Source organism: Equus caballus, chromosome 5 (assembly GCF_041296265.1).
Source record: "Equus caballus isolate H_3958 breed thoroughbred chromosome 5, TB-T2T, whole genome shotgun sequence".
NCBI classification, from domain to species: Eukaryota; Metazoa; Chordata; class Mammalia; order Perissodactyla; family Equidae; genus Equus; species Equus caballus.
In genome coordinates this window covers 76,269,239-76,542,304 of record NC_091688.1, presented here as the reverse complement: position 1 = coordinate 76,542,304, position 273,066 = coordinate 76,269,239, and the positions used below count along the sequence as shown (strand labels likewise).

General features: G+C 43.7%; 3 protein-coding genes, 5 long non-coding RNA genes, 1 other non-coding gene and 1 pseudogene across 10 annotated transcripts; 6 read left to right on the top strand and 4 right to left on the bottom strand.

Moving 5' to 3' along the window:
* The first annotated feature begins 8,476 nt into the window (after window positions 1-8,476).
* On the top strand, window positions 8,477-20,196 carry LOC111773586 (uncharacterized). The gene is made up of 3 exons (XR_002808225.2): window positions 8,477-8,613; window positions 13,990-14,185; window positions 19,932-20,196. It is a non-coding gene; the product is annotated as an uncharacterized lncRNA (long non-coding RNA).
* Window positions 9,065-9,149, top strand: TRNAR-UCU (transfer RNA arginine (anticodon UCU)). The gene is given in 2 exon segments: window positions 9,065-9,101; window positions 9,114-9,149. It is a non-coding gene; the product is annotated as a tRNA-Arg (tRNA).
* Window positions 20,197-24,181: 3,985 nt separating the features above from the next.
* DNTTIP2 (deoxynucleotidyltransferase terminal interacting protein 2) lies at window positions 24,182-38,620 on the bottom strand. The gene is given in 7 exon segments (NM_001309173.2): window positions 24,182-24,608; window positions 28,098-28,207; window positions 29,957-30,121; window positions 31,400-31,495; window positions 34,575-34,713; window positions 36,105-37,609; window positions 38,484-38,620. Coding segments are annotated over 7 exon segments (2,181 nt in total). The 5' UTR covers window positions 38,556-38,620; the 3' UTR covers window positions 24,182-24,514.
* Window positions 38,600-42,311, top strand: LOC102149453 (uncharacterized). The gene is made up of 3 exons (XR_290339.4): window positions 38,600-39,121; window positions 39,261-39,415; window positions 41,132-42,311. It is a non-coding gene; the product is annotated as an uncharacterized lncRNA (long non-coding RNA).
* Window positions 42,312-42,793: 482 nt separating this feature from the next.
* On the bottom strand, window positions 42,794-64,408 carry GCLM (glutamate-cysteine ligase modifier subunit). 2 transcript variants are annotated; one of them, XM_023641603.2, is made up of 7 exons: window positions 63,857-64,408; window positions 59,213-59,278; window positions 57,849-57,933; window positions 54,087-54,146; window positions 52,872-53,074; window positions 51,381-51,495; window positions 42,794-47,069 (listed from the first exon to the last, which is right to left on the bottom strand). In XM_023641603.2, exons 1-7 carry the CDS (start codon window positions 63,980-63,982, stop codon window positions 46,900-46,902), a joined length of 825 nt encoding a protein of 274 aa, XP_023497371.1. In that variant the 5' UTR covers window positions 63,983-64,408; the 3' UTR covers window positions 42,794-46,899. The 2 variants fall into 2 exon arrangements, with proteins under 2 accessions (XP_023497371.1, XP_023497372.1); XM_023641604.2 differs by having other exon boundaries at window positions 43,759-49,647; window positions 63,857-64,360.
* A 20,454-nt stretch (window positions 64,409-84,862) lies between these two features.
* LOC138924334 (uncharacterized) lies at window positions 84,863-113,340 on the top strand. Its single transcript, XR_011439344.1, has 3 exons — window positions 84,863-84,994; window positions 108,123-108,172; window positions 113,208-113,340. It is a non-coding gene; the product is annotated as an uncharacterized lncRNA (long non-coding RNA).
* Window positions 98,969-100,383, top strand: LOC100058789 (poly(rC)-binding protein 1-like; annotated as a pseudogene).
* On the bottom strand, window positions 109,445-240,088 carry ABCA4 (ATP binding cassette subfamily A member 4). Its single transcript, XM_005610408.4, has 50 exons — window positions 239,938-240,088; window positions 232,093-232,186; window positions 230,850-230,991; window positions 228,224-228,363; window positions 222,824-222,951; window positions 218,335-218,532; window positions 203,051-203,140; window positions 200,532-200,772; window positions 199,379-199,518; window positions 198,661-198,777; window positions 197,787-197,984; window positions 184,506-184,711; window positions 183,691-183,867; window positions 181,531-181,753; window positions 178,097-178,318; window positions 176,067-176,271; window positions 172,540-172,605; window positions 169,850-169,939; window positions 167,895-168,069; window positions 165,919-166,050; window positions 164,841-164,980; window positions 163,960-164,097; window positions 162,816-163,009; window positions 161,422-161,506; window positions 158,424-158,629; window positions 158,009-158,057; window positions 149,999-150,249; window positions 149,219-149,343; window positions 148,637-148,735; window positions 147,881-148,067; window positions 143,526-143,620; window positions 141,970-142,002; window positions 140,387-140,492; window positions 140,190-140,264; window positions 139,767-139,936; window positions 137,945-138,122; window positions 134,188-134,303; window positions 132,687-132,834; window positions 129,767-129,890; window positions 129,280-129,409; window positions 126,149-126,269; window positions 125,645-125,707; window positions 124,469-124,575; window positions 122,338-122,479; window positions 118,663-118,797; window positions 117,768-117,871; window positions 117,594-117,686; window positions 114,617-114,866; window positions 112,755-112,841; window positions 109,445-109,878 (listed from the first exon to the last, which is right to left on the bottom strand). The coding sequence occupies exons 1-50, from the start codon at window positions 240,001-240,003 to the stop codon at window positions 109,873-109,875; spliced, it is 6,807 nt and encodes a 2,268-aa protein (XP_005610465.3). The 5' UTR covers window positions 240,004-240,088; the 3' UTR covers window positions 109,445-109,872.
* On the top strand, window positions 114,663-125,479 carry LOC106783225 (uncharacterized). Its single transcript, XR_001380886.3, has 3 exons — window positions 114,663-114,802; window positions 122,842-122,988; window positions 125,219-125,479. It is a non-coding gene; the product is annotated as an uncharacterized lncRNA (long non-coding RNA).
* Window positions 240,089-259,087: 18,999 nt separating the features above from the next.
* On the bottom strand, window positions 259,088-265,024 carry LOC138924333 (uncharacterized). The gene is made up of 2 exons (XR_011439343.1): window positions 259,598-265,024; window positions 259,088-259,315 (listed from the first exon to the last, which is right to left on the bottom strand). It is a non-coding gene; the product is annotated as an uncharacterized lncRNA (long non-coding RNA).
* Between the last annotated feature and the right edge of the window lie 8,042 nt (window positions 265,025-273,066).

Sequence of the window (273,066 nt, the reverse complement as noted above, 5' to 3'; positions counted from 1 at the left end):
TTCCTTTCTGGGCATTTTAAAGTCTGCTACTGGAGAGATGAGAAGAAAGTCATGGGGTGACCCCGTCACTCTACAAATGGATTCACACTTATGCAATCACACTGTTAGGGATCCATGAGTAAACTGTTTGTATTCAAAGGCAGACATTCCAGAAGAAGGAGGGGAACTTCAGCCAGCATATGTGCTCTGCTCTGGATGGTCTACCTGACATCCTGAAGATAGAATAAAATGCTAGAATGGATTATTCAAGGCGAAAGTGGGCAAGGACCAAAGAATAGTAAAACAAGGAGCATCCCAGGGGGTCTCCGAGTCCTTCAGATGAACTGGGACAAATTCCGAATCTAGCCCCAAATTTCTGAATCGTGACTGTAAGCCTGATATGAAGATGGAAGCTTCTAACTTAGCCAAAGTAATTGAGTGCGAGAAGAACAAAGTTGAATCACTTCAGCTGTGTCCTTTTCAGAGAATCCGTTGATTGGAGAGGAGTGGGGAGTGTACGGCTGCCATGTTAAGGGGGGCAGGGACTAACGTTACAAAGGCTGTGGAAGCCAACTTCCAAGATGGACCCCAATCTTCCCACCTCCTGGTATTTGCACACTTGTGTCGTCTCCTCCCACGCTGTATTAGAGTTGATCTGTGTGACCAATAGAATATGGTAGAATTGATGGTATGTGACTTCTGAGCCTCGATCATAAAAGACATTGTGGCTTCCGCCTTGCTCTCTCCCTCTTAGATCACTCACTGTGGGGGCAGCAGCCCCGTGGAGAGGTCTGTGGTAGGAACCAAGGCCTCCTGCCAACAGCCTTGTGAGGGAGTCATCTTGGAAGCAGGCCCTCTAGCCCCCGTGAGACCTTCAGATAATTATAGCCCTAAATAACCTCCTGAGAGACATGAATGTGAACCACTCAGCTAAGTTGCTCCCTGACCCACAGAAGCTATGAGACGATAAATTTTTATTGTTTTCAGCTGCTTAGGCCTGGGGTCATTTGTTAACGCAGCAATAGATAACTATTAAATCCCTTACTGTCATGTCAGTGTGTGTCAGCAGCTGTTAATCCTCATGACAATCCTGTGAAGCAGAAATGATTTTCTCCATCCGAGAGGCGTGAAAATAGGTTCAGAGAGGTTAAGTAATTTCCCAGGGCCACACAACTGCCTCCAAAGCCCACCACACCACACTGCCCTGCTCAGTCCTTCCTCCCTGAGACCTTCTTCCTCCTCCTCCCACTGAGCCGCAGAGATGAGCCAGGCTGTCCTGCCGACAGTTGGTCTCAGGCTTAAAGGTGAGATCACACGATCAAGGGAGGGGAGTGGATGAGGGTTTGAAAACTACCCTGCCTACAAAAATTTTACTCTTACACACCATGTGAAGAAGTTTCAAGAAGTTGGTGGAGACAAGGTGAAGCAAATGGCATTCTAAAGCAATGGCAAATAAATGAAAGAACTAAAATATATGGATAATGTTTACTAATTAGAATCAGAGAGCTGATGACAAATAACAAGACCTCCACTGGGACAAAGGATTGTTGATGTCATTTGTGGGTCTATGCCATAAACACACCATGGGGAAACAGCTGAGGTCCTGCAAGCTTGGATACCTCTGGCTGGAGGATTTTCTTTCTTTTTTAGTGAGGAAGAGTGGCCCCTGAGCAAACAACTGTTGCCAATCTTCCTCTTTTTTGCTTGAGGAAGATCATCGCTGAGCTAACATCTGTGCCAATCTTCCTCTGTTTTGTATTTGGGATGCTGCCACAGCATGGCTTGATGAGCGGTGTGTATATCTGCCCCCGGGATCAGAACTGGTGAACCCCAGGCTGCCAAAGCGGAGTGCATGAACTTAACCACTACGCCGCCAGGCCAGCCCCAGAAGGATTTTCTTTATCAATCAGCTTAGGAGCCCAGGAGTAGTCATCACCTAACCGAGGTCCTCTGCCCTGTCCGCTGTCTGACTCAGGAGGAGGAAAGCAGCCTGGAGCAATTCTTCTGCCTGTGCTGGAATGGACTCAATCCAGGTTCTATTGGACATCATCAGCAATATAACTTTTCTTCCCCAGTTACAGTGGGAAGTAAAAGGGCACAGTTTCCTCTGAGGTCATATTTTGGGCCAATAAATCAGATTGATTCTGAGCTTTTTGATGGAGTTTTGACATCTGCCTATTAAGGACCTAATGCTAATGACAGAAGTCCAAGTGAACTAACGAGTTTGAATACCTAAGCCCCAAACCAGTGCTTCTCAAACTTTAATGCAAAGTACAGATTCCGACTCAGCAGGTCTGGGGTGGGGCCTGAGACCCTGCATTTCTAACCAGCTCCCAGGTGAGGCTGAGGTTCCTGGGACCTGGTCGGCACTTTAGGGGGAAGGGCAGAGAGCACTGGTTCTTGAACTTGGCTGCATCTGAGAATCACCTGGGGAGTTCAGAAAAATACTGACACCAGGGGGCCACGCCCAGAAATTCTGATTTAATTGGTCTAGGGTGAACCCTAGGCAGCAGGATTCCAGTGGGTAGCAGAGTTTGAAGACTACTGGTCTAACGAGCCTGTTCCTAGTTGCTCACTGGTTCTCTGCTGATCTCTTTCCTGGGAAAAGCAGCTGGAGTGCAGGGTAACTGTGAATTTGAGGACAGGCGCCTGGACCAGTCTTGCTGCTCTCCCTGTGGTTTGCCTTCCCATCTGGGCACAGGGGCAATGACTCTGCCTGCCTTAGAGGGTTGTTATGAGGATGCAGCAAGTTCACATATATGTAGAAAACTAAGAATAGTGCCTGGCACTATGCACTATTACTTCCTTATTATTCTCAACTGCTAAAGAATTCAGAGAGGTTAAGCTTTAACGGATGGTTATCCATTGTGGAGTCCAGGAGCAGGGGAATGCCTTTGTTTGGTGAGAACTTGGAAGGAAGAGATGTAAGCCTGAGGGGGTGCAATTCAAGACCACTCCCCCAAACTGGGTCACTTTGCAGTAGAATTTTCAGCAGAATTAGGACACTGAAGATGAACTTCTACTTCCACAAAGTCATTCATGCAACATTTATGGGGTGCCCGCTGTATACCAGGCACCGTGCTACGCCTTGGGGAGAACTGCCTAAAACTAGAAAGCAAGGATGTTTAGCTTTCAAGAGCTTCTGATCCAATGCAGAAGATAAGCTATGCATGTGGTCAAGTAGCTTCCTTATTGCCTACAGGACCCATTCATTTGCTCAACCAATATCTGAAAGAGCTTCCTGTGAGCTAGCCGCAAGAAGACGTAGTTCCTTCCCCCGGCAAGATGCTTATAGTCTAGGGGAGGAGACAGAAAACCAAATAGAAAACCATAGAGCTTCCAAGGTGCTTTGGGACACCCAGAAGAGGAGGCCTCTCCACCACCAGACCAGGCTGGAGGAGAACGTCTGGGACAGTTCCTGGAGGAGATGACACGGGCCGATCTGCTCTAGGCCACATAGCCTTGCATTCGAAGTGCTTCGGGATCTTTGCCTCAAGGCCTCTCTCAGCCTTATCTCCTGACAAGTCAAACCCGTTTCCTGTACCCACCCATGTTCTCCTGTCTGATTTTGTCAAGATTGCAAGGTACACGGGAGCAAGGAAAGCGTCTGTCTTCTTCACCACAGAGAACTAGAGGAGAGCGAGACATTTAGCTGCGCTCAATGCTTAAATGAATAAATGTGCTTTTTGCAGTCTCGAAGCCTGTGCAGCTTTGAAGACCCAAGTCAGGTCTCGCCGTTGTCCAGCCATCTCAAGAGCAGATGGTGACTGCCACCCACAGGACGGTTGTGCATCCTTCCTGCGCTCTACTAGACAGAAGCTTGGTCCGCAGTCCCAGTCAACTGGCCATGTGGTCTGGAACTGTTGGTGCTGCCTGCCTCCGACATGATATACCTGCTTCTGCCTGTTTCCCTTTGTGACTAGACCCCTTCTCTGAACACCAGCCTAGTAGTCTGAGACTTTCAACCAGCTCTTCCCAAGCCCTTCCCTTTGGGGGCCAGATCGTGTTTCATCTATCCTCAGCTGTGATTCTTGTCCTCTTGTGAATGGGCTGATGGCACAGAACCATGGAACTGAGTCAGGCCTGACTTTGTCATCAGTGCCTTGAACCCCAATGACCTTCTCCCGCAACACCTGCTGCCACCAACGCCCATTTAGCTGGACCCTTTTAGATACTGTGCATTGGTCTGTTCAGCCTGTGCCACTTTCCTGGCCTGTCCCATCTTCTTCCTCACATCCGCCCCCCCCCCCGCCCCCCCCCTGCCCCCATCTGTTTGCTAGCTGCTGCCCAGCATTCACATTTAAATTGGCCCTAGGTTAGATAGCCCTTTCCAAATGCAGCCTTCCTCCCCTATTCCCCCTCTCAGGACTCGCCCTCTCAGGATGAATCTCTCTCCCCTGCAGTCCCATACCACCGCACCTACCTCACTTGGAGGCCTCTTTATCTTGCATCACACTTGTGTACCTGTCATCATTTCTACTAGGCTGTGAGCCAGGCACATGTCTTCTTTCCTTGTATGTTAACTAGACCCTCAATCACTGCTTGCGGAAGAGACAAAGAAGTCGTAGGAAAATACTAAGTACAAATTAAATGGGATGTAACAGTCTCCCTGACCCTCGGCCCCATTCCACTCAGCCTGCACACCACCCCTAAATGAATCGCTCTAAAGCACAGCCATCCTCTCGCCAAAAGAAACTAGTCTCCGCCCATTGCGCATGGCACTAAATCCACATTTCTCCTCCTGAATCAAGCCCGCCCCCACCCCTTTTGCCACATCAGGCCTCAATCCTACCTGCCCAACCTTATCTCCTGACGGTTCGACCCCTCATCCCCAGCTCTGCTTCCATAAGGACGCACTCATTCCTCTCTTCTACCTTCATGTCTAAATTTCTTCATCCTGGAAAGCCTTGTTTTCCTTCCCTCTTCCCATCTCGCTATTTAGTGTAGTTTGCTTATTGGTCCGGCTGAAACTGAATGCTTTTTCAGGATGAAAAAGGCCATCATTTCAATACCGAGAGTAGCTTTTGACTGGCAGAGATGAGTCTTCATAAATCCTTTAGGGGTGGGCCGCACCCTTGTTTTGGGAAACCATGCGATTGGACAAATGAAAACAAGAATCCGTCCAAGGTTCTTGGGGAAAGGACTGTGAGGAAACCATGACGCTGAAGGTAGATGTTTTCGGTATGAAAAGCTGAATGTTCTGTTTGGGAACAGGCGTGATGTCCCCAGCTGAGCAGGAGTAGGGTAGGGAGGTGGAGGATGTTTCTTTGCTTGCAACAAATTTAGCTGATGCCTATCTGAACTTTGGCTAGTTCTTGCAGGATGTGGGATTTCTCTATTGAGAGTTGCTTACTCATGATAACAGCAAACAGTTGTTACACACTTACCACGGGCTAGGACTGAGAAAAACCCTTGCAAGCATTAACTCCTGTAATTCTCAGAACAACTTCAGGATTTTTCAGATGAGCAAAGAAGGCTCTGAGAAGTTAGGGATCATGTCTTGCAACTAAGAGGCGGAGCTAAGACACAAACAACAGGAGTCTGACTCTACAGCCTGCGCCTCTAACCTCTGCTACCGGAGACTTGACTTTTACAAAATCGCATCCCTTTAAAATTTCTTTTTGGGGATGTTTTACAGTTATATAGTAGTGCATGCTTATTTGGGAGTGCAAACTCAAAAACATTTTACTGGTATGGGTGCCCAATCACATTTTGACACTTTTTCATATGCTATCTTGCATTATTTGCTCATTGCTTCATATTTGTGGTTCGCATTTCTCCCAAGGAATTTGAAGTCTCCTTGAATTGTGTCTTAAAGTTCCACTCTATCTCCCACAGTTGGCTCAGCTGTGTCCTCCCTACTTACTCATTGAATTGAATTAAACTGGTACTCTTAACGACCTTCTCCCTCTGGAGCAAAGTGAAGCTAGTGAAAATATATAACAATATAGTAGATCTCTACAGCTTCTGGCAAAGGCTGAAGCACCTTCCAAGCACTGCAAATAGAACAACATAGTGACTTAAAAATAATTCTGCTGTACAAACATGAAAAGTGTTATTGCCTACTCCCAGAGGTGCATAATGGACTTGAACTTTAAAACACCAAAATGAAATAGCGTTTAATTTAGGGTTTTGCTGTCCAGGCAACTCAAATTGCAGCTGGGGGTGGAGATCAGCCTGCTGGCAGGTGGTTATAGTCCGTGCTTTGGCTCCCTCTGTCGGCAGGAGAGAACAGGTAATTTTTTTACTTGCAGGAATTCTTTCAGGTTGTGTAATGGCTGCTGTTTACTGTGTGTTCTGCCTGAGAAAACTCAGCTCTTGAGGAAAGGGGAAGACAAAGCCAACTGGATCTTTCTCCTCAGGTGGTAACTAAACACACATTTTCGTTCCTTTTACTTGCTAACATTGCTGCTTTTGCAGCCAGACTCACTATAAACTGCTTATTAATTGTCAGAGAACACACACAGTGCCTGTTCTGTTGTGGCTTTCCCAGTCTTCTAATCTTGGGGAGTAGAAAGCATGACCCTGATTGCTCACAGAGTTTGTCACACAAGCCTGATTTTCCCACAATGTCTGGTAATCCTGTATTTTGGTAATGTTTTCCATGACACAAACAAGGGGTTTGGGTCTCAACTAGTGAATCAAATATCTAGAATTCTTTGTTTTATTCATTAAGTGGAATTAAAGACATACACATCTTTCCTTGGCTCGTGGTTTCTTTCCCAATTCCCCCGTCCCAGAATTTTTACATAGATGTCTGATTTGTTACTTAATCATGTCAATGATTCGTCCTTTGAGAGTTGGCTTCAGGGTCCCAGGCAGAATTCCTCTGCGTGGTATTGCCAACCGGGCATTGAGCATTTCTCTTCCTCTGTTATGCCATGTGCCACTCCAAGGACCAGTGAAGACTCTGAGATGCCACCAGTTCCTGGCACATTGCAGAGTTCAATAAAGATTTGTTTAAATAAATACCATTTAAAGTCATATTCTATTTTAAGGGCTAATTTTGTACATGTGAGAATTCCTCCATGCATATGAAGATATGTGTTTTATTTCATTAATCTTAAAGGGGGCATAACAATGCTTGTTGTCAAGTAACTTTATATTATGGTGGAATGAAACAGACAGACCTGGCAGCAATCAAGGCTCTGTCACTGATTGGAGAGGCGATCCACCCTGGGTCCTTAGCATCCTTGCATGTTCTTCTGGGCATGCTAAGAATGCAGGACCCTGCTCGTTTAGGCCATTTCTCAGGGTTGTGTTTGCGGGGAGCACCCTTGAAGGATGAGGGACCATCTCTCTATGGGACAAAGAGCAGGTTTGCTTGCTTCTTGCTATAAAATGGTGGGTTCCCCAAGCTTAGCATTCCTCTCCTGTAATGGAACCCATTTTGAGTGCAAGCATCCATCTGGATCCATCAACTTCAGTCCTGTGAGAATTGGGGTTCAGGGAACCAACAAAAACATGTTGACACTCTGGCTACTGCATTTGCTGTAAGAGTCTTTCATCTCTGATCTAGTAGTCTTGTGTGTTCTGTGAGCATCCATGAAATTGTGACAAGCTATGTTAGCCTGCAAATAGGGTAAAATCTCAGATTCTTCACAGTTCTTTACTCTTATTAACTGGGTGTCCCTACACAATTTATTTAACCTCTTTTAGCAGCAGTTTTCTTTCTTTATAAAGGGGACAATAGTACCTGCCTCATAGCATTGTTGTGGAATTAAATAAGAATGTAAAGATCCCTACTGCACTAGAACCTTCCTGGGAGCTTCCTTTTCCTCTTCAGAGCACCGACGGAGGCTGCTTTGCTTTGACGTCTGACGATGCTAGGCAGGGAGGAACGGAGTGGACCACAGGCCGGGCTGTGGCTGACCCTGGCCTGGTGCAGAAGGCCGCTGTGCACCAGCTTGAAAAGTGTGCCCCGCGGTGGCTCCGCAATTTCTACGTAGGCGGGGCTCGGAAAGTGCCAAGTTGATTGGAACGGGAGGCCAGAGGTTTTGTCTTGCAGCGGTGGTTGCATGGCAACCACGCGGGTTTTATTCCGATTGTCTATTTCAAGTGGCTTGGGGTCGCGATGATGGGGATTACCGGGGCACTGAAGACCCCCGCCCCCAAACCACTCCTCGGACTCCTGGCGACCGCGCCAGTCTGAGCAGCTTCTGGCTGGGCATCCTCCGCCCGCCGCCGGGAACCCCTGCGGCCGCTCGGGCGCGCGGCCCCGCCGTCCGCGCCCGCGGCCGCTCACGCACGCTCCCGGCGCCCACACGCGCGCGGTGCCCCCGCCGGCGGCCGCCACGCAGCCGCGTGCTCCGGGAGCGCGGGCTCGGGCCGCTGCGCGGCGCCCACGGACGAGCTCTTGGCGGCGAGCCGAGCTCTCGGAGGATGCTGCAGCCGGGGCGCGTCGCCCCCCGCAGTCCACCAGAGCCCGGATACCTCCGAAATTCGGCTCTGGGTCTGTGGGGAGCGAAATGCAACCCAAACCCCGTTTTACCCAAGCCCGCGCAAATAAACACGCACAAGCACGCACACAGACGTCGCCCGGCCCGCGCTCGCGGCGCCGGGGCCTGTCTGCGGGCGGCCAGGGAAGAGCCCGGGGCCCGGGAGGGGCCGCCGCTCGGGATCGGCCGCCAAAAGGTGCGACGTAAGTGCCCGGCGTTCCCGGCCCGGCCTAACGGCGCAACGGCCGGCCTGGGGCCTGCGTCGCCGGGGCGGGGGCCGGGGGCCGGGCCGCCGGAGAGACCCGGGAGGCGGGGGCGCTCGGGGCAGCAGGGGCGCCGGGGAGGAAGCGTGCGGGCGTGATTTGTCCTGCGCGGCCCGGTACGGCGGCCTGGGTGGGCCGGAGACCACCGGCCGGCGCGGACCCGGCAGACTCGCAGGCGCCCTTCGCTCGCAGGGCTCGCCGACCTCGTTGGGAGGTGGCCGCCGGGAGAGGACGGGCTCCTGCGGCCCACGTTTCGTGGCGGCTACCCGGGCTGGTGGTGCCCTGGCCTCGGCGGCACAGACGGACGACTCAGGAGGCGGTGGGAAGGGCGCAGGGCTGTTGCCTCTGGCTTAATATGGCAGATGCGCGGAGGCTCCAACAGGTGGCTCCGTGGCGCAATGGATAGCGCATTGGACTTCTAGAGGCTGAAGGCATTCAAAGGTTCCGGGTTCGAGTCCCGGCGGAGTCGCAGTTTTTTCCCCCGTGATTTGCTTTCTATCCTCATCATTTCCCTCCTCCTCTTTTTCCTAAACGGTGTAATTCGCTCCTGGTTCCCTGCCCCCTTCTCTCCACTACGTTCGGCTCCTGCGGCCCTTTCCCCTCCAGCTGATCGCGCCGGTGCCGCTCCCCCAGCTGCGGGGCTCCGGGCCTGGGTTGGCGGCCCCGGCCGGCGGGGTGAGGGTAGGAGGGCCTGGGTCTCGGGTGCTCCGGGAGAGCTGTCCAGCTCACGAGGGTGACACCCCCTGGCCCACAGCGCGACCGGGGCTGCGCTGTGCCGGCCGACTGCCCCGCCGGCTCAGAAGGCTTCAAATTTGTCACGTCCCGGAATCCCCAGGGGGATCCCGTCATAAATGCAGATTTCTGGGCGTCGCTCCGGGACTCTTAAGTCCGTCGATCGGGGTGGGGCCCAGGAATCTTTATTTCTGATAAGGACGTCCCCTCCCCTCCCCCATGATGCCAGTGCAAAGAGGTCCGAGGTCCACTCTGTCTGTCAGCTCTTTCGGGCAGGGATTGCTGCTATCTTGTACCTCTTCCCCTGCCAACTCATAACTTTGCACACGATTAGGGTTCCACCTCACTAAATGCGAATATTTCAATGAATGAATGAAAAATTTAAAATTCATTGTAGCAAACAAGCAAACAATTCATGCAAAAAAGACAAAATCCAAAACTGTCAAAAAAAGGTATAGGGAAAAATAAACATCCTTGTTCCTTTATCCCAGCCTTGCCTTGCAGTTCTCTCTATAAGCCATTAGTGAAAATGGTTTCTTGGAAGTATTTTCAGATTTATTTTATGCACATGGCGTTTTTATATCTGTCTCTCTCTGTATATGTTTATTGGTGTTATTGATATACGTGATACACAGTTGGTAGTATGCTGCATGTACTTGCTCTTTCACTTATTCACGCAAGGGGAGCTGCCTTATTCCATTGTATGTATGTATCATAATGATTTAACAGCCCTCACTAGCTGGACATTTAAGTGTTCACTATTTTCCTGTTGGAAACAGTGCTTCAGAGAACGGCCTTGTTCTTACATTATTGTCCACGAGTGTAAGTATATCTGTAGGGTGGAGTGCTAGGAAGTTGAATTTCTGGGTCAGAGGTTTGTGCATTTTTTGATGGATGTTGCCAAATTGTCGTAGAGATTGTACCATTTTCGTCTCACCAGCAATGTGTGAGAATGCCCATTTCCCAACAGCCCACATGTTATCAAACAGGTGAAAAATGGTTTCTAGTTTTAGTTTCAGTTCGTGTCTTTTATTATGAGTGAAGCTGAGCAGCTTTTCATACATAGGATAATTAGTATTTCCTTTTTGTGATTTATCTGTTCTTGAGTTTTGCTCATTTTTCTATTGCATTGTGGGTCGTTTCCTTATTGGTTTGTAGGAGTTCTTTACATATTAAGGAAACCATCCCTTCATTTGTGATATGTGTTATAATTATTCTTTCCCAGTTTATATGTCTTTTGATTTTGTTTATGGTATTTTATTTTATTTTTTTGTGTTACATAAATTCATATATTTGGATTTATCAATCCTTTGTTTTATGGCTTCTAGGTTTGGGGTTATACTGCACTGAGATCATTAAATAATTTCATCATGTTTTATTGTAGTGCTTTTATGATTTTCTTTTTATACTTAAATCTTTACTTCATCTGGAGTGTATTTTTGTATCAGGAATGGAAGGGGAGTCTTGTCCAAGAATCACTGGTAATGAACACCTCTCCTTTTCTACATTAATTTGAAATGCCACCTTTATAATTTTCTAAATTCCTGTCTGCATTTGGGCTTCTGGATCCTCCATTCTCTTCCGCTGATCTGTCTTACTTCTGATTCACCAGAACAGTGCTGTTTTAATATCTAATGGGGCCAGTCCTCCCTGATAACTCTTTTTTTTAAAGATTTTCTTACCACCTATTCTTGAATTATTTTTCCTGCATAACGTTAATAATTTGCACTTATTTTGCATTTGCTATATACCAGGTATTATTCTAAGTGCATTATGCATTTTAATACCTTTGATCTCCATTATTATCCCCTTTCATGGAAGAGGCATCTGAGACACAGAGAGGTTAAGTAACTTATTCAAGAACACACAGCTAGTAATAAGCAGGATGGGAACCCAGGAAATCTGGGTCTGTGGGTAAAACCATAATTCTGTATTGTTTTTTCAATGGGAGCTTTAGTGATAACTAGTCTGGCTCTAATCTTAGGAAGTATTTCTGTTGAAGTCATGTTATTTATAGATTAACACAGGGAGAATTGAACTAAGTATGATGTTGAGTCTTCCTACTTAAGAGTAGCAGGGGAAATTATTTTTTTTAAGAACGCCTATGCCTTTCCATTTGTTCAGTCCTCCTTCTGTGCTCTTCAGGAGGGTATTAAAGTTTTCTTTACATGTATCTTGATTTTTTGTTAACTTTATTCCTTGATAGTTTTTCTTGTTATTGGGATCTTTTCTTCCATTACATTTTCTAATTGGTTCTGGTTTGTGTAAATGAAGGCTTTTGATATTTTAAATAATTTTTATATCCAGCCATCTTATTGGACTATCTTATTATTTAAAATAGTTTTTCAATTCAAGACCACAATGAGATACCACCTCACACCCATTAGGATGGCTATAGTAAAAAAACCCCCACAAAAACCAGACAGTAGCAAGTGTTGGCAAGGACGTGGAGAAATTGGAACCCTCAGATGTTTCCAGTGGGGATGTAAAATGGTACAGTCTCTTGGAAAATAGTTTGGCAATTCCTCAAAAAGTTAAAAATAGAGAGGCCGGCCTGGTGGTGCAGCGGTTAAGTTCGAACATTCCACTTTGGAGGCCTGGGGTTCTCCAGTTCGGATCCTGGATGCGGACATGGCACCACTTGGCAAGCCATACTGTGGTAGGCGTCCCACATATAAAGTAGAAGATGGGCATGGATGTTAGCTCAGGGCCAGTCTTCCTCAGCAAAAAGAGGAGGATTGGCAGCAGATGTTAGCTCAGGGCTAATGTTCCTCAAAAAAATAAAAAATAAATAAAAAATAAAAAACAACAACAAAAAACACACACACACAAAAAGTTAAAAATGGAGTTACCATATGACCCAGCAATTCCACTCCTGGGTATATACCCAAGAGAATTAAAATAATATTTCCAAACAAAAACTTGTACATGATTGTTCGTAGCATTCTTCTTTAATAGGCAACAAGTAGACACAGTGCAAATGTCCATCAGCTGATGAATGGATAAGCACAATGTGGTGTATCCTTATAATGGAATATTATCCTATTATTCAGCAATAAAAAAGAATGAAGTACTGATTCATGTTGCAACATGGATAAACTTTAAAAACATTATGCCAATGTTCTTCTTGTGTAAAAAGCCAGTTGCAAAAGACCAAATATTGTATGACTCCATTTATATTAAATATCCACTATAGGCAAATCCATAGACACAGAAAGTAGATGAGTGGTTGCCAGGTGCTGGGGGTAAGGGAATGAAGTGAGTGCTAATGGAGATGGGGTGTTTCTTGGGGTGATAAAAATGTTCTGGAATTAGTGGTGATAATTGCACAACTCTGAATTTACAAAAACCCGCTGAATTGTACACTTTTTAAAGGGGTGGATGGTAAGATATGTGAATTATATCTCAATTTTAAAAGAGGAAAAATAGTTTTTCAGTTGACTAAGTTGTGCTTTCTGGAAATATATCATCCACAAATAATGATAATTCTACCTTCTCCTTTCTAATTTTTACGCCTCATATTGTTTCTCTTGTAACAGCATCAGCTATTGTCTCCAGAAAATGTTGAACAATTTTTCATGAAATTGGTGATAGTGAACTGACTCTTCTTCTTCTTGATCATTTGAGGAATGTTTCTCCCCTGAGCCAGCTTCTGGGGTGGGTGCACACACACGTGCACACATTCACACGGTTATCACAGTAAGAAAATGTCTGTCTCTATTTGTCAGGAATCTGTGGATATTTTTCTCTTTGATCTGTTAATATTGTGCAATATATTAACAGATTTTCTAATATTCAACCCTCCTTACATTCCTGAAATGTATCTCACTTGGTTGTGTTGTATATTTATTTTAATATTTTGCCAATTTAGAAAGATTGATATTTATCTGCCGTAAATGCAGCATTGTTTAGAATGGCCCCAAACTGGAAATAACCTAGAAGTCTATATTAATAATGATCTGTTTGAGGAAAGTGTGGTAGAATCATTAATTGAATACAATGCAGACCTTTAAAAATGAGGAAGATCTATATATGTTACTATGGAAAAATGTCCAAGGTTATATGAAAAAAGGTGATGTGCAAATGAGTATGTTTAACATGATTCCATTTGTGTTAAATAATGCTATTAATAATAGTAATAACGTGTGTTACTGTGATTGTGTGTGCGTAGGAAATTTCTGGAAGGATATACAGTTAACAGTGCTGGGGCAGGAGAGGCGGTCGTACGAAGGGAGGGGACTTACCGTTTTACATTCTATCTCGTAATGTTGGCTTTTTTTCCTTATAAGCTTATCTTATCCTTGTAATAAAAAAGTTAATTTTTAAAAAGGTAAAGCAAAACAAAAATTCCTAAAGGTAATGATGAAGGAGAAGAAAGCATTTTGTGCTGGTTCTTAGGCCACTTTTGGATAGGCAGCCCTGATACTGCTAATCCATCAAAGATTTTCCGACCTCCGTCTGACGTTTACTGACCCCCCCCCACTCCGCCCTCTGCTGGATGTCAGCCAGACGCAGCCCCTTTCGCAGCTCTTTCCACTCGGAGTGGAGAAGCCTGTCCACTGGGTCTCTCTCTGCAGAGCGTTCCAGCGGGGCGTGCCTGAAGATCTTTACTCCACGCGGACTTTACCCAAAAGGCGATGGGAAACCACGGAATAGCTTCTCGGTGGAAGCAGGGTGATTAGATGTGTGTTTCGTGTCACCTCTCTGGCTGCAGTGTGCATCCGGCTGGAGTAGCACAGGACTGGAGGCTGGAAGGCAGTTAGAGTCACCTAGGTAAGAAAACGGTGAGGGCTGGAACCAGGGAGGTGGTTGGGGAGAGGGATCGGTATACCAACTGGAGGGAGAACAAGGGAGGCCAAATTGATGGGACATGACGAATGAAGGGACATACAGAGAGGGAGGGAACAGTCAGAAAAGACTGCCATTTTTTTTCAATTATTTTATTGAGGTCATAATGATTTATAACTGTGTAATTTCAGGTGTACATTATTACGTTTCAGTTTCTGTATAGACTGCATCGTGCTCACCAGCAATAGTCTAATTTTTATCTTTCACTATACATATGTACCCCTTTACCCCTTTCGACCAGCCCCCCCACCTCCTTCCCCTCTGGTAACCACTAATCTGTTCTCTTTATCCATGTGTTTGTTTATCCTCCACATATGAGTGAAATCATACAGTGTTTGTCTTCCTCTGGCTTATTTCACTTAACATCATACCCTCAAGGGCCATCCATGTTGTTGCAAACGGGACAGTTTTGTCTTTTTTATGGCTGAGTAGTATTCCCCTGTATATATATACCACATCATCTTTATCCAGTCATCAGTCGATGGGCACTTGGGTTGTTTCCATGTCTAGGCTATTGTGGATAATGCTGCAATGAACATAGGGGTACATAAGTCTCTTTGAATTGTTGCTTTCAAGTTCTTTGCATAAATACACAGTAGTGGAATAGCTGGGTCATATGGTATTTCTATTTTTAGAATTTTTAAAATTTTTTGAGAAATCTCCATACTGTTTTCCACAGTGGCTGCACCACTTTGCATTCCCACCAGCAGTGTGTGAGGGTTCCCTTTTCTTCACATCCTCTTCAACATTTGTTGTTTTTTGTCTTGGTAATAATAGCCATTCTGACAGGTGTAAGGTGATATCTCGTAGTTTTGATTTGCATTCCCTAATAATTAGTGATGTTTAACATTTTTTCAAGTGTCTGTTGGCCATCTGTATAACTTCTTTATATCCTCTGCCCATTTTTTGATCGGGTTGTTTTTTTGTTGTTGTTATTGACTTGTCTGAGTTCTTTATATATTTTGGAGATTAATCCCTTGTTGGATATATGATTTGCAAATATTTTCTCCCAGTTGGTGGGTTGTCTTTTCGTTTTGTTCATGGTTTCCTTTGCCTTGCAGAAGCTTTTTAAGAATCCTGTTTCTAATTAGGGCAAACGGTGGATGCTGAAGTAGTCACTGGGACAACGAAGGAGAGAGAAGAGGGTTTGGGGAGAAAAATAAGTTCAGATTTGCATATGTTGACTTTGAGGTCTCCGGAACGTCCTGGAGAAGAGGTGCTGTTGGCAGTTGGATGTACAGTGCCAAGGACATAGCAAACTCTCAGTAAATATTTATTGAATGGAAGACCTAAGGAGGGTGGTATGCAGGGCGAGAGGGAAAGGAGAGAAGAGAAGGTCTGGAGCTCGGGAGACCAGTCTAGGTCCGCTGACCAGTCCAGGCTTGACATTTTAAATTCATTGACTTACAGATGGCACGTAAAGCTCTGGGTCGATGAGACTGTGCAGGAGAGTGTAGAGCAGGAGGAGATGAGGGCTGAGGACAAAATCCAGAGGACAGACATTTGAAGGACAGGCAAAGAAAGAGTTCTTCAGAGACCAAGAAAGGGTAGCCAGAGAGGTAGGAAGAAAACCAGGAGAAAGTGTTATCTCCAAGAACTGATGGAGCCGTTTCTCCTAGAGGAGAAGGGAGGCAGGAGGAAAAAGGAAGCATCTCACGTTTTTCTAAACACCTGCTTTATGCCAGCCACTTTATTTAACCCTTGCCATTTAATTGTCCCCCAAATCCTGAGAAGTATGAGTTATCCCCATTTTACAGATGAGAAAATTAAGGTGCAAAGATGTTCTGGGAGCAAGGTGAAAGGATTAGCGTAGAAATGATGGGAAAGTGCCTGCTCTTCTGAGGCAGGTAGGAAGAGGGCAGAGGTAAAAGCATGAAGGTGGAGAAGGGCGAATTGAAGGTGCTCCTGTTTGAGGAGCTGTTTCCTCTGTGCTCTTTTACAGCTCTACCTCACACAGCCAGGGTTCCAGGAAGGTGTTGACAAAGTGGGAGCTACCCCGAAGGGTGGAGACACTCCCATCTTATTACCACTTATGCCCAATACAGACCCTGAAGACCAGGAGTGGTTTCATTCCAGCTTTCTCCTAATCTAGGGCTTTCTACATTTATCAGCATTTAAAAAATATTTTATAACTTCATTCACCTTCAATTTGAGGTATATATATTTTTTTCTTTTTTTGTGTTTGAGGAAGATTGGCCCTGAGCTAACATCTGTTGCCAATCTTCCTTGTTTTGCTTGAGGAAGATTGGCCCTGAGCTAACATCTGTGCCTGTCCTCTATTTCTTTTTTTTTATGTGGGATGCTGCCACAGCATTGCTTGACAAGTGGTGCTAGGTCCATACCCGGGATCTGAACCTGCAAACCCTGGGCTGCCAAAGTGGAGCCCACGAACTTAACCACTACACAACCAGGCCGGCCCCCTCAATTTGTTATATATTTTTTGAGTTCTGGCTTTGTGCAGGGAACCATGTTGGAGGGGAATACAAGGATGAGTGGGAATAGAGTGCATTTTCTTGAAGAGTGCAGCCTAGTGAGGGACAGGGAGCTGTGAATTGGCGATTCCATTAAATAGGATTGGTTTGGGCTATGAGTGACAGGAAACTCAAACTGACTGACTTTGGCAAGAGAGAAGTGTGTTTCTCTCTCATGTGACAGTCCACGGAGTGGCAGCTACTTGATCATGAGAGACCTAGGCTCCTTCTTATTCTTCCATCCTCCAAATGCAGCTTCCACCTCATGTTCCAAGATGATTGCTCTTGCCCCTGCCATCAGGTCAACACAGTTAGTTATTGGGGAGAAGAGAAAGGGACAGAGCCCCGCTCCAAGCTCACCCCTCTTTGAAGGATACTGCCCAGAAGTTGCACAGACCACTTTCACTCCCTTCCTGTGGAAATGGGGGAATCAGAGCTTTTTTCTTTTTTAGGTGGCCACTTTCCCAGTTAAAAATCATGTGTTCTATGACTGTAAAAGAAAGAGGGAAAGTCCAGCAGTTTCTGGACTAAATTGTTATATATGTATGTGATACATTTCTTATGTACATAATACATAATGTTTGCATAAACTAAGTTGTATTTGTAAGTCCTTAGAACAGTGCCCGGCACTTAGTAAGTGCTGTGTAGGCATTTGTTAAATACAAATAAAGTAAAAAGCACAGTCAAATGAGAATTTCAAGCGTGTACATATAAGTGGAGAAAATTTGAAACAAAATTTTATGATGAAATGTAGACCATGAGCTCTGTGTTGCCTGGGATGACCTCATTCCTCCCCTGGGCACCCCCAGCACCTAGCACAGTGCCTTGCACAGGTAGATACTGAAAATACTGGTTTCTGAATAGGCTTGAAAGGTCAGTGGTGTTTTCTTACATGGGATGGAGGCAAGGAAAATATTTTAGGTGGAGTTAACCATATGAACAAAGACATAAAAAGTGAAACGCGCTGTATCTGGCACAGTAGCTGGTGTGCGTAGAACTCCGTGTTATGTGGACTAACACTCAGCGTCAACTAGTTTGGCTGAAATGTATCAGTCGGGTTCAGGCAGAAAAACACATCACTAGAGAATTATGTAGGGAATTGTGACCCAGGTGATGGGAATGCTGAGAGTGCAGGTAACCCAGAGATTGCAACAGTAGGAAACCTGTTCCACCTTTAGTGCCAGAGGGACCATGGGAGTCGATGGTGTTACCAGAACTCAGAGCCTGGGCCATCCAGTGACCGGGCGCTGCTGCTGGAGCTGGGACATGGCAGAGCCGCAACCCAACCCAAGGCGGAGAGGGAGAGAAATACTCTGACTTCTCCCCTTCTCCTGCCCTCCAGTCTTAGGTCACGTCTCACCAGGAAGTCAGTTGGCGAGAATCTGGGAAATGGAGTTTCCTGCAATCCAGAGTGGAAAGAAACAGGCAAATGACGGCACAAGTGAAGTTTGGGGCATGAGCCGGGGAGCAGTGAATATCAACCGGTGGTGGTGGTGTTTTATAGAGGGTCGTGAATGTAGGGGTTTCCGTGTATTGTGTTAGGCAGCAGTGGGCCATAGAAGCTAAAAAGCAGAAAGGCATCATTAAAAGTATTTTAGGAGGACTTCCCCGATGGGGAGGATGGAGAACAGGGAAACAGTAGCTTCCCTTTGAGTGCCTGTTACGTGCTAAGCACTTATTTAATCCTGTCACCAAGATGATGTGTCTGGTTCTGGACATGTGGAGTTTCGAGAGGACCTCATGACACTTGGATGGGAGCATTGCACAGTTAATTGCAAGTGTGCAGCTGGAGCAGGAGTGTGGAGATGGAAGAAGGCAGACGTTGGAGGCTTCTGCAGAGAGGTGCGAGCAGAAGCTAGAGAGGGAGGACAAGATATGCAAGTCAGACAGCAGAAGATGCGAGAGCAGGCAAGGGTAAGGTGGAAGAAGAACACATCAAAGGAGATGAAGGAGGGGGCAGGGAAGTAGCATATGGGAAACAAACACGTGGTGGGCAGAGTAGGAGCTTCAGCAAGGGAAAAGAGAAGAGAAACAGGAGAAGCAGAAAAGTTTATCTTCCTGCAGAAGCCAGGAGAACCTGGAGCTTCAAGAAGGAAAGGTCAGTAGTGTCAAATAACATTTCCTGGTCAGAAGATGAAGATTGAGAAAAAAAGCCCCCATTGAATATAGCAGTTGGGGTGCATGTGGGAGTAGTTTCTCTAAACAGGTGAGGTCACGAGGAATTAAGGCAGCCTTCAGTGGCCGTGGCGGGTGGAGTGAAGTAGCAGAGGAAGTAATCTCCTGAGATAGGAGTGGGAGGTGGGGGCCTCTGGGAGATGGAAGTATGCTGTTTGAGCTCCCTGGGTATGGGGGCTATGTCTTTTTCACTGGTGTACCCTGGTGCTTAAATAATACATAGGACTCAATTTTGTGGTGACTGGTTGCCTTGCAGAATGAATGAATGAATGAATTTGGTGGGAAGTAATCAGAATTGAATGAAAGAATTGTGGAGCAGCAGTGAAAGCTCCCCTGAGAGTCAACAGTTTCATGGTACTGCCCCAAATCCCAGTAATCTGGACAGATAAGAATAGTGGGTGCTTCCCTGGCTGAGATTGGCAGGTGACAGTAACAGAAAAAAAAGATAGAGAATAAGGAGACTACTGGGATATACAAAGGATTTTTGGGATGTCTGACCTGTTGGGGCCAGATTGATTTGGGAGGAAAATGTATCCTGATGGGGGTGGAGGATTGGGAGAATAAGCGTGGCTGAAATGCTTGGGATCATGAGTTCACTGTCTCTGGGGGTGAGGCCCAGGCATCAGTATTTTTGAAGTCACCTCTGGTTGTTCCAAAGTGCAGCCAAGGTTGGGTTAGCGGGAACTGGAGGGAAGGCTAACAGGATGACAGACTGGGTTAGTCTGAGTTCAGAATCTTGAGTCTGAGGCTGTGATGGTGCTTTGCTAAGGGGGAGTGGAAATGAGGGTAACTGGAATTGATAAGATTGAGCTTGAGGAACTGTAGGTCATCTTGATTCAGATGCCTTTGGCTAAATCAGGATAATGATTTCACCAAAGGAACAACCAAGAGGCAACCCTAAAGGACTGCTGTCAGGTGAAATATGTAAAAAGGGCTGAAGTTGTGATCATCCCAGGCATGGGCAAAGGCCCTGGGCCAGGTCTTTAATAGCCTTTCATCTCACTCTGACACCCGCTTCCCTCCAGATCAAGGCTGCTGAAGTAACCTTCTGTCAACAGTTGAAAATTGGAGTCTACGGCCATACCACCTTGAACGTGCCTGATCTCGTCTGAAAATTGGGAGAAGTGGCAGATTTGGCTGGAAAGGCAGATGTTACAGATAAACTAGCCAAGGTTTTGATGAGCTTTACATTCCAGAATTAAGCTATGATTTTTTTCTTCTTCTAACTGTCTTATAGTTTGCCATTTTGGAGTGTGTGTGTAGATATATAAAAGTGTGTACACATACATACATTTAAGGAAAAAAGCCTTACTGGTAATACTCTAACCTTAAGATACAGGAAAATTCTAGTTGATTACAGTATGTATGTAGTTTTCGTCCTCTTCTTTTAGTATGTTACTCCTCTGAATTTCCCTGAGTTGTAGGGGGTGAGGGAGTAGATGTAGGAGGGAGATTGAACAAAACTTCACAGACATAAATTTCTTTTCATATAGATGACGACATGCACAGTTTCTTTTCTACCATTTAAAAAGGTCAGGGAACACCTTTCAAAGTCATTTATAGTGTTCTTCACTGCATGATAGATAAAATTCATATGGTAATTGGAAGTAAGTCTAACCATAGTTTTCATATCCATATTTCATCTTTTCTTCCTTTAGTGAGCAAGACCTCAGAATTTCAATACAATGCATGGGGTTTGGGGTCAGGATTTTAGTGCCTGAAGCCTACCAGTCCCTGCTTTGCAGTCCTGCCCAGGAGGTGGTAACCATAAGAACAGCCAGTGGGAAGGAAAGTACCACTTAGAACAGCTAGAAGAGCGCCGACTGCAGGACTCCCAGCTACGCTGCGATGGAACAGCCTCTGTTCCCTTATTCGCATCCATCATCCCCTGCCTCTAATAGAGAAAGCCTGGCTCAGGAAATCCCCAAGTCCAATTTCCCATCTTGTTTGGAAGAAGGGATGACAGGCCTGCCCCCTAATAGGGCAGGAGAGCCTGCATATGGTTAATACAGCAGCCCTGTTCATTTGTAAACATAAACCCAGTGAATATCTTGGGCTCACTTCAATCTGGTTAACAATTCCTCTTCCCTTAGGAGGGCTGACTAGGAAGGAGGCAGGTAAGGAGTAGAACTTCCTAAATACTATTGATTGAGCCCACGTAACCATTCTAGAGCCTTCAGTGCCACAGTGTGTGGGTCATGTTTTAGTCTTCAATCAATTTCCATACTATACTGTTAAACTGAAGAAAAATTTCAGTCGTCACCAAACTTTTAAAACATTACAGGGTGCGCAGGCATGTTAGGGAAGTGTCTCGGACCTTCCAGATCTGCTCAGCTGCCAGCTGAATACCACTGAGTGACTTTGTTGGAGACCATGTACCGCACAAGAATCACCCAGCCGAGCCCTGGCCCACCAAATCACAAGATGTAACAAAATGGTGCTTGTTGAGTCACTGAGTTTTTGGGTAACCTTAGGTAGTGATAACCAGAACAAACGTGTACTGTCCACCATCCATCACCTAAACCAAAGATCGTTTTGCCTTTCTCACAGTTGGTGTTCAGTATTTATTGATAACCCTTTCCATTTCAGAACCTCCACCACTGTATCTTATTTCATCGTTCGTTTGTGAGATTTTCTTTTTTGCTAAAACACTGATCTGCTTATGACATTTGATTACAGGTCATGCTATTGGCCCTGCTTCTTGGAAGCTATTAGTAATTAAAAGCATTCCTTCTTCACTTTTAAAAACTGGAAACATTTCTTCTTCACTTTTAAATTGCATAACAACGAGAAGACCTGAGTTTTTAATTGGATGCTTGGGGAACTGGTTAACTAGAAAGCATTTATTTTTTGTTTCAACCCTACTGAACACTTTCAATGACATGTTGTAGGTAGTTATCCTGTACAATCGTCATTGCTTCAGAGATTGAACTGAACGAGTACCCGCACATATCCCAGAAATGGAATTAAACATTTCTTTTCAGTGTTTTCTTGTAACTTGCTGTTTCTGAGAGTGAGATCCCATGAATTTATCCCAGGTAGTCAAGGTTATATTAACTTTTCCATACAGCCCTTCCCTCTTTTTCTTTAAAACCCTGCCACCTATCCTCTGGACAGCCAAATATGGCCTCTTGTCTGACATCCTTGATATTGGGATCCATGAGACATTTTCTCAGGTCTTTGTAATAGGAATAATGGTGTTTCTCTAAAGCAGAACACTGAACACAGAACTGACATTTTGTTAGATTTTAGGAAGCTCAGAGCCTGCCTCTATCAGCTGCTACAGTTAGTTTCACAGAATCATTTATTACCTTCACCGTGGCTTCATCTGATTTCTTCCGTCCTCATTTTCCTTTACCTAATTTCCTCACTTAAAAAACTAGCTGTGTTGTAGGTTGTCTTAAAAGCATTGTGGAACAAGACAGGATACTTTAGTGATCTTTAAAGATCTTCTTAAGGTACTTTGAAGGCCCTTCTTTCATCAGCACATTGTATGCTTTATAATCTTTTCAGTTGAGTCAAGGAACTTTCTGGTAGTCATTAAGCCTTAAGATAGTTTCAGTAAGTGGACTGTCTTTAGTGACACAAGCCAAAGTCACTAAAACCTGTTTCTCAACACAACGCTTTGCTCAAAAAACAAAAGACAAATAGGTCCATCTTTCAAATATCCAGATATTTGCAGGCTAGGAGCACAAAGACTTTTTTTCTGACCTTTACCTCTACTTTGATCCTCTTCTTAATTGTGAAAATTTAAAATAAATTTGTGAAGATTGAGATAAAGAAGCTGTATATATTACCAGTTTTAATTCCTTACAATATAATAGAGGTGACTTTAAATGATTTAGTGGAGTAATTTCAGTTTATTTCACTGACTGAGGTATTTTAACATTTGTTAAAAACTCTCTGCTTTGTTCCAAGTGAAGTGGCTTACAAAAACACATATAATAAAATAAAATTAAAAATGAGTCAGTGGAGACAAAACAGAAAAGAGCCTGGATGTTAAAATGTAACTAAATGTCAGTACTCAAAATACATACTGTGAGGAACTCCACGGTGAGTTAGCCGCACGGCTGGACTTGGCACTTAGGTTCAGTGCTGCCCCATCACTGCCTCCCAGTCTGGAAAGCTCGAATGCTGTCTTGTGTGGGAAAGATTAGAGGTCACCAGTCTTGTTTTTCCTGTAAAATGACTATCATATCACAAATATTTGTCATAACTGCAGTACTGAAGTAATTCAGCCTATTCCAGCATTCACGAGTCAGAAACCAACATGGAAATCATGTTACATAAGAAGTGGACCCACAACTTGAGCCTCAGGAAAACTGGGTAAGTCCTCAACTGTCTGTGCAGAGAAACATCATACTGATTGACAACTTTCAGTATCCTTACACTGTAAGTGGAAGAAGTATTCTGCTAACAGCAGCTCCTGCTGGAACGTGTAAAGAGTAAGTTAACTGTTATTTCTTGTTCTTGTTTTGATACTTCTTTCAGAGCAGCTCCTTATTTTACCCAGTAGAAGGCAAAACTTAATATTCTTGGAATAAAAGATTTTCTATAAAAGAGAACATATGCAGATGCTTCCCAACTCCACCTACAAATGTCACTGTCAGTTCTATTATGAGGGTGCTTATGATCCCAAGCAGTAAATACAAAATGTGAGATTTCACATTTACTGAAATTCTAAGGAAGCAGCAGTATGCTGGGAAAACAGAGGTCTTGTAAATAACGACATAAGGCAAGCAACACTCCACTGAGGAGCATGGACAGAAACGACCAACAGTCCCTGGGTGCCATAAGTAGCTTAGCCAGGATGCATACTTCTGCCACTGGAGACAAGAGAAGCCACTTTACCTCCTGACTAACTTAAATTATATTGATTTAATCCTATTTCACTTGGAACACAGCACTGAATCTGGGTAAAATTCAACCTTTCCTCCTGTTTCAGGTGCTAAGGAGGAGCGTGCTCCTTCTGCTGCTACCTTTAACCCAGACTTTCTAGGTGGTCTTCACTATCTTTTAAGTCCCTTTATAGCTTCATTTAGTTCTTTGGTCATATGCTAATGCACATTTTCTCCAAGAACACTTTTTTATCATTCCTTTGGTTTCAACTGTGACTTTGATACTGGCAACAAACAGATCTCTGTATCCCAATTTGCAGCTGACCAAAGAGCCTCCCTGTCTACCTCCCCGCTAAACACCCCCCTACATAGTAATTGCAATATTGTTTATATATCTTTGATAATATTATTTTGAAGTTTTTTGAATGTTAGCAAACTTTATACTTTGTAAATGTCTTTTAATCAATTTTCTTTAAATAACCAAGCACTGAAAACTTTACAAAGACGTTATCTTAAAGGGTTGAGGTTCTTTTCCTTTTTTTCCCTCAAGAGGTCTAAGCATGGGTGGGTCTTTTGTAGACACACCTATTTTTATTCCAAGGGACACGTGATTGAGTCTCTCTCAAATCAACTTTTTCCAAACAGAAATCCCTGTATATAAATAGGGCCAGTCTATATTAATTTATGTGATGTTTGTTGTTAGTTTTCAAAACATCTTTAGTAGATAAATAAAAGGGAGATGTAAAATATTGTGGTTTGCTTGGTGAATCTTAATTGCGAAATTTCTTCTTCTTTCGAAACTTCTTTCCTGCTGCATTTGCTGCCTTTTCAGCCATGATCTCTGAGTACTTCCTTCGGTTATATCTAAAAAGAAAAACCAAACCTTTAAGTTCTAAAGTATGACACATCAGACATTAGAAGTTAATGTAACCTGTGGGTGGGTGCGGGGGAGCTTCTAACTCTCAAGTTGTTTTTCGCATTTTCCCTATCCATCACCTGTATACTAAGTTCCACCATGTGTAAGGAGCCACACTAGGAGCTGGGGACCCAGCAGTGAACCAGACAGCCACGTCTCTGCCCTCGCAGAGCCTGCAGTCTAGTGAGAGAAAACTGGCAACTGGAGAGGGAGGGAGGGCTTTTGAAAACTTTCAGCCACTGGAGACCCATGTATTTCATCCAGACGCTTGAAACATTTTTATGGGATAAAAATGTAAAAATAAGGACTAAGCAAAACAAAAAGGTTACATTTATCTAAAAACACACAATCTATTTCTTAGAACCTTAAGAAATGTATCACAGACAGGTGGTTTTCAAAGTGTGGTCCAGGAATGAGCCCTTTCAAGGGGTCATTAGGTAAAAACTATTTTCACAAGAATACTAAGGCTTTAGTGGCCTTTTTCTCTCTCATCCTCTCATGAGTGTACAGTGGAGTTTTCCAGAGGCTACACCATGTGCTATCAAGGCAGAGAGTGATGCAAAAGCAGGTATGAGGCTCCAGCTGTCTTTAAGCCAGACATTAAAGAGATGTGCACTAAATTATTTTTGTTTTTTCATGAAAATATTTATATAGTATGTATTGGATTTCTTATTTTAAAATGAATTATTTTTAAGGTTTCTTAACTTTAATTTCCATTGTAGTAAATACTGATAAAGGTAACCCATAAAACAAAAGTTATTTGAGTCTTCAATAATTTTTTTTAGGAAGATCAGCCCTGCCTGAGCTAACATCTGCTGCCAATCCTCCTCTTTTTGCTGAGGAAGACTGGCCCTGAGCTAACATCCATGCCCACCTTCCTCCACTTTATATGTGGGATGCCTACCACAGCATGGCTTGCCAAGCGGTGCCACGTCCGTACCCGGGATCTGAACCGTGAACCCCGGGCCGCCGAAGCATAACGTGCGAACTTAACCACTGCACCACTGGGCCAGCCCTAGAGTCTTCAATAGTTTTTAAAGAGTTTAAAGGCATCCTCAGATCAGAGAATTGCTGCTATAGACTAGATTTCCCTATTGGGCTTTGGAAACACAGAAGCACAATTTATTGCAGAAAAATAATGATGTAGTAGCTAGAAGTTTCACCAAAAGAAGGGCTATCAGTGCACAGTTAATTAGGAAAAGTTAAAAATTCTCTAAACATAAAATTCCTTTGTTCTAAAGCATTTTCACTGTTACATAAATCTGTTATCACATTACTAAAGCTGAAGATTAGCTAATCTCTTTAAAACAGAAGCTATTTAAGACTTTTACAACTTTACAGCTCACCCAATCCCACAAGTCAGCAGCACAATTTACCCACATTCTAACAAACCTAAGTTTAGGGTAAAAATGAAACAAACCAAAAACCAATACAACACAGAAAAGCACATTTCCTCTCGTACGTCACACTTATTTCTCTTGTCCCAGGACATGCCTACTAATGAACATACACTGCGTTAAATATGTTCAGTGAAGCTCCCTATCCCAGAGTGTTCAGAGGCCAGAAAACCTCTTGAGAATGTTGTAGAGGGGATGAAAACACTCTGGAGAGATGGGCTAGTCATGTGTTTCACATAGTGTGGTATGTAAATTTAGGTGATACAAAGTCAATATTCATTTTAAGTAATGTATCTTTGTATTAGAAAAAATATAAGTCAACAAGTCCATTTACAGTAGCAACATAAAGTTTCCTTTTAAAATAAAGTAGGCAGTATACAGATAACACAAACATTGTGAAAATGGGATTCCAGGACTGAAGAAGTATGGGAAACAATGAACTGGTAAGATGACCTCTAATCTGCAAATTATGACTTTCATTCTACTAAATTTCTAGTTTACTGCCCTAACTTCCTTATCCTAAGATTATTTTTTAGTGAAAGCACTATCAACATTGCTGTGATTTCTAAGATTGCCATCATCAAGATTATAAAACGTCAGGTCAATTTTTATCCCAACATATAGATAAACACTTAGGTAAGCAAAGATTCAGTCAGCTTGCACCACATCTCTGTGGGGATGGAGAGAAAGAGACAGGCTTTAGAGATAGGAAAACAGGAGGAACTCTGAGTCTGAATATGGGATTGAAAGGAGAAGGTAGTGTCAAGGACCTGCCCTAAGGGATGGATGGCGATGCCAGTCAGTCCTGAGGTACAGAGCACTGGGAGACGATTAGATTGTACAAGGGGAGAGGGGTCAGGAGAGACCAGAAGTTAGCTCTTAGAGGTGCTTGTGAAATACCCATTGGACGTGCCTGAGGCAGCAGTTGGAAATGTGAGTCTGGACTCAGAAGCGATCTAGACTAGACACAGACAGTTGGAAGTCAGCAGTATATAGATTATAATTAAAGCTCTGTGGGGAGGAGACTTCCAAGGAGGGTAATTAAGTGAGAAAAGAGCATTGCTCGTTAAATTATCCCAACCCAATAAATAGCTCACATAACACTTATTTTCCATGCCTATAATCTACATTATTTTTAGAACTCTTGCTATGCCTACAGTCTACATTATTTTTAAAACTCTTGATAAATATTTTCACTTTTGCTATTAAATAAATCTGGAAGTTCAGCAGAGGTTTCTACATGAGGTATGCTTTTAAATCTCCTATAATATATACACAGCTGCTTCGAGGACATTTAAACATACATTGTTCCCATCTTAAAATAAACCTCTAACACCATATCCACTAGCCTCCCCCCCGCTTCCTCTGCACAGCCAAGGTTCTTTAAAGATTGTCTCTTTCTTCATTTTCAGCTCACTTCCTGTCCTCTCCATCTGGTGTCCTCCCTATCACTCCCCTAAAACTCCTTCTGCCAAGGTTACTGTGACCTCCATGTAATTAAATCCAAAGGAAGCTTTTAGTTCTTACCTCATTTGATCTCTTGGCAGCATTTATTCCTGTTAACCATTCCCTCCAGCTTATACCTGCTCATAACATTCTCTCTCTTTGACTTCTATGACCCTGTGCACTCGTGGTTTTCTTAATGCCCCCTTGGCTATTCTTTCCCAGTCTCCTTTGCAGGCTCATCCTCCTCTAGCCAGTCAAATACTTTCAAGCTTCCCTTGGAAGCAGTGATTGTAAACTGGGAATGCTTATGCCTGCAGGGGACATTTGGAAATGTCTGGAGACATTTTTGAATGTCATGAATGGTGGAGGTGGGGGGGCGTTGCTACTGGCATGTAGTGGAGGCCAGGGATGCTGTTAAACATCCTACAATGCATAAGATAGTGCTCCCAATAAAGAATTATCCCATCCAAAAATAAACAGTGCTGCGGTTGAGAAACTCTGTGCTAAAGCCTTTGAAAATCTGAAATTTTAGAAGCTGACACACATTCTAAAGGAAAGCGTGCGTGTCATAAAGTGAGACACAAATCCCTTTACCTTCTGAACTCAGAGTCAGCCAGCAGCTCTTCCACAATAGTTCTCTTCCTTTGCTTCCTGGGAATTCGCGAATGGTAGAAGTCAGCTGGATTGTCAACGATGGTTCCAATCTGTGAACAAGTGATTGAAATAAGTCATGCAATACCTGAATGCCGAGTTGCTTTCCTATTTCAGGACAGCTCTAACAAAGCATATGTACAGAAAGGAATGGAACCCACAAGCTTACGGTATACCAATATTAAAGTTAGTTTTGCCATCTTTTAAAGCAAAAATATATCACCCATTCAATCTGCATTGGGTCCTTCTAATGACATTTCTTCATTAGAGTTTATAGTAAATCCAAAATTCTTTTTATATAATTTAGTGCTAGACAGTAAATTCTTGATAAATAGTGTAAGTAGAAGAGAAAAATGGAACAGATAATAAAACACTTGTTCTAGTTTTCCAAATTAATGAAACTGACATAAATTCTACTACCTACATATGTGATCTCCCAGGTTAGGTTATCATAAATGATGCCAGCTTAGAACCTACATAGTGATCACTCTGCATTTGTTCATACATTCCACCGAGTAAAATTTACAGTGTCCACTACGTGCCAGGCACTGTGCCAGGTATTAGGGAAACAAAGACAAAGAACCCATAGTCATAAAGAAGACCACAGATAGAGAACTAAAAAACTAAAGCATAACATGATATTATGCTGAACAAAACACTACAGCTGTTCTGAAAACTAAGTGACCAATTCTACCTAAGGGAGGTAAAGATTTCACAAATCATGACATTTTAGCTTGGAATGGGATAGGTAAAATTTCACCAAGCAAACATGACAGAGGCAAGCACATGCAAAGTCAGAGTGCCAAGACCAGTCTCTGCATATTCTGAGAACAGCTAAATGTGTAAGCTGAAGAGGGCTATGTGACAAGAGAAGGGTTAGTGAACTGGTTCGGGTGCAGATTGTGAAGGGCCACATTAAGGGATACAGATTCTATCCTACAGATCATAAAGAATCGCTGAAGGTACCATGGAACGATATCTGTGATATCATTGAGCAGTGGTATATCACGAGGAGATGGTTTTTTTCAAGAAGAGATAACTGGCTACAACATGGAGGATGGACTAGAAGGGAGAGTAGACCTGAAGGCAAAGGACTATTATGCTAATCTCCATAGTGACGAAAAAGGTATTAAAGAAACAAAATGAACTTGAGAGCGCCCAGAGGATGAATCAACGGGACATTCATCTGAAAACACTTTGAAAACCAACTTTTAACTTATTTTCAGAATTTGCCTGGGGATGTCCCTCTACCTGGAAAAGAAGAGTTTGGTGTAAATGATTCCCTTTCCTCCTCCATCCTGCAAGGATTCTTGCTCTTAGGATAGTACTATTCATATATGGTACTACTCATAGGTTTCATAACTTTCAGAGTTGACCTGGAAACCCAGTCACCATTTGCAACCCCGACTCTACATGGAAAGCCATTACAGTTACACGTCCCTTAACAACAGGGATACATTCTGAGGAATGCATCATTAGGTGATTTTGTCGCTGTACAAACATCATAGAGTATATAGCCACACAAACCCAGAGGGTGTAGCCTAATACACACCTAGGCTATATGGTTCCAATTTTATGGGACCACCGTTGTATATTCGGTCCGTCATTGACCAAAATGTCGTTTATGCGGCACGTGACTGTACAAGCTGGTGGCTGTCTGAATGGGGTTCTGGCCATTATTATACGGCCTAAGAAGATGTATATTGTAAATATTTATCTATTTTAAGAGTAAACAAATCAGCATAGGGCTTTCCAAACTAAAATCCATCAATAGCACCACCATTGTTCTGTTTGCTTCATACCTGGAAGTACTTGGGGAAGCCATCCCTATCATTTTTCTTGTAAAACCTTTTTGGGTCCATGCTAGCTCTCATCTTCAGTACTTTGAGATCATTTTTCAGTTCATCTGTCAATTCTGGAGCTTTCATACCAAACCAGCCATCACCTGCTGTTTTTTGTCGCTCTTTCTGAAATTCAGATTTCAAAGACAAAGAGAAAATTCTAATTTTAACAAGCAGAGTATAAATTATACCTCATTTCCCCCAAAATTACACATACAGAAAATTTCATTAATTAAAAACAAAGTTACTCTCCAGATTCATCTTTCATAAAAGGAATTCAATCACAAAAGTGATTTCTCTGGTAAATTAGGCAGAGCATTATCAGTTTCATAAATAAGGGCTCCTTAAAATTTATTTTGTATCTTAGTGAGAATTGCTGACTTGCTGGGTGAATAACCCACAGCTTCAGTTTTGATTGTCTAAAATAGCCTACACAAGAGACAATGTATAAAAACATTTTCACTTCTGGAGCTTTTATGAAAACATAAACACTTTATTCAGTCACTCAGGTGTCTCAGAAAGTCACTCACTCCAACAGTCTAGAAATTTGTATTATTTCTAAAATCAAACAAAAATTTCTATTCTTTTGAAAACTCCTAGCAAGTTATTTGCATAATTTTATTTTTTGTTTCATTCATACAACAAATATCATGGAGTGCCTACCATGTGCCAGGGTGCTCCATATTAGTGACATTACTGCAGTACCATCCTCAAATTTCCTCCAAGCTCTCTTGATAACTTTTTTTTTTTCGGTGAAGAAGTATTGGCCCTGAGCTAACATCTGTGCCAATCTTCCCCTACTTTTGCGTGTGGGATGCTGCCACAGCATAGCTTGATGAGCAGTCTGTAGGTCTGCACCTGGGATCTGAACCCACGAACCACAGTCCGTCGAAGCGGAGTGCGCAAACTTAACCACTATGCTACTAGGCTGGCATCCTCTTGATAACTTTTTTATGCTTATTAGTTGAAATGGCAGATGGAAGCAATCCTCTATATTCTACTAAAGAAAACAGTTTCTATCCGCTCGTTTGGCAGACTGAATAAACCAGCGTTTTTAGCTGGCTACATCAAGTTCTCTACAACAGCCTGCAACAGAGCTCCTGGCCTTTAGTGAATAGTACCTATAAGCCAAAAGATATGGACAGTGACCTTATATGCTGGCTGTCGCTATTTTTAAGAAAGGGGAAAAAAACAGCTGTATCTATGTGCACTACGTGGTGCAGTTCCACTTTGTGGAAATCCATATAACACGTTTATGGAACCATATTTTATGGGTCGTGAGATACCTGTGATAATTTACTTTGGAAATATATATATTTTAATTGTACAACCATGTTGTATAAGCTGAACATATAGAGTCTAAAACATCTAAACATTCTAAATAATAAGAGTCACTGTACTTACTCGGCGTTTTTTCTGAAGTTGATACTTTGACTCTCTATATGGTGGGACACAGTAGTTTTTTTCAAAGTCAGGTGTAACGATGGCTTTTTGCAGAAGCTATAAAAATATTAAAATGGTTTTAAAATAATGTCAGAATGTCATAGAACTTTTTTCAACATTTTTGCTTTATATGGGAAACATCTCCCACACTGAGGACTACTCTAAATACAGTAACCTTCTTTATACACAGACACACTACTGCAAAGTTGTTCCTGTTCTTAAATTTGTACACTATATGACAATAAAAATGTTTTAGGAGCAAACTAAAGGATTATTTTAGGAAATCTATAAAATGGATATTCAGCTCAAATTTGCCCCATCAGATTTAATGTGTCCACTTGTATTTATTGGTTTGCACCCAGTCACTGCACCAAACCAGTGGAAAATAAAGACATTAGGAACAATGCCACAATGGCTCTTGAAATCCCTGAGAAAAACTTGTCTTCAATAAGTCTTAATAAGTCTTTAATAAGTTCTTTTCATGTTAGTAAAACAGCTTCCTGTGATCTGAGGAGACAGCTAGACTATTAATAGAATACGAACAGCAATACAGATTTTGATTAAACAACATATACTTGTGTTATACCAATGAGATCATTCTATCTAGACAAATCTTTTTACAACTCAACAATACATCTTACTCTTTCAATGTCAATTCATACATAGATTAACTTCATTCTTTTTAATAGCTGTTACGCACCACAATTTTTCTTCAGACATTTAGTTTAAGTCTCCATTAAACTTTTTCCATTAAACATCGTAAACATCATCTCTGTACATTTGTGATTATTTCTATAAAACAGATTCCAAAATGTGTCATTTAAATTTTGATAGGTATTGCTCAATTGCTTTGCATTTTAGTATAAACTCCTACCAACAGTTAATCGTGCCCTTTTTTTTTTTTACAGTGCCACCAACACTGGGTAGTTTTTTTTTTTTTGAGGAAGATCAGCCCTGAGGTAACATCCGTGCCCATCTTCCTCTGCTTTATATGTGAGATGCCTACCACAGCATGGCTTGATGAGTGGTGCCATGTCCACACCTGGGATCAGAACCAGTGAACCCCAGGCCAGCAAGGTGGAATGTGTGAACTTAACTGCTGCGCCACCGGGCCAGCCCCTGGGGAGTATCTTTTGTATGTTGTCACTGGTGCCTCCTGGCTGTTTTCATTTGTTGTTGATCATCTTTTTTATATTTATTAGCTATGTCCTCTTCTGGGGAATGCCTGTACGTTTTGGGGTTCTTTTTCATTTTTATATAGGGCTGTGTTTTTATTAATTTGTAGAAGTGTATTTTGTTATTTTAGTGGTATTAATCTATGGTCTTTTACTTGTCTTTCCTAAGGTGTTTTTAATTGCATAAGTTTTAAAGTTTTGTGTAGTCAAATCTGTTAATCTCTTCCTAAACAACTTCTGCATTTTTTGTGACTTGCCTAGGATGATTAAATATTGTCATAATATTGTTTATGTACCTAAAAGGAGCCTCAGGGTAATTCATCATCTCTCCCAGTGCAAGAACTAAAGAAGACTGCTCCCTCAAAATAGTTCATAGGAATACAGCAAATATTAATTTGGTCAATAACATTTGAAATTATCATTTCAGAAATAAACTATTAATTCAGAAATCCCCAATTCAGGTTCAGGCCCAGAAGTTTCTGGGTAGTGCGGTAGCAGTCTAGACTTTCCTACTGCTCAGAAGAGAGAGCATGGCATTTATTTAACAGATTATTAAGAGCTTGCTATGTGTCAAGTACTATACTAAGATCTAGGACAGTGGTTCTCAACTGGGAGCAGTTGGCAACGTCTGAAGACATTTTTGGTGTGTGCACGGAGGGGAGGGCGAATGCTACTGGCATCTAGTGGGTAGAGGCCAGGGATGCTGCTAAACATCCTACAATGCACAGAATATATCCCCACAAGAAAGAATTATCAAGCACAAAACATCACTATGGCTAAAGCTGAGAAATCCTGTTTTAGGAATACAAAGATTAAAGCCAGTAAATTAACAATTACACTACATGATCAATAATGAATCAGATCTATTCTGGGTGTTGCAGGAGCACAGAGGTGGGGGGAAGGATTCGGGTCCAAGACTGTTTCCCAAAGGCAGTGATCTATGATCTGCAATGGCCTGGGAGAGAACAGGTATGTTGAGGGAACTACAGAAGTCTTCAATGGCAAGAACACAGCAGGTGGACAATCAAAGCAGGAGGTACAGAGGCCCCCTGAAGGCTCTGAGGAACCACTGAAGGCCTTCAACAGGAGAATATCATGGTCAGACTTGTGTTTTTAGAAAGAGACATCTAGCAAGAGCATGGAGGATGGCTTGAAGGACAAAGAGTAAGGAGGCCGTACTGCAGCAGTCCAGATGAAAACCAAAGGCTGGCACTAGCCAATGACAATGGGGCAAAAATGAGGGAAGAGAATAGAAAGTATGTAAGAAGGACTGTTTTCTAGGCTTAGTGATTAGTCAATCACTAAGGAGAAATCACAAAAGGGAAAGAGATTTTGGCATCATTAACCAGGATTGAGAATACAAAAGGAGAAGCTGGTTCAGGCAAGGAAGAGAAGGAGGGCAATAAGCAAGTTCAAGTACCTGAGGACATCTGAATGAACACACAACAAGCACCTGGATTTAAAGACCTGAAGAGGCTGCAAGGCTAGAAAATACAGATTTAGGAGGAAGCCAGGCAAGGTGGTGGCTGAAGCTGAGGGTTTGGATGAGGTTACGCACTCTGTGAATTCCTTCTGAAATTAAATGTACAATTTTATGTCTATATGCACATATGGGAGGGGGAGGCAGGCACTCACAGCTTTCAGATTTTCAACAGAGTTCAGACCAATTAAGAACTAAAAGAATAGCAAGAAAAAGAGAAGAAAACACAACCCCTGGGATCATAACTGGTGGGTGCAAGAAGAGGAACACTGATCCTGCATTACTTTATTTTTCAAGTGTCATCTTTTATAGCTAGGACTTTATAAAAAAGAAATGACCATTCTAGAAAGAGGGAAAAAAGGAGCACAGTTGGCTAATGCGGTTTCATTGTAGGAAAATTAGTCTCTTACCAAGAACTAATCATTTCTAGAAGTGATTGGTTAGTTCTATGAAAACCAACAGGACACTTTGTGTAACTTACCTCATTTTTCTTTTTCTCCTTGATCTGTGTTAGAGTTCTCTTATTCGACTGTAGTTTGTCTGCATTGAAATTAATATACAAACCACCCAATTGCTTGATACTCAAACCAGGGTCTATGCTGCTGCTTGTCAACTTCAGACTGAAAGAGAAATAATCACTTAAAAGATCAAGTAATTAAATCAAAATGGAAACAACTGAAGACTCTATTTTTAAAATCACTTTTTTTCTTTTCTTCCCTTTTACTGTCAATGACCAAAAAAAGTCATTTTTACAATAGAGTTTCTGAAAAACTGTGAACAAATATATATTTTAAATCTAGTCAAGTCATTTAGAACAAAATTCTGGGATGAATAATGAATTAAACAAAAAAGCTTTTGGGGAGCACATCCACATTTATTCCCTAGATTTTCTTAAAATGGATTAAGGCCATACAACAGGCCAAGAGATTTCACAGAGGCATTTTATAAAAAGAAAAGAGGAGAGGAGATACATCTGGCAATGTATCAACTTGATATACAAGTCATGAGTTAATACATGTACATATCGCCATCTCTAAAACCAGGAACATAGATTCTTCTCCTTTGAACTTCCACGTTATCCATTAGATGTTTTTCTGCTAAATCAGTGAGTTTTAAACAGTGATGAGCACCCAGATTTCCCACTGGAGCTTTTTAAAAATATAAATGTCATACCCCAGACATACCAAATCAGAATCTCATGGTTCCTGCTATATTTATTTAATGAGCATTTCTACTTTATATTATCGAAGGGTCCTTTTTATAAGCAAGTACACTTTCTTCCCTGATTATTCATATAAACTGGGCAGTTGAAATCAACTGACAATCAACCTCTATTGGAAAGTGAAATTATTTTACTGCAGTGCCTTGGCGTGAATTCTCAACCCTGAACGTACATTAGAATTATCCTGGGGAGCAGTGTGACTTTTAAAAAATAAGTATGCATGTGCCTAGCCTCAGAGACTGATTTCATTGGTTTAGAGTGAAAACTGGGATCTGTGAATATACAGTTCCTTACAAGGATGCCAGTGTTTCCGGTGGACACATTGCTACTAGGGGCCTGTCCCTAGGGAAAACAAATTTAAAACAGCAAAAAAGAAACAGCCCCAAACATTAGCACTTTTCAATGGGTGATAGCTGGGATTGTAGGTGATTATTTTTCTCAGGCTCTTCTAAATTTTTCAATTTCTCTACAATCAAGATACAGAAAAAAACAAGTTACTTTCCTTCCCTTTTATGTTGCTGTTAACAATCATGCAGAAAAATCTGAACAGATGATTTCCAATATATCACCAAAAGGAGCCCTGTTAGCTATAATTGGTGGAAAAAATATGACCAACAAAGGCACCTACAGGGACGAGGAAAATGCTGGATAAATGAGCTTTTCCATTAAGAACTCGAGGCAGTAATTTTCTCAATTCCCATGTTTTCTAATATTTTATATTTTTATGGTAAATTAGCCACTTGAGATATATATCAAAAACTTACTTTTAAAAGTAAAGGTAAAACTTACAGTTTAGACTTTGTGCCATTTAGTAAATCATCTTCATCACTAAACTCACTATCCTTATTTTCATCACTGTCTGATGGTTCTTCTTCACTTTTTTCATCCTCTTCTTTTTCTTCCTCAGTGGCAACCTCGCTTGCCTTGTCTTCCTCATCCAAGTAAAAATTTTTATCAGCACTCACTCCAGGAGTTGTGTCAATTACAAACAATGCATTGTCACATGACATATTTTCTGAGTCTTCATTTAATGACTCTTTTTGACCACTGTTTTCAACAAAACACACAGTGTCCTCTTCATTCTCACTGTTTTTGGACTGCTGGCTTTCATCACTGCTGAGAACTAATAAAACAGAATCACCTTTATCCTGAGATGTGTTGAACTCAGACTTGTACAGTTTGGTATCACCCTCGAAATCTGTATCCCTTTCTTCATTCATGTCTTCACACTCAAAATCTGTATCCCTTTCTCTGTTCACATCTTCACACTCAAAATCTATATCCCCTTCGTTCATATGTTCCCTGACACCTGTAACTGTGCACTGTTCTTCATCACTATGACCACCATCATCAAATTCTGCCAAGTCACTTGTTTTTATGGTGCTCTTTCTTTTTGCATCCCATCTGTCCACTTCCACAACCGCAAATGTTTGAGCTAATGATTTCATTATAGCCTCACAGTTCAGATTTGAGGGCTCTGAGGCAGTTTTCTTACTTTGAGGGGTTGAATGCCTTTGAGAAATTAACTGCTGAATGCTAGCGTCCTTAAGTTCAGAAAGACTCTTCAACTGAGAATTTTTCTCATTAATTTCTTTTCCCTGATCTGTCATTCCTTTGGCTTCTTCATCTAAACTCTTAGAATTCTTCTTTGTTATTTCTTTGAGAGGTGCAACACTGGCCTGTTTTTCCTCTCTTACATCATCTTTCTCCCCAGTTTGTGCCTGTATTTTCCTCTGCATACTCCTGGTTGTTCTCCTAGTTGAAATTCCAGAAAAGGAAGACATGTCTGAGCATGATGACTCAGCATCAGAAACAGCTTCCCCATGTGATTCTTGGCTTGGGTCTGTTAGGGATTTAGCCTGACTTCTGGTTCTTGCAGTCATTATTGTGGGAAGCACAATTCTAGAAATACCTGAAACATGCGATTCTGCTTCAGAGACTTCTTCAGTATGAGATTCATTTATTGGAGTTATTTTCAGCCTTTTCCTAGCACTAGACACTGGAGTGCAGGCAATTAAGATCTGCCGCCTTCTAGTTATTCTTAAAATGGGACCCTGGAGTTCAGACACAGAAGAACAATCTGACTCTGCTTCAGAGGTCTCTCCATCAGTAGGTGGTCTGTCCATTTGCTCATGTAATGAGCTTGTAGGTCTGCTCTTCCTCCTTCTGGTTTTAGGAGTTCTAGAGACTGGACTTTGTTTTCTCGTGCTCTGTGATTCAGCAGAACTTTGGTCATCAGATGGAGAGTCCTTCCTGCCTTTTGAGTGTGCTTGAATTCTTTCAGCAGCAGAAATCTGTAAGCCAGAGAAAACACACTGTAATTGAGGTAGGGCTGGGACATGGGCAAAGTGAGTGAGGCAGTCCCCTCAGGAGCAAATTTTAACAGAACAATAAAGAACTCGGTAAACAAAATGAATTAAAAAAAAATCACCACCACCCATGATTAAAAAAAAAGAATCAAAAACTTAAGTACTGGATCTGACCGTGCATTTGCAGGGCCCTGCTAACTCACCTCACCCAAGTACTGGATCTGACTTTAGGGAGCAAGACAAATAACTCAAGAGAGTGTTCTCACTCAAAGTCAAATCTGTATTTAGGAACACATACAGCCATGGAATCGGTCGCTGCCCTTACCTTTACATGAGTGAATTAACGCTCCGCTTCGTCCCGTCCCCTTCATCGCATAATCAGCAGAGGCAGCGGACAACTAGCGCCACTGAGAGCCACCAGGCGGCGTCACCGCAGCCCACGGCCCCTCTGGCCCCCACCACGCCCACAGGAGGTGCTGTAGGGCCACGGCCAGCCTCCACACGTGAAGACGGCGCCCTTTTCTCCAACCCCGCTAAATTGGCTCACACTTCGTGGGCGAAGTTATTCCTCCTTACTACGGTGTTAGAAGGCCTGAGCCGTGCATCTGCATTACGGAGGTGAACTACCCAAAGCAAGTTTGCTAACCTCTGTTCCATGTTAAGGACTGCCCTAAAAGACTTCCACTGAAGAGGAAGCTAAACGCTTCGCGCGGTGCCTGGAGCACAGAAGGGCGCGGCAGGCTCGGGCCCTTTCCGCCGCTCCTCCCCACGCCGCGCAGGGCCCTCGCACCGCCTCTCCTCTCTGAGCACCGCCCTGCGAAGCAGCGAGCAGAAATGAGGGAACCTTGCGATCTCCTACCTTCTCCCGGGAGCTTTCAGCTGATGCGGCTTGGACCCCGGCCTGAGGCCGCGCGGACCTGGTGACCACCATCTTCCCGGCTTCCGGCTCCCCGGCGGTCACCGCGGCCCGCCTCTGTTCCGGCGCGCCGGAAGTGCGTCAGAGAAGTGCCTCGGTGGTTTTTTTCCGCGGGGACCCTGGAACTCGCTAGAGTCTCGTACCTGCCTCTGCCCCCCGACTGGGGCGGGGGCCATCAAACTTGGGGGTGTTAGAGGGCCCGGTTTTAGCGTTCACTCCAGTGCGTAGAAGACAGACCAGGATTTTGCAGGGAGAGACCTTCGTGGGGCCTGCGAAACCCGAAGTGAAAGAGGGCCCTGGACTCCGTTTTACACGAACGAATTGGGAAAGTCTCATCTTCTGCCCTACTCCATCCATCCTCTCATTTGTTCAGCAATTCTAACGGTCTTAATGTACCCAGGGGTGTGGCTGAAGAAGATGTTTGCTTTATTTATAATATATATGTATATTTACAATCATGTATTCTTGTATTATTTGTGAAGTTGAATATAAATAACATAAAATTTAAAGACTTGGTTGGGGTAAAGATGTATATGTTAAGTGCCCCAGGAGCTCGGAGACTAATTACGAACTATATAAAGGTGAGATGGTGGGTAGGGATTGGAAATAAGCAAAAAAGAAGAACTTAAAGAAATTGTAAAGAAGAGCGATAAAAATTTTTTTTGCAGTGAAAGGAAGGGAATGACCAGAATTAAGAGAAGCTTTTTGATTTTCTTTTAGGATGAAGAGTGGAGAGCTAGAACATGTTTGAGGGGAACGGAAGAGGATTGAAGAAGGAAGTAAACAGATATTGTTGGAGATGAGAAAGGATGAGTGCCTCGCCAAATCTTTCTCCCTTACTTCTTTATAACAGAATACCATTTTTTTTTCTTGAGGTAACAAAGCATAGATTTTTTTTTGGTGGGCACACTGCCACCCAGTTAAATAGCCCCTTTCACAGTTTCCCTTGGAGCCAGATTTGACTAAGTTTTGGCCCATTACATATCAATTAAGTGTCGTGTACTTGTTTAGGGACATCTTAAAAGAGAGGAGGTCCTCCCTGCCTTCTTTAGCTTCACTTTGCTCCCTGGAAGTTGTGTTTCCTGGTTTTCAAGCAGCAATTTTGTGCCGTGAGGATGAGGGCCACGCTTTAGGGACGGCAGAGCAGTGAAAAAGAAAAAAACATGGGTCCCTGACAACTGGTGGAGCTGCCATCTCAGTCCTAAACAGCCTGCTTTTAGATCTGTGTCACCTGAGAGAAGCACCTGTCTTTTTTCAAGCCACTGTCATTTGAGGATTTTCTGTTATTTGCAGCCTAGCCTAATCCCAACTGAAGAATAGAATGAAAAATAGAGATGGAGGGGTTAGCCACAGAAGAATGTGCCTTCTTTTGAGACAGAGGAAAAGGGTTGATGAACCAGAGAGAATGTGAATGCAGGGAAACTACAGTGAAGAGAAGAAAAGAGGACATTTTGGATAGATAGCTTCAATCTTCTCCGTAAGCAGCTGATTCATCTGCTTAGAGAATGAAAAAAAAAATGTAATTGACCCTGTGAGGAATGTGGTAAGGAGCAAAAGGAAGGAGTTTTAGTAGAGCCAAGTTGCAGTGAGACTATGTAAGATGAGGAACAGAAAAGAAAACAGGCTGGATTTGAAGAGGAGGCAGAATGGTGTAGAGGAAGGAAAGTGAACCAATTGGAGGAGGGTAGTAGAGATCAGAACAGCAGAGGACAACAGCATCAATCTTAATAATAGTATTGAGCACTTACTGTCTGTGGGGTACTAAGTGCTTTACATGTATGAACTCATTTAATCTCTACAACAACTTTAACATGAGCAAATGCATGAAAATAGAAATTACGATCACAGGAGTGGGTATAGAAAATTGGCAGAGTATTAGAAAATCAGTGTGTAATATTCACTTGCAAGCATGGCCCCTTTAAAGTAAAACAAACAAAAACTCCCTAACATTTACAATCTAAAAAGGTCGAGAAACAAACCTAAAGTAATAAAATTAAAATGTCAGTACATATTCATAATATGAGAAGACTGAGCTGGTCTGCAACCAACGGGGCTGCTGATTATAGGCAAAACTGCAAAGTGTTCTGTTTTATATGGGCTTACCAGTTCTGCCCTGTTTCTCTTTCTTTACCTTCCCTCTTCTTTACCCAACGTGGATTCTGGGCAAATACAGTATACCCAATTTTAGGTACACACAGTATAAAAATACAGTAATTATTACTCAGGCCCAAAAGGAAACTCTCCCTTCATAGTCTATATTTTACTAATGAAACCCTTCAACTGAAGGATTGAATCTCTCTCTCTGGAATTTTAGGCATTAACCAAAAGATGAGAATTTTAGTGCATGAGCCTTCTAAAAATACATACCACTCATGGTCATTCTGCATTATTACATATAAAAATTACTTTTAAATTAAGTCTGATCTGTAAAATGGTCCCCAAGGATCCCATCTCCTAGTCTTCAAACCCTTGAATGTGGGCTGGACTTAGTGACTTACTTATAATGAAAAGAATATCACAAAAGTGATAGATGCTACTTTCAAGACTAGGTTACAAAAAAGTCTTGCTTCTATCTTGTGTTCTCTCACTAGTTCGTTCTGTGGAAGCTGGCTAGCTGCATGTTGTGAGCTGCCCTATGGAGAGGGCCATGTGACAAGGAAGTGTGGGAGGCCTCTGGCCCATAGCCAGCGAGGAACAGAGTCCAGCCAACAACCACCTGAGCAGTTTGGAAGCCGACCAACCTCAGTCAAGCCCATAGGTGAGACTGTCATCCCAGCTGACACTTTGATTGCAACATTTTGAGAGACCGTTGAGGTACCCAGATGCGGCAATAGATAATACATTCACTATTGGCTAATTTTGTTTGTTCTAAAACTTCATGTAAAAAAAAATGTAGTATGTACTATTTCATGTCTAGCTTCTTTCTCTCAGCATAATGTTTCTGAGATTCATCCGTGTTACTTTGTATACCAGTAGTTCATTCTTTTTTATTGCTGAGTAGTATTCCATTGTATGATTATACTACAATTCACCTATCCATTCAACTCTTGATAGACATTTGGGTCATTTCCAGTTTTCAGCTATTATGAGCAAAGTGCTATAAACATTTGTGTATGTCATTTTTGGACATTTTTATTTTTCTTGAGTAAATACCTAGGAGTGGAATTGCTGGGCCATATGGTAAGTGTACATTTGATTTTGTAAGAAATGCCAACTTATTTTCCATAGTGGTCATACCATTTTACATTCCCACCAGCATTATATGAGAACTGCTTCTCCCTCATCCTCACCAATACTTGGTATTGTCAGTCTTTTAAAATTTTAGCTATTTTAGTGATATTTCATTGTGGTTTTAATTTGCATTTCCCTGATGACTAATGATGTTGAACATCTTTTAGTGTTCTTATTGGCTATTCATGTCTTCTTTGGAGAAAAGTCTATTCAATCTTTTGCATATTTTTTATTGGGTTGTCTTATTAAGTTATGAGTTCTTTACATATTCTGGATACAAGACCCTTATCAGATATGATTTGCAAATATTTTCTCACATTCTATAGGTTCTCTTTTTACATTCTCGATGATGTCTTTCGAAGTGCAATTTAAAAAATTTGATCATGTACAATTTATTTTTCATCAGAAATATGTACTGCAAATATTGCCCCCCGTCTGTGGCTTACATTTTCATATTCTTAATACTGTCTCTTGAAGAACAGAAGATTTTAAATGATTAAATTATTACCAATGTTTTATGATTAAATTTTTTATCAGAAACTTTTGCAGCCAGTTTTAATTTTTTTCCTTTGTTCTAATTCCACACACATCAAAATGAATAGAAAATTTCAACTGAAAATTAAAAAGTGACCAGAGGGAAAGGCAGACTATTTCTAGGGAAGAAAATCCAGATTTTCATCAGCAAGAGTATTTATGCTGGAAGTCAATGTAATATTATCTTCAAGATGCTGAGAGAAAGTATTTGGAAACAGTATTCTATAACGTGAAATGATCATTTAAGATTGATGACAAAATAAAGTCATCTCAGACAAACTTGACCTAGAAAGATTATGCCCAAAGACCTTCAGTGAAAGAATTACTAAGGACATACTTAAGCAAGAAAAAGGTGAACTTAAATGGAGTAGGAAGCAGGAATCAACAGTGAGCAAAGAAACAGGGAAAACAGAGCTGTGTCAAAATAAGTAATGCTTACTATAAAACATGAACCTTCTTAAAATGATGCACCAACAGACACTAAAACCTTGTATTACATTTTATACATTTATTCATCTCTGAGGGATACATACTACAGTTTTGTTTGACTTCTCTGGTAGTGAAACTACATACAGCCATATCCTGATATATTTAGGGGATTTGGGCAAGTTTTAGTCTCTTTCATAAAACGTTGACTTTTCCAGCCTTACCTACTCCTGTCTCAACAGAAGCCATTCAATATACGAACAAGCTCTTGAAGAAATTTTCACTGAATTTCTAAAGTCTACATATAGGGGGCTGGCCCAGTGGCCTAGAGGCTGTTTGCGTGCTCTGCTTTGGCAGCCCAGGGTTTGTGGGTTTGGATCCCAGGTGTGGACCCACACACTGCTCATCAAACCATGCTATGATGGCATCCCACATACAAAAAATAGAGGAAGATTGGGACAGATGTTAGCTCAGGGACAATCTTCCTCACCAAAAACAGTAAAAACATTAAAAAAAATAAAGTTTACATATAAACTGATCATCATTCAACAAAAGCATATTTACAAACAAGTCGAACAAGGGCCTCTGCCCAGAATGCCCACCCACACCTCGTCCTCTGATCTGACTCCAAGGCTAATTTCTTCTGGGGACCCTTTCTTGTCCTTACCCTGCTCCCCAGCCCCACTTCTTTCCACGTGTCCCTAATTGCTTTTCACCACTTCTGTCATGAAGAGATGCAGCCTTTCGTTGCTCTTGTCCACGTGCAGATCTCTCTCCCCACAATATACTATGTGCTCCTTGAAGATACGGTGGTTTTTCATCTGTGTCTATCTGCCAACACCTTGCCAGTGCCTGGCACATAATAGGCATCCAATAAATCTTTGTTAAATGAATGCATGAATAGCTTTATGGCTTGGATATTTAAAAATTATTCACAATTTATTTTCAAATCCTATTCAGTTTGAGTTCAAATAGTTCAAAATCAATATAATGTTCCAGGATGCTTGCAACTATTGAAACAACTCAATGAAGAAATATACAACTCACACTTTATTTTAATTAAATTCATAATAGAGATAAAATTAAAAAACTATTATAAATATTTAATGTTTTATATTTTGCCTTTATTTTATACTATACTACTACATACACATAAAAGTAGAGTTATCTAATTAAAACATTTCCCCTTCTAAGTGTATTTCTAATTCTGAAAACCATAAAAAATATTAATGCAAGTTATGTTACATATTTTTCAAAAATAAAACTGACATCTATCACCAACTTTATGGGAAAATGACATGTACAAGTTCTGGTACATTAGGAACTCTAAAAAAAATAGACTTAGAATCATATGTTGGTATATTTGAGCATGAAAACACAAATGGTTTAAATTCTCATTAAAAGAACTTCAAATTTCTCTAAATATACATTTGGCAGAAAGATGAACTGTTGGCCAATATACAATAAATATATCAATTGCTTACATTCCCAAATATTAAAAATGCTAGGTGGAAAATTAGAAAGAAAATCTGTTGTACAAAAGAGACATAATTGAGCCTTAAACCTTTTGTCACTGAAAATCAAGATCCTATTTCAGTTACTACTTGGCTCTGGTAGGGAAAAGTCTAAACCATTCATTCAAAACAGAATAACTTTATTTCCCATTTCACACACAGCCGTCTAAATAGTCTTTTTTGAGAAAAGAAAAAGAAAAATTCTTAGCTATTATTTGTGATCCGAGTTCTAGCGCCGGCCATCTTGGCACGGGTACTCGATTAGTACACCGGCACGATGTGGTCTTTGGAATTTACACCACATGAACATATTTTATAAGACACCTTGGTTCTTCTGGTGACTACAGTTTCCTGGATGGGAATTCCAAGTTACAGTACGTTGTGTTAAAGTAAGGCTCCAGTGTATTTTGGAAATGTAATAACAAGTTGCAGCTTCTTTTCATGTTTACTGGAAAAAAACAATTATATAAATTCTTTCTACCTTGGGTCACTGGATACACATCTGCTTAGAAAACATATGTTATATACACTATTGATAACTAAGCTTTCAACTTTAAGCAATTCTTTAAGCAATTATTTGGTAGTATTACCGCTCTTTATTTTATGGCTTTTTAAACATTAAGTCCTTCAATATCTGAAAAGTATTCACTATATTCTGATAGGTCATGGAAAAAAAAGATGTGAACATCAGCTTGGAAAATTACAGTCTTAGAAAAAAATCAATTTTTCAAAAAAGGTTATTCAGTAACAGAAATTAAAGGTACAGAAGTGAAAAAAACAAAACACTCATCTAAAAATTCCATACATGATCCCCTTCACAAAACGAATCTATAATCTGGCGTCTTTGTCAAGAGCGGGGGAAAAAGCACACAGTAAAGCTCTTGCTGAAGTTTGGATACATTAGCAACATAAGCTTTTTTTCCATTTTCAAAATAAACCTTCAATCTATTTTTCTAAGTCTAGTGTTTTAAAAAACAATAAATGTGATATTAAAGTTTCCTCTTAAAATATCTTGACTAATTCCTGTAGAGGCTTAAATTAAAATGAGCATTTGTTTAAAGACTTATGTTATATGAAAAATGTTGTACATTTCCAAATAAAAAAGTTAACTATATACATTTAATAACATTACATACAATTAATATAAAGGCTCTATCAGGCTTTAGGAAGCTCAAAGTCTAAACAAGTTTTAACAGGCAAATCAGCTGATTTCAAATTATAATTCTAATGATCAAATTATGCAAGCAGTAAATCACAAAACCTTACTTAGGATAGGAAAAGAGCCTAGTGTATTTATTTTGGATATGGAACCACAGTTCTTTTCCCTAAGTTGAAAAAAATCGAGCAAACTTAGTTTTATATATTAATTTATGTATATAAAATTAGTTTAGTTTTATAAACCATGTATTAAGATACATGATTTCAAAGTATTGATTGAGATGCAAGTGATTTTTTAAAGAATTTTTCAAACTATTTGGGTTACAGATACAAATTTATAGAATTAAGGAGACCTATAGTATATATTAAAGGTCACAGCTTATTTATTTGCTATTTTCTGGTTCTTAAACTAAAGAGGAATTATACTAAATGATCTATAGTCACTTCTAGCTCTAAAGTTTAGATTATACTGTTTTGCTTTTAAATAGTTAAGACTGTATCTCAAATGAAATTACCTAAACAGACAACAATGGCCCTGAATTAAAGATTTTTTTCACCCCTTTTCTGGCTTTTAGACCCTCATAGTCAGTTATTAGTGGGGAACAAATACCCCATGTTTTACTCAACTGATTTTTAATCCCTGTGCCCTGTCCTCTCTCCAGAGCCCACAGTGCGCAGCACATAGTAAGTGCTCAATACTTATTGAATATTCTTCAATGAATAGCAAAATATTAAGGATGGATGAAGAATTAAAAAGCATCTGGAGGTGGTAAAAGTTACTTTTATAAAAACCCCCAAACAATAATTTCAAAGCTTCTAGTCTCCTTTTCAGATTTACTTTGGTTTGTCTTTATAAATAACAGCAAGAGAAAATATGGCACAAGAATACCAGGTTCAATCATTACAGGTAAACTACAAGCAAGGACACGTAAAAAAATTTAAGTTTCCATTCATGTATTGAAGAAATGAATTTTATTAACACTATTAGTAGATCCCAGCTACTCCAGTTACTCCGAGATATAGTCATCTTATCAATGACAGGAAAAATACCTTGCAGTATTTCAGTTTGAACAATTCTAACTAAGTTGCTTTATTATACTATAGAATCAGAAGCAATTAATGAATTTTTTTGGAAATCAAAAATATGTATATATATATTACCCTGATGCCTAGGCCAAAATATATTTAACAACAAATTTTCTTGATTTCTATTATTCATAAAAATAAAGGAAAAATATATTGCAAGTATTTTCTTTATAGACAATTTCAATTAGAAAACAATAGTTTAATGAAAACAATACAGTGGTTCATCTAAGTGAACTGACATGGAGGCAAGAGAAGTATTAAAACTTGACAGACAACATATTGTCAAATGTAATTAAAGACGACCTGCCCCAGTGACACCCCTTCAGGCAGTAATTAAACTTTTACACATCTCAATTTTATCTGATATTAAAGGAAAATACAAGTCAGTAGGTTATGATCCTAAGTCGTAGCTACGAGCCCCTTCTTTTAGCTTGTAAGATGTAGCCTTTTGATTTGATGATTCCTCTGCTTTTCACGATGACCGAGTACCGCAGCAGCCATAGGGGCACCCACTCGTGTGCCTGAATGCCAGGGATGCTTTCCTGCAGAGCTTCTTGGAAACTCGCTTCAGAAAGCAGTTCTTAAAAATGACAACAACAATAACAAATAAAAACCCAACGTGTTAAATTAGAAAATAAAAGCACTTTACTATGTGGGTAAGCATTTCTATACAACAAAAGAAATACCTCAGAACTGAATATAAAATATGCTTATCCTTAATCTGCGCTATGAATCTGAACCAGAATATTAGAAAGACCCAGGCAGTTCTTTTCAAAGTATCTATTCCTGTCCCCCCACCCATTTAATTCATAACTTCTGGTGAGTGGAGCCTGGAGATCTGCATTTTTTAAAAGATCTCCAGGTAATTCTAATGTAAAGCCACGGAAAATATAGGAAAGTACAAAGAAGGAAAAAAAAAGTCCACCCATAATCCTATCAATTGGAGACAGACCCTTTCCATTGCCATGTATTTCAACATTTTTTCTCTATCTTCTCTCTCTCCATATCTTACAAAACTAGAAATCACACTGTAGCTACAGACTAATTTACTTATTTTTTCCACATATATTATGAATATTCTTCCATGTAATTAAATATTCTGTGAAAGTGTCATTTTTAATAATTCTCCCAATACTACATTATACAGACATTGTAATTTATACATTTAATGTTGGCCAAAAATGTAGGTTTTTCCTAATACTTTGCTGATAAACATAATGCTATGCTGAACATTCTTAAAATGCACGTTGGCTATGGAATGACAGGGTCAAAGCACAAATACTACATTTTTAAGGCTTGATACATAGTATATTGCCAACTACTTTCCAGAAAGGCTGTACTTCACACTTCCACCAGCAGATGATAATGTTAGAGTGCTAATCTTGCCACATCCTCACCAGCCATCAGTTAAAAAATCTTTGCCAATGGTTATCTTTTGATGTGCATTTCTCTGATGAAATCATTATTTTCTAATTTCACGTTTATGTCCAAGCCCTCTACTACTGCTCTGATGTCCCACTCCCTTCCTCACTTCCTCTTCTCCAGCCACACTGGTCTCCTAGTTGTATCCTGAAATCCACAAGCACTTTCACACCTCGGGGCCTCTGAATCAGCTGCTCGCTCTTTCCTGAACACTCTTCTTCCAGATACTCACACAGCTGTCTCCCTTCTTGCTTTTCTGATTAATGATTAATGTCTCTGATTTATGTCAACTTAGCGGAGAGGCCTCCCTGACTACCCTGTATAAAATAACAACCCCTAACCTGGGCACTCTTCTTCCTCAGCCAACTTTTCTCCATAGCATATACCACCACTTATCACATTTAACGTGTGTCTTATTGTCCATCTCCTCCATTAGAATATATATTCCATGAGACCTGGGATTTGTCTGACTTAGTCCTTTATCTCCAGTACTTAGAACAATGCCTGTCACATAGTAGGTACTCAAATGTCTGTTGAATCAATCAATATGGAAAGATTCCACTGGGGTCCGAACCAACCATACAGATAGGGATTAAATATCTATACGGTGTGATTTGGGAGCACTAAAGGACCTGTCTGCTCCAAATGAACTGCTGTGCTATTTGCACAGCATCAACAGTAAACTCTTAGCAAACGTTAGCTATTATCATGTGCTAGGCACTTTTCTGAGTACTTTACTTGTATTAACTCACTTAATCCACCAGTTAACCCTATGAGATAGATATTATTTTCCCCCTTTACACGCGGAAATTGAGGCAGAGAGGTGAGAACACTTGCCCAGGGTCAAACAGCTAGTAAATGGTAGTTTTCATAAACAGAACACAAATGCCTCTTTGGAAACGCAACGTTAATACAGATTTGTTTATCAGATTGTCTAACAGAGAAGAGGACCCTAAGGAACAGAGGCATAATACAGATTAGATTTAATGGGAGTAGGGGGGAGGGGTAAAGTAAATAAAAAGGGGAAAGTTCTAAAGTCAGGATCACTTACTTCACAATTTTACCCTGACTGTCGTTAAACTGTTACCACAACTTCTAGGACAAAGAGTAATGGAAAATAAACCCTTTCTGACGAATAAGGGTAATTTTAAAACAGAAGAAGGCCTTTAGGGGACGTATAAACAAAATTCTATTTTAGATAACAAGCAGAGTTAAATGTTTTACAACTTGATTGCTTAAAAAATAAAAAATATGACACATCAAAGAACTCTGCTACTCATTAGCTTAACTACATACTTTTAATTCAACTACATTAACTCTTTAGAATCCGTAAACTCGACACGTCTTTTAAGAGAATTTCTTCATTATGGATCAAAGTGTCTGAAGATTCATTAATGGTGTATGTAGGATCAGCCTATAAATTCTAATCAAAGGATTTAGAATTAAAATTGAAAGACAACCAAGTGTCAAATTATATCAGTAATACAAAAACATAAAAAAAGGATTAATTCTCTTATCTTATAAAAATATACAGTATATTTTGTCATAACAATCACATATTAGCACATGAACCACATGCCAACATTTAGATAACATGGTAATAAAATACTAGACATCTTAGTCTTTTCCTATTTCCTTTCCTACTGGAAAAAGGATAGAGTCTTTTTCAAGTGGAGTGAGAACTGGGTACAGGCTCATCCATCAGCTGTTGGTAACAAACGCTGTTGGAAGAGCCCCTGCAAAGTAAACAGATAAATGATACATCTGCCAACACATGGAAAATTAAAATTTAAATAGTTTATATTTCAGAATAAATCAGCATAGCATTTCTTTATTAGATTTTCACTAAAATGACTTTTTTTAAATGAATCTAATTACTTACTTGTGAAAGCTCTACTGAAGGAGGAGGCAAAAGTCATTGTCTCCTGTTCTGGTATCATTTAAATGGAAACTGATAAGAAAGTATGGTTTTCAGGCTGAAATACTCTAACACATTTTCAATCAGAGAGATAGTACAGTAGAGTGAGAAAAGGTTCCAAGTTTAGCAGGACCTAGGTCCAAGTTCAAACTTTGCCCCATGCCAGGTGAGTGAGCTTGGCTAGTTTGCTAAACTCTGAGGCTCTACTTCCTCAGCAATATAACGCCTGGTTTCAGCCGTTGGAGGATTACAGATAATCTGAGGCATCTAGCATGATGCCTGGCATTGAGGAACAATAATTATTAAAACTCCTCCTCCTCTTCCTACAAAACAGTGAGAAAATGAGAATGAGGCAGATTGCTAATAAACAGTCTAAAGACTTAGGAGGTTATCCATTAAGCATCCTAAAAATAAACAAGGTGAATCAAACCACCAATATCATGCCATCTTTTCAGACATGGAAGTAAAAGCTGAATGCTTTTCCTTCAGGAATCACCTATAAAATATAATTTCCTCCAATAGTTATTAAACTAGAATCTCTATAAAATGTAATGGAGATTTAAAACTTTCACAGGACATTTCTCACTTATGACTATACCAAAAATACTGTTTCAGAGAGCCTATACATTTAGTAAGTAAAATTCCTCCTCTGCTCCCTTTGCAACACTGAAAAAATGGGAATGGAGCAGACAGCTAATAAACAGTATAAAGTGCTAAACATTCTCTTCCTAGCTTTCCTAGCTATCTTGTAAAATGTTGATAAAAAATTATTCTATAGAAGGACAGGCCATTCTCATTAATCAAATTTTTCTGATTAATGCCAAACATATATATCTTGATAGTAATAATTAATAAAATCCTAATCAATTACTTATCCTAAGATGCTTTTAAGTTTTAAATTAAATTTGTGTGTGTGTGAGGAAGTTTGGTCCTGAGCTAAAATCTGTTGCAAATCTTCCTCTTTTTGCTTGAGGAAGATTGTTGCTGAGCTAACATCTATGCCAACCTTCCTCTATTTTATAAGTGGGACACTGCCACAGCACGGCTTGGTGAGTTGTGTGTAGGTCCACACCTGGGATCTGAACCTGTGAACCCCAGGCCACCGAAGCAGAGTGTGCAAACTTAACAACTACACCACTGGGTCAGGCCCTCATATTAAATTTTATCTGCCTCTTTTTTCCAAATATTTACCCTCTTTAATTAAGTGGCTCTTTGGTGCAATCTTTGCTGTACTAGCCAAGATTATATGAAATCCTATTTAGAGTATCTTAAAAGATCTTTTCTGTATAGCTTAACATTTATAAACCTCAACAGACTGGATATTCAGGAAATGACTCTTCACCTTTTTTCCCATTGGCAAGAAGGCAAAACTAAAGCTCCCGGAAATTAAACTAAAGGCATATATGTTTTGAACTAACCATTAAGAATAGTTCTAGGTAATAGCATTGTACATTTATTACTGTACACAATTAAAAACTACATTTTAACAGGTAGCTTCTTGTAAGATAAAAGCTCATGCTCAATCTCTGTAAGTGAAAACATCAGTCTTACCTTTTGGATCATTATGAGTCAACAGCTGTATGTCAAATTGTTTAGCAAATGCAGTCAAATCAGGTGGCATCACACAGCAGGAGGCAAGATTAACCTGGTTACTATTTGGTTTTACCTAGAAATGAAAATAAAATCATGGCATCTCCACTAAATTAAGTAATACAAAAAGTAGAAAGCAATAAAAGGACTCAATTTTAGAACATGGGAAATATCATTCTACAGTGCTTAAAGTTTATAAAATAGTTTTATATGAATATATTTATTAATGTATGCTTTTCTAACATGTTAGTGGTAACAAGGAAAGGAAAACTGCTGTAGGAGGGGGGAAAGCCAATCTAGTACTGCACTACTGAAAAGTCTCCTGCTGGAACCTGCAATCTAACACATCTGCCTCGGAAACAAACATGATTCTAAGCGTGATGGTTCTAGCCACGGATGGAATGTGTCTTAAAGGTAGAGAAGCAAATAGAAATGATAAGTATATTTAATGTTAAAGTATAAAATATGGCTGTTAATCAGAGACATTTTGAAAAAGAATTAGTAATTTCTAATAGCTGCCCTGGTTAATTCATAAGTACATTCCAGACCACCCAAGTCTTTCCAGCAGGATCTTAGCCACATTCTGGCTATCACCAAGTCAAAGGGAGAAGGGACTTGTCTAGGGTCTTCCTGTCCATTAAAAACTGAAAGCTCTGGGGGCTGGCCCTGTGGCCGAGTGGTTAAGTTCGCGAGCTCTGCTGCAGGCGGCCCAGTGTTTCGTTGGTTCGAATCCTGGGCGCGGACATGGCACTGATCATCAAACCATGCTGAGGCAGCATCCCACATGCCACAACTAGAAGGACCCACAACGAAGAATATACAACTATGTACCTGGGGGCTTTGGGGAGAAAAAGGAAAAAAAAACAAAAAAACCCCTGAAAGCTCTGAAAAGGAGAAGGCTGAGGATGAAGTACAAGGAATAAAGAAAAATACTGAGAGTAAAGGTAAAATACTAGTAAGCAACTTCTCTAATAATTTTGTAGGTTATTAGGCCAGAGAGTGGAGGGTGACTCATTTATGACACCTATTCCACATTTAGTTGTGTGAACTGTCTTATAGATCTTTAAATAACTTTCATCAAAATATTTGTTATATATGATATTCCTTTACTTAGGAAATTAGAACCATGGCCTAATAATACCTAAAGAAAAATTAATGTTTTTATCACATAAGTAAAACTGAAGGAAACAGCCTTAATTCATTTGGCTATGAATGCTTCAATACACATTTTCTAGTGTTTTTACCACTCATTTTAAATGAGATTAAGTTCAATTAGACATGTATTTGAGGGGGGAAAAATCGAATGCTTTAGATAAAGCCTGCCTCAAAACTCCCACATTTGGAACAGTGACCCACAGTGAGTGTCCACTGTGTGCATGATGCTCAATGGTATGCAGCAAGGACTAAGAGACAACTTCCTCCCAGAGGCATCGTGATCTAGCCATCCTTTACCTGTGCCCACTGATACAGCTGTTCCAACTGTGTTTTGTCTAGATCAGAGGTACCTATGGCAACAATCTTTTTGCTCTGAACTAAGTTTTCTAATTCTTCCCAGTAAGGCTGCAAATGCTCCAAAGAAAGATTAACTCCGTCTTCAATAGGAGGTGAAGCAATGATCACAGAATCCAGCTGCGCAACTCCAAGGACTGAACAGGCTGATGTGCAGGAAAACACAAAGAGGATAAACGTTTGTTACATATAAAAGCAAGTATTTCTAATGTCCTTCAAGCCTCCCATTGAATTCTGTCCATACCCTTCACAAGTTTTCTGTATAACAGATTTCCTTCAGTTTCATAATTTACCTGTCATTTAGAACATTTCCATCTTTTAAAAAAATCTAAGTACCCATTCATGTACTTGCTGTGTGGCAGACAAATGGGTTTCTTTGACCTGCCTCCTTCCTGGGGACTCACAGCTACTACATGCTCTTCCTTTTGGGGAACAGGCCTCCTCCTTGTTTCCTAAGCCCCAGGATTTTTTGTAGCTTCCTTATCTGCATAAAACTTTCTTCTTCAGTTCTGCTAGTATCACATATGGATGATCACAAGAATTCTGACTTAATACTCTGTAATTGGTAGTCACAGCACTGAATAAAGCTTGAGACTCTGAAAAACTGAATTTATGGTCTTAATCGGTATTTATAGAGGTAGATAATTTCTTAATTTCCATAAAAATAATTTAAGAGTTTATTTTTAATGATTATTGTTCACTCTACAGTCATATTAAGGAGCTAATTATTTAAGTGTTCAACATATATAAATACCGGAAGAATATTTTAAAAGAAAAAATACTGAATAACTGTAATATCACAATAACCTAACCAAGTGCTGAAACAGATAAACATGCTGGTTTTTTGTTGTTGTTTTCGTACTTCATCTATAGTACTACAAGGGTTAAGGATATGATTAAGAAGAATTTCTATCTCCAAACATATAGTTAACATTTGATTATGTTACATCTTTTGCACTCCTCTTATATATCAAAATATGACCCCATGTAAGTCAGTATGCTTCTGTGGAAGTCTTAAGAAATTAGGCTAGAACTTTAAAAGGTAAAATTGGAATGAGCTTATTTTCTTTTCTACCTGGACCTGAACACAAGATATAACTAATATACCCACACTAAGTTAAAGTCCACTATGAAGATAAAAGTTACAGTTTTGCTTACCCATGTCAACTGCATTTCTAGTTGATGATGAAGAGTTGGATCCTACAATGAACAGTTTTGCTGAGTAACAAAGAAAACAAAAGTGATTACCACATTTGGGTAACACTCTACTACATAGTATTAACACTGCTAACAATACTAAGATGACAGATAATCCTGAATGAGTTATTTTTCTTTCCTAGTAACATTATTTTATAGTTTTCATTTTAAGACATTAAAGTATATTCCCATTGTAATTTTTTTTTTTTTGAGGAAGATTAGTCTTGAGCCAACATCCACTTCCAATCCTCCTCTTTTTTGCTAAGGAAGACTGGCCCTGACCTAACATCTGTGCCCATCTTCCTCTACTTTATACATGGGACGCCTACCACAGCATGGCTTGACAAGCAGTGCTAGGTCTGCACCTGGGACCCGAACCGGCAAACCCCAGGGTGCCAAAGCAAAGTGTGTGAACTGAACCACTGCACCACCAGGCCAGCCCCTGTAATTTTTAAATTATATGCTAGTTGCCAACAAATATCTGTTTGTCAACACAAAAAAGCAAATATTAATTTCCCATTTATTAGAAGGTAGATCAGATAAAATATAGAAACAATTACTCAATACATATATTTTTATGAGTTAAACATTAATGGAGCACATTGTATACTTTCTCCAATAAACTAAAATCTATATAAACACTAAATTAAAATTACTTGTAATGAGGAGAAAATTGGAAAAAACCCCAACAATCCCACCTTCCTAATATAATCATTTCATTTTTAGACATTACCTTCTAGTTCTTGATCATATGAAGGAGGGTATAACATTTTTTCACTTCTATTTGGTTTACCTTTAAGTAATAAATATATATTTTTTACACCTCTATGCAGTATTTAGTTATCTTAAAAACCTTTTTATCATAATAGTAATGTACTCACTCTAGAAATGAGGAAAACCTTTAAGCGTAGAAAGACCAAAAAACTTGCCAATAGACATTACTGAAAGCAATTACTGTTTAGATTTTTTATACTCTGTATTTTTTTTAATTTTTATTTTTTTGAGGAAGATCAGTCCTGAGGTAACATCTGCCACCAATCCTCCTCTTTTTGCTGAGGAAGACTGGCCCTGAGCTACATCCGTGCCCATCTGCCTCTGCTTTATATGTGGGACACCTACAACAACAGCATGGCTTGATAAGCCATGTGTAGGTCTCAGCCTGGGATCCAAACTGGTGAACCACGGGCTGCCTAAGCAGAGTGCACTAACTTAACCACTATGCCACTGGGCTGGCCCCTATACTCTGTATTTTTAATGAATAATTTTATGTACTCATTTTTAACAGTTGAACACTGTTCTGTAATTTTTTCTTTTTTGAGGAAGATTAGCCCTGAGCTAACATCTGCCACCAATCCTCCTCTTTTTTGCTGAGAAGACTGGCTCTGACCTAACATCTGCACCCATCTTCCTCTACTTTATATGTGGGACGCCTGCCACAGCATGGCTTGATAAGCAGTGTGTAGGTCCGCACCTGGGATCCCAACCGGCGAACCCCAGGCCACTGGAGCAGAACGTGTAGACTTAACCACTGCACCACTGGGCTGGCCCCTGTTTTGCCATTTTAATAGGGTATAATTTATTAAATGAGTTCCTGCTTTTTGAACATTTAGGTTAGTTCCAGTTTTTTGTTATCACATATAATGCTGAGATAAACATCTTGGTAACTTTTGTTCAACTTTATGCTGAAGCATTTCCCAAGGACAAATTGTCAGAAATGTGAGTATGAGTCAAAGGACATATCTTTTTTTGTGAGACTTGTTCTATTTTATTTACCTCTGACTTTATAAAAGATTTGTACCAGTTCACCAGAACACTAAAAGTTAGGAGTTGCTCTCCTAACAATATAGGATGCTATTAAAAAAAATATATATATATTTTTGTTGATTTAGTAGGTACAATATATACCTGCCCAGGACCACGTTGATTGGCATTTCTTTGATTACCAGGAAAGCTGAGTAGTTTTCTATATTTATGAAATTGAGGCTTTGGCTTGATTTCAACTCAACTTTATACATACGTATTTACTTTATGTAAACTCATTACTCAAAAATCTAAATTTACTCAATAGACAAATAGGTGAAGTAGTAGGAGAGCGAGAAGAGAGAAAATCAGAAAGGGGAATGGAGAGAAACAGGGCTAATGAAATACCCGTATATAAAGTGCCTGGTGTTCAACATATACAATTTTTCCTCATACAACCTTTCTTACATGTGTCCTTTCCTTTCTACTGCTAGGTAATCTTCCTAAAACACTGCTTTCCTCATGTTACATCTCTAAAAGCCATCACAGCTCCGCTAGTGGGTGAGAGCCAATCTTCCCCACGCAGTCCAACCTCAGCTCCCAGAATTGTACTCCATGAAAACTCTCCCCACCACTCTCCCTCTGGCCAGAATTCACGCCATGTGAAATGCTCTCCTCTCTGAAAGATGAGGCATTTTTCGGTAAGTCGAGAGAGGAAAGCTCTTCATATGGGGAGAATTTTGATGCTTATCAAAATCTCTAGCCCTCCAGGAACTGAGGACAACTTGTAAGAGCTCCAATATGGATCTACATCATGAGGAACTAAAATCAACCACTGAGGAAGTGTTGCTGTTACTTCCTTTCCAACACAAATAGCACGAGAAATTAACAGAAAGAAATGGGTTTTGGAGTCAGGTACACCTGGATGGATTCCTGCTTCAACCACTCACTGGCTGTATGACAACGTTCAAGTTATTTAATGTTACTTGTGCAATGGGAATAAGAAACCTTGCAGAACTGTTTTGAGAATTACATGAAGAAATATAACCAAAAAGTACCAAGTACACTGTCCAGACAAAGCAAGACTCAACAAATGGTAGTTATTATTATTAGAGTCAAAAGACAGTGCCCTATCTCATGTTATATGTCCACCCCAATAGTAATAAAATAACAACCACAACACAACCACAGATGGTAATAAATAGCTACCTAGCACGCACTTTGTGCCAAGCAATGTGCTAAATGCTTCTTTTATTTCATCTAACTTACAAAAGAAGCCTGTGAAACAGATGCACCCCATTTTATAGATGAGGAAACCAAGGCTCAGAGCAGTTAAATAGTGTGTTAGCCCAAGATTATACCAGTCAGTAATCTGCACACCTGGGAATTTCAATCTAGTTAACCTCAAGCTTTTGATGGCTATGCTGTGCTGACTATCAGATGAGGGCAACAGTGCACTTTTTCATTCCTTAAGCTTTGCAGAGTCTCTGGAAAGTAGTAGCCACTCAATACATTTGTTGAATGGGTATAACATGTATTTTATTTCTGTTCATAAATCTTGTTGCCCAGACTTCTTTCTACACTCCCAGGTGACCTTAGCCATTGCTTAGCACTGTCACACCAGGAAGGGAGGGGTATGCTTGCTTTGGGCAGACACTGCTCTTAAGCCTTTTATTTCTTCCATTTCCTTCACCTTGATCTTTACTGCTCTGAAGTCCAAGACATAAATCAACGAGAACATCACGAAGAACAGCAGGGCAAAGTTCTATTCTGACTCCACTGAAGTAGCCAACACTGACCTCCTATAACTCCCTCTTAGAGCTGATATTAAAATTATGTTAAAAAAAAGAATCTTTATATTTCCCATACTTAACGACTGAGTCGCTCAGACCAGAAGCAAAGAAAGGCTTATTCCCATGCCTGACAACACCTCACTATCACTTGCTCTGTATAACAAAATAAAGTGTAAAGGCTGGACTTTACCAGAAACTTTCATTTCTTCTCTTTCATCAGGATTTATCTTTTCTACTGCGTGAGACACAGTACATTCCAAGACGTCTGGAAATTCCTATAATAAACAAATGATATTTACAATAAATAAATATAAAATTAATGTTTCTGATTAGCTATATATTTTCTCTTGTCCATAATGCCCTGTATAAGTAGAGAACCCATAAGACAACAGTGTTTTTAACCTGAGGCCTGGATGGGCTTCATAAGGTTTGAAAAGTCCTGAAATAAAGGGAAAATGCTGTGTGTGTGTGCACATTTTCAGAAAAAGTGTCTCGTTTTGATCAGATACTCACAGAAATGCATGATCAAAAACAAACAAATGGGGGGAGGGTATGTGAAGAGTTAGAACCACTGGCGCAGTAAATAATTTTACTTAGAAAAGAAACCAATGAAAAACAAGAAATATTATCCATCCTGGATAATGACGTGTTAAAAACTCTCCACATCAATCACAAACATTTTTTTTCTGAGTACAATAGAAAAGCTAAAGGCCGTTCCAATTCATTATAATGAAAAATTTATGAATAAAATGTTAGGACACATAAATCAGAAACATATTAACTCACATTTATAAGATTAAAACAAAGTAAACAGTGAGGGCTTTCCCCTGATTCTTGAGCACATTAAAATGCCCGGCACATATCAGGGCTCAGTAAGTGTTTACAAGTCATGCATAGAGTGAACGGTCATTTCAGAGAGACAGACTGATCAAAGATATTAATCAATGCCTGCCTAGCAGCTATAGTTATAAACTTGCAGTATGCTCAGGGAAACAAGTATTTCTAGCACACGTCCTCTGCTATACTTTCAAAGTATGTGTAATTTGTCATGAGCCTTTGGCTGAGTTGGATTCCAAAGAGTGGTTTACAGACAGGTGTTTTGTATATTAACATTTATGATAATAGCCATATACTGACTGACATTTAATGAAACACAGTTCCTTACTGTTTCATCAGAAACTGATAAAGAATTATTTCTAGTGATGGTATTATTGGAGTGATAGTCTACCAAAGCAATCTACCAACCAAAACTGTTTGACAGTCATTCCTCTACTAGGCCAAATATAAACTGCAACAGAACACACGGTGAGGAAACTATCGTAGGAACTGAGCACAGAGAATTCAAACATCTCGTCTAGTAGAAGGGTTGGCCACAGAGTGAGATTTTCTGTTTTTTGCTTAAGCCTCCTGAGTCAGACTGCCATCTCAGCAGATCAGCCCCAGGGAGTCGTGACCTGCCTCTCTGACTTCCCTATCAGAACTGAGGACATTTATTTCCTGCTTACTTCACTTCCCTTTTGAACTACATGATTTCTTCATTCACATTTCACTCACCCTGACCAAATCCGGGCTGATCTGGGAACTCCACTCATTCAAGGTCTTTTGGATACAATCTCGAAGCTGCAAAAGGAAGGCATTTTGAAGCTGTTAATCAAATTCTATACACTCTTCTGTAGTACTTCTACAACAAGAATGTGTTAGTTTGATAAGTAGGAAAAAGAAGATATCAATAGGAAATAATGCCATACAAACCAAAATTTTAATTCTACAAGGCTTTTGTCTCCTTCAACAAAGATAAATTTAGACCTGTTTTTATCCTCTTAATTCTCACGTGTTCTTGACAGCAATATCTAATTATTTTAAGTGTTTTTGTACCAATGAAACTTTAAGTAAACTTTTGAGACATAAAAGCATTCATAAAGAAACAAAAAAAAATCTCAAGATTCATATCCGTGGCCGAGTGGTTAAGTTCGCGCGCTCCGCTGTGGCGGCCCAGGGTTCGGATCCTGGGCGCAGACATGGCGCCGCTCGTCAGGCCACGTTGAGGCGGCGTCCCACATCCCACAACTAGAAGGACCTGCAACTAAGATATACAACTGTGTACGGGGTGGGGGTGGGGGGTGTTTGGGGAGATAAAGCAGGAAAAAAAAATAAGATTCATAAACTTGGATCCAAGCCCAGCCAGCCAGGCTAGAATTAACACTAACCATTATGCTATATCTCTCAAAGACAAACAGATGATTGTCTATGTGTGGCCAGAGCACCTCCTACATCAGATTCACCTGTGGTGTTTATTAAAAATTCAAATTCCTGAGCCTCATCCTAGACCTGCTGAATCACTCTCTAAGGGCAGCAGAACTTGCATTTTAACAAGCATGCCAAGTAATCGATATATACTCTAAAGTCTAAGAACCACCTCAGTCATATCTTGCAGAAGTCAACTTGCATGACGTCAGTCCCTAAGTCATTTCCTAACACTCGGGTCCACTTCCAACCTGTCTTTAATGTTTTCTTACATAAACAAACAAAAAAATGTTTTACACTGACATTATAGTATGTTGCAAATTCATTAAAGTGTTTACTCATATTTTATCTCTTATATCAGTGTCTTTCAAACTTATTTGATAAGGGTCCAAAGTAAGACATACATAGTGAGTGAGGACCTCCATACATAGAACAAAAATCGACAATTCACTATATGCCAGGCACTCTGATGGCTTCTATTCTGTTAAGCAGAAAAAAATAAGCTGCTCCATGACTTACTAAACTGATTTATGACCACTAATGGGCCAACACTAGCAGTCTGAAATCAATGCCTTATAAATATCCAAGGGTACAGTGCTTTGCATTGTGGGCAATCAAAGAAAAAATAAATGTGTAACTAGAAGCAAGTCCCTGAATTGCAAAAGCACTTTCCTAATAGCAACAACAGAGACTACACTTCTGAACTATCTGATCTATGACTGCTTACGACAAAAACTGATAAAAGCACTTTACTGCTTCTATCTTACTACAGATAATTACAAGGGACAACTGGTTTATCAATTCAAGAGCTCAGAGTCACCTATGTTAAGATTTACAATCCACAACGATTTATGTGCTATCCACAATAACCCAAATGAATTCAATTTACAAAGTCTAAGTCTTTATGGAAGGTATATTTATAATCAAATTTAAGTCAGTAGATAAAAATTAGTTGATAATCATTCCAGACAGAATTACAAGGCAATATTCTTTTTTTTTGGTGAGGCAGATTGTCCCTGAGTTAACATCCCTTGCCAATCTTCCTCTTTTTGCTGAGGAAGATTAGCCCTGAGCCAACATTGGTGCCCATCTTCCATTTTGTACATGGGATGCTGCCACAACATGGCTTGATGAGTGGTGCTAGGTCCACACCCGGGATCTGAACCTGCAAATCCCGGGCCACCAAAGCTGAGCGCATGAACTTAACTGCTGTGCACCAGTCTGGCTCCTACAAAATTCTTTTAAAAATTAGTAAAAGTTGAGGCAGCAGGACCAACTAGAAGTTAACAATTCCATCAGGAGTGCTTTGGCTCAAATCATGGGAGAATTTTTAGAAAATTTCCTCTGGAAGGATGGCTCATTTGCATACTTAAGGCTTTCCTGATGAATTCCTTAATTCAGGAAGTATGTCTTCAGAGTATTCACCCCCTTCTTGAGAAACCATTTCTCTAATTAACCTTGGATGCTGCAAAATGTCAGGACAAATCAGAACAGTCCAATGCCACAATAATATGAGAAATTCATTGACTATATCACAAGCCTAGTGATTTTTAATCTTTTATATGTTACCTATACTGACTGAACATTAACCTTGTACTTTTTTGTTCTCTGTTCTCATCAATCTTATCACATATACACTTTATCACCCAAGGTAAGTATCATTATCATTTAGTATATCATTAGATCTGCAGTTGTATAAGAGTTTTAAAAATACCACATGATTCAATTGGTCAAATATCCATAGAACAAAGAATTGGGCAAAGCAGTCCTACAATGGCCCATTTAAAAAACAAGATTTGGGGGCCAGCCCCGCGGCGGACTGGTTAAGTTCGCACGTTCCGCTTCCGTGGCCCAGGGTGTCGCCAGTTCGGATCCTGGGTGCAGACATGGCACCGCTCATCAGGCCATGCTGATGCAGCGTCCCACAGAGCACAACTAGAAGGACCCACAACTGAAAATACACAACTATGTACCAGGGGACTGGGGAGGAAAAAGGAAAAATTAAATCTTTAAAAAACAAGATTTCATAAAATTCTAGTGAAACAAAAAATCTGGGCAGAGATCACTGAGTTAGGGAAAAAGAAACACTACACCTACAAGAGGTCTTTTAGGAAATTTAGTTGAACTCTACTCAATGTGTAAATTTTCTCAAAAATGAGTAATTTATTCAGTTTCTTTATTCAATGAGGTTAAACTGTTTCAAGTAACATATTCTAATTTGGAGCTCTGGTTGTTACAAAGTCCTTCTTTACAAAGAAACAAAACACTCATCGCCCATTCTACCTAAGTTGTCACATTTACTCTACAATATGCTGCCATACCTTCAAGTTCTCCTGAAATGTTTTCTAGTTTCTTTAGTTTTGTCTCTTGTATGCAGCACCCAAAATAAAACATACAAACTAGAATTAATCCTTTGAATAATGTTTTTCAAATTGTGGGGTGTGACTCACTGCATTAGGAAATCAAATTTTTAATAATTAGAATAGAAAAAAAACCAGAATACGCAGTAAAGGTTAATATCTTTTCATGGGACCTGTGTGTGTGGGTGTGTGTATAAACTATGAACTTTGGATTGCAAGGACTGCAAGGTAAAATGCATTTCTTACTGGGTGTGCTGTCAAAAAACTTTGAAAACCACTACTTTAGACTGTGTTGTAGTGAGATGAGAGACAAAATTTCACCCCATATCATCAATATACATGCAAACTGCTCTGTTGAACCATCAGCCCTGGAGGAAAGTAAAGGTCTAGGACTAAACACAGAAATACTTATCTTTGGGAGAAACAATTCAAGTGGGGGTGGTTTAAACAGGACAAGACACACAAACCAGTTGGAACCTGGACACAGAATACGGTACGAATTCTGATTCCATTAAAGTTACACCCAAGAGTCCTCATCTCCTGATGGGTGCTCTCTCCCAACCCCAGGCCAGGGTACAGGTCGAGTGCACACGCAGAGGGATGCCAGGTGCTGCTACACAGCACTTTACCAACGCCTTACAGAAAAGGGCAGAAGCTGCGCAGGAATATAGAGCTGAGAACATCATAATGTGACAGAGTTTAGGAAGTTTTTTCCTTTTAATCCACATTTGTTTTATCTTTCCGACTGAATGACATGATAAAGGAGAAAACTCCTCTATGGTGTTTTCATATATGTGAGGCTTTTAATCCTCACAACGACCTGATGCAGACATTATCATCTAACTTCAAATTTATGTGAATAGACTTCCCAAAGTAACTTTCCCAAAGTCACGGAGCTCCTAGATTAAAGGTTTATTTATTATTTCTTAACACTAAAATCGTCCCATACAACCAAGATGCCTCAGCAATTAATAGTGCAGTCAATGATTGACTCTCCGCTCAGGAATGACCAGCCATGTAACAAATATGTAACAAGTGTATAATTCGAGATTGATCTCTGCCGCTTCAAACTAGTGAGTAGTCTTTAGGCCAATAAACTGAGGCAGATTTAATTTTCGGCAAGAAAAATATATACCTTATTGCAAAGCTGAATTTGAGCTTTCAGTCATTTGCCTCACGGCAACAGAGACACTATGGTCAACATCCTAAAAGCTAAGTGGATTATTATTACTACTTCATTTCAACCCTCGAAAAGATCATCTCTAAACTACTTCTGTCCCTGGACCCCGTGGGGGGAAGGGAGCGAGGTGGGGAGAGGGGCCGGGCGGGGAGCTGGCCTTCTCCGACCCCCGGCCCGGGAGAGGCATCTAACAGGTCTGAGAGCGGCTGTCGGCCCCGAGCACTGATGGAGGCGGCCCTCGGGGTCAGCTGCACCTGCCAAGCTTTCCAAGACGCCTGGCGCCGAGCAGCAGGTGTGGCTGCGAGGTCGCGCCGACCGCGGCCGCAGCCTCCTCCCGCCGCCCGAGCCTCTCCCCGCGCCCGCCCGGTCCGCCCGGGAGCCCGAGTCGCCGCGGGCCGCACTCGACCGCCTCACCTCCTCGCTGTGCGTGGACGGGCACTTCTTCCGCAGGCGGCCCCAGTTCAGCAGGTTCCCGGTCTGCAGGTGCAGGGTGCGGGCCCGCGCCAGGAGCGCCCCGGCCGCGCGGCTGTCGGTGCCCATGGCAGCGGCCGACGGAGCGGGCCCGGCGGGGAAGGAGGCCGCCCGGCAGGACGCGGGGCCCGAGGCCGGAAAGCCGAGCGCGAGGCTGCCCGCCCCGCGCGGCGGGAGCTCGGCCTGCGCTCGGGCCCGAGGGAGGCCGGGGGCGGCGCGGCGGCGGCCCGGGAAGGACGCGCTGGTGGCTGCGGCTCCCGAGACTGCTGCCGCCGCGGGAGGGCTGACTTCCAACTGATGGAGCTGTTTCCTGGAAGACAATGACTAAGCAGAAATCGCGGCGGAGAAAGTGCTTCGTAACCGTTACCCGTCCCGCGGCGGGGCGGGGTGGGGCGGGACGGCGAGCTGGCTGCCGGAGGCCGGGCGCGGGGGACTGGCCCTCGGCCTGCGGCGGGCGTGGCGCCGGGCGGCGGGAGGGCTCGGGGCGCGCGGGGCGGGGCAGCGCGGGGCCCGGCCCTCTGCAGGGCGCCCCCTGCCGGCCAGAGGGCGGCTCGCCGGCCCGCGCCCCCTCCACCTAGTGCGGCCCGCGGCGTTCGCGGCATCGCCTCCTGGCCAATGGGCGGTCACGCTGGTGATTTCCTTACACACCTCTTTAAAAAGACAGCCGAGATATCTACCCAGGCTTTGAAGTACTCGTTGGCTTTAGTTCTGAGGAGCAGGTGTTAATGCACAAGTGCCCCTTCTTCTCCTTTGCTTTGCTACTCTCTTAGTTCATTTCCTTTCTCAAGGACTTTCCCCGGAGCTGTTCATTTTTGTACATGTCCATTGATTAAGGTCTATTGCTTTACGCTATTTGTGCGGCAGTGTGTGAAGTCAAAGAATAAGGCTTAATCTTTGCCCTTGAGAAACTTAAACTCTACTTCCAGAGACAAAGTCTAAGCATATGAAACAGTAAGTGATAACATGAGACCTTCATAGAGCAGTTTCCAGATGAGTTCAGATGAAAGGACCCCTTAAACCCGGGAGATCAGGAAAGACTTATCACCCATTCCCATAGAGGTGTTGTGATTCTTTACTCCTAAGAAATTGCATATATGGCAGACTTGATATCAACCTCAAGTTGGATATTTATTGAGCCTTCCTCAAGAAACCTTTACTTTCGTTGAAAGTAATCAGATATATTAAAAGGCAAAATGCTACTGAAAAAAGAGATGAATTCTAGTTGGTAAGAGTTAGAGGAGGGATGGAAAAGAAGCTCCTTCTAGCAGGAAGTTAGAAATTGAGCCTGATCTTGAGTAAATATTTATTGGCTAAATGAAGGTGAGGAACAATTCATTGAAGGGCTATTTTAATTGATGTAAACATTTGATTCTTATGCTGAATTTCCCGTGGCATCATTTCTTGGCTTCTTGTATATTCTCGAATGCCATGCATATAATACTTGATTAAAGCTTAGAGGTTACATCTCCTAAACTATTAGACCTACTGGTCACTGACATAAACCTACATGGCTTGTAAACCTGACCTTACCAGGTACTGGCTTTTCAAACTTAGGTCACTTAGTCTCTCTGTGTTTCACTTTCTCCAATCTGGGCAGATGATGGTGTAAACCATATGAAATTGCTGATAATTGACCATTTTTGATCTACAGAAATGGCTTGTTCCCATGGTTCCACCTAATACAGTATGTACTACATTGGGTAGGTGTGAGGAATTAATGAGAGAAGAAAAGCCCTTAGTACAGTATTTGGTTCATAGCAAATGCTCAGTGAGAGCTGCTGTTACCAAAGCCTCTGCTCTTTCCCCCGAACCTAGTTCTCACAACGTTGGCAAAGTCCTGACATGAATTCACAGGAGCATCATCTTATGTTTTTAAAATTTACATATGTAAAGTCATTTACTCTTCACAGCAACTCAGATAAGCAACTTGTTGAAAATCTCACTATTAATAAGTGTTGAAGCCCCAATCAAAACCTAGACCTTTCATCTTCAAACTCCTTACTCTTCCATACTATGATTTACTTTATGACACAAAAAGTGTATTTATTGAGGTGCTCTTAATTCTTGAATGTGTGTGGGTGTAATTTATATGCTTTTTTGCTCGTACAGCTTTATTTTACTATATATTATACTTGATGATACCCTTGCCATGACACCACAGTTTTGGGAGAGGGAAACTTAATCTTCTAAATTTATTTGGTGAAAAAAGAAAAAGAATGCACAGTCAGAAGAACTTTATTATACGCTATTATTTTGAGTGAGTCTTTTTTTTCCTGTCTATGGAAGAGGAGTAATAGCGCTAACATTTCCATCTTTGGGAATAGTATAAATTTTGGTTTTAGATGTTTTAAAATTCTTCTGAAAATGTTTGTAAATACAAGGAGTCACTAACATCAACTGCTCTTTTTTTAATTCTCCTTGACCTTTCCCGGATCTGATACTACTGTTGTCTGTGCTCTCCTTTAAAAACCACTGTCCTCACTTGACTGATAATTGTGGGGACCTGGAAATGGCCACCCCAAGATATGTCTCTTTGGCATGAGGATTATTTGAGGCTGGTTTCTTTGCAGACAGGAAAGCAACTGAAAAGTAGAATTTACTTACCCTTTTGTAAGAGACATTTACATTGTAAAGGAACTCTCCATCTGTAAAGATAGCTCTAGAAACTCTTAATCAATGGGGAAGGCAAGGACTTAAATCTGCATTTGTTTATTGTGCTTGTCTGGTAACCTCCTGTAACTGACTTCCCTCCCCCTCCCAACGTTGGCATTTCTTTAAGGATTAAGCATCTTTCCTTAGGCTAGGAATTGATTGCTACGCTCACCTGTGACCACCCAGCTCGAGACAATAGACTTGCCTCCTGCTACGCCCTCCGAGATAGCAGACCACTACCTGCTGTGTCCATCAAGTGCTGTGCCGACAGGGCAATCTTGTGACTATTGTGGGAGGAACATTTCAATCATATGTGAAACACCCTGTTTGGGGGTATATAACCACTCTGTGCACCCCACTTCTTCGTGGCCTTTCTTCCTTCTGGAAGAGAGGCCCCGGACCATGGTTCCTCATAAAGCTTTGTTTAATTTTCTCTTCCTATTCTGTCTCATGTGAATTTAATTCATTCTCTGGCCAGACGAACCCACTTTGGATAGAGGAAATGTCTTCCTCCCCTACATAATATACTACACCAGAGGTTCCTCAATATATTTGATCACAGAACGCTTAAAAAAATTATAATCTACTGTTGGCAGCCCAGTAGGAGCTCATGAGCTGTAGGTTTTTAGATTAAAGCAGACAGTAATAATGGTCTCATGGATGAATTGTTTTAGGAAGTCATCACATTTTCATTCATAATCTACTTTACTTTATATAAGAGCAAATAAAATTTGAGAATTAAAATTCATTTTACCTTATTGGGGACTACCTGGCACATTTTATTCTTAATAAGGTAAAATGGATTTAAATTCTCAAATTTGGGGTTAATTCCTGAAATTAGTGTAATTGCTGTGTTTGTGTTAACCATATTCAGGAGCCACTCATTGGGTCATGGCTACTCTAGAAGTGAGGGTTTTTAAAAGAAGTTCTCTAGGATTTTTCTAAAACCCAAATTCTTTGGAAATAATACAGTTGTCACTGTATTTGGCATACAATTTGGAGGAACAGACCTGTGGTTTAAAATAGAGCATGAGCAAGTGCAGAGGAATGGAAACACCCACAGCATTTTCTGAAGACAGGAAAGGGAGAGGCCTCCCTTGAGCACGAGTACCCCTTGAAGGTGAAGGGAATGGAGGAGTCATTAATGGAGGACACTTCTCATCAGGTTGAGCCTTTTGGGTTTGATTTAAGAAGCCTCTTGACTTTGAGTAAAGCAGAGTCTTGACTCCAACAATAAGTAAGAAAAAAATGTATCCTGAAAATAATATTCATTTATTCAATAGATATTTCTCAAGTGTCTAATACTTGTCAAGAGCTAGACTAGGCATCACAGATTCACAGTGAGCAATTTATGGTCCAGTGGAGGAGGCCGATTTTAATCATATAATACAATAAATGTAAAATTCTAGTGTGGTTGTAGGAGGGGTACAAATATAAGTCTAAAAGTGGTATGTAAAATTGTAGTGGGAGGTCACTCAATGCCGGGAGACCAGTGAGAAGACTCTGGTAGTCATCTAGGCATGGGTTAGTGAGAACCTGGCCATGGTCAATGAAGGCTGTGAAGATGCGTGGAACAGAATATGTGTGCTTTCATTTTGCCCTAGTTAGTAGAAAAGAGAGAAGTCAGATTATCACCGTGGGGTTAGAAAAACTGATGAGATTTACTTAGAGCAAGCAAAATAGAAAATAGGGAACAGAGAAAAGTCAAGGAGCCAAAACGTAGCAATTAGCCTTTTCATATTATTTTTCCATACTGATAAGAGCAGAGCAAAACTGATGAAATCCTAGCACCGTCTGCCCCTCATTTATTATATCCAGTTTTTAGGTAAGCGCAGTGAGCTGAAGTCACTTTATGGTAATTATCTTATACTCAGCGTATTGAGGATTACAGTGGTCCCACCTTATGCAGCGGGATACTTTCCAAGACCCCAGTGGATGCCTCAAACTGCACATAGTACCCAACTCTATGTATACCATGTTTTTTCCTATACATACATACCTGTGATAAAGTTTAATTTATAAATTAGGCATAGTCAGAGATGAACAACAATTAATAAGAAAATAGGACAATTATAATTGTAATATAATACTGTAACATAATATAAATACTGTAATAAAAGTTACCATAGATCTTAGCAAACTCAGCATATGATTTTTCTTTCCTTATTAAGTTGAGAATTTTCACCCTTTCACTTAAAGGAAGCACTTTATGGCTTCTCTTTGCAAACATCACTTCTCTTGCGCTTTGGGGCCATTATTAAGTAAAATAAGTGTTACTTGAACACAAGCACTGTGATACCAAGACAGTCGATCTGATAACCCAGATGGCTACTAAGTAATGGGCAGGTAGCATATATGGTGTGGTGGATACACTGGACAAAGGGACAGGGCAGGAGGGTGGAAGATTTCATCATGCCACTCAGAACGGCAGCCCAATTTAAAACTTCTGAATTGTTTATTTCTGGAATTTTCCATTTGATAGTTTTGGACCACGGTTGACCTCGGGTGACTGAAACCTTGGAAAGTGAAACTGAGGATAAGGAGGAACTACTGTATAGGATGTAGCCAAAGGAATGACCTATTTGTTCATATAGACAGTGTGCCTGCTAGGACAAATCAAGTGCCTGGCGCATCGTAGGTGCTCAATAAATATTTGTTGAATGAATGAATGAATGAATGAATGAGTGCTATTTTGGATGGTTTGTTTCAGAGCTGGGATGAGTGTCCACATGTTGGTTATTCTCTGAGGTCACAATCATCCAGATTACTCATCCTCACTTAGCTGCTGTTGAACTGTTGCTGCAGCAGCTGGAGCCTCGTGGGAGAAAAGGACCCCAAGCAATCCTCTTTTCCACATCCTCCAACCCTGGCCTCACCTCCCCCTGCCCCATTTATGCTACTGAGGAGTCTAGTCAAAGGGGAAAGCAGCCCTCTCTAAAAAGTAGGCAGGATGGGCAATCCCATGTAGGTTGTGCCTGCTGGAAAAAGGGAAGTGGAATTAGTCATTCACAGGCCTTGTCATACACAGGATCCCAATAATGGCATGAATAGCATTTATTCAACCAGTCAGGAAGTCTTATTGAATAGCTAATGTATCATCTAAGGACTATTCTAAGGGATTTGGACTGGCTCTTCAAGACAGAGATGTTTCTTACTTTTAGTACAGAAGACATATAATAAATAAAACTTTAAAATGATTTCAATGAATATTTAAGGCTATGAAGAAAATAAAAGGATATTGTGATGTATGGGACATTGGCAATCTTGATAACAATACCTATAATCTGTTCGTTGCTATGCCCAGGCCATGTGTACTTGAGTTGTACCATTAACAGTTTCAACTGCTGTGTTTTTCCATTATTGGGAAGAGAAGATCTAGAGTTGAGTTACTTCTACCAAGGAGAGTGAGCAGATTTTTAATGAGGCCATGTAGAGAAGCAGCCCTTTCCTGAGCGTCCCTCTGGCTTTGGGGTAGGCCTGGCTCAACTTCACAAAGCAGGTCTGATCCATTCTCATGATATCAGACAGCTTGACAAGAATTCTGGGCAGCAGTCTCCTGAAATTCCAATATTTCACCCTGAATAGGGCATAGTACCCACAGACTCCCTGGGTAAAATGGCCAACCATCTTCTGGAAAATCCAACCATGATGATATCTGAAAATGAAGATTAAATGAAATTCTGGGCTTTGGACTCATTCAGAACTAGGTTTGATTTCCAATCCTCTCTCTTCCCTCAAAGGTTGGACTCTGCAGCCAGACTGCCTGGATTTGAATCTGAGTTCTACCACTTAGTGGCCTTTTGACCTTGACCAAATTACTTAACATTCTGTAACTCGGTTTCTTCATCTGTAAAATGGGTCTAATTATGGTATGTTGTTCATGGTGGTGTTGTGAGAATTAAATGAGTTAAAACCCAGAATGATCTTAGAACAGTGCTTGGAACACATCCAACAAATGTTAGTTATGTATATGTTTGTGTGTGTGTTTGACATAAACATGAATATACTATTATTTTAGGGAATTTCTTTTAAATTTAATAATATATTACTATATAGTATATATATATATGTTTACCTCATCCATATTAAAAACAACCTAGTATTCTATTACATGAATGTACTATAATTTATTTATTTTCAGTATTGGTTAATGACCAGGTAGCTTGTTTTCAAGTTTTTGCTAGAAGAAACAATGTGGTCAACAAGAATGTACTAAAAATATTCTTAGTACTTGCTTCTTGTACTTGGGGGAACACTTTTCTCAGATAGATAACTAAATGTAGTATTCCTGTCCTGAAGGGTGTGCATATTTTCTACTTTAATAGCTACCACTGAACCAGTTTACACCCAAATCTAAATTACATAAGACTATTCATTTCCTCCCACAGTTCCCAACACTGGATTTTATCAGTTTTTTAATTTTTGCCAACCTGTTGGGTGATAAGTGGTATCTCATTATTCCTTGATCACTAGTAAGATTTTTGCGGTTTTATAATATGTTGTGATCACACTCTACATAGTTTTGCATCCTCTTAAAGTTGATATTGTATCATAAGTATTTTTCCCATGTTATTACATTGAGTTATTTTCTAGTCTGTGTTAATACACGGACAAGAAGATTTCTAATTCTTGTTATATTTTTCTGGCCTTAAAAGATGTTTAATCAAGGCAGCCATCACACATCTGTTGATAATATGTAACTTCTTGAGAAAAACAAGCTTTTATCAAGAGGTGATTTAGACAGTTAAAAAAATTTGCAAGCCAAGTTTGTTCTCTCCAGCTTCCTGTTTCTGTAGCAATTCCGGTGGAGCATGTTGGACAACATTGCATACCTCTTCATAAGGCACCGGAGGCTGCCATCCAATTACTGAATTGGTGGTTTGCCAGTGGGACACAGACCACAGTGCCTCAAAGCTATAGGAATTCAATGCTACATTATTTGATAATGTGCTCTGAGGTGGAAATCTTCAATTGCCCTCAATCCCAAATTTCTTCTAGGATGTCTTCCGGTACGACAAAGCCTGCAAGCTAAACAAGGTAATTAATTCTCAGAATCCCTTGAAGTTCTTGTTCTAGGTACGAATTAGATTATATCAATTCCAAGTACTAGTCTTAGATTTCAAAAGTAAAAGTGCAATGGAGGGCATCTTCCTGCATCTTCAGCTATTGAGTTTTGCTGCAGCCATGGTCTGATGTCCTGTTCCCCAGCTTTGCAGGTGTCAGGGGAGAGTTACGGCCACTTTCTGACCCCTCGATTCTAGTGATGGCCATAGGCTCTCAAACTCGGCAGAGTCAGTGGCAACCTCCTGATTGCTCACCCTTCTTATTGTGGCACAGGAGGAGCTCCCCTGGAAGGACAGTTGAGCGTGTCATTGTGACAGTCATTCCCGGGGGCCCAGTCCAGAGCTTATTTGTCCAACCTTCAATTTTGTAAGCACCTAACTCCCTCTGTTAAATATTTTCTGCTTAAATAGAGTGTTTTCTGTTTACTGAAACTGATCCCTGACTGATACCATTTCTGTTCTTATAACCACATTTGAAGTGTACTGCTACATTGAAAATGTAATATAAATTTTTGTATTTTTGTTTCTCATCTCTGACAAACAAAGGTCACTCTATAATTTTTAGGTGTACATTGATACAAGTGTTACTACATCTGGGCAAAGTGCTAACTTTAGTTTGCAATTATATACACAAAATAGCACCCATAGGTATAATACACATATTTTAAATTTATTTTTATTTGAAGATATAATAACAAACTTCTAGGAAGATTAAAAATAGGGAAAACCCTATAATTCTAATGTGAGTTTTTGAGGATTATGTTCATAGAAAGCCGAGGAATGATAGGTGATAGCTAGACAGAGAAGCCTCTAGTAGAATTGTTAGGAGAGAAAGAACATTGACTCACACAACCTTAGTTCAAACTTTAGCTCCAAAGCTTCCCAGCAGTGTGTGTTTGGGTAAGATTTTATTCTCTCTAAGCCTCAGTTTTCTCATCTATAAAATGGGGGTAATGCTAGCCCGCAACTCATGTATTTGTTATGTAAATGGATAATATATGTAAGATTGGCACCTGAGCTAACAACTGTTGCCAATCTTCTTTTTTTTTTTTTCTGCTTTATCTCCTCAAACCCCCGATACGTAGTTGTATATCTTAGTTGCAGGTTCTTCTAGTTGTGGGATGTGGGACGCTGCCTCAGCGTGGCCTGATGAGCGGTGCCATGTCCGCGCCCAGGATCCGAACCCTGGGCTGCTGCAGCAGAGCGTGCAACTTAACCACTCGGCCACGGAGCCGGCCCCTTAAAATTCTCTTAATGTGTGGCATACATAGCTCAATAAATGTTAGCTGTCCTAGGAACAGATAAATTACCTTTTTTTGCATGATTTACTCAGGAAACACAAGACTATTAGGACAAGGATTCTAAAACTTTCTGGCAAGGAAACTATACTTATTGGTTTCTACTTCTAGTTATTTCTATATATTATTTCATAAACTCTATGGTATGTTGGCTGACTTCCTCAAAGATTCATCCAAATCCCTGAGGAAATACTAGATGATGAAAGAAATTACCTTCAAATGTATTCAAAACTTGCTAATACTTGCTAATTCTGTACAAGTTGTATTTAAAATCTGACTAGTGTTGAGCCAACTTTATTTTAGGCTATCATTAAATTGTGGGATGGGGGTTTGGGGACCGGTAGACCTTAGAACCAAGTCTAAGCTGTAAGTGACAGTGGAATGTGCTAACCTAGATTCTGTCTTTATTCCTCCTGATGACCCCAACATGAACATGGACTAAAGTCAGAATAATATGTTTGCCATGCAATGACGAATTACCGTTGAAACACTGAGAAGGTTGGAGAAAGCCCCCAGGACTGCTGAGGAGGAGTCCAGAGCCCGGGGAGCAGGGGCAGGGGCTTGGGCTCAGGCAGTAAGCAGCAGCGGGACCTCAGGCAAGTGACAATCTTTCTCTGGTGTCAGAACCTTGTTTTTGAAGTGAAGGAACTGACTTGAACGACACTGTTTCCCAATAGCTGGCCCATTGGCCGAAAAAAGGACTTTTCTGAATATCTGGTAACTGGGAAAAGAAAGTTTTAAAGGTTTGTTATCATAAGAGTCGAAATTTAGAGATAAAATAAGGAACAGTGTTATACTGCTTAGAGAAATAATGAGAAATTTGTCAATATTAGAAGATGCTGAATTGAGATAGTCACATTCTTATTACGCTATTTTGAATTGTGAAATACAGTTGTATAATAGGAATCAAAGACTGGCAGCTGTGCACAGCCAGGTGGATTATCTTGGTTTGGGGGATGGGGACTGGAAATCTACCTTTTACGCGAGTCTTCCAGATGTCTCCAGAGTCACTACTATTTGAGAACCATTGGTCTCGTATATGTATTTTCTTTGACACCCAACTACAGAGACAATTCAATTATTTTGTCCAGTATTTCTCTTTAAAAATATTTTTCAGTTATAAAAAGAATGTAATTTCATTGTAGAACATTTGGAATATGTAGACAAGTAGAAAGAAGAAAAATCATTTATACTATTCAAAGGTATCTACTTTGTTTTTTAAGATACATATTTTTTACATGACTATTATTCATACTGTCTCAACAAGTGTGTATCTTCCTTTTTTAAACTTAACATCATAGCAAACATTCCCTCAAGTTATTGAAACTATTTTTAAGCATCGCTAATATTTTTAAACATGCATTTTTCTTATGACAAAATTAATGCCTGTTAATTAGAGAAAAATTAAAATATACAAATAAAAAGGAGAATAAAATCCATAATCCTGCCATCCAGAAGTCACCATTGTACTATGATGGATCTCTGTCTAGACATTTTTGCACATATAATATGTATATTTATCTTTAAAACAAAACTTGATCATACTGTTTGAATTGTTTTGTACTCTATTTTTACTGTGTTGTGAATATTTTTGTGTTAATAAATATTCATCTATATATTTTTAGCAACTAAATAGTATACTGTTCCATTGTATGGAGATGGCATAATTGATTTAAACAATCTCATATTGTTAGACATTTTTTTGTGATTATATTGATAATTATCTTTGTAGCCAAACCTTTGCACACTTAACTCTATGTTCTTTTTTTTTGTGGTAAAATATACATTACATAGAATTTACCACTCTATATTCTTTTTTTTCTTTTTAAAGATTTTATTTTTTCCTTTTTCTCCCCAAAGCCCCCCAGTACATAGTTTTATATTCTTCGTTGTGGGTCCTTCTAGTTGTGGCATGTGGGACGCTGCCTCAGCGTGGTTTGATGAGCAGTGCCATGTCCGTGCCCAGGATTCAAACCAACGAAACACTGGGCCGCCTGTAGCGGAGCACACAGACTTAACCACTCGGCCACGGGGCCAGCCCCACCACTCTATATTCTTGACAACACTTGTTAATATAATTTCTTTTATCATCTCCATTTGAAAATGGTCTGTTAATTCTTGCTTTTGTCACATCATTCTATATCCTATTAATGTCCCTTATTGTTGGGTTTAGGGCTGTTTCTAGTTTTTTGTTGTTACAAACTACGTTGAATATTCTTGTGACACATTGTTAGGCAGTCGCACTAGTAAGTCTGTAGCATAGTTTTCTAGAAGAAAGATTGCAGATCACAGGAATGCACAGTTTCAATGTTGTCGAATCGCCCTCTAAAAGATGACACCACTTTGCAGTCTTGACATCAGAGTGTTGAGAGGCCTGTTTCTGAACGTCATCACCAACACCAGGTGTTGTCAATGTGTAATCACCAGTCTGATAGGCCAAAAATGATATTTTACTTTTGTTTTAATTTGCATTTTTCCATATTAATAATGCTGTGCTTTTTTTCACTTGCTAATTGGTCATTTGTCCGTGTTTGGTGAGTGGCCTGTCGAGACCCGCTGTCTTAGACCATTTGGGCTGCTATAACAAATTACCAAAGACTAGATGGCTTAGAAACAACAGAAATTTGTTCCTGACAGTTCTGGAGGCTGGGAAGTCCAAGATCAAGGCACTGGCAGATTCAGTGGCTGGTGAAGACCTGCTTCTAGTTCGTAGATGCCGTCTTCTCCCTGTGTTCTTCTCACATGGCAGAAGGGGCAAGGGAGCTCTCTGGAGTCTCTTTTATAAGGGCAGAACCCTCACGACATAATCACTTCCCAAAGGCCCCACCTTCTAATACCATCATATCAAGGATTAGATTTCATCATATGAATTTTGAGGGTATGGCACCTGCCAACATCAGATATTGGTTACCCTCCCTCCCATTAGCAGTGGAGTCTATTTACACACCACACAAAGGTTAGGCTTTGCCACGTGACTTGCTAATAAAATGTTAGCAGAAGATAGGAGAGTAAAGGTCTAAAATGTGCTTGGGTGGTAGGGAGTGCTCTGCTCGTCTTCCGCCATCACTGTGGGAAGAACTTGCCCTGGCCAGCCTGCTGGCCAAAAGGATGAGAAACACATGGAACAGAACTGGAACCAACCTGCAGCTTGTGACAAGCCCAGCTGAGCCCAATGACCAAATGACCTTAGTTGACCTGCATGTCATGAGTGAGAATAAGTGTTATTTTATGCTATTGAATTCTGGGCCTGTTTATTATTATTCATTTTTGTGGCAATAACAAACCGATACAATGCCTTAGTCACTCTTCTGCTGCAGTGTTTTATTTTCTTACTGATTTGTGAAAACTAAGGACATAATTGCATTGTTAGTCTTATGTCACATACAGTTTTCCCTTTTTGACATTTTCTTTTTAGTTTTGGTTACTGTGTTTATTGATTTACAGAAGCTTTTTATTTCTTTGTAGACAAATCTAACATTCTTTTCCTTTTTGGCTTCAGCTTTTGGTGTTATGCTTAGAATGACCTTTCCACCTCAAGATAACATAAATATCTCTGTCTATTTTCTTCTAGTACTTTTATTGCTCCAGTTTTTACGCTAAATCTTTACACTTTTTGGAACTTATTTTGATAAAGAATATGAAATAGATATCATGTAATTCATATTCACACTTGGGTCTGTATTTTTTAATTGAGATGTAATTGACATCTAACATTATATTAGCTTCAGGTGGACAACATAATGATTTGATATTTGTATATATTGTGAAATGATCACCACAATAAGTCTAGTTAACATCCATCACCATACATAGTTACAATTTTTTTTTTCTTGTGATGAGGACTTTTAAGATCTACTCTCTCAGCAACTTTCAAATATGCAATACAGTATTATGAACTATAGTCACCTACATCCCCATGACTTAGTTACTTTATAACTGGAAGTTTGTATCTTTTAACTCCCTTCACCCATTTTGCCCACCTCTCACCCCTCACTTCTGGCAACCACCAATCTTTTCTCTGTATCTATGAGCTTGGAATTTCTTTTTTTGATTTCACATGTAAGGGAGATCATATAGTATTTGTCTTTCTCTGTCTGCCTTATTTCACTTAGCATGATATCCTCAAGGTCCAACCATGTTGTCTCAAATGGCAAGATTTCATTCTTTTTATGGCTGAATAATATTCCATTGTATATATACCACACTTTCTTTAACGCTTCATCCATTGGTGGATACTTAGGTTGTTTCCATATCTTGCTTATTATAAATAAAGCTGCAGTGAACATGGAGGTACATATATCTTTTCGAGTTAGTGTTTTCATTTTCTTCAGATAAACACCAAAAAGTGGAATTACTGGATCATATGGTAGTTCTACTTTTAATATTTTGAGGAACTTCTATACTGTTTTCCATAGTGGCTGCACCAACTTGCATTCCCACTAGCAGTGCACAAGGGTTCCCTTTTCTCCACATCCTTGCCAACACTTATTTCTTGTCTTTTTTTATAATAGTCATTCTAACAGGTGTGAGGTGATATCTCACTGTGGTTTTGCTTTGCATTTCCCTGATGATTAGTGATGCTGAACATCTTTTCAGGTACCTGTTGGCCATCTATGTGTCTTCTCTGGAAAAATGTCTATTCAGATCTTCTGCCCATTTTTTAGCTGGATTCTTTATTTTTTGCTATGGAGTTGTATGATTTCTTTATAATTTTGAATATTAACCCCTTATCAGTATATGATTTGCAAATATCTTCTCCCAATTATTAGGTTGTCTTTTCACTTTTTTTGGTGGTTTCTTTTGCTGTTCAGAAGCTTTTTAGTTTGGTATAGTCTCACTTGTTTATTTTTGCTTTTGTTGCCTTTGCTTTTGAAGTCGGATCCAAAAACTCATCACCAAGACTGATGTCTAGGAGCTTACAGCCTGTGTTTTCTTTTAGGAGTTTTATGGTTTTAGATCTTATATTCAAGTCTTTAACCCATTTTAAGTTAATTTTATTTATGGCATAAGACATAAACAAACATTCTTTTACATGTGTCTATCCAGTTTCCCCAACAACGTTTATTGAAGAGACTGGCTTTTCCCCATTATATTCTTAGCTCCTTTGTTGTAAAGTAATTAATCATATAGGCATGAGTTTATTTCTGGACTCTCTATTCTGTTCCCTTGATCTTTGTGTCTATTTTTATGTCGATACCGTACTGTTTTAATTACTATAGCTTGGATCTGTTTTTTTTTTTTTTTTTGTCTTTCAATTCTCTTCCATTGATCTGTCTTCTATCCAGTGGCACATAATCCTATTATTTTATTTCATTTATTTTAATCTCACAGTGTGATTTAACTTATGTTGATAAAACTAATACCATTTGAGGATGCATACACAGGTGTTAAAAGTAGAAAGTAAAGGAAGGAAATGGTAGTGACAAAATTTAGGAGGCTGGTCGCTTCTGAGAGTGTGGGTGGCATTGTGAATTGGGAAGTGCATACAGCTGGCTTCTGGGGTGCTGCCAACATTTTATTTCCTGACCTGGGGGAGGTTACACAGGGGTTCACCTTATAATAATTCTTTAAGCTGCATCAACATGTTTTACGTACTTTTTATGTAAAGATGATATGTCTCACAATTTAAGAATGTTTTTGGAAGTTTTTACTGTATTCAGAGTACCCTTCAAGCATGTGTGTAGAGACGATTTTAAAAATATCCAGAGCAGTGGATCCTTATATTTGGAAAGTTTGGGTATCATCGATATAAACATTATTCTGGAATGGTTCACAGAAGCAGAAGCTCCATGAGGATGTTCGTTCAAAACGTCCAAACCTCCTCTCCCATAACACAATCGGACTTTCAGGTCAGGCCCCCGAATGTCCTCCATGTCTCTCCCTCCCGCTCTTCCCAGAGCCCACATTCCGATTTAGGTAGGCACTGCCTTGTGCCTGGCTCCTCCACCCCTTCTGCCTGGCCTCAGTAGCTTTCTCTGATCTGTCCTGACCATCCTTACTACCCAAGTGAAATGCTGTGAGTATGGCCAACTGTTAAGCAGTGGAGCTCTCGTTACCGAGCGTTCTTCGCACGCAGCTTCTGATCCAGTGACTCCCCTTATCAACCACTTCCAAGGAGTCTCACTGCCTGTTGGGTAAAGTCCAAATTCCCTATCGCCGGCACTCCTGGCTCCAGCCTGCCTTCTGTCTCATGCCTTTGACTTCCTACCCACGCCCTACATTTAAGGCAGCTGGACTTGGTGCTTTTCTACCTCTGTGCCATGTTTTCCAGCCTCCGTGACTTTGCTCTCCCACTCGACATCACAAACAGCCCGATCTTCAGGGCCTGCCTCACACACTCTTCTTCACAAAGCCGCCCTTGCCTCTGCTCTGCTCTGCTCCTCTGGTCCCCTGTTCTCCTCTCCCCTGGGGTGTGATTGGGAGCAGACTATTCGCGTATCCGCCCACACCCACCTCTCTGATGCTCAGTGTCCTTTTCTGCTCAGAGTCTCTCCGAGATTGCCCATGACCTCTATGATACAGTCCAACAGGGATTAAGGCCCGCAGATCCCCTCCAGTCCTGTCTCAGGTCCTTCCGACTTGGGAACCCTCTGCTCCAACCAGAATCTCCTCTACTCTGTGTCTTGAAGTACTTGGTGGTACCCATGCCACGCCTTCACTTCATTCTCTCCCTCCATCCTAGCTGCCCTCTCCTTCATTTACTTGTCGAAAGGCAGCTTGTCATCTTTACACTAAGTTTATTTAGATGGCACCTCTTCTCCGAGAAATGTTTCCTTGTATCTCTGGTTGAACTTTCTATTTCCTACCTCTGAACTTTTGTTTTAACATTTAATTTCTATTGACATTTATCACATATGTTTTTAAATGCTCATTTTTGTACTTGCTTATCTAGCCAATTAATTATCAGCTCCTGGAGCTGTTGTGCTATTTCTTAGACTTCTTCTATTTTTAGTATTTCCCATGGTTTAGAGTGATCTCAGTGCCGTAGGTTATTTGAAGACATTGATTGAGTGCTAATCATGTGTCCAATTCAATTCTGAGTAATTGCAAGATTCCCTGGCCTGGGCAACTGTATATTCACCGTCTTCATATCTTACTTTTCTTGCTTGCAAAATGGTGATAATTTATTCCATAAAAGAATGGATGGGACAAAACTAAAGTGGACATATGCTCTATACTTTTCAATGTCGTGTATCTTTTTTATTACTTAATATAAATTTGCTGCCTAATTCAGATGTAACAGAGGAAGTCAGTTTCTCTGGGGCGTGGTTGCATTCCCCAGCTAACTTGTGGTAAAGGCTGATAGGGTTTGGATTCCACCAGATAGCTTAGGGAAAAAGGAAACAACACACAATTTCAGTAAATTCTAGTTCTTAAAGCCCTCAGAGCAGAGGGCTAAAGTAAGCCCTGTACACACAGGGGGAACAAGAGGTGCTTTAGAAGTGAAAGCCGAGGCACAAACCCACCCTGTGCTGTGGGCACCATGAGACCCCTCCACCCATCTCCCTGCTGGACATCTCCATTGGAGGGCCTGCCAGCACCTCGAACTCCTGACAGCTAAAGCTGGCTCCTTATTTCCCAGCCTAAACTGTTCTTTATCTCACTTGGGCGCCACCTTCCAGCAGTTCCCCAGGAACCATGAGAGCAGGAGAGCCCTCCTGTCCCCTTTATTGCTCCCACCCTCCGTGCTGATTTTCCTTCGAAAACCATGATTGCTTTCCATCTCCCCTCTTCATCCCCTCCATTCCACCGTTGCAGAAGCCTCCTCATGCTGTGGATTTCCACGGTGCCACTTCGGTGATCTTTCCAAATTGCAAATGAGCGTCTCTCGCCTCTGTTTAAAAGCTGTTTCTGTTCTCTCTGAACCAGATGCCCCTCCTCTCCTGTCTACCTCGTGACAAACTCACCCATGGAAACCCTGCATGGGTGTCTTCTTCCAGGTCATTGTTGATTCTCCCAGTGAATCAATCTGTCCCCTTCCTTCTATTTGTGTAGCTACCCTGCAGGTCCACAACTGCTGTCTCACACTTGCTCTAGTTAGGGGTTCCAGTTGGTTTTCTGTACTAGACCGTGAATGCCAGGATGGTGGGTGACTTATTTGTTTTTGTATTGCTGTACCCAGCATGCTGCCCAGTACATAATAACAGATGCTCAGTTAACGTCTGTTGACTTGACGTGCAAATAAATCATTGCATGCTGATGATTTGGCAGAAAGATGGAACATATTGTCTTCTCATTTAAGTAGGCATCTTGGAGTCCCCAGTAGCTAGGAGCCACTGCATGACTTTGCCCTGCCCTGTCTCTCCGTGCATTTGACTGGGCAACGTTCCTCCTCTCATGGTTCATCTACTTCCCATCAGCCACCCACCACATCAGTAGGGGTATTTTCCCCATCATCTGCATGGCGTAGTGGAAGGCTCATTGGATTTGGAATAAGTAGACCTAGAAACTCATTCTGGCTCTTCGAGCAACTGGCTGTGTGACCCTGGACAAGGCAAGTATTTTTTCTCAGCCTCAAGTTTTCCTTCTGTACGATGGCAGGGCCAGTGGGTTAGACTATAATTAGTGGTTTTAGAAGCGGTAGTGGGGCAACAGCTGGAATTGGGGCCTGAACCCTGCCTTCAACCAGAGCAGCTCTGTCTTGGTGTGTTCCATTTGTTTACACATCTTGGTAATATTTAGTCTGAACAAGACTTGCTCAGTCAAAACCTGTTTGAAAATCCCTGACTTAGATGAATTTTAGCATTTCTTTCCTCTTTTTATTTTCTAAGGAACCACAGTTCCTCAGTTGTTAATAAGCAAAAGGCTTTGCTGGTCTTCTGGAAAGGATTATTACCTGCTGGGAAGATTTCTCCCCCTTTAGTTTTCTTAAAATTGAAATCTCATCATAAGTCCAACTGGTTCTCCTCACTGACTTGACTTGCATAGTCCTGGCTTGTTTGTATTTTTATTGTCTTTTCAGCCTTTGCTCTCAGTTCGCGCTGAGGTTTGCCGGCTGATTATAAAACACAGCTCTGCAGTGAGGTCATCTTGGAGATTAACTCGCTGCTCTAAGAGATCAGAGGCAGGCTCAGACTTGTTTTCTGTGGGTTGACTGAGAAGAGAACCACTGGGCATTGGCAGGATTCATTTTTTTTTTTTTTTTTGAAGATTGGCACCTGAACTAACATCTGTTGCCAATCTTTTTCTTCTTTTTTTTCTCTTCTTTTTCTCCCCAAATCCCCCCAGTACAAGTTGTATATTCTAGTTGTAAGTGGCAGGATTAATTTTAACACTTGCCATTTAAAAAGCATTTGTTAAATAAAACAAAAAACAGTGCATTTATAAAAGAAATAAAAGCCTTTGTTGGGTACCTACCATGTGGAGAGTGCCGTGCTGGGGGCGGTGGGTGTAGTAAAAACCAAAGACTATGCTCTGTCTTCTCCTAGGGAGTCTACAGATCAGAAATCTTCCAAGAAATGTTTCAATTAACCTAAAACTTTGAGGTTCATAAATGTTTGTTTCCTACTGAAAATAAAAAGTTGTGAGCCATTTTGACCTTGTTGGTATAACCTTCAAAGATGAATTTAGTTCAGACTTACTGTTTAGGATCTGAACCTGAATTCTTTGCAGTTTGTACATTAACGGTTCACTGGAGAGAAGGCACATTTCAAATTCTGTAGTAGCTGTGACTTAGTGACCGACTTACTGCTTGTTTTATTTTTTAATGAAGCAAGCTCACCAAAGAAAGCATGGACTTTTGCCTCCACGCCTTTCCATGTGCTGTCCTTCAACCTGGAACATTCTTCTCCCTGTCTTCACATCCCCTTACTACGATTAACTGATTCTTTAAGCCTCTGTTTAGAGTGTGACATCCTTTGGGAAGTCCTTCTAAGTCTGGGTTGTGCAACCCTCCTACGTCCTCCTAAAACATCTTGTACTTACACTTGTTATAAAGAGCACTTATATTTTATTGTGTCAGTCTGTTTCATTCTCACCACAGTTCGTAATACTGACCTATACACAGGACTTACTGGGTGCTAAACATAAACATATTTAGCATACGTGAATTCACGTGATCCCCTCATTGCTATGAGGTAGGTATTGTTATCATCACCATTGTATGCATGGGGAAACTAAGATACACGGGGTTAAGTGACTTGCCCAGGGTCACAATGCTAGCACGTGGAAGAGCTGGATTCTAATCGAGGCAGTCTAGCTCTAGAGTCTATACCCTGAGATATGACACCTTTCCAAAACCAGGACAGTCCTGCTCACAGGTGCACCCTAGTGCCCAGCAATTAGAAGACATTAAGGCATACTTGTCGTAAGAGTGCACACACAAACAAAACTAAGTTTAAACCAGCCAAATCTGCCCACAACCCCGCTTCTGACCCTATACCTTATAGGTACATGTTTGATGAATAGACACATATTTGTTATGTATATTATAATTTACATAAAGTTGCACAACCTCCTTTTTCACTCGTGTTACTTCACGAACATCTTTCCATGTAAATTGTATGCATCATCGTCATCTACATTATTGCCTTCAATGATTATAGAGTTGCATTGTATGAGTGTACTATAATCTATTTAATTATTTCCCTACTCTGGGAAAGCTGTGTTGTGGCTAAATGACCTTGTAATGAAGACCATTGAAAATTTATGTGTGTTCACTTATTTGACGTTTTCTTAGGATGAATTCACAGAAGAGGATTTTTTGGGTCAAAGGGTAAAAAATTTTAAAGACTTTGGATACAAATCACTATATTATCTTCCAGAAATGCTGTTTGCTATGCTGTTATTCAGCTCAGGGATATCAAAGGATTTTTGTATGTCTAACTGCCCATTTTGTTTTACCGACTTCTGTGACAAAATATTTTATGCTCTAGATTTCTCATTGTGTTTCTTTGGTGGTGACTTCCAAACTCTGATGTCTAAGGGCTGTTATTATTATTTGCGTTATTATTTGGAAACAAATACTCATTTATACAAAGGAAAGGAAATCTGCACTAAATCCTTTGTTAAAGCAACTAAACATGTTTTTTGTAATGAAAACAATCCACCTTGATTCGATCTGTAAATGCCAATATTAACATTAAAGATGTCTTTGTAGGAAAAAAAAAGTAGATTTGGCATGACCTTCACCTCCAGGAACTTCCTGCACGGTAGCCTGGTTGTGGAGAGCTGTAATATGAGGTCCAAGGCAGAGGTTTCAGGAGAGGCACAGACCCAGGGCCGAGAGTCTGAGGAGCAGGGAGAGACTCATGCACCCCAGGAGCTGGGGGCTGCCTGTGTGGGCTCAACATTCTCCCACAGGGAGCTGGGGGCTCAGCCAGACAGTGACTCCCTCTCTGGTTGTGTCAGGACAACCTGGAATGTGTCTCGTTCTGCATCTTGAATTAGTCACTCAGATGACCTTGATTTTAAGAGAAATATTGTGCATTTGATTTGTAGAAGTCTAACAGAAACAAAACCAAAAATTTTCTCTCAATGCCAAAGAGTGGAGAAATTAAACTTGTAGAACTGTCTGCACAGTGGAATTTCCAAAGCACAAAGAGCCACTTTCTTTTTTTTCCTTTTTTCTTTTTTTTTTTAGGAAGATTAGCCCTGAGCCAACATCTGCTGCCAATCCTCCTCTTTTTGCTGAGGAAGACTGGCCCTGAGCTAACATCCGTGCCCATCTTCCTCTACTTTATATGTGGGACGCCTACCACAGCATGGCTTGCCAAGTGATGCCATGTCCGCACCTGGGATCTGAACGGGCAAACCCTGGGCCGCTGAAGCAGAATGTGCAAACTTAATCACTGCATCACCAGGCCGGCGCCAAGAGCCACTTTCTTTTTAAAAGGATATTGAGTCTAAAGAGCTTATGTGGAGGAAGCTATCATGAGTCACCGCAGTTTGCAATGCCCCAGTGAGGGAAGAGAATGTCACTGGAGGGTAGCTGAGGAGAAAGACCACGTGGGAGAGCACATCCCTGGTGCCCCCGAGGCTCGTTCATCCTGAAGGCTAGGGGACCAGGCCTTCATGACAGCTGCTCAGATTAACAGGTGTTTCAACAGCACTCATTCATATGTGTTCAGGTAGGCATTAATTTACAGATTAGATACATTACAACAGGGATGTGAGAAAATTTTGCTCTAACAAAGTCTGTGCTTGGCCTTGCCCCTGCTTCCTGAACATGCCAACTCCTTCCTGGCCGTGGGTTCCTTGCCTCTCCTTCCCTGGGGGCCTTCCAAATCGTTCTGCTTTTCTGTGGCGCCTTCCCAAGTAACTCCACTGCCCACTAATCTCCCAATTTTTGGAAATAGTATGACGTTTGTAATTTGTAGTAAAATGGGAAAAGCAGTACTTTATGGGACCCTCCCGCATCAGGTAGTGGAGTTTAACACATGCTTCTGCCAGTTTCTTGAGCCTGCCACTTAACCTCTCTGAGCCTTCACACTAGCAACAGTTCCTGAGTATGGGGTTATCGTGAGGATGAACTGAGGAGATATATGTAAAATGGTTGGTGCAGTGCCAAGCACACACACATACTCCTGGGCCAATCCCTTTCAACAGGGCACCAGAAACCTCCCTTTGTCTGTAGGTCCTTTCTTGGTCCTGGTGGTGTCCCAGAAGCGACTTTGGGGTTGGAGGTGGTCTTGTCACCCACTACATACAGCAGACACAGACACAGGGAAATTAGACTGAAGCTACTAATCTAGTGTCTGTCTCTCCCGTAACGGGGAGGCTCCCTTCTGGGCTACAGAATAGAATGTGCTGGAGCAGCTTAATCACTGGCTTATTTGTTAACAAGTCAGGGAGAGTTTGGCTGAGGACCCTAACCTACATTTGGGGCACTAGTCTTCATTCGGCCTGTTGCCTGCCTCATCTTGATCCTTTGGGTTTTTTTTTTTAAATACAAGAAACTGAAGCCAGGCCAGACAGAACAAAGGGGTTTATTGGCCCAGAGCTGGCGGAAGCCCCTGGGGCCCGCTTCTCCGTTCCAGGTGCCATCCATTGTCACACATCCCGAAGGTGCTCCCAACTTCCCGGTGCTCACTGCCCCACAAAGCGGGTTGCAGGATTTTTCATGAGATTAAAAAGTAACCCTTCTCCAGGTCCCACTCTGAGTAAGCGAAAGCTCACTGGAGCAGAGGCACCACAGGCTCAAAGTCAGTAACGAATTTGGCAGGCTGACCTCGGCTCTGTGCTGCCAGGGAGGAAAGAAGCAGCAGATCTGGGCCATGGGGATGCCTGGGCTTTCGGGCTGCCACTGTGGGCAGGAACAGGCTAGTCTTTGCGTGGGGATTTTCATTTTCACAATTCTGAGTTCTCAGTTGTTTAATCAAAGGTGGCTGGAACTACAGGGTGGTGAGTGGGTTGGCATGAAAAGACCTGAATTCTGGGCTGTGGGATCAGGATTTTGTCCTAACCATGATTCATGGAGAATTTCTTTTAAAAACATAGGCCCCATGGCTCCGTGCCAGACATTTCCAGGCTGTTCATAGTTGCTAACATTGCTAAGCACTCATTCTGCACTAGGCAGGCTCTGTGCTGTGGATCTGACAGGTGTCGTTTCATTTAGTCCTTGCAACAACTCTGCAAGGTAGGCCTTTGAGGTACACATTACAGCCCCACTCTGCAGATTCAAAACAGAGATGCAGAGAGGTTGGTAAGTGGCCAAAGTCACATAACTAGAAAGTGGCAGAATTGAGACTTGAGCCCAGGTCTGACTGATGCCCAAGCCTATGCATTTCACAGAATAGAGGAAAAATATCAACAAACTCTTTCCTTTGTCCCCAGTTCAGCGAAATCTGGGGCAAGAGATGTGATTCCCTCTTCCTTGTAACATAGTCGGCAGCCTCCCAACTCCAGCACCTTGGAAAGGGGGCATGAATTTGCCTCCAGCGTTGCTTCAGAGAGGGAGGCTCAGGTTGGTGACAGAGCCCAGCAGTGTGGGGCCGGCTATTGCCTGGTCTTGGTAGAAATGAGGTCCCAGTAAAACTCGCACTGTGGGAAATGGGGTGGAGGGGTCATCCGTCTTTCCTCTCAAGGGAAAGGTACCAATCCCGTCTAGATTTGCTTGCTTGCAAAAAAGCACCAAATACAAGGGCCTTGGTGACATTTTTGCCTTGTGACCCAGACTGAGAATGTCTGCTGCAAGGAGAGTTGTTTTAGGCGGGAGGATTTGGATTGGGCTGTATCCTGGGCTGAGGTCAAGGTTGGGTGGAGACCAACTGATGTGCTTTTCAGATGGGTCAGCTTCTCTCCTGCCTCCCTCCCGGGATCTTAGCCATCACCCGACGCAGCCTTTACTTCACAGGCCCCCAGGACAGACAGGGCTGAGAGGTGAAGAGATTTGCCCCAAGTTTCAGTGGTTTGGGGTGGAATCAGAACGAGATCTCCAGTCCCCTGTGCTCTTTCCTCTTTCCTGCCAGGCCTTGTAACTCCTATCTGTGCCTGATAAATCAGCACATTGAGAGCTTTGTATGGGAGGTCTGCAGGCCCCCTTACCTCTGTTGGCGTTTAACTCTCTTTGTGTTGATGTTTCGCTTCCAGGAAGAGACATTTTCATAAGCACAGCTGTTTGTTGGAGTTTTGCCACCACCTTTCCCTCAGGAACTGTAAAGAGCTTGTAGTGATCCAGGAGAGCACAGCCAGCCTGACTTGAGGAGGCCTGAAGGGTTAGGCCGGGCCAGCAGCTTGCTCATTCAGCAAATATTTGTGGAGACTTATGCCCATAACTGGAGGCTACTGTGGTAATACTATCACCCTTGCCAGTAAAAGAGGTGCCAGTCTAGTGGGGGCCATGTAATCAGGCAACCACTCTGCAGAGTGGTAATAGTTCAGAGGATGACCCAGGGTGTTCTGGGAGCAGAGCTGTTGGTGATGGTGTCTCCCCCCATGGGGGGTTTAGGGGGGACTCTCTGCAAGGGGTAACAAGGTAGCTGGGAACAGAAGAATGAGAAAAGGGGCAGGTGAGGGTTCCAGGTTAAAGAGAGGTGACACCTTGGGGACCACACCTAGTTTAGTGACTGAAGAAAGAGCTGGAAGAGGGGGGAGATGAAGCTGGGGAGGAAGGCAGGGGCCAGGCCTTGTGAATCTTGATGAAGACACTGGATGTTTTCATGGGAGCAGTGGGTGTGAGACCTTGGTTCCATCTCTTGCCTGCAACCTAAGCGTGTGTGAGAAAGAAATCGTTTGAACTCTGTGGTGACTGACCACAAAAGAAGGTATTTTTCTAAGATCTCTGGAGACAAAACAAGTCAGGGCCTCTATGCCAGGGATAATAACTAATCCTGGCCTTCCATGCTGGCCACCAAAACAGCTTTTGCCCTTGGACATGGATCAGCTCCAGACACTGGGGCCAGGGAAGCTCCTGTGCGTCCTACTGCTCTGTGCTTTATTCCCTGCCACAGATCACACCAGAGAAGGTTATTGTGGGCTTGTGCTGTCACCAGCCATGCTGCAGAGGAGGGCTCAATCCTTGAAAGCCAAATGCCATATCCTTTGTACTTTTTTTGGCTTGTTTTTGTTTTTCCTAATGGGACTATCTTCTTGTATGTTACTATTATGAAAGTAATATGTGTCCCTCATTTAAAAAAATCAAACATCTCAGAAGTGTATACAATAGAAGTGGAATTTCCCGCCTCCTCTCATAGTCCCATTTCCCCAAGAAAACATTTATCCCTCCAGACTTTAAAAGAAATGACATATGTGTATGCCTAGACATTTTCTGTTGCAGTATCACAAGTAACAAAGGCTCTCAGGCCCCTCTATGTGTCCTCCAGTTCTTTCTGGAAGTCCCCGGAAGGGTGCCTCCCATATGTCCATAAACCTGTCTGTCGGTTGTGGCTCCATATGGCAACATCTCTCTTCCCCTCTCCTATGCTTCCTGTGTATCTGCCACTCACAGAAGCTTGGAGAAGTTCACAGAAACCAAAGTCCACGCCATGGGTGTTGCTCCAAAGTTTTTAATCCTTGAATGGCAGAGTTGGGGTGTTGAGTTTCAGGCAGAGGTGGGGAAAGGGCCATTTGCTCATCGTGTGCCAACCACTCTTTGTCATCATGGGCCCAAGGCTGCTCTGCTTAGATCCTGAGTCTCAAGATGCCTCTACTGAATGGTCCCGTCAGTTGCTGCCGCTGAAGCCTCTTCTAGGGCCCTCAAATTCAGTCTGTGTGTCAAGTGGAAGGGGAGATGCTCTTCTTTTTTTTATTTTTGGAGGAAGATTAGCCCTGAGCTAACATCTGCTGCCAATCCTCCTCTTTTTGCTGAGGAAGACTGGCCCTGAGCTAACATCCATGCCCATCTTCCTGTACTTTATATGTGGGACGCCTACTGCAGCATGGCTTGCCAAGCAGTGCCATGTCTGTACCCGGGATCCCAAGCAGTGAACCCTGGGCCGCTGAAGCGGAACTTGCGAACTTAACCACTGCGCCACCGGGCTGGCCCCAGAGATGCTTTTCTTACTTATTATTTTTTTCCTTTTTTTCCTTTTTTTCCCTCTGCTCACGCTCACAAATAAAAGTATCTTCTTTCCTTTGTCTTCAAAGAGTTTACGTTAATTTGTAGAAGCTCTTTATATATCATCACTATTAATCTTTTTATTTATCTATACTGAAATATTTGTATCAGTTTATCTTTAACTTTGTTAGTCTTATACTTTGTTCTTAAGAAGTTTCAAAATTTATTTAGCCAAATCTGCCTAATTTTTTCCTTACTATCTGCATTTTCCATTCTGTTTATAAAGGACTCTTCCGCCCCAAGATTACAATAATAGTTTTTTTCTAGTAATGTAGGAATTGTATATTTAAGTTAAACACTTCCATCTATCTGGAATTTGTTCTTGCGAATGTCACGTGGTACGTGGAATTTCTTTAAAATTCCCCATAGAGTTAGATGTAGAAGTTAAAAGCTAAGAGAAGAGATGGAGGGAGTGACTCAGCTGGCTCTTGGATGCCCCAAGAGGGGCAAGCTTGTTTGGTGAAAACAGAGGACCATGCTCTTTGTCAGCTTGGAGTTCCCTCTGCTTCCTGCTGAGAACAACTCTCAAACCTTGTGTCTTTAGAGCCAGGCTTTCCCATGTCATTTTAGTTCAGGCTTCAGAGGTTCCAATGGATGTATTCAAGGCTGCATTTTTTTGCATCTGGGGGCAAGCTGAAGAATTACTGTGGACCATGAGGACTGAGTTTCAGAGAGGGCCAGGACTTTCCTGTCCACAAGGCCCAGCCCCACCCTGGTGGGGTGGCCAAGGAACGATGAGTTCTGGGCTGCTCTAAGACCCATGGTATCGAGTGGCATCCTTGATGACTCCTGGATAACTGCATCAATGATGGTGCCTCAGTGCCTGGCATGTGTTAGGGCCTCAAAAACATTTATTTGTTGCATTGTTAGAAAGCCGTTAAGAGGGAAGTGGGGATGCCCAAGAAGTTGACGGTCAAAACAGGAGAACTTTCATGACAGTTCTGTGTAGGGGAGATGACATCCATCCATTCATTCATCCAGCAAATATTCATTGAGTGCCTGCTATGAGACAGGCACTTTTCTAGGAGCGCAGAAGTCCCCTTTGGAATGGGATCCGTGATGCCAGCACTGAAGGCCTAAAATCACATTTATCTTTCCTTCTCTCTTTCACAGAGCTGGATGTTGACATTCTTGAGATGTCGTACTTACTTTGTTTCTGTACAAAGAAACTTCAAACAAACCTGGGGTTCATCAAAACATGCACATTCCTCAAATAGCTATGTTAAAGTCTTCTGGAAGCGACTGTTACACCAATCCCACAGAGAAACTTAGAACTGAAGGTGGCTTTAGATGGCATTTGGTCATCTACTTCAACTCCTCATCTTATAGATGCAGGAATTGCCCAAAGCCATTGCAGAGAATTCATGGGAATCAGTCTCCTGACTTCTTATATGGTGTTTCCTCTACCACATTGTGCTATCCATATTATAATCTTGTGCTTAGAATTTGGAGTTACCATATTTTTTTTGTGAATGAATATTAGGGGTGACTACTTTCTCTTTGCTAAGAACTCTGCCCCTCATAGGGGTGAGTCCTGGTAGCCATGTTTCTACCAGGTACCCCTGCTCCATAACTGACTGAATTAATTGGACCCACTTGATTCTCATTCTGAGATTTTGGACTGAGTCCTGGAGTTGAGAATTGATTCCTATATGCTGCCTCAGCTGTAGAAAGAAGGTCTTTAAATTCCCTTACTGAGGTCCTACAAGCTGTCTTATCCTAATTCTTGGATTTCATCCTTCCAATAAAACCCTTGTTTTATTGATGCTAATTCAGATCGGTTTCTGTTATTTGCAACCAAAGAAGTATTAACCAAAAATCTTAGAAGCTGAGGACAAAGCACATCAGTTGCTTTCAGATCTGATCTGTGTTTTATTTCAGACCTGGGTTTAAAAGTCATGGTTCTTTTGATGTAGATTATTACATCATTACCATGGTTATGCCATTAAAACGTGAGGGCTCTATGAAGACTTAGTCTGCCTGGAACTATGAAGAGATTGAGCAATCACTGTGGGGGTCTTGTCCTCCAGGAACTTATGTTAAGAGTCTTGACCTGTGTATTGATAGTGACTATAGAAGACAGTGTGAAAAATGTTTGAGCTGAGTGTTCCAGAGGGCACACTCCTTTCAGAAGCAACCTCAGTTTCTTCACCTGTAAAGTAGGGATAATAATACCTTCATTATAATATGAAGCAGAGAACATTATATTAAATAAAATAAAATGAGATAACATGGGGTGTTAAGAGAGACAGACCTAGGTTCAAATCCTACTCTGCCTCTCATTAGCTGTATGAACTTGGCAGATCACTCAATTTCCCAGAGCGTGGGCGGCCTCATCTAAAAAGCGGGGGTAAGAGTAGCTACCTCACAGAATTATTTAAAAAGCTTCTGGCTCGTAGTAGGAACTTGACAAATGTTAGTTCCTCTCTTACCTTTGTGTCTTTTCAGCCTTCTCTGTTTGCCGTGGGTGGGTTCCAGAGTCACAGCCTTTGCCACATGATTATTACAGTTTGGACAGTTGGAGTTTATAAACTGAGGCAACAATTCGAGAATGGGAAGGACTCAGCCCAATCCAGCTGAAATACAATCTCTGAGAGGAACCAGGCAGGTGCACACAAAGCCTTTTGTATGGCTGTTGAGACGAAGAGTAGCTCAGCTGTGTGTGTATGTGTATGTGTAAATATTGATCTCCTGAAACTCCCTTTTGTTATTTGGTGTCAGGAAACTTGTTGTGTGTTTCTGAGTAGTGTCTCCAAGCTGAGGGTACTTGAGAAGGGTATAAGCATGGCAGTGGGGCCCCCGATCTTTGGTTCTGGCTTTAATGGCATTGGGATAAATATGCTAGGGGACATCCTAAGCCAGTAGGCACACATGACCAGTAGATAGAATTTTTGTTGTAATTTTTGTTTACACCAGGTGGAAATTCTTGACTAAGACTGAGAAACAGCTGTGCCTTCTGGACAAGGCAGCAAACCCAGTTGTTATAGGTATGGTGTGTTGGAAAGAAAGTGTGGTAGAAAGAACATGGGGATTGGGCAGACAGAACTGGGTGAATCTCAACTCTGCTACTTACCAGTTATATGATCTTGAATTTCTCTGAGCCCTAGGTTAATCATCTTAATTAAATTAAGATTGGGATAATAATTAATTAAAGTTGGAAAAATAACATCTAGAATTAAATGACGTGAAATTAATTTCATGTATGTGAAAGTGCCTTATGTGTAGGTCTTTACTTTTGACTAAAATAGTTATAAAATGACACAAACATCATTTTGAAGACTATTTAAAGGTCTATCTTAATTAAAATAAACAAATTCCTAGGTCTTAAAGTCCTCTTGAGATTTCAAGTATCTTTATCTCAGATCAGAATGGATGGTAGCAATGCCCACCAGCTGGGCCAGTTCCAAACTCCTGTCCCCAGGCATCACAGGCAGCAGAAAGGCAATCATCATTGAGTTATCCTGACCTCTTAGCCTCAGCACCCAGACATATGGGTACTTGACTGGGTTTCACTAAAGCCAACCACTCAGCTCCTCATGTTAATGAACTGTCATGACTTTTTAGTTCTTTAGATCAGAATAGTATCCTTGATGGCCATCTCTTTAAGCTTCAATCATGGTATGGAAAGTTGATTACAAATGATCAACTTTCTAGAAACTTGTTAATTATAAATATTTTTGATACCTGTGTTGAAACTTACCCTTCAATTAATGATATTAGATTGATGTTTCTTAGATTTTTTACATATTGACTACGTACTCACAAATGTCATTAGACCACACACACACACACACACACACGCAAATGACGTTTAAATGTTTATGGCCTAGAAACTGATAGACAAGTTGACATGGAAAATATAGCTGCTTTAAATGGAATCATCTTCTAATGGTTGTTGGCAGCATCTGAACGTGATTATTTTTCCATTTTCTTTTCTGGTCCTCATTGGTGTCCTGTCACATGGTCTATAGTTAATGAGGCTTAGTCTCAGCAAATACCAGTCAGGAATCAGTTGGCAAAGGGGCAATCTGCTAAGCATAAGCCAAAAAAATTACTTGAGGAGTGTTCAGGAAACAAATGTCCCAGCTTAGAGTCTAGTGGCTGGGTGGCTAGAGCTGAGCTGTTAGCACTCTGGCCAGGGGGCTGAAAGTAGGCCCAGCCCACCCATACAGAGGCCTCCTATTCATTTCGGCTCTGCTTATCTGAGTAGCTGCTTGGTGCAGGGCACCAGAAAAAAGAAGCCCAAGACATGGTTCTTGCTTTCTGAGATGGTAGAGTATGAAACAAAACAGTACTTTCTGCAGTGTTGTGCAAATTTGGGAGAGAGAAAACTGTTGCTGTGGAAGAGGCATGAGAAAACAGGAGAGATGCTGGGCTCTGAAGGCTTGTAGGGTCTGGCTCCTGAGGGGGCATTGGTGGTGAGCACTGACGTAGGGTGAACATCACCTAGCCTTCTGTGCTGTTAGCCAGTGTCGGTTGGCCTGAGTTTCTTTCCATGCTCAGAATCACCGGGTTACAAGAAGGCAGTTTCTGCAGAAATCCAGCTCAATCGATTAGGCAGTTCCAAGAAATGAGTGGGCAGCCTTGGTTGGAATGTCACTGTTGTAGCCACCACAAAATATTTATCAATGTATCCATCCCCACTGGCTGCAGGAAACTAGACTACATTAATCAGGGTAGATTCCATTCTCTGAGATGATATAATTGGCATTTTAGGCCAATTATAGAGCTGGCATTTTAGGCCAATGAGAGCTGACATGGCCTGTACCCAAATTCCTCCTGGGCCTTTGTTAACCAAATGAGCACAGGCTCTGTCTTGTCAGGAGCTGCTGTAGCCCCGACTAGAATAGACATGGATCTGCTCCAGGCTCTAGCCCCCAGCAGAGCCTGTGTCCTCCAGAATCCAGAAGTCCATCAGTGGACCTGGAGCCCCAAGGCTTTCATGCTTACACAACCAGCACCCTTGTTGCCCTGAGTTTTGGGCTACAAAACGTCCAAAGGAGAAGAGTCCAGGAGCACTCAGTCTTGACCTTCCCAGCAGTCTCTCTTCTTAGGAGACTGGCTCTGTCAGAACCAACTCTGAGCTTTGCGGCCCCTGGCAACAGAAGGCTACTGGGGGATTATCCAAGGATTAGGAGGCTTTGCTGAGCAAGCATGTATGGGGACTTTCTGCCAGAGTGATTTTTCTGAAACAGGTCTGATCACGCCACCCCTCTATGGCTCCACATCTCCTGCAGCTGTATTTGGAAAAGTGTCGCCCAACCATCCTCTGCATCAAACTCACCCAGTGAAGGGAGTGGTTGTGAAAATACAGATTCCTGGCTCCACTCCCTGACCTGTTGAATCTGAATTCCTGCGTGTGGGGTTCAGGAACCTACCATTAGAACAAGCTCCTCCACTGATTCTTGTGTTCACTAAAGTCTGAGAACCAAAGTACATTATAGGATGAAGTCCAAACTGCTTAGCCTGGCGTACGAGGCCCGCCAGGATGCGGCTCTGCCTGTCTCTATTTTCTCATCTGCCCTGGAAGCACCTGCCCACCCCACAGCTCCCACTTATACCCACACTGATGTCCCTCACAGGGGTCTTATCCCCCAGGGTCACTTACCAGGGTCTCTCTCACCCCCATACTGCTTCCACTGCTTCAAGCACCCTCCCCTTTCCCCTCACTCCCTTCCCCTTGTTAGTCTTTACTCTTCTTAACAGTTAGCTCAGTCACCTCTCCTTTGGATTAGGGATGCCTCCTCTCCTTGCCTCTTAGGGGTACTCACACTGAATCCTAACCATTTGGGTACTTGTCTCTCTCCTTGGACTATGAGCTCCATGAGAATGGGGAATGTGTCTTGTCTTTGGTTTCCCAGTGCGTACTGTGCTTCCTGGCCCTTAGTGGAGGCTTAGAGGTAGTAGGGAATGAATCAAGTTCTCAAGTTAGAGGCTCCAGAGCCTTGGGCCTACTTAGGTTGAGTACATCTTGTTAATAAAATCAAATAGTGGCAGTGGTAGTTGTTTTTAAGTTGGTTTTTCAGGGACAACAAAGGGATTAATAAAGAAGAAATAAACCCAGGCTATAAGATTAACCGTGTATTAGAGGTTGTTAGGCATTATACATGCAAAAATTACGAGTGGAGGTACAAGCACAGTGTGGCCCTGTCCTAATTGTGTAAAACCATGCTCACAGGGCTGGAAGTTAGATGGAAGGGGTATTGGATGGGTGGGCCACAGCTGGGAGCCAGGGAACCTGGGGTCTGAAACTAAGAAAGAGGGCCAGGACCTCCAAGAAGAAAGGAGTCAGAGGTCTGGGTTAGCGTTGGCAGGTGTTCCAAGGGTCAGGACTCTGAAGATCAAGTAACCTCACCAGATCCTGAATGCAGCAATTGGGGTAGGGCCACGAACACCATCTTCATCAAGAGTCAGGAGCTGGATGAAAACTAGGCCAAGAACGATGAAGAGTTTGGAAAAGCCAGGGCTGGCTCTGCTCGCCAGGAGCTCTTGGAACAGCATGGAAGGCCTCTGTGATGAAGTTTCATAATGAAGACCTTGTTTTGGGCAGTCACCTGAAGGGTAGCTGTGGGCCCTGGTTGTGGTTCATGAGAAGATGACACCTAGGGGAGGATGGGCATCTGGGCACGGTGGTCAGGAATCCCTTGATAAAATTCTTAATACTCTCTCCTCTCTCTCTCTCCTTTTTAAAATGAACAACAGAAATTTATTTTTCATGGTTTTGGAGGCTGGAAATCCGAGATCAGAGTGTCAGCATGGTTGAGTTCTGGTGAAACTCTCTTTTGAGTTGCAGACTGCTGACTTCTCGTTGCATCCTCACGTGGCTGAGAGCGGAGAGAGGAAGCAACTTCTTTTGTTCTAGCCTCCTCTCTCTGACTCTGCTACTGACCACAGCTTTTGTGGTTTTAAAAAAGGCCCCCATACCTTTTCTTGCTGCAGCCAACTGTAAATGGCCCTTTCTTCATCTCTCACCCCCAAAAGGGAGTCAGTTCACGAAATCTTGGGCCTGTGAGTTTGCGTGTTTGAAACTTTCTTAACACTCCTAAAGGCTGTGGGTCTTTTTCCTTTGCAAGTGTCTCTGGTATGAGATGGAGGTTCCTAAACACCCACGGCCTGCTCTACCTCTGCATACCTTTTTCAACCTTGGCCTCACAGGAAGCTCATTAACCGAGTCTGTCCCCAGAACCCCAGGGAGTGTCAGCACCAGAGTGTTTATTCCAAATGTCTACCACTCATGCTTCTTTAGCTTTCTTAAATCTTTTTGTGTTTTTACTTCCAGTTTGGCCAGTATCTGCCATTTTTTTCACATCATCGAAAGGTTGAATGAAATAATATTTGTTCATTGGATTTCCCATGGAACCATGCTGTTGGGGGAGTATCATGAAGGCAAATTGTCCCTGTGTCCCCCAGCCTCTTTCCTGGGCCCTGGTGCCCCCTGCTTGGCTATGTGGCTGACCTCAGGCATGTGCCCACCTCCGGGTGATGTGCAGACCATCTCTGGTCTCTGTGTACAGAGTTTCAGCACCTTTTCAAACCCCTTCTCCATCCTATCCTGCTGTTCCAGTCCCAAGTTTGGTTTCTCATTACTGTTTTAAGCCCTGCCACGTATTCCATTCCTTCCAGCTCTTTGGTGGTAATTGTAGAAATACTGTGCTTTTGAGAAGAGGGTCTGACAAGTATATACATGTGGTTTTGGCCTTTGCTTGATACCAGTCTGTTTCTCTGCTGTTCTTTTTAATTAAAAGGGAGGAAGTTGTGAGTGTGCGCTCAAGACAGGACTGGGGCCGTCAAGACTTGAGCCTGATCCTGGCTCTGACGTTGAGGCTCCCTCTGGCCTTGGGCAAGTTTCTTAAATCTTCCCTTTTTTACTGGCTCTAATGAAGCATCTAGCTTGTTTCTTGGGGACAGGGTAAATACTATTTAAAAGGCTAATTATTGAAAAATGTCTTCTCAGATATTTTCTCATCTGCACGGCTGCATCCTTTGGCAGATTCCGAGCGACTTCCTACAAGGTCCACGGTCAGATACCCTAGTTTCTCTGCCTGAGCACTCTCAGTTAGCTGGCCCATTATTTCATGGAAATAGGAATATCAGTCATGGATATTCATTAATTGTAGCTATTTAAAAAACAACCCAAACTCCCATGCAAATTCAAGTAGAACGTGGTTATGAAAGTCAAGGCTTATTGTCAAAGAAAGATATGTGCATGTGTGTGTGTTCCTGCTGCAGGCTGTGTGCTGTGTTACATAACATCGGATCCTTGATCCCTGGATGTTATCTGAGGAGTAGCTGGTTGGATTTGGGGCTAACATGCCTTGGGAGCTCTTTGTAGCCTTGCTGGGAACTGGATGACTCTGTGGAGTTTCAATCCTGCTTGATAAACAATCTCTTTCTCTGGTCCATTTGCCGCAGCCCAGCTGGTTTTCAAGCAATCTTGCTTACTGTGTCTCCTAGAGAAAAAAGTCTGAATGGTTAGTGAGGAGCCACTGCTGAGCTTGTGGCAGCCCATCCCAGGATTGCAGAAAAGGTTCCTGGTGCTTCGAAGGGCATCCGCTCTTCTGTGCAGGGGTTTCCAGGCTTGCTCTGGTGAGGAACTTTAACATCTTAAGCAGTTAGTTGAGCTTTTTTGGAAGGAGCATGTGTATTACTTCCCCTTTGAGCCAGGCTCCTTCTTTGGGGCTGGCCCAGGGCCTGTTGCTGCCAGTGCACAGGGCCTAGGGGACTATTACCACATTCGATTAGTTTAGAAGGGCTTATTTTTAGCTGTTGGGTGAATCAAAAATGGTATTTCTGTAGAAATATACAACCAAGCTAGGCTGCTGTAACCAACATTCACACTAATTTGGGTCACCTAATGGTCTGGGAGGACCATGCTGCATTGCTGAGCAGCTCTGCTCCACATATACTGTCAGGGACCCAGAATCCTTCCATCTTGTGGCTCTGCCCTCCTGAGTCCTTGAGGTTGTTTCCATGGTTGAAGCTGGGTTACCACAAAACCAAGTTCCCGTGAGCAGAGTAGGGGAAGAGAGTATGGAGGGGTGTTCCTTCTCCAGTTACACATATCACTTCTGCTCCATTCTGCCAGACAGAACTTAGTGACAAGGCCACACATTACTACAAGGCTTGAGGAATACAGTCCCTCCCTGGGCAACTATGCATTACTCTGTTATTGTGGAAGAAGAGAATGGATGTAGTGCATAACCAGCAGCCTCTCTTAGCCTACTCTTTTAAATCATTCAGATACTAGATGAGTTCTGCATTTAAAGCCTGCCCTCAGGGTCAGCTGCATGGGTGTGAGACCTGTGAAGTTGCACAGATTCTACATTCAGAAGGGCCCTGTGCTTGATTTAGTGTTCTGTTCTTGCCATCTTGAAATTCTAAGTAACTGATTAACAAGGCACTCATGTTGTGCTTGTTTCATTTTGCGCTTGGCCCCCAAAATTGTGTAGCCAGTTCTGCCTGCCATTTCCCAAATTAGCATTTTCATTCCAACCAATGTAATATTTATTGAAAATCCGTTTTAAAGTAAGGCACCACGAAAGATCACATGAGGGATGCAAAGGTAAGTAAGATTCAATATCAGGGATCTTCCAATCCAGTAGGGTGATGAGAGAAGTGGAGTAAGTTATTGTTCAAAAGAGTTGCCCCCACACACTGCTGTGAATATTCATGGGAATGAAAGGCGACCTCTGATGGGTTGTGGTGTTGGCAGGGGGTGGCTGTGGTGGTGTCAGATATTAGCTCTGGATAGGATATTTTTTAATGAACTATTTCAAGCCAGCAGAAAGTACAGAGAGTAATCTTATAAATACCTACGCACCTACCATCTAGTGTTGTCAGTTCTGAGCATGTTGCCGTGCTTGCTTCAGACAGTTTTACGAAATTTAAATATTACACATACACTTGAGGCTCCTTCCTGTTTCTCCCTGATCTCAGTCCTCGTCTCCACCTAGAAACAATCACTTCCTGAATTCAGTGTTTATAATCCCTATGCATGTCATAGTATTTTTTACTGCATATACAGGTATCTATAAATAATCTTTAGTACTTTTACATGCTTTAAATTTTATAAAAATGGCATCATACTTTATTCATTCATTAAGTCAACAAATGCTTGTTGAGTAGCTACAATGGCAGGGCATGGTTTTAGGCACTGGGGGAGGGGGCTAAGGTGCTCAACTCCACTGAGTGGGTCATCCCCACTGTTTGTGTGTTGCAGTCTGTCATCAAGTGTGTCAAATAGATGTACCTGGTCATGTTGGAGATGCTCTTTCCGTCTCCGCAAGGGAGAGTCACACCATTCCATAGTAGCCCATGCCAGCCAGCTCTCCAGTCCTCTGTGTGGGCTGCCGAGATAGGTGCAGCAATGTTGCAGGCTACCCCCATGCCACCCATGACCCAGAGGGACCACTTCTAGATGCCTACTCAGTTCAAGGACGGCACACCATTTCTCTGCTCAATCAGGCCGAGCTGAACCAGGTGGCAAGACAACAGTCCCACTTTGCCATGATGCACAGCAGGACCAGATTTGCTGGAATTGACTCCAGCTCTCCACAGGTGAAAGGTGGTTGGGTGAGTTTGGATGTATGTAGTCAAACCACACATGAGCTCAGCATTCCAGATAACTTAATTGGCTGCATAACTGGGCACCAAGGCACCAACGTAAATGAGATCTGCCAGATGTCTGGGGCTGAGATCAAAATTGCCAATCCGGTGAAGACTCTTCTGGTAGGTGGGCTGCTATCATGGGTTCTGCGGCTAGTGTTAGTCTGGCTCAGGATCCATGCCAGTCTTTCCTCTGAGAAGGGCATGGGGCACAGCTAGACAGGGTAGGTTTACTCATAATCACTTTCTGCTGTTTTTCCGTAATCTGTGTAATTTCTGGTCAGTCATTCCAGGTTTTAAATAATTTGTACGTGTTCAGTTTCTAGACGACTTTATCATCTGCTAAGAATTAAAAAATCTCTGTTCAGCTGTTAAAGCTGGGATCCACATTTAGTTTTATAAGCTTTTCCCTGTTTTTAATTTTGATTTGGGTTTTTTGGCTCATGAATTTTTATTTGTTTGTCAATAAGAAATGTAAGAGTGAAGTGTTAATAAATTTCAGTTTAGTTCTGGAATGTCAAGAATTTAAAAATTAAAAGATGGATTGCTTAACAACAACAAACAAAAAGTAAAGAAATTAAACAAAAATTCCTGCCCCCGTGGAACTTGTATTCTAGAAGGGCAGTGAGACAATAAGCAAGAAGAGTAAGTAAAAACATATAGTATGTCAGATAATGGTAACTGCTACCATTAATAATGGTAATGGTTACTGCTAAGGATGTAAGAAAAAGCAGAGAAGGGTGTATGATGCTAGGATGGGTTTAGGGACAGTCGAAATTTAGATCAAGTGGCTGGGGAAGGCCCTGCTGTCTCTATTCTTCTGCCATTAAATATTGTTTTTAACCATTATGTTTTGAGATTTATCTGTTTTGAAACACATATTTCTAATTCATTCATTTCCACTGCTATATAACATCCATTGCATGAACAGGCCACAATTCATTTTTTCATTCTGTTGCTCAATATTCAGATTGTTTTTTGATATTTTGCTATTAGAAACAAGGCTACAAGGAGCTCACTTGAACACATCTCCATGTGCATATGTGCAAAGTTTCTCTAAGACAGACTTGATCCAGGAGGAGACTCGTTGGGCCGGTGGACTTGCATATCTTAAACTTCATTAAATACTGTCAAATTGCTATCCAGACTGGTCGTATCCATGTACACTGTCTCCAGAAAAGGGTTAACATAGCAGGGGGGAGCTGCTGTCTTTAGAAGGAACTGCTTCCAAGATTGGCCCTTGGCTGGCATCTGGGAACTTGGATTTCTGGAGTGTTCACATTGTTCTTTTACTGATAAGTGTGGCTTCCTGTGCCTAGACTGCAAACACTGTGGTTTATGCTGAACACCTGATTTCTTTCTGAGAGTCTGGAATTTTGGACCATGCTAATTAGAGTGTGCTTATGTGACACAATAAAAACCATTGATGCTGAGTCTCCAATGGACTTCCCAGGCCAGAAACATCACATATATGTTGTTGTGTTTTGTTTCTAGGGAATGGATGGACTCTGTGTGATCCCTCATGAGAGGGAGAAAGCCTAGAGGAGGCTGTGCATAGAGCCTCTCAGACTCTGCCCATGTCTTTTTCCCTTATGATCTATCCGTGCATTCCTCCTACATTGCTGTAATAAATCTTAGCCATGAGTACCACTATATCCTGAACTCTGTAAGTCCTCTTAGCCAGTCTCTGAACACAGGGATGGTTTGGGGACCACCATCACACACTCCCACCAGTGGGGAAGAGTTCTCATTGTCTCATGACCTTGCCAGATGTGGTAACTGTTATGGACTGGTTGTGACCCCTAAAATTCATATGTTGAAATCTAATCCCCCATGTGATAGTATCAGAAGGTGGGGTCTTTAGGAGGTGATTAGGTCATGAGGGTGGAGCCCTCATGAATGGGGTGAGTGCCCTTTAAGGAAGAAGCCAGAGAGCTAGATGGCTGTCTTTCCACTATGTGAGGATATAACAAAAAGTCAGCAATCTGCAACCCGGAAGAGTGCTCTCACCGGAACCTGACCATGTTGGCACCCTGACTTCCAGCCTCCAGAACTGTGAGAAATCAATTTCTGTTGTTGGTAAGCCACCCAGTCTATGGCACTTTGTTAGAGCAGCCCAGACTGACTAAGACAGTATTGTTCAACTTTCTAGTTTTTGCCAACCTGACAGGTGTGAAATGCTATCCTGTTGTTTGGTTTTTTATTTCCCTGATTACTAGTGAGGTTGAGCATCTTTTCATACATTTAGTGACCATTTGAATTTCCTCTTCTGTGAAGTGCCTGTTCATATTCTTTGCTCATTTTTCTTTTGGGTTGTTTGTCTTATCTTACTGAATCACAGGAGTTCTTTATATCTGGATGCTAATTCTTTGTTCATTATGTGCATTGAAAATAACTTCTCCTTGTCTGTGGTGTGTCTTTATTTTTTTATTTCTATTTTTTTGCTGAGAAAGATTCACTCTGAGCTAACATCCGTTGCCAAATTTCCTCTTTCTTTGCTTGAGGAAGATTATCCCTGAGCTAACATCTGTGCCAGTCCTTCTCCACTCCACATGTGGGTCACCACCACAGCATGGCTGACCAGTGGTATAGGTCTGCACCTGGGATCCAAACCTGTGAACCTGGGTCACTGAAGTGGAGTGTGTTGAACTCAACCAGTATGCCACGGGGCCACCCTGGTCTGTCTTTACGTTTTAGAGTGTGTTTTGTTTTATGGAAGTTTTTCATTTTAATGTGTTCAAATTAATGAGTCTTTTCCCCTATGGTGTCTGGATGTGTGTTTGTCATGTTGTGTGTCTTTTGAGAGGTTGTACTGAGTAGTGATTAAGACTAGGGCTCTGAACCAGACTATGTGGTTCAATCCCAGCCCTGCCACTTAACTGTTCAGTTTAGGTTAAGTTCTGCTCTCTGGTCCAACATTCACTCATCTGTAAAATGGAGATAATCACAGTTCTTGCTTATTAGGTAGTTGTAAGGATTATTGATTAAACATGTAAACTGCTTAAAACAGCACCTGGTGCGTAGTTGGTGTTCAGTAAGTGTTAGGAACCAACATTATTGTTTAAGAAAACTTTTCTTTTTTTTTTTTTAAAGATTTTATTATTTCCTTTTTCTCCCCAAAGCCCCCCGCTACATAGTTGTATATTCTTCGTTGTGGGTTCTTCTAGTTGTGGCATGTGGGACGCTGCCTCAGCGTGGTCTGATGAGCAGTGCCATGTCCGCGTCCAGGATTCGAACCAACGAAACACTGGGCTGCCTGCAGCGGAGCGCGCGAACTTAACCACTCGGCCACAGGGCCAGCCCCAAGAAAACTTTTCTTATCCCAACATGATAAAGACAGTAACATGTTTTCTTCCTAAATTTCTCAAGTTTCGCTTTTCAAAAGTGGTCTTTAGTTACTCTTCTTTTGCCTTTTCTGTTCCCCTGCTTTCCTGAACAAATTATTCTTAAAGCCATTAAGTGGCTGGAACAGGGTAGATGTCCATGTGGGGCCGAGTGGGGAGCCTCGGTGGCCCTGAGTAGGGTGTAAGAGCCTAAGGGAGGGGAGGAGGGCGTGCATGTAGGAAGGTGGGTTGGTGTGGAGAGTCAGATCCCAGCCCAGGTGAGAAGAGTATCCACGTGGTGGGGGTGGCCCAGTGTGGGGAGTCAGAGGCTGAGCAGGGAGAGAAAAGTGTGGATATCAGAGCCCTGGTGGTGCGAGGTGGGAGCCATGTGGGAGGGAGAAGAGTGGCAGAGATGGGAGATGAGTTACAGCTAGGGAAATTGATCAAATATGTAAATATGTATGTAAATCTTTAGAGAGAGTGGCAGCCGGATTGTCAGAGAAGGGAGTTAAAATATGTTCAGAGAGAAAACTAAAGTGAATCCTGTGTTGTTGGATTGGAATTGGAGGTATCAGTGTGAACTCAGGATTGTCAATAGATATGATTTACATAAATATATATGTCATATAGGAATAAATGTAGATGTAAATGGATACCTATTTATCTATCTACACCCACACACATATACATTCTTTAACTGTCCACTGAGAGAGTCTAGGTGTTGGCTTCTAAATAGTAGATTCCCTAAAAGGAACCAGGGCTCCCTGGGAAATGGTTCATTCCAGGTGGGGAAATGGCAAGATGAACTTGGAACGTCTTGTTGTGCCAGAAAGCAAGGAAGTGCTCAAAGAATGATGTGGAATGTGTCAAAAGGACACAGAAGCCAGCTTGATGGATTTCCACTAACTACATCAGGGACAAATCAAGCATTTAAAAAAATAATATAGTAAAGAATTAAATCCGTTGAATAAAATAGGAAACCATGAATCCATGCAGATGTAAATAAGTAAGGAATTATATTAAGCAGTTGATGAGGAAAGGGATAATTTACGTAGTTTCAAAAATATATCTCCACAAAATACTTATAAATTACAAAGGGAAAAAGAGTAATTTCACTGTAGAGAAGTCTGACAGATGCCCCTATAATCAAGTGATCAAAGTTAATATCATCAGTAACGGGTCAAATCAAATTCCGTGCCATGTAATAGGAAGCAATGGAAAGGACAGCATCATGTGTAAGATATTCCCGCCAAAGGTGCATAACCTGAACCTTGTTCCAGGGAAATAGCAGACAAGCCCACATTAGGGAACACTGCAAAACTACTGGATTATGATCTTCCAAAGACTGAGAGCTGTTCCAAACTGAAGGAGACCAAAAAGACAGGCCAACTAAATCTAACGTGGTTCTGAATTGGATCCTTTGGTATAAAGCACATTATTGGGATAGTGGTTGAATGGGGTCTGAGGATTGGACGGTAGTATCCATGTTAATTTACTGATGTTAATGGTTTATTGTGAACATGTAAGAGAATATATTTGTTTTTAAGAAATATACAAACTGTTCAGGGGTAACGAGGCACCAAACTAGCAGCTTTCTTTCAAAAGGTTCAAGAAAAAATTCTTTCTACTGCACTTGTAACTTTTGTAGATTTGTGATTATTTCATAATTTAAAAATTATTAAATAAAAATGACTTTTTTACTTTTTAAAGAGAGTAGTTTGATGCATTTGGAATTTTCGTGTGTGGTATGAGACAGAGAGAACAATATTTTTTTTTGTTTTCGTGTGACTAATCTGTTGTTAATGCTGAATATAAATTTTAATCATGAAAAACTAATCAGTTTGAATCTCAGAGAGTGGCGACAATTAAAATAACAAACACATGTAAACTTACCTTATAATTGCTTAGCATTCTGTAGTTCTCAAAGCTCATGTCCTTACAGTGGGAGATACCGCTGGGTACTCCAAAAAAGGGAACCCCTCTCCAAAGGGGGGGACTAAAAATAAGTGGGGACTTCCAGGTTCTTCCCTGACATTTTTGCCCAAGAGCCCCAATTTAAAAATTAATCTACCTACTGACCATGCTATTTTGTTTCTATAGAGCTCCTTAGCCAGTCAGCTGAGGGGATGAACACGGAAGGTTGGGCCCAGGGCCCTCAGAGACCTGCTGGTTGGGTCAGAACTGATGCTGTGCCTAGGAGGTGTCTTGTTGCCTGAGGCAAGGTGTGTGTGAGGAAGGTGAAAACCCAGGCTCAGCTACACCTTCCTGTAGTCTGGCTGCTAAGGATCATCTTGTATGTGGAGGCATCAGCCAAGATTGCAGATCTGAAACCGTAAGCTCCTGAGCTTGAAAATCATCCCCATTCTCCGTCCTTAGACTTATCTTTGAACATCTACTGTCCTGGCTAAACTGGAGTTACTTGAAGTCCCTTCAAAAAAACAGAGGAAAGGAAACAAGTGATTTGGGGGCCCTATAAGGCACCCAGAGCTGCTTTTGCTGTCCCTCTAACACTAATGTCTGCTTACTCACTGAAACAGGGGTGGGCGCAGCACGGCCTGTGGGCCAAGTCCATTCTCACTCATTTCGTTAGGTTCTGTCCACACCTGCTTCCGTGCTACAATAGCTGAATTGAGTGTTGCAACAAGAGACTGTATGACTTGCAAAGTTGAAAATGTTTACTCTCCAGCCCTTTACAGAAAGTTGGTCAAACCCCGTGTGAGAACATTAACACCACGAAGACACAGGCTGTATCTTGCTCGCTGCTTTATTCCCAGAACATGGAGCATTGAATGTTCTTCTCTCTCTTCTCTCTTACCCCTTTGCTTCTCCGGTAGCCCTAAGCAGAACGCCTTGGCAGTCAGTATCATTGAAGACCAAAGAGATTGCCGAGCTCTGGTGGAAGGCAAGAATAGCACCAGCCCTAAGCTGCGTGCCTGGAATGCTGTCTGACCAGGTGCTGTCTGTGCAGAGCATTGCAGATGAAATGTGCCCTCTGAAACTCACCACGACCCAAGACTATGGGATTTGGCTACAATAAGCTGTGATCCCTTATGAAAGGATCCCTTTCATATGGTTTATATGGCTCATTTGGCTTATTTGGCTACAATAAGCTATGATCCCTTATGAAAGCTTTACGTACAAAACCAAGAGGATGACTAGTTTGGGCAAAGCTTGATTCACTAGGCATATACCTCTGAGCCTTGATATTAGTCACCTACTCAGAAAGCTGAGTGTGTGTCGTGGTGAGCTTTGGGAAAGGCTCTGAGGAGAATACCTTTTGGAGGTCCTTTACCATAAATGTCTCAATACTTAAAGTTATAAATCAAGCTAAACTGCTAAATAATGACCTTAGTAAACCTTCATAATGACCTAGGATCAAATTTCGACCTCTTGGTTTCCTTGGAGTTCCACACTGGACTATAGTGGTACAGAGCCAGCTGCCCCATGGCCCACCCACCCTTTCATCTCGCTCCTGGTTTTCCAAGGGGCCTCCTGTGCCATGTGTGGACATGAGCCTGCATGATCAAAGACTACCTTTGACCCAAGGAAGAGGCCCATACAGGCCCTACAAGCAGACTTTACACCATTTGGGGAGGGAATTCCAGAGTTTCGGGTCTGGCGGGCATGTCTTCTTGGACATGAGAGCAAAGTAATTAGAGGACCAGAGTGGGGCCTGCAAGGAAGTTTGGAGGGTCAGCCAAGTAATTTAATCTTTCTGGGACTTGGTTTCCTTTTCCATTAAAACAATGCAAAGCAAAACAATTATATAAGGGCTTAGTTTTTGAACATTGAGATATTTTCTAGGTCTACAGCCTGTGGTTCTGTGAATCTGAAACTTCTAGTACCTACGCTTTCCCCAACTTGACAACCACTTTGCACAAAATGTGGTAGCAATTCTGCTGTGAACACAGGGAGTCCCAAATGGCTCATCTCGGGACCTGCTGAAGCACTGAATGACCACACTGAGGAAACCAGGCCCCAAATATCCTGGGCCCCGTGGACTGAGTCTGGTGCCTGAAACAGCAACCCCACAAGGGTGATGCTGCCATAAATCTAGGGCAAAACCTTCTTTCTTCCTCCAGAAGCCCCGCAGGGCTGCTGGTGCAGAACTTCCTCCTCACTGGCCCCCGTGCCAGTGTCCAGGCTGTCACAGAGACCCTTTCTTCCAAGCCCAGAACTTGCTAACCTGTTTTCTGCCTCACTTTCCCCTACCAGCCTGTTCAGGAGCCCTACAGCAGCAGGGACTAATGAAGCTCTTCATGAGCTTCTTACTCATAATGAGAGATTCTCTTTTGATCCCAGCTATTTTAAAATCTTGAGCTCCCCAAAGAAGCCCTGAGAGCTTAGAAAATCTGGCAGCAAGTGATATTTCTGGAACATCTCCTGCGTGGTCTTGGGACTGAAATGACTCTCTGAAATGACTCTCTCCATTTTCTCCTTGTCTTCTTTGTAAATCTCCCTTATTAAACCAGATTGGGAGATCTTTCAATAAAGGAACACGTTCTCAGGAGATCTTGGCCAAGCTCTCACATGGAATAGTCAAACCCAAGCAAATTGTGCATGTCCCCTCCTCCTTGACTTTTTCCTGCTTACATTTTGTGACCAGTATCTCTTAAAGCATAGCATCCCTGTTGCTTCACCTGCTCTTTGCTGCTGTCTTTAGCTTTTTGAGGCATCATTTTCTGAGAACTACTTCTTTTCTGTGTATTTTTTGGCTGGGTTTTTATAGTGTTCACTTCTGCAAGCATTTGTTGACTGTTCTGTGTGTTTCAGGAGCTGGGGAAATGATGAAGACGACACAGGCCTCGCACTGGAGAGCTCAGGTGTGGTGGACACAGACAGAGAAACTAAGCCTTCCTCCCCAAGGCAGGAGGAGATTTGACCCACACCCGCCCCTTCCAGTCCATGATGAATGACTGCTTGTCTCCCTCCCTGCTTAGTCTTCTTCCTTGTGGTATTGTAGTTGCTAATTTAAGTGACAAAACCAGCTAGGATACAACAGCATGATATCAGTATCAATAACACACTCCTGGACTTTCCCAAACTCAATTCTAACTCTTACTAAAATGGTTTTGTGGTTTTGGTTATAGGTAGATTTTTAAAAAAGTCAGAATCAGATTAAGCTCTGAGGCTACCAAAGTAGTTTTGTAGTCCCTATAGGCAGTTATTTTCCAAGCATCCATTATGTGCAAAGTGGTGAGCCAGTAGCTGCGCGGGATTCAAAGATGTGTAGCCCCCTGCCCTCTGTCTGCCTCTAAGAAGCACTGGACTTGCCTTGTTGAGGGAAAAATGTCACCACCTTCTGTTCACTTTCTTCTATGGCCCCTTCTCAGCAACAGCTATTGGCCTCAGATTCTTTCTCCCCTGATCCTTCCTCCCTCCTGGACCCTGGAGTATACCTATGGTATCCTGTGCCTCGAGCAGCACTGTTCTAGAAAGGGTTTGAACTAGGAGGCTCATCTGTTGGTCGTGGAGAGGAGACTGCCTTGTCAAGGAAGTCTGTTTGCTCTCCTCATCCATGTCTTTTGAAATGGTTTGGCTTAAAACTATTATTTTCTGATTCTTGGTGAGCTTTAATGTGAACAACTAGATGTCCTGGGAACACTGCCTCCTAACGTCACTGCACAAGATGCACACGTCAGCACTGTGGAAATGGCACGGCACCATGTGAATGAGGCCTGGACCTCTTGAAAAAGTTACAAGCATGTTGGATCTCATACTCAACCAAGGATCCACTCTCACCTGTCCTTGCCTCTTTGTTTCTTGTCCCAATTATACCTATGAGGTAGGCACTCAAATAAGCTGGGCAGACAGACGTGAAACTTAGATTCAGATAATACCCAGCTGGCAATAGATAATGTGTACATGCATTGCCAGTTGGGCGTTTTCTTCAAACCCTATAAAGTGGACTTGGCGTGGAGCATGAAGTCTAGTCCATTCCTTCCACTCTGTGTTGCAGAATCTTGCTGGGACCAGCACTCCTGTAGCAATAACTCTCATGGAAGCTCACAGCAATGACAGGAAGCCACACACACAAAGAACGTCTAATACTGTACCAGATGGTGCACACCAGGGAGCTCAGCTAATTCGGAGAGTTTGTGATGAGCACATTTGCATTTTATTTTCTCCTTAAAAATAAAACACACACACACGCACACACACACACACACACACACACACACACACGCACACAGAAAAGCAGACCCACTTGAAATGAGAGCAATACTGAGGCCAAATCTACTAGCAGGATGGAGCGGGCTTCTACTTCTGTGGTCATGACGAAAAGCGGTTTGCATTTGTTTGGCCGGGTCAGTTACACCACCAGGTGTTCCAGGTGAGCAAGTCAGTTCTGGTTTTCTTCAGAAAGGACCCCCTTCTGAGTTTGCTGTATGCCCCATATGTGTTTTTTTCTGCTGCCAAGGGATTACTTTTGCTGGCAGGTCTGGACAGATGACCACATGGCAAAAGTCATCCAGCAGCCCAGAGTTCCTTTCCGGCTGTAGCGAGTGAGCAGTGTGGAGGATCAGACCTGTGGAAGGAGATCAGATGGACTCTCATCAGCTCGGTTTTCTAAATAGATAGGGCAAAGGCTTCCAGATTTTAGAAGTTAAACAGCTGTCAACCAGTCTCTGAAGGAAGCTCAGCCCAGGGCACTGTGATTCTGTCACGTCATCAAGGTTAAGGGTTATCTTTGTTTCCTTGTCTGTGAAAAGGTCAGACCAGATGATCCCGCAGGTCCCTCTGGCTCTACACTCTAGAGGTTATAATGATTCACACTCTTGTGTGTGCACACACTGACATCTGAGAGGGAAGTTACACTCTCTGTGCCACTTCCAAAGGCTGTTATGGTATCATTTACCTTCTTTTTTAGCCCCCAAAAGTTACCATGCTCTTACTGTCTTAAAAGCCAAGAAGTCATAATTTAGGTCATCCCTGAGGTGCAGAATTCCCTTTGTCCACTTCCTACAGAGGTGGCTCCTGGGAAGCAGGAAAATTTGACTGGGGGATGGGAGGGTGGGGAGCTGGGGTTCTGAAGAGCAGACTCCAGATCAAAGCTCGGGCACTAAGTACAGCTCCTGGAGAAGTGGACACCAAGGTGACCTTTTTAACCGGAGAGACATGGTCGCCATTTAGAAAGAGCAGGTTGAATTCCTGAACCAATACCCAGCTGGGTGGTAGGGAAAGGAGGGCGTCAGAGGTAGGCCCAACCAGTCGAGACAAAATGTGGTTTATCAATTATCTGGTTTAAAGTCACACATCCTGTTAAGAAGATGACTAATCTAGCATTTAGGGCTAAGAACATGATTTGAGGTGGGGCAAGGATCCCACTCAAGGCTGCAGGTACTTCAGACACTAATTGATAAGGACCTAAGTTATATGTGGAAACTCCGTAACAAGGTGTAAGAATAAGGATCAGAAATTGATCTGAGTTGTTTCCAATTTTGGAAAACACATGATGGTCACTCAATTATTAACCCATTTAGGATGTTTCTAAGTTGACTGATCACCTATCACCACCTAGTCATCTAGCAAAACCTTGACCTTCACCTGTTTTCATAAAACAGATTGTGAGATTCTACAAAGCCTCATCCCAAAAGATATTTTCCAGGACTGAGGCCATTAAGAGTTTAAAACATTCTTGACAAGCAGACACACTGATCTCTAGATAAGGAAATGTCGCTGTGGTTGTGGTTGTTGCTCACAAACTGGGGCTGTGAAGCCACCAACCTACTGAATTTCCTGAAGCTGCGCTCTCAGTCTCGTTCAGAGGCAAGTTGTGAATGTTTTCTAGAACTCGTTGAGAGAAACGATCTTTTTCTTGTTTGTAGGAGACTTTAAGGAAAATTATTTTAAAGTGGTATAATGTAAACAAGAACATAATTACTATTTGTTTCATGACATTTATTTATATACAAGGCTATACGGAAGGATTTTTGCAAACCTTTGTAAAGGTACTATGTCATAAAGTCAGAGTTAGGTTTTGAATCACAAATTTATTATAAAATATACCAATCTAATAAATGTGTTGAAGTTGGTTTTCTAATATTTGTATGCTAAAATGTGACAAGCAAAATAGAAAAATAGTCACATCCAGTATGGGAGAAAAGTTTGGAATTAACTGCTGCAGATCTTAGACCATCGGCGCCCCTTGCCTGGCCCAGAGGTGACTTGGTGTTAGCCCTTAAGAGGGAATATGCCAGGTGGTGGTGGGGAGACCATTGCTAGTTCTAGGAAACACGTTTGTTAACCAACTATGTATTCTGAATTATAAAAGAAATTCATAACTCTAAGTTGTTTTCAAAGAATAATTTTCTATAGGTGTAAACAGCAAGTACAAGATCTATAAATGAAAAAGAGTGGCTGGAAAATCTTAGCAAAACTAATTCTCCCTGGACAGGTGCCTTTACTTGGGCATTTCTGGGCCCTCTGGGGAGATGAGGGGCAAAGTCAACCTTGCCAAGTAACCATTAGGTCTCTACTGGTCAAGAGGAAGGGGAAAAATTCATCACAAGGATGGCCTTGGAAAGGAATGTTTCAATCATTAGTGGTATTTGGTTTTTCTTGCAATTAAGAAACTGGTGGGAGGAATGAGAATTTTAAGGGAAAGGTTTTGCACATCTTTGCTTATTGGAAAAATGCTTTAATTTTATTTGATTTACTCTCCAGCTGAGTCTGGCGAGAATAGCTGAGTTAATTCATCCCTTTAAAATCCTAGGCTTAAGCCAAGGGGTTCTGGATCCTGGAGCTTCCTCCAGTACTTTCTCTCTTTCTCTCCCTCTTTCTGGGGAACTCGGAAGGGGTGGGCGTGCTTCTTATGGGGGGAACCATGCCAGTGCAGGAACCTGGAAGCACCAAAGTGTTGTCACAGTTATCTATTGCTTCCTCCTCCATCATCTTGATATTTTTATAAAGAACAAAGAGCCCTCTTCCTAAAATAGGTGATAATCCTTGCTCTAATCAAATGTGCCCACCACTGAAAAGGAGTGCCAGTTAATCACCTTCCTTTGAAACTCAATCATATGACCAGACATAGATGTCAAGTATCCCAACAACCAAACGTTTTAATATTCTCTCCTATCTTCCCTGCTTATTTACAAAATCCAAGCTTTTCTCTGTAAGCAAAAACATGTGAGAAAGTTCAAAATGCTCTCTCATACCATCCCAGTGGCTTCCTGATTATAAAAGGAACTCACACAATTACTGATTGAAAAGTCCTTCAGGACAGAACTTGTGGGGAGTGGCAGGGACGTGGTTGGTATATGGTGGGGACATTGTGGGGATGTGGTAGGGTGGGGCTCCCTGCAGGAGGCATATCTGGGCCTTGGGGCCCCTGAGGCCCAGTGGACTGTCCCTGAGCTGAGGATCCACCTCAAGCAGTCAACTGTGAAAAAGTGGCAGGGGTACCTTGGCTTGTTGGCTGGCTCCAGCAGCTCGAGGGTGCAAAGGGACATCGTGAGTTTCAGTCTGCTGTTTAGCAAAGTTCACAAATACCTGGAGGGAAGAGAAGAGCAAGTAGGTAGATGTTTCCAGAAAAATGGTACCCTGCACCCACCTACCCACTCCGCTTTCTCTTTTCCACAGCCCTGCTGGAGCAGCTTATGTTCTATAGGAGGGGAGGCTGGCCCACCTGAGGAAGCCCGGCCACCAGGTCCCTGAATAGGGCTTGTTTCTTAGAATTCTGAGCTAAGCCAAAGGAGTTCTTGTGGGAGGATTCAAGGGACTTGGGGCACCAGGGTTTGGGGTTAACAAAGCAAGGCAGATTCTCAGCTAGCAGTGTCCTCCTAAACCTCCTCAGAAGAAACTAGAAACAAAGCAAAACAAGAATCTGATCTCTTCTCTTTTCTGTTCCTTATTCAGGTGCAGTGTGACCGTGCCTCCCGCTCCTGACTTCATCTGCTATGGCTGACAAGAAGGTGCTGGTGAGCCAGTTCCTCCAAGGGGACATGGAGACTTGCCTATTTCCCTGCTTTACTGAACGTTCTTTAAGGATGTTTATTTACAACAAACAAACAAACAGCAACAACAAATAACCCCCGGAAAAACTAAATGTCTAAATGGATGAATGGATAAGCAAAAGGGGGCATACACACACAATGGAGTATTACTCAGCATTTAAAAGAAGGCTATTCCAACACATGCCACAAGGCGGATGAACCTTGAGGACATTACATTCGAGAGATGAATAATTTCTGGAGATAGATAGTGGTGATGGTTGCACAACAGTATGAATGTACTTAATGCCACTAAATTGTACACTTAAAAATGATTAATTCTGTTCTATATATTTTACTACAATAAAAAAAGTTATCACACTAAAAAACCTGACAGGGGCCGGCCATCTGGCCGAGTGGTTAAGTTCATTCATTCCACTTCGGTGGCCCAGGGTTTTGCCGGTTTGGATCCTGGGTGTGGACATGGCACCACTCATCAGGCCATGCTGAGGCAGCATCCCACATAGCACAACCAGAGGCACTCACAACTAGAATGTACAACTATGTACTGGGGGGCTTTGGGGAGAAAAAGAAGAAGGAGAAAAAAAAGATTGGCAACAGATAGCACAGGTGCCAATCTTAAAAAAATAAATAAAAATAAAAAACCTGACAAATGGCACACACATTTTCCAAACCTCACCAAATTGTACACTTTATTATTTTAATGTATTTATTTTAATGCTCTTTATTTCTTATTTTATTTTATTTTTTGAGGAAGATCAGCCCTGAGCTAACATCTGCTGCCAATCCTCCTCTTTTTGCTGAGGAAGATAGGCCCTGAGATAACATCTATGCCCATCTTCCTCTACTTTATACGTGTGACACCTGCCACAGCATGGTTTGACAAGCAGTGGATAGGTCCGTGCCTGGGATTCGAATCGGCAACCCCAGGCCACTGAAGTGGAGCATGTGAACTTAACCACTGTGCCACTGGGCTGGCCCTGAATTGTACACTTTAAATGGCTGCATTTTATTGTATGTAAATTAAGCATCAGTAAAGTTGATTTGAAAAGAGTAAAAAGGCACCACCTCAAACCAGGAAGGATGAAATGAAATCATAGTGTAGTGGGGAAGGATGATGTAAAGTCAATGAGGTTTGCCAATGACTAAAATACTGTTAAAAAACAATTTCTGATACACCAAGTTTTACCCTAACGGACAGAGGGACAACAGGGTTAAAAATCAGGCATGTCATGTGGATTCCAGCTCAGGCTGGGCGTTCAGCCCAGTCTGCACAGCTCCGCCTCTGCACGTGGTGCCCCTCAGATGACTCGCCTGGTCCAGCGTGGTCTGCGTGACCGAGTACTCCTCGATGAGCAGGCTCTCCTTGTGGGAGAGGAGCAGCCGGAAGATCCTGGCCAGGGAGGAGGAGGAGACCTGGAACTGGAGCATGTTGTAGTGCCTCTCCCTCTGCACGCTGCCCGGGAAGTTCCCCTGGAAGAACTGTTCGACGGGATTCAGGTCGGGAAGCAAGTCGTCCTTAGGGGATTTGATTTTCATGGTGACAATGTAGCCATCTCCAAACCTAGGGGATGCAAACGGCAGTGCGGGGTATAGGCCTGTTAGTAGTTGGGTCTAAGGCAATCCAGAAATAAGGAATAGACTCATCAAAATATTGGGGATTAAAGGCCCATACTATAGACCTCATGTGCATGTTTAAAACTAGGAGAAAGGGGGCCGGCCCCACGGCCGAGTGGTTAAGTTTGTGCTCTGTTTTGCTGGCCCAGGGTACACCAGTTCAGATCCTGGGTGCAGACCACACATGGCTCTTCAAGACATGCTGTGGCAGCATCCCACATAGAAGAACTAGAATGACTTACAACTAGGATACACAACTATGTACTAGGGCTGTGGGGAGAACAAAAGAGGAAGATCGGCAACAGATGTTAGCTCAGGGCCAATCTTCCTCACTAAAAAGCATACCTTTAAAAAGGAAAAAGACTAGGAGAAAGAAACCCACAATAGTTCCTGAAGAAATAGTTTGATACTAGTTTTTGGCAGTCTAAGTGCCTGGGGAGCCAGTGCTGATGGTCTAGCAGTTAAGATTCAGCACTCTCACCACTGCGGCCCAGGTTCATTTCCAATCAGGGAACACCACCACCCATCTGTCAGTTATTATACCATCTGTTGTTTGTCCTACTGTGGTGGCTGAGTGCTGCCGTGATGCTGAAAGTTATGCCACTGGGATTTCAACGTCCACCCATGGTGGATAGGTTTCAGCAGAGCTTCCAGACTAAGACAGACTAGGAAGAAGGAACTGGCCACCCACTTCTAGAAAAATTGGCCATGAAAACCCTATGAATAGCAGTGGAGCATTGGCTGGTATAGCACCGGAAGGTGAGAGGATGGCGCAAAAAGACTGGCAGGGTTCCGCCCTGCTGTACACAGGGTTGCTAGGAGTCAGAATAAACTCGACGGCACTAACAACAACAAATGTCTGTGTGGTGAAGTGGGTCACCAGACCTGTGTCATAGCTTCCTGTGTCCAACATGGATGTTCCCTGCTCCTTTCCCTTTAAATATTTGCTGAAGTCAAAGGCGGTTTTAGCCTAGGGAGAAGGTGTCCTGATGGTGTGTTGGGCCAGTGCTTACTCAGTCATAGAAAGAGACCTTAAGAGACTGGCCAGTTGGTAGTAAAGCTTGGGAAGGCAGCACTTCCCTGTGGAAGCTTCCAGAACAAATGGAGCTGTCAGGGCCAGGGTCATCAGTGCTTCTCTCCCCTTCTCACCAGGTGAGCTGGTCACCTGCAGGTGGATGAAGAATGGTCCTCCAGAGAGTGTGTGCACGGCCTGCTGGCGTCCCTATACACTTATGTCAGGGTATACTGTGTCAGTTGCAATTTCTTTCGATGCTTCCTCCTTGATCAAGGGATGTTCCCCCTACGATAAAATTCCTTTACCTTTCAGCTCTGGAATATTGACTGTCCCTGCATGTGGGGAGTTCTCCCCTCTCCCCTGCTCTACCATTGGGATATTGAGAAAAGAGAGGGAAGGGAGTAGGGAACATCCACGTCTCCAGCAGTTGGACACAAGGAGTTGCTGACACAGGTCTGGTGACCTCACATGCTAAAGTCCCCCTAGATATCTGTGCAGTGTCCGAGCTGTAGTTACTAAAGAAATCAGGGGTCAGGGGCTGGCCCCGTGGCCGAGTGGTTAAGTTCGCGCCCTCCGCTGCAGGTGGCCCAGTGTTTCGTCAGTTCGAATCCTGGGTGCGGACATGGCACTGCTCATCAAACCACACTGAGGCGGCGTCCCACATGCCACAACTAAAAGGACCCACAACTAAGAATATACAACTATGTACCGGGGGGCTTTGGGGAGAAAAAGGAAAGAATAAAATCTTTAAAAAAAAAAAACTGTAATTAAAAAAAAAAAACCAGGGGTCAAATACCCAAACACAGCTAATCTGCTGGACCTTTCTCTCCATCATTTATCTGCTCTGATGCATATGAAGGATGCTGTGTACTATGCACCACCCTCCCATGGGCCCCTCAAGATTAAGCATCTTGATATAGACAAGGTGGGTTATGTGCTGTTCCTTTTGCCAACTAGCATGGTGACTTCTACATTCTGGACTCTCAAAAAGTGTTTGTTAAATAAATGAGTGATAACCATAAAACATTTCCTAATTTATAAAGCATATCAGATTGCAAGGGAGGGTGGCATTATTATCATAATCTTGTTTTAACTGATAGCTTTGACACACAAACTATTATTAATAATGCATTGTTTACAACTTAGGGGGACAGGATAATCTTACTGAAGACTACTGGAATTGCTGGTTTGTTGTATAATACTGGTCATTTCTCAAACTCAAAAGCATACAGCATGCCAGAAAGGAAAACTGACTCTCAGGCTGTTTGGACCCCTTATCATTCCTATGTTGGTTGTGGACTCTAATCAAATAGGTCATTGGTCCTGGATCCGTTGGGATAAGTGGTGGGATAATGAGGCAATGGTGGTGACCCTTCCTTATCCCAGCCAGGCTCTGCATACATCCCAATAAGAAACCCCCATCTGGAGACTTGGAGAGCCTTCAACCACAATTGGGCAATTAGCCCAATATAAAGGAGTTTCTTTCAGCACAACAGAGTTTTCCATCTGCTGCTGCAGAATGAGGCCCGGCTACCATCTGCTTCTGCTCGTGGGAGGGCAGCAGGACACTCCCAAGTGTCAGCAGAGAGCACAGGGCCTGGTTGACCCCTCTCCCAGGAAGGTAATAAAGGGCCCCCCCAACCCCCCACATCTCCTTACTTGTACTTGAGGTGCTGAATAGTGCCCAGACACTGAAAGGAGCCCTTCACCATGATGGCCAGCCGGGTACACAGGGCCTCACATTCTTCCATGCTGTGGGCAGTACAGAGAGTGAGGGCTGTGGAGGACTCCTGCCTGCCACCGGCTCCACCCCAGTCCCTGGGAATCTCTTGCCTGTGGGATGTGAGGACCACAGCCCTCCCTTCTCGGATGATGCTCACGATGGTGTTCCACAGCATGCGGCGTGCCTGGGGGTCCATGCCTGTGGTGGGCTCATCCTGTGGGGAGGCAGAGGGGGCAGGGGCAGGGCTTGGAGCCGGCCTCTCCTGGCTACTGCACCCTCCTTGGCTGACTCCCTCCAAGCAGCTCTGCTTTATGGCAGATGCTGCTCAAAGTCACTCCCAGTGGGGTGAGACCCAGGGTACCCAGTACAGGGTACAGAAGGCAGGAGGTGGACCAGGAGAGTAAAGACACAACATGCACATCTCTAGACTCATTTCAGCCCATAAATGGATTAAGGTTAATGAAGACAATGGTAGAATTACCTTAAAAAAGAAAAAAAAAAAAACTCCTACACCTATGTTTGCAAGGAGGCCAGGAGATAGCTCAGATGACTTTTCTGGTTCCCTCCAAGTCCTGCAACCCATGCCTTCATAAACCCAGGGCACCTGGGGCCTCCAGCCTGGCCTGGCTCCTGTGAGAGTCACATGAGCCTTTGATCCAGGCCAACGTTCCTGTCCTCTTCAGATCCTGAACAGACCTCCTCAGGCAGTAGTAATTTCTGACCCAACACTGACATTTCCGTAGAGGGGTTGAACATTCTGCTGTGGGCCTGTGGCCCCACAAGAGACTTCCCAGGAACTCAGAGTGAGCATGTGCTATGACTCCAGTTTCCCCCAAGAGCTGTGAAGAACAATGGGCTGAATCACTCAAAACGAGCAGTATAGGGGGCAGCCCAGACAACAACAGTTGGCTGCATTTTCCAAATCTGCCAACCCAGCCACAGAGATGCAGCTCCCCGTTCAAGCCCTTGGGCCCGCCTGTCCCCACAGGTCGCAGTGCCCCTCACCAGCAGCACCAGCGGTGGGCAGCCTATCAGGGCAATGGCTGTGGAGAGTTTGCGCTTATTGCCCCCACTGTAGGTGCCGACCAGGCGGTCTGCGTAGAGAGACAGGCCCAGGCTCTGAATACACCACTTTGCAACCTAGGGGAGAGAAAGGAATCCCATTTGAGAAAGACAAACAAGCAAACACCCCAAACCTCCACCGATTCAAAGTCTTGGGTTCCCAGATTTCCCACATCCAGGATGACAGACCCAGCTAGGCTGCAGCAGGGCCACCTGCTGGCTCATGTTCTCTGGAACATGCTTCAGGGACCAGGTATCTCCTGTCCACTGTGTGCCTTAGATCTCGGTGTGCCTTGGTCAGCTCAGCACCCGGTGGGTGCAGCCCCCTGAGAACTGGCCTTCAGCTTTACAAAGAGCAAGGCAGTGCTTCTAGCCCAGTGTCCAGGACTATGCTGGGAGGGGAAGAGGAAGAGTTCTAGGGTCTATTTGAAAAGATCGTGGGTCCCCTTGATTTCATCCCTGAACAGGGTCACATTTGAGGTCTTGTACATCACATGCATACTTATTGAGCACCCACTATGAGCCAGGCGCTGTACTAGGCACTGGAGAATAATGATGCACATAACCAGTGACCTTGTACTCACAGACGGTGGGGGCAGTGACAGACAACCAAAATAAACAGAATAATCACAGATTATAACAGTGCTTTGAGGGGACTCAACAGGGAACCATAGGTGTGAGCGTGTGTGTGTGTGTGCATGTGCACACGCGTGCACAGGAGCAAAACTAGGGAAGTCATTGGAGACAAGCCTACAATGCTGCTGACTTCTGCACTTGTACCTCTGCCTGGAATGTTCTTTCCCTAGACATCCACACTGCTGGCTCCCTCTTTCAGCTCCTTTTGTCTTCACTCAGGAGTCACCTCCTCTGTGAGGTCTGCCCTGGACCACCCTACCTACACATGCAAACCCCACCCCAACAATTCTTCTCTGCTCTTTTTCTCCCTCAAGGACTTTTCACTCTCAATTGTACTGTGTGTTTTTTACTTCGTTATCTAATTATCGTCTATTCCTCCCACTATAATGTAAGCTCCATTTTTAACTTTTTCTTTGGAGATAGTTTCAAACTTACAGAAACACGTAAGAAATAGAGTAGTACAAAGAACACTCACAAACTTCTTTCTCTCTCCCTCTCTTATACACATACACATTTTTTCAGATCCATTTGAGAGTAAGTTCTACATCATGGTCTTTCTCTCCTAAATACTTCAGTGTATATTTCCTAAGAATAGGGATATTCTCTTACATAACCACAGTACAGGTATCAGTGTCAAGAAATTTAACATTGTTATAATATTTTAATCTAATCTACTCTTCACAGTTCAGTTTTGTCAACTGGTCCAATAACGTTCTTCATCCCATTATTTCTCTCCAGTCCCAGATGCGGTCTAGTGTCCCTTATTCAGTCACTGTGTCTACTTGGCCTCTTGTGACCAGGAACATTTCCACAGCCTTTCTTTGTCATTTATGACTTTGATACTCTTGAAGAATACAGTTCCTGAATTTTTTTTTAATCGAATGTTCTTCCTTTGGAGTCTGTCTGATGTTTCCCCCTAAGATTCAAGTTATACATTTCCAATCAGAATATTCCATAGGTAAAGCTGTGTCCTTCTTAGGGTGTCACATCTAGGGGCATGAGATGGCCATCTGCCCCTAGTGGGTCAGTTAATTTTGATCATCCAGTTAAGTTTTTGTCTAATTTCTCCATTATAAAATTATTATTATGCTTCTCCATTGAAACCAATAAGCAATTTGTAGAAGATAATTTTAAACCATACAAATATCTTGCTTCTTATAAAAAGTTTCCCCTAGATTTAGCAACCATTGATGATTCTTATGCAATCCAATCTTTACTATGGTCATTGCAAAATGATTTTCCAATTCTAGAACGTCCTCCATACTAAACAGTTGGGTCTCAGCATTTGACTGTAAGCAAGAACACTCCCTTCTCTCCTGTTTATCTATTTAACAGAATGGACTTGTGAATTCCTACTTTTCTCCCAATGTTTTATAATTTATCATGGTATTTAATTATTTTGATGCTCAAATTGTCCCATATTTGGTCACTGGGAGCCCCTTCAAGATGGCTCCTGTGTTCTTGTGATATGCTCCCACCATTTTTTTAAAAGCACTTTTTAACTTTCTGGCATAATAAGATGTTCCAGGCTCATTTTATGCCTATGATGATCCAGCCCTGAAATCTGTCATTTATCTGAGGAGTCACGGTTCCTTTGGGTGGGGAATAATATTAGAGAACAAAATCTGGGCACTAAGTGTGCTCATTGCCACTAGGATATTTTTGCTTCTTGGCCCTTTCAGAGGACACTTATATGCATACACAAACATACACACGTACATATCCATGCCTATGTGCAATATCCATGAACACATATACACGCATGTACAAACACATGCATACAAATGTTTCATGAGTTCACAGTGAGATCTCCAATTTCAATCCATCCCACAGGGTTCTTTTCAGCTTTATTGCTTTCCATATTTGCATGTCCCTTCATCCACAGTGAGGACTCTGGTTCCTAACCTCATTAACACATTTATTCATTTACTTAGTCCTATAACACACCTAAAATTATTTCAGAATTGCTTTGCCCATGCCACTATAAAAAATATTGGCCAACAAGAGCTCAGAATTTGTTTGTAGATCTTTGCCTCTGTTCTACCTGCCCAAGACTGAGGATATATAGTCAAATACTGTGTCATTAGTTATTTTTATTAGTTCTTTTCTTCCCCTTCTGTGTAATATTTATTTGAATAAAATTGGATTAATTTGTTTCAGTTTTCTTTCAGTGGTTAGGATTTTCTTTTTGTTTTCATTTTTACCCCCTTCCTATTCTTATTGATTTACTTTTATTTTTTGAATATGTAGAACATTAATATGCTTCCAAAAGTCAAAACTATATGAAGTGATATCCTGAGAGAAGTGTTATTCCTTCCCATTTCCCTCTTGTTGATCACCAAATTCATTGTTTCCAGGTTTATCCTTCCAACTTTCTATATGTAAAGGTAAGCAGACATATGGATGCTTTCTTATTTTTCCCACTTTCTTACATTAAAAAGCAGCATTCTACATGTGCTCTTTTGCACTTTGTTTTTTTCACTTAACAATATCTCTTGGAAAATAATTCCATATCAGTTCCCAGAGATTTTCCTTGTTCTTTTTTTTGTTTGTTTTACAGTTGCATAAGACTTTATCGTGTATATGTTCCATAAATTATTCAATCAATCTCCTATGCCTGAACATTTAGGTAATTTCCAATATTTTGTGACTACAAATACAATGAATAACGTTGTGCATGTGCATTTTGTTCTGTGGGAGGTTTATCTTCAAGGTAAATTCCCAGAAGAGGGATTGCTGGATCGAAGGGTAAATGTATATATCATTTGGTTATATACTAGGGCAGGGATTTCTTGTTTTGTTCTTTGCTATACCCCATCTTCTAGAACAGTACCTGAAACATAGTAGACCCTCAGTAAGCATTTGTTGAAAGAACGAATGGATAGCATGTTCCAGCTTTCCCAAATCTAAATAAATGCACTCTCATGAAACAGGCTTATGGTTTACCAAACTCCTGAGTGGCCATTACAAACCATTTTTTACCTTCTCGATTTTCTCTGCTGGTACACCTCGAAGCCGGGCATAAAGATACAGATGTTCTCGCCCTGTGAGCAGGTCATCAATTGCATCAAACTGAGGACAGTAGCCCATACTTTGATGCACGTCAGAAATATTGGTTAAAATACTGCAAAAAGAAAAAGCAATTAGTAAGTTTCCTTCATAGGTGGAGGTGCCTGAGAGCTGGGCCTGGAGAAGCTTCTGCCAATGGGATAAGAGAGCTGCCTCTTCTCTTTTCCCACTTTGTTTCAGAAATGTGTACAACATTTAGGAATGAAAGCAGGGGCCTTTGGTTAGAAACCGATGAACTTCAGGAGTTCTGAGCTTTGAATCCAGTCAGATCCTCCTCAGTTTCCCTGTCTAGGATAAATTGAACACCTGTTATCCAAAGTCAGCTTTGGTTTTGATTGGATCACCTCATATGTGAGTTTAAAAACCAAGGGAAGATCAGGTTTAAGAACATGATCAGTGGTTTTTGATCTCTTTCAGACATTTGGGAAGTAGCCAGAGAAGATGCATCCTTCCCAATGGAAGTAAACTTCTCCGTCTGTATTTACTGGCAGAGATACGGTCAATGAAAGAGGAACCAATCAGATCAACACCCAGAGCAAGAGGCTCCCAGAGAGAAGAGATGAAGTGAATTAAGTTCTATCAACTCCCTTTGACTAACATATTCTCCCTCACTAGAAAATATATTGCCTTGATGAAAAAATAAACTGTCCATAGGCTGGTCTAATCTCTTCCCCCTCCCCTTATACCCTAGGATCTATGAATAAAGGATGGATGTAATAGGAGGGGACAGAGAGAGGTCAAGCAGTCCCTCACTATGACAAAAATGACTTCAGCTATGGCTGGACCAATTAACACCACCCAGGGAAGCAAGGAGGGTACTTTGCCAAATTCACAGGAGCTGCCCCACCAGAGAACCCCAATCCTGTGTCTTGAACCTATAGTTTCTTTTTAGTTTCCATCTTAGTTTTACCTTCTGGGCATCAGACTTGATGTCTCATGGCAAATCCTATTACATCCCCCTGCCCTCCACCCTCTGATCTCCCAAGACTCCTTTTGTTACCATCATGAAGTCATTTGCTTGGTTGTAGGCTAAGCGGCGACCTTGCTGCACCCCTGCTAGTCCCAATGCTCTAGACCAAACAGGGATGGTTGGGGAAGGCCAGAGAATCAAATTCATTCTGTCCAAGCCTGTGAAGTAGGCTCAAGACTCCCCCTGCCTCATGGGTATTGGGCCTTGTTGAGGATGGCTCTCAGGTGAGGGAAGGAGGCCCCAGTCAGGCAGATGCTGGGCAGACGTCAGCAGTGCCTAACTCCACTTATAAACCAGGGCAGAGGGTTTCTCTGGGCACATCTAATGTGTGAGCTTTGGTGTTAAAGGAGCATCCTGGAAAGAGGTGTGAGCTCATGTTCTCCATCCTGTCCCATAGAGGAGCAGTCTATTTATTCACACATTATTACAGAGAGCAGTAGGCCCACTCCAGAATCCAAGGGCATATGCCAGTTTTCCTTTTATAAAGGTTCCTTGGCCTAGCAAAGCCAAGCATCAGCACAGAGATAGTCAATGCAGATTAAGGTCCTCAAGGGCCCTTGAAGCAACCCCTATCTAGAAACTTGACCCAGAGAAATGATGCTTCAACACACGGGTTCTTAACCCGGGACCCAGGGGTCCTTCCATAAACCATAAATGTGTTTCAGGGCTCAGTAAATGGCCTGAAACTCTTTGCCAAAATGTGTGGAGTGGGGTAATAGTGGGCAATGGTGTATTTTTATAGGAAGAAGTTCAAGTGTTCATCAGATACTCAAAGGAGTCCATGAGCCCCCAAAAAGTAAGAACCACTGTCTTAGTGCTTCCCAGAACTTTCCAAGAATCCACGTTAACAGAGGAATCTCTTAACAATCACAGTTCAATTCAATTTTCCAGAGGGTCTCTGTCTTGGACTTTTTGGACCATGCTTGCTGGGAGGTCTACTCTTCAGCACAGATCTTTCACGCTCTCAGAGTCACCCTCAGACACAGGGTCTGATGCTCATTCTCCCTATGCTGGGATGGGACATGGCCCAAAACTTTCAGAGATATCCTGAGACAGGATGAGCAAGACACTCACCTCTTGCCTGCTACAGTGGCATCGCCTGAGGTCACTGTAGTGTCCCCAGTGAGCATCTTGAATGTGGTTGTTTTCCCAGCTCCATTCACTCCCAGGAGGCCAAAGCACTGTGGGAGAACACACAGAATTGGCCTCACCCTAGAGCCCAAGAAGGTCCGGAGTGTCAGGCCCAGGGCAAATGTGTGGGTTGGGGGTAGGCATTTTAGACCTGTGCTGCCATTACAGAGGCCACTAGATAGCCACATGTGGTGTACAGTAGCAGAATATGCCACCCTAAAATATGCCACTTTGCCATAAGGATGATTTTGAGGTGAAGGCAATTGAGAAGAAGCAGGTACAAAAAGTTCTCTACCGCCTCCCCCAATTCGCCTCAAAGCAGGACATAAACTTACAAGGTGTTCCCTTCCCCTCTATACAAGGAAGGACAGGAGCAAATCAGTGGAGACAACTCTAGACCCTTATCAGCCTGGAGGCGGCACCAGAGGAATCTACATAACAAACTTTAACAACTAGCCTTTATTCACATTAGTTCCCCAGATATTTGCCTTCCCACAATTTCCGACCCTAGAAACTCAAAGTCCCTTTCCTTTGTCTTGTCACTTCTCTAAAAATGCATTGTCCCTTTGCTAGGATGCTATCTAAGCCCAAGTTCTAACCACCCCTTTGAGTCATTCCTCTCCCCTGTGTACGTGTGATGTGCATGCTAACACACTTCTCTTTGTTTTTCTCTTCTTAATCTGTTTTTGTCAGTCTGATTTACAGAGCCCCAGCCAGAGAACCTAGGAGGGGAGTAGGAAAGAGAATTTTTCCTCCACTACAGTGGCTGCTGAGCACTTGAAACACGTCAAGTCTGAATTGACATGTGCTGTAAGTGTAAAGCACACCCTGGATTTTGAAGAACAACAACAAAAAAAGGGATGTAAAATATCTCATTAATAATGTTTTATATGAATTACGTGTCGAAGTGATAATATTTCAGATATATTGGATAAAATAAATGATTAAGATTAATTTCACCTGGTTTTGCTTTCTTCCTGGGGCTACTGAAATATTTAAAATGACTATAGTGGCTTGTGTTTTACTTCTATTGGGTAGCTCTGCTTCTGAGGGGAGAAGAGACGTGCACAGGAGCTGATTTTCTGAAGCCCTTTTGTGTGGGGTCTGCAGAGTACCCACCTCTCCAGGGCGGACTCCCACACACAGTCTCTCCACTGCTGGGCTGGAGGTGCCTGAGTAAATCTGCAAGACCCAGAGAAACTGGACTGAGGACTGAGAGAGGGCTAGAGCAGGGAGGGCAAGAGAGCAAAGGACGGTTTAGGTGAAAACTGCCAACATGAGGAGGTTACATATGGACACGGGTGTTCAGAAGGGTGCTATGAGCACTGAGAAATCTCAGAGCTGACCCGCTGTGCAGAAAAGGAATGGAGAAAGGCTATTGGTGCTCAGTTGGAGTGGCTCTTGCTGAGCCCGTCAGTACCCAAGATGAATGCTGGGGAAAATGCATAGGAATTAGATGTTCTTGGAAGACAAGTTACAAGACAGAGATGACAACTCCACATAAAATTAGAAAAATGAGTTGCTTGCATAGGCATATCGCTTATTCTACAGAAGGCAAATTACAACGTCATGCCATCTCTGGGTCCAACTGGCACCTCCAAAGGAACACACCTATTCCCTTACCTTGGTTAGTTCATTTAGCCGTAAGATATCAGTTTTATTTCCTCCACTAATAATTCTTTGTCTCTCTTCAGCTACATCATCATCTTCATCTACAATGGGCTCCTTGGAGGGTTCGCCAATCCTAGAGGAAGTAAAGCGGACAGGATTGGGCTGGTGTACAGCGTCCTTGACACTGTCCTTTTCATCTTACTTTCTTCCCATTTCCTCACCTTTCCCTCAGTCTGGCCTTCCACCCCCTATGGCTTGAATTCTCCAAAGGACTCCCACCAGGAGAAGCAACAGGCATTAGGCAGAGAGGGCAAGTGCTCACATCCAGAGTCAGCCCTGGGTTCTGTCCTGGCCTCCTCATATGTGGCCTTGGGTGCGTCACTGAACCTCTCTAAACCTCACCTCCTTCCACCATAAGATAGTGAGGAGATGATAGTGTCTACCCATAGGATTATGGTGAAGATGAGCTTGGCATGGTGTCTGCACAGCATCAAGACTGAAAACCTGGTAGCTGTAATCATTACTAAAACACTTCATCCGCAGTAAGCACTCAGTAAACGACAGTTACTAGCAACCAAGCTTCCTACTTCCTCCAGCCCATCAGGTCACCCCATCCCCCCAATCCTTTCATGGTTCTCCATCAGCTGTAGCTTAAAGCCCCAACCTCTCAGCTGGAATCCCAGAGCTGTGCAAAGGCCCCACCTCCCCTTTCCACCTGCTCTCTCACTTAGTTCTTGAACTAACTCCTCCACCAACCATTTGATCTACCCCTGGTCCCCAGCCCATGCTGGCCTTTCCCAACTCCCAGCCTCTGCAGGGATTTCCAGGCCCTCAATGTTCTCTTCTTCCTGCCTGCCAAAGGGAACCCTCCCCATCCTTAAAGACACAGCCTCTAAAACCTTCCCTGACCACCTTGGGCTACTGTCTTTCCTTCCTCCCTCACTGGTCACATCCAGTTCATCACCAAGTCTTGTCTAACAAACTTCTTACTATTTATCCAATCAACTTATTTTTCTCCATTTTCCAATGGCCCCACTCCTCTCCAGGTCACCATTGTCTCTTGCCTGGGGGCCAAAATGGGCTCTCATCTAGTCTCTCTGCTTCTAGCCCTGGCAGATCATGTCATTCCCCTGATTACAACACCTCAACATGGGGCCAGCCCTGTGGCCAAGTGGTTAAGTTCACCACCCCAGGGTTCACTGGTTCGGATCCTGGGGACAGACCTACACACTGCTCATCCAGCCATGCTGTGGCGGTGTCCCACATAGAGGAGCTAAAATGACCTACAACTAGGATATACGACTATGTACTGGGGCCTTGGGGAGAAAAAAAAAAGGGAGATTGGCAACAGATGTTAGCTCAGGGCCAATCTTCCTCACCAAAAAGCATACTTTAAAACAAAAAAACAAACAAACAAGAACACCCCAACATGGATGGACCCTGAGGGTATTATGCTAAGTGAAATAAGTCAGACAGAGAAAGACAAATACCGTATGATTTCACTCATATGTGGAAGATAAACAAACAAGGAGAAGAGATTACTGGTTACCAGAGGAGAAGGGGTGAAGGGAGGGTGAAAGGGGTAAAGGAGCACATATGCATGGTAATGGATAAAAACTATTGGTGGTGAACACGATTCAGCCTATACAGAAACTGACATATAATAATGTACACCTGAAATTTACACAACTTTATAAGCCAATATGACCTCAATAAAACAAACAAAAATACAAAACAAAAAACACCCAATAGCTCCCTGCGGCCCTCACACTAAGTCCCAAGTCCTTGTCAAGGTGAGGAGGCATTTCATGACCTGGCTCTACCCACCTCTCTAGGCTCATCTCTAGTCCCCGTTCACCCTCATTTTTCACAGCCATCCTGAACTCCCTCCACGCAGGCCGTGTCCTCTACCAAGGGCATCCTTTCTCCCTCCCTTCCACTCTCTTTGCCTGGTTGCCTCTCAGTATGGGCATGGCTGCAAGCCTCTTGAAGCCAGAGATTGTGACATGCTTCTCTGGTCCTATTTTGGGCCTAATGCAGGTAGGACTCACTCGGTCGTGTTGACATCCGAGTTTGAAGCTAATAAGTCTGTTTTGGTAAAAAACTTTCTCCCCTCCCCGCCCCCAAAGCTGCAGAGGGGGACCTTCAAGGAAAGAGGGTCCCAAGGACCACAGTTCCTCACACCGTCTCCCATAACTAGAACTCCCTGGTCATGTGTTTTCTTCAAAGAGTGTTGACACCATCATCTCCTTCAATCCTCACAAGCCTGTGGGTAAGGAGGTGGATTTGCTTCCCATAACTCAATTCCCTGTGGATCAAAACCTAGAAACAAGCCCTTTGAATCTTTATTTACATGTGACCAGACTCAGCCTGAGAAGGTGAAAAGAGAAGAAACAAACCACTGTCCAAGAAAGCTTGTTATGAGTGCCCAGCGATTGGCAATTCAGTCCCCTGGGCTGAGCTCGGAAAAGGTCAACCTAGATTGCAGAGGGTCTGCCTTGTAGAAACCCCAGCGCCCACCTCAGAATGAGGCAGGGCAAGAGCCTGGGGAAGAATGGCCCTGCGGCTGGGGCCATGGACACTGACCCGGCAGTAGAGGATACCTGGTCAAGAGTTAGGGTTGGTGGCTGGCTACTACCTCCTCCATCTCTGTGATCATTGCCCTTCCCCCTCCACAGTGCCCCTGGCTGCACTCACCTTGAACATCACCCCCATTTTACTCCCTTCCTTCTTGCCCTGCCCCTACTTTGAAATCTCTCATTAGCAAAGGGGCCTATTTATGAACGCATAAATCCATTTCCTAGAACTGAGGATACCCCTTCCCCATTGTCTTTTGTGATGCTCTCACCCAATTTAAAATGAGCATCTGTTAATTAAATGAGAGGGATGGAGTATTAGTGATTGAAATTAATAACATTGTATTTTAAATATTTTAGAGTTCAGATTCTTCACAAATTCTAACTTGCCTATTTTAATGTGCCTCTCCTTCTTGCATCATGCAGAGCAAGCCAGTCTTTGGGAACATAAAAACAATCATGGATGGGGCTCATGAGAAAAGAGGCGACCGCATGGATGTGAAGTCAAGTGCCTGGAGGGACACAGGAGCTGCCCTCGGCGCCCTCAGGGCAGCGGCACGAACATACCATTGTGTGAGGAAGAAATGGTACTGGATGAGGAGGGTCAGGAGGAAGTACACCACCCCTTCTGCTGCCATGGCAACCAGGTTCTTCCCAATCAGGTCCCACTGGAATGGATTTGAAGAGTGCTGCTCACCTGGGGATGGAAGTCACCGGAAAAACGACAGGAATTAAGCCCACCTCAGCTGCCCGTGAAGACCTGGTTACTACACTAGGTCCAGCAAGGGTTTAAGTGAGCGCTAAACCGGAGTCTCATGTTAGCTCCTCAAATCAGAATAACGAAGAGTCGAAGACCACCCTCCACCCCTCCTGTGGCTCCTTAGCCACGGAAACAGAGGCATCCTGATCCCTTCTCAGGGGCAGGACCATCCCAGACCAACCAGGTGCCCCCAGCCCCAGCCTTGGCTGCAGGTCTGATGTAGCCACTCCCGCTGCAGCCCTCCCAGCCTCAGAGGATCCAGGGTCACACTCCACAGCCTCGGCTGCCACGCACCAAATCGGGCATAGACGTCCGTCACGGCCTGGCTCAGTGCCAGGTCAATGAGGCCCCGACCCAGGCAGAAGTGGGGGAAGATAATGAGCAGCTTCCTCAGCACAGCATTGAAACTGAGCAGCGTCTGAAACACAGAAAAGCAGAATAGTCAGGAGGCCAACTCTGCCTGTCCCCTCCTGAGCAGGGTGGGGCCTGGATGCCCTGCCAGGGCAGGACCAGGGGGCCGGGGAAGGCCTGCAGACAAAGGGGGCTAGCAGCCAGACTGGCCACAGGAAGGATTTGTCAAGCAGATACGGAAGTCTTGGAATACTCATAGGAGGTACCTCAAACTAGGTGGTATTTTCTAAACATTCACTATGCTCAGCACTGTAGACAACTGTGAGGAACTTCCAGGTTACTTTTCTTAAGAGCCTGGGTGACTTTGTGGGCAACAGCAGGAGTCTGGACAAGAGCAGCCCTCCTGCTGTCCGCTTGGGGGCTCTCACTGCAGACTCACTTGAAATCACACAGCAGCCCTCCAGGGCGTTGGATGCCAGGAGATCAGCAGCTGCTGGGAGTGTGGCCTGGGCTCTCTTTCCTGGGGTGCAGCTGTGAGCTGTCACCGGGGACTGAGGCTCTTTCACTGGTTCTGTCTTAGCCCAGCTTGTACCAAAGGGGAGAGGGGCCCTGAGCATCTCCGAGCTCTGCTTCTCAGCTCCTCCCAGGCAGCTATGTCTGTCTGCAGCTGTCGCCAGCAGAAAAGAGGGCTGGAGACTGTCTCTGGGGTCTGTGTTAAGTTGGGGGACTTATTTTCAGGCGGTCAGACTGTGCTTGCTGCCTTAGCCTTGGAGTGTTGGGCAGAGGCTCCCCCGAGAAGGCAGAGGGACGCCAAGGGGTAAGGCTGCCCAGGCTCCAGGCTGGGCCATGGCTGCCTACTTATCTGGTCCATCCCTGCCTCACACCCTCCTCCTCTGCAGCCTCCACACCTTTGCTCACATGACCCCAGCTCTCTCTATCTACCCCTCCCCACATTTCCCCCCACTCTTCCCGGAAGGCACTGTGCTCATTTGCCCCTGGGCCTCTGCGCCTGCAGCTTCTATTAACCATTGCTATTAGCAAGAAAGACTTCTCTTTCCCCTCTGCTCACCGGCAGCTTCTCGCCCTTCTTTAGAAAGCTGGCTCCAATACCTGCTTCTCTCATAAGCCTTTCCAGAGACCCACAGCAAAATATCCTCTCCTCTCTCATAGTACTTACCACATTGCCATGGTTAATTGTTTTTACCTGCCTACTTTCTCCACTAGTCACTGGTCCTCAGAGTACCAGTACAGTGTAAACCAGCACTGTGGTTTACGTCAGTTCCTAACTTGGTGTGCAGGTCATTTCTTGACTGGAACGGGAGTTCCTGGAGGGCAGGATGAGTGGGTCACTCTTGTTTATATCAATACACCCATCACTTGGTGCTCACCTAGTTGATCCCTCTTGACTGAGTAGGGACAGCAGCTACTGGGACCTGGGGAGCACCCCATGGGATACTGGGAATTTCTGCAGCATCTGTCTATCTAATAAGTTAGGTGAAAGCAGTCAGTTTTTTGTAGGGAGGGAGGTGTACTCAGTAAATGTTGGCTAAATGAGTGCAGCCCACAGGAGGAAGGATGCTTTGAGTTGTTTAAAACTTACCATATAGTTATTCTGAAGTAACATACTCTCTTAAAACTTAGTGGGCTGTGAACCTGTAACAAAAACAACTCTGAAGAGCAGCAAAAATGCTCTGGCCATTGGAGGGTCTGTGTTCTCATCCATCTCTCTTCTGGGGTCTGACGTGACATGGCACATTGTTATCAGTCATGGGACAGATGGGGTTTTGTTTCTTGCTTAGAGGCCACAGAAAGCCTGAGAAGATCTTGGAAAGAGTCACTCTCAGAAGGCCATGGGACTGGGGGTTAGTGTAGATTTGCCTTGAGTCTTCCCAGAGAGGCAGGGGTGGGGACAGGGGTCACAGGACAGCAGTGCAGAGGCGCAGGCTGGTGCCCATGCTCTGAACCGCGAAGACATAATGAGGGAAGGAAAGGCTAGAGAGACCACTGAGGACACCTGGGTAAGCCCGCCAGTCCTTGGGAATGTTCCCAGGACAGCCGTGACCAGGGCTCAGACTAGCGGGCTGGGGGTGGGAGTGTGGAGCAAAGACAGCCCTGTAGCCATGGGATTGTTTCCAGGATTCAGCGTGGCCAGTTCTTCCTAGGTGAGAAGTCTAGGGGTTGTCAATGGGACAACTGGACTTTAGAGCTCATAAAGATGAGTCATTCAACACCATAAATTCTAATCCTGTCTTCAGGATTAATTTCGATGTAGAATAGTATACGTCAGTATGTTATAATTTGCTTAAGAAAGGATGTTAGTACGTCTTTGTTTATATGTCTTCAGAACACATGAGAAACTCAAAGGAGACATTGCCTCTGGAGAAGGCAACCAGGTGATTGGGAAATAGGAGTAGGAAGGAGACTTTTCATTGTATGCCTTTCTATTCCTTTTAAATTTTGAAATCACATGACTGCATTACCTACGTGTGTGTGTGTGTGTGTAGAAAACCTAACACCCAAAGTCCCCAAAGGAAAACTTCCTGAAGGAGAAATCAAATCTAAAAGCTTAGGATGATCAAAGGTCATTTACAGCTTGCAGAATGAGCTCAGAAAACCATGACACTCAGAGCACACAAACGAACAAGGAGAAGGAAGGAAAGAAGGAAGGAAGGAAGAAAGGAGGCAGGGAGTCAGGGAGAAAGGATGAAGGAGAGAAAGAAAGAGGGAAAAGAGAGAGGAAGAAAAGAAGAGAGAGGGGAGGAAGCAACATTTGTCTATGCACAAAGCTTGCCTGTGGCTCTGCCTGACCATCGCATGCGCTCTAGCATCCTAGTAAACAAGGAAGCCAATAAAGTCATCTCACCCGGTTATTCTCAAATAATTCCAGGATGAAGGTGATGGCACTGCTGTTGATGCCGATGAACAGATTAGCACAAGACAAGGCCACGTAGGCTGTGCTGGGGACATCAAACAGGAAGGATGCTGGATACATCATGGGAGTGACCGCCCATCTGTGTGAAATGATACAACTCACTGGGATGGAGTTCCAATTTCCATTCCATTTGCTGTACCCCTAGATATAATGCATTCCCCTCACATGTGAGGTGACATGTTTGAATGGGTGAGAGTCCAGAGGGACAAAAGAGATACTCCATCCCTTGGTCTTTGTTCCTCATCTTTTTATTATTTTTTTAAACTTCTTCTTTTGTGGGGGGGTGGGAGGGGGGAAGGCGTGGTGAAGAAGATTGGCCCTGAGCCAACATCTGTTGCCAATCTTCCTCTTTCTGCTTGAGGAAGATGGTCCCTGAGCTAACATCCATGCCAGTCTTCCTCTACTTTATACATGGGATGCCGCCACAGCATGGCTTGATGAGCCGTGTGTAGGTCTGTTCCTAGGATCTGAACCTGTGAACCCTGGGCTGCTGAAGTGGAGCACACAAACTTTACCACTTCGCCACTGGGCTGGCCCCTGTTCCTCATCTTTGAATAGAGATAACAATGCCTGCCCTGACCACTTCATGGAGTTTTGTGACGAATAAATGAGATGGTAGCTGTGAAAATACTTTGAAAATTATAAAGCCTTACACAAGGCATAGGAGCATTTTGTACCCTGCAATGCTTCCCACTCCAGTCTAGAGGAGCAAAGCTGAGCTGAGATCCCAACAAACTCATCTTTGCAGTTCACTGGAGCTGACATGTCACGGTCATGCTGATACCTGAACTCCCTATTTCCAAGAGAGATGAATGGAGATCATTGCTCTGGCAAGACTCTACTGGCCCACGTAGGAAAGCCAGGGATTATTGACCGCATTTTACAGATGAGGAAACTGAGGCCCAGATGGGTGAATTTCTTGTCCACAGTTACATATATAGTAAGTGGTAGGCCTGGATAGAAAGTTGCATGCTTTGCTCTGTAATTCTACTGGATTTAATCCCTGTGTCATCCTCTGGCCCTGACTCAGGAGCAGCTTTTCAGCTGTAGTCTTCTACTATGTGCAAATAACTCTTGGCCAGTCCCGATGGAGACCCTGAGATGGGCAGATTGGCCACGGACGAATTGGAATCAGAGCTCGGTGAGGAAGTGGGGAGTGACGGATTCACTGACTTCAGTCAGGCCACAGTTTGAGTAGAAGAAGATTCAGGCCATGTGGCTGTCTCCACTGTCCCTCAGTGGACCAGGTCTCAGGAATACCTTCATGCGTGGAGTCAGAAAGAGAAGCCAGACAGATTCCTGTCCAGCAGCAGCAGACCCGCCGGGGGCTGGAGGCTAACTTGCCACCAGAACCCCATTTTTCTGTCAGAAGAGCTTGCTCCTCCCCAGGCTTCCCTTCTGGCAGCATCAGCTAATGGCCTAAACAACTCACCCGTACAGCATGAGCAGTGCAACAAGGGCAGGAAGATTGTTTGGAGATGTGTAGGCTTTCTTCTGAAACCCGATGAAGATACCCACCACCAGTGCAGCACTCACGGTGTAATTCATCTAGAAGAGAGGAGAGGAGGGCAAGGCACATAACCTCTCTGGGCCTATTTCATAATCTGTAAAACGAGGGCTGGACCAGCACTCATGGTCTGGGATTCTGATCCTATTTGTCCAAATGGTTTGCGGTTAGCAAACATGTGTTAAGCTGTTCCCAGACCTCCTACCCCTCCCACCCCCACCTCCCTGTGTAGGAAATCTTCATCCCCTATCTTCTGAAAGAAAGAATTATAAAATTCCACTGATCTCTCATTCTTTTTTTCTAATTGGTCACAAAGTCTTGTTGATTCTACTTTGTAAGCATGTCTCCAAAATTCAGAAAATCTTAAAGAAGAGTCCTTGGCCTCACAAAGCTTGAATAGATCATACTCTTTCATTGCTTTCTCGCCTCTCTTCCCTTCCTACATGGTTCAGTCCTAAAGCCATTAGGTCGGACAGGGACAGGTGGGCAGCCACGGTGGAGTTAGGGGAGGAGTCACAGTGGTTCTGAGCAGGATGAGAGCCCAAGAAGGGTGAGGAGGGTGTCCGCAGAGGACAGGCTTGTGTGGTGTGTTGGAGTCCCAGGGGGCTGAGGATGGTGTCCCTACAGGGGACTGATTTGGTGAGGGGTATCAGAGCCAGAGCAGAATGAGGAGGACCTCCAGGTGGGGGACAGCTAGAGCAGGGAGAGGAGGGTGTCCACACAGGGGAGGGGATGGTGGCAGAGATGGGGGACTTATGACATATAGGTGTATTACTTAGGTAGACAAGTGAGTTGGGGGTATTAGAAGTCAGTATCTCATTCTCGGAGAAGGGAGTTACATATATGGAAAGACAGAAAAACAGGATGAGCCTGTGGTGTTGGATTGAAACTAAAGGTTTTAGTGAGCTCATAGTGTTCAGTACATAGATAGATAGATATTGATGTAAATGTGTGCATATCTATGCCCATGTGTGTAGATATACAAAGAATCCTCTAGTTCTCTCCATTGAGTAGGCCTGGGACCATTGAGACCCCAGTGGCAGTGAATATAGCTAGCATCCAGATCTTGGTTTCTGAGCGTCATTTCCACTGAAAGGAACCAGGGCTTCTTGGGGAGATGGTTGATTCCAGGGTAGGGCTGGGAGGAGGAGCACGATGAGCCGGAACATCTTTCTGTGCCAGAGAGTATGGAGGTGCTCAAGGAGGATGGTGCTCAAGTCAACAGAAGACAAAAGCCAGCTTGAAGGAGCTCCCACTGGTGAAACTGGGGATAATTTGAGCATCAAAGTAAATAAGGATAGTATCAGATTATAATCCACTGATTAACACAGGAACCATGACTCCATACAGGCATAAATGGAAAGTTCGATAACAAACAGGATATTTACATAGCTTCAAAGTACCTCTCTCCCAAATTTTTATTGGTTATAAAGAGGAAAAGAGGAACTCTACAGTGGAGAAGCTTGGCAGGCACCATCTTAATCAAGTGACCAAAGTGACCATCATCAGTGACAGGACAAATTGAGATCAGAAGCTACCTGATAGGATGCAGGGAGAAGAACAGACCATCCCTTGTGCTACTGCTGCCATAACCTGAGCTCATCATGAGAGGAATACAAACTGAAGGACCTTCTGTAAAATAACTGGCCTGTGATCTCCAAGAGGGTCAAGGTCAGGAGTGTCAAGGAAAGACTGGGGACCATCCCAGGCTGAAGGAGACTGGAGAGACATGACAACTAAATGCAATGTGTGATTCTGAGCTGATCCTTTTCTATAACTTGGTGAAACCTGAGCGAATTCTGAGGATGAGACAGAGGTGATGCATCGTGCTGGTTCCCTGCTGTTGACTGTTTTGCCAAGGTTGTATGCGGCGTGTCCTCGTTTGTAGGACGGAAGGGCATCTTGTTGAGAAGTTACCTTCAAATGGCTTGGGAAAAAAAGCTTTGAACTATACTTGCAATGTTTCTCTAGGTTTATGATTGTTTCAAAATTTAAAAGAAAAGAAAAACAGATAATATATATAAAAAGGTAAGAATTTAAGACATCAGATATGTGCCAAGTGAAAGATACAGTGTTTGCTCATCCCTTCAACAATGACCCCTTAGCATGTGTTGTCTTTTTGCTACTGGCTAATGAGGGTGCTAAGCTCCATCCAACACCACAGATCATAGATCTGGGATTCCAGGCCAGCTTTAAAATTCTAGAGCATCGGGAAGCCTGCCAGCATCATATTCACCATCTCCTAACTCTTCATTGGATCGCCAAGTGTCTACTTTGCTAGTATCACCTCCTACCCCAGACTCCCACTCTGTCCTTCTAGCCACATATGTCTCCTTAAGCTTAGAGATCTCTCTGTGTAGCCAGACACATGCATGGGTCAGCCTGAAGCGTAAATTCTATTCTTCATGTTTTAAAAAAAGGAGAATGAAAAAACCAGCACTTTAGCAGCTTTGCAGTACAGATGAGCCTAGCTCCTTTCATGTTAAAAGCACAGGCCAATGTGAGCATCCACAAGTGATGTTCTTATCCAAAGTGAGGCTTGTATGCTCTGACCTCCTCCCCATGTGTTTAGGAGTGTTTTTGTGTGTAGCTAGAAGAGAGAGGAAAGAATTTAGTTGCCACTGGTAATTTCTGGTTTTGTATTGTTAAGTGATAGCTGCTTAATAAGTTGAGTAAATAAAAGAAACCAGGGCCTCAGGAGCCCTAACATTGACCATTATTATTAAAAGCCGTAGTAGAGAAGGTTGTCTGTGTTGATCTCCATCGTGACATATCCGATCATCACATGAGGTGTTAGTCTTCGAATGTTGAGATAAAACAAAAGATTTCATTACTCAAGATGCCAGAATGACCAGAGTTGGTGTGCTAATGATCCTGCTGCATTACAACGAGGCCTTTGCTGCCAATTCATTTTGACCCCGTGGCCTGTCAATAAAATAGCTTGTCTTGACTCTTCCCCACCCCCACCAATCCTGCTGTTGATGTGATAATTTTTTCTTCATTTTCCCTAATTTGATATAGTGAAGGTCTGATAACTTTGGGGAAGCAAAATGAGGCCACTGGGTAGGGTTGCCAGACCTAGCAAATAAAAACATAGGGTGCCCAGTTAAATTTGCATTTCAGACAAGCCGCCGATAAAGTTTTTAGTAGAAGTGTGTCCCATGCAATATTCAGGGATAGACATATTTATACCAAAAATTATTCATTGTTTATCTGAAATTCAAATTTAACTGGGTGTTCTATATTTATCTGGTGACTCTACTACAGGGGAAGTTCCATCCTTACCCCTTTGTGGGGCAGGATTTAAAAAGAGGATGTGGGGTGAAGGAGCCCTTAATATGACCTCTTCAACTCCAGATTACTCTCAGGAAGCCCAGCCTCGTGCCTGCAGTGCAGTGATTATTCGGTGGGTCAGAAGGCCCCTTGAGGCGGGGCACGCAGACCACCCTCTCAGTGTTGTTAAGCTGAACCCCCATCCTTCCCCAGCTTGGGGCTCCTAGTTCTGTGCCTTTCTAAGAAGATGTCAAGAGACAGGAGACACACAAGGCCCTCGGCAAGCCTCTTCCAGCAGCCCCGGCAATGTGAGAGCCCCCCATGATGTGTCCCTTCGGTCAGAGCAGACACAAGCACCCACCCACCTTGGGCCCACGGGGGTAAGGGAGGGTCATGACCTGACACTTACAATGTCCCAGAGGAAGTTGGTCAGCCAGTAGGTGATGGGGCTCACTCCACTGATAAACTGGAGGTGCTTGGCTTTGCTCACTCTCTCCTGGATCAAATAAAGGACAAAGCTGGCTGGGACAAAGGACATGGCGAAAATCACGCAGATGGCAACCATAGCATCCACCGATGTGGTCAGTCTGCAGCAGGACGGGGACACAGGGAGAGAGGGGTGAAGAAAGAGAAGCAGAAGCAGAGGAAGAACAAAGTCAGGCTCTGGGAAGGCCTCACTCAACCCAGGTGACAATTCCAGAGTCTCCTTCCCACCCCTGAAGCATGACGTTCTACTCAACTGTCTAAAACAGACTGGGTCAAGGTTAAGGGGATATTTGTGGGTTTCCTGTTCCATGTTAATATTAATGTGAATTCATTAACATTAATGTCAATAGTGACTATTATTCCATCTTAATATAAAAGTCTAGATAAATTTTCTCCTTATTACATTTTCTAATGACTTGATGTTGTATAGAAATGGATTTTTACATTAATCTCATACACTGCAATGCTCTTAGCAGTTCTAATAATTTGTGTGTAGATTATCTTGAATTTTCTATGTAGACAGCTGTATGGTCTGTGAATTTATCTTGTTAAATCATGTTTTCAAGAAACACATAACATGGGGAAATATTCACAACATAAGTTTAAGTGAAAAGAGAACTGTCCCGTTTTACAGGAGCTTGGCTCTCTTCACCCTTTCCTGGATCAAATGGAAAGCATCTGGCCAAGGGGCAAGTGTGGGCTGAAATCCAACCTGAACTTGACATACAGGCCACAACCCCTGGCCTAGAGAAAGGAGCACCTTTAACTAATTCCCACAAAGGCACCACCGTGCTAGTCTCCGCCCTGGTAAAACAGCAAACGGCGTGACCCCCACGCAGTAAGGACAGAACAAATGACTGAAAGGAGACACGTAAAAATGTTGAGGGGAAATGCCCCAAACTATAGCGTTATAGATAATAAGTTCTTAAAATTCCTTTCTATAAACTTTACTTAATGAACATATACTATTTTATGATCACCAAAGACTCCTGTTTCAGATCTGACATTCAAAAGTCTTGGCAGGAGGTATGGCAACTTGGGCTGAGTGAGAATTAACATAGGACGGACTATTCTTCCTCAGTCTAGGGTCCCAGAGGGTGCCCAGAGGAAAGCCCCAAGGGGCCAGGCCCAAGTTTTAGCCGATGACACTGGTTGTTCAGGATCACTCAGGATACGCTGGAAATGAGGCCCTTCACAGCCTTCCAGACGAAGTTTGCGAAAACAAAGGCATTCCCACCAGGTATAGGCCTCGAGGAGAGCACACATTCTACAAACTGCGCAAGAGTGAGGTTTTTGCTGCCTGAAGCTGTGTAGCTAGAGCCTAAGCTTGAGGAAGGCAAGGATCTGTCAACCTCTCCAAAACCCGACCACCGTAGAGAAATTACCAGAACCCAAGATCATCACTACTTGGTGAGTTGAAAGATTTGCTGAATTTTCCCAGTTCCCGGCAGTCCTTTTGCATACTGGAAAGGAGAATGTTTGCGTAAGCTCCCGGAGGAACTTGCTGTCAAGAGCCAACAGGGAACAGAACCAAATATACGCTTACTTTCCAAATAAACAGTATGAGGAAAGAGAATGGCCAAGCTGTCTGGTATAGGAAGCATTTGAAAGTCACGTTCATGTGTGCCTGCTTGGACAAACTTGCCATCCTGCCCAGCAGCTCAGGTTAGTGAAAATCCTCTCGGGGTATCCAGAGAGTGGAGGCGGGCCAGATAGCCGTGAGGCTGGGGGCCATTTTGGCTTACACTGTGATCTCCGAGAGCTGCTCCTTGGTCAGGTTCAGGGGCTGGCTCATGACGGTGATGCCGTACTCTTCGGGGTTCCTGTCTTTGTGCAGGCTGGCCCGTAAGATGGCGTTGTGCCCCACGTTGAGAAAGCTGACCAGGGCATGCCACCCTTTGTTGTTAAACCACACCTATAGGGTGAAGATGGGCTTTGTCAGGCTGTGCTTCCACCACACCAGAGACGCTGAGCTGCAACAGCTGTTAGAGAAAATGAGCCACAGGAGACAGAACGAGAGAAGGAGGAAGGGTTTGGCAGCTGGAAGATATTTCATGCTACAGTTCAGCAGGCAGAGGGTGGGAATTTAATTAAGCCAAGAAAATAAAAATAAAATAACCAGAACACATGAATTTTTGGCTCTTGGGCAGGTTATACAGGGCCAATACCTTAATGTTGTCTTCAGTTTCTAGGTGTTTAAGGAAAGCAGACATTTCTTTAGAGGCCTCTCTGGTGACAGGGCCCTAGAAAACCATAATAAACAAACAAGAGGGGTTTTTTCCCCCTTAATACTCATGATAATTTCTGTTTCATGATAAACCGGAGGGTTGAAAGTCCTACCCAGACCTGCAGTCTGCTTACATACCCCGCTCACGTTCATCATCTGGCCGAGGTCGCTTAAGAATCCAACAAGCGCTTCCCCAGTGATGGGGAGGACCGGCAGCTTTCCTCCGATGGAGATTCCTCCGTACCTGACAAGGGAAGAGGAAGCCCTCAGCTCAGCGCCATGGACCATGTGCATGCTTCACGCTTGCCGTAGATCTCTCAGTTTTGTAAGAAAATGTGTACTTTTAGGGGAATTGTCTGGACTAGTGAGCGACATGGCTCCACTTTACAAACCAACTTTCCAAGCTTCCTCATTGCCTCCAGGATGAAGTTCTGTTTCCTTCTGAGCTTAGTCTCTGCCCACCTCTCCAACCTCACCCCTCCTCATGCCTTCCCTTGCCTGGCATATTCTGGCCGTGTGAAATCACTTTCAGACCCCCCCCTGCTCCGGGTTGCCTCCGTGCCGCTCTGCCTTTGTGGGGCTGCTCACTTCCTGGGGTGCCTTTCCCTTTTTGAGAGTCTGGCCAACTCCTGCTTATCTGTCCCATGTCATTTTCTACTTGAAGTCTTCCCTAACTCTCCCTCGACCCCAACCAACGATCCCCATTCTGTGCCACTTCTGTCCTTTGCAGGTACTCCTGACAGCACTGGACTCCCCTTTATCTAATCAGCACCAGTCCTGCCTTCCTCTCTCGGAGCCTCTCAAACCCACCCCTGCCTTAGGCAGCCCCTCCCTTCTCCTGCCTCCACCCTTGCTCTGGCTCCTGAAGTGGGATCCTAGCCTTGGGTCTCCCACTCTGAGCCATCTTCCACACTTCCCTGGAAGTCTTAAGAGATCCGGCTCAAATACCGATCTGAGTGTGTCACTCACTGGCTTAAAACCCTTCAGTGGAGGATAAAATGCCAAACTCCTTGACAAAATAAAATTAATTTGCCAGTTGGGAAGGCAGGGGAGGAAAACTGTATTCCTCAGGGAATTTAATTGTCTCTCCCACCCCCCCCCCCCCCAACTTGCACACCTTGCTGAGGCCCTGCACTTCCCTCTAGGGAGCAATTCTAAAAGCTGGATTTCATTTTTATGGGCTAGAATCCCCCAGGAAATCAAGTCAACATCAGCTCCACATTCACTCTAGAGGCCCTGTTCCTGAGGGAGCTGGGAGGCCAGCTCACTCCCAGAATATTCTGGAGGATTCTCCAAACCTCTAGAACCACTTGGGTGTCCAGGATACCTCGGGAACAGGGTGAGGGGGCAGTCTGGGCCAGACCCCCTGAGGCTTAAACGGAATGGGCCAAGGGGTGCCAGGGCTCAGTTTATGAGCGTCCTCATGGCAGCATTCTAACTGTCATGCACTCGGAGGCATTAGAGCCTCCGTTGAGTGAGAATGCTCTGGAACGCCTCTTCAGGGAATACCACTGCCCACTTCTGTCTCCCAAGGAGATCTACTACTGAGCACCTTCTGGGTCCAGGTGCCCCTAGCCACCTGCCCTTCAGGACACGTCTCGTGAATTCCGGAGCATGGACAGAACAGCCCATCCACGTGGCTGAGGTGTGGCTTTTTTATGTGCCATTATTTTAAATGAATCAATCTGAGATTTTAATTTCTTACAAAAATAGTTTCTTACCTCTGTTCATTGACCCAGAATTTGCTCTTTAAGCTGAAAGCCAAAAGAAATCAAACAGTGAATACCACAAGTATGGCAGTAGTGTTAACCTCCCTTCCCAAACACTCATTGGGATGTCTTAGTCTTCAGGGGCATTTTTAAATTTCCTGACATCCAAGCAGTGCGGAAGCCCCCCAGCCCAGAGGCCGGGCCTGAATACACAGGTGGAGAAAGGATGGATGTTTTCCACCACTGGTTCTCCAAGTCGCATCCCACATGTGGGACTTTCTGAGTGGCCCTGTTGTAAAACCAGTGTGCCTCATCTGGACCCAGAAAATATGGCAATAACCACGCCAGTGCGGAGTGAGGCTGCAGCCCTCCCCTCTTTCACCCTGCACAAATGAGACTCTAGGAATCACCTGTACACCTGGGGGAAGCTCTAACTTACTCCAAGCCCAAAGTTAAGAGACTGACTTCCAGCCAGTCAGTCTAAATTACAAGATAGGAAACAGGCAGACGCCAACTCTAAACCTCATGGTGCAGACCCATGAACTGTTGTTGTCGTTAAGCACAAAATCCAAAATTCCATTTTGCAAATTTGCTGCTGAGAACAAAGTTTGGGATGGTTGTCGTTTATTGCAGTATTGAATAAATTCTCCACACCCTGCTTTCATTTTTGTGCTTGGGTGGCGTTCTTCATTTTGCTGACTGCTGGCACAGCATTGCCTTCCCAGCCACTGCTTCACCATCTGCAGTGGGTTCTGGTTAACCAACTCCATTTATCCCTTGCTCAGGGCTCTGCTAGGGGAAGCAATGGAAAGCACTACTAAAATTAGACAGCGTGTTTTATTGGAAAGCCCCAGAGCATGTGGGGCCTGAATCAGGGTCCCATGCGATCCTCTCTCTGTAGCATGCTCTCGTCAAGCTGCTTGCTCTCATAAGTGGTGCTGAAGCAGGGCCATCTTGGGGTGGGGCTTGATAAGAACAGCTGCAGAGCTGAGAGTAAGAGACACTTATGGAAGAGTTTGTTAGCAATTTAAAGGGCAGTGACATGTGATAATTTTCAGTTGGAGTGTGACAGGTGCAGTTAACCTGGCCAAGCTGTGGGCTCACTCAGACACTCTCCCACTGCCTCTTTCCTATCTTTGTCTAATTTTTTCCTTTCTCCTTTTTGCTTCTTACTTTTCCTTCTTGCATCTCCTTTTTCCCTCTGCCTTTTCCCATTTACTCTCTCTCCTCCCTCCAAACTTTGTCTCTCTTTCTTAACTAGTTAAAATATGAGGCTGCATTATTGGACAAATTCTATGCTATCTTATTTTAGTTTTAATAGTGCATGGGTTAAACTTTAAGACTGCTTGGCCTAAACAAAACAAAACCAAAACCAAAATTCATCTAAAGTTGCGCTTCCCTTGTGTATGCCTCAGTTACTTTTTCTGTTAGATAAGGCTCTCAACTTAGGGAAAAAAAATTCCACTGCCCTGATTGTTGGTAAATCATGAGAGTAAGTTATCTTCTGTCCCCAGTTAATGTTTTCTACAGGGAGCCAGGAGGAAAAGTAAAAAACGGCCTCTCCTTACCCGCTTTGTATAAGAGCAGGATACGTTTTCACCAGGAAGTCAGAGATGTTCCTGTTAGTAAGGTCTTGTAGAATTTCCGTGCTGCGCTGGATTCTCTGAGGCAATGAGACAGTTGCATTAATTACTTAGAATTTGAGGCCTTATAGTTGGTGAAACTATTCATTCTTCTCCAGAAATTATTTCTGGACTCAGCTACTGGGAAAATACTAAATAAAGCACTGGCATCTCCCCAGTGCCCACATCAACGACATGCAAGTCATCTTTGACCCCTTTCTTTTCTCCAGCGCATTGACAAGACAGGAAAGCGGCAACTCCAGAGCAGACCTCCAATCCATCGCATCTCTCCAGGTCCACACTACCAGAGCCCCCACCTAGACCTCACCCGGACCTCTACAAAAACTTCCAAACTGGTCCCCCTGCTTCCACCCTGGCCCTCCACAACCCATTCTCCACCCAGCAGCCAGACCGAGCTTTAAAAATGTAAATCCACCCCAGTCACCTTGCTTATCACACTCCAATAAGCCCTGGGATCTGACCCAAATTCATCACCAAGGCTGATGTGGAGGTGATTTGGACCTGCCCGCCCTCTGAGCTCACCTGCTGCTGCTGCTCCCCCCTCCCCCATCCCCCTCGATTCTCCCTGTCTCTCAGATAGGCACCTCTGATGCCTGAAGTAGCTTTGCACCTGGTGGTTCCCTCTGCCTGGACTGCTCTACCTGGACAATCTCACATGGCTAGCTCTTCATCAAGGTCTGAGCCCAGATTCTATTCCTCAGAGAAGTAGTCAGTCACCCTATCGTAACATACTGTTTATCATCTTCGCGTCTTCATCAGTCAGAAATTTGCTTTCCAATTGATCTGTTTAGTTGTTTTTGCCTGTTACCCCCTTGTAGGATATAACTTCTGTGAAAGCTGAGACTTTCTCGGACTGGCTAGCTGCTGTGTCCCCAGCACCCAGAACAGTATCCGGCCTACAGTTGAAACAATAAATTTGTGACATGAATGAAAGAATCGAAACTGTGCCTTACAATTTACAAATCTCTTTTAAAATACGTCTGGGACTGGAAGCTAGTTAATCAAGACTTCAGAGAAGCCCAAAGTGCATGAGTTTGGCCACCAGGTGGCAATATTACTTTAAATTTGGGAATACATAGTTTTCAGTTCCGGTCAGTCAGGAACCTTGGGTGTCAAGGGTGCCACCCAGAGGTAGCTGAGGGGATTTTCTGTGGCATTAAAACCACCATCATGACACATTCATTTTTATACACCTTCTGTCTCCCTCTCCCCTTTCCCATTTTATTTCCTTCTTCAATTCACTTTCTTTAGCTTGTTCCTCTCTCTCATACTAGGGGAAGAGCTAGCATCTACTGAATCCTTACTGTGTGCCGGGCACTGTGTTAAATGCTTTACATCCATCGTAATATATCCCACAATCCTCATACCTTTGTGAAAGAGGAATTATTACTGTAACCCACAGACAGAGAAACTGAGGTTCAGGAAGGTTAGCTAACTTGCACCAGGTTACACACCTTGCAGGTGGTTGACTTAAGATTTGAACCTACGTCTGTCTCCTCCACAGCCCTTGCCCTTTTCACACCATCACCCACTTCTCAAGCTGAAAATGGCACCAGGGGAGCTGCCAAGCTCTCCTGGTGGAATCTAGGCTGAAACAATTGCTGGTTCCTGAGAAGTTTATGATAAATTGTTTTCTAAAAATTCTGTCAAGTAAAATACTCCTATGACTATCTCTACGTATTCTAGAAGTCAGGGATGGAGCATTTCCACCTCAGGACCCACCACCACTCAAAGAATGTCAGAACAGGACAGAGCCCTAGAGAAGACCACATCCACCAGTCCTCTTGTCCAGATGAGGACAATTTACTGCCTCTGAACTAAGTCTGTACCCTCTGGCCCTATTGCAGGCGGAATGGGAGAGTGTGTGTGAGGGGGAGGGGTGAGTGGGTGTGAAAGAGAGAGACTGAGAGAGAGGAAGCAGCTGCTGTGCAGATGCATGACATTCAATTTTGCTCCCGAGAGGCATGAATGATAACGAGGAAGTGCAGGAGTGAGAGAAAAATCACAGAAATGGGTATGCCTTTGTCCAGGACTTTGGCTGGAGTGAACTGTTGAATTTTTTCCCCCAGGAACCAAAGACTAACTACTGAAAATAACTTTCTAAGCCAGACAGGAAGCCTTGAAGTTAGAACTCACTGAGGAAATGAATCCCATGCAGCCTCGCTTGGCCTTCCCTCCCCTACCCTCCCAGCCAGTCCCTCAGTGTCACTGCCTGCGTGTCCTGATGCTGGATGTGTTTGAGTAGAAGCAGCCACAGGGGTCCTCAGCAAACCCAACTCAGCAAGGCTTTCCCTTGGGGTACAAAGGATTGGGACGAGCTCCTTGAGTCCCTCTTTTGAAATTTCTATGATGCTGCGGTGCCTGAGTTGGGATTCCAAGGGAAAATACACTGCTTGAGAAATATAAAGGTATATGCTTTTAGCATATAAAAAAGAGAAAGGTAGGATGCTCATAAACATAGAATCATTTACAAGCCAGAAACTGTGACGGATTCAATGGAAAACTGGGTTGTCCCCCATTATCTGCTCTGCCCTTCTGCCATATGCCGTAGCAATAGACTTTTTGGTTGGGTACAAGGCCACCCAGAACAAAGACTGTAGTTCTCAGTCTTCCTCGATGTTAGGTTCTGGCCAATGATACATATGTGACAGTGCTGTGTGGTAGCTCCTGAAAATCTTCCTTAAAAGAGAGCACATCTGGGGCTGGCCCCGTGGCCGAGTGGTTAAGTTCACGCGCTCTGCTGCAGGCAGCCCAGTGTTTCGTTGGTTCGAGTCCTGGGCGCGGACATGGCACTGCTGATCAAGGCCATGCTGAGGCAGCGTCCCACATGCTACAACTAGAAGGACCCACAACGAAGAATATACAACTATATACCCGGGGGCTTTGGGGAGAAAAAGGAAAAAAATAAAATCTTTAAAAAAAAAAAAAAGAGAGCACATCTGCACACTCTGCCCTCTCTTTTTCTTCTTCCCTTCGTCCATCCTGCTCCTGGAAAGCCAATTCTGCCATCTTGGCCGGTGAGGCTGAGGCCTGTTTACCACGGAGGAGCAGCAAGATAGAACATCATGGGCCACCTGTGTTAACTCTGACACGAGAGAGAGACAAATTGTGTCTTATTTTATCCACTGTTCATGTAGGGTTGTCATCAGTCGAGTTGAATCTAATTCTAAATAATACAGTTTATTTGCCCATGTTATTCCATTGAATTCTCATAATAATGCTATGAGATAATTTGCAGTTATCCCCAATTTATAAGTGAGGACGTTAAGGCTCAGAGAGGCCAAGTAACCAACCCATGGCTCTCTGACACTCGCACCCTGCCACACGGCATCTCAGGGAAACAAGCATTCCCTGGCAAATCACTAGAGAGGGCCACGTGAGGCCCAGCTCTGTGCAAGTCTGCCGGGAAGCCTGTTACCAACTCCAGACAAAGCGACTTCTCTGGGCCCTTTCGCTGTCTCTGGAAGTCCCGGGAGAGGCTCACTGTGACACACTCTGGAATTCAGAACTCTCAGGAGAGGGTGCTCCTCAGAACCAAAACTGTGGTGTTCTTGCAAAAGATAGGTTGCTGGCTGTGCATGTGTGTGTGCGTGCACAGGTATGCATGTTAGTTACACAGCACATGGTGAGCTTCTCAATTAAGATTGTTAATGTGTGCAAAGACATATGCATTTGAATGGACACTATAACATTGTTTACAAAGGAGAAAAATTGAAAAACCACATGTCCAAAAATGAGAGATTAGTTAAATAAATTAAAGTAAATCCAAGCAGTGGGATAGTATGCAGGCATTAAAAATGATGATGTAGATATATATTTACTGACATGGACATGTGTTCGTGATATGTTGCTAAGTGAAAATAGCAGATTTCAAGGCAGCATTTTGATGTAATCCTGCTTAGATGGATAAAAATCAAATGTTATTGGTGGTTACCTCCTAGCAATAGGATGATTCTTTTCTTCTGACATATCTGTATTTTCTAACTTCTAAGCATGCATGAATAATTTTTTCAGCGTTTAAAGATATTTTGCACTAGACCGAATAGGGAGTGTTTGATGGAAAATGAAATAATTGGTCAGTGACTTCCTCCACGTGGCTGTGACAGGGCCCTCTGGGACACCCCTCTGAGGGGATCCAGGGAGCCTCGCTGAGTCCCTCACTCAACTGTCACTCTGAAGCATTAGGCACGTAGGGGCTCAGGAGGCACATGAGTTCTCCCCCATCCCTGCTGTCGGGAGCAGATTCAGGGCCCGCGGTTCCCCAGGGAGGGTTGAGGTACCTGAGGGGGTGGGAGCCCCCCTGCACCCTCAGGGCACTCGGGGAGCATGGTGAGCTTCTCTCTGGTGCTGCACCTGCAGGACGGCGAGGGGTTGTCTGCTGTCCATTTCTGCTCCTGGAGCAGGTGGGTGACGTTCGGAGACACAGAGGGTGTCTTCCAGGGTGTTGAATTGCCACAGGGGTACTCCCTCATGGAAGATAGGAGAATATTTCACAATCAGCTCCCAGGTTGATGAAAATCCCCCAGAATGAGAAATAATGCCCAACCCTCTCCACAGCCTTTCCTCTCTCTCCTCAGACCCACAACGTTTCTTCTTACACTATGGGGGTTAGTTTCTGCTCAAGAAAAATCAAGACTAGGATTTCTTTGACTAGGTGTGGGGCTGGGGAATAATTATCTAATTTGTGGATGACTTTATCGTCTTTTTTTTCCTTCTGGTGGCTCTAGCAGTTGAAAGACAACAGATAAAAGAGGATTTGAAATTAGTCTATTTTGGTCCTTATCAGTAGCTCTGAAAAAGACTGAATGAGAGAAGCAGTTAAAATTATACTGAACTTTGAGGATTCTCCGTGGATTTCAACTGCCCTCTATAATTCCCTTCTCAATACTAATAACAACAATTGAGAGTTGGCCATGTATGTAATTAATGTCATTCTAGGTCCAATCGCACAATAGCACCCCCCCCCCCATCTCCCTCCTTCCCTGTTCAGACTACTTTCAGCTGGGGGCCTTAGGGCAGGGTGCGCAGGGACTTACGGAAGCCACTCTTCCTTCAGGCAGCGGTTGCCAAAGCCTGGCTTGTTCAGGAGGACGTCTGCAAGCGCAGCTAGCTGCTCACTGCCCGGCTGGTCCATGCTGGACAGAGTGACAGGGGGCTTACTCACTGGACACATGATGGGGACAGAGGGCAAAGCAACCAACATGCAATGCAACAAGCATTTGTTGAATGGCTGCTACGTGCCAAGCATGTACACAGAGCACAGAACGCTGCCTCGGGGTAGTTATGGGCCTCCTTGGAAGCAGGTAGGCTATCTGAACACACCCAGTGATCTGATGGCATGTCACGTCTGCATCTCAAAAAGATGGAGCTTCAACTCATTCACCCACGCTTTACTTTCTCTTCCCTTATTCCTGGCATCTAGATTGTCCACTTGGCATCACCTTTCAGACAGACGCAGGTACATTACCTTCCTTTCTGAGGGCAGCCCGAAGACCCCTACCATGTTGGTGACTGGCCCAGGGAAGTGGGAAGGTCAGGGCCCCACCAAGCAGCATGTGACCCCAGAGCCCCACAACCCATGAAGGTGAATGATAACCTCTGGGGACAAGTTTACGCACCTGAAGAAAGTATACTGCTGCCCATACATCCAGGGGTGAAGGGTCAAAGTGGGATATTCACCAAAGGGAGGGATGATGATGGAAAGCATCAGTGCCAAAAACACAAAAGTGGCCGGGAGCACAATCTGTGGGAAAATAAACATGGCAACGTGGGCTGTGGTATGAGCTATGTTAAAGACACACACACACACACACACACTCACTCTTTTCAACATTTATCCTGCAGCCTCATAACCAGGACCTGGTGGAGAAGAGCACCCTTCTGGGGAACATGACAGGGAGGATGCACAAAGGCAAGATGAGGAGGAGAAAACAGAATATTCTGGTAACCACTGAAGAATGGTTGAAGTTGGTTGAAGTGGGCCAACATTAGAACACTGAAGTAGCCCAATGTTCAGCCAGAGCTGAACCAGGTTTTCTTTTCCTGAATAAAAACCATAAAAAGCAAAAAGAGGATGATGACCTTACTCTGTAGGGTCATTGCAAAAAATGAATGAAAACATGACTACCCTTCACTGTAAAAATAAAAACAACATTAACATATTCACTATTATTCTATTTTCTCTGCTAAATGAGGTTGAATACTTACAAAGAAGGTTTATGTTACCAGCAATCAAAACAAGGTTGGCGAGAAGGGGAGGAAGCCTCCAGAACATAAAGAGGGTGCTCGCGCTGTGTTTGAACCCACGCACATGAGAAAGCCTAGGAGAGGATGGAGAGGCAGGGGAGGACAGGCCCTGGCGAGGAGCAGTCAAGAAGAGTCAGAGACCCACAGAATACCTGGGCCAGGAAGTCTTTGTGGCTGCGGACGGCGTGGTGGAATCGCTTGACCAGCAGTGCCTGCACGTGCTGGAGCCGGAGCCGCGCGCCTGAGTTGAGCCGGCCGCCAGGCTGTGGGGAAGGCCAGCCCGCAGCGCCAGGAGCTGGCTCTGCAGAGCAGCCATTGGAGCCCTGGGGAGTCTGTCTGACCTTCTCGCTGGGACCCAAACAGGGGTGTCGGAGGCTGACATTTTCTCTTTGCTGAGCGCCGCCTGTTTGGGAGATCGAATTAATAATTTAGAAAAACATCCACAAGATCCAGATCTCATGGGCCATTTTTTTCTTACAGCATTGGTTTTCCCTTCATTTAAATCAGCAACAAAATATCAGGCCAGGGAAGTTAATAAACTTTTAAAAATTCTGTTTTCCAGAGTAAATCATCTATAGACAGAATCACCTGAAATAGCTTAAAAATTCTCTATAGGAGTTTAACAGAACAGGATAGGACAGAGCAGATAAAATATATAACTATCTAAAAACAGTAAAGTTGCAGAATGACGTGTAATAAGATCATACTTATGCTAGAGAGTGCATGTATCATACACAAAGGAATATGACATTTTATATATGCACACACCCACATTTGTAACTGCAAATTGCTGAAAGAAGGCTCACCAATTGTTACTAAGATTACCAATGCGGGCGCAGAGCTGGATAAGAGGCAAGGATGAAGAGGGGATGGTGGTTTTAACCTTTTTTGTATTATTTGAAATTTTTAACCAAAAAAAAATTCATGTATAACCTGTGTACTTAAAAACAGTACAAGTCAGAGTCAACTTGGTACTTTCCAAATTCTTAGAGGCAGCTGAGAAGCGGTGGAATCACTTATGAACTAGGAGTTAGGAGACCTGGGTTTGAATCCTGACTCTTCCAGATGCATAAATTTGGCTAACTGACTCATCCTGCCTGAATCTGAGTTTTCCCATCCGTAAAATGAAAATGAGACCATTTTACAGGGTTCTAATGAAGATTAAATGAGCTAACACGTGTGACTGTGCTTCATAAACCATCTCAAGTCATCGGTTATGTTGAAGCTGTTGCTTACCATCACTAATTAATGCCAATTTGCAGAACATCTGTTGTTGGACATAAAGGGAGCGCCTAGAGGACATCTGGTTGGTTCCCAGATGCTTTCTTAACCCTACCTGGACACGGGCAGCTGCAAAGGGAGTTGGGTCAGCTCAGTCATCCTTTCAGCTAGCATCCATAGACACTTGCAATGACAGGATACTCAGAGGGGGAAGAATTTCTGTAGGCTCACTGACAACCAGGCGCTGGAGTCCCAGTTCTCCAGCCTTCTTCCTCCTGATCTGGGCTCAGATTTGATGTTGCTGTGGCTGGTCCTCCCTCTGGTAGGATCCCTGCTGCCTCTCCTAATGTCTATCCTGTGAGCTTTGCTCTCCCTCATGCCCCATTGGGACTGGAGCCCACTGTCCTGGCCAGAGCTTAAGGCTCGGAGCCTGTTCGGAATCTCCAGTTTGTCCTGGCTTTCTGCTGCCCTCTAGTGGTCAATGGCTGTGAGCCACCCCTTAGAAGTGGTATTGACCCTCTTGCTAGCATGCAACGTGTGACCCCAGCGGACATCTGCAAGTTCCTTCAGACCTTGGAGACAAGATCAGAAAATATCATCCTCTAAAACTGAGCCAATTCAATAGAAATGCATTTAGCCACCTGAAAAATGAGAGGCAGTGAGAATGTGGCATTGAGGATCCTAGATTTGAGAGCTAAGATCAGGAAATAAGACTCAGACGCCTGTGTGACTTTAGGCAAGTCATCCTACCTGTGTGAGCTCAGTTTCCCCCAGATGGGGCCAATTCCTGCCCTACTCGCCCCATAAGATTCTAGTGACAATCAAATAAAACAATGGATGTTGGGGCCGGCCCGGTGGCACAGTGGTTAAGTGTGCATGTTCTGCTTCTCGGCTGCCCGTGGTTTGCTGGTTTGGATCCCAGGTGCGGACATTGCAGTGCTTGGCAAAAGCCGTGCTGTGGTAGGCGTCCCACGTATAAAGTAGAGTAAGATGGGCATGGACATTAGGTCAGGGCCAATCTTCCTCAGCAAAAAGAGGAGGATTGGCAGGAGTTAGCTCAGGGCTAATCTTTCTCAAAAAAACAAAAAAAATGTATGTTAAGTGTTTTGTGAAGTATAAAGGGCTACACCAGTTTGAAGAAAGAGATGCTTTTTAAATGTTGAGACTAGCGTATTGCTAAGTCTTAGTCAGAAATTGCACGCAGTGTTAAGATTTGAGATGTAGTAACTCATTTAATTCTCTCAACAACCCTAAAAGGTGGATAATATCATCCTCATCTTGCAGATGAGGAAACTGAGGTACAAAGAGGCTAAGTATTTACCCAAAGCCACTCAGTTAGAAAATCATAGAGCTTAGGTTTGATGTGGGTCAGCCTCATTCCAGAGGCTACACACTTAACCTCTACCCTTGACTGTCTCTTTGGAGCATCCTATTCTACGCCCAGGATAGCCAGTTTTCTGATGTGTAATTTATTCTGAGAAGACCTAGTTATTAAGAAGGAGTATTCTGTGTAGATAAAAGCCCCCAACACTTACATCCATTGTAGCTTCTGACATAAATGAGCATATTTTCATTCTGATCTTGTTTAATTTAAGTCTCTGCCTTTGGGTGAGCTGAGAGAATTCAATTTCGGTGTCTGCAAAGCTGGAAAGAAAAGCTGGGCCCTGCAGTGAGCTGCCCCACCCCCTCCTTCACTCCCCACTCTGCCAGGATGGCCACAGCTTCTGGCCACCACAAACCTACCCGGGTCATGGAGCATGTTTGGGCTGGTGTATTTGATGATTGGTAGTTCTAGGCATAGCTGGTAAATAAACTTCTGGGATCACTTACAAAGCAAAACTATCCTTCAGATATGATGGAGAAATAAAATCTTTCCCAGGTTTAACAGAAGCTGAAGGAGTTCATTACCACTAGACCTCCCCTACAAGAAATGATTAAAGATGCCCTCATACCAGAAACAAAAAGGTAAACCATCCACAAAACTTTGAGCAAGGAGATAAATAGACAGACAAAACCAGAAAACTGCAGCTATCAGAACAGGGAAGCAAATACTGAATTATAACTTAAAAGATAAAGGGAAGGAAAACATCAAAAGTGACTATAAACAATTCAACTTAGTCACAAACACAACACAAAACAGAAAAATTTGTAACAACAATAACTCAGAAGAGGAAGAGGAAAAGGATGGAATCTGCTTAGGCTAATGGAGATAAGAGGCTATGAGAAAATGGACTATTTCATTTACGAGATCTTTTATACAAACCTCACAGTAACCACTAAACAAAAAATGAGAGCAGAGCCAGAATTCTGAGAAACTGGGAAAACTCCACAGAAAATCACCAAAATGAAATGGCAGTCAGAAATACAAAGGAAGAGAAACAATGGAAACATAGGACAATGGAAAACAAGAGATAAAATGGCAGTATTAGGCCCTCATATATCAATAATCACTCTAAATGTAAATGGATTGAATTCTCCAATCAAAAGACACAGAGTAGCTGCATGGATTAAAAACCAAGACCCAACAGTATGCTGCCTCCAGGAAAGACATCTCAGCTCTAAAGACAAACATAGGCTCAGAGTGAAGGGATGGAAGACGATACTCCAAGCAAATGGCAAACAAAAGAAAGCAGGTGTTGCCAAGTTATATCAGACAAAGCAAACTTCAAGATAAAAAAGACAATAAGCAACAAAGAAGCACAGTATATAATGATAAAAGAGACATTCCACCAAGAGGACATAACACTTATGAATATATATGCACCTAACACAGGGGCACCAAATACATAGAGAAACTATTAACAGACCTAAAGGGAGAAATTACAGCAACATAATAATAGTAGGGAACCTCAACATCCTACTTACATCAATGGACAGATCATCCAGACAGAAAGTCAACAAGGAAATAGTGGATTTAAATGAAACACTTGATCAGAAGGACTTAACACATATATAGAGAGCATTCCATCCAAAACCAGCAGAATACACATTCTTCTCAAGTGTGCATAGATCATTCTCAAAGACAGACTGTATGTTGGGAAATAAGGCAAGAATCAACAAATTTAGGAAGATTGAAATCATCTCAAGAATCTTTTCTGACCACAATGCTATGAAACTAGAAATCAGCTACAAGAAAAAAACTAGAAAAGTCACCAATACGTGGAGACTAAACAACATGCTACTGAATAACAATTGGATCAATGAATAAATCAAAGGAGAAATTAAAAAATACCTGGAGACAAATGAAAATAAAATGACAACATATGAACTCTCACGGGATGCAGCAAAAGTGGTTATAAGAGGGAAATTCATAGCAATACAGGCCCACCTCAACAAAATTCTCATATAAGTAATCTTAAACTGCACCTAAAAGACCTGAAAAAGAAGAACAAACAAAGCCCAAAGTCAGCAGAAGGAGGGAAATAATAAAAATTAGAGCAGAAATAAATGAAATAGAGACTAAAAAAACAGTAGAAATGATTAATGCAACTAAGAGCTGGTTCTTTGAGAAGATAAACAAAATTGACAAACCCTTAGCCAGACTCACCAAGAAAAAAGGGAAGAAGCCTCAAATAAGTAAAATTAGAAATGAAAGAGAAGAAATTACAATGGATAGTACAGAAATACAAGGGATTATTAAGAGAACACCATGAAAAACTATATACCCACAAATTAGATCACCTAGAAGAAATGGATAAATTCTTAGAGTCATACAACCTCCCAAAATGGAATCATGAAGAAATAGAGAATCTGAATAGACAAGTCACACGTAAAGAGATTGAAATAGTAATCAAAAACCTTCCCAAAAGCAAAAGTCCAGGACCAGATGGCTTCTCTGGAGAATTCTACCAAACATTCAAAGAAGACTTAATATCTATCCTCCTCAAACTATTCCAAAAAATTGAAGAAGATGGAATGCTTCCTAACTCATTCTATGAGGTCCAAATTACTCTGATACCAAAACCAGGCAAGGACAACATAAAGAAGGGAAATTACATTCCAATATTGCTGATGAACATTGATGCAAAAATCCTCAACAAAATATTGGCAAACTGAATACAGCAATACATCAAAAGGATCATACACCATGATCAAGTGGGATTTATTCCAGGGATGCAGGGATGGTTCAATATCTGCAAATCAATCAATGTGAAACACCACATTAACAAAATGAAGAGTAAAAATCACATGATCATCTCAACAGACACAGAGAAAGCATCTGACAAGATCCAACAGCCATTTATGAAAAAAACTCTCAATAAAATGGGTATAGAAGGGAAGTACCTCAACATAATAAAGGCCACATGACAAACCTACAGCCAACATCATACTTAATGGTGAAAAACTGAAAGCCATCCCTCTGAGAACAGGAACAAGACAAGGGAGCCCACTCTTGCCACTCCTATTCAACATAGTACTGGAGGTATTAGCCAGAGCAATTAGTCAAGTAAAGAAATAAAAGGAATCCAAACAGGAAAGGAAGAAGTGAAACTCTCACTGTTTGCAGATGACGTGATTCTTTATACAGAAAATCCCAAAGAATCCATCAGAAAACTATTAGAAATAACCAACAACTACAGAAAAGTTTCAGGGTACAAAATCCACTTATAAAAATCAGTGGCATTTCTATACATTAACAATGTATTAGCAGAAAGAGAAGTCAAGCATATAATCCTATTTACAATCACAATGAAAAGAATAAAATATCTAGAAATAATCAAAGAAGTGAAAGACCTATACACTGAAAACTATAAGACATTATTGAAAGAAGTTGAAGAAGACAAAGAAATGGAAAGATATTCCATGCTCATGGGTTGGAAGCAGAAACATAGTTAAAATGTCCGTACTACCTAAAGCAATCTACAAATTCAATGCAATCACAATCAGAATCCCAATGACATTCTTCAAGGAAATAAAACAAAGAATCCTAAAATTTATATGGAACAAAAAAAGATCTCAAATGGCCAAAGCAATCCTGAGAAAAAAGAACAAAGCTGGAGGCATCACAATTCCTGACTTCAAAATATACTACAAAGCTATAGTAATAAAAACAGCAAGGTACTGGCACAAAAACAGACAACCAGATCAACGGTTCAGAATTGAAAGCCCAGAAACAAAATCACAAATTTATGGTAACAATTAATCTTTGACAAGGGAGCCAAGAATACAAGGGAGAAAGGAAATTCTCTTCAATAAGTGGTGCTGGGAAAACTGGACAACCTCATGTAAAAGAATGAAAGTAGACCATTATCTTTCACCATACACAAAAATTAACTAAAAATGGATTAAAGATTTGGCTGTAAGATCCAAAACCATAAAACTCTTAGAAGAAAATATAAGCAGTACACTATTTGACATCAGTCTTAGCAGCATCTTTTCAAATACCATGTCTACTCAGGCAAGGGAAACTAAGGAAAAAATTAACAAATGGGACTATATCAGGCTAAAAATCTTCAGCAAGGCAAGGGAAATCATGGACAAAGTGAAAAGACAACCTACCAACTGGGAGAAAATATTTGCAAATCATATATCTGACAAGGGGTTAATTTCCAAAATACATAAAGAACTCACACAACTCAACAACAAAAACAACCAACCACCCCCATCAAAGAATGAGTAGAGGATGTGAACAGACATTTTTCCAAAGAAGATATACAGATGGCCAACAGACACATGAAAAGATGTTCAACGTCACTAATACTTAGGGAAATGCAAATCAAAACTACAATGACGTATCAACTTATACCTGTCAGAAATGCTGTTAGTTGTTTTTTTAAAGATTGGCACCTGAGCTAACAACTGTTGCCAATCTTCTTCTTCTTTTTTTCTCTTCTCCCCAAAGACCCTCAGTACATAGTTGTACACTCTAGTTGTGAGTGCCTCTGGTTGTACTATGTGGGACACCGCCTCAGCATGGCCTGATGAGTGGTGCCATGTCTGTGCCCAGGATCCAAACCAGCAAAACCCCGGGCTGCCAAAGCAGAGTGTGTGAACTTAACCACTTGGCCACAGGGCTGGCCCCCAGAATTGCTATTATTACCAAGACAAAAAATAACAACTGTTGGAGAGGATGTGGAGAAAAGGGAACCCTCATATACTGCTGGTGGGATTGCAAACTGGTGTAGCCACTGTGGAAAACAGTATGGAGACTTCTCAAATTATTAAAAATAGAAATACCATACAATCCAGCTGTCCCACTACTGGGTATTTATCCAAAGAACTTGAAATCAACATTTTAAAGAGATTTATGCCCCCCTCTGCTCATTGCAGCCTTACTCAAAATAGCCAAGATGTGGAAGCAACCCAAGCGCCCTTCTGCACATGAATGGTTAAAGAAATGTGGTGTATATATATATACAACAGAATGCTACTCAGCCATAAAAAAAGACAAAATCGTCCCATTTGCAACAACATGGATGGTCCTTGAGGGTATGATGTTAAGCGAAATAAACCAGAGAGAGAAAGACAAATCCTGCATGATTTCACTTGTATGTGGAAGATAAACAAATACGTGGATAAAGAGAACACGTTAGTGGTTACCAGAAGGGAAGCGGACCAGGGGTAGGCGAAAGGGGTAAAAGAGCACATATGTATGGTGATGGACAAAAACTAGACCACTGGTGGTGAGCACGATGAAGTCTATACAGAGACTGATCAACAGCAATGTACACCCAAAATTACACAGTTATAAACCATTATGATCTCAATAAAAACCAAGAATCTTGATTGATCTAGAGTCTTCCCACCCAGACCTAATTCCATTTGTCATTCCTTTGTGGTTCAAAGGAAACAAGAATGTGAAATGCCTGTTATTTTGGGGTCAGATAAATACTGTGGAGAGGTATTTGCCTGCTTTGTTGTTTCATGAGGTTTTCCTTAGACTTTTAAGGTAGAGCTTGGGGGGTTAGTGAGGGAACAAGCTACACACTCTGGCGCCATACCAGCAAATAGGTGTCCTGAGTCAGAATCCTCCGTCACCTTCAGAAAAATCTGTCAAGAAGGAAAAAAGAGAGAGTTTGGTTTAGGTATTCCTACTCTCAGAAAAATCTAAGCCAAGCTCAATTTTGTTGGGTATTGCATCACAATAGGAAGAAAATACACTATGACTCTTTATCTAAGAACATAGTCTTCTACTTATTAATACGAAAGTGTATGCACTCAGTGACCACAACTATGTAAAATATGTGTGTGTATGGACAAAGGCAGAGGAAGTAAGCCAAAAATGAAGATAGTTGCTATGCTTGGGTGGGGAATTATGGCTCTTTGCCTTTACGAAACATCCCTCTAGTGTTAGACTTTTGCAAAGAACCATCTCTCCTGGTACCTGACAGAAACGAGCTGGACTCTCTGCCTTACCTCTTCCAGGGGAGTGTCAGAAATTCCAAAACTGCTGAGCCCCAGGTCAGCCAGCGTCTCCTCCAGTTCTCTGAAAAGGCTGGCATATGCTCTCTGCTTGAAATTCTTATTTGGAAGGAGGAAGATAAGTTCTTGACCAATGCATTCTACCAGCTTTGCCTCTGGAACATGGTGGCGAACCATATCCATCAGCTCATTCACGTCCCCTAGGACAAGAGAAAAGACTGACATCCAGAACCTGGAAGACTGGGAGCTCGCCCAGGTCTCCTACTTCCTTCCTCCTCCCATTTGAGGAAGGGGCATTTCCTTCCTGAGTAGTGTCTCTTTCGGAAGACTGATGCTCCCTTGGGTCTGTTTTCAGTTGAGTTGGCCCTCTGGCGGGCACTGAGAAGGGGAGGGAGATGGAACAAAAGCACCCCCCACTAACCAGCTGTGCAATCTTGGGACATCACGTCACGTCCCCATGCCAGCTCTCTCTTTTGTTCAAACAAATGTTCTGTTCCTTACAAGTTACGGAACATCGGGCAGGTCAGACCCTAGTTTCTTCATCTGTGAAAAGGGAGAAAGAATGGCACCCACTTTATTGTTATTTGTGAGGATTGGATGAGTTAATGTACATAAAACACTTAGAATGACGTGCCTGGCGCATAGATGCATGTTACCTGCTCCTGTTATCCTGAACATCATCTCAAGAAAGAAAGCTCTTGTCATCATTGTTGCTCATTCTTATTCACCACAAGCCTGAGGGTTATAGTCAAAGTGGCTTTCATTTTCTTGGTTTGGCCCAGTCTTTGGAGGACTTGCCTAAGATGCATACCTGGAGCTGGTGACCAAGCTGGGTGACAGCTCCGCTTCTTAAACAACACACACCCTTGCCTGTTCTAAGTTTTTGGAGGACTGTGTCATTTCCCTAGGGATTGCAGCTGCCTCCTCAAACAAAACAAAACTTAATACCCAGCTCGTAGGAAAGAAGGGGTGGAGAAGCTGTGGAATTGGACCAGGAGGATGGGGCGTGGAGCACACAGCACGGGGCGTGGGGAAGCGTCCAGTATCAAGTATTTACCAGATACCCTCATATAGTTGGAACTGAATTTTATTCACAAGCATGTGTTACTTTAAAATTAAAAATCAAATTTAAAAAAGTTTAAAGCATGCATTTGAAGAGACAGTTCTGGAGAATGTTACCTAGAGAGGCAGGTCAGAGGGAAAGGGATTCTGGGGATTCAGAACCAGCTCTCGTGTGCATTTCTGCAAACAGAAGTCTCAGAGTCAGGACCACCCAGTGGGTCCTCTTGTTTCTTTGTTTTAGAAATGACCCACGTGGAGGGATTTCATGGCCTTCAACCCAAAACCTTCTGCCTAGCTGGACTGGAAGGCTTGTTTTATGTCAAACCTGCAGATTGGACTCAATTGTCTTTAGCTCTGGGATGACTTCATCCAGAGGCTGGGGGCTCCCTGCGTGAGGAAGCAGCTCTGCCCTGACAGCTCTCGAGGGGTCACGTTCATTGTTCTCTTAGGAAGGAAACTGAACCTGAAGTTGCTGGATTCCCAGGAATTGTGTCTTAGATGTGTCAGCCTTTCCAGAAGTAGTCCTTTAGGGTGGCCGGCCTTTCAGCGTCTGGCAGGGAGGTCTATGAGCGTGTGTGTGCGTGTGTGTATGTGTGTGTGTGAGGGAAAAGCCTTCCAACCAAGCTAATTTGGGATTAGAATGATCTTCCTTCTCTTATTTGGGCCATAACTACTTACGGCGCTTCCTACCATTCACAGCATCTCTCTTCCATTCAAAGAAAATAGATGTTTATTTAGAAATAAAGTAATGCTAAAAAAAAAAATCACTCCAGCCAGCAGGCCCTGTTTCCGACTTGATTTTGGTGTACCACAGTAGTTAAACTTGTTAGTACTCATTTTTAAAAATTATCAATTTCTTGACCAAGATTTCTCCTGGGAGGAAACTTCAGAAAGCAGAGAGGGACCCCCAGCAGGGCAGGCTAGCAAAAAGACACAGAATGTCATCCTAAAAGGATGTGTTCATGTTCACCACAGGTTCTGTCAGTGCAAAGACAGGGTGAGAGAGTAAATACAATGCGACTCTGGGCAATTTTTTCTCAAATTTCAAGCATAGTATGTACATATTGTTTAGTTTTCTTGATTCACCAGATTTTACTCAGTAAATTCTTCATATTTAGAAAACATATTGTGCCAAATAGGAAACTTTGTTTTTTCTTTGTTAAGCAGATGCTTTCCCCGGTTCATTAACCGGGGTCAGTATCAGCTTTAGTTTTGCTGCTATTTAGGGAGATGGGGTGTGTGGTATTCCACTTGCAAGGTCCTTCCAGAGGAGGGATGGGCTGTATGGGCCTTGACGGAGAATGGAGAGAACTGGCAAGTGCTCTGGGTCCTGCGGTCAGCTGCTGCGGGTGAGTGCTTACAGTGAGAGCCTCTCTTCTGCTTCTCCCTGGATGTGGGAGTGCCCTCTACGACCTTTAATGCACCCTAAAAGAAGGGAGAATTGCTGGAAAATTGGGACGCTCAGGGGAAAGTTGGGAGTGTAACAGGGATGTGCGGTATTCCACAGACTTGGCATCCACACAGCGTCATCTGACTGTCTGAAGTTTCCTAGGAGAGCTGAGCGGCTCCACCAGAGGGCTCCACCTGTCACCTTTAGAAGCCATTCTCTCCAGACATGAAGGAGTGCCGCCTGGAGCCAGGGCAGGAGGACCCCAGGAACGGAGGCTTAATATGGGCAAGGGCAAGGAGTGAACAAAGACTGGGATCCTCACTAAGGGAGAAGGCCCTTAGGCCCATGACTTTTAAAATTCCTTTGGGAATGGAGGATGAGACAGAAGCCCAAAGAAAAAGATTTCTTGACCGTGGGTTTGAGAAGTACATAGAATGTTCTCTTTGCTTCCACTAAAATGCATGACAACAGGACACACCCAACAATGCTGAGAGATGATTGCCAGACCAGAACCAAGACATGGCCTGCCCTAGTCCTTACCATCCAAGACTTGTTCTGGAGTTATCTCATCTTCGTGGGCTGGACACCTGATGGAGAAACCTTTAGACTCACAGCTGCAGGTACCCTACAACAGATCGACATCAGTCACTTCAGTGATAGCATCTCCCTGATGCTGACTGCTGTCACCACCACGCCTTGTTTGTTTCTCATCGCCAAGCGTGGTCAACACATTTTTTCTCCACCATTTTAATCTCTTACAGTCACGCATCACTTAATGATAGGGATACATTCTGAGAAGTACATTGCTAGGTGATTTTGTCATTGTGTAAACATCACAGAGTGTACTTACACAAACCTAGAGGTATAGTCTACTACACACCTAGGCTCGATGGTACTAATCTCAGGGGACCACTGTTGTAGATGCAGGCTGTCGTTGAGGGAAACGTCATTATGCAGTGCATGACTTTACTTCATCTGAGCATTTTGAGGGTGTGGCTATTTGATTTCATCCTGGAGAGTGTGTGAGTCAGGCCCAGAGAGTAGCAGAACCTCAAAGGATCCCTTTGGCTTGTCATTACTTATGTGACTGCTGTAGGTCTGCCTATGCAAGACGTTCTGCTTCTCCCTCCCCACGGAGGCACGCTGGGCCGTGGAAATCTACCCAGGACAGGAGAACCCAGAAGCAGCCAGACACTTAAACCACAGGGGCCGGAGGCGTAAATAACGCTACAATATAATAAGCATGACAACTTGCATGTGAGCAGCGCCTGTTCTCAAGGAGCCCAGAGCACAGTCATAACACTTCATCTCATTTATCTTCACACATCCCTAAGAAGCAGAAGCAGAGACGATCAGCTGCATTTTTCGTGTGCAAAAAGAACCCCAAAACGATGAGGAATTAAGTAATTTGTGTAGGAGGACACAGTTTGTCCACCTTGCAGCCCAGACCTGAACTTGGGTCTCCCAACATGCTGAGGGGGTCTCTGCTGGTTGGTACTTTTTGGCTTCATCATTTTTAGGGTATAGTTCCCAGGGAAGCCTTTTCTCAGCTTTCATTTACCAATGGAATTCAGGTTTAATTAGAGAACATAAATGTTGGAATGTGAAAAAGGAAGCTTAAACAACAACTCTCCTTAAACCCCCATAACATGGCGGAATAAGGCACCCCTTCTATGCCACACTGCACTGTGTGTGGGGTTAGGATTCTGCAGTATAATCATCTCGGGTCATTTAAAATGAGTTGTTTCATTTGGGATAAATCATCTCTGTAGGAGTGTTCTGAGTGTCAGTTTATTAAAATCTGCAGATGGTCCCAGAAACAGAGGTCAATTCTGACAGCTAGAGCCTGATTGGGGTAGAAACGTCCAGAACGGCAGCACCACTCTCCGTACTCCTGCTCACCCAGGATGGGCTCTTTCCCTGGACACACATACCTCACAGACCCTTCCTTGGCTCTGGATGTGTTTCATCCTGCGCACCAAGGTTAAGTAGAAGCCGGTGCCAAAGCACTTCTTCAGGAAGAGCGGGGTGCCGGAGCAGTACAGCTTTCCCTGGGAAATGATGGCGATGCGGTCGCCGAGGAGGTCGGCCTCGTCCATGTGGTGAGTGGACATGATGATCGTTCTGCCTGCAAGGGCAGAGGTCCGGGGAATCACCAGGCAGGCCTGGGACAGGATGTACAGCAACCTCCCCATTACGTGGGCACAAAAACTGGAAGTTAATAAATAAAAACAAGTATTCTGCAGCAAAGTCTAGAATATTAGAATAATAATGACAATAGCTAATGTTCTATAGCACTCTGCACGTTGTAAAGCACTGTCACATACTCTCTTCATCAGGCATTGGACCCGATTCAAATAAATCACCATAATAGGACATATTTATTATTGTCAGTCAGCATCTATTGAGTTCTGTATGCATATTCTCTGCATCATTAAGCACTGCATTTATAATTTTGCAAAGAACACACACACACTTTTAAACTAACTGAAGTGTCATTAAAAGAAAACAGTAATGAGGATTCCGGGATGGCAAATGGACCGTAAGATTGAACCATGCTGTCGCTTCTATGGGCACTCTGAGCTCTGCTTGCTGTCTCTTCTGCATCTGCGCTCTCTGGTTGCAAGGTGCTGTGATCGAGGAGGGAATGTCCCATGCTGAGACATTTCCATCTGCAGCCGTCCTCTGGAGCACTGACCACCTGCACGTCGCCCTGACACCTGGGCCTGAGTGCTCGTCTAACAGCTATGGAACTTCTTGGGATGTGTGCAGGCAATTCAGGTGCCCTTAGTGAAAGGGAATTTCACCTAGAGCTACACCCCTTGTTCTAGACAGAAGGGCTGCAGATTGAGAGAACTTTCTAGAATATTTTGGGAAGTAGGCTGTTCTGTCAGTGACTCCCTGCTTTTTTTGTGTAAAAATCTCAGGAGGCTTCTGTTGGAACTTAGATTCACCCAAGTCGCTGATAAAGCCCCATCTGAGTGTAGTGTATTCATTTGCAAAACACCAGGAGTGAGAGAGTGAGGACCACAGATAAAGCCTCAATGAGAACACAGGGCACTGAGCAGAGGCCATTACCTGAGCGATACTTCAGGAGCAGGTCCCAGATTGAGCGCCTTGAGTAGGGGTCCACCCCAGAGGTGGGCTCATCCAGAACAACCACCTTGGCATCTCCCACAAAGGCAATGGCAACGGAGAGCTTCCTCTGCATGCCACCTAGAGGTACAAGGTGGGGAGGGGGGGTGGTCACAGGTGCTATGGAGCGTGGAAAGAGAAAGGCCCTGGGCTGGTGGTAAAGTGGGTACCTTAAGTTTGGCAGCGGTCTGATGCAGCCTCCTTAGATGTTTAAGGTATGCACTTTTTTTTGGTGAGGAAGATAGACCCTGAGCTAACATCTGTTGCCAATCTTCCTCCTTTTCTTTCCTTTTCTCCCCAAAACCCCAGTACATAGTTGTATATACTAGTTGTAAGTCATTCTAGTTCTTCTCTGTGGGACACTGCCACAGCATGGCTTGATGAGTGGTGTGTAGGTCCGCGCCCAGGATCCAAACTGGCCAACCCAGGCTGCGGAAGTAGAGCACACAAACTTAACCACTCAGCCACCAGGCCAGACCCTCCTTAGAAGTTTATACAGTGTTCAAACCCTAGTGGTGAGTAGGCCTCTTTAGATGCAGAAAAGGCAACCCCTGCCTCCTAGGATCAGACTGTTTGAAAACTGTTCTCACATTTTAGTTCAAACACATAAACATCAGAACATATACAGCCCAGGCTGCTGCAAGATAGGGTTCCATGTGGGACATGATCCAGAGGTGGGCCGCTCGTAGGTGCTCAGAATAACTTTACAGAAGTGTTCCAACTCTGAGGAGGTCTGTCATAAGCCTCCCCCTCCGCCACTGCCCCGTGCACTGGGAAACAAGAGATTTGCCATCTGTAGCTCTGTCTTTTTCCATGTCACGCACCTGACAGGTCCTGAGCTTCTTCGTTCCTCTTGTGGTGGAGGCCTGTGTCTTCCAACATGGCTTCCATCTCCAGCTGGGCCTCCGCCCAGGACCTCCCTTTCAGCTGGGCGTAGAACAGGACGTGTTCAGCCACTGTGAGGCTGTGGGGATGGGGCAACGAGAAGGGCAGTGGGCTCAGCAACTCCACTTCTAGCAACTTACCTTACAGAGATATTGAGGGCGGCGCAAAGACTTAGCAAGCAACATGTTCACCATGGTGCTGTTTTTAATGCAAAAACAGAACCAAAAACAGACCCTGATAAAATATCTAATGAGAGGGGACGGCTTAAACAGCACATTTACACAATGGCATAGTATGTAAACATTAATAATTATCTCATGGAAGAATATGTAACGACATGACAAGATGTTGATGATATCTTAGGTTAAAAAAAAGCAATTACATTAAAAAAATGGTAGGTTACAAAATTGTATGCAGAATTTTACTCTCCTTTATAATTTTAAAGTATATGTGTATATCTATACATGCATGGAGAACGTTCTGAAAAATTATATACCAGGATGTTTATAGTAGTTTTCTCTGGGTGGTGAAATTACACATAACTTTTATTTTCTTCCCTAATCTATGTTTCCTTCCTTTCTTTCTTCAATGACTATATAAAACTTTTTAGACAAGAAATAAAAGTTTGGGGAAAAAGCAACTGAAAAACCTCCTGAAAAGTCAGTTTTTGGTGCCTGGCTTAAGAGGTAGAAAGAAACAATGCTCTCCTCTCTTTGTCCCTGAGGTGAGTACTTCAGGGTGAGCAAGGGGTCCCGGAATCAGCCACCCTGTCAGAGAGAAGGGGCATCACTCTTCTGAGGGGGAGGCCTCAGTTCTGAATGCCAGAGGCACAGGCCTGTGTGAGGGACACTTCTCATTGCAAGCGGGACAAAGGACCTTGAACACAGGGGAAACCGAAAAGAATACTGCCTCCTGCCCCCAGAGCTGGCATCCCTGAGCTGGGCTCTAGAGAACATGTGTGTTGGGGGCAGGGTGAGGACAGTGCATGGGGAGGGTCTCAATTCCTGTTCTACTTACTGGTGGAACAGGATGTTGTGCTGTGGACACATGCCAAGGCTCTGCCGGACTGCATCCAGGCTGGTTTCAATGTCCTTTCCCCCAATGAGCACGGTGCCTGATGTCGGTGGCAACAGACCCGTCAGGATGGACCTGCCAAACACAGGAGTCAGTGGCAGAAAAGATGGCCTTTAGGAGCACCTTGGGAAGGGAGCCCCCATCCTAGGGTCAGCGAGGACTCTCACAGTGATTCCTGTCCTTGGCTCTTAATTGAACCCAAACCATTATTAGCTGTGAGGACCAACAGTTTCCCATAGAGGACTTAGCACCAGTGTGTACGTCTGGGCCCTAACGTGGATGACCACATCTGCCTTCCTTCTCTGCTTCTGCTTATTTCCCGTGTTCCCGGGCAGGTACTGATCGGCCTCCAGGATTCCCAGCTGCAGAACATTCACTTACAGTCAAGGGGCCCTCCGCAGTTCAGCAATCACAGCTCCCGGCCCTGTGGGGGCTCAATAGAAGGTTTTCAGTGCGTGGGTCAATGGTTTGCCTGATGTCATCATTACAAAGCATGGGGGAAGGGTCTTAATGAGAAGCCCAGGCATTCAACGCGTATTTATGGATTAATTGATTGAAGCCAGGCTTGGGGATTACCAGCGACAACATCATCTTTGGATCCAAAACATAAAGATCCCAACAGCAATGCTGGACGTTTTTTTGTAAAATGGGAAATAATGACTCCCACCTGACGAAGTTGTTGTGAGGATTAAATGAGTTAATACCTGTAAAGCGCTCAGAACAGTGCCAGCATAGAAGACAACTCAAAAATATTATTACTATTTTTATGAAACATTGTGTTTCAACCCCCAGGGGAAGCTGCAATCGATGAAGTAATGTGTTTGCCTTTGAGAAGCCCAGGGTCCCACGGACCTCCGGGCTCTCTGAGCGTATCAGTTAACAAGGAGAGAAATCAGAGGGGTGTAGAGCGGCCCCACCCAACTGTCCCTGATACAATCTCAGGCTATCTGAAGTTGAACTGAGAAGCTGAAATCTCTGTTGATCAACCACTAGAGGGAAACAGAACCAAATAATAATGGCACCAGCCCCACATTCCATTCACACTGAACCGCCCTCAGACAACATTCCAGCGCAGGGCGTACACTGCTTTGGCTTCCGGGGGCTCTGTCAGAGGCCCAAGGACTTGAAGACTGTTCACATGGGTTCCCTGCCCCTGGAGAGGGCCACCTCTGCTGCTCCTTGGGAAACCTTTGCTGACCGTGTCCTCCTTCTCAGCAGATGGCGCTCAGGGCCCTTAGAGAAGTGTGGGGAGCCTCCTGAGCTGAGACCTCCATGCAGAGCCTTCATTTTCCTTGAACTTGGCCTTCAGTTGCCAGGCAGTTAACCCACGAGCCCCTCTAGAGACTGCATCCTTTTTACTTCAAAACTACCACCAACCCTCATCGGGGGCACCATTCTGAGGGTGAAGCCTGCCTAATAACAGGCAGGAAGAGGAACGCTCCTAGAAAATAAGTAGTACTCTGCAGACCGAGGGCATGTGATGGTGATGGCCGTGACGTTATCACCACTGCGATGATAGTAAGGCTGGAGAGGTTTGGGATGGGGGGACCGGCTCACAGTGTTAAGACAAGAAACAACTGTGGGAAAACCTGGCTCTTGTCCCCACTGAATCACTACCACTTGGTGACCTTAGGAAAGTCACTTCGACTCTCTGGATGTCCACTTCCCTGCCACACAAAGTGGGTAATAAACTTATTCCACCTCCCCCTCCAACTTCTTCTGAGGCTCAAATAAAACAGCATATGTAAGGGAGTTTTGAATGCTGCAGTGTGTTTACACATTCTTGGGACACAAATATAGAGTACATTTTTGTCACTAAAATTCAGTGGGAAAGAGTAGACTGCAGCTAACAGAGAAAGAAAAGAGCCAGAAAACGACAGGACAAAAGGGCAATCTAGCCTCTTTGCCTGAAGACTCACAAGGTGGTGGTTTTCCCTGCTCCATTGTGACCGAGGAAGGCGGTGATCTGGTTCTCGTAGAAGGTGATATTAAGACGGTCCACGGCTGGCCTGCCGTGGGGCTCAAAAATCTTTACCAGATTCTTCACACACACCCCTGGAACCAAGCCTGGAAGCTCACGTTCAAAGAAAGAGTCTTGGAGGAAAAAATTGAACACGAGGTAAATACGATGCCTTAATGTACACGTTCCTCAGGTTCTTTCTTCTGCCCCACAGCTTTAGCTATGACCTTTGTAAGGAAGACCACAGGATAATAACGGTACATAGTATCAAACATTTATGGAGGAGTTACTATGTGCCAGGCACTGTTTCAAGTGCTTAAATGGATTACCTCATTTCATCCTTATAACAGCCCTAGGAGGGTAGATATTTTTATGCCCATTTCTATAGATGAGGAAACCTAAGACACAGAGACATCAAATGTCCCATCAAGGTCACATGGCTCATAAGTAGCAGAGCTGGGATTCGAACTCAGGTGCACACTATATGGAGAGTCAGCCCTAAACTCAGTCTTCAGCCCCAGGCTCTCATTTCCAACAGTCTGTGGGCCATTCTGCAAGGATTTCTGGTAGCAGCTCAGGCTCCTCATCTTCTCCCCAAAACAACATTTTCCTTCCGACTCTCCCATGTCCATTCCTGGAGCCGCCATTCTCCTAGTCACCTTGGCCCAAATCTCTGAGTCAGCTTTGACTCAAGCTGAGTTCCTGCTGCTCAGATCTCCAGTTTCTCAATTAACTGGGTAGGACAGTCCACCCTGCCTCATCCCTGTCCGTCAAACCCCACCCCTCCACTTTTCTACTCCCACACCCCTCTCCAGGGCAGACTGTCATTAGCGGGGGGGGGGGGGGGGGGGGGGTGGGGGGGGGGGGGGGGGTTCCGCTTCCTCCTGGCCTGCAGTCTCTCCCTGCTTTAGTTCACCCTATACAGCACCACTCAGTTTGTCATCTTAATATTGTAGGTCTGAGCATTTACTTCCCTGCACAAAACATCCCAATGCTTTTCTCTCTGTTCCTCCTGGCCTCCTGGTCTATAACGGAGACGGGACCAGTCCCCCACCCCCTGATTTCGACCTTGGAATTCCGCTCTGGGAGGAGAGGCTCCTCAGAGGACTGTTGACTGCAAACCAGCTCTCTGAGGAGCTGCGGGCACTGACCTCAGCTTTGTGAAATGGCAGCTGGGGTGGGCTGGAGGCATGGAGGCCAGACCCTCTCATGCAATGTCAGGCAAAGTCCAGAGGCCATGCTGCCTCTCTGAACCCAAGGTGAGGATGACAAGAGCATTTTAGCATCCACAGAGAAATGCCTATGCTTAGGGAATGGAGAACATTGGGAGAAGTACAGAAATGGGTCAGAAGGGAAGGTAAGTGAGGCAAAGGCCAGGGTAACACTTGCGAACCTAGTCTATAAGGTCAAGAATTATTAGGTAACTTCCATGGTCAGGAAAGGCTTTTGATGGCTTGAATGAATGGGCTTCTAGATTTGTAAACCACGATTGAAGTGCAGGCAGCTCCACTAGGCTCTCTTTCCCTCTATGCACAGAAGCATTTATTTTCGTCTTTCCTTGTAGCTCATATCCGCTTTAAGTCCTAGTGACCCAAGTTATTGTTCTTGCTAAATCCTCGGAAGTCAGCACATTTGTGCAACTCGCTTGGGATTTGCCTAACAAGGGCACAAACACATCACATACTTGGGATTTGCTTTCTCCAGGAAATATGCGTTAATGTCTGGCTGGACCATTCATTCCGCACACGTGCAGCTGGACCCTTGAGAAGTTATCAGGGTTAACCCTTGTCAACAGAAAGAGTCAATTTCCCGGGTTCCATTCCACCCCAGTCACGAGGTGCTTCTCTCTGTCCCTTTGCAGTGTTCCAAGCCTTTTCCTTGCCTCTGCTCTGTGTTCTCTATTGAGGTTTTTACCATTTATTCCTTCTGGGTGTTCCGGGTCCTCCATTTCCTCTGTTATGGGTTCGGTCTTTTCCAGGGCCCTTTCTTCTCTGGTTGAACACCCTGCACCAACCAGAAGCCACTGTTACTCTCTTGGTGAGAGCTGAGAATCAGTAGAGGCAGGAAAGGAGGAGAGAGGGCAGGGGAGCAGAGTTTCCTACCATAACTGGAAAATACAGTGCCCTCAGAAGGCCAAGTCAGCATTCCCGGGGACCAGCCCCAAGCATGGTCCCCATCCTATGACCTGCGGGTCTGTGAAGTTCTCAAAGTGGCTGGCAGGGCCTCCCAGCTGGCTGGATTGGGCAACCTTAGCCCAGCACAGAGGGAGTTTGATAACAGGAGTTTCACCTTATCCTCCTAACATGCTGGGAGGGACCCACGTATCAAAAATTGTGGTTAAAAAAATTTTACAAAATCAGGATTGAATTCAAAATGGGATAATTTTCTGTAGCTCACCAACAGCACTTCTCACTCCAATCCAAAACACGTCAAGGTCATGGTGAACCTTGAGTAAAAGTCCATCCAAGGTGATATGATGGGCAGCCAGCTTAAATTACAGATTAAGAAACAGCTTATCTGAGAAATCCACTTTTATGGGCATTCAAGTATTTGGGGATTAACACCAGAGTTGAGCCTGGTGGAGGTACAGCCTGGCACAAATTGTGAAGTGTGGTGTAAACATACACACAACACATTCTCACACTCATGCATACTCTCACATACACCACACACACATTTTCACCCTCACACACCCTCACACATACTGTCTCACACACCATACCCACAACCCCTCCCCACCGCACACACAGAGGCATTTTTTTTTATAAACTTGGCATTTGGTTTAAAAGGACATCAGGACATCCTGGAAGGGGAAGAGGACCAGAAGAGTGAGCCAGCCAGAGAGGAAAGCAGGAGCAGGAGGAAACCGCTGTCGCCAAGCATCTAAAGGCTCTGGCCTCAAGTGCATATATGTGAGCAGGGGAACATTTCATGCAGCAGCCAACCAGGGCCTCTCTGTGTCCATGCCGCCCTCTGTAGATTTGCAGGATGTGTGGTGGAGCAAGCGGCAAGTAACGGGCCTGGTGGTCAGGCACGAGCCACCTCCAGCACTTCTATTTCTGGGTCCCGAAGGATTTTTAAATCTATTGCCCACAATTCCTTTAATCACTCTACTAGCTACCGTACTGCACTAATGCCTAATAAAATAGAAGGGGGAGATATTCTTCTAAACAGTTTAATCATTGGAGTGAGTTCCTTGCCAGGAAATGTGTGTCCCAGTTCCAGATTTTGCCCCAAGTGACCACCTGGAACTTGAGCAAGCCACCTGGATGTCTCTTGGGCACCATTTCTTCATCTGTGAAAGGAGGGGGTTAGGTGGAGAAACACAGCTCTTTTCTGATTTTAGAGAGATTTAGGAATCTGTTTTGGTCTAGCCTGTGAGAAAGGTGAAAAATATTTGGCTTGTCAGCAAAAATATACATGATTCATTTTTGAAGGAGCACATTTATCTTAAGACTTTTTTTTTTGAGAGGCAGAATATCTGCTGAGATTGTAGGAAAAAAAAATGCCCACAGGTCCTGATATTCATTGAAATTAGAAACATTCTAGGAACACACTCCTGTGTTGAAAATACCCATTTATCATGGACTATAACTTTATTATAGGAGAAATGTAAAAGTTTATCGATAAACAAGACAGACAAACCTACAAAATGGAAAAATACTGAGTGGTTAAAGTGCTGTTTGTTTGAACCATAAAAAAGAAAACAAAAACTAACCCATCCAAGCCTTTCAAAGAGCCTCAGTTAATCCCCTAGAGAAAACAAACATCTGTGTTAGTGCTTAAAGGATAAGTCCTGGCCCAGGCCCAATAATACAAAGTAAAGAGCAGGTAGGTGAAGAACAGATTGGAAAGCATTTCCTTTGCTTCCAGAACCCCTCAGCTCCAGGGGACTCTCCAGCTCTCAGGTCAGGAATTTCTCTGCCTTCTCATACCTCACAAAACAGTCTGTGGTTTTTCCCCACTTCTAGAACTTTCCCTTGGCCCCCTCTCCCATTCAGTAGGGAAGGTAAATTTTATCTAAGATGCATTCTGGGCAAATGCCCTTTCAGTCCTCTTCCTCGCTCACAAGAGAGATCAATTCCAGGAGAGGCTGGGAGTGTTTGCCTTGAGGATCACAGCTCCGCCCCAGCCTCTGGAGGGGCCCTTACTTTGGGAGAATGAATGAATTTATATCTTGAAAAGGTGGAGAGGAATACAAACGCAGGTGGGGAGCCAGCAGAAGGGGAATGCCAAGGTTCCCTCACGATTCTCTATCTGTTTGCTTTAAACTGAGAAGTTACAAAAGTCATTTGCACCCTGACGTGTTTTGGGCTTCTTTTAATAGGGCAATTTAATCCACTGGGCACAAGCTGTACAGGACACAAGGGTCCATCAACGCTCAGCCACTCACCCCGGCACAGAGACTCACAGAAGGTGGGCTCCCGCAGGCTGAGATGCTGCAGCGCAGAGCAGAGCCCCCGGGAGACCGCTGACTAATCAGGAAACACACACTTCACCAAAGAGCCACCTCTAGAACCCATACACACCCAGCGCACAGCCAAAGGAACTATTTCAGACATTAAGGGCTTTTTTTTTTAATTTTTAAATTTTAAAAAACTCACCTTCACCCCCAAGCCAATAGGACTCTTGCAGAAGGAAGTACCAAGGAAGTGGGGTTCCATAGTCCCCTAAAAATAGACAAATAAAAGTAGCCCCACTTTACCACAGTTCTATAAGATCTGGAATTTACCTATCTGAACCTCAAATTGAAACTATAGATATTTATGGTTATTACACAGCTCTCCACGGGCTACCACAAAGACTGCTCCTTCCAACATGTTTCAACTTAAAAGGTCAATGTTTTTTGAGTGGAACCAGCAACACTAAGACTGATGATCTTGGTTGACATTAGCTTTCCAAGGAGACATTTCACTAAAGAATTAAGTCATGCGCCTCTTCAACAGTTACCAGATAGAAATAATGACAAGGATCGCCAACACTTGTTGGATGCTCTTGCTGTGTCAGGCATTACTGTAAGCGCTTTCCATGTGTTAAATAATTTAACCCTCAAAACAACCCGAGGAGATCGGTAGTGTTATTATTCTTGTGGATAAGGAAGCTGAGGTACACTGACTTTGAATCCTCTGCCCAAGGCCACAGCTAATCAAACAGAGGCGCAGGGATGCCAACATGGTGACCTAGTTCTGACACCACTCATCCTAACCACCCCACCTCCTGGATCTATCTGGGTTTCAAGGAAAAGACTCTCAAATTTCCAGTCCAGTTCTCTTAGCAAGCTTTGTTCCCTATAAAATATTGATCTTGAGAGAACATTGTCTTTGATTATTTAATAGTCATCCTGTGTTTCACGGCCACCACTAGGCCCTAAGCTCCTCAAGGGCAGGCCCGGTCTGTCTTTTCAGACCCTCTTTTCCTAGAACCGGCTGTTGCTCAGTAAATTGCTGTTGATCAAGTTAAAACTCTGGCTTGGCTAAAATAAAGCTCTTGAATTATGCACAAATTTCATTTTCAATCCAATCAATTTTCACTTATTATAGCTCCTCATGGCCCAGTGAGATGGAAAAAAGGGAGGCTGACCAAGGTCAAGCGTATCGCTCAAAGTCACCATTATGGGTTGAATTGTGGCCCCCTCCCACCCTCCAGAAAAGACACACGTTGAGGTCTGTGGTAAAATACAAAATAATTCTTGGCCTTTTTCCCCTGGTTCCTGGCATAGAGCTCCTAAAACCCTTGGAATTTCCTGAGTGATGGGACTACCTTTTATTATTCATAATGAGCCCCTCTCTCAACCTCACCTCAGTTTATGCTAATGAGGTGACCCAGGTGGGGGCCCGAGATAGCTTCAGGATAGGGGCTGGTCACCAGAAACAAACATATGAAGAGAGGATGAGAACTTTCAGCTACAGCACCCCACCTCCAGGGAGGGGAGGGCCTGGAGATTGGGTTAGAAAACTCTTGAACAGCAAGGTTCAGGGAGCTTCCAGGTGGGTGAGCACATCAAGGTGCCGGGAGGGTGATGCCCTGGAGAGGGTTGGGAAGCTCCATGCTTCACCCTTGTGTACCTCCCTCTGTGCATCTCTTCTGTTTGGCTGTTCTGAGCTGTATTCTTCACTCCAAAGCTGTAATTGTAAGTAGACCACTTTCCTGAGTTCTATGAGTTGTTCTGGTGAATCGCTGAACCTGAGAGGGGGTTGTGAGAACCCGTGAATTTGTCGTCAGCTGAACAAAAGCGTGGGTAGCCTGGGTCCCGCATTTGTGGCTGGCATCTTAAGTGGGACCAAGACTGTGGGGTCTGTGCTAATTCCGGGTAATTACTGTCAGAATTTAACTGAACTGCTGGACACCCAGTTGGTGTTAGAGAATTGGTTGAAGACGGAAAAAATGACACATTTGGTATCAGAGTAATATCAAAAAAATAGATACCAGAGTCCTAACTCCGGGTACCTTAGAATGTGGCCTTGTTTGGAAATAGAGTCATTGCTGATGTGATTAGTTAGGTCGAGATTAAGTCACACTGGAGAGGGTAGGCCCCTAATCCAATACGGCCGGTGTCCCTATAAGAAGACGGCCATGTGAAGACAGACACACTGATGGAGAACGCCACGTGAAGGTGACGGGTTAGAGGGATGCATCTACTATCCAAGGAATGCCAAACATTGCTGAAAAACCCCAGAAGCTAGGAAGAGGCAAGAAAGGATCCTCCCCTACAGGTTTCAGAAGGAGCGTGGACCTCCAGCACCTTAATTTTGGACTTCTAGCCTCTAGAACTGTGACACAATAAATTTCTGTTGTTTTAAGCTATCTGTTGTTGGTGGTACTTTGTTACGGCAGCCCGAAGAAACAAATATAGTCACACCGCTAGGATCCAAACCCAGGCCTCCTGACTCAGCCCGGTGATCTTTCTCGTACGCCAGGGCTGTGACGTATTTCTGGCTGCCCTGAGATGACTTGAGAGCTGTGAGACCCGGCCCAGTCTCACTCTCCCCAGCCTGCTTCTGGCCATAGCATGGAGAGCCGGGCCACAGTTGCCACAGAGCAAGGTGGCTGTTGGTTGACTAGGAGACCAGCCAAATGGAGGTGACACTTCTCTACTAGCTACCAGGAAATACTAATTTGAAGGAAAATCTGATTTCTGCAAAGCAAATACAAAACCGTGCAAACAGCAAATTTTGATTCAGGAGCTGGTTTTCCATGCTGCAGACTGATCAGATATTGATTTAGTGTCCACCAAAAGTCAGGCGTGATTCTGGGCACTGAGGCTATCACAGCGAACAAAACAGAACCTGGATCTGCCCTCATGGGCCCATATTCTACTAAGAGGAGAGAGTCAACAAATAAACACATAAAGATACATCATGTCAGATGGCGATTTTTCGAAAATAAAGCACAATAAGGGGACAGGAGCAATGTTTCTTTTATAGGGATAGATCTCTAGATATTTTCAGTCTGGAAAGATCCCAGTGGTAAGGTGATGTTTGAACAGAGACCTGAACAAAGTGAGGAAGCAAGACTGCAGATATGGGAGCGTGGCTATCGGGGTGTGTGTGTGTGTGTGTAAAAGCATGCTCCAGGCAGTTGGAACAGCAGGAGCAAAGATCCTGAGGAGGAAATGTGCTTGCTGTGTTGAAGAACTGTCAGTAAGGAGACTGGTGCGGCTGGAGCAGAGAAACATGGAGAAGAAGGAAAAGACACGAGATGAGGAAGATAGCTGGAGGCCTTAATGAAGCATCTTGTAGGCCAGGTTGGTAGACTGGATTTTACTCTGAACAAGAGGCAAAGCCACTGGAGGGTTTTGAACAGAAGGTTGTCACCATCTGACCTAGATTCTGAAAGGATCTCTCTGAATACAGTGTAGAGAACAGACTGGTAGGAGATGATGACGGGAGGAGGCTTGCACAGGGAAGGTTGTGCAGAAGGTTGTGTAACAAGGGATCAGATTCTGGCTCTGTTTCTAAAGCAGAGTTAACAGCATTCACTAATGGATTTTTGACTCCTGAATTGAAGCCTCAAGTGCTGGTTCTGAGAGCCCAAATTGAAAGAGCTTAGAAAGATTTACACTAGATGAAAGGGGGAGGGCTGGGGATCTGAAGAACCTAATTACCTTTACCCTATGGAGGGGGCCACTTACCTGGAAACACCTGGTCAAGGTACCAGGCAAGCAAGCCATACAGAGCGGCATCGAGGAGCATCATCTTCATGGACATCAGGAAACTGAATTCATCCCCTTCCATGGGACTGTTCCCGATATTGTTCCACTGCAGCCCCAGGCCCTGCTCCTCAAAGCGAGCCAGGTACTCAGTGCCAAACCCAAATGCCACAGGAGACAGCAGACTCTGTAGTGGGGCAAAGAAGACACTCAAGATGAATAGGAGGTCTTTTACCCAACCCAACACACCCAGATGCCCATAAGGTAGGGAGGGGGCCAAAAGAGGGTCTACACCATGTCCCCACATAAGGCTATCCCAGGGAGGGGTTAAGGTAGTCTTCCCACAGGAAGAGAGAATTCTGGGAATCCCTGCTCAGTACCCACCGGGCCACCTCTCACCTGTTCCATAGAATACGTTGTGTAACAGGGAAGACTTATACCACACAGATACTACACCAAGCACCAAAAGTCTTCATGTTCACCTTGTTACCTTTCCCCCTTCTTCCTACCTCTTTCTTAACATCATACAGTTCTTGGTAGAACAAAGAAGCTAACTCGAGCTGCTTTGTGAGAATCCCATTAGAAGAGTCCTTAAATTCTTTTGTGTCCTGGGGCAGGCTAGGGGGCCAGGCAGAGAGGCCAGAAAAGCCTCATATTACATTGAGTATCACCTTTTTCCATCTCTAGACTGAGGACAATCATTTTCTTTGGTTCGCTGTGGAGAGAACAAGTCAACTGACTAGGCGGCATGCAGAAGGGAGTCTAAGGAGGAAGTTCCCCAGCCAAGTCCCCATGAGTGGTCCCTGGCATGGCAGAAAGCACCCAAGGACAAGAAGAGGGATGGGCTAATCCCTCTGCCCATGCCTTGTAGTTCGCAGGACCCAGGGTGGGGTTCAGAGTGTCTTTCTGCAAAAGGAAGGGATTCTCTACCCGTATATTCACAAAAACCGTGTAAAAAATCTCAGCCCAGCCCTGGTCCACACCACCGCCAGAACTACAGCTTCCTAGCAGATCCACACGCCCAAGAGGCTAGCTGTGGCCTCAAAGTACCAACTGTTTACCCACTATACCAACACAGCCCAACTCTGCCCACAGGCTGAGTCATAAGAACTTCTTACCAGCCCATTGTGATTATGTTGGAAAATTGGATGCCCTAAATGGCAGCAATTAATTTCTTATTTAACATGAGAAATAAAAGGCAGACACCCTGGCAGCTCTGCAACCAAATAAGTTTGAGTTGTGAGAACAAGTTAGACCTTAGATCTTCCCCAGTAAGAGGCAGGTGGTAATCATTTCTCAACTCCATTGTACAAAGAACTGTGGAGAGGGAGATTCTGGAGGACGAGGAAAACCACGCCCTACAGGGCCCCGAAGCTGGTTAACGAGAGGGTGGAAATGGCTCATTTGAAATCAATTAGAGAAAAAGACAGTGTTGTTTGGGAATCGTGAACGAAAAGCTCTCTCAGGCAATCCAAAGTCAATTTCTGGAGACCTCTCTTGGCAAGAGATCCTGACTCTGGACTGGCTCATTTCTGCACCCCTTTCTGCATGCATGGTAGAGCACACGAAGACACTTTATCTTTGTAGGGCTGCCCCAATTCAAGTTCTTCTGGAGAGGAACAAAACTTTTAATTCATGGAAACATCTTCTGGACAGAACAGTTAGGAGGCAAGTTCCCTCCCTTCTGAATCTTCTCAAACACTAGGAAAAGAAAGCCAAATGAAATGGGCCCAGCTGTCTTCCTCTTGTGGACACACAAAGGGACCCTGTGCTGAACTGGTTTTCAGGTGCTTCCCAGGGCAGACTAATAAAGCAGGGTTGGTGAGGAGGAACTCTTAGGTTGCTCAGGGTGAAGACAGCTCCCACTTTTGCTCCTGTGCCTTTAAACTCTAGGTCCCTTTGAGCCAAAAGGCAAAGTAGATCCCCTCAAGGGCTGGGCCAGTCCTCTTGGACTGCTACAGACCCCTCAGAGGAAGCACGTCATATGCTAGGGTGAGCCCAAGGTTCCTCACCACAGCCATCTTCAGGTCGGCCGTCATGCGGTCCTGCCAGGCGAAGCAGAGAATGTGCGGCAGGTAGAGAGTGAAGTAGATGATGCCACTACAGGCTGCCGCCAGGCTGGCCCTGGAGAAGAAGGTGCTGAGCAGGAAGCACTGCATGATGGTTGCCGTGGAGAAAGCCAACAGGAACAGGAAGAGGATGAATGGATTGCTGTAATGTAGGATTCTTCCATGCTGAAACCAAAGAGGCCACTTGAGTCAGTAATTTCCACTCACATCCAGGGGCAGCATCCCTCTCAGGGGGTGACCCCTGTGCCGTGATTTCACAGCCTTCAGAAGCCCTCTGCCCCGGAGAGATCTCCCCCACTAGCCTGTTGTTGGTGTCTAAATTTCCACATTTAGAGACAGTGTGTTACATTCTTTTAATTCTTTGGGTGTCATTTTCCCTAGGAGGGTAACACATTAGCCTGCCTATTAGTACTGACTAATTATTATGTGTTAAGTAAACAAATCCTTAACATGTGGGATTAGGGGATTAGTGGGAAGGGGATAGTGTGGAGAAATAAGCCTAGAGCGGGGGAGGAAGATCTGTGGAGGGGGTCTTGAAGCATCAACAGCTCCTGGGATCTACTGAGTGGATAAGGAACAAAAGAGGGAGGTGAGAGACCACCAGAGAAGCTTTAATATTTTCCAGGAGGCCTGACCTGCTGACTCAATCATTTGAACTTGTAATCTAAGATTTGCTGCTCTCATAGGTGAAGCTATCAGTAATTAATCCGCATCATTTAAAATGGATTAGTCCTCCCCATCCATAACATACAAATAAATTTCACAGAACCTGTGGGCAATACTCAGTACCTTTCATATTTAGCAAAGGAGTCATTCACCTTGGCTTTGTAGAAAATAGGACCAAACTTGCTATTGTTAATAAGCGAGCTGCTGCCCAATTACATTACAGGATAAATTGAGATGCTCCAATTGATTAGGCCCTCTTGGTTCTCCTTTGCTATAGGCATCCTATGAGGATTTTCACCCTTTGCGCATAACTCCGAATACATACAGATCATCCTGTTCTTTTCTCAGGAACCCGGGGGTACCACCAGGTTCATCTCTTGAATTGGTTCTGATTAATTGGTAGTGGTGCTGGGGAGCTCGGGTTCCTCTCAGTAGAAAAGAGAGGCCAATTAGCAATATCTGTCATGGGCGTGTGAGGATTGAGTGAACAAATGTGTCACTTCTCTGCTATTGCTGCCATTTCTCCTGCATTCATCTTCTCTTGCCTGTGGGTCACTGACAGAAAAGATTGAAAAATAAAATAGAACAAATGGCAAAGGGAGGTGGAAGAAAGCCAAGCTTAACTGGAACCAAACTTGGAGGAAATCTAAATAAAAGTCCAGATTAGGACTCAAAGCTCCTGACTTTGTGTCAAAGAGCTCTCCACAGCATCCTGGAAAGCTCACTCCTTTTCCTTAATCACACAAAACTCCCTAAAAGTGGCTGAACATGTGGCTTTTGGCTGGAAGAACTTGAAGACGGTTGTTGCTACTCTGAGAAGAATGAAATCAATTTCTTATCCAGCTCAAAGCAAAGTCCCACAAACTTCTAGGGCTATATAATTTCTTATTGACTTAAGGTGGAGATGAAAGTCACTGGGCTCACCCAACAATTTTCTTGGCCTTGTTTTCCTCTAATGACCACTTTTCTTTTTTGTTCTTAATAGCCTGAATAACAATGGAACCTTCCCATTGTCCTAGCTTCCAGCTACTTTCCTGCATAGTTGAGGTGGGAAGGAAGGACGAGGGAAAGATGGGAGTGTCATTCAAAGGAAAATCCTATTTTGGTGTGCAAAGCTCTGTTTCCGTCATTACTGGAACAATGTTCTGGTTCCCACAAGGAGAAACCCCTTTGTGCAAGAAACTTGGTGAACATTCTTTACCTCACGTCCTAAGAGCTTTGAAGTCCTAATGCCCATTCTTAGGAAGGCAAATCTCAATGTCACTTATCTGCAGCAAGTCTCATGTCCACTGCAAGACGTTGTGCATGTTTATGCATTTTGCATAAGTCAGATGCTCATGCTTTGACTCCTTTAATTCTGAGGACACAAAATGCCTTGGTAGTGGGGAAAGGGGCAGACTGAAGCATGGAAAGGGACCCCCTAAAGGAAAAAAAGTTATTCAACTTCTCCGCTCATCTCTGTGGAGCTCTGGGACCCTCGGCATAATTAAATCCGCATCTGGGTTGGGTGAGGTTGAGCAGAATGACCTCTACCTCAGCATTGGTTTTGATAGAGCTTCAGCACAGGGTTTGCCTAAGGCCACAGCTCACTGGATCTCAGTGCAACACTAAAACCAAAACCCTTCAGAGTTAGTACGTTTTATGGCAAAGAGAAGGGGCAGGCGTTGGTTTAACTGGACTCATATTGGTTGGACAGGATATGTGATGGAACATTCTTGGGCCAGGTAGGCAGCAGGTATGGTCGAGCATGGGATGGTACACACTTAGCCAGAGTCTGTGAGTCAGCACAGTATTGTCTAGTGTAAAAGGGCACTTAATACAATGATGGTAAGAGGCAGAACAAGCTTGGTGGCACTATATCAGGAGCTTGCAAAGCCTGAAGTCTAAAGCTTATACAAAATTCCATCAAATAAATATCAAAAACTACCTAAATGTATGTCCCTATCATTCAACAAGTACAAAAGATCATCTACTGTGGAAGAACTAAAAATGAAGGATGGCTGTGTATTACGAAATAATGTTTATTTCCAAGTCTACCTTGCAAGGGAGCTGCGAGTTTGCAGGGGACGGACTTATGCATGCTGTGGCTATAAAAACTCCTATCACTGAGAAAGGATGGACTCCAAATTCCATCCTTTAAAACAGAGAGGTCTTGGAGGTTTTGCAAGTGACAGAATGCTCTTTGTCAAGCCATGAATGGTGTGACCATGAAGGTAATTAATAAATAGTCCAGATCTCCTCTCCTAATACACCGAAGAGGCTCTCTACATTCCTACCCCAGCTGGTGGTTGGGACAACAATCCTAGGAAAACACCCTTTGTACTCATTTCTTCTGTGTTTGGAAAGAGATAACCCTTTGCACATACAATCACCCTGTGCTGGGCTCTGCTAACAGCAGCTTCTCCAGATAGTCCACGGAATGGGGCTGGATGATCTATGCAGACCATGGCTCCCTGGGCAGGAAGTGGGAGCAGGGAAGATGCTATGATTCAGTGGCTCCTGGGGGAAATTTGTCTCTCTGAGTGTTTTCCACCTTGGCTCAAGTGGCCAGGCAGCTACATGTAGCCACCTTGGCTGAAATGGCCAAGCACTACATGTCATGTTATCCTTGATGGCTAGATGACTAATTTAGGCATGAGTTCATTAACAGGAGAAAAAGTGGGAGGAACAAAACTATTCAAAATTTTCTGGACCTCCTCCATCTGGCTTACCATGATGAATATGGTCAGGAGGAAGATGCTCATTGACATGATAGAGAAGCTGTCCAGGAACCAGGTACACCAGATCACTGCATTGGAGACACCCTGATTTTTCAAGGTCTCCTTCAGTCTTAACTCCTTCTCTAAGACGATGCTCTTTACAGTCATGGAGACAGAGTAGATCCAGGCCAGCACCATGAAGATAGGGAAACAGCGGTTCAGGATGATCATAAAACTGAAGCAAGAGGAGAGAAGCAGAATGGCAGAATGCCCTGTACCTGGTAGAGGTGGAGTAAATGTTTGTTGAATAAATGCATTAAGAACAAAGTCCAGGTGGAGGGAAAGGCAGAAAAATCTTCCCTGAGCATTCAATGGGCTTGAATCTTTTAATACATTGCATGTTTGCCCTGAAGGATTACTTTATCTTTAGAGCAAGATGGTAGCTTTTTGGTTAGCCCAGATGAATGCTCTATGAATAACATGTGTAAATAAAATCATACCAGGTATGTTATACAGTATAGACCTTCCTTGTAAGATCTTGCAGGGAAGGACTCAGACTTGATGATGTGGGACGTGAATGGAATAGGCAGGTGCGTGCTAACTGATACTGAAGCCCAAGAGAGTGGACAACAAGAGGAACTGGTGGTGGTTAGATCAATAATTGGGATCCCCGAGAGGGTCAGCCAGTGCAGCACTGTCTGCCCTGGAGGATCAAACTCCAGTTATGCAAGAAGAGTCACAAAATAACTAATCAGTGTGGCACTTTCAGAAGGCAAGTGATCCATCAATAAATCAGTCAGTGATCCAATAGGCATGGACTCCACCAGCCATTTACTGGTGGAGTAGATTCATGGACGTCCAGTCCAGGATGCAGGGTAGATTTGATCCTCTAGAATTACTTTATTGTGAACTTCACACGTGTTTTCCCTGTGCTCGATATACTGGTAAAGCCCTTTGGATTACTATCTATTGAAAACTACTGAGTGTCATAGGAAGGGCCTGCTTCCAGCCTGGGAGAGTTTTCCTCAAGATGGCCCTAGGGAAAGAACTACAAATTCATAAACCCTGCACTTCTGGGACTGGCCACCAGAGGACTCTCCCACATTGAATGGGCAGAATCCCTACTGCCTCCTCAGTCAACCCCAAGTCCCTGACAGTCACTACGATTCTGATCCTAAAAGTGGAACTGGGCTTTTGCCCTTGGCTCTACTTCTCATCTCTGCCTACTGTCTAAACCCAAACCGAACACAGAAGGGCCACTGTTATCTCTTTAGTCTTCCATAGTGCTGAGAAAGGAGAACCAATTGGACTAGGTGTTGAGAGTGGGTTTCCTGTGCCCACACTGGCCTTTATTTTACCATCTTGCCAGCTGGCAGTTTGACTCTTCCTTTCTTCAGGCTGTGTTTCTCTCCTCTTTGAACCCTGCACACACACACACACTATGAAGAACTTCAGTTTTTTTTCTAGGAGTTGAATCCATAAATTGTGAGTCTCTGCCACTGTGCTTGGAGCATTTCTGCTCCAACCACCATGTTCAAGGAGCCCTCTCAGCCCTCTCTTCCTCTGTCCCTCTCTCTACCACTCCCCAAATGCCCATTCAGAAAACAGAAGGCTACTTGCTTAGCTTGCTACTGGCCAAAAAATACACAGGCCTGGGGATGGAGGTGGGCAGGGAGGGAGGGCCTCAGCTCATCCAACACATTCCTCTACCTTTTCACTAAGCATACATCATGGGAATGTTAATTGGGGAAGGAGCTGCATTATTCCAAGGCTCCTAGGAACCGGACCTACTTGCGATGCAGAGTCCTAATTTGCTGATTTGGCAATCATTGGGTAAACAGTCTGACCAGAACCCTTCCACATACCAAACATACTACGTAGTGGAAATGTAAAAAGCCCTTGTCCCCTCCCCCAACCTCACTTCTCTTGCTTTCACCCTTTCCACCCACAACACCAACTGCTTTCTCCCTGCCGCTTCACTTGCCCATCTGGCCCTGCCTGTAGCCTGGGAGAAGCAGGCTCCTCAGTCAGAGCTCCCTTCTCCCCGCTCTGGCCCCAGTTGCTGGGTTTCTGTCCAAAGACATTGAAGCCTGGGGACACCCCCCCCCCCCACCCCGTCCCCACCAACCTGATTAACTTGTCTGGGAGGGGGATTGGGAGCCTCTGACTCACGAGTCATCCACGAAGCAGGGGTAAGGCATCTGCTGGAGGTAGATTCCCACCGGAACCTGCGCCTGGGCCTGGCTCCTCGTGATGCCCTGTTCCACCATATCCTGTAGATAAGCAAACCCTCCCCAGATGTATCGGAAATCTTCCACGGGATCAGCTCGGGGACCAGAATCCCAGTACCTAAGAAGAAGCCAGAGGGAGGGACAAAGGATGCCAATGGGAACAGACAGCTCACTCACACTTCAAAAGCATGGGGTGACTCAGGACTCGCTCTCTTAAAACCTTTCCCCTGATCTTTTCCAAGCTATCTGGTTCTATTTTCTCGTTCACAGTTCTCAATTATGAATGCCAGCCACAACGTGACTTGTAATTGCTTTCATTTAAGGCCTCTACTTTGAGCTTTACAAAACTTCTTATTTCCTCTTATTTAACTTAATTTTATTGATTTATAGGCTGAGTCCAGTCTCAATCCCTTAATCTGTACCAAATGTAATTTCCCAGTGACTTTGGAGAAACCCCATTTGCAGAATCTCTATGTGAAGATAATTCAATACGTGGAGGTTTCTATCTCCAAGGTGCACAAAGGCCAGCCAAGGATAAGGGATGAGTTAAGGGTACGAAGACAGGGTCGCTGAGTTCTCCTGGTCCCACCAAGTGGTGAGTTTGGTTCTTTGATACCAAAGTGTTTCTATGTCTTTCTGAGCGACCCTCTTGTCCTTAGGAGGAGATGGGTGACCTGAGCCCAGAGGAGCCGCCCTCTCCTTGCACATACATTCCTGGGGATGCCCAGGGCCTTCTGAGATTGTCTGAAGCATCACCTGTCTTTGATCTTATTGGTTTTCTCCACCACGTCTATGTCCATCCGGATCTTGTATTTCACGTGGGGTGGTAGGGAGCTGGTCCAGGGATACATGTCAGGGAATACCACGCCAGCCCAGAACCTGTTTTCCTCCAGCAAGGAGAGGGCTCGTTGGGTGAGCTGAATTTCATCATCGTAGCTTTCAAACTTATCCAGGATCAAGCACTGCAGATAATCACAAAGATTGAGAGAGCTTAAGGAACACCAACCTCTAAGACTCAACTGCGAAAAAAGGTAGAGGATACAGGCTCCTGCCCCAGGGGATGGGTCAAATGCAAAGAGTCCTGTAAACTTACTGTCTGCTTAATGCCGGGGTCTGCTGTCAATTTTTCAGTGTGTCTAGATTTGGGGGTGATAGGGGCTTAGAAACTCTGACTTGCTCTCATCCCTGCAGATTTAGTGAGGACCACGCCATCCGGCTGTCCAAACATGCAAGTCGTCAACATGACAAAAATACTCACAGCTCTCCCTCCCCAACATGGGGAGTCAGGGAGTGGGGTCACATCGGATACAGGCTGCTTTGAAGATCAGAAAGCCTGCCGATGAAAGAGTTTCCAAGAGAGAGAAACAGTCCTAGAGTTGAACCTTCCTGCCTCCCTGCAAACACACAGGGATGGCCAGCTGGTGGGCGGAGAATAGGAGGAAGAAAGAAAATAACAGAGCCAAAATGATTCAGTGAGAGAAATTATTTCCAGCTACATTTTTATGATTGATAGGTAATGTGGGTGGAGGAGGAATTTCTTAAGTGTTTTTTCTGCCCCTGGAAGAGAAAAAAATTATCACCCACAAAAGAGCAAGACTAAGAATTCCTTTTAATTTGAATCTCACGGGTTGTCCACTTTTATAGACCTGTTAAAGCATTATATTGTACTCGGATCTGTTTTTTCCTTAATCGCTTGTTCCTATAATACACCAGGGTTATTGTGTTGATGTTTCTTTCTCAGAATGTAACTCACGAGAGGTCAGATGGCCTTGTCGTGATTAATTTGTTCACCGAGTACTTACTGAGAGCCTGCAATGTGCCAAAGCCTGCCTGGCTCCAGGGATACAAGGAGGAAAGATAAAATCTCTTCCTGAAAGAAACTCAGGACCTCATGAGGGAGAGGGTTGGAGTAAACCAACAATCACAATGCAGAATGATGGTCTTCTGATGAAAGCAAGCCCAGGGTAGTCTGAGAGCCCAGGGAGGGACGTAGCTAAGTCTACCTAGAGGATTCTGGGAGGGCTGCCTGGAGGAATAAACTCTCGAGTAGAACGAGGAATTAGCCTATGGGAGGAAAGCAGGAGAAAGGTCAGTTTAGCACAGGGAACAGCACATGTGGTGTCTGGAGACATGCAAGAACAGAGCAGTGGTTCCCATCCTTGGCTGTGCTTTAGAACCACTGGGAGCTTTAAAAAATCAACTACATTCAGGACCAGCTCCAAATGATGAAATCAGATTCTCAACAGGCAGGGCCAGGCCATCAGCATTTTCTCCAGTGTTCCCCAGCTTGTTCCAATGCACAGAGAAGTGCATAGGTGAACAGAGGTGGGTAGTGAGAGATGAGCCCTAGGAAGATGGGCGGGGACCAGGTCAGCTGCCCTGCTAGACCAATCAATGGGCGGATTCCTGGGACAGGGTGCTTTCTGTGCTAAAACTAGGAGTGTTCTGGGCAAACCCTAAAAAGTCATAAGGAACCATTGCAGAATTTTAAGCAAGGATATGTTGTAGGGGATCAGATCGTGTTTCTGAAAGATCACTGGTGGGGAAAATGGGGAAGCAGGACAAGTGTCAATGCAACATAGGCTTCAAGGAACAGAGTCACTCTCACACACAGCTTGTGAGTTGCCGGGATTCCTCCTTTTACCGAAGAGGAAACTGAACGGGAAGACACCTGCCAGAAGTCACGCAGCTAGAAAGTGGCAGACCCTGGATTCCTGCCTCACTTCCCAACTCCAGGCCCAGACTTCTTCCCCCACCTCAGGAGCCACAGGAACAGCGCCATCCACAGGCCTTACGGCTGCTCACAACGGTCTTCTAAAGCAGGAGAGCACAGTTATTATTGATCATCACTTTGCAGTCCAGGAAATTCAGACTCACAGGAGCTGAGAAACTTCCCTCAGTGGCAGAGTGGGTGCCACGCTCCAGTTCATTGGATCCCACAACGATTACCAGGAGAAATAAAGAAGCGAAAAAGGTGGACAGATCGTAAGGGCCGACCAGAGCCCCAAGCTCCCTCCACACTAGTAAGAGGCAGGCAAACCCAACTCATTCACGGAAAACCCCTCCCTGCTGAATCTCACCCGGGGCGTCAGAGGGCGAAGCAGAAGCCTCTTTTTACGTAGGAGCTGAATTTGAACAACAAAGTGCAGCAAACCCAGCCTCCCCTGGGCCTTCTGATCTCAACTGTCCCCCCTCAGGCTCCACGTCCAGGAGCAGGCCCCATGGAACGTTCTCAGTCTTTTAGATAAAAAGAAAGAAAACAGGAAGCTGTTAGCTTTCCAGCTGATATGGGAAAGAAGTACACAGGTAATGAGAAAATCTGGAGCGTCAAGGCTTGAGCAACACCATACTAAGAAGACAGTGATTTTTAAAGGCAATGGAAATGATATTTCTTTAAGAAATACCAGTAAGTATAGTCACACATCTAGAGTTAAGGGAAATGGAAAATTCTCTTCAGTCAGCTATCCTTTTGCAACACGGATTGTCTGGCCTAACTCTGGCCGATCCTTAAAAGAGATGAAGGACTTAAGTACCTCATGACACCAAAAGTCTTCAATAAATGTTCATTTTTTTCTGGACGGAAATAATGTAGGGTTTGCTATTTTAAGATTTTTTTTTTTTTGTAGGTAATCTAATATATAGACTTTCACGATAGTCCAAGACCAAGGGCCTGGCTTCCAGTGTTTGTCAGTACTTAACAACACTGCTATGGGGACAGAGAATTGGCAGCCTGCTGCTTGGACAAGGAGGCATCAGAACTGAACAGCTAGAGTACAGAAAAAAAAGAAAGCCAGCACATTTAAGTTTCCTTTAGGAAATTCAACATTCTACCAAGATGAGTAATAAAATAATTTCACTTTTTAAAATCAGTTTGGCAAGTTTAGGACTGTATATATATAATTTTAGTATTGGTAATTAAAGTGAATTTGAAATTAAATTTCTAAAATGAAAAGCAAAAGTATTTTGAGAGATGGAAATTCTCCTTTCTAGTTTCTTTTAGCTGTGGTACATTGTGACACACACAGAATTCTACCAACTCACTCACGGCATCACAGAGCATTTGGAAAGAAGGAGTCATAGAAGTCATGTGGTCTGAGGTCCTTGCTTTACTGGTGAGGAGACTGGCATCGAGGGGCAAAGAGCCTTGCCCAAGGTCAATACAGATCAGAAGCAGAACCCAAATCCATGTCTTCAAGTGTCAAGCCTGAAGGGTGGTGCTATTCCCACATATTGCTCTAAGAGTAAGCCACACTCCAGCCACAAAGTCAGGGCAACAGAATTCTTGAACAAGTTCTCTTGCCTCTGTCCAGTAGAGCAGCACTGTCCAACAGAACTTTCTGCGGTGATGGAAACGTTCTACATCTGCCCTATCCGATATGGTAGCCAGTAACCACATATGGCTATTCACCACTTGAAATGTGGCCAGTGCATCTGAGGCACTCAAGTTTTCACTCTAATTTATTTCAATTTACATAGCCACCTGTGGCCGCTGGTTACTGCATTGGTCAGCACAGCTCTAGAGACAGTAAATTCCTCAAGGCCGGGGGCCATGTCTTGTTCATTGCGGTCTCTGGAAGAGTATTTTCTCTTGAAAGGGACTCAGTAAGTATTTACTGAATTGAAGTGATTTAAATTTAGAAATCTCAAATGCTGCAAGAAATATAGCTTTACTACTCTGTGTGTTTTGAACATAATCTGGTACATTCCGGATTCAGATGATAAACCAGGAGAAATTAGTTAAAAGTGAATTTTTGGTATAATGCTAATGAGAGTATAACTCTCATTGAAGCAAAAAAGCTAATAAAAACAAATACATTTTAATAATGTGACTTTCGGAGCTATCTAACCCATTCTCCTTGAACTCTCCTTTCATTTCTTAAAGGGAAATCTACACTGGAATAAGCAGCTCATGTTTTCAGTGACATTGTTGGGTCCTGCAATGACATGGGCTCCATCCTGGCTGTTCCATCAGGCAGCTGAATCACAGTCATGTTTCCTGCGTCCCCCTAGTTTGGTACCTGATACTTCCTGGAAAAACAAAACTTGCAAGGTTCTTAAACACTCATTTCTACCCTGAAACATCAGACCCATTTTCAAGGTTGGGCTATTGCCCCATCTTGGATAATGATATAGGGTAATGTTTAAGAGACAAAGGGCCCTGAATGCCATCCCCACTCTGCTGTTTCCTAACTGTGCGGCCTCTGTTTCCCTATCTGCAAAACTGATAGGTGCCCTGCCTCATCGGTGTGTTCTAAGGATCACACAGCAGTGTTTGGGAATGGCCAGCCATTGCCTCCTGATATGAATACAAGCTGATGCTTATGGAAGGCTTACTGTGTGCCCAAAACTGGTCCAAAGGTTTTGCTCGTATTAACCCTTTGAATGCTCACAATCGCCTTATGAAGTCAGTTACGATTATTCTTCCGAGCTCACTTACAAAGCAGAATGAGGCAAATTTCCTCTGCAGAGTACCTGTTTGAACCACGTAGGTCTCACAAATAAGGAGGACTCAGTAAATACCATTCTTATTACTGTTTTTGCTAAATATCTTGAAAGTCAACAGAAGCTAGTGGCTTTTAATCCCCTGCCAGGTTACTATTCATGACAGCTAGTTATCCAGGGAGGTAGGCAGTTATTTTCTTTGAATCATATAGCTGGGAACACAAGCCATCCTGAGCTGATCCACAGCACCTCATCTGGTTAGGACAATGCTTTGCACAGAAGCCAAAGCCCTGTGTCCCACCTGGACAATGGGGATGGGGGCGGGTGGATCCCAACCCACTGGTGTTCGACAGTTGCTCATTGGCTATTAGGTGAAAGTCAGACAACTCTACCCAGAAGAAGCTCTGATGAAGCTAATCCAGAATGTCATCCTTACCAAATGTACCTGAGGTCAAGACAGAGCAATTGTGGAAGCTGCTTTGAACGTGAGCCGAAGTCCCTGGGTCATCCTCTGAGGTATGACCACGATGTACCCTTGCATTCTCTTGCAGAGGCCACCTGCCTCACAGCAAGTGGCCTCATTCCCTGCTGGTACTTGCTCTGATCCCTGAAGTTAAAATCTTGGCTAATGGCCATGTATATTCATGCGAGTGTGTGCATGAGTGTGTTGGGAGAAAAAGATGAATGACTAAACCCTTAGCCAAGGTCATTGATTTTGACATATTCGGTCTGGTCTGATTAGTTTGCAAGTTAAAACATAGTAGGTTCTAACGAGGCTGAGGCCATGGAGTCTACCTATAAAAGCTATTTGTTTCCGCACAGAGAGAAACTGTGTGGTGATGGATATTAGGGAAGAATGGAAGTAGATAAGAACTGACCAGTGTAGGGAGCTCTACATAAAGATAGCACCACTGCTGGGAAAAGAATTCAAAGGGCATCTTCAGCGAATAAAAAGACAGTGTCTTATGGCCTCAGAGGCAGATTCTGGGCAAATGTTGCAGCCAGAGTCCAGAATCTCAATGAGAACCATTATAAATGCCCTATGATGGCCAAGGGCGGTAAAGCAAGCAAAGGGGTTTCCTTGTCACTTTCAGCTCCCAACTGCTATAGCGAAACCCAGCGGTAGGGCCACCACCATTTGAAGTCCACACAAGTCCTAAGACTCCTTGTCTGTTGTTTGCAGAGAGTCACCAGGAAGCAGAGTTCGCCCTGGCGGAAGAGGTTCGCGCCCTGTCCAGGGCAGGCAGCTGGGTTCAGGACCTCTCGAGAATGTGGGCATTTGTTTACACAGCTAAATCAAACACCACCTTGGAGGAGAAGCCGCAGTAGCAGCTGGCTTCCTCCTCCAACTGAGACCTCTCCAGCTCTGATTCAAACACTTTAAGCAATAGATAAATTAAATTATCTATTAAGTGGGAAATGTTTTCCAGTCAAGGCAAAGAAAGGAAGAAAATCTCTCTTTGCGTTTGATCCTGATAATCAAAGGGGACCAGCACCCAGTGCTGACATTTTTGACTAATACGCTCAGGACGTGTCTGCGGTGAGTCTCCAGGGAGAGGGGGCGCTGCGCCCCTAGAAAAGTTGGCTCTATAATCCGGCCTCATATCTTTAGCTTCCAAACTCAGCCTGAGAACAAAGCAGCTGATGAATGCCAATGGAGGCCTGAAGTGGTCCTGCTGGTGTTAATGTGGACACCTGGGGTTCCTTTTGAAAAACGCCAATGGCTGTGGGCAAACATCCCAGAACGAATTTCCTGGCAGATCTAGACTGTAACACTCAAGATTCATTTCACACCACATGGAAAAAGCCACTGGATAAAACAGTTTGGGGCTGTTTGAGTTGGTTGGGATGGTGGGGTCGAGGCCCGAGGTGCTGTAATAAATTTTAGCTAACACATTGGGCACTGTGAACAGACATCTGAATCGTTCACCCACAGAGTGAGGAAATGTGCCACGACCGGAAAACAAAGGGACAGGAAACGCACAGCTGTTAAAAAATGTCCACTTCTGAAATAAATAAACACAATAATGAAACAAATAAAAAGGTCAAGTTGGAACACAAAGCCTCACACAGGGACAAAGCTACCAGGTAATGCTTCCTATTTGGTCGGGTCCAAGGGGAGACAGAAGAGCCTGGCTGACGACTTCAGGGTATGTTTGCTCTCAAAGATTTCTCGTTTAATCATTCCAACAACTTTGGGAGGTGGATGTCACTATATTCAAAATTTTTAATAATCAACAGAACCGGGCACGGACCCATCAGAGCATACTTGGTCACAAACACCCAGTTCAGCCATACCAGTGAACATGGCCCAAACTGTAGCTCAGTTTATCAGCCTTATTTTTCATGCAATGGAACAGCAATGTTGCCCCAAATCACAGAGCCCATAAAAAAGTGTAGAGATGGTGTCCCATTGCCTACAGGATGAAGCTGCTATAAGCCAGGCCAGCTGAGCTTTCTAGTCTCATCTCTGGACACGACTGCCCCTCCCCTAGCCCACTCACTCTCTGATGCTACAGCCCCACCCCTCCCCAGATGACCTGCCTCTCTGAGATTGGCTTCCAGGTTTCCACCTCTGCACTTTGTGCTCTTCCTTCTGCCTGAAACTGTCCTTCTGCCTTGCTTAGGTGGCAAATTCGATCTTTAAGGCCCAGTATAAATGTATTTTCAGTTCTAATTTGACATGTGTGGGTGTCTACTTTATGCCACTGCAGCTCCACCAAAGTGAATTGGGAAAACAAAAGATGAATAAGGCAGAGTTCTGGCCCTTAGGGGATTCAGGTCTATGGGGGTGGTGAGGTATATGAACAAAGAATTATCAAGGGCTACGATGGAGGGCATAGAGTGCGTAGAATAAGGCCTAAAACACGAGAGAGCTGAGTCCTGAAGCTGGGGGAGGGGTCTCAGGAGGAGGGGAGGGGTCAGCCTGTAGAAGTTGGGAGGCCTGGGAAAGCATGCCGTCCCATATCATGTGGAAGAATCGTGAAGGGGCTAGACTGGGATGGACTTCACCGTTACAGCAATGAGGGGTCACTGCTTTAGGCGGGTATGTCATGGTGGGATTGGAGTTTTAGAAAGAACTTGCTGGAGGCAATGTGGGAGCTGAACAGAAGCAGCGAGACTGGAGGCCCAGAAACCAGCTCAGAGAGATGATACAGGCCTCTGTAAACAGAGGAGAGAGGAAGAAGGAGGGATTTTGGAGATAATTTGGAGGAAGAATTGGCAATCCTTGGAGGATCTGTGACATTTTGAGTTTCGATTGGTGCAACTTGTTACCACTCCATCAGACTGAATGGACAACAGTCCTAGCAGTCTTGGAGATACCACTGCTTTGGCGTGATTTAATGACATGCTTATCTCTTCCAATCGAATGTGAGCTTCTAGGGGTTGGGGATTAACTGTATTTATTCAGATGTAGATAGTTCAATACATGCAAATATGTGAATGACAATGAGCTCAAATCTTTTTAGTTTCCCACTCTAAGTCTAATTATTTTCAAGCAGAAAAGACCCAATCAGAACAATGTCTGTTATCCTTAATATTACAAAACAATTGCTGCCTTCATCCAACTTATCATGTAATTTATCCAAACAATACTTACCGAGCCCCTGCTAAAGTGCCCCTCATATTATAGGAGAAAGAACTCCCTCATCAGAGCCAACAGGTCTGGATTAGAATTCTGGATCCCCTGCTTGTGTGCTGTGGGATGTTAGGCAAGTGAGTTTTTAATTCTATAAAAGGATAACAATTACGCCTCCTGGGCAAATAGTCAGGAGCGTTGCCTGAGACGACGCGTAAGTGTCCGGCACAGGGGCTGGCTCATAGCAGGCTCAAGTACAAGTCCCTTCCCTCCACGCATGACCCCCGCTCACCTCCACCTGCGATCTCCTTCCTCAGCCCTTTTCTATGTTTCTGAGAGACTGATGAGGCATAAAACAAGGTCATTGCCCATGAGTTGCTTGTGATCCAGTTCATGGTTCTTGACATAATATTGCTCTCATGGTATAGACTTCTGTGCTTGGGGAAGAGTTCACCCTAGCCTCCCAGTGCGCTTCTGGAGTCAATGAATCAACAGCAGAAAGCAACAGGACAGATATTCCGCAAATATCTATACATCTGATTCTAAAGACATTACATGATCAGTCACTTTATCTTCCCAATCCTATTTTTTTTCAGGCCACCATGAAAAATATGCTCCCTGAGCACATTCTGATTGGGTGGTAGTGACATGTGGCCAGGAGCATGCAAGGTACAGAGGAAAAGTAGTCCCCAAAATCCCACTACTGATAATTCATCAACAAGATAATCACCATGTAGATAGCAAAGAGTTATGCACATATATTGACTGTGGTGACAGCAGAGCAAAGAGGAGTTAATGAATACATGTTTTTTCAAGACTTAGGGAAGGGCAGCTATGACTGGTTAGAGGACAATTTTATGCCTTGATTGGAGGCATTTTCACATTAAATTTTGGCTGAATTCAGCTTCCTCATGTGAAATTCAAGACCTGAAATTCAAATATACTATGACATTAAAATACAGCGTGAACTCTAGATAGTATTCTGTCTGTACCAGGGCTAAGCTTTCACTAAACAAAGAAATCAAAGGGGAGGAGCATGTATTTTTTTTAACCAAAGCATAATCAGAGGAATAATTTATTAACTTTTCTAATTGCGGTTTTCTCCAGAAGAAAAATATATGTGAATAAGACATATAAATTCTGACTATGAAACTGCACATGTACCAGCTTCAGATATTTACCTACATGAAGGCTCATTTGCCCTCAGTCTCTTTAGATTTGGAGAAGAGGCTGATGAGAAGGCCTGCAGACATGAATCTCCACATGTTAGAGACATGAGGCTTCCGAAATGTCACTGTCACCCATCTCCCTAGTCCACTGCCCACCTTCTGACCAGGGGGTCTGCCTTCCTTTCTTTTTTTTTTGAGGAAGATTAGCTTTGAGCTAACGTCCACCACCAACCCTTCTCTTTTTTTGCTGAGGAAGACTGGCCCTGAGCTCACATCCGTGCCCATCTTCCTCTACTTTATATGTGGGACACCTACCACAGCATGGCTTGACAAGCGGTGTATAGGTCTGCACCTAGGATCTGAACCGGTGAACCCCGGGCTGCTGAAGTGGAACGTGTGAACTTAACCATTGCACTGCCGGGCCTGCCCTGGGGTCTGCCTTTCATTCATTTCTTTACTTTTCCCTGCTAAGGGCAGGGGATCAGGGGAACGACAGAATGTGACTATGGGATGAATGAGATTGTAGAAGATCCTTTTTTTTTTAGGAGGTACTCTAAGGACAAGAGAATTTCCAGAGCCACTGGACCATCGTCCACAGAAGTATCAGAATGGCACCCAGAACCATCCTCCCGAACCTTCAGGAATGGTCTGACATTTCTGATTCTAAGCCAATTCACTAAGGTTAATATGAAGAGTAGCTTCATAGTCCCTGGTTAATGTTTACACAAAGTTTTTGAGTCTGAGAAAATGGTACATTCCTTACTTGGTCTGTGGTTCAGGGGTAGACATCCAGGTGGTTTATAGTTAGAGCTGCCATGCATCAAACGTCTCTACTCTGCACTCAGCCCTCTCCCATTTCATCCTCACACCCACCTGGAAAGGAGAGCACCCCCAACAGATGAGGAACCCAAAGCTGAGCATTTACACACACCCCTAACTCATCAATGGCATGAACACGCTGACTGCTCTGCACACTTCTCTCAGATGTCCTCAACAACAACTCTATGTGGTCTGCCGTGTTATTATCTGGATTTTAAAGATAAGAAAATGGAGCCTTAGCAGGTAAAGTGACCTTCTCAGAGTGACACAGCTCATAAGGAGCAGAGATCTAGGCTCATTTGTCCTCACGGGATGGGTGTGAAGGTTCCACAAGCAGTAGCCTAACACGGCATCCAAGTGACCTGGCGAGGCAGCTCCAGGCAGTGGGACACTCTCCAGGCTACTCAGTGGAATGTCCAGTGACTAAGGCCTCACCCCAAGCAGAGGAGAAGGGGATTTAGCCCTTTTATTAGTTGAAGAAAAAACTTATTGTATTACTCTCTGTTCCTATAAAGACAAAAGGCTTAAAGGTCTTTGCTCTTAGTTCTCGGAGCTTCTGTTATTGTTCAATGTCACATTTGGGTGCCACATTGACCTAGATTGGCATGCTTTTCATTTTAAAGAGTGTTTTTGCTTAATTTTCCTGAAATGATTCCCCCCCCACTGTTTTGGAATAGTCAGGGAAGTAGGCATAGAGGCTGGCCCAGGAGGAAGTTCTCAGATCTCTCTGATATCGTCGTGCTGCTGAAAAGGAGAGCTCCAGTTAAGGCTTAAACAGCCCGTGAAGGAACCTCCTTGCTGCTCTGTCCTGGGGAGACCCTTAGAGCCATTGGGGAGGGGTTTTCACACTCTATCTGCTACTGAGTTGTCCTAAGGATGGGAGCTGCGGGGTCTCCAAGATTCCTCCAGACTTTCCAAAACACAGGAACAAAAGAAGAAAATTCCAGGACCAATTGCAATGATTGGTTTCTTCCTCACTGCCCATTTCCCCTCCCACCTTCTGCCTTCAGGTCATCACCCTCTTGCTTTCCATCCTCCTCCCCTCCAAGGGCAGGAAGATCAGAAACCTCATCATAATCACCTGCTGGGCCCCTGCCACCATCAAAACCCCTCTTAGGAATGCCTGGGGGAGGCCACTGACCTGTGGCCACCGTGGCCTTTGCTTAGAAGCATCTGGCTGGGCTAACAGGATTGTGAGGTCCTCAGGAAGTCGTGGTGGCTGAGGCAGGAGGTAATTAGCTGCTTCATAACCCCTAGAGGAGTGTCAGGAGCAGCTCAAGGGCCTGATTTCGCTAGCGCCACTCTCTTCCTCCTAAACAATAGTTTTTGTTTGTTTGTATTTTGTTAAAAAGTTAATATTTAAGTGCTTACTATATGCCAGGCACTATTCCAAGTGCTCTGCATGAATCACTCAGTTCATTTTCATAACAAGCTTATTAGGTAAGTACGATTAATATTTCCATTTTACAGATGCAGAAACTGGGGCCTACCTAGCAGGGATTTGAACCCAGGCAGACTGGCTCCAGAGACTGGATTCTTAACCATTTAAGCAGTGAAAATATACTAAGTATTTGTTGCATGCCTGGTGCAACAGTAAGCACAATCCATATGGAAAAAATAATCCTTCAAGAAAATAAGATCTTTATGTCACCATGCAAATGTCAAGTCAGACAAAAGACAAGAAATATTCGTTATTACTGATAGTGCCTTGCAAAAACATTGTGAGAACTGCTGAACTCCACTCTGCCAGAATAAAGGAATAGAGCCCCTCTCCATCCCTCCGAGAGTCCTGCCTGTAATTGTAACCACAGTGGTGGATGGTGGTGGGCATGGCCAGGGATGGGGACTTAGGTGGTAGAGGCACTGTGAGAGGAAGGCCATGTCAACTGAGTAACTGTACAAGGGGACTCCAAGGCCCCACCAATCCAATAGGTCTGTAAATATACAGATTACCGGACCTCTTCCCTGGGAATTCTCAGTCTGTCAGTCTGGACTGGTGTCCAGGAATCTGTTTTGTAAAAAGCACCCAAGGTCATTCTTGCCTTCAGACAAGTTGGGAATCGCTTTGCAAAGACCTGAACTTTGGTGGTGCTGCTGCCACACCTGGCCCCTTCTGAAGCCACCTAGGGAGTCTGTGCGGCCACTGCCATGGCTCTGGAGAGGGAGCGTCACACAGTCTGGGGAAATTCTGGTGGCACCAAGGGCAGCTGTTAGGTGTCACAGACAGGATGCAGATCTTGAGTGCCTGTATTCAGAGCCTGCCCTTCTGACTCCTCTATTGCCTCTGTCTGTGTGACGGGATCTTATTCAACCTCTTTAAGCCTCAGCGTCTGTATCTGTAAAATGGGAACGATAACAGTGCACACCTCATGGAGCTATTGTGAGGATTAAATGAGCTACGATATGTAAAGGCACTTAGCACAGTGCTTGGCACAAAGTAACACTCAATAAATGATGGCTGTTGTATGGAAGGTGAAGAAGCAGGGTAATTAAGGGTGACCCTAAAATCTCTAGCTTAAGAATTTGAAAAATGCTGAGGACAGTGAGCAGGATAGGAAGTGTTGGAGGAGGGTGAGTTTTACGGGGAGGGAGAACACGAATTTGTTTTTGGACATGTTGAGTCTGATATGTCTATACAACCTGGGGGTGGGAGTGTCCAGCAAGAGCGGGACCTCAGAACTCGAGGTTCGGTGGACACTGGACAGCCACTGAAGCAATGGCAGACAGGAGAGAGTTGAGGATGGACACGGACACTTTATGGGCGACAAGGGAGGAGGAGCAGCCAAGGAGGAGTCAGGGAGCTGTTCCAGGCAGAAGATCTGGAGAGGGAACTGTTTTAAGGGTGGATAAGCTGTTAGAGAAAGGGGTTCATCTCGTTTGGGAGCTGTGGGAATTCTTGTTTCTTCAGTAGGGAAAACGAGAGCTGAAACCCAAGACCACTTGACTTGTTGAAGGATCTCTGGCTCCACCCATAGGGCTGTCTTTAAGGGGCCCAGTGTGGCCCTCAGGTGACTTGCTGCCCCTTACCTCCAGGTATTGATTAGCCAGGCGTAGGGTGCGATCAGCGATGTCAAATACATCCCTCCAGTCGATGTCGGCCATGTTGTCAGCCCGGCTCTCTCGAGGACCGTTGTAGAGGAAGTGGAGCACAGCTTCAGCAGCAATACCTTCCTCTCCAAGCTGCTTATTCAAAAAGTCTCTTACTGTCGGGTTCCCCAGGGTGTCCTTAGCAAGAAGCAATACAGTTACAGCTTTAGAAATTCCACAGGATCTTTGGTCTGGTTTTTATGGCATTTCCAATTTTTAATGAATAGGGATAAACTCTAAGCCTCCCCAAAAAGCTAGTGGGTTTTCTTCCATCATAAGGTGTATCTATCCATATCCCATTTTCCCCGAATACATGAGTCTCTATAAGAGAGGGAAGGTATGTATATGGGGTGGGGGAAGCAGGACAGGCAAAATGGTATTCAGGGAGCTTTCTTTTTCTTAAGGAGTTTCGTTCTCTTTTAATTATCCCTGCTATATAGGACTCTTTTCTCCTGGTTTTGCGAAGTTTAAAATGATGCCACACAGATACACACAATCATCTTTGCAGTTATGGAGCTGGATCCTGGCGGAGAAGGCCCTGTGGATCTGAGTTCCTCAAGTGAATTTGGAAAAGCAAGAAACCTCAGGGAGCCAATGGTCTTGTGGCAGTTTTTACATTTCCCCTAGAATTCAAGAAACAGATTTCCCACCCAAAGTCAATGACTCCACTTGGCGACAGCTTCTAGAACTGGTGCTTGTTATATTTTGATCTTACTACAGTAGTGATTAACCCTTTACTGGGAAAAGGAAACAAATGGAACTTTCTTGGCCCTTCTCCCCCACTCCCCCTCCCAACCTCTAATGCCATCCGTACTCTGATCATGGTCATCTGTGTGCTCTTGTCAAAGAAGTACCAGATCTGGGGCCCGACTTCTTCCCAGGCTTTGACCAACTTCCTAAGGCGCTCCAGCTCTTCAAAAGTCGAGTTGGCCTAAAACCAGACAGAGATAGAGACAGAGAAAAGAATGGAGAGAAAAAAAGTGAGAGAGAACATTTGGTGTATCTTTCCTGCCCCATCACAAACCCTCAAGCTTTAGGAAAGGCTTTTCAGGGAAGCGTCTTTATTGTTTTGCTCTATTGATATTTCCCAGAACGATCTGCTATTTTCCAGCCTCCCAGACTGACAGAATCTAATTTCTTAGTATCTCAGAAGTACATGTAATAGGTGATGTTATTGTCTCAGAACCTCATTAAAGCTAGCTCTAGACTTCCTGTGAGCAAATGCTCTTCCTCCCTTCCTCTCTCTCTTTGTCTGTTCCAGGTAGCCAGGATTCAGAGAACTGTGAGCCCTTCCATTAGGGATATAACTCAGGTGCTGGGAAGGAAAACCTCATCGTAGGATGCTGGGCAGAGAGGGGAGGGCCCAGGCAGGGGTGCATTCCAATGATGGCTGTGGATGGGGAAGGAACCCAAGAGTCTACTTAGCAAAAAACAAACATGAGGCTTACTACTGGGAGGGCACAGTAAAATACACACACACACACTCTTCTGGGCAGTCCAAGGTAGAAGGGACAAGACAGCTGGGATCTTACATTCTTCAGTACCCTGCGTGCTGCAGGGGAATCCGGGGTAAAGAGGATTTTTCCCATCAGCAAAGGCTTTGCCGCCCTCCACACTATTTTGGTTAGAGGGTTTGACTCCAGGCTCTGGATCAATGCGTTACAAAAGGTCGCTGCCGGAGAGAAGGACAGATTTCATAGAAACTCCCGGTTGCTCAGAGCTAAACATAGTCATTAACGTGTTCACATCACATGTGTCATTTAACTCCATGCTGGAGGATTTGACAAATAACCTAAATTAATACGCTGTACCACACCAATAATGAGCTCATCATTAGTAAGTAACAAAACGCCACAGTGCATCTCAATAGGGGCCTCATCAGAGAAACAAAGGATGGGGCTTGCCCTGTGGTTTATTCTGCTTGAGAAGAAGGAGGCTGAGAAGCCTGCTTGCGATTATTCCAAGAAGCAGAGGCCACTCACAGATGAAAGAGACCGAGAGGCCTCCCCTTGGAATCTCAGCTTTAGTCTCAATAATTTCCCTTCAATTAGCTGCTTAACTTCTTTGTTGTGTGTGGCTATCTCAGTGCCCAGATGCTTTTGGTGTGTGCCTTGCTGCCTCTTTTCAGTTTTAAACTAGAGGGTCACCCAGTTGCATTTCTTCCCCACCCCACTCTTCTTTACCCCACAGGAGCCAAAAAAAAACAGCAGTGAAAGGTGGGAAAGATGACTTGCCAGGGACTTGCCGTTTGGAACCTAACTTGGTACTATACACACAGACTCTCAGAGCATTGTGTTTGTAGAAACATCCCACAGCCATGTTTACTTGCCAGGGCCCTTCTGACCTGAGCTTTGCTTGCAACTCTGGGTTGCCTCCTCATTTATCTTTCTTCTCTTCCTCCGTAACTTAACCCCAGGTCAATCAGATCAGTGGGAAATGTCCCCTCTGTTCCCTTTCCAAGTGGGTCTCAGTTCTTTCCATGGCTTACATCCAGAATTCTTTATGAGCACCGGCCTGTTCCTACTGCGGGAAATGGGCTTTCTGGGAGGGGAAGTCTCTTTGCCGAGGGACCCTCAATAAGACGGAGGGAGAGTCAACCCCAGGACTGATTTCCCAGGGACGTGTCAAACCATCAGCTTAACCAACATTGGAAGCCGATTTGTATGCACAACTCAGAAAACTTACTTGTTCTTTTGTCATAAGAATAGATAGGATCTTTCCTTGTAGAGTCAATCCCCAGGAAGGCCTTATAGTTATTGTCTTCATACCAGTTGAAGGAGAACACCCGAGAGCCTCCTCCCTCCGGGTAGCCACAAAAGAGGTCAGACAGGATGCCCGTCAGCTGTGTGAAAGTCTCTGGGCCGTCTGTCTGCAGAAGGGGCCTGGTCACCCACAGCAGGTCTTGAACACTTGGCCGATGGATGAACTAGGGCAAGGCAAAGGCTTCGGGTTATTTTAAGGCAGTCAGAATCATAGTCTACCATGAGGCCAAAGCTTCAAAGTTTGGGGAGACCTCCACATATGTGTTTGACTTCCCCATTTGAAAGAAAACATTCCTATTGTCAGCAATGCTTATTTCAGCCATGAAATAAAAACCTACTGCCATGTACTCAGGGCCAAGGAGGAAACTAGGATGAGCCTTAAAGGACATCACAAGTGAATCCCAAAGCATTTTAATATCGCTTCTCTTTCTAGTACCCTTTATTTGAATTCCTTGGGAATGTGTCCTTGAGGGAATGTAGAGCTATTTCACTGCAGCCAGTTCTTGGGTTCTGTGATCCCACCAAGATGGGGATACTGGAAAAGACCGGGAAACAAAATGATGCAGGAATGGATCTGTCCTAGAAAGGCAAGGTCAGATAAATTTCTTTAGTCAAATAGTGTAGAATTTAGTTTCTTATATTTGGAAAATTATCTTCTTCTTAGCTTAATTTTACCAAATGTGAACTCTTCATTTCTCTGAAATGTGTGGTTTGTGGTTTCTTTTAGTGTGTGTGTGTGTGTTTATTTGTGTGTATGTGTTTTAAGATTCAAGCACATATAGAACAGATGAAGTCTCCATTCTTGGAAAAACGCTTTTTAAATTCTGTGCTAAACTGAGAAGAGGCTGGTGGTCTTCTCCTCTCCAAATGGGTACCCATGGCACTCTCTGGCCTCACCCTTTGAAGGTAGATCTGTAATGCTGGCAACTAAGTTGAGGGCTACCAGAGTTGCCAGGGTCTTGGCTCCCATAATGCCATCTGGCTTTGCTTTAGGGGAAAATAGGAAATAAAAACAATACTGTTTTTATTCCCAGAACACACTTTATTACTCATTTTTAAAGGCATTTGGGAATTTGCAAAACGATTAAGATTCAATCAGGTGAGACTGAAAACAGCTCCCCTGCTGCAATAAGTGATGTTTACCTGTCATCCCTTCTCTGTCCGCAGGCCAACACTTGCCCTCTGAACCTGTTGAGTGCCCTGTAGAATCCACACAGTGAGTCATGCCTATAACCACAGTCTAGGCTTCAATAATAAAGCTGGAATCTCAAATTGCTTCAACAACAGTAAGTCTTGTGATGGTAATCTAAGGGGTTATTACTATTATTATGTTGCTCATTTAATCAAAGCACTCGGAGATGAAGGATCTGTTTCAGGGTCGAATGGTCTAGTATCTGTTAATATAAACTGGGCCATCTGCTTCAGCTTACATCACAAATGCTTAGACTTGCTATCTAGACAGGCAAGAAACTTCTGGAACTCCTACACAGAATGAAGAGTGTTGAGATGCTTTGGGGATTTTTTTTTACATTCTCTATCAACTTCAACCCTATTATACTGATATGAATTTTTTAAATGCTTATGAAGGAAAGAATGTTAAACAGAGACTCCCACTGCAGCAAGTGGCAATCAGGACAATGGGCCCTTCTCTGACTTCCCTGCTCACACTCTGCTGAGGCTGAGCTCAGTTTTCTGAAGACAGATTCCAACCATGCAATGTTCTAGGCTGGCAAAGCCCAAGTCAGCTGAGAATACTGGAGGGGGAAAAAGTTTGGAGAAAATTATATTTCACCTTTTGCCTCCCTTTCATAATGCTCATCACACTTGAAGGTAATTGCTTATTTCACATCTCTCTTCCCCATTAGACTGTATGTTTCACAAGGGCAGTGACCACATCTGTGTCTTCGTCATTATTCTCCCAGCACCTCTCATCTACTGAGTAGAGAATCAGTTTCTATACAGCCAAAGGCTTGTGCAATCAGATGTTAATTAAAACGTGTGCATCTTTTACAAAACAACACGAAAAAGTCAATTACTTTCTTTGTGATGAAATGAGTTGATATATGTAAGACTCAGCACCTGTAAGCACTGTGTAAGTATATACTATTACTATTAGCGGTATAGGTGTGTGTGGATTTTTAAGAGCATAATATTGGACCACATCAGTACTGAAAAGACTCAGATTTGATTGTCAGTCTGTTGATAATTTGCCACACCAGACAGGGTGGTATTTCTTTCGAGGCGTGAAATCAGAAGGATGGTTCCTTTCTGTCTGCCTCTGACCCAGGAGCACAGATAATTTAGAATATAAACAGGTGCTTTGAAATTGCTAGATGGAAAGATCAAATATATTTCTCCTTGAACAGGTTTGAGGCAAAATTAAATTATTAAAATGGTGGAAAGATATAACAAAATTATAATTACTATCATCGGGCCACTTACTTCTTGAATTCTTGGTGACACATCAGATAATATTTTTCCCCAGGATCTCAGATTGATACCTTGAGAACTGCTCTCTAGGAGTGTGGGAAGCTGTAATTGATAGAAAACAAATTAAAATAGATATATATGTATATATATAGTTCCCCACACACACATAGGCGCTATCTGATCCCCTCTATGCTTGAAAACCATTTCCTCCCTTCCTTCTGATCACAGGGCCTCTTCTGCAAGATTGCTTTCAGAAACAAACTCCTTTTATCCAGTTGAGACCATCAAAGGCTCTTATTCCAAGTCACCCTGCTGAGCTAGTCAATCACAAAGAGTTTCATGGTGACATTAAATACACCAAAGTGACTCTGGCTGCTGGTTTAGTGACGCCAAACAAGGCTCCTGCAAGAAGGCGAACAGCGCAGCTGCTGGGGTGGAAAGGAAGGCTGTGTGCGGAGCTGACGTCTGTTCACCTTGGGCTTTGTAGATACTCTTGGGCTTTCTCGTCGTTGTTCACGTCTTCGCTCCCTTTGTGTCCTTTTCAGGCAGGTTGCGTCTCTCCCTCTGTTCAACACTACTTTCCTATATGGAAGATGTGGCCAGTTACATCACCTTTCTTTTAAAGCTGCTGCTGGCAGCTTTAAAGAGAGAAGTTCCCTTGCAGATTCTCCAGGGGATAGCAGTGTTCAGGTGACCCCAGGCCCCTGGGACCACAGAGAACTGTTCGTGCCTTTTCCACCTCGGTGGGGAATGTGGAAGCCCACTTGGTGGCTCCAAGTCCCAGAGCCTGACGGGAACACCTTGTTTTCCAGAAACCAGGTTCAAGTCCTGAATGAATGACTGCATTCTCACTCATCCTGTGTCTTTTAGGACTGAGTGCTAAGTTTTAAGAGGGTAGTTTTCAAACACAAGTGTGCATCTCGAGTAGTCCTGGAGGCGATCGGCCTTTCAACAAGCTTGACATGTAATTCTGATTCAAGCATCTGTGGAGCACAGGCCACAAGCCTTGCTTTTTATTTTCCAGTGGGCTTCTCCTAAATGACGAACACCCTGAGCCAGCTGTGGGAAAGCAGAGATGCAGACGGAGTCAGGCTTTGACCAGCCCAGCCTCCCCTCTTTCCGCACTGTGCGTGCAGGGGCCTTTGTGTCCTCTCTGACCTTGAAGCCAAAGAACAAATGTAGGTACCCTCATGGTGCATTAGCTTTTCAGGCTTGTTTTCCAACTGTAAAATGAAAGGCTTGGCTATGCATGAGAGCTACAAAGTAGGTAGCAGAATTTTCCAGAGGAAGGTGCAGCAAAGCCACCATAGAAACTATACCCCTGAGAAGTGTCTTCTGTCCTCAACGCTAACACTGGGCCTAGGCATTGGTCTTGCCATGACTTCTTTTCAAACTCCTTGAAAATGGCTTCATTGTCTGCTGGGCAAGGCACTTTAATTCCTGTTTCCCCACAGGAGAGTGGGCTGAGGAGAGTACGTAGGAAGAGAGGAAGCAGGTAAAGACGTGTGTCAATGGCAAGTCATCACCCGTCCTGTCCCTTCTCCCTCCTAACTATCTCCAACAAGATCTGTCAGAAATGGAAGGGGATCCAAGAGGTACATCAAAAAATGCCATGTGTGGACCTTATTTTGATTTTGATCTGAAGAAACCAGTTGTAACAATCAGAGGGAAAGTGAACATGACTGGGTCTGAGATAAGATTAAGGAATGAGAGTTAATTTTGTTGGGTGTGATCATAGCATTGTGGTTTTGTTAAAACAGAGTTTTCATCTGTTAGAGATACATAGGGAAGTATGGAAGGGTGAAATGACATGTTGTCTGTGATTTGCTTTAAAAGACATTGGGGGAAAATATTGGGGAACAGATAAAATAAGAATGGCCAAATGTTGAAAACAGTTGAAGCTGGGTGATGGATACCTAGTTGGGTGAAGCTGGGTACATGGGGGTTCAGTAAACTATTCTCTCTACTTTTATACTTAGGTTTATAATAAAAATTAAAAAGAGGGTTTTTTTGTCTGCATGCAAAAATAAATACATTGCTGAATGAGTGAATACTAAGTACAGATTCTCTCCTCTCTGTTTTTTCTTCCTCACTAGGACTGCCTTTGCTCAGGCTCGTCTTGCCTCCCTCCCAGAGTATTTTATCAGAATAGCCTTCTGCTGGCCCCTTGCCTCTAGTCTCCACCCTTCCAGTGCACCCTCCACACTGTAGCCTAAGTTACCTAACAGGCCGACATAATCACGTCACTTCTCCTGCTCAAGGATCCTCCTTGGCTCCATACTGTCTCCAGGAGAGAAGGTCAATACCAGTGTTGGACACACAGGGCCTCCATGAGCTGGTGGGTGGCTCCTTCTCTAGCCTTCTCTCTTGCTTTTCCTCCATCAGGCTGGACTTCTTTCTACATTCCCTATGAGGTCAGTCTCCTTCTCATGCCTCCTAGCTCTGCACACTGTTCCCCCTGCCCTTCTCTGTCTGGCTTGCTTTTCCTCATCCTTCGAGCCTCATTCCTAACACCACTTATCTATGTGAAAGGCAGTGTCCCTGTGATCTAGATAAGACTCCTCTTTCTCTGCCGCTTTGCTCACCCTCGCCCTGCTATGTTCTATTAAGGCGCCTCGTTTATTTCCTTCCTTACACTCTTCACCATTGCTAATTCTTCTGTTCTTTACTTGTCCTCTGTCTCTCTTATTAGACTCTAAGCTCCATGTAGACAGGAACCGTGTCTGTGTGCTGGGCACATAATAGACACTCAGGTATATATCAGACACAATGAATGAATGAATGCTCATATTATAGCAACAAGCAGATGGACTCTGATTGTTTATATACCTGACACTCCATGACATGGTATGCGCATTAAAGGCAGGGTATTAGTTGGGGTTCTCCAGAGAAAACAGATCCAAGAGGATGTGTGTGTGTATATATATACACACAGACAGGAAGTATATATATATATATATATATATATATATGCGTGTGTGTATGCACGTGTGTGTATATATATGCGTGTGTGTGTATATATATGTGTGTGTATGTATATATATGTGTGTGTGTATATATGTGTGTGTGTGTGTATGTATATATATATACCTGTAAATATATATATATATACATAGGAAGAGATTTGTTATAGGGAATTGGCTCATACAGTTATGGAGGCTGGCAAATCTTAAGATCTGCAAGGTAAGTCAGCAGGCTGGACACCCTGGAGAGGTGATGGTGTAGTTCCAGTCCAAAGGCTGAAGGGCTTGAGATCCAGGAAGAGTCAATGTTTCAGTTCCAAAGGCAGAAAAAAAGCCAAAGTTCCAGTTCAAAGGCAGTCAGGCAGGAAGATTCTCCCTTACTTGGCGGAGGGTCAGCCCTTTTGTTCTATTCAGGCCTTCAACTGATTGGTTAGGCCCACCCACATTAGAGAGGGTAATCTGCTTTACTTAATCTATGGATTTAAATGTCAATGTCATCCAAAACACGCAGGATAATGTCTGACCAAATATCTGGGCACCCCTTGACCCAGTCAAGTTGACACATAAAATTAACCAATACTAGAAGGGACTCTATCTTTTTATCTTTGTATCACTCAAACTTCTTATCTATTGTATTCTCTATAGACACTCAGGAAACATCTGTGAATCATAACACTGGGCACTGGAGCAAAGGTTACCCTAGAGGCTATGACACATCAATGTCCAATTAGAGAAGGCTCCGCAAGACAAGTCTACTCTGAAGTTGCCTTGTTAAAAAAGAGTAAATGAATTTCAGTCTTTTCATCTTGAAGTCAGATTCCCTTATATTGAGGTCGTGTTAGAAGAGGATGTAATGAATAAGTGGTAAATTAATAACTTCCTGAAAATTCACCATTATTCAGTTTTACTAATTCAATCAATTTCATTACTCAGGTAATTCTGAATCAGAAATACAACACAGATTTTTTGAAGATAACTAACAAGACTAATAACTGCTTACTTACATGAAGCATGGGGTAAGGCTCTCCCTCAGTCTGTGCCTCTCCACCATCAAGGGTATTAATAATTTGGTATGTATCTTTCCAGAAACACCAAACTTTTAACTTTATTTTTACATATTTCCCCTGGTTGACAATTCCACAGACCTCTGCTTTTTGACCAGTTTGTAGTTCAATCACATTAGCTTACAGGCCAGGGCTGGGAGAACACCCTGTCCCAAATGGTGTTTTTGCTTTCCCTAAATACTAAAGGTTCACTTCAAGAGCACGAGATAAGCGTCCCCCCCAATCCCCACATTTTCATCACCCTGCTGTCTAAGAGAGGTTTAATAAATCAATAACAGGCAGCATAAGAAAGATTACAAGAAAAAAACACTCATTTATCCGCTCCATAAACATTGAGTAGCAATGAATTTATGTGCAGGACAGAAGAGATACAAAAATGAGCAGATCTCTGTTCTTACTGCAAAAATTGACATCAATGTTCATGCTCATCCTCGTAGTCCCAACCCTTTGCTCAAAGACTGAGCTACATCACTACCCGCCCTCAGAAGCTACAGTATCCTTTCTGTTTGAGGACATTCTCTGCACAAACTCTTGACCTTTTTCCTCTTGCTTCTGCTGTGACTCAACTCCCACTGTGGCAGAGATCTCTGTCTACCCAACTTTGCTAAAGGTGATAATGCCTGGCTAAAAAACTACATTTCCCATGTATATGGGGTGGTCATATGACACAATTCAGACCAATGATATCAGGATAAGTGGGTGGGGCTTCTGGGAAAGGTCTTATAAAGGAGTGCACTCAGCCCTCCACCTTCCCCTTGCCTGGAACATCGATGAGCTGGAGGGGTAGGGCAAACATCTCAAGATAACCAGATGACAAGCAAATGCCACGGATGAGTGAGGGAAAAGAAGAGGAGTCTGCGTTCTTGAGAAAATTTGTGGAGCCTCCATAGCACTCCTGAATGACCCACCACAGGACTCTCCTTTAGGAGGAAAATGAAACCCGCTGCCTTTCAGCATCCTGCTCCTCACAGCCAACTACTGTTTCTAAAAGATGTAATCACACATTTGACAAATATGTATTGAGTGTCTGCTGTGTGTCAGGTGCTGGGGGTACAGCAATGAGCAAAGCAAAGTCCTCCCTTTATGACGTCTGTTGTTGTTGTTATGGCCATCAAGTCAGCTCCTGGTGACCTTATGAATGAGTGATGTCCACGATGTCCTTTCCTCAACAGCCCTACTCAGCATCTGTAGACTCATGGAGTCTACCTTAACAGAGTTTACCTTCAAGAATCTCACTGATGTATCTTCAGCCTTCCCACTGCTGTTATCGTGTATAAATGCTCAAAATTCTCACACATGAAAGAAAGAAATTCTTCTGATCCTTTATCGCCTGGTAGCTACAGTCTTCCCTCCGCCACCCTTAACTTCCACACTTCTTGGAAGAGTAGTTCACATCCAGTGATTCACTGCCTCCCCAACACCTCCTCATCTTCCACTCTCATCATCCTACTAGGATGCTATAACTAGAACTCCAGGGTTCCTCCCAGTTTCTAAGTCTCATAGATACTTTTAGTTTTTGTCTTTTCAGACATGTCTGCTTTTCTCGACACTTTTAATCATGTCGTTTTCCTCCCTTGGCATCTGTGACACTGCTCTTGCCGGTTTGTTGTGTTTCTTCTCTGCCTTTCCCACGAGCTCCTCTGCCTCTCCCTTCCCCTTCAGTGCTGAGGTTCCTGAGGGCCTGCAGACCTGCGCTCCTCTCACTCTGCACACCTTCCCTGGGTGGCTTCATTCCCTTTACCATTTAATCTGCCACCTGTTTGCTGAGGACTTCTCAATCTGCACCTCCAACGTCCACCTGGCTGCTGGACATTTGCTTGGATCCAACTTGTCCTAAACTGATCACATGATCTTTCCTCAAACCAGCTTCTGTTCCTTTGCGCCCTTCTTCAGCAGGTGACACCACCTTCTGCCCAGTCACCTGGGCTAGAAGCCTGGGAGTTGTCCCTGATTCTTCCCCATTCCCATCCCATTGTCAAAATCCCCAGTCTGCAGATCTAGGAACTGGCGCTGGCTCTGAGCGTGCGGCAGGATGAGCCCTCAGATGGCAGAGAGGGTGGTCAAGGGACACCTGAAAGACTGACTTAGGAAAAAGCTGGAATCAAGGATAGAAGTCCAAGAAGGTATGCAGAGAAAAAACAACCAGATCCTAGATGATGAGAAGGTACTTAAGAGGGACTAGGAACCCAGGCACAGAAAATAAGGGATTGTCACCACTCGTGTGTCCAAAAAGATTGGACATTGATCAATCAGTCACCAGCTCCTATAGCTTTTAATTACTTCCTCTTCTTTCTGAGTCTGCTGTCTCTTTTCCTCACTTGACTGTGGGCTGGAGATTATCTGTGGCTGTATTTTACCTAAGTGGACATCTTCTCTCCATCCCCTCTCCTTTATCTCCATAGGCTCTAGGCACGTTCTGATCTTAAAACTCCATCCCGCATCACATTCAACACATTGAAAATCACTCATATCTTTATCTATCCGTATCTATATGTATTTTTATCGATACATAGAGTTCTATATATCAATATAGATATAGATAGATATGTATACAGACTTCGTTTTTGAGGAAGATTAGCCCTGAGCTAACATCTGCCGCCAATCCTCATCTTTTTGCTGAGGAAGACTGGCCCTGGGCTAACACCTGTGCCCATCTTCCTCTACTTTATATGTGGGATGCCTGCCACAGCATGGCTTGAGAAGTGGTGCTAGGTCTGCACCCGGGATCCAAACCAGTGAACCCTGGACTGCCAAAGCAGAGCATGCAAACTTAACTGCCACGCCACCAGGCCGGCCCCCTGTATATAAACTTTTTAAGGCTCTTCATTTTGCTTTTGAAGTTATTTGGCCTTGAATAACTCACTTAATGAATGATCTGGTATGATTTCTCAGCAATCATTGCAAATACTTAGGAATGTTTGTAAAGTGGGAAAACCTGAGCTATAAACTAGTTTTTAATTTCAAATTGTATGAACACTAAATTTAACAATTAAGTTGGATAATATTACCCTCCTTAAACATTCAATTTAATGTTTATTCATTTTAATTCTAAAGCTTTTTTTTTTTGTATTTAAGAGGCACAATTTTTTATTTTCAACTCTCAAACATGTTTGCAGGCCTCTGCAAAGCTTGTGGTCCTTGGATACTGCACCTATTACTTTAGTTCCTAATAGACAAAATGGCCCACCCACCCCCTTCCACTCCATCCTCCCTCCACCCCTACTGGGCAAAGTCAAGGTGTCTGAAACCACCTCATTTTCTCCAGAAAGCCTCTTTCCTTCACCGTCATGCTCTTCCTGTCCTCTTTCCCCACTGGTTGGGTGCCCCTCCTAGCTGCTCCTAGAATTCTCAGTGCATTTATTTACCACTTTTATATTAGTTTGCTATTGTTTATTAATGTATGCGTCTCTCCACTACCCTTTAAACTCATTAGCATAGGGATCAATTTATTTTGTTTTATATCTTCAGGACGTGGTACACAGTAGGTGCTCAATAAATGTGTGTTGCATTAATTAAAGAGTAAATGGACTATAATCTAGTGGAAAAGAGACAGTGTCTATTGAGGTTCCATGAGAGATGTCTATACAGGTATGATGGAGACTTACAGGCATGGAGTGGTTCGTCCCACCTGGGGACAGTGAAGGTGACATTTGAGCTGATGTTTGAAGGAAGACAAGTTGATGAGCACTGAGGGTGAGGGCAGTGTCTGTGGACAGAAGGAGAGGGCCAGGAATTCCAGGTGGAGGGAGGAACGTGAGGAGAGTCAGCAGGAGAGAGTGACTAGAGAGACAGCCAGATAAGAACAAGACCAGGAATTTAGGGGAGAGGGAACAGGAGGAACCACAGCTTGAGATGCATTTTTGTGTCTGGTTAACACTTTTTCTTTTCTTAATAATATTCATTATTCACACATTTACTGAGCTCCAGCTGTGTGCCTGGTATCATAGCTGCAATTCCTTTCCTAGCGCTTTTCAGTGGAGATGGCAGATAATGAGGGTTTTGTACTCACACATTCATTTTAGAGACCACCTACAACTCAGAACAGTGCCTGCCCCCCCAGGGAGCCCTCCGTATGTATCTGGCCACCAGTTGTCTGACTGATGTTGCCATAAATTATAGAATAACTTTCCCAGGGCCCTCCTCTTCCTTTGGTTCCCTCCCCCATTATCTATTCAGACGCATGTGGATTGTTGCTGCTAAAAGAACCGGAAGAGACTAAGTTTATTTGAATGGAGATGGGAAAACATTTCTGGAAAAAAGGTCATAGACCAAAATGGCAAGGATCATCTCACACACGGAGACACACAGACACACACACATACCACCGTTTCCTATGCCAAACAAGTTCTTTTAATTTCCCAAACAACAAGTAACCCTCCATGTCACCACTGGGCTCAGTCCTGCCAACTCAAGTTCAAGGTCTGATTTGACTTCTTCAGGAAGACTGGATATACACATGGGCCATGGAAAGGGTATGTCTCTATCGTCTCTCAGCTGTGGCTGGTCTGAGGGGTCCCTGGGCTTTGGTCCTGTACTTACAAAATGGATACAAGGCCCTAGTCAGCAGCCAAGAAGATTCTGGCTATGTGAAGTCTCTGTTTGGGTTCTCAAGGGGCAAGAAACTTGTCTCTCCTTTGGGATGGTGTAATATTTTATTCTTAAGGCAGAATAAAGCATGTTAGCTACTAAAAAAAATCTTGTTTGCTCATGTTTTGGCTCCAATGGGTAAATCAAACAGATGCCACTCTGCCAGCTGAATTTTTGTTTGTTTTACTTTCTCTGATTCAAAGAAGACTATCTGGAAAACAGTACTGATTTCTAAGTTGAGAATGTACCTAACGCCAGGTAAATAGGTAGCCTTAGGTTGAAAGTATCTTTACAGGGATGACATGGCCTCTGGGAGCTGGGGGAAGGCTCTGGAGTGAGGGATGAGTTGCTGTCTTGAAAGACCCAGACAGAGGTGAAAAGCAGATGAAGCGGTGGACAGACAGTATGGGCCTGCTGTGTATAATCACGGGCTAGTGCTACAGGAAATCCAGATTTATCCGGGAGGGAAGTTGTTGCTAGGCAACTGGGAGAATGTAGATTTGAAGCATGTTTGTTGCAACCTGACAGTTGTTAAGCATCAGATGAAAAGAGAGGAAGCTGGCTTCAGTGGTGAGGGGGCAACCAGGAGGGGACACCATGAGCACCAGGAAATGCGTCATGAGAGGAGAATTCAGACTAAATCACTCGGGGTGGGGGGATGGGGGGTGGTGTGGAATGCCAAACTGTGTCCACAGGGAGGGGTCACAGAGACATGCTGTCTCCCAGGACTGGAGGGGACAGAGCATCTGAACAAGAGGGTGGGCTCTGGGGTATGTGAACAGACAAGTTATGGGACTCTCTTTCTCTCAATAGAAACTAGGCCTTTTTTTCTCCGTGGTGACTTCAGTCCCGGTATTTGTGGTTGCTGAAAGCAAAACTGAGTTTGGAATCTAGGGGCAGTCAAAAGGTCACTCCGTGAGACAGACCTCCTCCTAGTCTGAGGGGTCTGAGGAGAGAATGTCCCATGTAAGTGTTTGAGGAGGACGTTTCTGGGAGTGGAGCAATGACAGAGGAACAGTGGGGCCCTCCACAAAGCGGCTGTTCAAATTCTTGCTTTGGTAAGAGCAAAACTGCATTTTGTTTCAAACTGCTTTTCCGTCTCATCTCTAAGGTGAATTTCACTACCATCCCCTGAGATATGTAGCGTAAGTCTTGTTATCTCGATTTTACAGATGCGGAAGCTGAGATTCTTTTAAATAACTGCAAGTTAGGAGCCAATCCAGAACGTGGACCCAGTCTCCTGATCACCGGGAGGTCTTTGCATGCTCCAGCAGGATGCCCACCCTCTGGTCCTTTCACCATGGGGTCCCACACTCAGGGGAGAAGCTGATTACTTCCAAAGGAGAGTTAAGAAAGAATCTGTGTCTATATTGAGACCTTTTAGGAAAGAACATATATTAATGGTAGGTAGGAAAGGAATTTTAATGCAAAAGCTCCTAACCTGGCGTTTGGCTTCAGGGGCTCCAGGAGCTCCCACCCGCCGTGTGTCTGTGTGAACTTATATTTCTCTAAGGAAAAAGTTACAGCTATTATCAGATTCTCAAAGGTAGTCCTAATCCATAAAAAGGTTAAGAACTGCTGTTCTGTAGAGAGAAGAAATATCAGAGGCCAAAATCCTTCTTAAAACCAGTTTCCCCTGGAGACAGTCTGATGCCTCACGCTTTGGTGCTTGATATATAGCTACTGAATAAAGGCCAGGACCCCAGGACCCGTTACGGGCAGTCTTCCAGGGGCCTGCTCTTGTCCTAAGTGACTCTAGTTTTGACCTCTCAGGATATTCTTCTTTTTAAATTCATAAAAACAACATCTGATATGTCATGAAAATAAGCTCTGGCCCACTGCATGCTTGGAGCCTAAAAGAATCCAAGGCAGGCCGATATCAATGACATCCGTAGGCCTAATGTACATTTAATGGACACCAATGTTCTTCTTCTCTGTTTCTTTTTATTTCTTTTTTATTGAAATCCGTTCACCCAGAGGAAATTTTGATTTTAATAGACACACAGTTTTGTAGATGTAGACAGAACAAATGCTAATGCTGTAAATTGGATATACTTGCTGTGGCTTAACAATGTTCAAAAAAAATCCGTTTTCTGACTTGATTTTGTTTTCAACAGCCCTTCTGACCCTGCTCTATGCTGCTGGTGTTGGCACCACTCTTATCTCTTATTTCCTCCCCAAAACCCTCACACAGAAGTGGGAGAAAGTTGATAGTCCAAAGATTCAGAAATTGGGAGGGAAGGAAATTATGAAGTTAAGAGATTAATGGGACCTCATTGTAAAATCCTGGAGATGTGGGGCTTTTCCAGAGAATTTTAACAGAGCAATATAATCCAAAAATTGAAACACATAGTTGAAATTTGACAAACAGCAACGAATGATCCCAGAGAGCCGAAACCGGGGCCAGCTCGCTCTGGGCAGAGGGTAGTCCACCCACATTTATTCTCAATGATTCAGGAATTTAGGGAGCAGAGCCAAGAACAAAGCAGGACATTGAAAGGAGCGTGTAGTCAGGACCCCCAAGACTGGGTCCTTTCTTCCCCCGTACTCAATGTTCGGCCACCCCGTAGTCAAAGAAACACGGGTAAAATGAAGTCAGAAAAGTAAAAAGCCGCAACAGAGTAGCATTTCAGGGGGAGGAAAGAAAGCTGAATCACGCCACACTGGAAGCGACTGCAGAGGGGAAAACCATGGGCCAAAATGCCGGGGAGGCCAAATTTCCTCTATCAACATCCATTGAAAGGGGGAAGGGAGGGAAACTCAGATTTCCCAGCAGTGTGGCAGGTCTTGGCACCGCCTCAGTTCCCCTGCCGAACTTCCACAAATAAACATTCAGAGCAGAAGGACAGATTCGCTTCTCAGCAAGATTTCAAAGCTGTACACCAGAGTCAGAGAGAAAACAGGAAGGATCCTAGAGGGAGGAGGGGGAGGGGGAGGGGCATGCATGCCTTAGGCCAAATCAGATGGGAAACGTCCCAACCCCTCACCCGAAACTGACGCACCATTATTTATAAGATGTGAAACATTTAGTGTTGGCAGTCATGCTACCGTGGGCCCAGGTCTGAGCTGCTGGGTTTCAAGCTGGGGGCGTTAAGCCTGAAAAGAACACAGGTGAAGACAAACCCTTTGAAGCTATCTCAACCAAGGTGAAACCAAGAGGAGCTAAATCTCCTTGGAGAAAATCCAGCCACCTGGCTGCTTGTTTCTTTCCCAGCAAACCTAGGTCACTGGGCATCCAATGTATGTGTGTAAGCGCGTGCTTGCATGTGCATGAGTGTACGTATGGGGATGGGTGGGGTGCAGTAAGGCCTGCATCTGGATGATTTGAGGATGACAACACTCACCCTGATCATCAAGGGGCCGAGGAAAAACACAGCTGGCCCCAGTTGGCACTGACCCCCAAACTCCCCTCTCCAATTCTCTGAGCTCTCCAGGTTCCTGGGTCTGGAGGTTGCACCCCACCTACACTCCCAGCACCTTACACAACAAGCAGGTGTCGTCACAGTGGTTTACTGAGATCGCCCTTTTTCTTTGTTAATGAGCACTGACTTGGCATTTAATAAAACCTTATTTACACGCTGGCGTACGTGCGTGTGAGAAAGAGCCAGGAGAACAGAAGGCGCGGCATTCCCTGTGCGGGGCTGAACGTGGCCTCTTGCCAACCAGCTGCAAAAACAGCCTTGTCCTGAGAGGCTTCGCCCTGCCTCGGAGCAGCCCCTGCCTCGGGGAGGGTCATGTTCTGTCCTGAGCCCTCTGTGATGCCTTAGCGGGGGTTTTTCTAAAAACCCTGATAGGATGGGTATAGGAGCAATAAAAGCAAAAATCTCATCTTAATGCCTGCAATTTCTTTCATTTCCCTATTAGCAATTTTTTTTAATGTTTAGCTGCTCTGTCCATTGGTCAAATGGAAAAGCACATGTCAAGGGCACCAGACATGGTGTTTGTCCTCTTTGCTTGGGGCTCATATGTCCTGTCTTGGTCTGGTCTTTCCCCACAGAGATGAGCAAGAGCAAGACGGTGGTGCGTGATCCTCAAGGTCCGTCCCCGTCTCCCGCAGGGCTTTCTCCTTCAGGCAGGCTCCGGGGCCACGCACCACCGGCTTTGCTAAGAGCACAGCAGGGAGGATATGACTCAACACCACCTTGATCTTCTGGGTGATCAAATCAAAGTGCTTCAAAGCCTTAGCAGTATTAGGGTACTATTATTATTATGCTTGGTCTGTAGAATTGAGACTGTAAATCAAACTCCTATTTGAGGTCGGTGATTCTCAACCGTGTGGCTGGACATTGAAACGATCTGGGAAGCTTTTAAAAACACTAAAGGCCAGCTGAATCAGAACCTCTGGGGTTGGGGGCTGGGAATTTGTAGTTTTTAAAAGCTCCCCAGGTGATTCAATGTGCAACCAAGGCTGGAAGCCAGTGCTCCAGTGGCCACATGTTGTCAGCATTGCTGTCTCTAAGCCATGATGCTGTGACACGGCCTATTTGCTCATCTGCTGAGTGAGGGCAGAGGCTCACGGTTAGAGCCCTGGCCTCAGCACGGGGCCTGGCTCCTCACAGGTGCCCCGTTCAGGTTTGAGTGCACGGACACATGTCCAGAGGAGGTGAGCGAGCACGCAAGACTTGCCCCAGGTCAGTGAGGGCGACCAGCCAAAGTTCTCCTCTGGGTTCTGACCTCTAGCACCTGCCAGAGCAGCATGGAAGGGCAGCGTTTCTGGTCTTTCTTGTCTGACAAATAAACATTTGGAAGCCAGTGACCTGAGTTTGGGCCCAGTCCCTAATGAAGGGTTTGCCCCAGGACCCCCTTTATCCTGCTACATCCAGAACTGTCCTCCCAGAATGGCTGGTCATGCCCCGGAGGTCAATTGACCGATCCCAGCAGCCCAGGTGCATCAGACAGAGATGCCTGACCCTGCTCCTTTTCTAGTGACCAGAGGATTGCACCATCCTGGGCACCAGGGATCCTCTACCAGCTCTGCAAATACAGGTGCTGGTCCCTGGCCAGGCTGGTGTTCAGCTGCCCAGCATACAGGATCTTTATCACCCGACTCACTCTTCTGACTGATTCTGAAAACAAACCAAGGAGTGACTCTAAAATCAGGTTCCTTTTGGAACTTTAGACACACAAGTTTGGACCACATGGCTTTTTATTCTCCCTGCAGCGTGGGGAGCCGAGAGACCTTTTCTGGGGTCCTGGGCTCTCAGTGGTGGCAGCATCCATAGGTCCTGACCCCTCTTAGCACCCTGGAGGCCCACCCTGATGAGCCGGGAACTCTGTTGAGTAAATGTTTTGAGGGAAAGTCACACTTTGAAAGGGACGAAGTGTGAAATCTGCCAGAAATGGTGGGGTCTTGTTTTATTTTGTTTTGTTTCTAAAGGCCTTCGGCTTGATTTTTTTGTTTGTTTTGCTGAGGAATACTGTCCCTGAGCTGACATCTGTGCCAGTCTTCTTCTGTTTTATCTGTGGGTTGCCGCCACAGTGTGGCTAATAAGTGGTGTAGGTCCGCACTCAGGATGTGAACCCATGAACCTGGGCTGCCAAAGTGGAGCGCGCCAAACTTTAACCACTAGGCCATGGGGCCGACCCCCACAGCTTGCTTTTTAAGACAAACTGAGAGTGGGTTTTCTGGGACCTGAGACAGCAGCCATGGAAAAGCAAAACACAAATTCCTCAACCGAGTTCTCAGTGACCGGCACCCCCCACAACACAGCTCTGAAAGTTAAAATGTAGGCACAAGAGAAAATACAATTCAATGCTAGACGTGTTACATACGTCACTTCTGAAGGATTCTAATTTTGAGTGTTTCTTAAAGTGTGGCCTCCAATGACCTCCATTGGAATCGCCTGAGGTAACAGGGGAGCTTCCGGGCCCAGCCCAGATCTCCTGAATCAGTCCCTGGGCGTGGGTGCTGGGACCTTGCATCTTTTACCAGCTTCCCTGATGGTTTTCATTCACCCTGAAGTGTAACAACCACTGCTCTACACCTCCTTTATGTAATTCCCTCTTATCTTGTCCTAGCAAAGGAAGAGATATTATCAGGTCTCAAGAAGTGTGTCTGGGATGCAGTTCTGGAACACAGGGTTGAGCTGGGTCAGGGCTTTCCAAGTTTTTGAGATTATGAAATTTTCTCTATTATTTTCTACCCAGAAACAGCAACCTTTGGGGTCCAGAGCAGACCCCGAAGAGGGAGTGTGAAGCTCTCATTTATTGAAATTTACTAAATGAATATATTTTTTCATGTATCTTTTCGTACAACACTACCAATATTATATTTGTTTGTTGATGAGTGATGGGGTCAGGGAAGGCCAACTCTCTTGCCCATGATTGCCTAGCTAGGGAATGGTAGGGCAGGAAGTTAAACCAGACCTCCTTCTCTTTTCCACACTGCTAGAGGTGGCGGAAAGGATTCATCCCACATTTTGAGTGGACTCAGACCTGCCACAACCACAGACCTAATGATGAACCTAATAGCGACTCCCGGGTGCCTGGGTGACTGCTCTAGAAATGCCATCAGTCAAGATTCCTTGGGGCTTCAGAGCCTGGAGCTTCCTCAAGGATTGTCTTGAACACCAGGCTCACGCCCTCCCCGACTGTCAATTCATGAGTCTCATGGCCTGCCACCACGCCCTGCTGTCCTCAGGAATTACCTTCCAAGGGGCGAGAAGCTAAATATCTCCCTTACCACACGAAAGAGCTTGAAGAAGTCCACGTTGGCATACAGACTGTCTTCCATCCACTGTAGGGTGCCTTGGGAGAGGGAGCATATGGCGTCACGCACTGTCTGTGCCCCACGGCGCTGGCTGAAGATTATGAAGCGCTCCAGGAGGACCTCGCTGCAGGCAATGTCCTTCAGCACCAGGTCTGGGACTCCGTGAGCAAACTGCAGGGAGGAGAAGCAACATGGCAAATCCCTCTGTGGTAGGAGAATACCGCCTCCCAACGATGTCCATGTCCTAACCCACAGACCTGTGAATACATTATGTTTCATGGTAAGGGGAATTAAGACTGCAGACGAAATTAAGGTTGCTAGTCAGCTGACTTGAAGATAAGGAGATTATTTTGGATTATAAGAGTGGGCCCAATGTAATCACAAGGGTCCTTTAAATGTGGAAGAGGGAGGCAGAAGAAACAATGTCAGAGTAACGCAATGTGAGAAAGACTTGGTTGGCCACTGCTGGCCTTGAAGGTGAAAGGAGGCTACTAGCCAAGGAATGTGACAGTCTCTGGAAACTGGAAAATGGACTTCTGTCTGGGGCCCCCAGTAAGTAACACAGCTCTGCCAACACCTTGACTTTCAGACTTCTGACCTCTGATAAGCAATGAACAATTTTTAGTACTAGTATGTCCCAAATAGAGTCCAAATGGGGCATACTTATGCTAAAACATTATTTGTTATTTATCTGAAATTCAAATCAAGCTGGGCACCCAGTGTTTTATCTGCTGACCCTGACCCCTGGAGAGCCCACATCATCCTGTGGCGCTCATGGACAGTGACTCTTGAAGCACAATCCTCATGATGGCCTCCAGAGGCTAAGGAGGTCTCAACTCTGGCCAGGGACCCTTGGCCACCCAGCACAGTAACTGGACTCCCAGCAGTGGACGAGGCCCTGAGTAGTGTGCACAGGTTCATGAGCTTCCCCGGCCTCCACAATCTCCCCATGGCTTCTAATTACACAGTCCTCTGGGCTGCAGAGCAGGCCCAGGCTCGGCTACCCCCCTGCACAGAATCCGTCCAGACCACATATGAAAGCCTGGTTCCTAAATGAAGCACAGGTCATGGCTGACGCTGGGTTGGTGTGGACTCCGTCGGTCTCAGGGGACCATAACTGGGTGTGTGTTCCAACAGGGCCTTCCTGTTTTGCCCACACTTTACTTCTTGTCCCCAGTCAGAATCCCACCCTAAACCCTAATCCCAGAGTCTAAAACATTTTGAGGTGGGGGAAATCAATGAACTCACTGTCTAAACTTCTAACATTCCAGGGGAGAAAAGTGAGGAAGGAGGGGTTAGGTGACTCGAGAAGGTTACAACAGACTGGTGGGAAAGCGGGGACACCACGAAGGTCCCTGACTCATTCTTTCGCTCAGTCACTCATTCATTCAGTGCTCAGGCACTGAGTCCCATTCTACAGGACTAGGATAATTACTGGGGATACAGAGAGAAGAGGGTGAGTTTTCTGCTCTCCAGGGAGCTCGCGGGCTAGCTGGAAATGCAGGCGTTTAAGTAACAGTAAGTGCTCGATTGATCTAGTATAACCAGAGCACAGAAGAGGGAGCGTTACGAATAGCTAGCAAAGATAGCTCGCATTTACTGTTTACTGTTCTAAGTGCTTTCTTAGCACTTATTTATTCATTCTTTATTTATTTATTAGTTCTTTGAAACCCTGTAACAACCATATATGCAACACCCATATGGTCTATTTTAGAAATGAGGAAATATAGAGGCACAGACTGGTGAACTAGCCTGCGTGAGGTCACACAGTTAACTGTGTGTCTTTGCTGAGATTTGAACCCAGAGCTTGTGCTTAACCATTACGTGTTAGCTCTTCGTCGAGCAGGGAAGAGGGAGGGGGCAGGATCAAGAAAGGAGGGTTTGTGAATGATTTCACTGAGAAGGCAACATTTAAGCTGGACCTTGAAGCAAGTCCAGGATGTACAGGGCTGGGGATAAGGCATGGGATGAGGGACAGGCCAGAGAACTGTGCCCACTCTCGTTATCTAACAATTCCCTAGATGGAGAGAGGGGGGTGATGCGGTTCCCTTCGGAGCTGTGCTCAGACACCAGGCAGAAAGGACCAGGAGGGGTGTCCAGGCCTGATGGTAAAAAACAAAATTCCATGTTTGGTGAGGATGATCAGTTGGAGAGTGGTAAGCCACATGTGCCTATTTAAATGTAAAGTAATTAAAATTAAATAACATTTAAAATTCAGTTCCTCAGGGGCACTAGCCCCATGCCAAGTGCCCGCCAGCCATATGCGGCCAGCGGCTACCATATTGGACAGCACAGAGAATGAACGCTGCCGCCATGGAGGAGAGGTCTAGTGGACAGCGCTGGTAAGGGGCCACAGAGCTGGATGGAGACAGAGATGGAGGTAACCAGGCTGAGGAGCAGGGTGGGCATGAAGCGCCGAGGGAGCTGGTCACCATGAACGGCCTCTGCCAGCACAGAGCTCTGGGTTCCCTCTCAAGCTCTGGGCTTTGCTGCTCAGGGAAGCAGCAGCAGATCAGAGCCTGTGACACGAAACAAAGGCACAACCTGGGGACCCCTGCCCCTTCTACTCCCCGCACAAAGGCCTCCACCCCGAGGCCGGCAGCTCAGCGACTAGAGAACCAAATGTCATGTCAGGAGGAACTGGAGAGAAATTTCCCCTGAATTCCTGCCCTTATCTCCATCTCCCTTTTATTATCAACTGGAAGTCATCACAGGCATTTCCAGGACTTGAGTTTTACGAGCTGAAGAGAAAGCAAAGGGGAAAATGAGCAATCGATGCTGCGGCCACCACTGCCCTCGGGGGCGGGTGGGAGGGGAAGCGGGCAGGGCGCCCAGGACTGCCTCCAAGGGCCTCGCCAGGAGCCCACTGAGGCCAAGGCCTGGGCACTGCAGACGCCACGCTCCAAGGGCCCTGACATGTCGCCTCAGGGCTGACTCTTACTTCTCTTTGTCTAGTGTGGGTGAAAACCTCAGGATCTAAGAAGCCGGAAAAGTAGGTATGCGCTTCCTCACTAATGTGCAGGGAACCAGTCTGAAAACCCCCTTCAACGGAGCCAGCCAGGACCAGATGGGTGGGGTCCCCTCCCTCCCCTGGGCTCAGTCTTTATTTCAGGACTGACACAGGCCCTGACAATCTCTGTTTATGTCTTGGTCTCCCCTGGAGTCTGGAGGAGGTGCGGACTGTCAGCCGCAGCTTGTCTTGCGTTTTCACTGTGTTCATCACACTAAACCCACACACCTGGGGGCCGGGCTAGGAGCCGGTGAGGCCCGGAACCGGAGCACCCCTAAGCCGTCAGAATCAGCGCGGGGGCTTTTGAAAACACACATGGCTGGTGGTCGGGGCAGGGCCTGAGAATTTACATTGCTAACAATCTCCCAGTCCTTGCTGATGCTACCGCTCTCAGACTCTGAGAACCACTGAAGTGGAGTAAGGAACACCAGATTAGGAAGGAGAGGACCTGGATTCCGCGCTGGCTCTGACAATTTCTAGCTGTATGGCCGTATGCAAATCACTCGATTGCCAGACACCTCAGTTTCCCCATCTTTTTGACCCATCTCAGACTAATGTGAGGAACACAGGAGCCAACAGATGTGAAAGTCAAGTGTTAGTGGTAAAAACACTGTGTAAATATAGGAAATGATGAAAACAGACGAAATAGATTTTGGGGGAGATGGTTCAGAATGTGCAAAGGGGGCAGAAGAAGGAGTTGGCTGGCATGGAGAAGAAAGGGTGCTGGGAATCAGAAGGCCATTCTGCATGCTGCCCTCATCATGTTCTGTGACCGGGGGTGTTACCTCCGCCCTCTGACCTTTACCCTGCCAGTTTCTCGGCCCAGATCTCTCCTCTCAGTGGTATTTCCATGGCTGCCTTCTCTTCAGTCAGGTCTGCTCGAGTACCACCTCCTCAGCAAGGCCTTCCCTGACCACCTCATTTAAAAGTGCCCGCTCCCCACGCCTCCCCAGGCCCTCTCTAACTCCTGACTTGCTGGATTTTCCTCACACCACCTTTCTCAACCTGGACACGCACGGAATCCTTTGCTTCCCCGACGATCACCTGTTGCCCCCCCTGGAATGTAAGCTCCCAGAGTCAGGGGCTGGCCCGTATTGTTCACACTGTATTCTAGTACCTAAAATATCCGTAAGTATTTGACGAACGCTTGCAGAAACCTTGGTTTCCTCAGCTATAAGAGGAATTCGAGCCACATGATCTCTAAGTTTCCTTCCAGTTATAAAAATCTGAGATGTTTGAAGTGGTGCCAGGATTTGGGCCACTTCAGAATCCTATGATGGGAATGCTCTTTGTCTCAAGTGACGGCCAGGTATTTTTCTGAATATGTGACATGAATCGTGGATTCTGAATGTGAAAACAAGGAGGAAAAAACATGCAGGATCTCCCTTGCCTTTCTGAGGCTCAGTGCCCTCCCTCCCCTCCAGGGACCACTGGCCAAGGACATCCACCTACCTGCTCGGGACGGACTTGGGAGTTGACCAGAAGGTGGACAACCGAGTCAGACAGGCCAATATTTTTTATGAGAAATAGTGTCAGTGTTTCTTCATCTTTTAGGACATCCCGAATTCGTATTCCTCTTCCTGTACATGAATGAGAGAAAAAACAAAAAAGGAAAGGTCAACAAAGGTCAACAAGAGGAAAACAGGTAGAGATGATTGGAAACATTTCCCACTTGACTCTCAGAACAAGGCTCTGTTCTTGGGTTCCCTGGGAGCACCTGGAGACCAGGGCTCCCGCCAGTAGGCTGTCACCAACACAGTCACAACATTTACTGCTGAAGCAGCTGAGCAAAATTTAGTGAGAAGGCACAAAATGTGGAAAAAGTTGCCTAAGGGCAGGGCAGGGGTGGTTGTTAGACACTTCGTGGGGTTGGTCTAGGACAGTGGCTCTCAACAGGCTGGGGTTGAAGAGTCGGAGGAGGGCAATTCTGTCCCCCTGGGAATATTTGGCAATGTCTGGACATATTTTTGGTTATAACAATGGGGGAGGTGCTACTGGGTGGAGGCAGAGGACGCTGTGGAACATCCCATAATGCATAGGACAACCTCCCTGCCCACTCCAAAACAAAGAGCTATCTGGTGCAAAATGTCCATAGTGCTTAGGTTGAGAAACCCCAGTACAGGATTGGAGGAGATACATGCTATGTCCACACTGCAGTTGTCACGGGGTAGAGGACCCTTCCTGGTGTTTCTGTCATCTCAGCTAAGGCTCTAAGCTAGGGATATTGACATGGAATTGGGACTGTTTTGGGCAAGAAAAGCTGCAAGTAGGAAAGAGGGATGGCCTATTGCCTGGGCTTACAATTTCATGTCCTGATCAGCCCCAATCACACTCTCTGTAGCTCCACTCAAAACCTGCTAGAAGCCAACATTTCTTTATAAGGACGCATAGGGGACTCCGAACAGCTAAGGTGACCTTGGGACAAGCGGCTGAAGCTCTCTGTGTCTGCACTTACCACATCTACCTCTCACTGTTGTTTTGGGGGTGACTCAGGATAAGGAACACAAAGCACTTAGCTCCCAGGCACGAAAATAGTGAGCGCTCAATGAATGCTTGTTCTGATTGCATTAATGTTATTCTTACCCCTCCCAAGGGAATCACACCCCTCCTCCTCTGCCTGCTTGTAGGACCAAGACTCAGCCTCAGGCATGCCACTGCTACAGTTCACGTATGCTGGCCAGAGAGGAGGTTTATGGACCCACATCTTTATGAAATTGTTTCAACATCAAGGGAAAGCATTTGGGTTGCATGAAAATGCCTGTCACCACATCCCAACTTCTCCAGGAGCCTGGCTGACTGCTTATCTCTTAGTTCTTTAACTTTAATCATCAAAAGCCCTTGCCTCTTCCAGGTCCTAACATCACATTGCCCATCCTCTCCCCCCCAAACCCTCCCCTCACCAGGGAGCCACGAGGCGACTCCCCTGAGTACTTAACAGCCATCCCTTCCATTTTCAGGCTGTGACTTTCTCTGTACAAGGCCTTGTCCAGACTGATGTTGCCAATAATTTCCTCTTGAGAAGGATGGGCCCACCCCACAGGCCTGCCAGTGCAGCCAGGGTCGGGGCAACTGGCCCTGAGGTTCCTCTCCCTGGCCTCTCTCACCACAATGGGGGCCCCTTAGAGTCATGCCCTGGGGAGCCCAGGATCACTACTTTTTGCACAGGAAAAGCCCAAAGGCTTTAGGGTAACCTGAATGCAAGAGGGAGCCCAAGGGAGGAGGACGGTTCTGAGAGGGGCTCTCTATCTTATTCGTGCCTTCCCTCCTTTTCGATAACCTGAGCCCTGTCATCTTCCAAACCCAGCTTCCTTCTGCCTTCCCCTGGGGCACCAGCTCGATTGATCTTCTCCCAAGCACTTCTTTCTATACAACATTCTGTGGTATAACCAGGCCTCCAGCAACATCATTCCCAACACACACTCACACACACACTCACACACACTCACACACGGTCTCTTGAGAGTAGGGGACTATGGATCCTGCTTTTATTCTACTCCTCATCATACCTAGCAATCCTGGACACACAGAGATAAGCCCTTGAAGTCACCTCTCTCTGACACCCCACATTAGCACCTGACATGGAATCAGCCTCCATAAATGTCTGTGGAATGACAGAAGGCGCCCAACAAATACCTGTTGTCTTGACCTGAGAGTCAGGACCCCATTCGACTGTTTATCTCTTCGTTATTCTTTAACTCACTCACCTGACCTTACATACAAATATCTTGCTGGGGAGAAGGGACAAAATACAGGGGACCGAGAGCAACATTGCCGGCGATGCCCAGCATCCCACCCAGCTGACTGGGCGGCCATGGCCCCAGGGAGAAGGGGCAGGAGTGTGCTGGTTCCACACACCTGAGGAGGGGTGGGGGCCACCCTGTAGGGAGGGCGTGGGGCCCAAAATTTAAGAGGTGGCCGATACCAGACAGAAGCTCCCCGAGACTCTCCAGGGAGAAATGTGAACTGGGGGCCTGAGGGAAGAAAAATGAATTTAGTTTAAAATGTGGTTCTTCTTGTTCTCTTCCCTGGGAAGATTAGAGGCTGGGGGAGGGGGCTGCTGAGGCCCACAGAGCTGAGGGGAGGTGAGGCTTGGGAGGGGGGAGAAGCCAGGAGAATGCTGCAGGCTCCCGGGAAGAAGTTTAGAGATGATTGAGAGATGGCAGAGCTTGCTTGGGGATGAGAGAGGAGGGGGCTTCATGTCTGGTCTTTTACCATTAATCCTCCCCTGCTGAGAATGCAGTACTACAGGTTTGCTAGGAAAGGAAAATGCCACCTGGGTCAACCATCGGCATACTTTCCCAGGTGACTGGGAATTGACAGGCAAAAGCACACTCCAGCGACAGCCGCCCACCTCGCTTTCAAAGGCTTAACCCTCCACTGTGGCTTTGGGCTGCGGATCCAGGATTCACAGAGAGCGATGTCCCCAGGTGACCCTGGGACAGGCTCTGAAATAGTCTGCAGTGCTGACAGTGGAGTTCAGTCGCCAGCCTGGAATTCCTTCAGAGACTGCTTCCCTTTCTTGGGGATGTCTCCTATCCCCTCTCATGGCCACCAAGGTCAGGGGTTCTGCAGAGTCTCTGTTTCAAGCTCCAAAATTCCCTTGGGGGGCCTTGGCCAGCCTCCCCTGATCCTGTCTCCCCAGACCTCTGAAGCTGCTTTGGTGTTAGGAAGTAGTGATTTTGATTCTCATATACACACTGTAAAGAGTACAGAGACACTGGTTTGAAATGGCTTCCTTTATACTTCCTCCCAGCCAGACTCAACCTGATGATCCAATACCAAAATGAAATGCCTGCTGGACGAATGGGGTAGAAGGCACTCCAGGGGTGGGACAGCCCACGTTCTCATCTGCTTATTTAACTTTAAAAAAAAATGCTTTCTGACTTGTGCCTCCCTCCTTTGTGCTCATATCTTGTAAGGTCCTTCAAGTTTGAGCTAAGAAAATTCTTCGATCCAGAGCAGCAAAGAGTGTAGTGTTTGTAATCTGATTTTACTACACAAATGATACGCATTACTATTTTTGAAAGAATTAAATGTAATCTTAACACTCTTAATGTACACGCTGAACATACTCTTGTCCTTTATTGCTTCAATGGGGAGAGAAGCGGGAAGGGGGCCAGACGGGAGGAAGATCAGATTCTCCCTGGAGAACTTCCCCTCACCAACTGCCCTGAGCTCTGGAAGCTCCATCAGCCCCCACACTGTGTGGTCACTGTTCACTCAGTCCATCTACTTCTTCCTTGAGACCCCGCAGCAGGTGGGCACATGATCTGACCCACCTCTCTGTCCCCAGGAACTGGCCCAGTGGCTCAGAGACACTCCCTAAAATTCTGCTGACTGTTGACTGAGCCACAGGGGTGAGGAGCTCTGGGGCTAATGTGTATACCGTTCTTCCCAACTTGCTCGTTTGGAACCCTGTTCAGGGGCTGTTCTATCCAGCCCCTCCTGTTGCCTTGGTAGATCCCTTCCTCATCCCTGTCATCCTCTAAGGTCATCCAGAGAGTCACATCGCCCATCCCCTTCCTAGGAGCAGACATCTCACAGCTCCAAACTGCTTCCTTCACAGACTGAGCCATGCCCTCTGAACAATCTTCCCGGCCCTGGCTGCCTTTTCTCCACCCCCGGGACTGCAGTGACCCCTGGGTTCCTGGCAAGCCCTGCTCCCTCCCAGACTCCGATTTGCCCCTCCAAGGGGATGGATTCCAGCTGGTGCCCAGGCCGCTGCCAAGTCCTGTCCCTGCAGCCCTCTGCAGAGGACCCTACTGTGGAGGCAACGACCACACCACATCCACATGTGCTTTAAAACGAGATGTCAGACTGGGCACTGGGGCTGGGTTCTGTTTGTTTCTTGTTTTTCCCCTGGAGGGAGGAGAGACACAAGAGAGGGAGCTCCTCCACCCTTCCTCCTCACTGCTCCTGAGTCCAAGTGGCTCTCCTACCAGTACAACCTCAGTGTCATTGTAACCCATTCAACCTGTCTTCTCATTTCCTTCGCCTCCCCGCCAACTAAACCTCACCTCTGCTCTATTTCAAAGACCACGGCCACACCTGGGGGCTTGTTCTCACCCCTCACGCCTGCCTTTGAAATCCTGTATCCACATATTTCACTTTCTGACCACAGCCGTGGATCCTTCCATCCTGCTCATTTTCTCATCCTTAACCAGGGTCATGGAACCTTCTGAGGCCTCTATTGCCCTGTCCCTCCATTTTCCCCTTGCCCATTTCAGTACTTCTGGCTTCTCGTCCATCCTTATGCAGCCTGGACCTGATGCCTATAGTCCTATCACTGCCCTCAACTCCCTTGCCTCCTGTACCTTTAGCACCTCCCTACAAGCCACCAGGCCTGCACCTGCTCTGCTTCAAGGCCGAGGATGCTGAATATTACTGGAAGAAATCGAACGATTGCACATGTTTATGTTAAGAAAAACATATGCTCTCTGACCTCCCTGGCCCTTTACTGCTACTTGGCTTCCATACGTTCCTGCTTAGCTCGCTCTCAAGGACCCTATGGAGCTGTTTCACGCCTTTACCTTACTCCACAAACCCGTCTCCTCCTGCTTCCAGCACGTGAGTAACCTAGCCTCATACCTCCCAGAGCCCGATCTCTCTCGGTAATCTCCTTTCTGTCTCTGGACTTATCTGGGGTGAGAACTTTCCTGCCCTCTTTCCCAACTGCCTACCTTCAAGGCTGGCGGGAAGGGGAGTCCTCACCAAGGTGACCCTCATGCCATCTCTAGATCCCTTCCCTTCCAGGTATCTTTTCCCACAAAATCTCCCCCCATCTTTCCTGTATCTTTAGTCTCTCTGATGGATGAGGCAAGTGATGGTTGAGAACACCGAAGTCCACCTTACCTGCAACTCTCTCGGGGTGAGTCCGGAGGGTGTCCATGAGATGGGACAAAGTGCGGAGTTCTGTCCAAATATGGCCAAGGTGTTGGCTCTCTGGTGCATCCACAAGGAGTTCCTGAAAATCTCGATACACCCTTGCCAAGCTGTAAGAAAGACAAAGGCTCATCAATAAAGACATAGCTGTAATTTTCATAATAATAATAATACCACCTTGTGCAGTTTTTTAAGATATCACCAGGTTGACCTAGCTATTACATTATGTATCCTTACAATACCACCAAGGCAAAAGAAGAAAGATTTTTACTTTCTTGTACGTATAAGATAACAGACAGGGGTGATGAGCAATTTGTTCAGTCTTCTGATTTTGGCAGGACCAGGTCACCTCTCAACCCCATTCTCCATGTTTCTCCTGTCCAAAGAAGCCTTTAATGGGATGCTATTAGTAGATATTACTGGAGGTCCTTCCAAACCATGGCCCACTTCTCTGAGACCTGTCCTTCCAGCCATTCAGAGGGGTAGGTTCTGATAGCCATGCTTAATCCACTAAGTTCTTCCCTGCACACGTGCACACCTATACCTCTGACAAGGTTGATTGGACAATGAGAATGATGCCGAGCCAACCAGATTTGTTCCCTTGAACTTGGTATTCAAGGATGCTCTTCCGATTGCCCAAGCAAAGGTGCTGAGAACGGGGCAACTAGCACCAGCCTGGGCATTGAGAGGCAGGGGATATTGGTCCACGGAGATAGGCAAAAGGAGTGGATGCCCAGAGAGAGACAGAGAGACTGGACCTTGTAGGTCCAGACAGGAAAGAACAGCTGCTGACGGCTCTCCAGTTCCTGTCCTGCCCCTTCTGAGACCTGCCTTGTTGTCCTTGGCTTTGCAAGAAGGTCTAACATACAAATCGTATATTTCCCTCTGGGTCTTAGGGTTGTTTAAATGGGCTTCTGTGCCTTGCACGCCAAAAAGAACCTCGAATAAGCCAATATTTCACCCATAATGTGTGTGTGAAACATGAAACCCAGATTTCCTGGTTCAAATGCCAAGTACAGCTGTAGTCTGAAGCCCCCTTCCCCAACTCCCACACTTCAACCTGTAGACCCTGCCAGTGCCAGTCCCACCAAAGCTCCTCTAGCCTCTACTGAGATATCTGCATGGCTCCCCGATCCCACCGTGGCACCCCATGGGATCTCTCTGGATGGGCAACTCAAGACTCAAGAGACTCAAGCTGAAGGTATAGATTGTTAATTGAAGCTTCCAGGCAGTGTTTGCAGCCATGTGAACCCTGCTAAAATGTCACGTCCCTGACGTTCCTAGGGAGACAGTTGTTCCTTCTTCTATCTTCCTGTAATCTAGGAGTCAGCAAGCAGTTACACATTATAGGATTGGGGCCAGACAGTCTCTGTCAAAACTACTCAACTCTGCCATTGTGAGGCAAAAGCAGCCACAGGGGGGAAGGCAACCTTTGAGCATTAGGCTGACTTACCAAATGTTCTTTTTTTTTCATTCGAAATGCAGTTTTGTCCTAGAGGAATTATATCCAGAGATCTTCTAGGGAAAAAACTGGAATAACCAAATATCTCAGTTTCCGTCTGACTTGGTGTTTATACAAGTAGAGTGAAGCTGCTCCCCAGCAGGCCCTTGTTGGTGACCCTCTGGTGTAAGCTTCACAAGCTGCAGCTCAAGGTCAGCCCAGTGGGTGAATGACGACCCTGCTCATCCCTGAGCCTCTGTCTACAGGACATGCTTACAACATGTCCTCCCACCTCCTGCTGTGAAATGGAATTCCAAGGGTAGACTCTCTTCCTATGGGATTTGACTTAAAATTCAACCCCAGACCAGCGGTCATTTACCTGGAGTCCACAAGTCCCCTGAAATCATATAGACAATGTAAAGTTGTGTGTATGTGTCCATTTTTCTTGGGAGAGAGGCCATCAGTTTTCATCAGCTTCTTGGAATGGTCTTGAGCTCCAAAGGTTAAGAACCATTGCTCTCAAATAATTTAACAACAACAACAAAAGAACCACTGCTCTTGAGCCATATCCTGAGATTTTGCCACCCCAGGGAACTGAAGGCATTTACAGTAGAGGCTTTGGAATTTGTCTTTTTCTTCCAAAAGCAAACTTCCCCTTGTAAACCTGATTTCATTCACCCTCGAAATGTTCTCTGACATTTTTCTTAGACTTTAGACGTCCAAGAAGGCTTTTAAAGAAACAGAGATCTGTCAGGCCTGACCTGGGTGGAGAGTGATATAAAAGAAGAGAAGTCAAACTGAGTTTTCTCATGCAGTGACTCCACCCAGGCAGATGGATGACCTGGAGGCAGCGGACACATCTCAGCAGGGTGCTGCCATCGGACTCCAGGTCACATCTTGGGGCTATAAGGACCAAGAAATCATGTCATGTGGCCTTAGTTTGAAGCTTTCTCCCCAACTGCCCTGACAGTGAATAGAATGCTCCAGAGAGGAAACATGCCCTGCTTCAGGGTCGAACTTAAGGGTTTAGCATCCACAAAAACATTCATGCTGTGTTATACGCTCCGTGTATGCACACACATGCGCTCCAACATATGACGAGAATAAGGAGATATACAACTTCTTTCCCCGTATGGTGGGAATCTCAACACTTACATGGAGTTGTTGTAGTTTGACACAATTCCAGGAGATTCTCCCGGGGTGGGACTTTGAAAACAAGGATTGTTCACGTTGCAGAAAATTCCTTGGAGCCACGGCAACATTCCTGCTGAGGGCATCGCCTTGTTGGGAAAATGGCCTTTAAGAACGGAAATGAAGACAAGGGGTTAGTTATCAAGACCAAGTGGGATGCAGGCTCTGGTTGCTGGGGCCTCTGCAAGAAGGAGCCCAGCCCCTCTGGTGCTTTCCTTCATCATCAACACTTAAGAAGCAGGAGCACTTCACATATGCCAGGCCCTGTGCTGGGTGCCAGAGACAAGGTCTCTTCTCTCAAGGTCCCAGTGTAGTGAGGAGACAGACAAATGTTCTAACAGAGGCAGAGATGGAAGTGTGGAGGGGGAACAGAGAAGGGGCACATCATTTTGTGGTGGGAGGGGTGGAAGGATATTAGCTCAAGAAGCCCCATGAATTGCTGATGCTTGAGGAGAAGACCTTTCATCTCCTCCTTCAACACCTGTGTACTGAGTGCCTCCCCCCAGCATGCAAGAGGGTTGCAGTTTATGGGCTCCCGGTGGTGAGGGGGCAGGTAAAGAAGCAAGAGTTTGCTGGACAGGAGGCTGATTCAGAACTTGGAGCTTGAAATTCATGACCAAGAGGGTGAGGAGCAAGAATAGGGGACTGAGCCGCTTTGCATAACTCCTGCGGTCTCCACATTAGCTGCCTAGAGGCAGAAGATGTCATCCTGGCCAGAAACCAGATGAAGGCTTTCCCAGAGAGGCAGAGTATAAAAGAGGCAGTCACAGTCTCATCCTAGGTCCTAGAACACCACCGGGGTCGAAGAAATAATATTTTATTAAGAATGAATGAAGAGCACTTCCTCTTCTTTTTCTCTAGCACCATGTGTAACATATCCCTAAATTGGTCTCCAAAATATTTTAGGGAACTCATCTATAATCTGCTCCCTTTAAAACTAGTCAGAGTTTAGGTATAGAAAAAAAGAGCCAACAAAAACAGAAACAACAAATAATTATACAATTATTCTGTAACCATATACAAGTACTTGCATAGAATGTATAGGATTCAAAAATTAGTTCGTGTAATGCTGATGAATCTCTGTTTTGCCCATTGTAGGCATGAAATGATGATAAGCAGATCTGATCCTAGCTCCCCAGCCCCTAAGACCTTTCTAAACAAAAGGATTGGCCCTCCAGGCTTGCCAAGGTGCCCCCGTTATGCTTACACTCGTGTTGGCTGTAGAGCGGGTTGACATTCCTTAACCAGATCAAGACCAGAAATAAAGATAAAGGCCATACGAGTTCCACCACAAAGCGAATCTGGAAAAGCAAAACAAAAGAGAGAAAGGCCAGTGATGCTAAGAAATTGCAAGAAACACACCGGGAGCAGACACTCCATCTCAGCACCTGTCTATGCACTAGACTTCGGTTGCGGTAGATTTACTTTCCTTCTTCTATCTCCTCTCTCACACCACCTCTACCCTGACATAGACTAACAAGACTTGTGTCCGCGTGGGTTCTACTCGGCCTCTATCTTAGGAAACTGCATTAGCACAGGACTTTCATCAAGAATCATCAAGACATGCCTCAGTGCTTTTCGGATGTCGCTGTGCACGTGAATGCAGGTTCTGACTGTGTAGGGCCCACCAGATCTCACGTGTCTAACAAGCACCCCAAGAATGCTGATGCCACAGGTAGGAAAGATCTCCCTGCAACCTCTCATTCTGTGGATGAGGAAACAGAGGCCCAGGGAGGGCAGGTGACCTGTGCCATGTCACACTGGCAGTGACAGTATTGGAACCAAAATCCAGCCCCTGTTTCTAAGCTCAGTGCTCTTTCTGTCCCTCTCCATTGCCCTGCCTTCTTCTAATGCATACTAGACTTTGCATGTGTGATCACTGACTGAATGAATGAGCAAATGACTGAAATACTGTGATCCTCAAAGTCGACGGAAATCTGGGTTTACCAACGTCTTTGCTTCAACAATTTCTTGTTGCTTAAAGAAACAAAGCAGGGCATACTGCTGTGGGGTTTTACAGTACTAGAAGAGGTTGCTGATACTAACATATGGTTGAAAGTTGATATTTAAATTTAGGTTCAATTTAGAGCTTAAGGACCCTTGACTCCAAAAGAAGAAGAGCCAGTTGGTTGTTGCAGCCACACTCTGTGGCATTGCACATGATGGTGGGGGTGGAGGTGTGGGCTCATGGTGGGGAGGAGAAGGAGAGAGGGGGTGGTGAATTGAGGAATGCAACAGTTCTTCTACCCAACTCCTACTCCAGAGACCTTAGGAAGGAAACCCGTAAGACCTAGGGGAGAACTTAAGCAGATGGCTAAGAATAGAGACTTCAGTACATATAGATCAGCCACAGCCCATCTGCATGGTCTTTAACTTAACCCTTTGTTGTTCCTTCCGAAGAAATGTACATAAGCTCTCAGCAAAGTGGTGGACACCAGAGCAGTTGCTCCATACCTGTTTGTTCCTTTCCTGCCAGTCAGGTCTGCTGGCAACTGAATTATTTCAAATCATAACATAAATCGGTGGGAAAAAAAGGATAATGCATTGAAGAAAAAGCAAAAAATGTTTAGGCAGGTGGTAATTATGCAATTGTCACTTTTTAGAAAATGTTTTACTCAAAATATGTCTAGGGAGGATGTGTTAGAGGAAGCACACACACAAATATTCTGGGAAGAAGAAAGAATAGTAGATTTTCCATAAAGCACTCGCTTTTCAGGGCTCCCCCTACACATTCTCCCACAAGATGGCAAAGCAAGTATCGGACAATTAGTATCGGACAATCCCATCCAGCATTAAAGGGACTGACCCCAAGCACCCTTGAACGCCTTTGGAATGTTGACAGCTCCCCCAGGGCATGCAGATCAAGGGAGGAGGGCTGAGCCTCCGCCCAGGACCCTATCTCACTGTTAACACCCTTGTCCTCACTGGACCAGCACGGCTGTTCCCACAGCAGCCTGTCTCCCTCTGTTTTATCACTCATTATATGTCAGGGTCACTACTTCTTCATCTAAGTGGACCCCTCACTGGCTGTAAGCTTCCTGAGGGCAGGGTCCATGTCTAGCCTCAAAACTACTGTGATTCTAGCCCTCAACACAGGGCTGGGCTCATAATAGGTGCCCAATAAACGTAGAATGAGTGAGCCTTTGTTCAGACTGGTCTAGGAGGATCCTCAGGGAAAGCTGGAGATGACACAGAGTTTCAGGTCACCCAGAGTCCGCAGTTTAGTAAACTGCACACCCAGGAATGCACACTGGCTTCACACCTTTTGTTCCAGGTCCTCTTGTCACTGAGTAAGGTCACGGAGCAAGTCCAGCAAGATAACGGTGTGAGTGATAGGTGCAAGCGATGGAACCGGAAGTTGTTCTCAGTGTCTTCACCAAGGACATGAGATAAGCTGTCCAGACTTTACAAATTTGTCTCTTCCTTAAGAAAACTGCTTGCAATACTGGCTTTCTAACAAGTTAAGTCATCCTCCTTCCATGTAGCCATGTCTATCTGGGAGTAGTTGGTATGTTTGAGAGTGATGCTCATTTGAGAATGGGAAGATCTGGATTAAGAACCACTTTGGGGCCTGCTTAGTCTCCAAGTCTCAGTTTTCTCACCTGTGAAATGGGACTATTTTGTCCTACAGTGTGTACTGAGGGTTAAGAGTCCTACAGTGTCAGTACTGAGGTTCTTAGCCAGTTCCACTCCCAATTTGCTATAGGACCTTGGGTAACCTGTTGAACCTCTCCGTGGCTCAGGGTCCCATCTGGAAAACGGGGGTGATATCAGGACCCGCCTCCCAGAGCAGTTGTGAGGATGAAACGAGTTCACTGTGTAAGCCACCTAAAGCAGAACCTGGCACACGGAAACACTCAACAGACACCGGCTGTTTATTACTGATCCTCACTTCTCACAAAGGTCACAAGGACACTGTAAATAGAGGCTGAAGAGCAAGGAGATATAATTAAAATTATCTACAAGCTTCTAGGTCTGCTTCCACTCACATTCATGTTTCCACCCTTTCTCCCTTTCAAAACTGCTCAGGGGCCAGTTTGGAAACATGGGGCTTCCTGAAAAGCTCAGCACACCCTGTGTCCGCCCCTCCTCCCGCTCCTAACCCTACAAGGGCATGGACACAGGGGAGGGATCAGCCAGCCTGGCCTACCTCTCCCATGGCTAAAACCCCCAAACCCAAGCCAGTGCCTCTCACCCCTCTTTCGATGTTAGTCACACCCTCTTTCACTACTGACTCTCTCATTCATTCTTGCATTTTTGAAGTACCTGGTCTTTGCAAGTCCAGGCATCAGTGGGAGCCAGCTCAGCATTGTCGTTTCCTCCTTCACTCTGTGCCTAGCTCCAGGACTGGCAAGGCTCTGCGGGTGTTCCTCTTCCCCAGACCTCTGAGTTAGGGCTGCTGTTTTCTACCCATAGTCCCTGCCCCCTAAATGATCATCTTCGCTGACCTAGGTCTGCAGTTCTCAGGTAGCTGCCCACCAGAATGGTGTGGGGAGCTCAAGCAGTGCGTGCCCCAGATCAATAACACCAGCCTCTCTGGGCCTGCGACATCAGTTTTTTGTTGTTGTTTTTTTTAAACACTTCTCAGGTATTCCTATCTGCAGCTGGGGCTGAGAACCATTGGTGGAGGGAGTGGTGGGTAATCTTTGAAAAACATTTGTTGAGAGGTCAGTGTTATTGTTCTAACTTCGTGAGCGTTTGTTTTGGAGGGGCTGCATTTCAAACACCCACTCCCTGCTCAAAGACCACCGGCAATTCTTTTCTAGCCTGGCAGGTCCTCGCAACAACCTCTTCTCCCTCCCCCAGAATGGAGCTCAGAGCTCAGCGGCATCCTTGTCCTTGATGCTCAACTGTGCACAGGCATACCCTAGGGAGAAATTCCACAGTGTAATTAAAAACATGTTTTCAGAGCCGCTCTGACTCCCCCTACGCCTTCCCTTTAAACATGTCTGTAACTTTAATTAAGCCCAGCCGAGGCTCAGAAGGGGCCGGTGGAAATTTTTTTTTCCAAACTGGTATTTCCTTGTTCTCTTTTTTTGCTTCCCCTCCCCCCCCCCCCCCCACCCGGCTTTACCACTCAATCTACTGGGGGAGGAGGGGGTCACAGGGAAGGGCAGAGTTGTGCTTGTTGTTCTAAACCTTGGCCACTTAGATTTTCTTCTCTCCTATTCTGTTTTCAATTTAAAACCCGGTGGCCAAGGTTTGAAATGGGTAAGTGATTCTCCCTCCTGCACCCAGAGCCCAGGCAGGACTCTTAGCCTGGACAAACGTGACCCAGGACCTGGGTACTCTTGGAGCTGGCTGCCCAGCCTCCCTACACCTGCCAGGTTCTCCTCCTAATGCTGGGCCCCAGGCCAAAGGCTGCAGCTGTACCAGATGGCCAGGTCTGGGGTCCAGGAAATGATAAGCCCTCTGCTCTCATGAGTCCTCAGGCCTCTCCACATATCCTGCCCTGACATGGAAGCTGGGACGAAGGGATGACACCAAGGGGCCCTAGATGGTGACCTCTCAGGGGCAAGAGACCCCAAATGATCTTTATCAACCCTCCCTGACACAGAGCCTGGCCCATCACCAACACGGGCACATGTGTCTGTCCAGGGCGGTGGGAGAGCTCTTGCGATTGGAAATGCACGTTCTAGGGATGAGCTCCTTGGGAAGTCATCTCTCACCCTGTCCAATCCCAGTTTCTATTCTGAGCTCCCAGAGCTCACCCTCGCTCGCCCTGCACCCCATGCGTCTTTCTACTCCACTGTGGCACACGTTCTTCTGCTCACTAATAATGTGCAGACACCTGCTCCCGCCTGGCTCCAAATTCCATGAGGGCAGGGGCTGTGTCCACCTCACGTGGCTGTGTAGGGTGTACAGGGGGACCACACGGCCCGGTTTGCTGAGTCCAGTGTTAGTTTGCATTTATTGTCCTGGTGCAGTTGTTAACAGTGCCCCCTCACACTTTCAAAACTGCCCTGGTTTGGATGACAAATTATATGGCCACCCTGTCTTGGTGGTCTCCATGACCAGCTTATTAGAGAGGACTTGATGCATGGGGGCAGCGTGGGGTAACGGCCATGTCAGCCTGTCCTGGACTCCCTGGTCCAGCCCCACCAGTCACCAACCTTCTCTAAAGCCTCAAAGACCTCATCAGCGCCCATGGGGTGCTCCTCTCATGGAATTGAGGTGGTGGTTAAATGAGGTGACAGTGCAGTTCCAGACACTTAGTAATACTTGATAAATGTTAACAGAGGAAGAAAAACAGGGAGGGAAGAAAGCAGAGATCTGCAGATATTCACCCAAGCCCTTAGGGATTGGGAGAGGAGGACTGGGGAAATTTGGGATCTGTTTTTGCTCTTGCTCTGCTCACAATAGTAAACACCCCAAACCATAGACATTTGAGGAATTAAAGGCCTGGGTGTTGAGTTATGGGCTAGGTGTGTTGTACTTTTCTTTCTTAGAGTCACCATTTTGTGGAGGCAGAAGCTTCCAGAAGAATCACAAGCTTACAGAAGGAGCCACAGATCCCTCTCAGAGGTACTGGGTGCTGCGAGGATGCCTCCATCTTACCTAGACATCCTGGAAATTCCCCGAATTTAGTAGCAGTGGGGAAGGCAGCTGGACACACACCAGACAGCAATCTCAATTTCCAGGCCATCAGGATGGCATCAAACACATGTCAGCCCAGACCAGGTGCATCCTGGGAGATTCCCCCAGCCAAGGTTCTCAGCCTGAATGGCCCCATCTCACCACAGAGGGGCGGGCAACGTGTCTCCTGGGGACCACGTTGTGGAGAAGACAGAATCCCTGAACAGGGGACACTCACCAATGCCAGGGAAAGAGAGCAGAGACTGTGAGGGCCTCTGAGCCAAATCCTGTCTTTGAAAATAGGGTTATTCTCTGTAACAGCAGCATGCTTGCCACAGGAATGGATCTTTGAGGCCAGCAGCTACAGTCCTAGGGTATATTTTTTAAAGGCCAGGAAGAGCACACTGAGAGTAAAATTAAGTGAGAGTCTTAATTTCTTATGGGAAAGAGAGAAAGATGGAAAACAGTCGCATATTGGGTTTCCTCTGCATTCCGTAGACTATGAACATCACGTGGGCAGGGACCGTGATTGTCCTGTTTACCACCTGGCACAATGCCTGGTGATTATTAAGTATTTGTTAATTGAGGGAACAAATGAATAAATGAATGAATTTAATAATGAGTACTGTTTAAGTTTTGTCATTTTCATTGTAGAAGGGAAGCTCCTGGAAGTAAGAGATTGAGTCTCTGATTACTGTTAGCACTTGGATCCTAGGAGCAACAAATAGCTTCAACACTAATTTGAAAATCACACCAGCTGTGACAAGGGAAAGCAGCCTGAGGACAGTGGTGTTTCCCAGTCTGAGAGGGTCCCAACTTGGCTTCCCCCTCCAGCCTCCCTAAGTCCTGTCCCAGCCACACACAAAGGAAAGAACCATCTGTGCACTTGGTTGGATTGTGCCCCTTGCTGCTCCCTTTTGTGCTAGTTATTAAGCTATTGTCCGTCAGCTCCAAACCCACCAGCCCGCCAGGGCTCCCTTCTCATGGGTTTGAGTTTCACGGTCTGAGACCAGGCTCAGAGACCCCAGCAACAGCTCCGTTGTGACCTTCCCCATTGGTCTGAGTTTCAGCTCTACCAACATCTCCTCTGTGTTTCCAAGTCTGAATAATTCCCTTCTATTCTTGGTTCCTTCAGCTCCAGGATTGGGAACTGTGTCCTGCAATTGCTGCCTCCATGGCACCCAGGAGTTCTCTTTTCCCCTCTCAGTTACCAGCTTTGTACTTAGCTAAACTGTCTTATATTAGGTTCTCCCTGACTGAGACACGCAATCGTAGGTCTTCAGATGTTCCACCAATTGGCCCCCTTTCTCCTCTAATCTTCTCTCCCATGCCGTGAAAAACCCTGTCCCACCTGCATAAACCCACCTGGAATTGAGAATTGGAAAGAACCCATTCTCTTCTTCCCACAGCCGCTCTTCCTCCTTGTCCTCCTTTCAAGCTCCCTCTGCCTCGCGTGGCTCCTGTCTTTCTCATCTCAGCCCTGCTCACCCCTCACCCCCACGCTGCTTCCTCCTTCAGCTCCCTCAGTCATTTGGCATTTGCGTGACTCTGCATGGCTGTAGCAAAGTGCATATTTCCTTATAGTTATGAATTCACTCTTTACCCCTTTCCAGAAAAAACGTAGAGGTCAGTTGGCATTTACATGCACACCCTTGGGGTCCTCTGATCTCCTGTGGCTCTCACCCCTACTTCTCAGGGGATATTTGTTCTATGCTACTTTTTGTTGCTCTTGGTCTCAAAACGTACTTCGTTTTTCCCAGCCAGCGAAGAAGTCTGTCCAGGGAAGAATCTGTGTCTCTCACTTCAGGTCCCTGACCTGGCTCCCTGTCTGCTCCCTGAAAGTGTTCAGTAAACGTCTGTGATGGTTGATAAGGCATTGTGTTTCATGGAATCTGAGGCACCATCAATTGTGAGATGCACTGTTATTTTTTGCACACTAAGGAAGAAACAAATGTGTCTGGTTAAGCTGTCACTTGATTGTGAGCTGCATTCCAATTTGAGAAATGTGAAAACCAGTACGCCTTGTCAAATCAATGAAATACAGCGTCTCCGAGCTGGAAGCTCTGGGAGAGCACTGCTTTCCTCTGAGCTGGTTCTTCAGGGCTTAGGTTCTTCCCACTGCACAGCATGGATGCTCAAGGGCTTGTGGGTCGCACTGGCAGTTTTAAAAACCAGGGGGCAAGGGGAAGGGTTAGGCAGGTGATGGGTTCATATGCAGGGTGGGCAAAAGAAGACTTTAACGTGGCTGCGCTGGGCTTTGGGTGGAAAGCGTCCATCTCAGGACAGAAAAGCCTGTCTTCCTGTGAAGGACACTTGTCCAAGAGGCTCACAGAGCAGCCAGATGGTTAACTGCTACTTCAGTGCTAAATGGCAGCCAGCCCACCAACTGCTTGCTCTCCCCACCCCCACCCTGCCCTACTCTCCTCCTGTTATTTCCTCCACGCCTCGCTTCGAGACCACAGACTGCACCTGTTACCTTTTGCCTTTTCCGCAGGGTCCAGTTCTTCCAGAGCAAAAGCTGAATTTGTCTTGCGAAGCGCATGCTGATGACCCAACGGCCAGGAGATCCCTTGGAGTTCTGGGCCTAGGGCCGGGGCTCACGGGCAGCAATGGACATAAATGCCGCTCAGAGCACCTCCGGCTCAGGCCGCTGTGTCCTTCTCCGGGTGATTAAAGGCTAGTTTCCCCCTTCAAAGCATAATCTCTTTTAATTACACGTAAGCCCTTTGTCGAGGAAAGCAGGCCGGCGTTCTGTTGGCTCCTTTTTAGGAAGAGAAAGAGAAACCTACAGACACAAGTGGCTGGACGCTAAGCGAATTGAGGTGGGGGCATTTCATGGGAAACTAAGACCCTCAAGTTTACTCCTCCACCAGTGGGGTTCCTGAAGGGGATTACTTTGGGGATCTCAGACCCTTCAGTTTGGAACAAAATCTCTTTGCATGAATATAGGCTGAGCTTTGTCCTCCGCAATAACCTACCCTGAGCCGGCATCCAGGGTTTGATGGCCCCTTTAAGCCCAATCAACCCACCTGCCAGATCTGAAGTCTTCTTTCCCTCTTTCAGCCTTTTATCTTGCTCACTCAGTAGTGACTTTAGGCCAGCTATTTGGGGGCATCTCTGAGCCTAGCGGATGGTAAAAGATTTTTCTCTCTTGTGCTAAAATTGATTGACCAGTCGTGGCTATCTGGAACTGTGCTGAAAAAGTCACTGGAACACTCAGGCTTAGCAGAACAGATCCCATGACTGACCAGCCGTCAGACCCAGGATAGGCTTGAGGAGAGGCAGCGGGCAGGCCAGCTACTGTCATTTCAGCTCGCAGTGGGCTGTTGCTGGATGGACTCGTCATCTGGAAGTGGACCTTTGATCCCGAGGGGCACGCCAAACAGAAGACTCCCCGCTGCTTCACCACCGGGAACTTTCTGTCTCTACCTCCTCAAACCTCAGAACCTGCTTCTCTTTAAAAGATTCTAGACCCTCGAGACCTAGATAGGGTGGAGGGAGAGACATAGAGTAGGAATTGACGCTGACTTCATGGAGCTCATGATCTGGTTGCAGACATGAAGTATGACCTTGGATAATGAAGGAGGATGTGATGGATGCCATGAGTGTACTCCAGCTGCGTCTAGTGGAGCTTCCAAGATGGGGAGGATGGTTTCTGCTTAGGATATCAAAAAGGCTTCTTGGAGGTGGTGGCATTAAAGATAGACTTTGATGAATTACAAAATAACATTTTATGGTACTTGCATGGTTTACAAACTGCTTTTGCATATATTATCTCATTTTATTCTCACTACAATTTTGTGAGGTAGACAGCTGCTCTGTTTTACAGATAAGGAAACTAAAGCCTCGTGTGTTAAATACTTTGCTCAGGGTCACTCATGACAATGCTGGGTTCCTGAACAAGTCATCTAAACCCTACGCAAAGACAGGGAGGCAGCAACAGCTTATCCTGCCCGAGGAAACCACGTGGAGTGAAGCAGGGCCGGAGTGCAGGGTGTGGATGGAGGAGTGCTGAAAGAGCAGGCTAGGAAGGGAAACAGGGACTGGACTAAAGAATGATGATCACTATTGGCTTAACTGAGATTCCCTGAACACCTACAAAGTGATCTCTGAGTATGCCACAGGTGCAGGGCACCCCCAAACAGAAGCGAGCTCTGTGCAGAATCATTAAGACCTTGTAGCATGCTAAAAAGTATGGGTTTTATCAAGCAGGAGGCCGTGGCAGATTTTAATCCAAAGGCTGCCAGGAGTAGTGAATTCAATCTGGCAGCTGTGTTGGGGTGGATGGGGGAAGCAGAGGGCCTGAGTGAAGATGGTAATGGGGGAGGGATTGGAGCAGTCGAAGGGAGGAGACACAAGTGGGGTTGGGCAGCTTATTGGAAGTGGGTGGTAAAGAAGAGGGAGAAGTCAGCTGGAATGATTGAGTTGGGGCTTGGCTGGCCGGATGGTGAGATGGTGCTCATAACTGAGAGGGAAATGCCAGGGGAGGGCTCCGGGAGTGGGAAGAAGTGAGGGAGAAGAGGGGCTCGAGCTTGGCATGTTCACTTTGAGGTCCCTGCGATGACATCTCAGTGGAGATATTCAGCAGGCAGTTCTGGGATGGAGATCTAGATTTGGGAGTCGTTAGCATGTGGGCGAAAGATTAGCCCTGGGGGTGATTTAGTAGATTTCCCGGGAGCATAAACTTGGAGAGTGTCGGGCGTTGTTGTGGGGGAGCTCCAGCCAGTGAAGAAATACGCCTGGTGCCAAATTCCCAAAAGGAAGAAAAACAGTTGTAGTCATCAGATATCAGCTATGTAAATTGTGTTCTGTCATAGTTTTAAAATAATCTGCTTTCCATTGACTTACAGAAGAGAAAGTTAAACTGTGAACACTTTTACAATTCCGTTGAAGATACTCCAATATCATTATTCCCATCTAACAGAATTTCTTGCCTGAACAAATCTGTGTGTTGATATTGACACTTATTCATTTTTTTTATTGTGGCAAAATATATACAGCATAAAATTTACCATTTTAGCCATTTTTAATTGTACAGTTCAGTAGTGTTAATTACATTTACATTATTGTCCAACCAACATCACTATTCATCTCCAGAACATTTTTGGTCTTGCCAAACTGAAACTCTGTACACAACCAACAATAATTCCTCATTCCCTCCGCCCCTGACCTTGACAACCACTATTCTGCTTCCTGTCTTTGTCAATTTGACTTCTCCAGGTACCCATATAAATAGAATCATACAATATTTGTCCTTTTATGTCTGGCTTATTTCATTTAGCATAATCTTCAAGCTCATCTATGTTGTAGCATGTGGCAAGATTTCTTTCCTTTTCAAAGCCAAATAATATTTCATTGTATGTATACACAACATTTTGTTTATCAATTCATCCATCCATAGTCATTTGGATTATCTCCACTTTTTGGCTATTGTGAATAATGCTGCTAAGAACATGGATGTACAAATATCTGTTCAAGTGTCGGCTTTCAATTTTTGGAGTATATGCCCAGAAGTGGGATTTCTGGATCAAATGGCAATTTTATATTTAACTTTTAAGGAACCACCACACTGCTATCCATAACAGATGCACCATTTTGCATTCCCATCTGTAGTGTATAAGGGTTCCAATTTCTCCACATCCTCACCAACATTTGTTGTTTTGTTTTGTTTTATAATAACCATCTTCAGGGGTGTGAAATGGTATCTCACTGTGGTTTTGATTTGCATTTCCCTAGTGATTAGTGATGTTAAGGACACATATTCTTTAAATATTATAGCACTGTTTAGGTGTGATGTTTTCCCTGTAGATAACTACAGTTGTTTAAAAAATATGTCAAAATAAGAGCCTGTGCTCTCAGTTTTCTCAAATATTTCTGAGAGTATGCCTAGTTAGTCAAGAATGGTCCTGATAACTGCATATTTCATTCTCATAATTATTCCCATTGACAGTAAGTGATTGGAGTAAATCTGGAATTCATGTAAATGTGGAGAGCGCAGTGACTTCAGGCTGGGACCCTACACAGGGACTGAGAGTTGTGAAGTGAAGTTATGGACTATATCAACCCATATTTATCTTCAGAAGTACGAAGAAGTCAAGACAAATGGTGAAGTTTTCAAGATTTTGTCATTCCTGTTTCTGAGGGTTGAAATGCAGTGTTACCAGAGAAGAGGCTTCTGTTCCTTATACCAGTTATTCTGCCAACAAAAATTCAGTAGTGCAGAGAAATAATTTATAACAAAAAGTTTCTATTTGGAAAAAAGCTCTGGAAAAGGTATGAGTTAAATGAGTTAGAATCACTGGAATATTAGAGTGGAGATAAATTTGATAATGAAACTAATACCAGTTGATAGCCACCAGTTCACCTGAAGCAAGCTGAGGAAAATCGGACATCCCCAAACATATCAGTGAATACATTATATTTCTTTGCAAATAGTGATTATAGCAGAGGTGGGAAGCATTATGAATCTAAGTCATAAGCATAAAGGCGGTTCTGAGACATCAGAATGTAAAATAAAGGAAAAATATCTTGATCTCTAAACTTGAATTTATTCCCACCTAATTCAAAACTAAGTCTTTGGTCAATTAAGACCTGAAACTCCTTCAAATCATCATGAATAACATAAATATTTCCTCAGCGTATTCAATAATATTTGATAAGATAATAGTGCCATAAAGGAGTAAGTCTCAGTTTACGAAAGTTACTCATAGAAATAAAATCCAGCAGATCCACTGCCTGGCTCACAGAGATCCGTTCTTTCCAGGAAATGGTCTATGGTCCACCTGTAAATGCTGTAGGGCCCCTGGCCAAAGCTGACTGGTCATATGTGGTTACATGAGCTTAGCAGGGCCAATCAGAGCCTAATCACAGAACTGTTGACCATGGACCCAAGAGAAGCATGAGTTCATCGTTACAGAAGCACAGAGGCTATGAGAAACAAGAGGCTATGCTGAGTCACTAGGTTCAGCTGTTCTCGAGAAAAAGGGCCCAGGTGAAAAGCAGGGCGGAGGCTCAGATCTCACTTGCTGTTGCTGACCAAACTTTGCGCCCTGGTATAGGGCTGCACCCAAGACAAAGGACTGCCTTCTGCTTTTTCACAAAGATGCGTTCTGCTCACCAAACTATGCAACAGTGAGGCTGCCTCCACCCAGAGGAGCGCCCTTTCTAATTCACAGAAGGGCCATGCCAGCTAGCAGGGCCCCGAGGCTGCGTACCCCACAGCGGGAGGAATCTGATCCGAAGTAAAAGGGAATGAGGGGAATGCACAGGGAGAGGCCAATGCAGGAAGCACGAGTCCCAGTGGCAGCTGTGTCCCTGTTTCCAGCTGTCCTTGGGACACAGCTGCTCCTCTGCTTTTCTTTCAGACAATTTAGCTGTAAGACGCCCCAATCCTTCCAATAAAATCCCTTTTTACCCAAATTATCTCAAGTTTGGCTTCTACCAATTGCAACCAAAAGACTCCTGACTAATGTGAGTTATTTTAATCAAGGAGGGAATATGACCTGGACCAACTGACATAGGGCAAAAAACATTATTTGCAACCTATTGGAATGTATCTGAATAAAATCCTGAGTAGGTACATGACTACAATATGAATATAAGCAGAAAACTCAATAGTGTTGCAGCAAAATTTGAAGAAGGAGAACTACACTGTTGTATCTTTTTTTTTTTTTTTTTTTTTGGTGAGGAAGATTGGCCCTGAGCTAAAATCTGTTGCCAATCTCCCTCTTTTTGTTTGAGGAAGAGTCACCCTGAGCTAACAGCTGTGCCAATCTTCCTCTATTTTTTATATGTGGGATGCCACCACAGCATGGCTTGATGAGGGGTATGCATGTCCCCACCTGGGATCTGAACCCACGAACATGGGACTGTCAAAGCAGAGAGCTCAAGCTTAACCACTATACCACCTGGACGGCCCAATGTCACAAGCATCTTTTAAGAGAGTAAAAGATGCCACAACTAGAAGGACCCACAACTAAAATATACAACTACGTACTGGGGGGATTTGGGGAGAAAAAGCAAAAAAAAAAAAAAAAAGAAAGAAAGAAAGTAAAAGAACTTCAAAATATTCAATATTCTCAATTCCTGTATCTATTAGGAAAAGGTTGACAATTTTTTAAAACATGCTAAGCAGTGTGAGGGCATTACAAGTTGGAAGATGTGTGGCAAATTTAAAACACACCAGTCGTTGTACATTATCAGCTGGGACTGAAGCACTTTTGTAGTTTATCAAGACGTTGAAAATTATATCAACTGATTCTTCAAATACTTTAGTGGCTGATGAATCAAGTGGGATATTGATATTTGTTTCCAGTTATGAACCAACTTTTTGTTTAAAATTTATTTATCATGCACTGTTACAAGAATTCTTTCTAAAGAGTCTCAAAGTGAAACTGTAAACACATTTTTCTTTGTTTTTAAAAGTAGAAGCAATACCACATAGTTTATCATCAGAGAGAAATGATGACTATTTCAAAACTGCTCGGCACAGAGTAGAGGAATTTCTCCAGAAAATAATCTCTGAAAGTCCCATATTTAAAAATATCTTTGGAGGAGAAAAAATTAGAAATCATGAGAATTTCGGCAGTGCATTTTTTCGTACCTCCTCAGGATAGTATAAAATTAATATCTACTACTCTGGATTACTAACTACATTACTAGATTTAAATTTATGGTTTTTTCTGAGAATGATTATAGCAAAATAAAAATAATTTCTGAATTATTATCACAAAATACAGAGAAAATTTCTTTACAGATTTGATGAGAGTGTAATCCCAGAACTTTGTTTTTATCGAAAGTATCTCCAGCTCGATTTCATCTATCAAATCAATCTTGACTCTTGCTTGACATGGTCTCATTAGTCAGTCTTGTGGCTTGGAGCTATTGCATGTTGCTTTGACTTGGCGGGTCACTGCAGAGAGAATGGCATGCCCATTTTCTACTTTGCCTTGCTAGAACATTTACACAGTGTCATGAAAGAGATCCAGGCCCCATCACAAATTTTGTGGAGTAAAAGTTAATGACCAGACTACTAGAACTTAAACATTCAGCAGGATTATGGAGTCATTGGCCCCATACGCTGAGAAATAAATTATATTTTACAATTTAATCTTTCCTATGAGAATCTTGCCCTTCAGCGGGCACTAATTTCATCTTGCCTGTAAGAATTTTGGACTTCAAGTTGCTGTTATTGTTGGGCTAACTTGCAGATATTGAATTTTAGCTTATGAAAACAGTACTATTTGAAAAAATATCCACCTGAAACATTTCCACAAGCTTCTTTCTTGCTTAGTGAAAGGAGACACTGCTTTCACGTCTGAGCAGTCTTTGCCCATCTACTCCCCAAATATTCCGGAGCTGCTCTCAGGGACTATGTTGAGGGCGAGGTCTGGGATCGAAATCTAGGCAATTCACCATTTAAAAAGCAGACACACGAGTGTTTTATCACACCACACCTTCTAACAGCAAAACCTGGAAACTCCCCAAACACCCATCACAGAAGAATGAGTAGATGAATTGCGGTGTATTCTCTCAGTCAGAGCTCATACTGCAATGAGCATGAACAAAGCACACCCACAAAAATATGGATACTTCTCTCATCCACGTGCTGAGCAAAAGAAGCCCAGAGAAAAGCATTTGCAGTCCCCATTTACAGAAAGTTCAAGCACACGCAAAACTCATCTCTGATGTCTGAAGTCAGGATGGTGGTTACTCTTGTGGGAGCGTGGCGGCTGGAAGAGGGTACAAGGCACATTTCCAGGGGTGCTGGAAAAAGTCTTTCTTTTGATCTGGTTGCTAGTTACTTGGGTGTGTTCAGTTTGTGAAAATCATCAGCCTGTGAACTTAGGATTTATACACTTCTTTGTATGTATGTTATACTTCAATAATGATAGTTTTTTAAAAGGCAGGCGAAGAAAGAGAACCCAGTGAAGGAGACTGAGCTAGAGATGATGGGGAAAGTCATGGAAAGGGGGTGTTTCAAGAAGGAGCGATTGGTCCGCAGTACCAAATGGCTCAAGACAGGCGAGCAGGACAAAGCTGTCCATTGGATTTGATGACTGACCTCTGAGAGAGGTTTTAATGGGAGCCAGAAACGGGACAGCAGAGGGTTGAAGAGTGAGACGTGGAGAGCGCAGCTGCTCTTTCAAGTTGCTTGACCGTGCAGGGAAAGAGAGCGAGGGAGACAGTAGCTCGAGGGAACGGCGGGTCAAGCGGGTCTTCCTTTCCCCCAAGACAGGAGAGATTTGACCCTGTTAATATGTGGGAAAGAGCCAGTTCAAAGAAAGATCCTAAGTTAGTGGGGATGATTGATGGGGTCCCAAGGAAGGGTAGGAGTGGAATTAGCCTTGGGCAGGGGAAGGGACACCTTGCATTCCAGGGACACTGCGGGTGAAGGAGGCCAGGAAGGGGCAGGTGCAGAGCCACTCAGGAAGCTGAGGCTGGGGTTGAGGGAGCTCGGCCCAGCGCTTCTATCTGAAATGTGGCATGGGAAAAACAAGGATACTCAGCGAGACCCTGAGGGACCGTGATTTATATACAGTGTATAGAGATCTTAGGGGCCGAATTATTCATAGACAATCCTCCTCCCACCACACCACACACACACCCCCACAGAGGCTACTATATTCAGCTAATTTTTGCCCAATTATGAGTAGTCTTGTTATTCGCTTCAGCTTGACAGTTTAACCCAAAAATCAGTACCAAAAAAAAATGTTTTCTGCAGATTCTTTTCCCTCTTAGAGTATTTCTGCTCCAGGAGAACCAGACCCTCTTAAAGCTCTGCTGTTCCTGCGCAAACAGGGTCCTGGTTTCTGGGTCTTATCTGCCGCCTCCAGCTATGCTGCACCCCGCCAGGCCCCCTGCTAGCTCCCCTGTGGCCTTCCCTTTCCTGGACACCCTGCCCCCATCATATCTCAGGAGTTGGTCGGACTTTTTTCTCATTCTTCAGACTGCGTGGAGCATCTACTGGCATCCCCATCTCCATCAAAGGCAGATCAGTTTGGGGAAATTATTCATACGGAAATTAAAGATTTGGGAATGTATTCACATAAACTCTCTTGGCCTGGCACCTTTGGAAGGTCTTCACCGACTTGGGAGGCAGGGGAATGGGGTAGTCAGTCCTCATATGCCCGTACCAAGAACTCTGCTCTAGCAGAATGCAACCACGTCAGGCTTTATCAAGAGGGAGGAGGCAGGCTCCTATTCCAGCACATCTTACACACTCACTTCAAAACATGTTTAGACTTCTGCTGATTGGACATTCAGAAAGCTCACCAGAGCCCCATGATTTTACATTTTCTGGGTTTTAACTGCAAAATACTTGCCAGATTAACAGAGTCGTAGGGGCGGCTGAGGAGTGTGTCCTAGCAGACTGTTCGTCGGGACTGTTACCACCTGAGCTGCAGTGGGGTTCGAGCTGCTGGCTGTGCACAGGGTCTGATACCACCTGAGCAGCCTCCCTCGCTGGCCAGCCCGCCACTCCACCATCTCAGGGCTCATTGTGAGCTCGGCTTCGAGAGTTGGACATTGCAAAGGGCTCCGGCCAGAGTCAAGCAACACAACTGAGTGACAAACCTCAAGAACAGAGGGAAAGACATTCTGGGGCCAAAAGTAATTTTTGAGAATCAGGGACTTGGTGTAATTCAGAACGAGTTCTTTGTGGTGATCCTTTTATTAAGATGAGTCATAGCGAGTGCCTCCTTCCAGTGCTCAGGAAGACTGGGCACCCACCCTCCAGAATGTGCAGTCAGGAGGCTGGCAGCGGAGGCTCCACAGCCCGGGCCCTGTGTGTCTGCATCACTTTCACAAACAGGTGCAGAGCCTGCCTGCTGGGGCAACCTCGCAACAAGCGAACGGTGAGGAGGAGCTCTCTTCTGACTTCCCTGCCAATGAGCAGAACCACACAGTGACCAACAGTGATGTCAACTTTTCGATTACTGTTTGACCTCCAGCATGGGGAAAATAGGCGGAAAATGGAAACTACTTAGGCAGCAGCCTGTGAGGGGTAGAAGCGGCGTGGGAAAATATTTCACATGGTTCTTGTCCGCTCACCCTGACAAAGAAAGCTTGTGGTTTGTTGTCAGATTCCTTCAGCTAAATTTGTCAAAGGGAGAAAAAACCTCTCTTGAGTGAGAGAAATCTCTTTCTCCAAATAGCTCCGTATCACCCCTCCACCCTCCTTAATGACTCATGGCATCCCCAGCCCTCTGTCTCCTCCTCTCTCTACACCCTTTGGGGCAGAGGAAGGGGAACGGGGAAGAGGTAATGTCAGCCTTTGTCCTGGCCCTGGACTCACCTCTGGCTTACCCCCAGTGGGACTGTTGCTCAGTCATTTTAGCAAACACACACAGAGCCGTGGCCTCACCAGGGTCCAAGTATCCGCATTAGCAGTCATTCCAGGAGCCCCCATGAATGGTGGGCAAGCAGTCCCTATGCAGATAGCTTAATCAAATTCTGAATCTCTTTACTTCTCAATGAAATCAAATTATTTAAAAAGTACTATTCCTCGATATCAATTCACAAAGACCTGAGTATGAGTACTGTGGTACTGGAGAAAGTCACAGTCTTCAGAATCAGACAGAACTGGGTTCAGACCTCAGATCTGCCCCTTAGCTGTGTGACCGCTGGCGAATCTGTAAACCTCTCCACGTTGTAAAAACCAGGATGTTGCTATTAAAATGATGAGAGAAAACGTCTGCATTTAACCAGGAACTCCTCAAGAAAATACATGAAGGTTTTTGTTTTCTTCATAATTGATGCTTCTTTATTTTTCTCTCAACAGCCATTGAAGTTGCTAGATTATATTTGGAGAAAGATTGGACATGGTCCATCGAAGGCCCTTCATAGAGAAGACTGTTGCTTTTTTAAGAGGTTACATCAGGTCAATATTGGTTTCTCAATGATGCCTGGAGAAGCCATCTTGTGTGCAAGCCCTGTCATCAAAGACAAAACAAACTTTGCAGTAGAACAGCTATCATTGGTTTTCAACCTTTAGCAGCTAAAGGCAGCTAGAGAATGGCAAGCACTCAGGGCCCAACCTGAAGAATTAATCCTGGCAGGGCTGGTGTAGACCTTTTCCAGAGCACTCAGGCTTTCCTTCTGAAAGATGCTGGACCAGCCAGGACTTTTAAGATGACAAAAGTAAATTCTCACTTTTCAAACTAGAGACTCACGCCCTGTGCGGAAGATGCACTCATGGCTGAATCCTTTGTGTAATGCAGAGTTCAAAAAGCATATTTCTTAGAGGAGGAATAAAACAACCTTTCGGCTCAAATTGCCTTCCTTATGGGGTGAGTGCATTCAACCAGAGTAGGGGAGGTGGGGGTGCAGGGTGAGCTTTGGGGAGAATGTCAACAGACCTCTTTATGGTTATCATTACTGTTGAAGACACGAAGAGGTCAATAGAGATAAATCAGAGATAGTCCTGACAAATGCCCCTGAGATAAGTCTGTTTTCAAACCGAGCAAGTTTTTGCCAGTGCTTCCTAAAATCGCGGCCTTCTACTTTTACCACGTTTGCCAGATCTGGGTAACATCTATCCTTTACTATAATTGATTTCAAATTGACTCACTTTTTATGCTTAGCTGAATCCTCAACAATAATCAGGGAAATCACAGAGATTTATATTTTTCTAGAGTACTTTAGAGCACAGAACTATTAAAATACACTTTTCATGTACCTCTTAAAAAAATCTTGTGTCCTACCAGTAGGCACACCATACTTTGAAAGACACTTTAGATGATCAAATACGTCATGAAAGGAGAGACTGTTACCAGTAGGGGATTAATGGTTCTTTTTCTTTTTCTATACTACTTACCAAAACTTCTCCCAACCTCTTTCTGGTTGAAGGAACTCTTAATAAAGCCCTCTCTTTCTTTAGAATCTAAAAATCCTTTCATGTGCACCATCTCGCTTGATCCTCATAACTCCCTGAGAGTTGGGCCGGGTAAACATAATGACCACCGCTCATACAGGAAGGCTCAGAGTTTCAATTACTTTCTCAAAGACACATAGTCGGTAATAAGGCAGGAATAAGAAACTGGGCTTTCTGGCTCTTCATCAGTTAGTTGCATAACACTTGTCCTTCTTAGCAAACTCATGGTTGACAGGGGCCAGGTGTGAGGGAGGGATATGTGTGTTTGTGTATGTGTGTGTTTTTGTGTATGTGTGTGTTTAAGCTACTCTCATCATCATGTACCAATTTCAAAGACAGGAACTTAAGTCAAGGTCAACTTGACTTCTGTTGAAGTCAAGACAGAAGACTTGAGACAAGCCAGAGACAAGACTTCTGTTCCAATTCAATGGAAAATAGTGCAGCTTCCGTTCTCTTCAAGATTTTGGTGCTTAAGGACACTTGCTATTGATTCAGACACACTTGGGTTTGAAACTCTGTTCCACTGCTTATTAGGTATATGACCCTGGGAAAGTTTTTATAAATTTAATTTTGATCAGTTTAATCATCTGTAAAGTGGAAATAGCAATACCTGTTGCATAGGGTTATTGTCGATAGCAGCTGTTGAGAACTCCTTCATCATGAGATTAAATGAGATGATGTGAAAAGAAGAGCTTATCACTGTGCTCAGTCTAAAGGGAGCATTAAATGATGGCTATTATTACTTTGATAAGACATGTCTGCTGTCGATGCATTTGCTCCCTAATATTTTGCAACTAACGATGACATGACTGAGCTTTTAAAATGGAGGTCTATCTTCATTTGTATATATAAATATACCTGTGAGAATATCTATGTCCATTCAAACATCTACCATTTCCCCTCTAAATGCAGTAATAGTACACTCTCCTCTCTCTTGCCTCACTTCTGTGACCCAGTGACCATTGCCACCCCTCCAAATACCTTCACAGCAACAACGACACATTTTTATAGGGCTTAAAGAGTGCATTAACTCAGGTATCCTAACTCACCTGTCCTTCACAACAGCCCCTTAATACAAATATTATTGTCACTTCACAGACGAGGAAACACCCTCAAAAAGATTGATGACCTGCCAAGGATGCATAACGTGTAAATAGAAAAGTTGGGACGGAAATACAGGCTTTCTCATTCTTTCCCGCCACATGAGTCTCTGACAAAGCAGGAAATAAATACATGGTTGAATCTTCCTTTGACTTATATCCCCTCTTCCTGGTACATAATGTAATAAGCTTCTGCAAAAAATTACCCAGCGCATCAGTGAGCAGGAAGCATCCCCTTCTTAATTGACACCAATGCAGGAAGTGGTCATTAACTCTCCATCCCAGACTACCATTGGTCAGGATTGGTTTTATCCTTTCTGTTGGAACAGGGAAATCAGGCAGCTGGAACTGAGCATTTTCTAAAAAGGAAAACTGAGTCATTTGTTTTTCACTCATTTCCATTCTGACCTCCTTCTGTGCTGATAGATGGCAAATAGCTCCCATGCCTTTTGGTGACTCACCCACACTTTGGCAGCTTGTCTGGGGTTCCAATTCCGTTTCAGGACACTGATGTCCTATTTCCTCCCCATTTCAGAAATGATCACGATAGACTTTAACTACCACTGTGAACATCCAAAGGGAGGAAAAGATGGCTTGGTTTTACGTTGCTATGCCCTTTCAATCCTGAGGATGAGACTTTTGACTGAGAGCCTGCTGGTAAATGTATCGGGCAACCATCTTTTTAAAAGGCCAAATAACCCCATTCAAATGGTTCTGGGGTGCAGACTTCACTCACACTTCTGAGAAAAAGTAAGGGAAAGCAAAGATAGAGAGCAAGGGAGAGAGGAGGAAAAAGACCAGAAAAGTTAAGGGCAGATGGAAGGGAAGGTAGCAACCTCAGGTCCTTCTCACGGTACCTTAGCCCAAAGTAGGGAAAACCACTGTGGAGCTGAAGCAGTTGGAAAGCTCACTATTCCTTCTCATCTCTCCTCTCTTCCCACAAAGTCTTCACAGCCAGAATCACCAGTTTAAGGGAGCAGTTTTGCAACATTGTTTATCAGCGGGTCCCCACTATAGAGAACTGTTGTGTGTCAGATTACCTAGCAGTGTTCTCTCTTGATTAGATTATGAACTATATTTGAAGTTGTTTTAGTGGAGTCCTGTGTTCTGTTTTCATTCAGATTAAACAGTAGAATTTTTAAAGCATTATCTATAGCTTCAGTAAGACAGTTTAATTCATTGGGTTTGAAAACGCTGGCCCCAAGACTGAATTTCAACCAGGAATAAATGTCTCCGAGGAGCATATGAAGTTCTTTGGTGTATAAATACATTTGCTAAAAAAACAGGTTTCAACAAAAAATCAGTTTAACGTTTGCCTAGCCGAGGAACACTCCCATGACGGCCTAGGTTGGTAAGCCCTGGTGTAGATTTCCTTTAGCTACTAGAAGTGAAAAAAACAAAGCACAACCCAGCGCCGTCTTTCCGTAGGTGTCACACTCTCTGCATCAGAATGAACTTGGATGGCTGTCAAACATTCAGATTCCTGGGCTTGGTAGCCAAGCTATTCAATCAAAATCTCTAGGGGTGAGGCCCAGGACTCTGTCTGTTTAACAAACTTTCCACGTGACTCTGATGCATCTACCACGTGAGAAGCACTCAGAGATCAGAGAGACAGGCCAGTCTTCCACTGTGGTGCTAGGGTTTGCCTTCATGCTCTGTTGTCCAAATCTAGTTAATTCTCACAGCTGTATGACTGCTACAAACCAATCACTGTTGTAGGAACGACCAAAAGTGCAACTGGTTTATACTAAGAAAATATAACGCTGGCTTCCATTATATTACCTGCAAATCTTTGGGAATTTTAACTTGAGTCATATAACTCAGCTCTGGGATCTTTTATGTGAAGTTCTTGTTTGAAAGCAGAATTATTTATCCATTTTTAATTCAAGGAAAAGGACTCCATAAATACAAAGTCTGTTTTATGACAACAAAGTCATATTCTTTCTGCAATCTTAGATTGTTAGCAACAAGAATCTCCTTACAAAAAAAAATTTTTTTTTTAACTACAAAAGAGGTTGAGCCTGTCTGGGTTAAATCAATAATTTGTTGGGTTCAAATGACACAACTCAAGCAAGTGCAGCTGTGACTTCGTCAGCATTTTATTTACTTAGAATCATTGGATGGGCTTGAGGTAATGGCTGCCAACGATCCTGCGAGTGAAGCTCGATCTCAAACCAGTTCACCAATTATGTAAACAGTTTTCAAGGGTTGTCTGTGTGCCAGGCAATTATGCTGCGTCCTATGGATAGAATTAGGCATAATATTAAAAAAGAGTGCCTCGCAGCTCTTAGCTGTGCATCAGAATTACCTGTAAAGTTTTTAAAAAATATTGAAGTATGGGCCCCACCCCACATCCACTGAATTGGAACCTTCAGAGGCAACATGCAGGCATCTGAATGTATAAACCTCAGTACAAACACATTTGACACAAAACACAATAGCGATAGATAACATCAAATGTGATGTAAAAACAAATGTATAGATGGAAGGATAAATGTAAAATTCTCAGAGCTTAGGGAAAGCACAGAGGTATTTCTGGACAGATTCTACAACATCTGGTTGTTGGGAGAAATAATAGACTCTGCTGTGTTTTTGGAATTTCAAATTAAAGGCTGATACTCAGAAAAAACTGATTCTAGTTTAAAAGGCAATGCTTTCTCATAACTTTGGTGTTAAGTATTTGAAGTTGTATAAAAATTATACAAAGTATCTAGAATGTATATAATTTGTATTAAAAATACACGACTTTTAATTTCTGTTTTAGGGTAGAGCTACAAACAACTAAATCCCGTATAAGACTGCATATGTCGCCCAGGAAAACTGAAAGACTAGCAATATGCTGTGAACATGCAGGAACATATATGACAGCTATGTTTAAATGAATTCCAGGCAGACATACATCAAGTGGAAGAAATCAAAGTTTTGCAGTCTGGCCAATGAGAGGTTCTCTGAAGGACCTTCTGTGGAATGCATTTCTCTTGGCAGTTGCTTTAGTGGACTCAACACAATTCTAAGCAGATTTCTTTAATCCTTGGCTGTAACTGGGTCAGCGTCATCTGATTTTGAGTATTATTACAGGAGACATATGCACAATGATTATTGAAAGAGCTGTAACAACCTTGCCTGGAAAGTTGCTTTTCCTTTGAAAATATTCAAAAGACTCAATTCACATAAGTTGAAAAGTCTCAGGTGGGATCACCACTATGGCAGGGGAGGGGACAAACTGAGGTGTGGTGGCCATCAGATGATAAACATACCAAAAATTCCACTGAGGTTTTTCTTTTTAAATAGGCTGCTTAGTAAAAATGCTTAATTAGCTTACCATATTCCCTGTGTTGGTTCAGGAAGATTCTGTTGTGTAATTTGAGAACATGGACTTGAAGGGAATTTTCGGAGTTGGGAGGATAAACATATTGTTTTTAAATCAGAAAATCTAAACAAAACAGTCAATTGTGTGGTTAGCCCTCACCAGAGACAATTATCAACAGGTGAGTCAGTGAGCATTCAAGATAGCTGTTAGGGTCTGCTACTTAGGATCCTTTTCTGGTACCCACCCCATCGTCTTACCGAATTCTCTTATTGTTTGTAATTTGTCAGTGATTCTTTTTGAGTTTTTAGGTTTACACTTATATTTCATCTACAAATGGCGATCATTTTCTCTCATCCCTTCCAAGTATTTTACCTCTACTTTCTTTCTCTTGTTTAATTGTATTGGCCAACATTTCTAGCACAATGTTAAATAGTGGTTAAATAGTAGAAGTCATAGGCATTCTCATCATGTTTCTCTATATCCAGATGCCTCTGGTGTTGTTTGCCCATTAAATATGATGCAGACATTTTTGGTTGCCACCCTACTCCATCCCCTGATAAAATTACATTAATAGATGCTATTTTATAGGACCATTCATGTATTCCTGGAATAAACTTCAGAGTTTACAAAGTAAAAACTCAAGTAAACGAACTAAGGAAGAGAGGATCTTATTCCATTTGCTTTTTAGATCTCTAGAATGAAAATTCATCACAGGAAACACTTTATCCGTCTCTATATTCATAAATATTCATTGCCCAAATGTGCACCCTAAGAAACATTTTCAAATGCCCTCCCATTTTTGTAATTGAGTCTCCAAGTCATAAAGCTAGATTACCTAGAGGAGTTCTCCAACCAATCAGACACTCTTTCAGGCACCCGCACAGTACACTAGCCATGAGGTCTTCTGATAGTCGGTGGGCTTATAAACTCAACACTGTTGTCCTTCTTCATCAGTCACGTCTCTCTGCCCATTTATAATTAGTCACCTTCCAGACTAGTGACTTCCACAATAGGAATAGCAGCAGCTTTCCTTGTTTAATGGCCTTCAGAAGCTGGCAAGTGTCTACAGGCTGAGGATTAAAAGTAGGACGAGATGCCAGAGACCCTCAAGGCAGGATTTCCCAACTCATCTCAGAGAATACAGGTTGGAGGGTGTTGAGGAATGGAAAAGAGAGTCTAGGCAAGAAGGAAGGAATGACAGCAAGGAATGATACACCATTGAGGTTTCCCAGTGAGGGGAAAGAAAGATGTCAACTTACCGGGTAATTCCATTATATTCTCTGGTTTGGTTGTCTTATCATGTTAAAATACATGTGAAGGTATTTTAAAATGCATAAATACTAACACCTATTATTTAATAGTAAGATCAAAAGCCCTGACTGTAATCTGACAATTCTCTGTTTGAGACCTGGCTCTGTCAATTGGTGTTGTGGGATCTTGGGCAAGTGTCTTAACTAAGCCTTAGTTTCCTTGCTTGTAAAACAAGATAATACAACAGCCTACTTTTTAAGCTTGTGTGGATGAAGGGAGAGAATCTGTGTAGGGTACCTAGCATTGCCTGGCTCATAACGGAGGCTCAAGAAATGTTAGCAACCACAATTTTCTTTTTAGATTTCCATAAGTAATACAATTCTTTTAGACTTCACACAGTGAGGACTAAAAACAAGTCTTTAGGGAAAAGAGGGTGGGCTATTCATTTCCCTCTGGTTTTTAATGCCATTAGAACTATAATACAACTTCCCATGAAAAGTATTTCATCTCATAGCCAAGGGAAATACCATTCAAAATGTTGAAAACCAAACATATGGCTCACAGACTTGAATAAAGTCTAAGAGACCATGATTTCAGAGGAGTCAGAAATAGGTTGCAAAAGTTGAGTTTATATACATATATTTAGCAGCTATAACAAGGTCCTAAAAAATATTTACTACAGGTAAATATAATATTCACATACTAATGTGGACATTTATGCTATTTTGGCCCATCTTATATTCTATTTTAGACACATTAGTCAAAACCCAGAAGAGGGAATTCCTGTACGTAAAACAGACACTTGTTGGAATAGCAAGAGAAATATTTAGCTCACAGTCTGACTCATTCATCAAATCCAGGGGTCAGCAAACTTTTTTCTGTAAAGGGACAGATAATAAATATTTTAGGCTTGCAGGCCATAGAGTCTCTGTCCCAACTGCTCAACTCTGACACTGTAGCAGGAAAGCAGCCATAGATGGTATTTAAATGACTGTGCATGACTATGTTCCAATAAAACTTTATTTACAAAAACAAGTGGTGGGCCAGATGTGGTCCCTGGGCCACAGTTTGCTGCCCCTGCTGGAAACCATATATCATACTCTAACACAGTGACTGACTTACTCAACCAGTTAGAAACAAGCTACAATAAATCTGATCTCTGCACTAGTTAACAATTTGTGCACTGTTCACATATGAAGATATATAATTATGTATTATATATACATATATACATAATTGATATATTATAAACATACAACAATTTTAAATGTTTTATGTAATTGTGAAAAAGGGTAAAATTGTATTGTATTTATTTTTATGCCCATATTTCAGTTGCCAGTTTTATATTGTGTCCTTTTACAATGAAAAATATACTTAAGCTGGTCTTTGAATTGTGAGCTTCAGAGAAGTCATATTACTTGGAATATGGTTTGATGGCTTTAAAACACTAATAGTTCATCTCTCTTCCAATATTTCTGCTTTGTTGCATGTACACTTTGATTTGTAAATCTGTGATCTAGTTCTGAACGTTTTTCACCATTATATAAAATAGTCAGTTGTCGCATTGAATTTGACTGGACATTTAAAATTTACATATGTCAAAGCCCAAGTGCTAAAAGATAAACTATCAACATATTTTATACCCAAGTATCTTGATTTAACTAAACCACATGATTCAGAAATAGGCTTAAGTGCATCTTCTTTGCAATCCAGATGATTGCCACTGGTACAAATTAAAATCCTGGGACGAAAATATATAAATATAGTTGCTAGCCTTTGGCTATTACTAGAAAATATCAGAAGAAGAAGCTGTTGATTGTCTTTTGGAATATAAAGGCTTACATTCAACAGAGGACAACGGTTAAAAATAAAGTCTGTCATCTCTTTTTACACCTATATTATTTATACGGGAGAGTTTTTTTTAAACTGTTGTAGTCAGAAACCTTATTTCTATGAATAAGTACTTGGCTTCACTCTAGAAAGTGAAACTGCTTCATCCTGATAGCATCTATGGGCTTGACAACTGTACTTTATTGAAGATAGATTAAAAGAGACCATTTTATGGGAAGAAAAAATCAATGGAACTTTAAAGTTTAGAATCAGTACATTATATTTATAAGTTTCGAAACACAGAATGTAATGTTGTGCGTATTGCTCAGAAGTCACTCAGGAGGCTTATAAAATGTCACTGCGTGTTTGGGCTGCAATGTTCTCGCACTTTGAAAGCAGTTCAAGAATTTGAAGCTGAGCAAGATCTAGATATTTACTGATTTTTTTCTTTTTAGAACATCTTGGTCCAAGGCCAGAAACCTGATGTTTTCTGAAAAAAGGAATGAATGTCAATTAATTTTTTACAAACCAAACTTGAAGGGCATTTAATTAATAGCCAAGTCTGACTGAGTTCATAGATGTATAACCTTATAAATCAATAGAGAGCTCACTAAAGTTTGTTGAGTGAGAGAGAGATGCAAAGTACTTAGAACTGTACCTGACCTCATAAATTCTCAATATCCTTAGCTATTTTATTAACATCAACGTTTCTTGTAATGTACACTATATGACAGGATAGCAGAACCACCACGGGCTTAGAAGTCAGACTGACCTGGGTTCACGTTCTGACAGAACTAAATTATTTAACTCCCGCGATAGTTTCCCCGTGGGCAAAGCGGTGCTATTCCAGAGTCTATGGAAGAACAATTGCAAATCTTGTCTTAATTTACATTTCCCCTTTCTGCCGTTTCTCTCATTAGGAGGACTTGCAAGAAGTAGTCTGTCTACAAGCAAAGGTACAACTCTAGTCAGATTTTCGAGGAAGCTGATTAGGAGTTTTTCAGCCATTTTTCATTTTGGGGAAGAAAGATGTTTTGAGCTCTTGGTCTTCAAGCAGGTATGTAATGTCATCTAAAAAGAAAGAAAAGAAAGGACCGTCACTTTATATACCAAAATCAGACTTGCATGGCACTTGATAAAAAAGCCTGAGTTGACAGATGGACTGGCTCTCACAACAATAGACAAATTATATAAACTTTTAAAAAAGTTATTCTCAGTCTAAAAGGTATATAGGAATTAGTGAATATTTCTTTCTGCTTAGCAGGTAAAAATGGTTACATACTCAGAAGTACCTACGCCTAAAGTTACACTAAAAGATTAACAGTACAGCTTGAATGAAATGGTAGAATTAGATATGTGTGTGGATTTAAATTAATGTAGTAAACAACTACAAAACATGGTTAACTTTTTTAAAAACTTGCTTCTGTGAAATTCCGTCTATGAAAACTTGAACAGGTTTTTCCATAAGACGAAAACATAGAAGTGAAGTTGCTGGGTCAAATGATTCTCACGATTTCAATAGGGAGACATTGGGAAATTAACCTCAGAAAAGTGACACCAACTTACACACCAACCAAATGCAGGTGTGCCCTGAGTCCCAAGGCTTTAGCCAACTCACTTAATCTGCTTTTCAGATACATTCAACCCACAGTGAGAGCACATCACAGAACTGCTTTAGACGCCCTTCATATCTGAAAAACTAATAAAGGGACTATAGCATTCATTCTGTCCAATTAAGGTTGAACGGTTTTATTTTAAGTAGCAAACACCATTCTCACCATTTACTGTTTATTCCCAGACTTACTTTCTTCTCTTATTAAGTCTGGATCCATGGTCTATCTCTTCTCCAAACAGAGAAACTAGAACCCTGAGCTCCTTCAAACACTGTCCCTTTTTTCTTCATCTCCCTAAAAACTTCCTACTCCTAGGAAATTCCAGCCCTCTGCTCACAGTCCTCTTTTCTGCTGAAAAACAAACAACTTGGCTGTGGCACCATTCTGGCTTTGAACTTCAGCTGGCCTTGAGCACAGGATGCAATCTTTGTCCTTGTTGCCAGGTCCTTCTCCCACATCTCTTGGACAGGGGTCTTCAGACAGGTGCCCCTCAGGATCACTGCCAGTCACGTCTCAGCTGACCTTCTTCCTTCCTGACACTGCTGACCTCTCTTCCCTGGGCTTCCAGGGTGATGCTCTCTTGTTCTGCTTTCCCAGGTCCTTCCCACATTTATAGACCATTCTAAGGGATCTGACTCCTTGGGGTCGGGCTGTAGGCACCCATAAAAGGATATTTTTCAAGTTCTGTGGGAAAAACTTATAGCCTACTGGATACGAGAGAAGACTCTGAAGCCCAGTGGCCAAGTTTATGTCCACTTTGTACTGGGCAAGGCACCCTCTCTGTCCGAGTGTCCTCATCTGTGAAAAAGGAATCATAACTATATCTATGTTGATGTGTGGCCTAAATGATCTAATCATGAAAAGTGCTTAGAATTATCTGATATATAATAAGCACTTGAAAAATGGCATTTCTCTTTCCACCATGTAAGGGTCCAGCAAGAAAATGGCCATCTGGAAACCAGCAAGACGGTCCTCACCCAACACCAAATCTGTTGATACCTTGATCTTGGACTTCCCAGCCTCCACAACTGTGAGAAATAAGTATCGTTTTTTTAAGCAAATAAAAAAGGTCATTTATTATTATTATTAATCACAATTGAGATCCTTAGATGATGGGACAGTGAAATAAGCACAGATAAAGGAATTGGACTAGATTAAAATCCTGACGGAACAATTGATGAGGGGCATGAGACTGGGCATATTACGAAACGATCTTGGCCTGCTGGACTGCGTGTTGAACGGAGCTAATCCTACCTATCTTGTATCACAGAGTTGTTGTATGAAATAAAATAAATGGAACTAAGCATCTAGCACAATGCCCAGCATACAACAACAGGAAGTAACTGTTTTTTATTGCCATCCTTTTTAGATCCTGTGATGATTGATACTAGATTGCAGATCAAACTTAACATATAGGGCTCTATTTTCAAATATAAATTGGAACTTAGCTCTACTAGTGTATAAAACTGCAGTAACAGTGGGGATTTTTCCATCAGCATCTATGAACTCCTGCACCTAAAAAAAATCATCATATAGACAAGAACTGAATAAAAAGGCACAAGGAAAGAAATAAAAAATATGCATACACATATGTGTGCATAATGAGCTAAAGAGAGACCACAGACAAGAACATTTAGAAAAAATATGAATATCAGTAGTCTAGTTTGACCCCTTTTGAAAAGTTAGAGCAATATACTTAACCGTGGAACCAGAGGTTCTAAAGAATTTTCACTTTACACAACACATCCCTTACGTGGTATCGATTCATGGCAGAATTTCCAGTCAGTTATTTTAGTACCATGCCAGTACATATTAGATAAATTAGTTTTACTGGTTATTCTTATACTTGTATTTGTAACATTTGATTAATACATTATTAACCCAGATTTGTACAAACCAGTGGGAAACATTTTAGTCATTATGATGCTGGTTGTACATACAAAGCAAAGTGGCTATCTTTCAAATTATCTGTTTTCCTAATTTCATACAATGCTATTATTCAACTCGTTTAATGGGAACTAAGCCAGTTTAAGGATGTTCTCTTCTACTGACAGTTTGCTAAGATTTTTAGTCATGAATGGGTACTGAATTTCATCAAATACTTTTTGTTTTTTTTACATCTACAATACCAGCTTCTGGACATGCTGGTTTCTCTTAAGTCAGCACTGTCCAATAGAACTTTCTGCCCTGATGGAAATGTACTATATCTGCACTGTCCAATATGGTAGCTACCAGACCTATGTGGCTATTACGCACTTGAAATGTAGCCTCAGTAAAACCGAGGATCTAAACTTTTAATTTTATATAATTTTAATTAATTTAAATTTAAATAGTCCCATGTGCCTTCTGGCTACTTTATTGACAGCTCAGATCTAGAATGGCAGCAGGAGACATTTCCACTTAGAAGGAATTCATGACAGTTTTCAATTAAAGTCTCCTGAAAGAAAATCGTGGATACAACTATCTTGATTATTCATTGCAGAATTTTAGAAGTGGGTACTGACAATATTTTTGGAATAATACAAGGCATACTATTTTTAGCTTCAATATAAAAATTTGCTTCTATTCTCAGACTTTGTATACAGGAAAATTCTGCTACTCATTCCTGGAAAAAACTGGTATTTAACTAAATCTGACTTTTCCAAATGCGAAAATAGGACTCACTAAGAGCCAACGTCGAGCTCTGATAGTATTAGGCTGTAAGCTCCACAAGGACAGGAAGTATTTTTTAATTGCTCATTGGTCTCTATTATCTGGCATAGTGGATGGCACATGGTAAGTTGTCATTAAATGCTTGTTGAATTAAGTTATAGATCAATGTATGCAATGTAACATGAAGCTTCCTAAATCACAGGAAGATTCAAAAATCTAGAATACAGGAATACAACAGTAAGACCACATTCATGTCACCAGTAAGACAGCAGACTGGGACCCAGGAACCATGATCCCTGGCAGGGAGCTGAGAGCACAGGACACAACGAAGCCAGCAGAGGACTCTTGTCGTGTGTAGCAATGCATGTTCAGAAGCAGCCCAGCTAGGTAATGAAGTTTATCTGCTCTCTGCTGATATACAAACAGGGCTATATCCACATGGAAGAATTCACTTAATTCCAGGCCTTAACAGTTTTAGGTTCAGAGTTAGAAAGGCCTTTACAAATGATTTAAACCAACATCCTCCCCACAAAAAGATGTTTCCTCAAAATACGCTTAAAAAGTTGTCGTCTAGTTTTTGCTTTGAATGTGTCCCCAGTGACTGGGAAATCATGTCACATGTTCCATCGTGGAACTACTCTCACTGCAAAATGGCTTCCTTACACTATTGAGCAGAATCTGCCTCCCTCTAAATCCCAGCCTTTGGTTCCATTGCTCCCCAAAGGAGCAAGCGAGCACTCTGACTCCCGTCCCTTCTCACTTTCAGCGTTCGAGGACAGCTGGCACGCCCCCAGCTCCTCTTCCCCAGGCGAAGCAACCCCAGGTCTTTACCCATTTACCATGTGACCAGTTTCCAGATTCTGGCCATTGTCTACCTTGTCCCATTCCAGCCTCACCTTTCCCAACTCCACATTAACAACAGGTCGCTAAAATCAATTATAGTTGCTCAATATTTCTTGAATAAGTTCTTAGTGCTCCATCCCCACTGCAAACATGTGTATGTCTACATTCTTTTAAAATTATACATTTAATTATTACACTATACTTCAAATGTTATCTGACCAGAGACAACTTCAATGTGATTCCAAGGGAGCTGGATAACGTTGGGGCGATCTTGAACAGCTCTGGGCACAATATCTTATAAGGAGCCTTGTTAAACAATAGTTTAGGCCAAACAAGATTATGGGCTTTGAAAAATTTCCTTTGAACTCAAACTTAGCTTCCAGGAGAGAGAAGCAGTCAGCAAAGAAAAGACTTATTCAATGCATAACCAAAAGAATTTGCAACTAACGCAACCCACTCAACTCCCTCACGCTAGGAAATTTTTGTCTTTATCACATGAAGTACAGGATCGCAAATAATTTAGGGCTGCTCTAGATTGGGTCTCAATTTCTGGGGATAGCTAGAACCATTTTGTTTTTACAAAGCTAATTACAAATATTCAGTTATATAGTTAGGCTCACATTTCCAGAGTGTCCCCTGAACAACGCTAGTTGTTTTCTTTTTTTTCTTGCTTTTTCCTCCCCAAATCCCTCCAGTATATAGTTGTATATTCTAGTTGTGGGTCCTTCTAGTTGTGGCATGTGGGACGCCCCCTCAATGTGGCCTGATGAGTGGTTCCATGTCCACGCCCAGGATCCAAACCAGCAGAACCCCGGGCCACGAAGTGGAGTGCAGGAACTTAACCACTCCGCCACGGGGGTGGCCCCAGAACAACGCTAGTTTTAAAGTAGGACTCAAAGTAGTTGTTGACAATCAGCCTACAAACCCCAGTGCTGCAGGGAAAAAGCCTTTCTAACTTTAAATTCAAGGGATTTATTTAAATGAATAAAACTTCTGTAATTTGTTGAACACTAATTTTTTTAAAAAAGGCCTTAGACTTTGAGGTAGGTGAAATCCTGGAATGTATTTCTCCCAGTGCTGAGATCTGACAGGGAAGGAAAGTGACCAGAAAGAACAGGACTGGAGCAGTCTTTGGCAGCCGAGTGGAGAAGAAAGAACATCCAAGTAGGATAATCTCATGGGTGCAAGTGCTATCATCTGCTAGTCGTATAACCTATGGCAAATGATCATTTCTGAAGCCACTACAGGAGAGGTGAAAACATCTACTCTGCCGCCCTAAGGACCATGACACTATCTATGTCAAAGTACCTTAAAGCACACTTGTAAAAAATTAACAAAAATAAGCCTGGGTTGAATGTATAGAGCAACGTGGGGAGAACTGCTATCTTGATAATATTGAATCTCCCAATCCACAAAAATGACCTATCTTTACATTGTTTAGTTCTACTTTATATCAAAAATATTTCGTATATTTCAGTGTAGAAATAAACATCTCTATACATCTCTCCTTTGATTTCCTAGCTCTTTGATGTTCTGATGTTATCTGAAACAGTATCATTTCATAAATTCCATTTTCTATTTGGTGTTGATATATAATTATTAATGACTTTTGAATACTGAACTTAGAAGCAACTTATTAAATTCACCTACTAATTCTAATAGTTGGTAAACTTATTTGGATTTCTTATGTACATAATTATATATTCAGCAAACAAATGACTACTTTCTTTCTTTCCTTTCAATTTTTATGCCTTTCATTTCTTTTTCTTGCCTTATTGCATGGCTAGAATCTCTAGTACAATGTTAAGTTGAAGTAGTGATTGTCGGTATCCTTGTGTCATTCCTAATCTCAGGGGCAAAATTTTCAATATTTTACCACAAAATGTGTCTGCTGTAGAGTATCTCTATCAGTTTAGGGAAGTTCTCTTCATAGTTTGCTAAGAGTTTTTATCATAAACGGCTGTTGAATTTCACCAAATCTTTTTTTTCAATTTGCATCTATTGAGATAACTATACTTTTCTCCCTTTAAAAAATTAATGTGGCAAATTAATTTTATTGATTTTTTAAGTGTTTTAAACCACTCTTCCACACGTGGAGAATTAACCTCACTTGGTAGTGATATACTTTTTTACATATTGCAAGTTTTTTTTTTTTTTTTAAAGATTGGCACCTGAGCTAACATCTGTGGCCAATCTTATTTTTTTTTCCCTTCTTCTCCTTGAAGCCCCTCAGTACACAGTTGTATATTGTAGTTGTGGTCCTCCTGATTATGCTATATGGGACGCTGCCTCAGCATGGCCTGATGAGTGGTGCCATGTCTGCGTCCAGGATCCGAACCAGCAAAACCCTGGGCTACTGAAGGGGAGTGGATGAACTCAACCACTTGGCCACAGGGCCAGCCCCACAAGTTTCTTTTCTACAAACAGTAGCTCTCCCTTATCCATGGTTTTGCTTTCCATGGTTTCTGTTACCGGAGGTGAACTGCAGACATTTATTCCTGACATCCTACCATCAACATCATTATGGCTCAATGATCCTCCTTCTGTGGTATTGTCAGAAGGTCAGTAGTAGCCTAACGCTTTGTCCCAATGCTTACATCATTCGCCTCACTTCATCACGTAGGCATTGTATCATCTCACATCATCACAAGAAGAAGGGTAAGTATAATACAATAAGATATTTTGAGAAAGAGACACCACATTCTCATGACTTTTATTACAATATAATTGTTCCATTTTTTTATTTATTATTGTTGTTAATCTCTTACTATGCCTAATTCATAAATTAAAGTTTCTCATAAGTAGGTATGAGGACAGAACATAGTACACATACAGTTCGGTACTATCCACTCTGCAGGCATTGTGGGTCTTAGAATGCATCCCTGTGGATGATGGGGGATTACCGTATTGTGATGTCCTTGTCAGGTTTTGGTATCAAGGTTAGGATGAACTTAGAGAGTTTGGAAGCATTCCCTTTTTCTATTTAATGCAAGAATTTATATAAAATTGTACTAATTTCTTCCTTAAATGCTTGAAAAAATTCACTGGTAAGGCTTTACACTTTATGGAAAGACTTCTAACTCATTCAATTTCCATTAAAAGAGGAAACTCTATGGATTTTCTATTTATTTTGTCAGTTTAATTTTTTGAGGAATTTGTCCTTATTCAAAATTTCAAATTGATGTTAAGTTATTCTTTACATCATCACACCTTTTCAATGGTTAGAGAGTCTAACTTCTTGTTACTTTTCTCTCTCTTTTTTTAAAGTTCACTTTATTATTTTTTTCTTTTTTGCAGGAAAAGATTTGCCCTGAGCTAACATCTGTTGTCAATCTTCCTTTTTGTATTTCCTCCCCAAAGCCCCAGTGCATGGTTGTATATCCTAGCTGTAAGTCCTTCTATGTGAGCTGCCACCACACCATGGCAACTGACAGATGGGTGGTGTGCTTCCTCGACCAGCAAATGAACCCAGGCTGCTTAAGTGGTGAGAGCACTGAATTTTAACCACTCAGCCATCAGGGCTAGTGCTTTTCTTTTTTTACTGATGTCTTACTACGAGTTTATCAATTTTCTTAAACTTTTTAAAGAACCGCTTTTAGCGTTATTCTTTTTAACTGTTTTCTATTTCATTGATTTCTACTCTTTATTATTTCCTTCTTTCTATGTACTTTATGTTTGATTTACTATTCTTCTTGCCTCTTGAGGTGAAATTTGATTTTTAATCTTTTGACTTTTATAGTAAATGTAGTGAAGGCTATACATTGCTCTCTCAGCATTGCTTTAGCTGCAGCCCACAATTTTTGATATGGCCCATCTTCAATATCATCCAGTTTAAAATATTTCCTAATGCTTGTTATTTCTTCTTTGATCCATGGATTATTCAAAAGTGTTCTGCTTAATTTCTAGGCATGTGAGGATTTTCTAGTTATCTTTTGTTACTGATTTCTAGCATAATTTTTCTGAGGTCACAGAGCATATTTTGAATTATTTCAATCTCCTGAACCGTTTTGGGGTTTTCTTTATGGCCTGGTTATTGTCAGTTTTGGTAAATTTTAAATATGGGCTTAAGTGAAATATGAATTCTGTCATTGTTAACAGTGTTCTTTGTATGTCAATTAGGTCGTTTGTTAACCGTGTTCTTCAGATCTATATTTTTACTATTTTTTCTGTTTGTTCAGAAGTATGTTAAAGCAACCCTTATGATTGTGGATTTGTCCATTTTTCCTTTTGTCTATTTTTGCCTTTTACATTTGAAACAATGCCATTTATCCTTGTGAAATCTTCCTGGTAGATTAACTTTATCATTACAGAATATCCCTCTTTCTGTCCAGTAATACTTTCTGACTTAGAATCTGTTTTATCTGCTATTACGAAGACTGATAGCTCCACCTTTTTTTCATTAGTAGTTGCACAGGTTATCTTTTTCCGCCCTTGTTTTTCTGTGCGCCTTTATGAAGAGGTACACAGGATACAGATAGGTTTTGATTTCTTCCCTAGTCTGACATTAGTTTACCTCTTGGAGTATTTAGTCCACTGTCACTTAGGGTAATTACTGATTTAGGTGACTTTATTTCTACCATCCTACTTTTTATGTTCTATTTGACCTACTGTTTCAATTTTTTCTTCTGTCTTATCTTTTAAATTACTCAAATATTTCATTTTCCCCTCTTTTTAACGTATCATTCGTTTTAAAATCAAGACACATCTTGATTAGACTTAATACAAATTATTACCTTTACCTCTTCCTTGATAATGATAGAACTTTACAGAATTTCTATTTTTTGACCTTTTTCATTATTGCTGTCATGTATTTTAACTCTACATAAATTTTATACTCCTACTCATTTATATTCAGCTTTTCTGGAGGTCTTCATTCTTTCCTGCATTTCTGCATTTCCATCTGGGATCATTTTCCTTCTTCTGAAAGTCCTCTCTACAGATTCACGATTAATGCAGGCCTGCTGGTGAGTAATTCTCTTTTTTATTGGTCACAAACATCTATATTTCAGCCTCATTTCTGAAGGCTATTTTTACTCTATATAATTTTGAGTTGACTTTTTCCCCCCCAGCTCTTTACAGATGTCTTCCAGGTAATGAGGTTTAAATGCTTCCTTGCTGACATTAATCATAGCGGCGTAATGAAAATACTGAAATTCCTGAATGCAAGGATTTGCAGCACCCAGAAGCATCTCTTTTACTTCAAATTCAAGGTCAGAGACTCATGATCAGAGCTTGAAAAGACTTTACAGATCATCTAGCCCCATTTCCTCCCTAATAATCCTCAAAGATAGATAGCATTTGCCTTGAACAGTTTTTCCAGTTTGGGGGAATTCACCAAACAGTCTGAATCATAAATGGTTTCCTGAGTGCACTGATACAAAATCTGCATCCGTTCAGCTCCCAGTCATGGGACCTCATTCTGCCTAAAGAAGAAAGTGAGATGTTTAACTTTAATCCTTGCTTTCACTTAGGATATGTGAAGAAAGCTACTATATCCCAGCTTCCAGGTTCAGCATCCCTTTCTCCGCCCTGCCCAACTGGACCCTCCACCTTCACCAACTCCGCACTCACGATGACTCACTAATCCCCGTCAGTTATGTTCCTAAAAATAAACTGGAATTTAGGTCATCATCCCCACAGACAGTGGCTTTCTTTAGGGCCTACTTCTCACCCAGATTGCTGACTCTTTTCCTGATTATGAGCAGAAGCTAAGAGATCTCATTCAAATCTTATTCTGTGCTTAAAATCCTCACCAGCTCTCCATTACAGTTTTGTTTCCCAAACGATTCTGAGGCCGAGTGTGGCGGGGCAGGCTCGTTCTGTCATCTGCTCTGCTGTTCTCTCCTTATTAGCAAAATCTAACCTACAAACTCACTGTAACCCAGAAAAACTTCAGCAATTTTAGATGCACAGGTTTTAACTAAATGAATGAATTTTAATATGCACACACTAAAAATGACCTTCGGAGTTGGGATATGATAACCCTAAACTTCAGTATTGTGGCAACTGGAAAGAAAACATATAACCTGAAAGTATATGATTTATGACAGCCTCTGGCTTAAAAAATGAAGATGAAATAAGGCAGAATTTATAATAAAAACACCTGGATTCAAGTCCTACACCCTATCTTATTGGCCATATAACTTATAGGTAATCACTTAACCTCTTTGAAGTCTATTTGCTCATCGGAAAAAGGAAGTTAGAATACCTGCCTTGGTAGAGATTAAATGAGATGACAACCACAAAGCAGATTTTTTTTTAAAAAAGTGAAAGAAAGAAAAAGTAAAGATTAAGTTTTCAATGTAGCATTGCTCATAGTGACAAAAAAACTGGAAGCAGCCTAAATGCCTATCAACAGTGGGATGAATAATAAACTGTAGTATATTTACCCAATGGAATACTCTAGTTAAAAAAAAGAAAGGGTTGGCCCAATGGCATAATGGTTAAGTTCGCACGCTCCACTTTGGCGGCCCAGGTTCATGGGTTCAGATTCTGGGTGCAGCCATGCTGTGGTGGTGACCCACAAAAAAAAGAGGAAGACTGGCACAGATGTTAGCTTAGGCCTAATCTTCCTCACGCTAAAAAAAAAAAGGGAAAAAAATATGTTTGCAGCTACAAACATCTTCATGGATTAATCTCAAAAACATACTGAATGTAAGAAGCCAGCCACAAAAGAATCAAATGATTCCACTTGTAAAAGTTGCAAAAGACAGGTAAAATTAAATAATACACAGCAACTTTTTTAAGAAGCCAGGGCATGATTAACATAAAATTCAAGATAGTGGAGGGGTCCCCTGGTGGTTCCTTCACATTCTATTAAGGCGGTTGAGGGCAAATGGACGTTTATTTTATAATTCTTCTTTAAATGGAACATACACATTATGATCCAATTTGAAATAAAAAAATCATGTAAAACTTTCATTAAATCTGAAGTAAATGTGTATCTGCACCTGCAGATGCAGAATTCAGACTCAGTGCTTTCTCCAGTGTTGAATCACAACACACTCTTAATTGCCTGGCAACTGACCAAATGAACTCTCACAACTTTGAAGAAAATAGTCAGATACAGAAAAGCTTTGATTTTGTTGGAAGTAGATCTCAAAAAGCCAATTTCTGACATAAAATACAGATAATTAATTTAGCAGACAACACGATTATATGCCAGGCTCTGTGCCTAGAATTGTAAATAAGATCTTACCACACTTAGTTTATGTTCCGATTTTTAAATTTCCGGGCCACAGACACTTATTAATTAGCACTCTCCAGACAATGAAAAGCTCACTGGTCTATTCACATTGTTACACCATGTCTTCTTTCCAGCTCTTTCCCCACTATAAGGAAGATATATACCAGCATGTGATGAGTGGGCAGGACCATATCCAGAAACCTGAGAAAGGTTTTCATGGGATGTATGGCCATTATTTATTTGCTGTTCACTTAAAAGCCAACAATGAACCCGAATAAAATGGGTAACTCAGAAACATGGACAATTAGTCTCTTGTACTCTCTTTTCTGAAAAGTATGCTAATTTTATATGTGCAGAGTGACTAAATTGGTTGACTGGAAAAACATAAAAACAGCATACTATGGTATATGGTTTAGTTATTACAGGGAGTATTAATAATATTTAACAATTGTTTTGAAGTATTAGAGTTGAGACAAAAAAGGGACAGCAAAACCATAACTTAAAACTTCCTATAAATTTCATAAATATGTCCATCTATGTTTAAACACTTCTGATAAATATGCATAACCATTCATTTTTAAACTTTTCCTATTAAATTCAATCAACATTTAATAGTTGCTCATTATCAAAAGATCATAAATTTGCCCCTTCCCTCCCTTCCAGGTGGGGCTGAGGATCCAGCTAGATGACCAGGGCCTAGGATTCAAATGGTGTGGTCAGGACTGACATCACTGGGGCCAAAGCTTCGGCTCACCCGGTCCTTGATGTAGCTGAGGCTATGGTTTTGACTGGCATGTTAGGGATCAGTGTGGTCAGGACCAGGACAGCAATGGCTAAGGATTTATTTGGCATATTTGGGGCCAGGTGGGCCAACGCAACAGATGGCATTGTCAGGAGACTGGAACAGAAAGGGAGAGGGCGCAAATAATATATTCAGGACTACGGGAGCCAGGTTTCTCATACGAGAGAAAGGAGTTACAAATATGGAAAGGGAAAGACTAGATTAAACCCTGAAGTATTGAATTAGAATTGAAGATATCAATGTGATCTCAAGGTTTTCAGTATACACGTACACAGAGAAATACATATAGACGTATCTGGGTGTGTGTATACACACAAGTTATTTCTTTGATCTGTCCACCAATAGAGCTTAAAGCCAATGAATTTCCAGCAGCAGTGAGTACTTCCCAGTACTTCCCAATAGTATATGGTTTCCATATACTATTTTCCATTTAAAGGAACCAGGGCTCCTTGGAAAAATGGGTGGGGCAGGGGAAAGTATAAAATAAGCGTGGGACACTTTGATGTGCCAAAAAATAAGGAAGAGCTCAAAAGTCCAAAGGACATAGAAGCAACCTTAAAGAGACTCCCATAGACAAAATCTGAGAAAAGATCAGTATCAAAACAAATAACATTAATATATTATAACTTACTGAATAAAGTATGAATCCCTGAGTCCATACTGATATAAATCAAAAAACAGAGGAACGAATGGAGAAGGGACTGTTCTTCCCCACTGTAGAATATCAATCAAAGCTTAAGTAAGGATGGACTCGCCACTGGCAACCAGAATAGTAACAACTGATTCAGGCAAGAAGTGTTAATGCACTCAAACTAACTGGTAACAATTTGATAAGAAATAGGACATTTAAATAGTCTCAAAGAACCTCCTCACAAAGTTCTTTTTATCAACTTTACAATAGAGAAATCTGATAGATACTACGCTAACCAAGTGATCAAAAGTTAACATCACCAGGAATGGGCCAACTTGACATTATGTACCTCCTGGTATAAAATAGTGAGAAGACTATAATGTCAGTTCTGTGCTTTTTCTAACAAAATGTATACCCTGAATCTAGTCATGAGGATACATTAGATAAACCCAAACCGAGGGACATTCTACAAAGTACCTGGCCTACAATCTCCAAAAGTGTCAAAGTCAAGAAA

Bases quoted from the DNA above. Each gene is read 5' to 3' on its own strand.
- GCLM (XM_023641603.2), bottom strand. From the start codon at position 63,982: ATGGGCACCGACAGCCGCGCGGCCGGGGCGCTCCTGGCGCGGGCCCGC. The intron at 59,279-63,856 runs GTGAGGCGGTCG...TTCCTTTTGCAG, and splicing joins CGTCCACGCACAGCGAGGAG to CTTCGAGATTGTATCCAAAA. The intron at 51,496-52,871 runs GTAAAGGATGGC...TTTCATTTCTAG, and splicing joins AGCTGTATCAGTGGGCACAG to GTAAAACCAAATAGTAACCA.
- ABCA4 (XM_005610408.4), bottom strand. From the start codon at position 240,003: ATGCGCTTCGCAAGACAAATTCAGCTTTTGCTCTGGAAGAACTGGACC. The intron at 161,507-162,815 runs GTATGTGTGTCC...GATCTGTTGTAG, and splicing joins GCCAAGGAAGGGTCTGTGAG to GGTACCTGCAGCTGTGAGTC. The intron at 114,867-117,593 runs GTAAGGAGATGT...TGCATCCCCTAG, and splicing joins ATTCAGCACCTCAAGTACAA to GTTTGGAGATGGCTACATTG.